At 48.8% G+C, this 282,047-nt stretch overlaps 1 protein-coding gene and 1 pseudogene across 3 annotated transcripts; both read right to left on the bottom strand.

Annotated features, from left to right (window-relative positions):
* Window positions 1-15,940: 15,940 nt before the first annotated feature.
* Window positions 15,941-135,769, bottom strand: FLI1 (Fli-1 proto-oncogene, ETS transcription factor). Of its 3 annotated transcripts, XM_036276667.1 has the most exons (10): window positions 135,527-135,769; window positions 134,263-134,343; window positions 68,178-68,386; window positions 59,589-59,743; window positions 55,528-55,731; window positions 46,700-46,765; window positions 22,376-22,441; window positions 20,751-20,810; window positions 18,679-18,726; window positions 15,941-17,478 (listed from the first exon to the last, which is right to left on the bottom strand). In XM_036276667.1, the coding sequence occupies exons 2-10, from the start codon at window positions 134,299-134,301 to the stop codon at window positions 16,949-16,951; spliced, it is 1,377 nt and encodes a 458-aa protein (XP_036132560.1). In that variant the 5' UTR covers window positions 134,302-134,343; window positions 135,527-135,769; the 3' UTR covers window positions 15,941-16,948. The 3 variants fall into 3 exon arrangements, with proteins under 3 accessions (XP_036132560.1, XP_036132562.1, XP_036132561.1); XM_036276669.1 differs by lacking the exons at window positions 134,263-134,343; window positions 135,527-135,769 and adding an exon at window positions 68,496-68,563; XM_036276668.1 differs by lacking the exons at window positions 134,263-134,343; window positions 135,527-135,769 and adding an exon at window positions 126,812-127,037 and having other exon boundaries at window positions 16,035-17,478.
* A 4,610-nt stretch (window positions 135,770-140,379) lies between these two features.
* On the bottom strand, window positions 140,380-174,378 carry LOC118640328 (annotated as a pseudogene).
* Between the last annotated feature and the right edge of the window lie 107,669 nt (window positions 174,379-282,047).

The raw sequence follows: 282,047 nt of genomic DNA on the forward strand, positions 1-282,047 counted from the left end.
TATAATTTCATAATATAATAATTCTAAACAAAAGATAACTGACAGACAATACATTATAATATCTAGGGTTCTAGATACGGATCTAGGCCTGGACTTGATCTAGGAAATTTGAATTCTAGTACTCGTTGAGCTAATAAACAGCTGTGCAATCTTGAGCAAATGACGTTCCCTCTCTGGGCCTCAGGTTGTTCTCCAGTCTGAAGTGAACGCTGGCTGGAATCCCAGGATTCTGCGACTTGGGGCTCTGAGCAAGCAGAGCGTCTGCAGAGCCTGAAGGATTAGAGATCTGATTCCAGGCAAGAGAAGATCTGCTTCAAACAGCTGCCTTCTTCAAACTTCAGGGTTTGGGAAGCTCTTATCAGATGCTTCTTTTGTTATTTAATGTAGTTTTCCTGTGAACTTAATTTCTGTTGTTTTCTTACTCGGGGCTCTGAATGAAACACAAAAAGATGAACCGGGCCCTTCTCTTCAGTCCCTTTCTCCCAGCATGACCTCACTCTGCTGTCCACCCCTTCGCGATGCTGCCATGGTGTCTCTGAGGCCCTGGTTACAACTGTCCAGGGCCAGATGGCAAAAGGCCTTTTATTTGGTCTCTGGAATTTGCCAAGATTCTATCACATGTCCCAGAGTCATTCTCTTGCTGCTTGCACTTCCCCCGAAAGAACACAGCCCCGGGAGTTGGGCACTCTGGTCCTTCCCAGTCACCCCACATTTTAAAGAACTCCAGCGCAGAGTGAAGAGGAAGGACAGACAGACACAAGTTTTTCTCTTGTTCTGCTTCCTGGTTGCATCCTGGCCCCGGACAAAGGCTCCAGTGTGTGGGCCCCACCCCTGGATTCTGAGCTCATGATTTCTGCTACAAAGAGGACAGTGAGGTGTGGTGTGGTGCGAGGGTCACAGCTCCGAGACCAGGTTCCTCTCGGGGCTCAGCCCCCAAGGAGCTGTGTCACTTCATGGTTATGGGCTTTTCAGGAGGGTCCAAGTGACAGGACCCCACTGAGTGCATCTCTTCCCAGCTCTGAGTTCAGTGTCTTTACATTAGTCATCTGACACTGGCGATGGTGGAAGTATTTATAACCTGAAAATCAGCAAATATTACAAATCAGGCCCTTGGCTCCCACCCGCCCCCTTAGGAGCCTGTTGTTAGCATTTACTATTTACCAGCACACCACGGAGGGTGCCTGCCAGGCCAGGCTGTGCCCACAACCCCCAGAGCGCGCCTGCTACAAGTGCAGACCCTGGAATCAAAGCCTTCAGATGCCCGCGGTGATTCCAAAGATCCGTGTACCAGACACTGGTTTTCTAAGGAGCGGTGGAATCAACGAACTACCTGTTCTGAAGAGTCATCTTCAGCTCTAAAGAAATCTGCTTCTGTTTGCCACCTGATGTGCTCACAGGTTGGTGACTGTGGCTACGAACAGGAATCATCTACTACTGAGCTGTCTTTTTCTTATACATCTGGGGACGGCTTTGCTCTTACGCGGGGGTGGGAGCAGAGGGCCTGATTTGCAGTATTTGCTGGATTCTGGGGTATAAAGTTCTATCGCAGCCAGTTTCAGGCGACTAGTGTAGACACTGAAGTCGAAGCTGGGAAGAGATGCACCCAGTGGGGTCCTTTACTTGGACCCTCCGGAGAGGCCCACAACAATGAAGTGACATGGCTCCTTGGGGGCTGAGCCCGGAGAGGAACCTGAACGGGGCTGTGCCCCACGCTGAGCCTGCTGACCTGTTTCCACCTTGACAAGGTAATTCCTGGTCCCAAGGTTGAAGCCAACCCGATCCTGGGGTTCCTGTAACCAGCCCATCCCCTCTAGCAATGCCGGGCTTGGAGGGAACATAGCATAGGCAAGACAACCAAAGTTTCCTTTCAGAAGTGACTTCCCAGGGGGAAACTGAGGCGCACAGGAGTAATGAGGGTGTCCTTACAAGACCTGGGTCCCCTTCTGGACCAGGAAGTCCTAGCTCTCCAGAGACTGGCCTGCTCCGTACCGCTCATGCTTCGTGGGACTTACCGGTAGCTCTTGCTATGATCTGGGGAGGAGAGGACATTGCTGCAGAGAGAGGCAGAGGCAGAGATGCTTTTGAGCAGACGTCGCTGTCCTGAATCCGGCTTTGCAGCACTTGGCTCACTGCCAGCAAACAGAGCGCTAGCTCAACCTCGGCCACCAGGAATGTCCTCAGTGAGGAGAGGATGCTGGGCCGGGAGGCGTCTGTCATCTGTCCCTGCGAGCGCAAAGCTCCAGGTCTGCAATACCAGGTCTTAACAGCTGCGGAATTTTTACTTGGTCCCTCTCCTGCCTCTGTCAGCCCAGCCACTCTGCCCCCTGTGACGGGACCCTGACTTTCTGTCTTCTTAGGTTAGTTCCACGGCTCCCCTTTCTGAGCTTTCCACAAGGGCTCCGAGTGAGGCCTTCCCTGCTTCTGGTGTGTCCTGGCTTGTTCAGCCTCCGGACCTCCACCCTTGGCACTGGTCAGCCCCCTCTGGCTGTGGGGTGGGGGTCGGGGGTGGGGGTGGGGGACCCTGCCCAAAGCCTCTTTAGGATATGATTACCGCCTCAGGCTTGCTCCGGCCCCACTGCAAGGACAGAGAGGGGCTCCCCACCCCCATCGCCGTTTGTCCCCACAGAGTCCCCTGGGCCCACCGGGCCACCACCGGCTCTTGGAGGCAAGTTTGCGATCTGGAAAGGCAAGCAAGGAGAACTCGGAGCCTCCGGAAGGAGGGCGACGCCCTGGGGCCGGGGGCTGTGCTGACCCTGGGCAGGAGGCAGGGGCGGTTGGCACAGAGATTCAGACAGGGGTCTGGATAAGAGCGGGAGTTTCAGCTTCCTCTTGATCTGACCCCCAAATCTCACTCCGAATTACTTTAATCTTTTCAAAAAAAAAAAAAAAAAAAAAGCCACATTATAACTGCCAGACCACTTGAACTCTGGGGTAGGGTGGGACCCCCAGTCAGCTGAATTGGTGTTGCCCAAGCCAGGCAGGGCGCAGCCCGGCACAAGCTCCAACCCGCGCTGCCCCCACCCCCACCTGAACGTCCCCTGCACCGCCGCAGCCCCCTCCCCAGCCAGCCCCGCCCCGCTGCCACCCCCGCTGCCCCCGGCCTGCCCCGCGCCCGGCTGGGCCCTCCCCGGGAGCCGGCGGCGGCCGGGCGGGCGGTGGGGCTGAGCCTGAGCCGGCTCCGGCCGTCTGCGCGCCGCGCTCCAAGGCAGCGGGGTGAATGGACGGCATCCAGTCCTGCCGGCAACTTGAAAATAAAAATAAAACAGAGGGAAAATAAATAAATAATAAGGAGCGCGCCAGAAAGCCAAAGAAAATACAATTGCAAGGCCCGAGCAGGCTTCGAGCCCGCAGTCGGCCTGGGCGGCGAGCCCTTGGCGTTGGAACCCGCCGGGCCTTTGTGCGCCCCCCTCCCCCACGCCACCCCCTGCGCGGTCTGTCCCCATTGAGGAAACACAATCCGGGCTGTGCTGCGACCAGCCCGCGCCCGGGGCCAGAAGAGGCCTGGAGCACGCCCCAGCCCCGCACAGGGACCGCCTTGTTCTTTGTGCGGGCAAATATTTATTTTGGTTCAAGTGGACCCCTTTCCATAAAGACCACCTGGTTGTAATCAATAACACCTATTTTCAGATAATCTGCCGCTCTCTAGGCAGAGCCCACGGAACTCACCCAAACAGAGACCTTTTCAAAGGGAATTGTAAATGGGCTGGATTCACAGAGGGCTGGGGGAGGGCCGGGGAGGGGATGCAGGGAGGAGGGGGAGGGGGCCCGTGGACCTGGGTGGTCAGGACAGAACTGAGCCAGGTAACTGTCTTGCCTCAGACTTGCCCCTCCCCCCACGTGTCGAGAGGGGTGGAGTGAGGGAGGACCTCCAGGAACCTTTCTCAAAACAAAACAAATTAGAAACCGTTCTCTGCTGGACCAAATGTTGCTGCTGAGGGAGACTGCTAGAAACAAGGGCAGCTTCCTCTCCTGTCCAGGAGAGCATCTACCTTGTCAGATCAGGATCTGTAAAAAAGGGAACCAAATGCCCCCAGAGGGGGAGATCCCCAGAGGGGCTTCCCAAACCTGCCTGTGCAGTGGGCATCGCAGGACACCATCCCAGCGAGAACTACGCTGGGCACCGACCCCGGCTGGCACCGTTCTAGGTGGTGCAGCAGGAACAGAACGGAAACACCATGCCCACGTGCAACTTACATTCCGGTGGGGAGAGACAGGCAGTGAACAAGTGCAGAGGTGATAGGTGATGTGAGCTACAGGAAACAGGAAGTGTGAGAAGATGCTTTGAAGAGTGTAAAGGCTTTGTGTTTAGCCCTGAGGTAGAAACAGCTGTCCCTCTGGGCCACTTTGTCTGCTTGTGGCAGGTGTCAAGAAGAGTCAGAGGTGCTGATGGCTTAACAGGTCCATGTCCAGCTCCTGACATAATTTCAGATCCTCAGAATCTTCAACTAAGCACTAGGCTTGACAATGCCCCCCTTCTTGGCTTGTTGTAAGGGTTAAAAGAACATGGATAGCACACTTCACTCAGTGCTAGTTCCTTCCTCCCCAAATGCCGTATCTTCGTCTAGGTCCAGTGGAGAAGTAGTATCTTGTTGTTGTAATATGACATTTATTAAACTTTCCAGAACATAAGAGTTCTAGGCGAAGCATGAAGACCACGTAAATCCTGGGAGCTGGGCCCTGGGCTTCCTTGCATGGGGATGCTGTGCTCCATCCCCTGCACAGCAGGGATGGCCTACGCCAGCCAGTCCGGGTGCCTGCCGTGTCCTCAGCCCCACTAGGGAAGAAGCCTGTTTTGTACCTTGTGACCCTCCCGGCCACTGCCACTGGGCTCTGAGCAGAAGACAGACAATCCACAGACTTCAGGTGAGCAGAGTGAGAAGACAGTAATTAGCTTAGCAAGCAGCTGGTTAGGCATATTGACTGGGAAATCGGAGACAGGCCATGGTAGTGGGAGAACAGGAAGAATGTGTGAAGAGGGTATTTTAGTCACTGGAACTTAGGAGCATCCCCACTTGAATTCCTTGGAGTCTAGTACCTTTTTTGTTTCAGGTTCCACGAGGCTGTCTGCCCATTTTTACAAGGTTCCTGTCCCCCTCAACCCCTTGAGTGTTTTATAGTAAATTCCCAGTACTTGAAGAAGCCTGAGGGAGTGCCTGCCCCTTACCACCCAAAGACACCCCCTCCATGAAGTCTGTCTAAATAGCAGGGATGCTCTTGAACCATATGTGGCCAGGGGAAGGTGGGAGGAGGCCACTCCAAGAATAAGCATGTCATGTGCACAGTGGCGCTAAACCCTCAACAGATAAAACTGTTTCAAGAATTTTCCTGCCTTATCTGTTAGTAAGGCCCTTTGTGGTGTCAGAGATCCACTGTAAAGTCCTGAAAAATAACTTCTCAGATCCCAACACTGTTTTCTCCATCCTTGGAGATGGCTGAAGACAGGAGACAAAACTGATGTACTTGGTCTTTGTGTTGGTTGGGCCAAGCTAATGGATGTCGTTGATCTCCAATGAGAATGTGATATTCTCCCTCTGGTCAGAGATGTCCTCAGCATTGATTCTTAGCTCTGAGCTTGCTGAGAGATTAAACTTGGGCTCAGACACTGTGGTGGGGGTTGATGGCCCAGGAAAGATTATGATGAGAAAGGGTCGGGGACAGGAAGAAGGGTGGTGTGTTGGAATTTTGGATAATTGAATCTGCTGTGCAGCCAGCACTTATGACCTAGGTCATCCACGGCTGGATCTTGGGTCATAAATCCACTAAGACCAGGAAATTCCATGTTTTTTCTCAGAGACCAGTATGGCTGAAGATTTAGTGAGGGTGGTTTTCCCCTTCTGAAGATGCTGTAACCCTGAGTAAATGAATATTTTTGCATTAAGATTGTGAGACTTACGTCCTGAAAAACCTAATATCAGTCCCTCTGTATAAAAGACATTTATACGTCCACTGCAATTACCCACAACGCTGGAGGTGGTATAGACCCTACAGGGACCTACGTGTGAGTTACAAGGCCACGCTGGCTTCGACTCTGGCTTTCCCTCCGTTGTCCTTTGGACATTTATCAGTGCAAAGTGGGGATCATTTGTAATGAACTCTCAGCAAATTGAATAACTGTTCTCCTGAAAACTAGATTATTCCTCCAAAGTAAGATGTAACATAAGTGCACATAGTATGCGAATGTGATTTTTATGGCACTTTCAGAGTTTTCTGGAAACCTTACTCAGGAATTCTCTCTTGGAATTAGCCCAACCTCCATGAGTAAGGGGCTGGCATCTTCCAGGAATGCAGGTCTCCTCAGGGTGCAGGGCCAGCTGAGGGATGACTGTGTCATGGCCATGCGATTCACCTCATGTATGGAACCCTGGTTTCCTCACTGCTCCCCCTCACTTCCACGTGCCCCGAGCCCTCCGTGAGGGCTGGCTGTGAGCATGCGCGGCAACCTAGGATTTGGTTGCTAGATTGAAGCCACTTGAAAAATTACATCCTTTGGAATTTTGTGTCTTGGCTTCTGATCAGGTTATCACTGATGTTTGGAAAGATTCAGTGTGAAAGGAAAAGCCTGCGAATCATCAGGAATACTCTTTTAACGGCAGGTTTAAACTATAATCCAACTAACTGTGCTTTTCAGAAATGAGTGGCAAGTTCATATTTCTTCCACACAGACCACGTACCTCTGGGTAGAGTTTGCATCCTCTAAATTTTAAAGTTCTCCAATGGATGTTTGATGAAAATCGGTTCCTGGTGGTTATATGTTCCATTATGATATTTTTAAATGAAGATAAATGCTAGATGAAGAGAAGTTGCCTATAAGACAGGAAGAACAAGGAAGAGAAGTAGGTTGTCAGGAAAAGCTGGGGTGTCTGGAAAGTGTTGCTAGAATACATGTGGTGCCTGATTCAACTTTCTGGAAAGCCAGAGCCTCGGGGCAATATCACAATTTGTGGAGAAAGCCATCTTCTGGGGAAACCAATTAGCACCAACCCTGACTCAGCAAAAATCACCAGGCAAAGTCTGACTCGGCAAAAATCTCCAGGCAAATTACAACAGTGCTCTGGGCTTACACTTGAACTATCTCACCCATGTGTTTTATTTGCCGTATGTATCTCTGGAGTTAACTGTGATGGAGCAGAGCAGACCCCTCACCCTGCCTCTCAGGACTGTTAGGCTTTGGACATTTCTGCCCAGTGGGTGCAGTTTGACAAACACAGACGTGGATTGGACCCTTTTCTAAAGCTAGGCACTTGCTAGGTGCTAGGAATTCAAAAGAAGAAATCAGACACAGTTCCTGCCCTTTGTGTCCTGTATTCTAACGGAGGACACAGAGGTTCAAACATGAATATATCTGGGGTCTCTATTGCTGTATGTGAGCACCCCCCAACAACCAATGGTGATGGAAGTCATGCCGTTGTCTCCCCTAGCCTCTTCCAAAAACTCTGGTGGTGTATTCCAGAGCATGGCTTTCCCACACGCACCAGCTTTACCCATTCTCTGCCTCCTTCCAGTCTCTCCCCTGATACAAGACTTTTATTTTATTTTCTCCTCCTAGACCTCATTCCCAACTAGCTCCTAGTTCATTAGCCTCCCTGGTTAACTCCCATCCATTTCTCCCCTTCCTCGGACTGTTCTCCAGATTCTGTAGCTTGAAAGGTGCAGAGGGGTGTGTGTGTGTGTGTGTGTGTGTGCGCGTGCGCGCGTGTGTGCTCTTGTGTGTGTGTGCATGGACACACATACATTTGGATGAGGGAATGTAGACGCAGGCAAAACCCACAAATTAATGACTCTTGAGGCCCCTCGTCTCCACTCGCAGCCAAACTTACACATGGAGATCGGTGCAGTCAGTCTCACATGTGCATTCATGGATCTTCCTTTTTCCCTCCTCTCCTTTCCCTTTCTTCTCTTCTGCTTCCCATCCTGGAGGATTTGTTCTGGAAGCCAGTGCAGTGGTAGCAAGGCCTGCACAGGCTGAGCAGGGCATGTGGAGCATTCTAGAGTGTGGAGACAGTGCCCACGTGGCGTGAAGAGAGCATTTCTGGGAGGTGGGTGCGGCGGCCTGCCGGGGAGTTGGGGCTTCAGCAGGGTGAGCAGGGTTTCCCGCAGTGGGTGGCTTAGCTTGGGGTGTCAGAGCTGGAGCAGGGTGAGGAGGACACCCACGTGGAGGCACAGCCTAGTTTAGGGTAAGGAGGATGCCCACTCAGTGGAGGTGGCAGGATGGGAATTGAGAGCCACAGGGAGAGACACAGGGAACATGTCACACGGGCATGGGGATACAGCAGAGATGGGATCGGTCAATACACAATTACGCTTAATGGAAACCATATTTCTCATTGTCAAATAAAAGAATCACAAATAGAGAAAGAGAAAAACAAGGATGAACTCCATGGTGTTAGACTGGAAATGGATGCATCAGAGTGAACTCGCGGTTTTCACTACATGTAGATATTAGAGCAATTAATACAGATATGGATATCTATGCAGATACGATGGTTAATGTTATGTGCCCAGCTGGTTGGACTCAGGGATGGCCAGAGAGCTGGTAAAACATGGTTTTCTTGTGTGTCTGTGAGGGTGTTTCCAGGAGAGACGAGCATTTGAAACAACAGACTGAATAAAGCAGGTCACCCTCCCCGACGTGGGCAGGGACCATGGGATCCATGGGCCTGGAACAGAACAAAAGGGGAGGGAGGGTGAACTCTCTTTCTCTGCTTGAGCTGAGACATCCGCTTCTGCCTTTGGACATTGGCACTCCTGGTTCCCGGGCTGTGAGAATCAGACTGGGATTTACACCACGGGCCTCCCATTCTCAGGCCTCCAGACTCACTTGGACTGAATTACAGAACGTGCTCTCCTGGTTCTTTAGCTTGTAGATGGCAGATCGTGGGACTTCTCAGCCTCCATAATCACACACACAGACACACACACACAGACACACACACACACACACACACAGACACACACACACACACGGTTGGGTAAAAGTAGGTTTAGGATTGTGAGTACCTGAAAAAGTTTATTGTTACATTATTAATTATTATTATATTATCTTTCATACAAACAACTGTTTGTATGGAAATAGGATATAGGTATATGCATATGTATCCTATTGGTTCTGTTTCTTTGGGAACCTGGACTAATATAGCATATGCATGTCTGTAAGTGTCTGTGTGTGTGTGTGTGGGGGGGGGCTATGGGTGTGTGTGTGTGTGTATGTGTGTGTGTGTCTATGAATACATACATGTTGCCTAGCCCTGCCCACTGGGAAGGCCTGGAACAGCAACACTACAATAGAAATGAGCACACCTACCACCAGATATCGGCTTGTAAATATTATTTTTCACTGAAGCGCACCAGTAACCCTTGGAGAAATGAATGACTCCGGGCTGGGACAGGGAGCCCCAACTATGTTGTTGAGGAAGTGCTCAAAGACTTCTGGGGGCACATCAGGGGTCACAGAAACCAACTTGAATGGTCTTCCACTGGGACAATGTAATCACCAAAATGAATAATGATAAGAACATATCATATTCACGGAATAGGATAGAAAACCATTGAGTCTTTAGAGACATAAATACTATAAGTGAATGAATACATTGAAATTTGAGGTGAATGAGATATTTAAGTAATTTCAAACTACCTTCCCACAAAATACTTATTAATTACAAAAGGGAACAGAGCAGCTTTATAGTGGAGAAGCCTGGCAGATACCACCATAATCAAATCATCAAAATAAACATCATCAGTGATGGAATAAGATGAATTATGTGCCACATCCAGGCTACCATGAGAAGGAAGCTAGTCACTCCTGATACCTGTGAGAGACGCTTAACCTGAATCTCATCATGAAGAAATACCAGACCACCCCAAGTTGAGGGCCATTCTACCGAATACCTATACTGTTCGAAATTGTTGAAGTCTTGCAAGTCAAGGGAAGGCCTTAGGAGTGTTCCAGACTAAAGATACATAAGAATGAAGTGCAATGTATATTTCCCAGTGGGGTCCTTTTTGCAAAAGACAATACTTGGGCAATTAGTGAAGAATGAACGGTGCTTGAGGATTCTGTGATTGGAATTTGTCCACATTGAGTTTCTGATTTTCATGATTATATTGGATTGTGTGGGAGAACATCATTGTGGGAAGTACAGACGTAAGCATTTGGTTGGGATGAAGTATCAGGTTGGCAATTTATTCTCAAATGGTTCAATAATATATGTTCTTTGTTTCTTTTTCTTTATTTTTTTTTGTGTGTTGGTGGTACAATAATATATGTTTTTTGTTCTGTTCCAACTTTTCTGTAAGTTTGTGACTGTATCAAGCTTTTACAAATTGTTAAAGTTAAAACATATATTCCTAACATGCAATAAAACAGAGAAGTATGATTTAACTCTATCTTATGATATCAGGGGAGAACAGAGACCTGCAGGGAGTTGTCAATGGTGAGGAGGACCTGCCTGTCAACCAAGACACTATGTTGCATTTTCATAGTTCTTTCCAGCATATAGAATATCTTGACTTACAGTATCTTATGTAACTCCCATGATAACCTTATATGTTTATGACTATAATCCTCATTTGAGGGGTGGAAGGGACTCACACTCAGGGATAGTGAGCTGTAATTAGGGCGGTGGAAATGCTGTGCTCCAGAGCCAGGTCTCCCTGACTCCATCCCTGCTCTTTATGTATTCCCTTAGCATTTATTTACTGATCAGCTGCTGTGTGCTACCTCCTGTGCAGCACACAGACTAGACAGACGTCTTCTCTCGTGGGGTGTACCAGCTGCTCTTGGGGAACAGACAATCTGGATCCACGCTTCCAGAGCTTAAGACCCCAGCTCCGACCTCTATTTCTCAGCCGATTGCAAAATCCAGCCCAGCATTTGTGACCGGGTGCATCTGTGGCGTTCCCTCCCCACAGACCTGTTTTACTTGCAGCGTCCTGAGCTCGGCAGCACACTCTGCTCCGCGACTTTAGGTGCACATGGAGCCAGTGAAGGGAGGAGCCCAAGGGTGGCATGGTGGGCTGGGCACGGGGAAAACGCAGTGGTTCTCAGGAAAATCCAATTACTCCCACTTTTCACTCATTTGGAAAATGCCTTCCTGACCGCAAAACAAAATCAACACTGTACTCAACTCCCCACTCAGAGTGCTCACCAGTTAACAAGGACTTAATAAAAGTTCTTGGGAGAAAACTAGCAAATACCGACAGATAACAGTGGTTATAAACCTACTTCCTGTACAGTCAGTTATAAAGGGTTTTTCACATGTGTCATCTAATACCTCTCGGAACTCTCCCGGGAGATATTTACTGGTCAGCCCCCCCCCACCCCATTCATAGGTGCAGATGGTTGCCCAGTAGGTGGAAAGGTCAGCATTTGAACCCAGGCCCTCTGGCATTACATTCTTGCTCGTTTATCTACCGAAATGGCCTCATTGCCTCTCTTCCCACTGAGAAAACACATGAGGTAACTGACTTAAAATCTGAAGTCGAGTCTAGCAATTGCAGGGAAGTGAGTGGTCTCACTGGAAACTTTTTCTGTTTCCCCCTAGAGCTTTTAAGCTAAGTGTAAATTGACTATGTGCTTAGGAATTTACCAGCTCAGACAGACTGAAACAATTAGACAGGAGGCCAAGTGAGAGTGAGCGGGAGACAGACCCCAGGCATGGGAGCCGACATTCCTTTTAAAAGCTTCCCTTCATATCCTTTCTCAATTGGCTGAAACCCTAGAGGTTTGACTGGCGAAACCACTTCCTCTCAGAAGTGTCCGTTCCCCAAGGGAGCCTGGGATTTGTAGTCTTGGAACCGGCCGACCTTTCGCAGTCCTTGAGCTGGCTCCCGGGCTACAGTGTCAGCTTCAGTAGCTTTTTTCTTGATGCTGAGGCGCCCAGCGTGCTTTTTGCAATGCACAGACTTCTTCCTGGATACGACTTGAAGCCTCTGTTTATGCACCAGAACCCGATCCCCTGGTCCCCCATTCAGGTTCTTTATGACCGCCCCTCTCTCCCACACTGATACTAAGCACCGTTTTACGGCCTCCTCCGGAGGGAGAGCTGGACACAAGCCCAGCGCTCCGGCTAACGGCAGAGGAACCTCCGAGGCCGATCCCCAGGGGGTGGGAGAAGGGCAGCCAGGCTCAAGGGTTGCTTCCCAAAGAAGTATCTGTCGCTAGTTTTTAAGGTGACATGTTTACATGATGGCTGTTAATGAACAGATGTTAGAGGAAGTAGGGTGTGAAACCAGGTCCACAGACGACTTGCAGAAAACACCGCATTTTGTTTCATTTTGCTCTGAGTTTTATTTCCTCCCTGACCATTGCCTTGGCCTGGCAGCCCTTGGCTTAGAACAGACAGATGTTCTTTTCTGCCCTGGTGTTCATTTGGTCAGAGCTAGTCACACCCACTCTGACCGCCCACACTTCACGAATTACCCATGGACTAAATAAACATCACACATTCCTTGTTCAATCGCATGGAGATATATTATTGGTTAGATAAAATAAAGACCATTTTAGGTGTTATTGATTTCTGGTGGTCGTTGACCGACAAATATGTCGCAAAGCAGCAGATACTGAAAACAGTGACTCCTTTGCATAGAAGTCAACGATATTTTTTTGACACTAAAAATATATGACCTCCTGCTCAAAAGGGCTGTTGGCCAGTGTCCTAAACTGTGGGGAAGACTGATTTCCATGCTTCTCTCTTCTTGGCTTGCACTGTTTCTTAAAACAAATAAACTTCAGGGCATAGGTGCAGAATGGTGAGGTGGAGAAATTACTGAACTAGAAGTGAGCGGGGCATAGATCCTGTTTGTCCTCTCCAGCCAGCCAGCTGGATGCCCTTGAATAAGCTAGTAAATCTTAAATATGGGCATTACAGGGGAATAAATGCCAGCCATCCCTCCACACAAATGATTTAAGGAGAATATAGTGTCCTGGTCCTATTAGCGAGTGGAATAGCTTCGTAAATGTGGAACAGATCACCGGAGAACAAGTTCAAGGCGCAAGACGTAGCCAAAGTTCTAAGACTTTATGGGGGTGATGAACATAAGTCAGTGTTTGAATAGGGTGTAAACAGTAATATAAACAGAGCCGTTTTAAAATGGAGCCAGGTCTGCCAGGCCAGGGGAACTGCCTTGCACGTCTTATGTGTCAAATCTTTGAAATGTTGAGACAGGGCAAAATCATCTTCGGACTGGGCCTACGCAATGTCGCTTCCCAGGAAACTGTGTGCAAAGATGACAATAAAGTAGTTATTATGACTACTGGGCCGATGGCTACTGGATCAAAAATTTAAAATGTTGTTTAGAATAAGCATCACTATGTTGTGTTGTCTGAACCAATAGAAATCCCTTCCATCTATGGATGTAGTTGTTCCTTTCCCCTTCTCATAAATACCCACTGCTTTTGTCTCCTGACTGGAACGTTATCTGCGCTTCTGCCTGAATCAGTGATTTCAATAAAGGCCGTCACCGCTCACTTTGAAGGGCCTTTTTGTCTTTAGGTTAAAAAGCGCGTATAAAACCCCTCTTCACAGGGTGAAGCCCCCCAGTGGCCTGCACATCCTTTATGTGCTTCCATTTTCCCTAATGCTCTGCAGATTTCAAGATTGATGGCAAACTTGCCTGACTGAGGTGGAGATTTTCCAAAGAATACAGCCAAACGATTCCCAAACATACCTGGTCTTCATCATTTCTCTTCCTATGCTCGGGCCGCTAATACCAGGTTTCATCTTCCTTTTTCTCAGAAGTCACAGGAAACTCATACAGAGGTACACGTTCACACTTATTCACACTGACTTTGTGGTGGAGAGTTGACAGCAGAAGAGACACGGCACAAAGACAATGGAGGGCAACGTGAACATTTCAGTTTCGATTTATTTAAAAATTTTTCTATTTTGTGTTAGTTTGATAACAGAAATAATAATGTGACAGTTTATGTAGATGGTTTATAAACCAATGGGCATATATTGAGACTATTCGCTTAACATGTTTCGTGTTTTTCAATGGTGAGGTGCAAGTTAAGAAACATTGGAGACCAATGTTCTGGATCACATCTCATTGCATCTGGGAAGACATGTCATCTAGAAGATACTGTGTTACTAAGGGAAGGTTACAGGGTTATTGACGCTGTGAGTCTAATTCCTCACAACATCTAGGACTTTCCAAGCCTCATTTTTCCCCCCATTATAAAATACAGAAATCGAAAACAGCTACCTAACAGTGAAGCGCTTTGCAGAAAGTTTCTTCCTTGGGAAGAAAAACACCTTAAACATCTGCATGGACCATAAAATGCTGGCATGGGAACAGCAAAAGCTGGGCCATCTTACTCGCTGTTGGGTTATCAGGAGGATAGCCACTTGGGTTTGAGGAGCTTGGGGGATGAAACAGAATGTAGTTTAATGGACAAGGTCCATCCTTAACCAACGTGTTTGCTTGGGTCTGGTTCCTGAACACAGGTTATCCGTGGCCTTGGCTGTCATCCTAGACATCTCTTATAGGAAGATTTAAATAACATTAAAAAGAAATCTCTGCAAACTTCACCAACTGTGTGAAGGTTAGTTTTAACACCCAGATGAAACATTCTTTCTGGATCTGCATGTGCGGGTGTTTCTGGATGAGTCAGCGTTTGGATTGGTGGATTTAGTGAGTAGATTGCCTTCCTCAATGCATCAACCAATTTATTGGGTAGAATGGGACAAAAGGGCAGAAGAAGGAGGAATTCATCCTATGCTTCCTGCCTGCCTGCTTGAGCCTCAGCTTCTCTTGTGCTGGGATTTACACCATCAGCTCTCCTGGTCCTCAGGCTTGTAGGTTTGACCTGGAACTCCATGTCTGGCTTTCCTGAGTCCCCAGCAGGCAGACAGTAGACCGAGGGACTTCTCAGCCTCCAAAATCACATGGGGTCAATTCCTCACAATCAATTTCCTTTTCTCTTTCTATGTGTGTGTGTATCTATATATAGACAACTATCTATATCTATCTATATATCTATCTATATCTATATCTATATCTATATCTATATCTATCTATCATCTATCTATTTATATTCATATTTATATTATCTTCTACTGGTTCTGTTTCTCTGGAGAACCCTGACTAATACAAACAACAATCAAAACCATATTGATTTTTGTGCTTTCTACTGTAATGCAGTTTGTACATCTGAAAAATGCTTCATGGTACAAGAGGTAGATAGGAAACTTCCCCTGGGGAAACCCTTTGGCCCATTGAAGGGTAAATAAGAAAATGATATCCTCAGTTCTGAGTTGGAGAAGGCACAATTTATTTACTCAAATTATTTTACAATGTAGTCTTCAAGGATCGTCGTCAGCTTAACACTTAAAATAGTTGTGAAAGGGCAATGATTACCTGCAAAATTATATATATTTTAATATCTAAAAAATATATTGCATATACAGGGCAGGAAAATCCCTTGTACTCACAAAGAAAAGTTTACTTCTTCTTTTCAGAGTTGTGAGGATTGCAGGATGGTTATTTACAAACAGTTCCAAAGCATGAAGATTTAAATGAAGGACTTCTGAACGCCTGTTAAACAACTACACCAGAACTTCCCTTTCTAGTAAGTCAGTGACTTAAATGTCTGTTTTCTTTTTAGCAATAGTCACATTATGCTTTTTTTTTTTAAAAAAACAACCCAGCTATAAAAACGTACAAATAGCCCACATGTACAGATTGACAAAAGATGTACAAATTCTATTTAAAAAAATAACAATGATTGCTTTGATAGTAAAATTGCATTTGTGACCGAGGTCAACTCGTTTATTTATTCTTTTTAATTTTTTAGTTATTTATTTTTAATGTTTTTAAAATTGATTTGAGAGAGAGGAAAGGAGAGAGAGAGAGAGGGAAAGAGAGAAACATGGAAGGTGAGTGAGACACATCGATTGGTTGCCTCCTGCACGACCCCAACCTGGGCCAAGGGACCCAGGTATGTGCTCTTGACCAGGAATCGAACCCGCGACCCTTCGGTGCATGGGCCGATGCTTTAACCACTGAGCCACACTGGCCATGGCTTAGTTATTTACTTTTAATACTGTGAGATATAGGAACATAACTCTGCATAATTTATACAGTAAGTTGCCTTCTGACTCGGTGACCCCGACTGTGGTCTGACAGGCGCACAGCGCCTGAGGATCTGTTGTTTTTAGGAGTCCCTAAGACTTTTCAAAGTTCTGGGACCCACTGTCATTATTTAAAAAAAAAAAAAAACTACTTAGTTTTCTGTCTTTCAGGAATTTCTGCACTTGCATTAACATTTCTTAGTTCATAGCCTGACTATTTCCAGAAAGAATGATCCGCCTAGTACATAGTGCCCACTGAGAAGAATTTTGCAATGCCCATTGGCTTCTTAAATACACTCTTGTTCTTTCTTTTAAATTCCAGTTGGGTGAAAACTTCACTGGCCTTGCAACCAATGTTCCAGTTGCCATCCACTGAATGATATCCTCCTAAAATAAGATTATTAGCTTCCTGCCTCTATTTTCACTAAGTCTCAAACCAGAGCCTAACTGGTTAAGTACATGATTCTTTGTCACACCGAACCCTACAAGGTCCGTGACAAGACCCATGTGTGGATAAGAAATTGCTTTGGTCATAAAAATATAAAAAAAAAAAATTTACAGTTTCTTTCACAGGACCATGATACAACTATTCCAGTAATCTAAATATTCCACTCATAAACTGATAGGAGATTGAGAATCCAGACTGGCCTACTGGCCCATGGAATTATCCATCTCTTTGTTCAAGGTAGAGGAAGCAAAAGTTATCAACGATAAAAACAATTGTGTTTGTAAAGAACACGTACAAAGGTTCTATGCAACAAGAAAGAGCATCCAGTTTTGTTTTCTCTTCATGGCTACATATGTCCTTTAGGGTCCAAAGTACTCCAGGAAGTGTGAGGGATGGGGCTTCAGTGAGATGGCCACCGATGATTAAGCTTCTAGTAGTAGCTGCCTAAGTGTGAGGGCACGTGGGTGTTAGGATGGCGGGGGACATTGGGGTTGGGGTAGATTCCGCCCGTAGGGGAGGTCCAGTATTGCGAGGCTGCTCCAAAGAAGCTGGAAGAAGTGACGGGCATGGAGGATGGGTGGGGAGGGACGAAGTTCACCTTCTGTTGATGGGCGTGGTAGGAAGGCATGTAGGAGATATCAGAAGGGTACTTGTACATGGACGACTCGGTCGGATGCGGTTGCAGAGCCTGGGCAATGCCATGGAAGTCAAATTTGTAGGCATACCTCTTGCCATGCACTTTGGTCATAATGTTTTTATCATAGTAGTATCGGAGGGCCCGGCTCAGCTTGTCATAATTCATGTTGGGCTTGCTTTTCCGCTCCCCCCAGCGCCTGGCCACCTCGTCGGGGTCCGTCATTTTGAACTCCCCGTTGGTCCCCTCCCAGGTGATACAGCTGGCGTTGGCGCTGTCAGAGAGGAGCTCCAGGAGGAACTGCCACAGCTGGATCTGCCCACTTCCTGCAGGGGGCGAGACGGGCGGGGAAGACAGAAGGTTTCAGCCCAGGGAAGTCAGAGCCCAATCCCCTAAACGCAAGGATTCGCTCGCCCTTTGCGAACAAAACCAGACCCTTGTATTTCCTTTTCTTTTCAGGATCTACTTGCGGCCCCTTCTTTTCACTGTTGACTTGCTCTCCGGTGTGCCACCGAGGTTGGCATTAGAAGCAGGTAGACCTTAAAACAATTTGCCCCAAGGCCTGTGAGAGGCACTGTGGGTCATGAGGTGCTGGGTTGCCCAGAACTACCTGTGCGATTTGGGGCAAGCCACAGACACTCATTTTGGCAAGGTTTTTGAATGTCTTCTTCTACAAAGGCCTGCACTGACCATCTCTGATTAGTGATGGCGCCCCCCAAGGGTTTCATGGCAGTGTGAAGTCTGGGCCAGGAGGCTGCTGTCAGTCACAGGGAGAGGGTGTGGCACGGGCACTGGGCTGGCGGGACCCGGGATCCTCCTTAGCAGAGTCCTAGTGCTCAGAGCCCAGCTCTAAGTTCTCCAGAGAAGAACTTGGGCCGAGAGGACAGTAACAAGAAAGGCTTCTTTTGCCTCTGGGAGAAATGGCCAGGCGCTAAAAAATGAGCCTGGAGACACTGGCAACATCGGCTCCCTGGGTTCGGGCCTCACTCCCGCGCAGGGCCTATTAGCTCACACGCTCAGGGGTGTTGGTTTAGAACTCACCTCGGAGTTATTTTTGACAATAGTCCTTAAAATACATGGTCAGATTTATTTTATCTGCAACTTTTCAAGTACACACCTGTCTCACAAGACCAGATAGCTTGGCAATGCTTTCTAAAATCAAGAATACACTGCCTTAGGAGTGTGCCTTGCACAAGGCAGGTAACTGGGGGCCCCCTGGACTTGTTTTCTCCCTCCTCAGCCTCCAACTTTCCCTCCTGGAACGGTCCCCTGTGCCATTCATGACTAATCCGAAGCTAATGCATTTGCTTTCCAGAAACGTCCTCAGCGAGTGGACTTGACTGCCACCGAAGAACCAGCCCTGACCTCTTGTCTGTACACGAGAGGAGCGGGGGGTGAATATTTCCAGGAAAGAAGTACATGTTACTCCCTGGTCAGGTGTCTGAACCTCGGACAGAGGTCTCTGTGATCTCACAAAGCTATGGAACATTCTGGAAAGAAAACCCTGCAAGCCAAAGTCAACTCACCGGGGTTGGCTAAGCGACTGCTGGTTGGGCCCAGGATCTGATATGGATCTAAAGAAACACAAAAGGAAAGAGGCCTCACTGTTATTAAAAATATAAAAACAACAGCATTAACAACAAGAATACCACAAAGGTTTATGCTTTTATTTTAATATCATAGGAAAGCCTGATTTCAGAAAACTTGACTGCTTTTATTTGTGGGCCCCAAAGATCTTGATCACAGTTATGGTTCCTCCCAGTATTTATAGGAACAACATGGAATAGTAACAGTGTTACTTTTTTTCATATTTGGTGTCTAAAAATTGTAGATAATGCTGTTAATATCTAAAACAGAGTAACGAAGCCTTTTGGAAAGGATCTGGCTAATGTTTCATCATAATGAATAAGGTGAACATGGTTTATTAAACGAGCTTAGAGAAGGTCTAATGACTACTGGTCTTTAATAGCTCTCTACCTATGACTAACAACTCTCACATCTCTGCTTCTCTGAGGCAGCATAAAATATACATGCTTGAATATCAAGCATACTGGTTTTTAGCCCCAGATATTAAAAACAATTTTTTTAAAATTAATTTTAGAGAGAGAGGAAAGGAGAGGGAGAAAGAAATAGAAACATCGATGAGAGAGAACATCCGTTGGCCGCCTCCTGCATGCCCCCCACTGGGGATCGGGCCCACAACCCGGGCATGTGCCCTGACTGGGAATCAAACCAGTGACCTCTTGGTGCATGGGTCAATGCTCAACTACTGAGCCACACCGGCCGGGCAAGCCCCAGCTATTTTATAAACTAGACCTACTGGACCATCTCTGGGTATTAGTTTTCTCATCTGCAAAATGAGTGGGTTGGGTTACTGGATTCCTCATTTCCCTTCTAGTACCACATTCTGTGATTTTAAGCCTGGAAATGTCCACACTAACCAGAATTTGAATTTTAACTATAAAGTGATTGTTCTTGTATCTCAGTTTACTTAAAATGTATGTGACTATTGAGCTATAAAAAACTCTTTGTAATGTTGGTTTTACAGGTGAGGAAATCGTGGCAGAGCGCCGGATCACAATTTGGCCACGTTGTTAAATGTTTGGTACAATTTTACTATTTTTATAGTTATAACTGCCAGTTTTAAAAATCAACATGACTTTTGGATTTCTACGTAGACCTGTAAATTAACTTGAAGAGTCCGTAAGGCCATTTAGTCTACACTTTTCCATCCACACAGTATGACAACAAACATTTTTTTGGCAGGTCACATCTGATTTTGTTGTTGTTGGAGATTCTTTAAATCCTCCATGTCAAATCATCTGTCTGTCTCGTGTCTCTGAACTTCCCTGATGAATTGCAAGTCAGCTTTCTATGGCTCTGTCTTCAGTGGAGATGGAACAGTGTTTATCTAGTGCAGTGCAAATGGCTTCTTCAGAACGGATTCTCAGCTGCACTATGCAGCTGGCCTTGGGGGTCTTCATACCTGAGGGAGCTTCATACAGACCAGGAGAAAGACTTCTCCGGAGGGTAAACTAGGAAGCTTGAGTGGAGGTTATAGGAAGGGTACTTTGGCTTAGATAGTGAAATGAGCCCAGCTAGGTAGTGAACTCCCTGTTGTTATAAGTATCCAAGTAGAGGTGGGTTAATCATAAGACTGAGATGTTACAGAGGAATTTAGAGACCTAGCTCTCTCTAAATTCCTTTATAATACTAAAAGTCTCCAATTCCTTGGTTTTAAAAGTTCCCCTGCCTACATTGTTAAGTAGATCCATCACAGGGTGAAGGAATTTTTTCAAGTAAGGTTGGTGAAACATAAAAGGCTTGGACGGACAGCTCTTGGAGTGGGGGCTGGTTATGTAACTCTCATCAATGAGCTATGTGGATTTTAGCAAATCACTTGGCCCCTCTGGGCCTCAGTTTCTTTATTTTACAATATGAGTCCCTGGAACATCTCATCTTTAATAGTCCTTTCCAGTGCCTGTCCTTGATCCACAGATCTATCACAGAGGGTCAAAGACAGACCCTCTATGGGAAAGTGATGACACATGTGGCTGCATGAGAGGCAGAGGAGGGACTAAGCATCATGGACAGGTACCTGGTTGGGGCCGCTGTTCAGTATTCTTACTCATTGCTTGTGCTCCTGGAAGGGGAGGACCTGTGGCAAGAGAAAAGGACACCTGGTCAGTGGGGCCATGCTCCCAAAGGGCAGGGAAGCATCTTGTCAAACGTCCTCCTGAAGGAGGAGGGTGGTTTCTCATTCATTCACTCACTCGGTCACTCTCTTTATAAGTACTTATCTAGACTCTACTATGTACTGGCGCTGTTCTTGATGCCAGAGAGTCAGCAATGAACCAGCAGCCCCTGGTAGAACTTACATGTTAACAGTGCAGACAATGATAACCAATGGTATAGCACATCTCATGGTTTGGGGGCCGTGGATTTCATTGTTAAATAGAAAATTTAGAGAGGTCCTTAAAGACAAGGTGACATTTGAGCCAAGATCACCTGCTTTCTATGTTTAATGTTTCATGAGCTTCCCTCCATGGCATCTCACATGCACCTCCCCATCCCTGGCGTACTCCCCCACTTCAGATCTGCATTGTTTTTTGCACGGCCTAAGGCTTAGTCTGACTGGTCTATTCATTCACCACTCCTCTCTCTTCCCACTGACCCATCACACGTGATTTAAACCACTGCCCAGAAACCTTTGTGACTTCTCATTGGCAGCAGAATTAAGGTCTATCTTCATCATGTCCTTTGTGCCCCCCCCCCCTTTACCTTTCCAGACTTCTTTCCCTTCACACATGCTAAAGTCAGGGACTCAGAGTTTTCATGGAAGGTCAGACATATCAACCTTGATGTCTTCCCCTGGCCCCCACTTCTGGGAGGGTCTGTCTTCCCCATCTCCACAGGTCCAAATCCTGCTTCTCTTTCTAGAGACAACTCAAATGACCCCAGGTCCACAGTTCCCTCCTCGATACCACCCAGATAGAGAGTGATGACCCCTCTCCCCTGCTGGTCTACGCCTGACTCATCTCTGTGAACCCCAAAGTGCCAGGTGCTGGGCATAGAGTAAACAAATAATTTAAACATATTATTGAAAGGGATCTTGGCTATTGCTGGGGCATCAATTTGCAATCCCAACCTCTTTCTTGAAAGAATTCCCTTCAACATCCATTCATATGCTTGATATGGTAATTCCTAGAGACAGCAAGATGGACACATTACGGTTCAAGAGTTTGAGTCATGCTCTCTCCCCTCTCCCATAATGGGAGACTTTGGGTCAGACTTCAACACAAATTGATGTCTCAGACCCCTCCCATCTCAACGGGCTGTCCTCCATCTCAGCCTTTCCCGAAATGAGGACAGTGACATCACACTGACTAAGCTTCCACAGTTTCTGTAGCAAAGTCATTATCATCACTTAAATGACAGAATCCAAATCCAGCGGTCTTTTGTTCACACAGAACCTTGCCCTGAGAAACCCTCTGCCTTCAACAATTTTAAAACCAAAGGCAATGAAACCGACCTCAGAGGTCTGAACAAAAGCCCACACCCTCTTTCAAGGGACCAGTATCACTGACAAGCCCTAAGCCAGCAATTCGTTTCGACGTCCACTCAGAAAACAGGACGCCTATCCTTTTTCATCTCATGACCCTGTTCGCCACCATGTCCTTGGAAAACGGTTTTCCTCCCAAAGACAGAGGGACATTTACTTACTTTTGTTGAGTCCAGAATTCACGTTACTGCTCCATCCTCCTCTCCTGACTGAGTCGTAAGAAGGGTCTAATAAAAAACAACAAACAATCGTACATCAGCATCTCTTGCTTTGCAGAAAGAGAGCATGAAGATGGTCTTTTAGTAATCAGGAGAAAATGAATTTAATTCCACAACCACTCTTTGGGCGGAATCCCAGGTACGCTCTGGCCTGGGTGAAGGTGTGGTGAGTGGAAGGACCTCGAATATTCTAGTTGAGAGCCAAAGTAACAGAAGAACGCTGGATTTGAAGCCAGAGAATTGGTCCCAGTTCTGGCCCTGGCATAACATGTTGTGTGACCTTGGATGAATCATAAGATATTCCTGCATTCAACCTTCTTTGGTATGAAAATAAAAATTTACCTGATTTATCTACCTGATGAGGTTGTGCTAATGTTATGAACTGAAAGTGCTCTTCCCAAATTCCTACATTGATACCTAATCCCCAACGTGATGGTATCAGGAGGTGAGGATCTTGGGGAGGTAACTAGGTCGTGAGAGTGGTGCCCTGAGGCGTGGGTTAGTGGCCTCATAAGAAGAGGCTATAGAATGAGAAAGAAGTTTCTGCCAGGCGAGGATACAACAGGAGGCCAGCAGTCTGCAACCCCGAAGGGAGCCCTCAGCAGAGACTCATCATGTCGGCACTGATGTCAGGCCTCCAGCCTCCAGGCGTGGGGAATACACTTCTGTTGTCCCTAGAGCACTCGGTCTATGGAACTTTGCTAGAGCAGCCCCAACGGACTAAGACAGGATCAAATGCTACAGCATATGTGAGACATCTTACAAAGCTTGCTGCGCATATAAACAGAAAGGGAAAATGTCTACCGCAGCTCTGAAGAGGTGGGCAGTGTCCAGGCTCAAGACTCCATGAGAAAAATGTCTCAAAGCCCCGGCTCATGACTTTCAGGCGGCCAGCTGCAGCCCCGTCCTCAGCACCCTGACGCTGTGGATGACATCTCGGAGGGGTGACACTGTCCAGGCTCCACTCGGCCCTCGTGTTTCCCTATTGAGCACGGAGAGGGCTGGGCCTGATGACCACGGAGAAAGCAAAAGGGCCAGAGGTGTGGCTGGAAAGGGGGCTGGACCCAGAAAAGAGGGGATGGAGAGATGCCTCCTGCCTGAAAAGGACTACTGCCTTGCTTCCAAATCGCCATGGAAACCACTCCATGGAACCCACATATTGGTGATCCCAACCTCTTTCTTGAAAAAAATCCACGCGCCTCCATAACTGTGCTCAGCAGTGGCTGCAGTAACGGGCTGGGGACTGCCCCTTCTTTCTCGGGGTGTAAGTCCCGCTGTGACACTGAGCAGGGACAGCAGAAGAGCTTAAGGATACAGAATTATGACTTTCAAAGTCTTTCCATGAACAACAAAGAAACCATGAAAACCATCCAAACAAATGGAGCACAAACCTCATCAAATACCAGCCTGACAGAGTGAAACACAAACCAACCCTCCCCACCCCTTCGGAGCCTCTAACAAATTAGAACGAGAACAGAAAAGGCGGACGGGCTCAGCTGATTGTCTGTTCTCATTGTTTCTGGCTAAGAAGAACCAAAAGACAGGGACCATTTTCTTGTGGAAAAATCCACGTGTGAATGCACATTCCTCCTGGCCCTGGAAAAGCCAGTGCAGTTTTAAAATTACAGTATTTAGTAACTGGCATGAAAAGCAAAACAGAAAGTGAGGGGGTGGGGGAGGGGAGAAGAGCCCAGAAGGGGACAAAAGGGAGGCAAAGCTCAACTCATTTCAGTCTGTTTTTATTTTTACTTGACTTTTTTTTTTTTCTCCACAATTCCTCCTGCAAATAGATTCCTCTGCTTGCTTAAAGAGAAAATTAAACAAACACAAAACAAAAAAACAAAACCATGAGCAACCCAACTTGTTTATAAGCTTGGAATGAGGTTGAAGGCTTTTGTGGGCATTTTCGGGACTGTCGTGCAGTGCTCTGCACATGGGTGAATGCTGGCACGAGCCAAAGGAAAGGTGAGTTTCTTCAAAGATTCTTCTGGAGTGGGGGACACTGACTAAGTCTACAATAATTCATTTCAGAGTGACTTCTGCAATGTATTGTGTGTTTGGCCACAAAGTAGACATAAAGTCATCCAAAATACGTTCTCTGTCCTTGCATTTAAATATCCAACGATTGCCCAGCCAGGGTGGCTCAGTGGATTGAGCGTTGTCCCATGGACTAAGAGGTCCTGGTTCCATTTCCGGTTCAATTCCCAATCAGGGCACAGGCCCAGTTTGTGGGCTCGATCCCCAATAGGGAGCGTGCAGGAGGCAGCCAACCGATCATTGTTTCTCACATCCATGCTTCTATCTCTCTCTCTCAAAAATAAATTAAATAATAAATACATAAATAAGCGACAATTACTGAGATTGTGAGGACATGTGGGTGATGGGGTGTTGCAGACATGAGGGCTCCTGGAGGTTAACACGGACAGGTGAGCGTGACGGGGTCATATGAGCTAAGTGGGTCTCCTCGGAGAGAGGAGAGGGAACCGTGCAGACAGGCACAGGGCAGAAGTGGGTGATGAGATGTCCGAGTGATGGCTGGTGGACCACCACAGAGGCGGCTGCGTGGCTGAAGGGGAGGAACCGGTAGGAAGAGAGGGCCAGAAGAGAGGGCCGAGGGCATGCTCAGGCCGAGCTGATGGCTGCGGGGCAACATCGTTGACCTCGGGGGGCAGGCCGTGGAAGCGCCGGGGGCTGGGCGGGCAGCCGTGAAGCTGGGCACAGCCGTGCTGCTGTGCAGGGTGGAGGAGCGCCTGGGGGCAGGAGGTGAACTGGCAGGCACAGAACAGAAAGTGGAATAGAAAGTGACAAATTCATGCAAAAAGAAAAAAAAAATCTCTAAGTTCCAGGAATTGGTGCGTGTTATCTGAAGTCCTGACTCACCTTCTGACTTATGCCCTGATAAAATTAGCCTCAACGTTTTCTGATCAGTTTTTTCTGCTCAGTCATTCATTTACTGAAGGCTTCTTCTATGAAAGCTGGGTTATATTCAGAACCATTTTCTTTTTAGCCCAACTTATGGCTTTGGCTATCATTAGCATCAACATCTTATCAACTTTCCCTCCTATTCCTTTTTACTAGCTCCAAGGATGGAGCAGACGCGCAGAAGTTACGAAATGCGTGGACGAATTTTCTGTAGCTCTAAGTGTCCAATCCTGGTTGATGTTGGCACCTTATCAGGAAGTGTTTGGCAGCCCTACCCTGGCTGCGATGCCCCAGGGCCTTAGGGCTGTAGCATCTGACTGTCCCACAGGGCCACCTGGGGTGGGGGTCGGGGTGGGGATTGGAAAAAGCCTGGTGAGAGGACAGCGGAGGTCCCAGCCAACCCCCACGTCTTCTAGTGGATGAAAACACAAGAGACCAAAACAAAGAGGCCACCAGCAATCAGCCTGCACTGTGTCCTCACTGCACAGTTAATAGAGCAGTCAAGAGCAACGAGCATGCCGGGAAGGCTGGAGTCTTTAGTTAAGGAGGATGAAATCCATGCAACAAATACCACCAGTCTCTTCAAACCATTGCTTTGTGCATGGAGAGCCTCGCTACTGGCACCTGGCTCTGCAGAAGACACCCAGCTTCATCACTGAGGAGTCTAACGCGCGCACGTCGTGGCGCTGGGCTTTGTGGGGACATCCACTACTCGTAAGAGTGAAACGAACGTCAGTATTTCTGCAGTAAGTCCTGCTGTAAAGACACAGCCCGAAGACGGAGGAGGCCAACGCAAGCACCGAGGTCTGGCATTCTTCCTTGGAGGTTTGAAGAACCCAGGCAGCTTTGCAGATTAAACGAGACATCCAAGTAAATACCTGGCCCGGTGCCTAGCACCAAGTCAGACGTGGAAAATGTTAGCGATTCATATTATTATTTGCATCATTATTATATACCTAAAGAATGTTCAGACCCCAAAACATGGTTGCCAGCCCTACCAAATACACATGAATTTCCCCCTCCCCTTGCCCACCCCCTTATGATGCTCTATTTTTATTTTTCCACTGACCACCTAATTTAATCAGTAATTAATTTATGTTTGTTGTTTATTGTCTGAATCTCCCACCTGAATATCTCTCTTCTGTTCTCCGATATAATCAAGCACCGAGAACAGTGCCCAGGGCAGAGTGAGCACACAAACAAACACTTGTTGAATGAACCCATAGAAGGGCCAATATTTTCTCTTCCTTGCTAAATATACACGTTTCCTCCTGTTGTTCACTATTTCACTGGCTGAAGAGCACTCAAGGCGCCTACTCTTACTTGTCCCCACGGAGCAGCGTCCAGGTGGCTGTGTCAGTGCCCTGTGAGGGGATGGACGACAGCCCACCTGTTCCGGGCACAGGCGAGGATCTGTCTCCACAGCGACGTCAAGGGCTAGATGCCACTTATTGAAATGGCCTGACTTTTATTTTATAGACTTTCAATGTCACTGTCGAAATGAGTGTTGGTGTTTTTCCTACTGACTGTCATGCAAGTGAAAGCTGAGCAGTGTGGTCAGCTCTAGTCCCAGACACACACACAGAAATATGTCTAGAACTAAACTTAAAAAGCCAGGACCAGGGCGCTGAGCCAGCCCCTGGTTCTGCACAGAACCGCCGCAGCAGTGTGAGGGCTCTGTGACCCGGCCCGTCGGCAGGTGGGAGGGCGCCGGTGGGGTGCTGCCCGCGAAGCCACCTGAGCGTGGACCAGCTCCGGCTGCGGAGAGGGGCCTGCTGCTGCTGCCCACACCTGGCCTGAAAGCAGGGCTCAGGAGCAGCCGGGGGCCCAGTGCAATGGTTGGCGACCAGCAGGTGAGATGACACTCTCAGAACGTGTGTGCGGTGGCAGACTGCTTGGTCGGCACCTGGCTTTACAGATGACAAACCTTATTGTGATTCTTTTCCAGATGAGTCACCAAAAGGGTTTCACCTGGAGTTGGTGGTTTCAGGCAGTCCTGAGGTCAACGTTAGTTGAGAGACCTGAGCCTTGCTGTGGAGAACCTGGGCACTGCCAGGCACTGTGGGGAACTCTGCTTCGCGTGTACACGGCACTGCCAGGCACTGTAGAGAACTCCGCCTCACGTGTACCCTGCACTGCCAGGCACTGCGGAGAACTCCGCCTCACGTGTACACTGCACTGCCAGGCACTGCGGAGAACTCCGCCTCACGTGTACACTGCACTGCCAGGCACTGCAGATAACTCCGCCTCACGTGTACACGGCACTGCCAGGCACTGCGGAGAACTCCGCCTCACGTGTACACTGCACTGCCAGGCACTGCAGAGAACTCCGCCTCACGTGTACACGGCACTGCCAGGCACTGTGGGGAACTCTGCTTCGCGTGTACATGGCACTGCCAGGCACTGTGGGGAACCCTGCCTCACGTGTACACTGCACTGCCAGGCACTGCAGAGAACTCCGCCTCACGTGTACCCTGCACTGCCAGGCACTGCGGAGAACTCCGCCTCACGTGTACACTGCACTGCCAGGCACTGCGGAGAACTCCGCCTCACGTGTACACTGCACTGCCAGGCACTGCAGATAACTCCGCCTCACGTGTACACGGCACTGCCAGGCACTGCGGAGAACTCCGCCTCACGTGTACACTGCACTGCCAGGCACTGCAGAGAACTCCGCCTCACGTGTACACGGCACTGCCAGGCACTGTGGGGAACTCCGCCTCACGTGTACCCTGCACTGCCAGGCACTGTGGGGAACTCTGCCTCACGTTATACAAGGCCCAAGAAGTATCTCCATCACATGATGCTTGATGTGGCTTAATTTGACACTAAATGTCCTCTTGTGTTGCGGGGGCCTCATGGGGGGGAGAAATATGAGCATGAAGTTGTTCTTCTGAAAGTTCCCAGCTGGAAGGGGGAAGATTTGTCTGGATACGAACATCTCATCGACATCCCAGTGTTAACTCCGTTTCTGTGTGAAGCTTTTAAAAGGGTCTCGGAAGTCTGGCCAGCATCTCAGGAAAGACGTTTTTCTGCTCTGATGCCCAGAGTTCACTGTCTGAAGGCCACTGTCGCCAGCCACACGCAGCTCCCCACTGCGCCGTGACCTCAGCCAGGGCCCGCGACGCAGTGACTCCGTACACAGGGCCTCTGTCTGCACTCCTTACGCCGTGAGGGCACACGCAGTTACTTGATGGAAAAAGATGAATTTTCCCTGAAACTTCTCATCGAATTTCTGGTCGCAGCTGTGACGGCCGGCGGCACCTCAGCCGTCTGTCCTTGGGAAGCCCAGCTCTGAATGCGGGCCTTTCAGCGAGGCCGGACATGGCTGCGCGCTCAGGGCAGGAGCTTCTCTGGGTCAGAGCCAGGCCTCCCTTCTTGGAGGGGTGCGGATGGCCATGGAGAACGGCGCTAAGGAGGAGCCCGCAGCCTTGGCCTTCCTGAGAAAGAGCCAGGGCCAGTGGGAGGAAGAGGCATCACCCAGACTCTCACGGAAGAACTGGGTACGGGAGCACCACCCTTGCTGTGGAAGAGGAGTCGATTAGGTGACCCCCCCAAACCCTCTTCCTCTGAGGTCCTGGCTTCTCGTGGCCCTGTTGTCGAGGCAAAGTCTACTGGCACCAGTTGGACTCAGGTTGCTTTCCCCTGGGGTCTCCCCCGGGATGCCTCTGAGGCTGCACCCTCAGAAAACTGCTCTGCTTCTGGAAACTTCTCAGCCTACAACTCAGGACCAGCTCCTTGTGAGCTGCCGTCTCCGCCATACCCCTGCTGGGGCCCACACCAGACGTCTGGTCCAGGCCCGGCCTCCCTCCCTCTTCAAACCAGCACCAAGGCAACCAGTGCACAAGCGACGGCATTTCCGTAAGGTCAGGGCGCCCTCGGGGAGGTGTCCCTGTCCCTGGTGGGCCTTCCTCCCGGGCGTTCAGAATGGGTCGCCCCGGGCTCAGATCCCAGCTCTACCACTTGCTCTGTTGAGTAGTCTCGGTCAGAAGGTTACTCTACCCTTTTGAACCGCAGGCTCTGCTTCTCCAAAATGGATGAATAACAAATACTTTATAGGGTTCGAGGAAGATTAAACAAGCACTTGATAAATGACAATTTTAAAGTATACACAATACACAGGTAGTCTAGACAATCTGACTTGTACCTTTGAAAGGTTTACCTTGATGAACTGAGGTGAAAAATCTCAGCAAGGGAGGCCTTGGAAAGGCTAAGAAGCCAGAATGGAGGAAGGGCGGTTCCATTCCTGGGATCCTAGATCAGCTCCCAAATTGGGGTGAAGGAGGGCTCTTTTATTTTTTTGTAACTCCTCACCTGAGGATATTTTTCCATTGATTTTTAGATAGAGTGGAAGGGAGGGAGGGAGAGAGGGAGAGAGAGAGAGAGAGACATCGATTGGTTGCCTCCCTCATAACCCTGACCTGGGCGAGGGATTGAATCTGCAACCCAGGTACGGGTCCTTGACTGGAATCGAACCGGAGACCCTTCAGTCTGTGGGCTGACACTCTAACTGCTGAGTCACACCAGCCACGGCAAGGGGGCTCTCTTTTATTTATTTTTTTATTCATTTATTTTTTAATATATTTTTTAATTGATTTTTTTTACAGAGAGAAGAAGGGAGAGAGAGATAGAAACATTGATATGAGATAGAAATATCGATTGGCCGCCTCCTGCACGCCCCCTACTGGGGATCTGGTCTGCAACCCAGGCAAGTGCCCTGACTCAGAATTGAACCGGGACCTCTCAGTCCATGGGACGACACTCAGTCCACTGAACCACAGCGGCCAGGGGAGGAGGCTCTCTTTTAAAAGGAGAAATGGGCCCTGGCCGGTTTGGCTCAGCAGTTAGAGCTCCGGCTCGCGGACCAGAGAGTCCCGGGTTCGGTTCCTGCTAAGGGCACGTACCTCGGTTGCAGTTTGCCCCTGGCCCCGGTTGGGGTTGTGTGGGTGGCAACCACTCAGTGTGTCTCTCTCACATTGATGTTTCTCTCTCTCTCTTCCTCCCTCCCTCCTGCTCTATCTGAAGATGAATGCAAAAGTGTCCTAGAGTGAGGATAAAAAAATATAAAAGGAGAAACGCTTTACCCTGGGCCCCAGTTTCAGGAATATTGCCCTAAAAGACAATGAGGGTGGGGCTCTGTGCTGCCCGTGGGTATATTATACCACGCTTAGGTTTCACCCAGCATCCTTCTTGCTCCCCTGACTGTCAGCTCCCCCAGATCCCTGCACAGCTGGCTCCGAAGCTGGGGCCTCACCTTGTTTCAACCCGATCTATAGGGGCAGCCTCAGTGGCATCTACTTTTCCAAAGAGCAACAGAGGCTCTTGGCTTCCACTGAGACCTCAGGAGGAGGGAACTGTCTAGGGAAGACTTTCTTCAAACTTGGAACTCATCGGAAAAAAAACATCCTGGATCAGATTTCCTCTGCTCGAGGACCCTGTCCTGGAATCCAAACAGTGCCTCGGCTCAGAGCTGACCCTGCTGCGTGGAGAATAATGGAGGTACTGTTTAAGATGTTATATGTGCAGAGGACAAGAAGACATATGAGAAAAATGCTCGGAAAAAAATGGATGGTTTTTAAATATGAGAAGTTTGGAGCGGCAAGTGGCACGCGGGCCGGGCACAGCCCCGCCACGGTCACGCAAGGCCTGTGCTGAACCGGGACCTCTCTCTTATTTTGTTTCTCTTGTGGGCTCTGTGTCTAAGTGACACAGAAGTCTAAATAACCTCTTTATTTTGATAAAGACTCAAAGTGGGATTTCTGAGCCAGCCTTATGCAGAAAAGCAATTCATACTGACTCGATTAATTGGATGTTTGCCCAAGCTCCCCTCCCCATCGGGCCATGTAGACACAACGCAATTGCCTACTTCTTTGGTCAGGTCTGCCTCATGTTTAAGAGGATTCCAGGCAGGAAGAAAAAAAAGAAAACCTAACAGTTCACTTAGGAAACAGGGCTTGAGGTTAAATGAGAGGTGGTCTGGGTCCAAGCCCTCCACTCTGCTCGGGGCCCGGAGCGGAACCTCTGACGCTGACATTTCAGAGTGAGGTTGTTCTCACACTCTCTGGCAACAAGGGATGGACTCTTGTGTCTGCTCCGCAATTTAAGTTTTGCATTTTTTTCTTCCCAAGTTCTACAGGTCAAGGGTCACTTGTAAGTCTCGTGCTTATTGCCTTGTTCAGTGTTCTAGTGTAACTCTCTGGGCATTCACCTCCCTTGCTTGGCGATCATCTTTTGGAAGAGAGGGACTGTGTCTGAATCACTTTTATCTCCTTCTCCCATCCCAAGATTCTTCCCCTCCCCAACACTCGCTTATTGGATTTCACTGGTATCTCCTATCCCACAACACATTCATTCACTTAGCACAATTTTGTTGAATGTCTACGATTGGGCCAGACATTGTTCTATGGGCTGCAAATACAGCAGACCCCTTGGTCTACGGTTTCACTTTCTGTAGTTTCAGTTACCCATGGTTAACCACGGTCCAAAAATATTAAATGGAAAATAAACACTTCGCAAGTTTTAAAGTGTGTGCTGTTCTGAGTAGCGAGATGAAATCTCACACTGTCCTACCCATCAGGTGAATCACCCTGTGTCCAGTGTCTCCATCCTGTGTCTTCTCCCTGCTCTGTAGTCACTTAGGAGCCCTCTGGGTTATCAGATCGACTGTCGCGGTATCACAGTGCTTGTGTTCAAGTCGCCTTTATTTTACTTAGTGATGGTCCTAGAGCACAGGAGTCCTGGTGCGGGCCATTCGGAAAAGGTAAACGTTCTCAACGTAATAAGGAAAGAAGAAAAGGATATGCTGAGGTTGCTAAGATCAACATTAAGAACAAGTCTTCGATCCATGGAACTGTGAAGAAGGGGAAAGAAAGTCTCGCTAGCTTTGCTTTCGCGCCTCAGACCGCAGAAGCTACAGCCACAGTGATGCACAGTGCTCTGTGGGTCAAAGACACGAACGTAAAATATGCTTTTACTGACGCAATGCGTTGCGCCAGAAACCACTGAGCCTATTCGAAGACTTCAGCAGGGGGTCCCATGAAATAATGACACCGAGCCATTTACTACAAGTAAGGGATTGTTACAATAAGCTATTTTGAAAGAGAGAGAGACCACATCCACGTAACTTTTATTACAGTATGTTATTATAACTGTCCTATTTTATCATTAGTTACTGTTGTTCATCTCTTACTGTGCCTAATGTATAAATTAAACTTTATCATAGATATTATGTGTAGGAAAAAACCATAGTGTGTGTAGGATTTGGAACTGTCTGGGATTTCAGGCCTCCACTGGAGACCTTCGGACGCATCCCCCGTGGATAAGTGGGGACTACTGCACGGTGGGGGCCAGGCAAACACCCTCGCTCGGCGGGACTTACAAACAAATAGTAAGTTACATTGTAATTTGCTGTGAAGAAAAGGAACCGCGGGAAGGGGAGTAAGCAGTGCTGGGTTAGGGAGGGCCTCACTGAAAATAAAAAAAAAAATTTTTTTATCCTCACCTGAGGACATTTTTCCATTTTTTATTCAGATAGAGCGGGAAGGAGAGAGAGGAAGAGAGAGAGAAACATCGATGTGAAAGGGACACATCGAGTGGCTGCCACCCACATGACCCAACCAGGGCTGGGGACAAACTGCAGCCATGGTACGTGCCCTTAGCGGGAACCGAACCCGAGTCTCTGTGGACTGCAGGCCGACGCTCTAACCGCTGAGCCAAACCGGCCAGGGTGAAAACAAATAACTTGAGCAAAGACCTGACCCGTCCAATGCTGCGGAAATAGATATCTCCCCAGCGCTACACTTGGCCCGAGAACAGTGACTGGACCGCCCCACGTTAATCCCAATGCCTTCTGGAAAGTCTGCTCCTTTCTACTTAGCTCTTTATCTACTGAGAATGACTTCGCGTTGGAAGACAACAAAACTCACTTACAAACGGGAGAGCACCTCTTTGACGTGTGGGTGAGATCAGCCTAGTCTATTCCGAGGTTTGGCGATTTTTGGAATCAGCGTAACTGCCAGTCTACGGCCTTAGACGCACATCGATGTAGGGTTGCCGTTTAAATCAAGAAACGTAAAATGCCAACACTTCCCATGATGTGCCTTTTGATCTGACGTGGTTTTCGGGAAGGGGAGAGTCTCTGGGGCCAGTGTGGGGAAAGTGGACAGGTGGATTCATCCTGAAAGAACATGCCATCTTTGTGGTCTGGCTGGTGAGCCTGAAACGCTTCCTTCCCTGAACCCTGCATCCACAGAGAGCCCGGCAGCTGAAGAAAAAGGACATCAATTTTTGTGCGCAGAACATGGTCTCACATAATAGAATCAGAGGCTTCCTTTCAGACTAGAAGGTCCCTCAGACGTTATCTAAACCAGACATGCAAATTAGCACAGGCCAGGAGGCCCGAAGCCTGAGAGGAATCATATGTGGCCATATAAGAATTTTAATAGAAATTGAAAGTATGACTCACAGCACGAAAACTTCCTTTCTCTGAACTCCTCTAGGATACTGGGCAGGACGGATAGTTCTTTTACAGGCAGGCCAAAAACTGTTAAAGCTCAAAGATTTTTTTTTTTTTTTTTTTCAAAATAATACCAAGAACAATTTTCATCTTTGGAAGAGTGGTACCTAAATCTTATCAAGCATAAGGCTATTTGTGGTTTTATTAAAGGCTCTAAAGATTTTCATGGGAAAGAATTCTGTAATTTCTCTTTAACCCATTCCAAACAGGGAAACAGCCCGTGACAGCAGAAAGGATGCTGGATTGGGGTTCAGAACTCCTTGGTTTGTCTCCCATCTCTGCCGGCCACAAGCTGTGTGAACTTAGGCAGGTGACCGATGTCTCTGAATCTCAGTTAACCTATATGTAAAAGGCAGATACTTGGGGAAAAATAATTCCTCTAAAACTTAAGAGTTTGGAAAAGCAAATGGCCTACTTAATTCTCACAAGGTTCTGTTGAGAATAAATGAGCTCATGCATGAGAAAATGGTTCATGGGCTCCAAAGTTCCTATAGACGTGCACCTGCTATTCTTTCCCGAGTTTATTTCATTGGAGATGAGAAGTTAATCTTTCTGTGTCAACCAAAGCTAATTTCCTGTGGTTCTTTCTTTAGTAAGCAGAAGGATTGAGTAAATATTAAATTAAATTGTCAAAGACTAGATTTTCCTTCCCCAATGAATCCATTACTGTCCGTAGGACTTACTGAATAGCTGCAGGGTTGGACAAAGGATACAGAAAAACACTTACAACTAAAGACTCTAAGATAATCTTATAGTAATTAGGTCCATAGATAGCTTGTGAGTGTGGCAGGGTTCTGAGAAGAGATGGTAGTGTTTGGGAGTAAGGAAAATATATCTTGAAGAGGGTGGAGCTTGAATTGGATTTTGAAGCATGTGTTGGATTTTGATAAGGTAATAATCTCACATAATTACTACTTTCTCTTTAGAGTACGCCTGACATAAGAACCTGAACTTCGTCAAAGAGGCATGTTGAACTTTTTATTGACCCTTAGCTTACAGATCTCTGACACTCGAGAGAAAAGGCCCATCTATGCCTTGGTTAGTGTTTCTAGCCATAGTATTTATCGTCTCCTAAAAGAAATAAGTCCTTTTTTATGTTAGATAGGGGCTTCACTGAAGAGAGGAAGTTGTTAACATCTATCAGAAAACAAACAAACTTGGGAAACATTTTTATATTAAATTAGCAAATGATGCTATCGCTGACTTGACTTTTCGCTAGAAAATCCCCAAACCCCTACATCTCTGTCTGGCAGGAGAGAAGTTTCTTTCTCTTTCTCCAGATAGATAGATGAATGGATGGGTTGATAGAATTTGGTTTATGAGCATGAGACTAAACAGTCTTCTTTAAAACATTGCCCTTGCCCTGGCCGATTTGGCTCAGCGGTTAGCGCGTTGACCCGCGGACCAGAGAGGCCCGGGTTTGGTTCCCGCTAAGGGCACGTACCTCGGTTGCAGTTTGTCCCCGGTCCCGGTTGGGGTCCTGTGGGTGGCAACCACTGTATGTGTCTCTCTCACATGGATGTTTCTCTCTCTCCCTCCTGCTCTATCTGAAGATAAATGCAAAAATGTCCTTGGGTGAGGATAAAAAATAAAAATAAAATACTGCCCAGCTACTACTGCCCCCAAACAACCTCCCTGTAGAATTTCTAACTAAATCAGTGTGTTTAGCAAAACAAATACATTTAGAATACTCTGTACTGAAGCGGCCACAAGGGGGCCCTCTGGAGCACTTACAGACCCAGCCTGCTCTTTCCAAAGTACTTGGAGATCCCACTTCTCAAAAAAGCCAACAGGGGTTACTTCTAGTTTCTGTTACCACCCAAGACCACACAGAAGTGGAAATGGAGTGACATCAACCAAGGGCAATTTCACTTTGAGTCTCAGCTTTGCTATCTGGAATGGGATGAAATATCTGAGTCAACGTGAAACTTGGTAGCGATGGGAGGTCTAAAACAGTAATAGTTAAGAATCTGGAGATGAATTGGAAATGCAAAACCCCAACGGCCCACTCAGTAAGCGTGAAGTGCCACCGAGATGTGATGGAGCTCCAGCCCACTGGGCACTCAAGTCCTGGGAGGCACCTCCCTGGCAGTGGTGGGAGGGGCTGTTGTCTTGCTGCGTTGATTGGGAAGGATGCTCTGGAGGTCAAGTTGCTCCCAAGTACCTTTCCCACAGCCTAGCGTGTCCCTGATTTCTCCAGGGAGCATCTGAGAGCAGCTTTAATAAACACAGAGACGAAAGACATGCCCAAAGAAGTCAGGAAGGTCAATGTGGCAACTTCTAAGCATCCAGGCCCAGGACCAGGGTGCCTTTTAGCACAGAATGAGAAGAGCCCTGCACTGTGGTGGCAGCAAGGGTGCCCATGGGCAGCAGCAACGGCCATTTCTTTTCTGTTACGTCTTCAAACAAAGCACTCAGTGGTGGGGGTGGTGGAGGGGAAAAGATTTCAGAAGCAACGGAAGGAGCTTATTTGAAGAACAATCCTCTCCATCTTCCTCGTCGCTCCTTCACCTACCACGGGGCACATATGAATGAGAAGGGGTCGGGGAGCGGGGTGGCTGGAGCATCCTGGCATGTGTTTTTAAAACGGTCCCAGGTGTCCTGATACTTTTCTTTCTCTTCCTTGAGAACCATGGGTCCATTAAGCTTATAGCGGCCATGGGTTGCTTACCTGTTGTAATCTGAGGGAGATTTCACAACTAGCTTTATTGGACTGGTATCCATCAGCCCCTCATTTTAAAAGTTACGTTTACCGCAATTCTTATTGCTAGAGCATTACTCAATGTATCAATTCCTTTTTTAAATCTCTTCTTTTTTTCCTTTATTCTTTTAGGTGTGAGATTACGTTCATAAGGGTGAATAATGCTAGGTCAATTGTAAAGCATCATAATAAAAATAACCTCTGGGAAACAGCCTAGCGTGCTTCGTGAAGTGTAAGAACGGAGTAGACTGAGTCCGGTTCCTGACTTTTTGGACCATAGCAGGCACCTATTCATCTCAGCGTATCGTCGTAACCACGAGATGACATCAGCTTCCTGGAAGAAACGGGCCTTTCCATAGGGGGGTGGGCGGCCCGGCGGAGGCAACTGTGGAGCCTGGTCCCTGCCAGGGTGGGGAGGGGGTGCAGGGACAGTCTGTCCAGCTTCACACCAGCTTTGTGATTTGAGCTGAAGCTATTTGTGCCCCAGTGGCTACATATGGGAAATGGGACTAATAATAGTGCCAACTAACTAAGGTTGTTACAAAGTATAAACACAAGTGAATAGAAACATTCTTGGCACATAGTAGGCACTTAGAAAGCTTGGCTGTTATGGTTACGGGGGAGGGCGAGAAGGAAGGTAAGTAAGGAAAGGCTGAAGCAGCAGAAGTTAGCTTCCCTGCGGTGTCCCTCTCCCTGGGCTCGGTGTGTCCTCCGCCTCTTTTCCACACTGGCGCACATAGCAAGGGGACGCAGACCTGAAGGGCCTCCAAGGGCAGTTTAAACTGATAAAAAAAAAAAAATGGGCCAAAGGGCTCTGGGCTGTGTGGCTCAGTTGGGTGGAGCACTGTCTGGTGCACCAAAGGGTCTCGGGTTCGATTCCTGGTCCGGGCATGTGCCCAGATTGCAGGTTCCATCCCTGGTTGGGGCAATTGAGAGAGGCAACCGATCGATGTTTCTCTCTCTCCCTCTCTCTTCCTTGTTCTCTAAAATCAATGAAAACATGTCCTCTGTGAGGATTTTTTAAAAACAGGCCAGAGCGTGAAGTGGCACCAGCACCTGCGACTGACACCTGCTCCTGGCGGGCTCTTCCCTCTGCTCACTGATGGGACTGATCAGAGGGACCACCTGGGAGAAATCAAGGTGGAGAAAAAGGCAGGGGACAAAACCACACTGTCACGCCCATATTTAGAAGCATCACAAAGGGTTAGTTTTATGAAAAACTCTTGGGGCCAGTTCAAGGCATTTCACCTATCATTTTCATCCATCCATCCAATGGCCTTGTCTAAGTTCCAACCTCCGAGATACTTCTCATCTTGGAAGGCAAAAGATCATTACGATAGGATCCGCTGAGAGCAAACTTGTGAAATAGTGAGTCCAAGCAAGGCGAGTGGGGAAGGGGCGGATGAGACCGTACTGAGGAGAGGGTATCTGAACGGGGCCTGAGGCGGGAGCGTGGCCTCCTGGGATGCAGATGGGGGGTGGAACAGGGGTGGAGGGGATATTCAGGCACAGAGAGAACGGGGAAGCATTCAATATTCTGTGTGAAAACATACTAGACAGGAATCAAGTCACAACTGAAGGATGCATTTTTCCATCCAATCCTCAATGGGCAAAACTGTCCCACTGGGCAAAGCTGTCACATCTCCAACCCCAAAGTGACCTAGACTGCTACGTGTCACTGGCGATGCCCCAGAGCCAAAGCTGGGCAGCCCCAAACCCGCACACCGCACCCCAGAAAGGTTGGTGCTGCCTCACCATCCCTCACCCTGTGGTGGCAAAGCCAACTGGTCTGAGTAACCGGAGGAGATGGGAGAGAGCTGCCCGCTTTGAAAGCGAGGTGGTCACCCTGGCAGTGCCCGTCAGCACCCACAACCGGGGGCCTCGCGGCTGACACGCACGTCCCTCTGAGCTCTCTCTTGCAGGGACATGTCTGGTAGTACGTTCTTTAAAATAACGAATTAATCAAACACAGAAGCCGAGGAGAATGATCACCAGAAGATATTTTTGTACATATATATTTTTAAATCCTCAAAGGAAGAAAACACACACAATTTGAATTATTCTTGAGACGGAAGAGGTCCTTCAATAAGGGAATCCAGGCCTTAGCTGAGGCGAAAGAAGGAAAGAGATGTCCCGACAAAATCCCTCTGTAGCTCCGACAGCAGCACCAAAGCTGCTGGCCTCCTGTCCAAGAGCAAGTCCGCCCGTCTCAGGGAATGGGGAGCTTTGGCAATGATCAGAGAACGCGCCCCCTCCTCGCCACGTGACCCACACACGTGTGATAACAGCACACGCAGCGCACCCACAGAAAAAAAGAACAGTTCTTTTACTTAGAGAAAGGAAGGATAATGGTTACTTAGAAAGTGTCCCAGACAAGCTGTCAAATTGAATTCAGAGGGCTGGAGTCTGACTCCGGGACAGGGCTGGCTGGCGGGATTCCCTGGGGACTGGGGTTTCCTGCCTGCTACAGTTCAGAGACAATGAGCCTTTGTTTCTAGCTCTCTCTCTGTCTCTCTCTCTGTGTCTCTCCCTCTCTTTCTCTCTGTCTCTCTCTCCATCTCTCTCTCTCCCTCTCTCTTTATCTCTCTCTCTTGAAAAAAAGAAAAGCACACACAAAAGCATGCTGCTCTCCAAAGAGGGTCAGATCGAAAGCAGACAAAACATTAACTCTGGAATTTCAAAGGAAAACAATTTTTTTAAAAAAAAACCAAGAGAACAAGCTACTGTCTATTCTATAATAATAAATCTTGCCTTTGGACCACAGAAAGAGTGCACACACACACACACACACACACATTCAGCAATCATCTCTACTTTTGCTAAAAATGGATTAGAGGTATTTCATCATAAAGAAAAAACATATAATGACAAAGTCCTTAACAGGCCCTCCTGTGAAAATGTCCCAGACAAGCTCAGGCCCTCAAGTGTAAGCGCATGTTAGTGGACACGGAGCCGGTGGAGCCCACAACCTGCTGCATGAGAGATGTTATTTACTCCCTAAAAATAACCGGAGATTACCTCACAGCATTACAGGCCTTTTCCTACGGCACACGTGTTCCAGACCACCCCCCACATGCTACCCCAGCCAGGGCAGCAGCACACAGCCCACGCCCACGCCGAACACCTGAACACGCTCTCACTCCCTTTGGCTCCGACGCTGCCCACAGCCCCCGTGTCCCGAACGCTGGACGTGGACACACACGGCCCTCTCCCGGCGCGATGCGCTCGGTGCTTTGCTCTTGGCACACATATTCTGCACTCGTGCACTTTTTCTCCCATTAAAACAACACTTCTTGGGGCATCTTTTCAATGATAGAAAATGTCACAGATAGAGAAAAGCAGAGAGGAAACTGCTGGACCCCGCAGGGCCCTGCATCCTGCCAACCGTATTCCAGCTCTGCGCCTGCCCAGTCCCCTCCCGCGCGGGTTATTCTGAAGCAAATCTCTGGCTTCGGCTCCTTGACTGAGTTTCCTATCTCACAGTCACTCGGTCTTTCACTCGGGTGTGATCATGTCACCCGGAGGCTTGGTGCCCCTGCAGGGCACACTCACCCCCCAGGACTCCCCTGGGTGCCTTCCCCCCATGCCCAACAGAACACACACGCTCCTGCCCCACAGCCCCCCATGTGCACGACAGCCCCAGGCACGCTGACGGGTGTCTTCCGTGTCCACCGTCGCCCCTTCCTTTCAATACCCATTCCCAGCACGACCAGGCTGCGTATTTCTAGAGGCCCCCCATCAGCCTCTAAAATTACAGCAGAAAGGACAGCCACAGAGGACGTCAGTGAGGGGCACATGGCACGGTGTGCTGAGATATCACCCATACTCCAATGCACCGTGTCTGTGTCTTTGATTAAGACGCCCTAAAGGTGGGTGCTGGCTGGGCTGGGCTTGTGTCCCATACACAGTAGGTTCTTCATACATGAAGAGATGATGAGTGGGGTGGAGGAGGGCACGGATCTCAGACTTTGGGTCCACTCCTGTCTGTGGTACAGAGTGACTTCCAGCTCTGCCACCCGCTGCCCGCTCCCTGGGTGGCCTCGCCGGACCCATACCTTCTGGCCTCACTCCTCTTCGGTCACATGAACGGTTGGAGTGGGTGTTCAACTTTAGCGCTCAATGATTTTTTCATCACTTCATTACTCTCAGAGAACTTCTTGTACGTAGTGTGTGTTTTCTGTTTGCCGATATGCAGATTTGTAGCATTCCTTAGGAGTTCTAGAAAATCTCCCTAATAAGACTGAAAGCATCTTGGCGGTCTCACCCACGGTATTACCACTTGAGGTACCACCATGTGACACGGTGTGGTATCCTTTGCGATCCCTGGCACAGTGCCGGCATAAGGTAAACCCTCGAAAATATTCTAATTGTTTCACAACAATAACAGAATTGCTGTTATAATTCATGGAGCTAACACTGAGCACTTGATGGTGTGTCAGACATGATGCTAAGCGATTTATGGGCACAGTGTCATCTCGGAAGGGCCACTAAAATGATCCTCACTTTATACCTGAGGAAACTGAGGCAGAAAAAAGAGTGAGTGACTTGTCCAAGGTCACACAGCCTGCTTGCATTCAAAGCCTGAGATTTTAAGCAATATGTAACAGTGCTGAAATAAGAGATCAATACCTGTTCTAGGTTAATCGAGAGCATGACGTGAAGACGGTTTCAGATGCTGTCAGATGCTTGAATTCAATATGCTGAGATGTGAGAAGCAGCCGGGAGGGACCTCCAGAGACCCCCATTTGAACCCTGCCCTGCTCCAAGACCTGGGGGACTTCAAACGAACCGTCATCAGTCTGTGTCGCGTTTGCTTTCTCGACGGAACGGGATCATGATGATGCCAGCTCATGGGGGTGGTGGGAGGCACAGATGAGATCATGGGCAGGCCAGCGCTTGGCAAACAGTGAAGGGTTGTTGCTGTGTGCACAGCCCCTGCCATCTGGAAACTTCCTCAAGAGAAGCAGGGCTCTCGAGAGCATGATCTTCTGTGCCTGTTAGGCATTCGACCATAAAGGACACAGAAAGGAGTTTCTCCCGCTCTCGTTCCCGTACTTGGCATGTCAGCAGACAGACGTTTTCTCCATTAGCTACGGCAACTGCTGGGGCGGCTGTTCCGCAGGCAGACGCTGTACCGTGGTGGAGACGTGGTTTCGCATTCGGCAGCAGGTCCTGAACGGCTTCCCAGGCTGGGGCTGGAAGCTCAGGGCTCCACGGGCCACGGTGGGTTTATGAGTTCCAGGAGTTAATAAACAAGGAGCTCAATATCCTCTGACTTTTGGAGAGTCGGAGGTATTTAAACAAATCCAGCATGACCCAGAGGAAATGAGGGTTTGCGCAGGCAAAGCCGCCCGAAGGAGAGACGTTTTGGCGCTCGCCTGCCGGCTGTCCAGCTGAGGACGTGGGGAGCCCCCCTGCAGGTTTACCGCGAAGACCAGGCGGACCTCTGATCCATGCCCAGGGCGGACGCACCAGCGTGAGCGCGCAGAGAACGCGGTGTGGAGTCAGTGGTCTTGCTCCAGGACTCATGTGTACTTGGAAAACATACACAGGCTACCATTTTGACCATTTCAGTGTATGTTTCAGTGGTAATAAGTGCATTCCCGTTGTGCAACCGTAACAGTCAAAACTGTTCATTCTAGAACCACTTACATTCTAGAACCCCAGTGTCCCCCCCTGCAAATTCAGGTTACCACATATCTACTTTTTAGAGGCATAAAATGAGGACATAGAAGGAAGGCATTTCTGAGATATGAACTGGTGCACTAATGTAAAGTTGTCAAATCAGTGGTCATTACAACACCATCGATGACGAGTCATGAGCAGGTGGTCCCTTCACTCAACCTGCACCTTCTTTAATATACGAACGGGTCCTGCTCTTCCTGCGCTAGGTCACTTTGGGGCCACGAAAGGTCAAGATCAACTGCCCCGTGGGGGCTCTGAGATGGGTCTTGTTTTCCTCTTTCTAGTTCAGTGTCTGCACTGGACGACAGGGCTTCTCAGGTTGGCTGCGAGCTATCAGAGTAACCTGGAGAGCTTTATAAAAATGTTCAGTGCCCACACGTCCTTCCTAGAGATTCTGAATTAATTGGTCATGTTTGGGATCTGAGCGTAAGTATTTTATTTTATTTATTTAAATATGTTTGTATTGATTTTTGAGAGAGAGAGAGAGAGAGAGAGAGGAAGGGAGAGAGAGAGAGAGAAACATCAATGTGAGAGAGAAACATTGATCGGCTGCCTCCTGCACTCCCCCGACTGGGGATCGAGCCTGCAACCTGGGCAGATGCCCTGACCGGAAACCGAACCAGGACCTCTCAGTCCATAGGATGATGCTCAGTCCACTGAGCCACACCGGCTGGGCTATATTTTAAACTGATTTTTGTATTTATTTTTGCATTTTCATTGTTGGAAAACATACACAGACCACCATTTGACCATTTCAGTGTATGTTTCAGTGGTAATTAGTGCATTCCCGTTGTGCAACCGTAACAGTCAAAACTGTTCATCTTTCCACACTGAAACTGTCCCATTAAACAAGAACTCCCCACTCCTCCCCCAGACCTTGGGAACCTCCATTCCGCTGTCCGTTTGCCTAGTCAGGGCCCCTCCTCCGGGGGCAGTCCTGCACTGTGCGTCCGACAGTGGCAGTATTTGCCAACAGCTCACCACGCGATTTCTGCAGTTAGGACGACGGGAAAGAGAACAGCGCAGGGATGCAGGTGGGGGTGATGGTGGGAGACTAGGAACAGAGCAAAATAGTGGAGAACAATTCAAATCTCTGCCCCAACTGCACTTCAACCAGGTGTTGTTTCCATGGAAAACCAGCCGGAGGGGAAAGGCTGTGTTTGCAGAAAGACCACCAGCACCAAGGGACTCCGACCCCCACAGCTTGGGTTGGAGTCCTGGCTCTGCTGCTGAGTCACTGTGTGCCCTCCAGTGAGCTATGGGACATCGCCCGGGTCACTTTGTCTGTCTGCAACTTGGAGAGGATCCTATCTGCCTCTAGGGGTGGCGCCAGGCTGCAGAGCGGAGGCACAGCAGGTGGATGAGAATGAAGCCCTGCAGACTTCGGCACAGAGGACGGCGTGGCCGCTAGTGCAGGTGGGCAGTAGATGCTTCCGTCCCATGTCGCTTAAGTGCACCGGCCTTGATAACTGAAGGTGGAGAGAGCCCCCTGTTCTGGTCGGGTCCAATCTATGGCCATAGAATATTTCAGAAAGGGGCTGAAAGACGGTTATACATTAATTTTTAAAAACTAGTTTTACTTCCTGGGCACAAATAAGCTTTAGAGAGTACAATGGTTTTCAAGAGACAAGCTGGAGGGGTGATTATGGCACGTTGAAGTCAAAGGCATTCTCATTTGATAAGCGCATTGAAGAAGCATCAATAGACATCATCTCCTCAACTTCTTTCCTTTGTGCTTGATGCCAGCACCTGCCCTGTGTGGAGCGTGTGCCCGCGTGTGCACACACACACACACACACAGCACTCTGGTGTCTCGATGAACTCTGGGTTTGTTTGGGGCTCTGTGTGTGTCTTACTTTGAACGAGATGGAGCCAAGGTTGCAGGATGTGTTCTCTTTAGTTTTCCATTTAATATTTTAAGAAATAAAGGTAGGGATTAGAGAAAGGCAGAAGAGAGCAGGTAGGGAGGGGAGTGGATGGAGGGATAGAGAGCCGGATCAGCTTTGTCTTGCTAATGCACTTTGTTTTGTGGCTGATGGCCATCCAGACAGATTCAGACCACCTCACAAGGGGGAGGCGACAGAACAGCAAGACAGCTCAAGTGGAAAGCGTTATTGGGGACAAAAGCCGCACCTGCAAAGCGCAGCCTTAATCGTCTCTAGAGGCCAGGCCAATGCTGGGAGATAAAGGCCCAGCTCCACCTGAATGAGAGTCTGGCAGCACGCGTCTGCCTGGATGCTCCAGTCAATTCATTTCGGAAGAGGGTTGCTACCCAGCCAGGGCGAGCTGCTCCCGCGATGCCTGAATGGGCCCGGTGGCCTTACACACGTCCTCACTGTACACAGAAGGACCGAGGGAAGGAGGACATGGAGTGCGGCAGGTAGAGGCGAGGGCTGAAAGCGCAGGCCCCTGGAGTTCAACTCAGGCAGACTAGCTTCTGAACCACAATCTGTATCGTAAACCCAATATCAAAAATTCTCTCATCGGCTCCGCCGCAGTGTCTCGTTAGTTAATACTGACTTTTCAGCCAGCCTTAGCCTGTGGAGCTGGAGGAACTTTTTAGGATCTCCCTCCCTCCCTCCCTCCCTCCCTCCCTCCCTCCCTCCCTCCCTCCCTCCCTCCCTCCCTCCATCTCTTCTTTCCTTCCTTCCTCCTTCCCTCCGTATCCTCCCCCTCCTTCCCTTCCCTTCTTCCCTCTCCCTCCAGGTCTTCCTTCCTCTCTCTTTCTCTTCTTTCCTTCCCTCTTTCCAGGAAGTGGGTCCCCATGTGCAGATGGGGGGTGGGGGTGGGGGTTGAAAGCAGGCAGCTCTCACTCCGTGGCTGAGAAGTCAAAGCCCCACAGTCTGGACTTGACTCCAACTGACTTGGTCCAGCCCCCATATTTGACAGGAAACTAAGGTTTGGGGGATGAAGTGATTTCTCCTAAGTAAGCCAAAAGTGGCCTGACCTCCAATCGAGGGTGTTACTCTAATCTATTTTCTCTCTCTCTCTTTTTTTATCCTCACTCGAGGACATTTTTGCATTTATTTTCAGATAGAGTGGGAGGGAGAGAGGGAGGAAGAGAGAGAGAGAAACATCGATGTGAGAGACACATACCGACTGGTTGCCACCCCCACGACCCAACCGGGGCAGGGACGAACTGCAACCGAGGTAGGTGCCCTTAGTGGGAACCAAACCTGGGACTCTCTGGTCCACAGGCCGATGCTCTAACCGCTGAGCCAAACTGGCCAGGGCCCATTTTCTCTCTTATAGACATTTGAACGTGATGTTAAATAGGCCATCAAGTAAAATGTGGCTTGGACTGTAGAGTGAATCAACATAATTTTGTTTGCACGGCAACATTCAGTAAATCCGATTTGGAAAGGAAAACAGTAGCATAAATAGGACTCGCTCAGGGTGAGGTAGGGGAGAGGCAAACGCAAACCACACAAGTTTACAATCAGATTCATCACGTTGTATATTTTCTCCACTAAATTGGTTGTCATCATTTGATTCTAAATGATTCACAGGAAACACAAAGTCCTATACGATCAAAGGCATGACCTTGACCAAGACACCCAGGCTGTTGGGGTCTTTGTTTCCTCCATAACCCATGAGGATTTTGAACCAAATAAATGATTTCAAAGTTTCTTCCATTAGAAGAACCTTGCGTTTGTCTGAAATATTTTGTTGTGTGACTCTAAATGCAACTGATGCTAAAACCTTCTGCCTTTGTAAAGAAGACGTGGTGAAGGAGAGGGGCCGAGGCAGAGGCAATGCCTGGTATACTCCTCCTCATTCTTCAAGTCCACACACAAAAGCCCCTCCAGGGAATTTTTCTTCTGCCTTGGGTGGACTTTTCTCATTCCATTTTTTTCTCCCTCAAACCATTCTATTCACTTGTTTAAATGCCTAAAATCTAACACAGTATCGAGAGCAATAAACCTTTACAATATTGCTTTATAAATAAAGATGCTGAGAAATGCTACTAAAATGTTTGCAAAAATGATCACTGACAAAAAAAATTGTTTGCTGAGACTGTTTTCTTTTTCTCTCAACCAAACCAAACCAAACCAACTAGACCAAACCCTCAAATGGCCACTCTGGAACTGCTAAACATTGTTTTACGAAGTTTTAAATGTAACGTCGCAAGGATCCCTAAAACCTTCATTTCGTTATCTTCAACAGAGAAAAACCCAATTTTCAGCTTTGCCAGTGAGCACTATCTATTTCACTCCACGACCAAAACATTTCCTTTCCTGGAGTGACAACTTCAAGTCCTCTCTTTACGATGTTATTACACGGTATTTTGAAACCTTGTCATATTTTTTCAACCGGTGGCGCAAGCGGGATAAACGTTGGCGTCTCGCGTCGGCTGCTGGAAGGAGCGTGTGGGACCAGCGAGCCGGCGCACGGCCGCGCCAGGGACAGAGGAGACGCCCAGAGCACGGGAGAGCAGACTCACCCTCTTTGACGCTCAGCCGCGGGGACTGGTCTGTGTGGGAGGTTGTGTTATAGGCCAACAGTGAACCTGAAAGGAAAGGAAAAGCAGGTTGTAACCCAGACGTTCTCCTGAGATGAAGGCCCGGAGGTGACGTGAGAAGGGAGTGGGAGGGGACGAGGCAGGGAGAGGGGACGAGGGACAGATGGGTCCTTCAGAGAAAGAACAAGTTAGTGTAATGCATTCCGGGGACTGTCATAGCTTCCCGGAGTTCGAAGCAGAGTTCGGACAGAACGCTTGTGGGTGGGACACCCCCAAGCTCTCCCCGGCAGGTCCTGCTCCAGACGTCTCGGGCTCCACACCACGCATGGCAGGAGTGTGGGCCGGGGAATCCGAACACCAGGGCCCGCCCCTGTCCTGCCCTCCACAGCCCGTAAGCAGCTTTATGTGTCTAGACCTTGATTTCTTCATCCGAAAAGCGCAGGGGCTGAACTGCAGCAGGGCTGGCCGACTCAGAGGCCAGAGAGTAAATATTTCAGCCTTTGCAGGCCTGAGACACAGTCTCGCTCGCGCATTCTTCTCTGTTTTTGTTTTGTTTTGTACGTGGGCCAGAGCTGGCCAGAGCTGGCCTGCAGCCTGCGGTCTGCCAGGCCCTGGAGGAGAAGACGGGGCAGCCTCCTGCTCTGATGGCCTCTGGGTCTGTGTGTGGGGCTTCCCACGGGTGGGCCAGGCGCTTGGAGAGCCACTGTGCTGGAGGGCTGTTGGGGGCTGGAAGGGGGTGGGGCTGCCGTTTTCCCAATAGCAACTTTGCCTCCTTTTGCATATGTCTAAGAAAAGACCACCGAGAGGCCCAGCACACTGCATTTTCGGTCACCCCGAGCGCTGCCAGTCTTCTAAAATGAACCTGACTGCGTACCTAGTCTGCATCGGGCACTAGTGCTGGCATTTTAAAGGCATCACAGTTTTTGCTCCAGCGGGGTGGCTCAGCAGTGTCCTGTACACCAAAAAGGTTGTGGGTTCAATGCCCAGTCAGGCAACTGATTGATGTTCTTTCTCACTTCGATGTTTCTCTGTCTCTCTCTCAAATCAATAAGCATGTCCTCGGGGGAGGATTAAAAAAATAAAAACAAAATGAAAAAATAAAAATAAAGGCATGCTAGTTGTGTTTTTTCGTTGCTGTTGTTGTTGCATATAAAAAACATTCTCCCTTCTTTCCTAAAACTGGTCTCGTTCCTTAGATTCAAGCAAATTCAAGAGTTTTATTTTGCCAAATGTAGTGTTTTTTTTTTGTTTGGGTTTTTTTTTTTTTTTTTTTTTTTTTCAATTCTCCTCCAGATTCTTTTGGGGAAACTAAAGTGCTATCATGACGGGGCTGGAATCTACGTCTACAATGGACCCCGGAGCTTGCCGAGGGCTTGAGGCTGAAGAAGTCTTTCCCGGCAACCCTCTCCTGCTCCCTGGGGATGAGTGGACCGACTTGGGTGCCAAGGCCTGGAACAGGGAATGGGCTGGCAGACACTCCTATTTTTAGTTTCGAGTCATGGCAGGGACGCAGGAGTGGAGCTGCAGCCTCACCCACTGTGGGCGTTTGGTTGTGTGCCCCGGAGAAAATGCGTGTGCCCTTCCCAGCCAGACGACGAGGGAGAGCATTTTCTAAAAACCATCCAGCTGCCTAGAACCGATGACTTCTGGCTCGGGCGACTTATTTCTAGCTCTGAAATAGTTCCAGACAAACAAGAGGAGGGTGGTGGTGGGATTGAGCCTGCTCCATGCCAACACGGCTACGTGGATCCCGTCTCAGAAATGAGCCGGTCACATACATGAACATCCAAGAACCCGGCGTATTTGGTTATTCTGTTCTCAAAACTATTAAGGACAAAGGGAGGCTGGAACAACCTCATCTTAATATAGTTGTTCTGCAAATCAGAGTTTAAAATTAGACCAGCCTCTTACCACTCAGTAGCCTAGTGACATCCATCAGTTGACCTAATCTCTCTAAGCCATAGGCTTCTCATAAAAAATGAGCTAATAATCACACCTAATGCGGCATTGTGAGGATTGAATAAAATAATACACATAAATTGCTCAGAAAGACCTTGGCTCATAATAAGTGTTCAATAAATGCTAGCTATTATCATCACTATGTTTATATTCCTTCTCCCACAGATGCCACAATTACGTACAATAAACCCGTGACAAAGAGCTTGCTGAGTATTAGTCTTGTCCTCTGGAATTAGTTACAAGTGGGATCTCCCGCAATCAGAAATAGTCCTCCGTAACTGGAAGGAGGTGGAGAAACGGACTCGAACGTTCCAAGGGACTAGGAAGGAGTCTCAGGAGTAACCAAGAATGTCTGCCTCTCTGTCCCCGACGTTCTCCCTCAGGCTGAAACCTCACGGCTGGAGCAAATAAAGAAAAATGATGGTCTCGGAGGAGCAAGCTGCCTGAGTCATTAGTGCAGATTTAGCTAAGAGCACGAAGCTTAGATAAACCACATTTATTAAATTTCCCCCGTGGTGAACGTTCTTGTTTGGGCACACGTGAATTCCACAGGAAACTCCCAGAAAGCCAAGAGAAAGGGTCGTTTGACCTCTGCAAAGCTCGCATGAAATACATATTTCATGGTCACCTAGGAAAGGGGTTTTTCCCTGAAGACTGTTCTTGGTTCAAGTTTCACTCCCAGAAGGAGGCTCCGGCTGCCTTCCCTGAGGAGGGGCTGCTCATGGGCATCCGGCCCCTCCCGAGGGACCCGCATTCCCTTCCCTTCTCCGATCCTGATTTAGGTCCTCAGGCTACCGAGGGTGGCACCGGGCACTCTTTTCTTAAGGGGACTTGTTCTGATGCGAGAAGGTCCTCCCTGGAGCCTGGCCTCCCTCTCTGTGGCTTTGGATTTCTTTGCCCGGCTTTGAGGCTCCTTCTGCCTGAGGCTAATGTGCCGTGAGCACCCCATCTTTGCGGAGGCCACCTCCTCCGAGTAAACAGGCTGAGCTCAGAGGAAGGCGGCCAACACCGGACCGCTCACTGCGGCAAACGCTTTGTATCTGTTCTCACTTAACCTTCCACAAGCTGTGTGAAACCAGAATCCCGTGATTCCTCTTTCCCGGCTGAAGACATCAGCATTCAGAGAAATCAAGTGAGGTGCCCAGGATCACACAGCCAGAAAGCCCAGGAGGCAGGGCTCCGCAGACCCCGCAGCCTGCAGGCTCCGTCTAAGAAACAGACAACACTCCCTGGCGGGGTTAGAAGTCAGCACAGTGGTTACCTTTGGGGAGAATGGGTGATGACGGAGGGAGGGCACAGGGGGCTTCTAGTCTATTCCTTGCCCTGGGAGTATTTAAACAAGTGAGTAGATCCACTTTGTGATAATTCCTTGAGTTGCACATTTATGATTTTTGCATTTCTCTGTACGTTCCAGTTCAGTACAACATCCGTCTACGCGTTCTTTGTTTTGCACTAGTGAGTGTCTACAGGCGTAGGTGTGTGTCTCTCTGGGGCCCTGGGAAGCACGGAGCGTCTGCTGTTGAGAATGGAAGGGCCTCCCCGTGTGAGAACAGGACACTATCAATCTCCACTCCGTCCCCCGCTGGAGACAGTGTTTGGGGTCTGAAAGAAGAAGGAAATGAGCGGAGTGAAGCTTCGCAGGTGTGGGGCCGAGCCCAGCAACTGGGCTTTCTTCAGCTCTGCATCGCCCCCACCTCTTCATGGGGACACCTGGAGCAGGAGCGGCGACGGTCCCAGTGCCAAAGCCTTTGTCTCCTGTCGCATGGAGAGTTCTCCAGCGCCCCGCCCTCAGCCGGCCTATTGAATCGGGGTCTCCCTTTTCTCTGCACTGTGCTAATGGCTCGGATGGGGAGGGCGAGGGGGAGGGAAGTAGGGCCTGGCTGACTACTGAGTCCGGGGAAACCTGGCCTTTTGTTCTGCTGGGGTCCTGTTCTCCTTTCCTGGTCAGACCCGGGCCTGGAAGGGGTAATACTTCACCAGCTTAATGGCCTGGCCCCGTCACCTCGGCCCGACCATCCAAGGCTCCGTGGCAATGCCATCAGATGCAAAATGTGTTTTCCATTAAGTTTAAATTAAAAATGAGAATCAAGATAGATACCTTCTCGGTGGCCTCCCCGTCACACAGCATATTTCATCCTCTTGTGCCCCCACTATTTCAAAACACGGTTCCTTAGTCTTTTTCCCAGGTCAGGCCCCGTTATACATACAAAACCCAACTTGTTGTAAAATGAAAAGAGACCTTTTCTTTCTCCTGCCTCTGGCCGCCCCTCCCAGGACCTTCTGGGCTCCCAGAAACCCCAAACTCCCCCCAGTGGCCCTGAGTTTGAACTGCCAGTTGGGGACAGCTTCGCCCAATCTCATTTCCCCCAGGCCGCGACTGTAAATACGGCCTCTGGCTGTGCCGGCAGAGATACTGTGGGTCAGGTCCAGAGTGGGGTGCGGCGGACGAGCGAGCAGGACATGGTTCGTGTGGTGATAGGTTTGGCTTAATCTGCCTCATTCCAGGAGGCCACAGGAAAGTTTTCGGAAAGCGTTTATCTCTTGGGACGAATAAAAACAGAAAAGGCTGTGGGGAAAGTGGTCTGGCCCTCAGCATGGAAGGCCTGCGGGAGTGAGGCTACTTCTGAAGCAGAGGAGGGAAGGCGAGTGTGGGGCCGCTTAGCTTCAGCGCTGTCTGGTCATCTCGCCCCGGGGGAGGCTGGGGGCCCGGCTTCAGCCTGGGGCTGCAGAGGCCTGGGCCTCAGACACCGGCTGCCCTCCACTGGCTGTGTGCTTCGGACCAATGTCTGCAGCACTCCAGGCCACAGTTGCTTTAGCTTTAAAATGGGGATTATGAGTGGTCCACGTGGTGTCCACAAGGGGGCATCCTGTCCATGTAAAGTGAATGACACCTGGGGAGACGCCCACGGGAGCCCCAGCGTCTCCCCGAGGCTCCAGAATGAGGCTAAGTTCTCTGTGCACCCTCCCCAGGCCACCGTCCTCCTCGCGCTCAAGTGTGGCCAGTGTCACAGAGGGACCAGGGTACAGCCACTCTGTCGGGAACAGCTGAAAAGCCTCGGCCTGGAGAACAGGCACCTCCAGGCAGGCAGGATCAATGCTAATAGGCCAGGCGATCAGAGGACAGAGGGGCTTGGGACATTGCTATTTATCCTCCACCCTGGAAAATGAATCGAAAATGTGCTCTTTAACATTTAAAGTTTAGCTTCCCTCCCGGGCGCCCAGAATGCATACCCAAGCACCTTTGTGAAAGCGTAAACGGGGTGCCAGAGCTTCTTATCCTACAAGGTTCCTGTTCACTGCGAAGTCCGGAGACCAGACCAGCACAGCCGCCTCGGAGCCTCTGACGTGCAGGGAGCTGAGGTCTCCAGCGGCCCACGGCTGACCGTCCTTAGCCCACAGAACTTCCTCCTTCTGTGTGGAGGAGCTCAGCTGTTTTCCTTCCACTTCTTGCCAAAGTGGAAATGTTTGAACCCTGTGCTCCCTTTGACAAAAGGACAAGTAGGTGACAAAGCACGGGCACTAGTGTCCCTTCCTCCTGCCTCAACTCAGCTGCCCGGCCTCTGTCCCAGAGCACCGGCCTCCCCGCCTGAGCACAAAACATCCGCTGGAAGTCCGTCTGGAAAAACAATGAAGTGTTTGAAGACACCCTGGTGGACACCAGGGAGCTCCCAGCAATTCAGGCAGCAGACGGCCACCAGGCATGTGACCTGCAGTGGTTTAGCGGGACAACCACCACCCAAAGCCACTGGGTCCCAGGGGCTGGAACCTAAAGGTAGGCACCAATGAGAAAGAGGCATGAACCCAAACTGTTCTCCAGGACAGCAGGTCATTTTAAGTCCAGGTTCCTCAAAGGCTTCTAGACGACTACAGCACTGTGCGGGGCAAGCTGGCTTTGGCGGGCCGATGGGTTTTTACAGCGACGCACAGCCCACTTCCGTCGGGCTGTCTCCACATCATATCACATACGTGCTTCGCTGCCTCTCAAGTCTGGAAATGTGTTCCACTAATAACCTCCTTTCTGGAAATGCCATTTCCTTTTTGCTACTTTGGGGTGTCTCCCTTAATGCCCACAAATATTCTTGACAAATAAAGAAGGAAAAAGAAGGCACTCACGCTTCTCCTTGTCCTGCTACCAATACCCCCAAACCCCAGTCTCCCTTACTCTCCCCGTGGGGCACGCCCTCTGCTCCCATCCACAGAGAGCCTCCTCTACGGTTGCCAGTGACCAGCCCACCAAATTCCTGGACCTCTGAGCAGATGCTGGCCTTACTTCAGGATCAACGGCTTGGGTTCCACTGTGGCAGGAAGTCCTCGTGGGGACCGGGGTTGTTTACGGACCTGCCAGAAAGGGGCCTGGGGAGCACATGGCACGACTGGGCTTTCTTCACATCAAGTCAGAATGAGCTTGAGCACTTCCTTCACAAGGGCATCTGTCCTGGAGCCTGGGGTTCCGGGCCCACACTGCTGCTGCCCATCCCTTCTCCCACGAAGGAAGAGAAGGGCCAGTGAGTCCTGGACCTCCGCCATCGACGCGGGGACACGCAGGAAGGTGGGAAAGTGCCTTCGCTTCGCTGTTCCCTTTGTCTACGCCCTCTCTCACCCCGCCTGCTCGGCCAGCATCCTCACAGCATTCTGTGCAAGGATGCTATTTTTTTAAAAAGCCTTTAAATACTTAAAGGCCGAAAAATACAGATCATTAGAAAATGCCAGTTCTCCAAAGCTCAGGAAAATCTGGGTGGAACATTGCCCCCTTTTTTTGAAATGGTTGTGTCTTGGGCTGACCTCATGTTGCAGCAAGACTCAGACATGAGGTCATTGCTCTGGTGTTAACATATACGGCGTCATCCACCCCCTCCCACGGGATGCCAGACGCCTCGGAGAGGTGGCCGAAGAGCCGGAGGCACCGGGGGAAACTTCCGAAGGCGTGTTTAAAATGTACAACTTTTAAAGCCAGTGTGTGTTGTCTCCACCCCACACGACGCTCTGTTGCAGGACAAGACAAACCATGGCAAGGATGGTGAGCTGAAGACCCACGGACAATGGAGAGCAAATGGAGATCTAGCTATCCCAGGGCCCAGGACCAGGGAAAAGCTGCCCGAAGGCACTGTCCGAGGATCTCAGCTTTGAAGGGCTTTGAATTTTCTTTTTTCTTTACTGATTGTAGAAAGAGAAGAAGGAGAGGGAGAGAGATATAGAAACATCGATGAGAGAGAACATCAATTGGCCGCCTCCTGCATGCTCCCCACTGGGGATTTGGCCCACAACCTGGGCCTGTGCCCAGACCGGGAATCAAACTGGCGACCTCCTGGCCGATGCTCAACCACTGAGCCACACCGGCTGGGCTGAAGGGGTGTTAGAATCATCAAACTCCTCCTCTCCGAACCTTAAGGCCATCAGGACTCCCAGCAGTCTCGGCCGCTGACAGCAACCATGCATGCTGAGGCTGCCTGTCTGTCTGTGGCGGGGTGACTGGTGGACTCCTCATGGGAGCAGTCCACGTCTGCTACCTGTACTTCCACTCCCCGATCTCAGTACCATCTTTTCTGACCACAGAAAACCCTTTAATACTTGGGGTCATCGGTATGCCACCTGGCCCGGATTTCTGGTGAAGGGTTAAGGCCGAGGTTATCGGGCCTAAAAGTATTCTCTTCCTATCTCGGTGTATGTTTCCCACCGAATGACACTGAAATCAAGTTGTTGGTGCTAGAGAAGCCCCCTCGGGGAGAAATCTTTGCGAACGGTGCCCTCTCTTTCGTAAACTTTCTCTTCCAAAGCGTTTTCCTCCTGACTGTCAGGAGAAAGCTTCCAACAGGTCCTAACCCACCCCCGCTTCTGCCTTCCCTGCTCAGCTCAGAGCGGGTGCAGGTAGAGTCACAAAGGTGGGGTTAGGAGGTGCTAGCGTGACCCCAAGGATGAAAGGACCTTAATGTGTGCACATTCAAATCCTTAAATCCCAGACCCCTGATTCTGGGTTTGCTGTAGGGACCCTAAGGCATTGCTCAGGAGAACCCAGTGGGGGACCCACACTTTCACAGTTACGGGGCGAAGGAGCTTCTGGGAAGGGGTTTTCAGAGGAAGTGTGTGGCCAGCGGTGGGCAGACCCTCTGGGCCTCAGCTCCCTGCTTGGTCTCCATTCCTCATTTTACTTCCCTGACGCCAGGACGGTGCCAGCCCTCTGACAGGGTCTCGGGGGCCCGCGTGACCTCCGTGACCTCCGTCACTCAGGGCCCAAACCTGCAGCCCCTGCAGCCTTCCCTGCCAGGAGTGGGCCTGGGAGAGCTCTCCCCGCCCTGGGGACCAGCCCCACCCTCCCGGGGTGCCCCCCGCCTGCCTAGCTCTCCCCGCCCTGGGGACCGGCCCCATCCTCCCGGGGTGCCCCCCGCCGGCCTAGCTCTCCCCGCCCTGGGGATGGGCCCCATCCTCCCGGGGTGCCCCCCGCCGGCCTAGCTCTCCCCGCCCTGGGGACCAGCCCCATCCTCCCGGGGTGCCCCCCACCGGCCTAGCTCTCCCCACCCTGGGGACCGGCCCCATCCTCCCGGGGTGCCCCCGCTGGCCTAGCTCTCCCCACCCTGGGGACCGGCCCCATCCTCCCGGGGTGCCCCCCGCCGGCCTAGCTCTCCCCGCCCTGGGGACCAGCCCCATCCTCCCAGGGTGCCCCCCGCTGGCCTAGCTCTCCCCACCCTGGGGACAGGCCCCACCCTCCCGGGGTGCCCCCCACCGGCCGAGCTCTCCCCGCCCTGGGGACAGGCCCCACCCTCCCGGGGTGCCCCCCACCGGCCGAGCTCTCCCCGCCCTGGGGACAGGCCCCATCCTCCCCGGGTGCCCCCCGCCGGGAGGAGACAGGCACTTACTTTCCCTGAGGTAACTGAGGTGTGACAACAGCACTTCGGTGTTGTAGAGGGAGGTGGCGCGGAGGAAGTCCTCCTTGCTCATCTTACACAGCTCCTTGCCGTCCATGCTCTGGAAGAAGGCCGTGTCGATCTCCATGAGGCCGTACTCCTTGATGGCCCACTCCAGCCACTGCCGCACGTGCTCCTGCGTCCACAGCGTGGGGTCTGCGGGGACAGGAGCTGTCACAGGGCTGCCGGCTCCAGCGCTCCCCTCCTTCCCCTCCATGTGCGTCTGTCCTCTCCTCTCTCCCCCCTCCCCCCTCACTGGGAAAGCGGGATCCCCCAGAACTGCCGTCTGGCTGCCCGAACCACTTAGTGCTCTGGGGGTTCTCGGGAGCCTCAACGCGCTCCCTGACAACACCCTGGGAGGCTTCGGGAAGTCCATCGAAACCTCTGCCTGAGAAATGGTGGCATCGACATGGAAATAAACCAGTTTTGGAGGGCCGGGGCCGGGTCTCTGGAAAGGGAAACCACCTGCGTCTGAGAACACGGGTTTCGGGGAGAACGCGAGCCCTCAGATGGCAGCGGAGAGGACACATCTGTGTGCACTTTGCCGCAAGTCATCTGCACGCGTCCAAAGGAGACCTCCTTTGGAGACAGCTGGGCTGGCACTTCTACACCATCGGCCGAAAATGTTTTCAGGCTAATCAAGTCCCTCTGATCGGAAACGGTGTCAGAGAGAAAGCCGTTGGCCCTCGGGTGAACACGCAGAATGTGAGGACGGAGGCTACCTCCACTCCCGACCTGCGCAGGTGGGGGGGCTGCGTGCGCGCCGAGCGCTGGGGGGAGCCCAGCAGGATCCACAGCAGGCAGGGGACCTTATCTCTGATCCCTTAGCACAGTCCGGAAGCCACATTTCTTCTTGGCGACCAATTATTAGTGATCCAATAAACACTGTAAATATGTCCCTCACAGAAGGAAACGACACGCTCTTGGCCTCATGATAGACCTATCCACGCGGAGCATTCAGGTAGCAGAGCACATAACTAAGCATCAGAGTTTTTGGTGGTAGTTGACGCAGTCAGAAGTGGAGGAAAACAGTGTAAATGTGGAGAGTCAAGGGAGGCTTCCTGGAGGAGGAGAGACTGGGCTGTGTGTCGGCTGGCAGCCGCAGCTTCTGTCGGGCCTCCTTTCCTAGCAGGTTTATCTGGTAGGAAGATCTGCGCTGCCGCTCAGTCCCGCCACCCTCTCCCTCTGGGCAGACGGGACACCAGAGCTTCTGCCGGTGGCCCTGGTCTGGCACCGGGTCTCTGTTTCTGCCTGGTTGTTACACGTGAGAACTGGAGGGGAAGTAGCTGCGTCTACTTTGGGAAGAGCCAGCAGCGGCCCATGTGTGGACCGGTCGCTGTGTTTGTGCTCAAGGTGGAGGGGCTGGCAAAGGAGGAGAATGGGGGGAGGAAAATCCGGAGTCTCGGGTCACAGGCTTCGCTGTCACCCCACCACCCAGCTCCTGGCAGCCCCAGATCTGGGTGCCTACTGTGGACTAGCTGCTCCACACGCCCTATTTTTCACTTCGCAAGAAAAGCCTACAGAATGGCTTTTATCTTCGTTTTACAGATGGAAAGTGGAGTCTTGAAAGGTTAACCTAAGTCCCGTCTGAGCTGGGGTTCCGACCCAAGTCCTCCCAAGACTTCATTTCGTCGAGGTGGGTACGTCCCCCTGACCCAAGGCCTCTTCTCTCCTCACAATCCTACCTGAGCTCACCTGTGAGTTTTTCTGCTATTCAGCAAAAAACAAAAACAAAAAAAATGCAGAGCCATTCTTAGATAGTTTCATTATATAGCCCTTCTTACACTCAGAAACAGTTAGGCACGGGCCACTGGTACCTGAAATAATTTGGCACCGTTTCAGAATTCTAAAGAAAAACGGAAGAGGCTGCGGGTTATCATTTCATCTGGTCTCCGTCGCTTCTCCTAATTGCTCACTTTTAGCATCCAAGGCCTCAGATTCGATTTTACACCATATATTTAATTTACTTTATTATTTCCTCCCTTGCTTGGAGCTCTATCACAATATTATTTCTCTCCCTTTACGGCACAATGAATTATAAATCTTCCACTCTGGATCAGGCTAACCTCTTCCAAATGTATTTCCTGGATGATTTAGCCTAGTTTCTTCCTATCTGAACTTGGACCTGGTGATTAACTAGGGTCCTCATTTATACTTGTCTTAAAATCCCACCATAAATTCAATCGGTTCCTTCACCGATGGTTTATTGCCTTGGTCTGTGGACTTGCCCAAATGAAACTTCTCCTCGCATCCAGGAGCTGCCCTGAAGGAAGCCACAGTGTCTGAGAATGATGCTTCAACAGCCAGAGGTAAAACAGGGAAGCCAATCCAGAGCTAGTGAACTCATTATACAACGTGCTTTAAAAACCCCTTGATATGAATTTACACTATTTTCATTACTCTTGGCCCACTGAAGACTGACCATTTTGATTTTTGGAAAATATTTCAACACCCATTTAGAGTTGAAGGGCCAACCAAGCCGTCTGGCCATGTCGGTGCCTTTTCCTAGCCCTTCCCCCAAGTGTCTGCAGAAATGCAGACAGTTGGCTTAGACGACCTCTGATCCCCTAGCCCTTCCGTCCTCCAGCTCTCCTTCCCACCATTTGGCGAGGCCGGGGAGTTCAGTACCAAACGACCAAAGGCCTGGTGAGGCTCGGCTTGGCTCTGGGGAGTCTGGAGAGGGCCCAGCATGTCCACTCAGTGCAGTTTCATTGTCTGCCTTCTGATGCGAAGGGAGCAGACACATGCACCTGAGCCGAGCATTCTAGCTGAGGTCTGGAGGAGACCGGGCAGTAAGTGATACGGGCCATGTGATGTGGATAAAGCCGTTTCCACAGCGCCTGGCACCTGGGTAGTGCTGTTCGTGGGAGCTCCTCTTTCCCTTCCTTTGTGAGCTCCCATGCTTGTGGGAGAAAGACGCTAAAAATGCTTCATGAACAGCTTTCAAGTCCTGGAGGGCACAGAAACATTCCCATGACCCCACCCTTCTCCTGCCTCACTGGTCCTCACACCTCCCATCCCTGCCACCTTGAACTTGGCCCAGCACAGATGGGTGTAGCCATCGTCCCAGGAGATGGTGAGATACAGCTTTCCAAGGAAAATAAATACAAGGGGCCAGGGAGGAGAGCCCCAAGCCCCACTGTCCAGACCAAGGAGCGAATGCCTTTGGGTTCCCTCAAAGAGATGTCGGAGCCTTGCCCTCAAACACAACTGCACTTATACTTTTCCAAATAGAAGGGGCTTGGCCTTTTTGGTAGAGTTATTTTGGTAAAGTGAGTTTTAATCTCTGCCCTATAATTCACTTTGCTTAAGGTTTGGATGTTCTAGCTCCTTCTACCTGGCACTGACCCCACACATTTCCGTCTTCAAACTCCCTCTTGGACCAGGAGGCTGAGCTCGCTGGCCTACCGAGGCCAAGTGTCCAGCCAATGCACTGCAGGCTTGAACAATGATTTTATTTTCTGTAACCAACAGCACTAATACCTAGGAAAAATAGGCTATTTTTACATAATGACATACTTGCTGCACGCATGTTAAGGCACTCCATTTGTTAAATATAGTTATTTCTATTTTGAAACTGAAAGAGTTGGCCATAATTTTGGAAAGGTGGTACCCTGCAGACGCATGGCAGGACTTTGTAGTCACTCTGGTCCTTGAGGGCGGGGTGGGGCACGTCTGGGGTCCCCGGGCCCCCGCTGGGTTCAGAGGCCTGGCCTCTGCTCTCTTTGCGGGCCTCATCCTATGGGAACAGGCACGGACACAGAGTCTGTGACGTGACCTGTTTGAGGACAGGCTTCAGGAACCGGGGCTCAGGGTTCTGGTGACACTTGGGGACGCTATCTTGGAAAGCAGCGAGGGAAGAAGGTGAGAAGTGCAATTTGCCCAAGTCTGCGTATCCAGAGGCCAGAGCACCAGGTAAATGTTTGGATGGCCCAGGACAGGCCTGCCCTGGGACCACTCGCCCAGGAGAGTGCAGGCATGGATGCCAGCCAGCTGCCCAGCTCCCAAGTTACCTGCAGGGACGATGACCCTCCTCTCGTTGGTGGTCATGTTGGGAGGAGGGGGGCCGTTCTTCTCGTCCATGTAGCTGTTGTAGTTCATGGCGTTGGACTCGCCTCCACCAACCAGCTTGCTGCATTTGCTAACGCTGCAGTCCACAGGAGACTCCCTGGATGGAGAGGAGACAAAGCCGGGAAGAAGTCATCACTGCCACTGCGGTCTACACAGCAGGGAAGCTGGCCCCGGCCAATCGCCCAGACAGGGGGGAGCCATTTCCCAGCCCGCCTGGTGCAAGGTTGAGGATGAAGATGCTGCTGATGCCGCCTCATTTCTATTCTGCACGCTGCCCCCAGAGTTTTCTTCAGATCCCAGCCTTATCCTGTAATTACGGTACTCAGAACCTTTGGGCAGCTCCTACTGCCCGCAGACTAGAGTCTGGGCTTCCCGGGGCAGGGCTGCAGCTCCCACCTGCCCGCAGCGGACACTTTCACCTCGTTGCCCTGCAGACAGCGCCTGGCTCCCTGCGTGTTTCTGTGCTGGGCCGAGGGCTACCATGGCGCCTGCTAGCTTGGTGGGCACCCTGTCCCCCTGCTGGATGAAGGGGTTTCCTGAGATGGTGACATTACTTTTTTATAACCTTGGTGTAGATTACAGCCATCTCTATACAGAACCTTATACAGGAGATGAGCAACAGAGGTTTCCGAGAGAATTTTTTCTCTCGCATGTATATAATTTCAACACATTTTTCGTACACTGTTCTATTGGGACTCCCCAATAACCCTCCAAACCTGGTCTGGCAAGGGTTCACAGCTCCTGTTAAGGAAACAGAGGTGAGGTCACTGGGCAAGGTCACACAGCTCGCAGTAGAGGTGACGGCAGGACGGGGGTCTTTAATGTTAAGCTTCCCCATCAAAACACACACGCAGAAGAGCTGTTTGCTGCATGAAGGAGGAACAGGATCCAAGAACTTCCACCTAATAGAGAGGCTGTGGCCCTCGTGGCATTTTCCCACCCTGGCCGCCAAGCTCACAGGGGAAGTGTAGAGAGGTGCACAGGGACCGAGCGAATCAACCCACCTGGTCTCAAAGGACGGAGCCCAGGTAGCACCCGGGATTTTGCAAGAGGGTGCGGAGAGGCTGCTCACTGGTTTCCGCTCAGCAGTGAGCAGCCACCTGGAGAGCTGAGCTGATACCACTGTGGCCACCTGGTGCGGGTTGGCAGGACATGCCCCACACCCCCAGGGCAACATCATGGACCCCTCAGCGTGCCCAGGGCAAGTGCCACCCTACCCTGCCTAGCTTCCCTGCAGCTACTCGGCACCGCAGGCCCAGAGGAGGTGACCAGAAGGCCAAGGAGAGGCTGCGGCTGAGGTTCTCCGGAGCGGGGAGCCGCGGTTCCGGCCACCTGGGGGACAAACCGTTCTCTCCAAACCCAGCCTTCAGACCAGGGAGTTCAGATGAGGCTCTGGTCCCCAACCTCTCCGGCCTTCCCGAAGGCCTGGCCACTGCCCCCCTGCACGCGGCTGTGGTCGGGGACAGACCATCGTGAGGGGCAAGCACAGGGTCGTGCCAGACAGGGTCCTAATCGTCTCGCACATGGTGACGGTGGCTCTACGTGCGAGGCAGCAGCCACGGGCGCAGAAGAAGGAGTAACAGCCCCACAGCAGGATGCGGGCAGGGCAGGGGGGCTGAGCACATTCAATAAAGAAAATTAAATGAATTTGTTTCCTAATCTGAAAGGAAAAAAATATTGAAGATCACTTATCATAGCTGGGAGATAAATGCTCCACTGAGATATTAGAAGTCAGACGGTAATTTTTTCCTGATGTCTTACAGAGGGGAACATGGGCTGAAAATGAAAATAAGATGTATAACTTACACATGTTAGAATTTAAGGTTTTACTATTCGCCTACTGTTTTTCCAGGCAGAGAACCAAGAACCAGCCGTCAGAGCCCCAGATTGTTGAAGGTTTAATGTCCCCATGGCAGTGCGAGGGAGGCAGTAGCTCATCAGGACTTTTCACCAGGGTTTGGCCTTTGGCTTCTGCTGTTTAAGGACTTGGCCTGAGATGCAGCGTCCCTGAAAGACCCTGGTCCTGGGTCTGGGCTGGGCTATGGCTGAGCTCACACTGGGCTCCTCATGGCCAACCGCAGAGGGCCTGTGTGCACACATACACATACACCCCAACACACACGCCCGCACACATGTACACCCCAAGGCACACGCACGCACACACGCTTGCAACCCACACATGTGCGCACCCGGCACACACATGTACATGTGCACACCTGCATGCCCCCGTGCACACACACACACACACACCCGGACACATAGCTGCACACACATGCACACATGTACACCAGTGCACACACACACATGCACCACACACAAAGCCACCAGGGGCTGGCAGCCTCTCTCAGCAGATCTGTCCTTGTGAAATCACTCAAGAGCAGCAGAAGTGGGAGGATTAAGTTGGCCTTAGCGTTTTCGTTGGCTGGGAACTCCGTGGCCGAGGGTGGGGCTGCCGGAGCGCACACTTCCTCCGGAGGAAGCCAGAGCCCGAGGGCCAGGGCTGGGCGAGAGACCTCTCCGCGCGGACAGCACTGTCCGTCCAGGGGCAGCGTGACACAGGAAGAGGGGTTCTCTGTGGGCTGCTCGCCCTTCAGGGACACGGGGGAGACGAGTTCCAAACAGTTCTTTTCCACATCAGCCAGGCCTCTGGGGATTGCTGAGCCGAAAATGGCCCTTGCCACGCAGAGGTGAGAAGACAGAACCTCAGAAATGATAACTCGTAGGCACCTGGGGCGGGCCAGTCCCTGGTGCCAGGAGCAGAGAAAAATAAGTTGGAGAAAAGGAAACATTTGGTAAAAGTCACCAGCATGTTGCCCGGTCAAGCGGAGCTGGGGGTCCCACGGGAGCACCGCTGGGCAGCTGGGCAGCCAGGAGGCAGGCCTGGCTCTGAGGACATCAGAACCGTGGTGGGGACCGGGTTCTCCCGCTGGGGTGACTGCTGGGAGCTGTGCCCTGGTGGGACCTCCTCATTTCCTATCCCTTGGAAACTCATCCTTCTGTCCTTCTCTCTCCTTCCTTCCCCCTGTGTGCACACCTGCCCCCCAGCTGGGCAAGTGGGGCTTCTCCTCTGGAAAAGGCCCTGTCCTCAGGCCCCGACCCTCGGCTAGGGTGTGCACAGGGTGCCCTCCGGGAGGAGCCTGGCCCCCGCCTGCACGCGGCTCAGGGAGAGAAGGACGGGGAGCGGTGAGTGCCCCTCCATTCCCAGCTCCCTGCCACTCTGCCTCCAGACAGCACCGCCTCGCGTGTGGCCACTGGGTCCACAGCCACTGGGGGCGGGGGCGCCCAGGTGAAGCGCAGCATAAAGGCTGCTCTTTAATGAGGCAGCTGGCGCCTGTGAAGGAGGCAGATGAAAACAAGCAGGGAGGGAGCGGCAGCACAGATGGAGGGGAAAGGTCTGCATTCAGCTCATTGTATTGAGACCTGCACTTAGGCTAGCATGGGGTAGCGGCTCGCAGGCAGCTGATAGCGCTGGGACAGGTGACAAGAGGGTCTGGGGCTGCCACAATAGAGCAGGGAGGAGGTGGCTCGGGGGCTCACGCAGAGCATGTCCATCTCAGCCACGGCCCAGGAGCCACGGCTGGGGCGGCCACAGCGAAGGGAGCGTGAACCTTTCAGCCTGGTCCTTTGTTTCCACCTCTGGACGTAAGCTCTCTACTCCTGTGGTTCTGCTTCTGTGTGTTCAGTGAACGTTGTCGCTTTACAAAGACGACCACTGATTTCCAAAGTGCCTTGCAAACTGCTAAACAAACATTTTCTCTATCTTTCCACTGAACTCAGGGCAATCTCACTCAGGGTGTGTCACCCCAGGCCCAGAGCGACAGCCCAGGCTCACCATCGCTGGGTGTCCAGTACTCACAGAGCTGGCGTGAGGTCTCAAGCTACCCAGGCCACACGGATGCGTGAGGACCTGTCATGTGTGTCTTCCATGTAATGTGTGTACATTGTACAAAATTGAGCAAATCTGTGTGTCCTTAGGATTTCTGTGGGATTCATGCATAGATGTCTGCACGTGATTTTTTTGGTTTTGAAAAGAAGATGAAGTGAGTTAAAAGAAAATTTCAAGAAAAGAAAGGAAATCACCCATAAAGCCATCACCCGACCCAACTGCTGTGTGATCCCCATACATAGTAGATGCTCACAGCGTCTCCGGAATCCTGCAGACAGCTTCCCACCCAGCAAGGTTCAGACCTTCGGAAGCCCCCGAGGAAGGGGCTTTGCAGCGAGCAGGAGTCCCATGGTGCATGGGGCTGCTCTTCCTGTCTATGAAATGTGAAGTGTCTGGGTGTCTAACAAAGGCCTCCAGACCCTGGTGGGCAGTCCCGGGAGTGTGGGGCACAGTGACTGAGCTCAGGTTCTGCACGCCAGCGCACAAGGCAAGCATTTGCTCTCCATAAACTGATATTCTTTCCTTCGCGAATGTTTTCTCCAAGCCCCATGGTTGAGGCAGGATGACTTATTTGCAGACCACAGCTTGGATCAAGTTGCTGAGGTCTACATCCAACACAGAACCTACGGCCATGCTGTTTCAAGAACAACTCGCCCTAACAGACTCAACCACAACAGGAAGAGATGGAGAAAGAGAGCCAACCTCCCACGGCGTGTGCAAGCTAGACTTTCTCTGGCTCCTCGGCCCCCAGTCTCTCCACTGGTCCTTGTTCAAAGGACTTGCTACTTGGATACAAAGGAGGAAGGGCACTGTAGCTTTAGGCCCACGGAATACCTCCTCCAGAGACGAAAACGTCTGTGGGGGCTCAGTACGCCTGAAGAAGTAACTCAGAAACCCACGTCATCAACAAGCGTGGAGGGAAGTCACGCTGAATCACAGGGTGGTCCAAAATACTCCAGCCCGGGGCTGCTCACTCGAGGTAGAGTGTGAGCCACTAGATAAAGACTTTTAATTTTTCTAGTAGCCACGTGTTTAAGGTAAAATAAAACAGGTGAAATGAATTTTAATACTATATTAACCCAATATAGCCAAAAGGGTTTTTTCCCCCACATAATCAATATAAAAATAATTAATGAACGGGTTTACTATTTCCCCACGTAAGTCTTCTAAATCCAGTGTGCAGTTGTACGTGCGAAGCACACGTCGCTGCTAAACTGGCCACGTTTCAAGTGCTCAAAAGCAACACGTGGCTCGTGGCCTCTGCATAGACAGCACAGATCTAGTCCTCGAGCCGAGAGGTCCCAAATTATATCTTCCCTGCTTTGGTTTTTCCCATCTAAAGTGAGGGTGATCTTTTGCATTAGAAATGCCATTGTCAATAATACTCAGAGGATAGGAGAAGCCACCGTGTCGAGGACGAGAGATGTCAAGAGCCTGGCATCTACTGGATCGAGTTATTGCTTTTCGCATGATCCAATAATAGCATCCAACATGGTTCCATCCCGAGCAAAGACATTTTTCTGCAAATCCTCGCTTCCTGCTGCCCAGCTTACATGCGAGCACTTATTGAATATTTATGAGGTGCTGGCAACGGCTGTGCCTAACCTGCCCGGCTCTGAGAGTCCACTGTATCTTCTTTGTTTCTCTGGGGGCTGAGAACACCTCAGTCATCAGTCTTTCCGAGCCCGCGTTGTCACCTGCTGATGGTCTGGGTCAGCGCAGGCGAATCGAAGGCAGGGCTGCTGGTGCAACCAGAGCCGGGAAGCTGCCCTCCCGCTGCTGGCCCAGGTCTCCTCCAGCTGGCTGTGCTGTGACTGCAGCCAGGGGGAGCTGGCAAGTGGCTCTCAAACTGAGTTCCTTGGGGACCCTCTGCCCAGGACCAGTATCTTGGAGTGCCTGAGGCTTCCCTGAGCTGGTTGAGCACAAACACAGGCTCCGTCTGAGGCAGAGACCGAGGCAGACCTGGGTCTCGGTCCTGTTGGCTCATAACACCAATGCTCTACCCGACTTTGAATCAGCGTCTTCACCTTCGAGCCTGCTTGGCCGCATCCAGTCCCTTATTCACTCAAAACTATTCATGGAGCATCGATCATGTGCTCAGTGAGAACCCCGAAGCCCCGCCCTCATTTAATGGGGGTGTGATGAGCCAGGAGGAGCTAAGAAGAGCCAAGGCAGGCTGAGTGACAGGTGCTGTTTTAGATCAGGTGGCCTAGGAAGGCCCCCGAGGGGGTGACATTCAGGTGGAGACCTGACACAAGCGAAGGAGAAAGTCACATGACAGGATGAAGTAGGAATGTTCCAGAAAGAAGGAACGTCGGGGAGAGACCCTGAGGCAGGTGTGTGCTTGGGGTCCAGGAGCAGCTGGAGTCGCATGCGGCTGATGTGGAGGAAAGAGGTGGGGAGGGGGGTGGAAGAGAGGGGGTCAGAGGGGTGCTGGGGTGTGTGAGAGACTTCAGCTTCTGTCACAGGCCAGTCAAATATTTTGAACAAGTCAGTTAAATATTTGGAAAGGATGACTCTAGCGGCTCTGAAGAACAGACTTCAAGAAGGCAGGAGGGAGCAGGGAGGGCAGGATGCCACTGGGGTCCCCTGGGAAAGCTGCTGGTTGGCTTGAGGTGGGGGTGCAGGTGAGCAGTGGCTGGACTCAGGCCCCAGCAGACCAAGGGCTCTCCCAGGATGGAGCGTGGATTTTCAACAAGCATGGGGAGCTGCGTGGCCGGGCAGCATGGGAGGCTTTGCTGGGGTGCCCTGCTTGCTGCCGGGGGGTGGGGGGGCGGTTGTTGGCAGAAACGAGATGACACAGAAGACACAGGCAGGGGGAGCAAGGGGGCGGTCTGCGGGCCAGGAGTCAGGAACCCCGGCCCTGGTGCCTCCTCCGTCTCCTCTAAATCCTTAGACAAGTCCCTCGCCCCTCCAAGCCCACTTGGCCTTTCTAAGTCCACTGTAATGACAATGTGTGCCTCACAGGAGCGTGGTGGGGGGAGGTGATAACACGGAAAAATGTTCTGCATCCCGCGTCCATAGTGAGGGACTCATTATCCTCATTATCCGTGTGGAGAGACACTCACGCAGGGGGCTTCCACCCAGACCTCTGAGCCTCCCTGAAATCCGAGAGCAGGGATGGTGGCTGGGATCCCGGGGACTGGTTTGGGGTAGTGGGACTGGGTGTTCCCACAGCAGGTTGAGACCAGGGGCTGTCGGGAGGGCTCCCTCCCCGCTCCCCTCTCTCCCGCGGACTTCCTCCCTGACTTCCTCCACTGCCCAGTGAAACGCTTTAGAAATGATGCCGGAACCTGAGTTCCAGCCCCCAGGCGTTACCTGAGCTTTCGTCTCCAAAGCCCAGTAGGCATTTTGATCTGGACCCTCACCGGGAACATGGACACCTCTCAGCCTTTCCGCCCCGCCTCCTGCTGCTCACAGCAGCGTCTTCTTGGAAATATCTAGGCTGCGGCATCTCCGGGCCTCCCTCCCACTGGTCCCCACGCCAGCTTCCGTGTTGCCGGCAACCAGCCCCGGCAATGACCTCACAGACAAGCTCCTCGTGTCGCTTCCCCTCCACCCATGATCAGCACCATCATCCTCATTCAGAACATTATCGTTTCTTCGCTGGGATGTTTCCATAACTTCTTACTCATCCTCTGGCTCTGCCTCCCCGCCCCCTGCGTACAGCGCTCGCCAGCCCGCTCATCTGAAATCGCAGCTCTGCCGACATCCACGCCGTGGCCATGCTAAGGACCATCTTTGCGAGTGGAATGAGCTCTAGGGTCTCTGAGGCTGCCATTCGGTCCACGCTCATTCTCGCGTTTCTGTCCCTGCGCCCCAGCCCACTGGACTACGGACAGTTCGTGAATGAGGCGGATGTTTTCTCTTTCACACCCTCTGCTTGTGATGAGCCCCTGCCACTGCCCAGCACGTCCGAGTCCCCGGCGCTGTCCTGGCTCCTTCCCCTCCAGCATCGGAGTAAACCTTGGGACAAGTCTGGGAAGAAATAAACCCTCCGGCACTGTTTTAGGAAGGAGGGCGCTGGGGCTCAGAGACAGGCAGCGCCCCAGGGCAGAGCCAGGACGGGAACCTCGGCTCCCTGTCCACCAGCCCTGCTCTTGCCCCTGTGCCTGTACCTCCTTGGACTCTCCCTGCACTTGTCCAAGTGCGGTCTTACCCGCCCTGGCACCACCAACTTCACACACACTCCCTAAGTGTGCTGTGTCCCCCTCACACCGCGAGCCCTTGGATGTGTTCCCTTGTGTCACCAGTTCGCACTTTTACTTGAAGAACGGTTTGGTCATCTTAGCTCTGGTGAGACCCACTCACAGAGGCCAGTATCTTCAGCAGGACAGGGAGGGGCATCTTAACTGCAGTTATCCCCAAGAGGGGCTGTACCTGGGCCGCACACAGAACGGGTGTTCCAGGGCGTCTGCAGAGGCGGCCAGGGCCTCACCAGGGAGCCAGGTGGGCGGGCTTTGGTCTCTCTGTCTGTCTCTGTTTCTCTCTGTCTCTCATCTCAGTTCTAGGAACTGACCAGAGCCTCACCTGCTGCAGAAACCCTAAATGCCAAAAGCCACTCGGGCCAGACCTGCCCACTCAGACAGCTGGCAGCGAGCTTGCCCGCAGCCTCCCAGCCCCAGCGCGGGCCCAGCCGGCTCACCTGGATCCGTTCATGTGGTCGTACTCCCGCTTGACATTGACCCTCACTGGCTGATTGATCCACTCCTGCTGCGGTGGGAGGGGGTTGATTTTGTGGGGCTGGCCATAGTCAGGACTCCCTGAGGCGGTCATGTCGGCCTTGGGGAGATGGGCCGCTCCGTAGGTGGAGTCGAAGAGGGACTGGTCGTCACTCACCACCGAGAGAGCCTCCTGGAGACAGAGAGAGAGAGAGAGCCCGTCAATCCTGGCCAAGTCACTGCTCCTCTGAGCTGGCAGGGTGGCCCGGGGCTGCCGAGGCCGCTTCTCGGGGCACATTTACCCGTATGCAAACGTCTCGTTTCTCTGCCGGTTACCCTGGTGAGGGGGGAGGTCAGCATTGAAGTGTGGATGGAGGATCCCCAGTGCTCATTTGTCATGCCTGTAGCGGGGACCCCCGGACCCAGGAGCGCGGTATGCGGTGGTGGAGCTGGGACCCCGGGCTCGCCGAGGCTGGAGCGGGTAATGGGGGCGCGCACTCCTCTGCAGGCGAGGCCAGGGAGACCCACCCAGAGAGGTGAAGCATTTAGCTCAAGGTCACACAGGGGAAGGGTGGGGCCCAGGGTGGTGGCCCCAGCTTCTTTCAGTTTCTTTATCTATAAACAGGAATCAGAGTTGATGCGTGGATTGAACGAGAAGATCTAGGGGACAGGTGTCTAGCTTGTAAGAGCTGCTCAGCAATGTGCGTAAGGCTGTCCAGGATGCGTGCGTCTCACGCAGCCACCAGCGGGTAGAGACTGCCCGCCTCCCGGGACCGAGGGCTCCTTCAGGATTTCTTGCCTTGAGATGACAGCTTCCTGTCTTTCTCCTGTCCAAGCACGAGGGTGGAGCCTCAGCTACACGGACGGGAGGACCCACCGGGGAAGACCTTCTGAAACAGGTTGCGGTTTTCCCACTCGGACTGTCCCATCACCTGACACAGGTGCGTGGAGATCACGCACTGAGAAGAAGCCTTGCACTTCCAGAAGTCTTTGCCAACAGAAGCATGACCATAAGCTTCTCCCGTGATTCCAAGTCACATCAAATCACAGGGACTCCCAGGCACGAACTGGGGGGTGGTGCTCACCATATCACAAAATGACACCAAGGGAAATTGACCACTTTTCAGAAACAAATTAATTATAACCTATAACTGTATAATCTACAGCTGCGAAGATGAGATGGGTTCATATATGAAAAATACAGCAGTCTCTGGCACATGCTAAATGGTATTTTCTTATGGCAGCTCTAACACACCACCTTGACTGAAACCCTCCCTAGTCCTGTAAAATTACAATCTGCTCCACCAGCTAATTAACACCTCATCTGTCTCCCAGGGCCTTTCTCTGCCCCTGCAGGAGGACAGCCAGGTTTCAAAGAAGAAGGTCCTGCTGGGGCTGCTTCTGCCTGGGATCAGGGGACATTGCTGGCACATTCTCCAGAAGTCTCCCCTGTACCCCAAGATCTGGAGAGTATAGTGTAGACACGGCCACGGGTGGCAGTTTCCAACCTGAGCCGCCTGCACGTAGTATTAAGAGGCTCACATCCTCCCCAAGGGGGTGCCCCTGGCCTCAGACAGAAAACCTGTTGGGCGCCTTCTTCACTTCCTCCTGGTGCCCTTGTGGTATGCTCAGAGAAAAGCTGTGCTTGGGGCCATTTGTCTTCTGGTTATTATACCCATTATCCCTATGTTATTATCTCCATATAATAACCCTTTCTGATTATTACGTCCATGCTAGATTTCAGTTAGTGGTCAGCCCTGATTCCATACCCCAAACCAAGGTTTTTAAAATATTAATTAAGTAATTTATTTTTAAATCCTCACCCGAGGATAATTTTTCCATTGGTTTTTAGATTGAGTGGAAGAGAGGGAGGGGGGAGAGAGAGAGAGAGAGAGAGAGAGAGAGAGCGCGAAACATTGATGTGAGAGAGACACATCGATTGATCACTTCCTGCACGTGCATCCCTACCAGGGCCGGGGATGGAACCTGCAACCAAGGTACGTGCTCTTGACTGGGAGTCGAACCTGAGACTCTTCGGTGCTCCGGCCGACGCTCTAACCACTGAACCACACCGGCTAGGGCCAAAACCAGTTTTGAACTGTCATCCAGGCACACAGTGAGAGCCTGAGTTCATGAATTCCTGGGGCTCTACAGTAGGACGAGGGCCTGATTCCCAAATAGGATTCATAAACAGCCTCCCGGGGTCATGGCGAAGAACCGACCCCAGTGCGCTCCGGAAAGAGACTGCCTTCATGGGACCGGCGTCATCTGCTGCTCTGGAGATGGCTTATGAGCTGGGTGTATTGTGCGTGGATTTGGGAGTTTCCAACTAGAGAATTTCTTCCATCTCCCTTCCTGTGACTTGGGGGAGAAGATGATGGAATGACTGAGGCAAGGAGGCTTGGGGGGCAGGACTGGGCACAGGATGTTCCATGAAAGGTGAAGGATCCCCACCGTCACCATCCCCACAGGGGTGGGGTGGGGGTAAGAAAAGGCGGGGTGGCCAACACAGGGGCCAGGCGGAGGCCAAGCCGGCATTCAGAGTGGACGGAGGGCAGGAAGCCGAGCTGGGGCCACGGAGGCAGGCGTGGAGAACGGTACCCTGTGAGCAGAAGGAATTTCCGAGGCAAAGTGCAGGAGAGGTGACGAATGCAAAACCGGTGTGAACTCATTTTGGATAGAAGTTCCCTTGGGAACCCAGGTGACAGTCCAAGGAAATGGCAGTCAACCGGCAACACCTCGGGAGGAGAAAGCCAAGGTTTATTCCAGAAGCCCTCGCGCTTCTCCGCCGTGTCCGGCTGCGACCTGGGGTCCCACCTGCGCGCTTCCTGCTGCGTTTCCCTTTCCTCAGTGACGACACATGTCCCACGCTTCCCTTCCCGGCCTTGCAGTCCCTGGTCGGAGGGCGCTCTCTCGGAAGTTGTCAACACTACTGCCATCCTGCCACCACCCCTGCTCCAGGACCCCCGGGCAAACCCCTTGACCACAGCAAACCTGTTCTCATCTGCTTGTTTTCCAGACTGAGCTCTGCCCCACTGGCCGCCCGCAGGTGCGACCCCACGCTGACTCTCCTCGCTGCTCCCCGAGCAAGCCCGCCCGCGTACACCTGTGTGTCACGCTGACTCTCCTCTCTGCTCCCCGAGCAAGCCCGCCCGCGTACACCTGTGTGTCACGCTGACTCTCCTCACTGCTCCCCTGTGTGTCACGCTGACTCTCCTCGCTGCTCCCCGAGCAAGCCCGCCCGCGTACACCTGTGTGTCACGCTGACTCTCCTCGCTGCTCCCCGAGCAAGCCCGCCCGTGTACACCTGTGTGTCACGCTGACTCTCCTCGCTGCTCCCCGAGAAAGCCCGCCCGCGTACACCTGTGCGTCTGAGAGTCCGCTAGTCCTTCTCTGTGCTGCGTGTCCCTCCCACGCTGTGGGTAAACGAGATCGTCCTTACTCCATGACAGTGCTGTGGTTCATCTGAGCTGAAAGCCGGTGAGAAGACTGCTTGGGTGCACACACGCGTACCAGCGCACACACACACACACACACACACACCTGTTCACAATCATGACAGACAAAGGGCCTTTTCTTTCTCTTTTTTTCCATACGGTATGGAGAAAAGAACGGTGGATGCAGGCGGCTGGGCAGAGAGAGAAGAGAGAAGATGAAGGAAGGGTTCCCCGTCTGGCCTGCTGGGCCGAATTAGAAAACCCACTCTGGGCAGGGGGAGGGCAGTGAAGACCACCAAGTGGGAATAATAGATTTGAGGAGACCAGGCCCCAGACGAGTTGATTCGGGAGCCTGGGAAAAATTAGAGTTGAGGAGAACATGCTCACTGCCTTTGCAAGGAAATAGCACCCCTTCGGCCGCTCAGGGCTGAGAGCTTTGGGAACATCCCAAGATCACATTGTTGTTGGAACCTTGGCAAGGACATGGCCGTCTTTATGATGGACAGGGGGACCTTCTCCAAACCGCTCTGGGGGCAAGGGGACACAATAAGGGGAGACGGGTATAGAGGAGGGAGAGGTAGACATGGAGCATTGGGCCGGGTGCCTGCAGCTGACAGACTGGTGTGAGCACTCATGTCACTGCTGGGGACTCGCGGGAGTCACCGAGGGGGACCTGATGTGGACGTAGGCACCAGCTGCTTCGGTCAGGCGAGGAGCTGCTGGGCAGGCAGACGTTTCAGTCACGTGCTTGTAACTTACTCCACGTGTGTAGCCGTTGCTTGTCACGTCTTACAAAACCGGTCGCTTGTACTTAAACTCTCACAACTTTTAAAGATGGACTGTAAAACTGTGAACGTAAAACTCTTTACGGAATAGTTAGAGTTCAAGAACTTTTCATTGAGGAATTGTTAAGTATTTAACTTTGGGATGATAGACTGAATATAAAAAAAAAATCATCCTAAAAATTCACAAACTCTTCTCAGAGTGACTAAGTCCTTTCAGTTTTTAATGACTTCACTTCTCTGATGAACTTTGGATTCTATGCTCATCCTTTCATTCAGAGGAAGACAGTTGTACTTTTAAAGACTTGTTGAGTCCAGGTTGCTTTGGAGCATGTCACATAAACACTGACGTTCAAGCAGGAAACACAGAAGTGTGGGCTCCCTGATCCCGTGTGGCATCCAGCTCGGGTTATTCTTGCTCCAGTAGCTGCCCTGGGGAGGGAAGCCCTCGGGCTCAGTCATCAGAGCCCGAGCAGCGCTCTTCCTTGGCCCTGCCGAAGGCTGGAAAGGCTGGGCTGAAGACTGGGGATGCTCGGGTCCTTCGCCAATGAGTCCTAGGTCCAGAGGGAGCCACGCCGTCCCTCAGCTCCAAGCACGGAAGGAGCACAGCCCACGGGCACCCCATGTGCCCTGTTCCTAGGAGCTTGGGCAAGGGCAACCTCTGAAGGGGCAGTTTAGCCCTGAGCTAAGCCGATGGCCGTAACCACCCGCAGAAATGCTGACCGAATTGTGTCTGCTTTCCTTCCCATGATGCCCTGCAGGCCCAGGGAGCCAGCAGAAGTCCATGGCCAATGGGGCACCGGTCTCCTACCCAATCTGGGTAAGGTGCCCTTAGCACCTCACTTATAATCCGCCCTGTGTTCTCATTATAGAAACCAGATCAAAGACAAAATGGGATCGTAGAAGTGAAATACCTAAATCAAGGGCCTAAAGTTCTTGGGACATAGTAAATTCTTACATTTAAAAAAAAAGGGTTTTTACCGAAGCATAATGCTGAGAGGTGACATGGGAACCTTTGGGTTGGAAAAGGGGGTGGAGAAAGGGCAGAGAGAACCAGTGTGATCACCCTCTTCTCAACTGTTGGTTACTTAAAAGTTACCCAGGTTGCCTAAGGTTCAAAATGAGTACGTTTGGAGATAATAGTTAGATTTTGAAATGTCAATTCTACGGGTTTTCTGGAGCACGAGCTGACTTCAGCCGCCTGTTTTCCTCTGTCCTTTTCAAACCAAGCACATTGCTGCGCTGGGCCTCAGTCCTTTTTCTGGCTTCGGGCCCCAGGCCTCTGGGTGGCACAGGTAGGGCCGGTACACAGCCACGCAGACGAGGGAGGAGGCCTCCCGCCTAGACAATCGACACCGCGGAAGGCTAGCACCTGCTCGCACCGCCGTAAATACCAGAGTAACGCTGCGTACTTTTCTGTGAACTCACTAATTTAAAAAAAAAGTCCTTATTTTGGGATTTGTTATATACATGTATATATATATATTTTTTTTTCCTTTTTTATACCAGCAGATAACTCTTCCAACATTTGTTTTCAGATTAAGTCAGAGGTTATTTTCCCTGTGCATATCAGTTAAGTGACAGGGGCTGTGGTCAGAACATTGCCACATGATGGCCCTGCTGATACTAGTGATGAGCGAAGGATTGCATCTCCAAACCGCTCAGCTGGAGCAGAGATGAAATCGCTCCCGGGCAGCAACAGAAGGCTGAAGAGGTTGCTGAGGGTCTCCCCCCTACCTGGGACCCTATGAAAGAAATGCAGGTGCAGGAAGGCTACCCACCTGCTCGTTAGGAGCCAAATGCAGTCAGAGACGGAAAAGTCCCAATTTCCCCGATCTTCTCCTAATTCTTACACGTAAGCTGAGTTGTATTTCTAGCACAGAGACTGATTCCAGTCAAGGCTCACACTGTCTCCTCCCCTTCCCTGCCTCTGTCCTGCCTGCAGTCTAAGGACAGTTTCCATGGCTGGGGAGCTTGGCTTAGACCAGTCAAAGGAATGGCACAAGCAACGTGCTGGGCTGCTGCTTCTGGGCAGGGGGCTCCGCCTGACTCCCAGTGCCCGCAGGATCCGAGGCGCGGTGTCCTCTGTCTCTTCTCTTTGGGGACCAGCAGGCTCTGCCGCAATGGGGCTTGGGGGCAGGGTCTCACCGCGTCACACCTGGAGTGTCAGGACAGCGTGGCTGCTGGGAGTTACTTCAAGCTCTTTGCTCCTCCCTCTTTACTAACTGCCAGCCCCCTTCTGGCTCATCATTTTCACCCCAGAGAGGGCAGGTGGCAAAAGGGAAGAGAAGGTAAATTTCTTGAAAGTTGCATAAGAAAGAAGGTGGAAGCAGCAGTTGTCACCGAGGGTGAGCTGAAAGGCCTCCAGAGGCCGGTGCCTGTGCTCCGGTCCGGCAGGCGGCCCATCAGGACCCGGAAGGACTTTATGACTCCCTCCACGAAGGGAAGGTGGCAGAAGTGACCCTGCGTGACTTCCAAGGCAAGGTGATAAAAGGCATTACGATTTCCACCTGCTTCTTGTCCTGTCTCAGGCCCCCCGCCCTCGGAGAGCAGTCGCCACGCCGCGAGGAAGCCCGAACCAGCGCAAGCGGAGCCCACGAGGCCGCACAGAGGACCCCTGAAGCCTCGGGCGCCGGAGGCCACCAGCCACATCGACCCCCAGACCTGGGGCTGCGGAGCCTTCAGAAAACCCTGACAGAACCGAGCATAGTAGCTGTTTCGTGTCAGTAGACTTGGGGGTCATTTCTCTCTCATTTTTTTTTTATCCTCACCCGAGGATATTTTTCCAATTTTTCTTCAGATAGAGTGGGAGGGAGAGAGAGAGAAACATTGACGTGAAAGGGACACATCGAGTGGCTGCCACCCGCACGACCCAACCAGGGCCGGGGACAAACTGCAACCGAGGTACCTGCCCTTAGCGGGAACCGAACCCGGTCTCTTGGGACTGCAGGCCGACACTCTAACCACTAAGCCAAACCGGCCGGGGGAGGGGGGAGGGGTGGATCATTTCTTATGTAGCCACTGGAACATCTGCTCTCACTTGCATCAGCAACAAGAGAACTCCCATTCAAAGGAGGTAGAGGATGGTCAATGAGTGTCCTTTCCCTGTGGTCACTGGTACCAGATGGCAGGGACGGGCACCATGACTGGCGAGGTGGGGAAGCTGAGGCACAGTCCTCAGCATTCAGATCAGTCCTCTGGTAGCCACACTGAAATTACCCCCAGACAGCGACGAGGAGACAAACAGGGGCCGCATTTGCCATGTGAGAAAGAACCAACAGAACAAGAGCCGTTTGACACCACGAAGCTTACAAGAAACTAGAGTCTCGTCTCAGACGCGAGTGAGAATCCTCGCACAGCTGAAGAGGAATGTGAGGCTTGAAGAGTCCTTGCCTAGGGCCCTCTGAGCCGGGAGCCCGACTGCAAAGCTCCCGCATGTCCCCCAAACTGTGTCCAGTCTGCTGACTTCAACCCTGGGCTCTGCAGCACAGCCTGTCTGCCTCGGAAGCTCAGCGAGCTGGTCTGATTTCTAAAGTCTCTTCTAGCAATTTGCCCTCTCTCACCCCCCGTCCCCGTGCCCCCTCCCTGGCACTTAAATCTTCACTTACTGAGGAGGGGGCTCCTGCTGTGGATGACCTAGAGAAAGGCAGCCAGCCAAGTTCCTAGAAAATGGAGTTGGAATCCTTCGCAGATGAAAGTACTTTATTTAATGGAGTTTAATAAATTAAGGGAACGGGCCTAAATGAGTTCAGAGAAGAGGGTCTCGGTCCCATAAAGGCACGCATGTAACAGAATCCAGAGCGTGGCCCTCTGTTAATCACTGTCTCCCCGAGAGGCTTCTCCAGGTCTCCCGTGGGTATTTACCTTTGCCCTTGACTTTGAGTTTCCACAGTCACTTTTTTGACCATAACCACATTTAAAGGGCATCTGTAAAGATCAAAGTTAAATCCTCCTCCCACAGAGAACGATTTTACTGCTGGAAAAAAAAAAAAAAAGTACTGAATATGGACGGTGAGCAGAAGAGGGACAGAGGCCGGTCTGAGCCCCAGGAAAAAGGAACATTTACAGTGTGTTTTCCTTTCTGCTTCTTTACAGTGGGTCTGCCGGCTCTCCAAGCGGCGCTTTCTCCATGACAGTGGGGACAGCAACAGGGTCAACGACAATCTGTTGTATGAAACATTCCAGTGGACAGTCCAGAGGCCGAGCGTCTCTCTGATGACAGGGAGTGACCTGACCACGGAGGTGGACCTCACGGCGCCCAGGGGACAGAATGCGGGGGAGATGCTGAGGCTCACTGTGGTCGGGAAGCTTAGGTACTCTCTTCTGTGGAGTCGAGCCTGTGTTCCCTTGCCCATTCTGATGGGATAGAAAGATGAAATAAAGCCCTTGCTGGAGCAAAGGGGTGAGGATGGACAGAGAACTGTCAACCACCAAAACAAAGCCCCGATGCCAAGGGGAGAAGCTGGCGGGGAAGGCAGCCGTCCTCAAAAGTGACCAGGAACGCCAGCAGCCGTTTCCTACACGTTTCGCTGCGGTTCACTTGCGTTGGGACTGTGTTCTGCCCGGTTCACAGGACCGGCTGTACCAGACAAGCCTGGAATACCAGCGGCTCAAGCGCTGCTCCTCTGAGGCCCCTCCTCCCCCTCCTCGGCCCGGGCACCACCAAAGGGGCAGAGACTGGCAGAGCAGGACCTCCGGGCCCTGCTCCAAGTCAGGGGGCTGGGGCCCTGGTGCCTATGCCGCACAGGAGGTCATCTATTCGAATGTTCTCCCTGAGCCGGAGTGCAGTTTTCTGTCTGCGCAGGCGGTGGTGGGTGGCAAGTGAGGACTGTCGGACTCTGGATGAGGCTGGGAGCAGTTCCCATCCCCCAGAGGGTCCCGAGCAGGGTCTCAGCAGAAGGGGTCAAAAGGCGAAGGGCAAAGGAAGCAAACCACTCCATCTGTCTCTTTACTCCATAGGGGGCTGCTTTAAAAATCTGTCCCAATAAAAGGCACCCGACACCAGCTGGGTTAGTGGGGAGCGTTACTGGCTTTTTGACTTTGAGCAAGTTCCCTAACTTCTTGGTTCCTGGGAAATTTTAACTGTCATCTTTTAACCGAACATTTAATGCTCTTTGACCATGATAAATGGCCACACGGCCCAGACCACGGAGTCCTCTGCGGGGCTCGGCTGCAGCGAGTCTGTCTGCATGTCACCCAGGGTGGGGACAATAGAACAACCTGGGAGCCAGGACAAAGTTCCTGAGCTTTCTTATTGGTTGAGTGGGAGCTGGAAGAATTTCCCTGCGGCCCAGGCTTTATGGTCTGGCCTGGTACCTGTACCAAAAGGATCTCAATCTGGTCTGCGGTGACCAGACAGGACTCTGGATGACCAAGGAGAGGGAGCAAGTGAGGCAGGTCAGGCCTGACATGATGGGCTCCCCCAGGGACAGACAGGCAGGAGTCCACCAGGGCTGGGGATGGCACTTTCTGCAAATCTTTGCATGCACTGGGGAGAGGAGGAAGTGGAGGTGGCATATGCCCTTGGGTGCTTCTTTGACTCCTGGGGTCATGGGAACTTTCCCTTCCTTCAGCTGACTCTGCTGCTACAGGCCTTCAGGGGAGAGAAGAACCCTGCCCATGTTCTTGTTTTCAGCCCCGGTGCTTGAACAGTTCCTGGTACCTAGTAGGTGTGCAGAGACTTTTTTATGTATTAAAACCCCGGAGCACGATGAGAAATGCACAGCCCTTCCCTCTCCTGCCAGCACCTCTGCCCCAGCCAGACTTCCTGTTCCACCTCTCAGCTCTGAGTTTTCATTAGGCCTTGCACCCCAGGCTTGTCCTTTTTTTTAACCAGCCACACCCAGTGACCGTTTCTTGTTCAAATTTAAACAAGAAGCCGCTGACCGCTGCCCCACAACAACTTGAGATTCTTTTCCTAGAAGCTATGATCTTATCCGACAACTTCCTCACGTGACAGTTATCAGGGCGGCGGGTGCCCTTATAATCACAGGAAGCCCACGAGGAACATGCGCACAGGGGCCCTCTGCTCGAGGTACCCACGGGGCACCCTGGCAGGAGGGCAACGCCAGCCTGGCCTTGAGAAGCAGGTGTGCTGCCTCGCTCACACCTCTGCGCCCTGGGGGGCCGGCAAGGCACGGCAGGAGAGACGCCATTCGACTTCATTTCCTCACAGGGAGTTGGGGAAAGAGCCCTGAATCCATTTCCAAGTCCTTAAAAGCTGTTTCCATTCCACAATTCACACCTGAGGAGCTATGCTTGGTGACCGCATGCCCATCGAGTGCTGAGTGTGGGGAATTCCAACTTTCTTTTTATTTTATCCTCACCTGAGGATATGTTCAGTGATTTTAGAGGTGGGGAGGGAAGAAGGGAGGGAGAGAGAGAGAGAGAAAGAGAGAGAGGGGGGAGAGAGAGAGAGAGAGAGAGAGAGAGAGAGAGAGAGGGAGAGAGAGAGAGAGAGAAACATTGGTCCCTTGTCTCCAAACCTGAGTATGTGCCCTGACCAGGAATCAAACCTGCAACATTCTGGTGTACAGGACAACACTCCACCTGAGTCACCCGGCCAGGGCAGTATTTCCAACTCTCACATCTGGATGAACCCTTCTATCCAAGGTGTTTTGTTCTTTTGCGCCCGGGCATCTGGTTGCCACATTGTTGCAAGGACGAAGCAAACGCTCTGAGGAGCGAAGGGCTGGAAGGCAGTGGTGCCCCAGAGGTCAGGCCTCAGGCTGGCCCAGCACCCCGCCGGCTCTGCCTGCTGGGTTCCACTGCCTCGTTCCCTTTGCACACTCTGTTCACTTTCCCTTCCGTTTCCCTCACGGATCCCTGCGACCTGGCCCCATTCCTTCCCACTCTCTTGCTCTTTCCTCCCCATTTTAATGCCCTACTTTAAACAGTGTCCTTTTTTTTTTTGTTATGTAAGACATACCACCCCTTTCTCAACTTTAGACACCCATTTATTTATTTTTAATTTTTTTTCTTTACTAATTTTTAGAGAGAGAGGGAGAGAGAAATAGAAACATCGATGAGAGAGAACATCGGCTGGCTGCCACCTGCATGCCCCTCACTGGGGATCGGGCCCACAACCTGGGCATGTGCCCTGACTGGGAATCGAACCGGCAACCTCTTGGTGCAGGGTCGACGCTCAACCACTGAGCCACACCGGCCGGGCTAGACACCTATTTATTATATACGTTTCTGGGCTGCTCTTTGGATGTCTGCGACACGTCAACACAGCCATCCCCGCACAGGCTTGCCTTCCTCACCCCCTGCCTCATCAGCCCCCTTTACGCAGCACACTTTGTGGAGGACCTACTCTCTACCTGTCAGGCATTCGGGAGGCGCAGGGGATGCAAGATAAGTGAGTAAGAAATCATGTCCTTGCCCTCAAGAAGCGCAGGTCTGGAGAGGTGACTGACATCAAAACAGATATTCAGGTGGGAGTCAGGTGAGCGGGCGGTGAGCGGGGGCTTGGCAAGGCCTCCTGGAAGAGGCAGAGCCTGAGACGGGTGGAAGGGGACCTTCCGGAGCTCCTCGAGTTCCGCCAGCCCTCCACGACTGTCCCCGCCCGGCCCGCCCACCACCGTGGCCTCTCTCCCCGCTGAGTCTCAGCACTTTCTAGCTCACCACCCGCCCCGCAGTCATTCCGGACGGCCTGCCACGTGCTTGTTTGTATTTAACTCCTGCCCGATACTGCAGTTCTCCACGGGTTTATGTTCTGTCTTCCAACCCAACCGAAGACCCTTCCAGGATGGATTTTCTTTGAGGTTTTCCACAGACGTTATGAACACTCACAGCTACGTGTCTTGGTGCCCTCGCCCCGAGAACGGGCGTCAGAGCTCCTTCAAAGGGCCGGGGGCTCATCATCTGCGGGGGCAGGCGAGTGCTGTCCTCTTCAGATGCCGCCTACGAGCCAGGCTGTGCACCTCCCCAGGGCCAGCTCTGTGACTTCAGGCAAGTCTCTGAATCTCCCTGTGCCAGTTTCCCTTCGGTAAAGCAGTGATGGCAATAACAGTGTTCTCACCCATGCCTGTCACATAGTAAGCGCTCCCTACCCTTAATCTTCTCATCACAATTCACAGGTTTTGATATAGAAAAACCACGTCATTTCTCAGGTCTGTTTCGTTACCTGTAACCTAAAAGGACGGACCTCAATGACCCAGAAGACTCTCTCCAGGGCTTCGATCCCCAGATCCCTTAGAGGGTCGATCCTACAGCCCATTTGCCTGGGACAGTCCCCGTCTATGCCTATTGTTCTGGAAAATACTCGGCAGCAGCTCCTTTCGCTCTTCATTTGAATGGCGCATTCTGTGGCTTCACTACCTGGGAGCAACACAGGCCTCTCAGTGTGTCTGAGGCTCATGGACCCACGGGCTGTCATCCTCCCTTCCAGGGAGGAGGGAAGGGGAACCAAGGACAGCCCCGTCTGCACACAAGAAGCCAAGCGCCGGCTCATCTGGGAGCTCGGGGTCCATCTCCGGTGCACAGCTGGCCTTTCGGTTGGCAGCCACCCTCAGAGCAGTCACCCACTGGGTTGGCCTCCGTCCTAGTTTGACTCGAGTGCCAAACCGAGGCTGTCTGGCACCGGGCCTCCTGTCCCTCAGCATCTATCTATAGGAAAGGCAGATATTTTGTGAACAGGCCCTGCCACAGCCTTCCAACAACAACATCTCCGAGGGATTACATGGAGGTGTTTTCTTTGTCAATCTCAGTAAAGCTATTTGAACAGAAAACCCAGCCGAAGCCCACTGACAGCTCCTAGGGGCTCGGGACTGATTCAGTTACTCCATCAAGGGCACTTAGTGTTCTCCTCTTGGAAGCTTCTGGACGCACCGGCCGTGCCCAGGAGGAGCCGCGCCTGTCTGTCTGTCTCAAGGCCTTGTGTCCTGGTGGCAGGGCCGCTTTATCCTTGGCATTCCGAAAACGGATGGGAAACGGGAAACTGGCCTCCAGGGGGGCACCCCGAGGAGATGTCCAAACACTTCATCTGGAAGCTCCCCAGCTCCTCTCCCCTGCTCGGGTCCCTTCACCTCAGCATCCACTGGCCGAAGCCGTCTAGTTCCTGCACCGCTCCTTCCGCTTGCTTTTCTCCATGGTTCCGCCTCCTGCCTTCCTTACGGGCTCAGTGATGTTCACGAGGAGGCCAAGCTTCGCATGTCAGCCTTGTGCCCAGGGTCTCATGGCCCGAGCGACTTCTCTAAAGGTTTGAGGGTCCCGGGAAAGAGCAGGAGCGTATTCTCCAACCTCAGTCTTAGAATAACTTCTTCACAATTAAGAAATGCCAAAGAGAGTTTATTTAAGCCTATTGTTCTTCTACATAGAAAGAAACTGAACTCTTGAATTCGGTCCTCTACTAGAAACTGGTGCCGTCCAGTAGAAATTTCTGTGATAGGAAATGTTCTGAACTCTGCGTTGTGCGAGACCGGACCGCCGTGTGTGGCCACTGAACGTCTGAAACGTGGCTAGTGCGACCGAGGAACTGAATTCACCGTTTTTATTTTAGGTCATTTAAATGTAAACAGCCGCAGGTTACTAGTGGTGACCTCACTGAACAACACAGGTTCTAGACACTTGTGCTTTGTGGCTAGATGATGTCCCACTCAAAACATGCCAAGGCCACTTGGAATATTTCTTCAACACATCCCGTCTCATTCTGGGATCGTGAAACCTACTTGTCACCAAAAGGCACTCATCCGTTGATGCATTCATTCAACACATATGCACCGGGCCTGTGCCAGGCACTGTGACAGAAGTCAGGAAAATGTCAGCGGACAAACGGCGCTGCTGCATTTTAATGGCATTTGCTGATTCTTACGAAATGCGGACAGCTGCAGAAACGTCGCCGCTGACATGACGTCTCCGCAGTGAACTAAACTTGACGAGATGCAGATGATTTTGTGAACACGAGGGTCACCCCGAACGAGTGAGCAGCAACCCCAGTTTGCTGCGTGATCATCTGCCTGAGCTCCCTGGGTGGAAGGTGGTGGTGGGAGAAGATCGGGAATTAAATAGAAGATTACAGTCTACCGCGAGGATCCGGTTACATAAGAAAGGTCCAGGAAGATGTCTGATACGGGTAAGGCCCTGTGGCAGGGAGTTCATGGACAGCCCGAGGCGACGTCTCCCCAGCCACCCAGGGTGGCATCTCCAGATGCAGAGAAGCAGCCTCCCGAGACGGTGGTGGGACGTGAAGTACAGAGACGGTACAACCAACTACCCAGCCAGGGGATTTCAGAGGGGGGGAAAGCAGTGAACTGAGCAGGAATGCGGCCCAGGGCAGGGTCTTAACAGTTCATTGACTGTCAACACACATACTGAGGGACTTTCCTGGTCATAAATAGCCAGCCGGGGCCTCAGGTAAACACCTCTTCCCATCCCCTGCATGCGTGCAGCAGGGAGAAGCGGGCACCTGCAAGGGCACTGTCTCCATTTGGTAAGATGGGTGGCTCTCCCCGGGGGGCCTAAGACAGCCCGAGACCAGTGAGGCCGGCGCAGTGGTCAGAGGCCGCAGCGAGGGGCCGCACACTGAGGCTGGGAGGCACCCTGCTCAGGCCCAGAGCCCGGGTCCCAGTGGGTGGTGACTGTCCTTCCCGTGAAGCTCACAGACTGGCGGTCTCGGTGCTCACAGCGCTGGTGCCTCTCGCACCCCAGCTCTGTGAGAGCAGCCCCGTGGCCCTGGTGCCAGCTGTGCCCGGTGGCCTTTCCCCTCTCCCTCCGGGTCCGCAACGTGCGCACGAAGACAGGATCTTTGCTCTGCACAGTCTCTCCCTCTCACCGCGCTTCCTCTCTGCTCACCCTGTCGCCATCCCTTCCAAGCCGTGGCCGCACGTCATCTAAGCCATCACCCACCGCCCAGCTCTAAGAAGGGGCCCCCAGCATTAGGACTCGCAGGTGACCTTGCCCCCCCGAGGGAGGGCTGCCCAGCACTAATCCGCTCCAGGCCCCAACTGTCAGCACTGGAGGGCTGGCCGATGGAGAAAGACCCCATCTGAAACATCCACTCTCCTAGTTCACCGGGTTACCCACTTGTAGTTTGGGAGGGGGTTCCTCCTCCCTCCCAGCAGATTAATCCTCCGGATTATTTTTAATTTCGGCCAATGTTAAAGAATTTGCATTCTCGAAGCATACAGAAAGCCACCTGGGCCACTAGGGGAAGGAGAGGGTAGAGTGTAGCGGGGGGGCGGGGCAGCCCTGGAGGAAGGAGGCTGAGCCCGTTGATGGGGTCTTAACCCGACGTCGGTCAAGGATCTCTCTGACTTAAGTTCAGGCTCCCAGCGGGTCACTGCCTCTAAGCAGAAAGGCTAGCTCCGAGGGAAATGTGAGCGGAGAGTGGATAGCAATCTGTTGTCCTTAGACACCAGTACGTGTCACGAGAGTGGGTTTGTTCTTTCGCCCCTGGAACTCCCTGGGAGCAGGCCCTGCAGTCCGGAGACCATCTGATTGCTCCCCTCCACGTGCGCACCAGTCCCCCACGTCCATTTCAGTCCGAGGGCTTCAAGGGAAATTACTCTCTGCACTTAGGGAGCAGAGAGTGGACGCCCATGGCAAGGAGGCACCTCGTTCCCTCTAATATCTGAGCCAGTGGGTCAAGGCTCATGTGTCCCTCACACGTGGGGACAGGAGGCCCAGCCGGAGGGTCTGGCCAGGCCTGATGCGGCTTCCCTCCTGCAGCAAGAGGAAAACCCTGTCAAAATGGCTTAACGATCTTCTAATATTTCCATGCAATTAAGGCCACATCTGCCTCCCAGGCCCCCGCACTCCTTTGCTAGTGCACAGACATGAACCAAACAGTCTGTCTTGTCGATCTGGAAGGTAACAAAGGACTCCATTCATAACTGTAGGCACTTTCACCATTTTTTTTTCAAAGTAAAATAGAGTTTTCACTTTGAGAATAACCTGTGTGGCAAGCAAGCGAAGGATTTTTCCCCCCTAATAAATCAAATTCAACAGCCTAATAAGATGCTGGCTCCCCCCGCCGCCCCCTGCCTCCTTCCCACTGTCCCACTCTCTGCCAAGCATTGTTTTGAATAGAAAGTAGTAGGCCCACCCAAAGGAGGCAGGAGAAGGTAAACCGGGAGCAGATGAAGGGAATTAAAACACCTTTTGAAGCTTCCATGGGCTTGTTTGGCAGACTAAGGGTTAGCATGAGTGAGGGAAGGGTGGGTGGGGGGAGGGTAGGTAGGTAGTCTGTCTTTCCCTCCCTCACTTTGCCTCCTTTCTCAGCCTTTCTGGGTTTGTTTCAAAATACTCCTTTTATTCTGCTGCTCCCGCTACCCCACGAGCCATCCCCAAACATTGGGTAGACCTTCTGCTTCCTGCTTTTGCGTGGGGAGGAACCAGAGAACCTTGTGCCTAAGGATGGGGCCGGGGCTCTGGGCACACCTGCCGCCGATGCCCTGCTGGGGCGACCTCCCCTCAGAACTGGAGATCTCCCCTGGCTCTGAAGCCCAGAGAGCGAGTTTGCAGGAGATAAGGGGTGATAAGCATCAGTTTAGTGCTTATCCGAAGCAAACACAGTCTTTTGAGGTTTTCTCTGCACTCACAGGCCATAGAGACTCTAATCAGAAAACAGAAGGGAAAATGCAAAACCAAGCACTATTTGCTGCTTCTTTTTTCTTTGTTTTGTTTTGTTTTGGTCTCTACACACTGGACCTGCTATAGATACTGTAACACAGGGCAGAAATGCAGCCCCAGGTCTCTGCACTGTGCAGCTTTAGGTTCTGACATCAGTGGAGAAGACACTTTCGGTCTGGACGTAGAGGGTGAAACAAACATTGATAACAATGTCAATGCACCCAGATCATTTTCTTTTACAAAAAGAGGTTGCCTTTTCCTTTTGCAGGCTTGTGTTATCTGGCCCTCAGGACAACTCTATAAAGGGGGGCAGATGGTTTGCAAGAAAAGACACAGCCTGAGCTCGGTTATGTGACTTGTCCAATGACACAGCGCTGAGTGGGGATGTCAGAAGAAACAGCCAGAACTTTCTGCCTTTAAAGCTGGGTTCTAGTCATTCTACCAAATTCAGAGGCATTTGGAAGATTCCCAGAAATCAGAATGGCCTGGGACCTGGGCATCCTGCTTGGAAGCATCTGGAAAGCTGGGTGGCAGTGGGTGAACGGGGGGCAGGGGGGGTGCTGAGCTTTGCAGCACTTGAGTAATGCCCGGGAGGCAGAGCCTTGGCTGTCCTGGCTTTCAGGGTGCTGGTTATCCCTGACTTCTTAGGACAGGAGGTTAGCAAGGAGCAGCTGTTGAAGACGTAACAAAGGTAGACAGGGCCCTGGGACAGGGAATCCTGAGCTCTGAGCTCTGCCTCACCAGTGACAAGCTATGAAGTCTGAAAAAAGGATGACTTCTCTGATTGTCCATTTCCCTTCCCATAAAATGAAGGCGCCGGACAAAGTGACACAGGCGGAAAAGGGCGGGGCGTGAGGGTAGCATGGAGAGTGTTCGCTCCCCCATGAGCACATTCTCTAAAAATGATACAACTGCAGTGATCCTACTAGAATGAAACGTTGATGTGACTTGTTAAGACTCAGATGAAAAGCACTGCCCTGGCTGGTGTGGCTCAGTTGGTTGGAGCATCATCCTGTACACTGAAAGGTCACAGGTTCAATTCCTAGTCAGGGCACATACCCAGGTTGCATTTTTGACCCCTGGTCAGGGTGTGTAAGGGAGGCAACCGATCAATATTTCTCCTCCACATTAATGGTTCTCTCTCTCTCTAACATATATATATTAAATATATTATAATATATAATTATATATGCAGAACATATATATGCATATGTAATATTTATAATATATGCAGAACTCACTGATCTTGGAGAGAAACACCATGCTACAGAGGCCCAGGTGTTGTGGTGGCCATCGACAGAGTTATGAACATGCCCCATTGTGTCTGTCATACGAGTCTCATTCATTAACACCTTACTTTGTGCTCGGTATTCTGTTCTTTTAGTTCCCAGTTAACGTGATCCAGCAGACACCGCTGTGAGGTGGGCCAGAGCGTGTACCCGCACTTTACAGACGAGGGGAAGGGGCCATGCTGGGTCCCAGGTCTCCTTCCCGACTCTGAGCTCTCTAGCAGGAGGCCTTGCTCCTGCTCCTACTACTGAGGGCCCACTCCATCATCACTACGCAGCAAATGGATTCAACAAGCTCAGTCTGAAAGGGTCTTCAGAAGTCCCTGTCCATTTAAGAATGAAATCAACTGCAGAAATATGCCACCTGAGCTCAGAAAGATAGCCCTACTGTCTTTCATACACTTACAGATCCTTTAGAACACGTTTGCTTGGGGTACGCAGAGGAAGGCTTAGCGTTATCGGCTGGGTGGGTGGTAAGGCCTTTCAGGGGCAGGCTGGGGGCTGGACTGATCTGGGTGCTGAGTTAGGTTCTAATCCCAGTAACCAAAGGTCTTAGTCTTTCTCATAGTCTCCCACACACACCTGCACACGCATAGATACCCATCAATTATAACATATTTTGAAAACTACTAAATACTGCACCATAAATATTTAACTTACGTAAATAGTATTATAACAGAAGATATGCACACAGACAACGTGGTAGTTATCTATCTTTTCTAGAATCAGAAAAAACCCTTTTTTTTTTTTTTCATTTGTTTCTATCAAATATACGGTATTTGCTGAACCTCTGCGTTGGAAAAGCAGCAGGCAACACGGTTTATTGGCACAGTATTAGCCACAGGCCTGCTTCTCGATGTGACAGCCACAGTGGAGGTTTCTGTTGTAACTGGCATGCGTCTGAAATGGGTGTGTCTCAAGAAACCTCTCAAAGTTGCTCAAGTGACGAACCGATTCAGGATTTTAAGCCAACAATGAGACCCTCAAGTGTGACAAATCGCTACAAGGACATATCTTAAGGATTTCAGAAGCCAAAGGGCTAATGCTGAGGCTTATTAATATGCATATTACCCCTTCTGCTGGAAGTTTCCCCGAGTGTAAAAATTATTACCAGGACTTCTTTTTCTAACAATTTCGAATGGAGTGCCCTGCAGATATTAAACGGATGTGCACAGCTCATCAGGACAGAAAGTCAAGAATAAGGTACTTACTTACGGTGGTGGGTAGGGTGGAGGTTGGGGACCTGGGGGCGGTTGTCTGTTCAGCTCAAGTAGCTTGCATTTCCTGTTTAGTGGGTTTGGGTGAAGGCTTTAAGAGGAAGGTCTCCATGTAGCCCAGATAGGTGGCCTCCCTGGTGATGCCCAGTGAGCTGGGACTTGGCCTCTGGATACCAGATGTCGGTTTAGTGGGAAGCTTCAGAACCAGCCCCTCCCCACCGGCAGTACTCCTTTCAACTGTCCTTTGACCTATCTCTTCCAAGGTCCTCTCTAACGTTATTTCTCAGATCAGCAAATGAGACCCTTGGAGGTAAATTTAAAAAACCCCAAAAACAAAAAAGAATAACATCATGTTCTTAATACTATTTTCTGTTTATGGGAATCATACGAATTTCCAAGGGGACGTGGCATGTAAGGGTGGGGTGGTTCAGCAAGGGTATGAAGTTCATAAGCTCTTCACAACTTAGTCTCCAAATACAGCCAAATTCAGACTCTTGGTTCATTCAGCTACCTAGGAAATCACAAGCACATGGGTGGTCGTCACCTTTTACTTGCCTATCTTACCTAAAGACCTAATAATACTGATAATCACTATGACTATTACTTGATCATCAAGCTGATTTCAAGGAATTACAGCAACTACACCATCACAAAGTCCTCCTAAACTGGAGGCCAGCTCTCTGAACATTAAAACCAAATGGTATCTCAGGAACAACATTATTTTTTGGATCTCTCCAAATCTTGGAAATGTTAAATTCACCTTAAATCTTTCACTACAAATGATAACCACGAATACCTTCAAGTTATTATAGAGAAATTTAAGCATTTTGCAAGGGACCAAAACAAAGTCCTGGGCTGCTTTGAGTCCTATACTCAGCTTAGTGCCTGCCCCTCACCCGAGGATAAGTTTCCATTTTTTGTTCAGACAGAGTGGGAGGTAGAGAGAGGATGAGAGAGAGAGAAACATCGACGTGAAAGGGACACATCGAGTGATTGCCTCCCACACAACCCCAACCAGGGCCGGGGACAAACTGCAACCGAGGTACATGCCCTTAGCGGGAACCAAACCCGGGTCTCCCTGGACCGCAGGCCGACGCTCTAACCGCTGGGCCGAATAGGCCAGGGCCCTCTCTCTCTCTTTTTAATGGAAATGGCAGAAGATGCAGTTCCTAGACTTATTTCCCTCCACACGGTTATTTTAGCAACAATAACTGAGATGTTGAGACTATTTTACAGTTTCAGACATAATCTTAATAGGAGTCTTCCCACCCTTAAATCTTACTTAACCGCTCTAATAAACTGGAGAAGTAGGTTACACTATCCCCCTCCCCCATTTTGCTGATGAAGAAAAGAAGGTTCTGAAAGGCTAAGACCTCACCCCTGGTCACAAAGCTAGTAAGCAGAAGGGTGTGAGCCCGGTCCTCCGGGCTGCGGACACCCAGCCCTCTCCACAGGCCGCCCTTTCTCTGACACTTTCTTTGCCCAAGAACACCGTGGCAGAGAGCGCATTTATTGTTTTCATATTGACGCCACTTTTCTATCCCTTTTGATCTTGCGTCCTTGGTTAGGTCGTAGGCAGCTTTAAGGTGAGATCTTTATCTGTTTGTCACCATGTTGACTTACAGTGGCTCATGAGGGTGCAGAGGCACCGGTGGTGGATGGCATGCCCTGGACATGAGGCTGCCGGCTTTCTTTAAAAGGGCACACTTCCTTCAGCGACACAGCTTGCCTGAGCAGCAGGCCTCGCGGCCATTTCTCAAAACCAGGAAATGAAACTGGCCACCAAGAGCAGATGGCCACCAAGCAGAGCATTCGCGCAAACCAAGCAAAACACACAAGGCGCAGACCGCGTGAGGCACAGGCGGGTGCGTGCAGCGCTCAGTGAGCTCGGGAGAAACGCGGCGCGGGCCTTCCTCTCGCCCTGCTTTGAGTCACACTCATCCTCCACTTTTAAACAGGTTAAATCGTGTACCTGTAGGTGAGCTCTCCCACACAACTCGCCCTTCGCCCTGCCTGTCTCTGAAATCTTGGCCTTGGCCTCTGCATATGCTCGAGTGCAGCCTTCTCTCAACGTTGCTGTTGAAGGTTCTGAGAAGGACAGGGCAGGCTGCTCAATGTGCAGAACACTATTTTTTCTCACGTTTTCCTTTCTAGATCTTTTCCTTCTCACCTCCGGTCTTCTCTTGTAACCAGGTCAAATCTCTGGCCAGTGGTATCAAGAATTGTTTTGGTGTGTGACTGCAAAGGCGTTTTCTGTCTGTGGCTGGGGCGCTTGGAGCTCAGGGGGGCTGCTGTCGCAAAGGTCACCGTGATCTGAACCCCGTCTTCTTAGCAGCAAGCCCCTCAGGATCCTGTGCTCTGTCCCCTCTCCCCACTATGCTGATTACAACTCAGATAGGAGGAGCCTGTGGGAGCTCCTGCCTCTCTGCAAAGGGCCCCTTCTCCAGCCCTTTTCATTCTGATAGGCCAGGTGAAGGGGAGAGAAAATAAAAGACACAAACTTCTTTGCATATGAATGCATCAAGATGTGTCTTTCTGAGTCCCTTTGTTCCATTTGAAAGGAAGGGAGCCAAAGAGACGTGGCTAATTAGACAAAGACAGATGGGCACAGCGGAAAAAATTCTGCTGGACCCTGCACAGCTCCTCGTACCACACCCGACATTGCTGCCAACTGAGTCCCACTGATAAACGCAGGCTTTGTAGCGCCATGCTAAACCCAGGTCAGATTTGCTGTGTGGGACTCCCTTTGCTTATTATTATTTTTAAAAAACTTTTTTCTTATTGTTGTTAATCGTCACCCAAGGTTATTTTTTCCATTAATTTTTAGAGAGAGAGAGAGAGGAAAAGAGAGAGAGAGGAAAGGAGAGAGAGAGAGAGAGAGAGAGAAACATCAATGTGAGCCACATTGATTGGTTGCCTCCTGCAGGCACCTCGACCTGGGCTGGGATCGAACCTGCAACCCAGGTACATACCCTTGACTGGGAATCGAACCCGAGACCCTGCGGTTTGTGGGCCGATGCTCTAACTGCTGAGCCACATTGGCCAGGGCACTACTATTTTTGTATTAAATGTGTCCTGGCCCAATAACGTAGCTGTGTTTACTTAGCATAAAACAGGAGAAGAATGAGGAGCATCAAAATGATATGGGTACAGCTGCGGGAAAATGCTCCTTGGGAAATGAATCCTATTAGTTTTTCTCAGTGTTTCCTGCACTTGCATCGAAAGCACTTGAGGTATCGATTAAAAAGGAAGCTTCCCGGGACCATTCTAGATCTGGTGAGACAGAACTGCAGGAGCTGAGCCTGTGCAGGACCCTTCACACCCCTCAGGGGAGCCTTAGGGTTCAGGTCGCAGAACCTGTTAGGTGCTCAGGGAAAAACAGTTCCAGCATCACATTTGTTTGGGAAGCGCTACACGCTGTTGCTTCTCCTTCCCTCGGAGGTTCACGGCACCTGCTCCCATATGCACGGTTCCGATGAGACCCGAGGCAAGGGGCCCATGTGTGGAAAGCCCAGTGCTGCCCACACTACTTTGGAAAGGGCCTTTGAACATCCCTCAAACACATTTGGAAGCAACGAACTACCCTAACAGAAACCATCACAGGTCACTGGAGGACCCTACCTCCCTAGGTCTCATTTGTCCTCTCTTTTCCTGCCACAAACCATCCAAACTAATGTGAGAAGGAGGCGGGGTTCCCTGGGCAACGACAAATGCACCGAAGCTCAAAAGAGCAATTACTGTTTTTTAGGGGGGAGGGGATTACCTGACTGCTTCTGAGAATCGAACTTGTTTTGGTTGTGCGTGGAAAACAATGTTGCACATTCCTTCCCCATATCTTCATCATCTGTGTCTAAATGTCACATCTTTAGAAGGGCTTTCCTTGAGTCCCCGATCTACATGCTCTGCAGCTTCAAGTCCTTTCTCAGAGCCCTGTTCACTTGTTTCCACCCCACACACCACGTCTATGATGCTCCAGGCCCTTGTGCGAAAGCGTGATTCTTCTCTCTCGCCCACCACCCTGAACTCCGGAAAGGCAGGGACCCAGTCTCGTGTGTTCACCTGTGCACCCAGGACTTGGCACAATGCCTGGTAGACAGTAAGCACTTAATAAATATATGTTTCCTGAGTGGATTACAGTTTTAATCTAGCCGTTCGTACGGAACATGCGAGTCGAAGGGATTTGGATGCACGGCGGTTTTTCTGCACATCAGAATTCCCTGGGAAGCTTTTTACAAATTCGAGGTCCCACCTAGATCCACAGGAGAGGGAGGAGGGGCGGCCCGGGCGTGCGGTGACCGCTGGCTGAGTAGACGGGGAAGGAGGGTTCTGGGGAATCTTATCCTGGTCTTTTCTCCTGACTTGCTGTAAGTTTTAGACAAGTCGCTGCCTTTTTTTATTGCCTAAATTTCACTGTTCAGTAAGAGTCCCATTGGTCACTCCAAAGTGACCCTGTGAGATGTCACTGCACTTGGAAATCCTCAGATGAGAGGCGATCGTGAAGTTCAAATCGTGGCTACTGTCTAGTGCGACGGGTCCAGCTGTGAGCCGCGGGCTGCTGGGTGCTCTGGAACGTGACTGCACAGAGAGAGAGCTGACTGACGTTGCTCCTTTAACAGAAAAGGGACTGCTCGGTGTGTCAACCCCCTTTCTTACGCGGCCTCGCCTTCTGTGGTGCAGGAGTTACACAAGCAGACCGTTAGCCGGGCATGCTGGCGACGGTGCTTTTCCCACCGACATTGATCTGCAGCGAGCCAACCTGCACCCAGAGAAGGTGAGAGCACACCTTGCCCACCCCCCACGCCAGGTCTGGGGGGCTCCCTCCCCCTGGGCAGCTGCACAGCGCGCTGGCCCTTCCAGCCCAGCCTGTCAGCAGCACAGGAAGCAGAGGGCACTGCTAATGTACATGTCACCGTGTGGCTTCTGGTCACGGCCTCACCCTGCCTTCAAGCCTGCACAGGCTGCAAGAGCGGCAGGAAATGGCCAGGGGTGTATATATAGCCACATGGTGTTTATCCAAAGGTGCTGTTTTGCACAGATCATTATGAACTTTGTCATGGGGAGAGGACACGGCACCTGCCTTTCTGCGGGGCCTCCAGGGTACGTGTAACATTAATTTCTCTACCAGAGAAGGAAGAGGGACAGGATGCCTTTCGGTTGCTTCATTTGTGAGGGGAACGGACCAGTGTCCTTTCTTTCCCAAAGGATTTCCAGATCAGTCCGGCCAAGGCTCAGAAAAGATGGGAAGCGGCCGTGAAAACCCGCGCGATTGCCAGGATCCTCCAAATACGGCCCATCTGGGAAAACCCCTTATCCCATAGACTGAGCTTCCCCTGAACTTATTCATTAGGCTTTGCTTCCCCGACCCCCCTGCATTCTCTAGGCAAATAAAGAAGTGTACCCCTTCATGCGTGTCCATTGCACGCCCTCGGTCTAGCTCCCCAAATCCCACAGACCAACAGGAAAGTCCTGAGCGCCGAGGCTCGCGGGCCCCACCCCACGCACCAGCTCTGCGCTCCGAGGGGAGCCACAGGCGGGGATGGAAAGGCCTCTCTCCGGGCAGAGCCCCCTTCGCTGCTCTGGAAGGGCCAGTCTCTGCACCAACATTCTAGACCACAAGGCACATCGTCAACCTGGCCGTGGCTTTGGCACTTCTGGTGGACCCTTTCCCTCGCTCCTCTCCCTGCGGGATAAACCCCGAGTGAGCTTTCGGACACTGGAGCCATGGAAACCGGGGTCCCACAGGGCTGGGTACAGATGCTTCAGTGTAATGTGCGCAGTAGGTGCACATTACGAATGAGGAACCTTTTTTGAGGTTCAGATTTCCATCTGTAAAATGGGGATAAATGAGGTTATGAGGATTAGATAAGAGAATGTGAGTCAAGTTTTTGGCACATGCCCTGGCCGGTTTGGCTCAGCGGTGGGAGCGTCGGCCTGCGGCCCAGAGAGTCCTGGGTTCGGTTCCTGCTAGGGGCACGTACCAAAAAAAAAGTCTTTGGCACACTGTGCCAGACACATACACGGCAGTCAGAGTTGAGGTGGCAAGGACATGAAATCACAGTGGGACCAGAGCAAAAAGAATCCTGCGGAGTGGAGGGCCCGAGTTCAAGATTTTCAACATTTTTATGTCGTAGCACGAAAAGCGATAGTAGTTGGCTGGCTCACTCAACACAGATAAACTGTTTGGGGGTAAGAACTGCTTCGAGGACACGTGCGGGTTCAGTATACTCCCTCAGAGCACTCCGACAGAGCGTCAGTAAATGTGACACCTAAAAGTCACCGTTCCTTCCTGTTCTGAAAAGACATCATTGCGGCACACGCATCTGGACAAAACTGGCATCCACGTAGCGCAGACAATCTGGAGACCCGTTTACACGTCTTCCCAGCCTCGCAGACCCACCGCCAGTGCACGGGCCATGCTCTTCCAGGCTGGCCCCGGAGAACCCAGCTCAGGAAGCAGAGGTGGCTGCCTCTCCTCTCCACCCTTTTAAAGAAGGTGGGAAGCATGCGTGTCTATTTCGTATCCTTCCCACTTGGGCCTGACAGGCCAAAGGGAGTGCAAGGGCCCCGAGCTGTCCCGAAGCAGAGGGGCTGCTGAGCGGACCTGATGCTCTTCCCATGGAAAGCCCCCCCCCTCCCCCCAGCCTGCTCCTTTTCTTTTCCGACCTCTCTCATTGTCCTGAGTCCCAAACCATTGTTCAGTCTTGTTACCGAAAGTTGAGCACCCGGTGGCCCCGGCCAAAGGCTGTGGCTGTGTGTGCCTGAGATTAAGACTTTTATCTGATCTTCCACAGCTTGCAGAGGAAATCCTGTTCCAAAACTCAGCCCCGAGCAAAGGTTGCCAGCACTTCTCCCTCCCACCTGCAAGATAAATCAGGACACCTGAAATGCTACATGGTCTCATTGTTTATAAATATAATAAGCTCACTTCCTGTCACTCTATTAATCCCTCCCCCTGTTTTTTTTTTTTTTTTTCAACACTGAGCACAACAAAGTCTCTGGCAGAACCCCGGGTGTCCTTCACGTCCTCTTCCTCACCAGGTCACGAGCGTTGCTGCCTAGCAGGAGAGGCTCCTGGTGCTGCTCCATCTGGGGGACCCATGCAGGAGCCCAGCCAGTCTCCGTGACCCGAGACGGGCCCAGGCATCCCCATGGAGGCCAGTGTGGGTCCCAACAACCTGAGTCAGAGAAGGCCAGGCAGAAAGGTGTGTTCTCTGGTGGCTGCAGTAGAGGCTACGAAGAGTTGCAGGTTCCTGTCATGTCCCTCACCCCACACCCTAGCGAGGGGGCTCATCCGTGTGGTTAGTTTCCCAGGTCTGTTACGCCCTCAGCATGATGTGGTAGTGCAGGGGTAGCTGATACTCAGGTAAAGCGGGCGATGCTCCCCGTAACTGAAGGGAGGAATCCCCACACAGAACTTGCTTTGGGGTCGGGGTCTGCCCTGATTCTGCTCCTTTCCACACCACTCCTATCACTTCCTTTACTGCAAAACAAGCAGATGTGTTCAGCAGCCAGCCCCCAAGCCTGCCCTTGGGGTGCTGGGTGCCCGTGGGATGCAGAGGAGCTGACGGCACCGAGCTCGCCGGGGAAGCTCACACTCACAGGGGCCATGGGAATTACAGAAGAAATAGAAGTGTCAGCCTACTGGGGTGTCACCGGGGCTCAGGCAAGAAAGGGAGGCCCAGTTCCAGATGACGACAGCTGAGGGGTCTGACCCTGGGCAGGAACGGGTACACAGGCCAGTCCTAAGACTTCTGCGACCCTGCCAGATGCTTCAACAAGGATGAAAGCAGGCCCTGCGGCCACCTGAAGGAAGCTAAAGCGCACGTTCTCATCACCTCCCACGCGTCCACCCGCCAAACATGGCCTCTCCGCACAGGGCAGCTCCCCAGAGTGCGAGTCTGGCTTGGGGCTGCACCTTCTGATTCCCCTTAGGGCAGAGCTAGTCTGCTCGAGGCCCACTGGAGAGAACCGCCCCCTTTTTTGTTTTGTTTTGTTTCAGTGTGTGAAGAAAATGAACTTGCCAGTCACTATGGAACTGCCCCGAGGGGAAGTGGGTCCTGGGAGGGGACCTTGACTTCTGCCCAGTGTGGGCCGAGAAGACAGCAGAAATGCTGCTCTTGCCTCGCCTTCGACTCCGAGCCTCTCCACTCAACAACCCAGGCGCCCAGCTGCGCCAGGCGTGGAGGGCCGGTGCTGTTCCCTGGCCATGGGGCTGCGGGGTGCGGGGTGCGGGACGGCTCACCTAGTTTGTGAGAGCTGACTGCTCGCATCCCTTCCCAGCTCCCTGCTCCTGACAGCCCACTGGGAGCCCGAAGTGAGCCACAGTGGTCCTGTTTATACCACGGAAACTGGTGGCCGGTACACAGATGGGGAGCCCTGGCTGTAGAACATCTGTTAGCCCCTGTGGTTGGCTGTCCCTGCATCCAATCAAAGAAGACTTACACCCATGCCCTGAGGCCTCAGGCCGCAGTCAGCCAGCTTCTGAAACCCACGCACCAGCCCTATTTGCAGCCACTGCTATGGACCCAGCACTTGGACTTATTTACCCGCTTCTTGGCTCATTTCACTGAAAGGCTGACAGGGTCTGAGCTGCTGAGATTAGCATCCAGACATCCGAATTCCTATACTCTTCCCCTTGGGGACTTAGAGCAGTTTTCTGTAGCTGCTTTTCTCATCTATAAGCTATAAAATATGTCATACTAGCCGCTATTAATTTAGAAGCTACTACTTGCCAGATAATGGAATTAAACACACTTTATCTCATCTAATTTCATGCTTACAGCAGCCTTAAGAAATAATTTTCTCATTTTATAGTTCCGCAAGGTGAGGCTTGGGAGGGTACCCAGCTTATAAGTGGCAGAGCGAAGATTTGAACTCAGATCTGTCTGATTCCAAAGTGTACTCCTTAAGGCTTTGCTCTTTCCACTACACAACGTGCCGATTGTTCGTAACATCAGCTTTCCTTCTTGAAACTATACCCAAGTGATATAACTTTGGGTAGGAGCTGCAAGTGCAGCTCAGCTCTCAGGGCACCCATGAAGCTGGTGCTCCCCTCCCCCCAGAGCACACTTCCTCTTCCCCCTCTGCCCCAGCCGTTGTCCCTCCCCTCCTTCAACCTCGACTCAGAACTTCCTCCTTGATGCTTTCTCTCATTAACCCCACCCAGTTTTGATCACTTCACCTCTAATACTCGTAGTCAAATTTACACTAGATTTCTTTTGCCTTGTTTACAGAACTGGAGTTCATCGGGGTGTTCTTCATCAAGCCAGACCATTTCTCTCTGTCCTCTGCCCAGGGGCTCCTTGGGGTTGGTCTCCCTGTCTTTGCTGTGGGTCTGTGAAGGGCCCGCTCTCCCCATCCACAGCAGAGTGCAAGGGCGTTTTCCCAACTGCTGGCCAAACTCCAAGCCCTCTTTGTTCGCGCCAAAGGTGACGATGGCGTGGGGCTCAGGCAGGAGGTCAGGAGAAATTGCCCAAACCACTTAATGTCACTCAAGGAACTTTCCAGCCTGAACGTCCAGCGAAACTTCTGAAGACTTCTTTTTCCAGTCTTGGGCCAGACAAGAACTTGGTTCCCCCTAAGAGGTCTTAGGATTTCCCGCCACATCCTTCCTACACCGCACTCCCTTAGACTGAGCTGTAGGCTGAGACCAGCAATGGAGGAGGATTTTAGCTGGGCTTGGGGAGTTATCTTCCTGTTTGATCCCTGGTGCTGTGGACGGTGAACATCTGAGTGAGTCTGAGTGTGTGTTAGCTGAGGAGGATGAGCTGAGACAGGGGTCGGGACACAGTTGCACATATGTTTCTTTGTGCTTTCCAAGCTCCCTAGTGGACTTGGAGTGACGCTGGACCTTGGTCTCGGGAAGAAGACGTCAGTATTGTAATAACAGCTGGTCTGATTTGCATCTGGGAAGCCGGACTGTTTCAAACAGATCAGCTGGTGAGACAGTCGTTCCTACGAGGTGTCCCCAGACAGTTAGGACGCCCCCCTCCTCCCAGGCTCCTCTCTTGCCCTGGCTGCTGATCCCCTGCGCCCTGCAAAGACCCAGCTGTGATCCTCGCCTGACCGGCCCTGTCCTGCCCATCCGGTAACAGGCTTCCCTCCCTCACGGCCCACCGCTTCTAGAGTGGCACACACGTTTTTCACAAGACGGGTTTTTGTGGTTTGGGTTTTTTTTCCCCTTCATATGTTTGCAGCTGCTAGTTTTGAAACCACCAACCCTGAGGCAACTCAGTCAAAAAGAGAGCAAGAGAGAAAGAAAAGGAGAGAGAATAAAGACAGGGAAGACAAGGTGTCTTTCTGTAAATCATGCACGATGTCCACAGGGTCTGTGTGGAGTGGGGTCCTTGCTCTGCCTTGGTGCCCCTTGGTGACCGGCGCCCTTCGTGCAGTTTCTGAGCACCATCAGGGCTCTGGGGGTGCCTGTGGTCTGGGACTCAGGGCCCCACTGCCTGTGGTCACAGGTGAGTTGGGAGGGGTCTAGACTTTCGGTTATGATCTGAGAAGGACCTGCCAGCTTCCCGGATACTGCTGGAAGGTGTGCACATGTGTGGACATAGCTGCATTCCTGGTGCCAGGTGTGCGCTGAGCACAGGAGATGCCACATGTGGAAACGCGGTGGGAAGAGGGAGAAGAAAGTATAGGAAGACTCTGCTTGAGATTCTAAAGAATAAATGAATGGATCCTATTTATTCCTTCATTAATTTAATCATCAAGCATTTATTGGGCACCTATTATTTCTGGGTAGCGCACAACAAGAAGGCGATCATGCTTCCATTTCTGAAATATATGCATCCTTGGGCACAAATTTCATAAAATTACCCAGAGCCATTGCTGCTCTCCATGCTCCTGGGCCTTCAATGTCTGTAAAGACACTGATTCAGGCCCTTTACTACCCAAGGATATAGACATAAGAACTTTCCTAGGTCATAGGGCACCTCCTCCAGGAAGCCTTCCTGGGTTATAGGGCACCTCCTTCAGGAAGCTTTCCTAGGTCACATGGCACCTCCTCCAGGAAGCCTTCCTAGGTCACAGGGCACCTCCTCCAGGAAGCCTTCCTGGGTCATAGGGCACCTCCTCCAGGAAGCCTTCCTGGGTCATAGGGCACCTCCTCCAGGAAGCCGTCCTGGGTCATAGGGCACCTCCTCCAGGAAGCCGTCCTGGGTCATAGGGCACCTCCTCCAGGAAGCCTTCCCACACTAGTACAGATCCACAAGGATTTTCCTTTTCTTCTGAATTCTTTGGGCTTATCCTGCTTAGACTGCCTGATTCCCCCCCACCAACCTCCTCCCTTGCTCTATGTAACTACTCTACTGTTGTTTTAGACTTGTATGCAGTTGTCCTAGATATGTTTTCTCCTGATTTTTTGGAGACTCCCACCCTCACCCCTCGGTTCCCAGTACTTGGTACATGGGTAGGATACGAAATGAAGGACTGCGCTGGATGTTCCACACTGCCACACACCCCGGAATGGGTTTTCCCGGAAAACTGGACCTCCTCTGAGCAGCTCCTGATCAAGCAATATTAATTAGCAACATCTCACGACTGCAGTTCTTGCTACGGAAGAAACCTCCATAGTGTGCACGGTGTGGACCCCCGCAGTTGCACTTTAACGTGGAAGCATTACTACTTAGTCTCTTCGTCCCAATATGACCAGAAACTGTACAATCGTCCCTAGCAGAGACAGCTGCTTTTCCAGCAGACAAATCCCTGTAAGGTGCTTGTGCCTCGCGGCCACGGATAAGAGCATGAACACCAACGGGGAGCCAAATGTGGCTACGCGGGCCAGGTGGGGTGCTGGTGTCTCCAGCCTGTTCTGCCCCTTGTGGGAGCGTCCTCCTCCTGCACCTCTTCCCTGGTGTGCTCCCTCCTTCTCTGGGTCGAGCCTCTCTGGAAGCACCTCCCACCGCGGTCTCCTCTGCCTTCTTTCCCTCCTGCCACCGTGCCCTGTTCAAACTGGCCAGGTTTGCGCTCACACAGTAGATGCAGCCACTCAAGTCCTGCCAATAAGTGACCTCTGCATGTGACATGAGCCTCCTGGAGGCTCACAGCAAAGAGATCATGGGTGCGCAAGTCAGACAGACGGGACACTGGTGAGGAGACTCTGGAGGGATGAATCTTGCAAAGCCTTCCACCTCAGCCACCTGGGACACCTACATCCAAGGCCAACCTGCAGGGGAATGGGTCCCCACCCTCCCCCTGCTCCAAGACGACCAGGGAGTCTAACCCTAAAGCCACTTAGTGGGGTATTAGACTAGAAGGGTAGGAATGAAGTTCCCCCACAAACACCTGAGTCATCTGGCTTGAAGTTCAGGATTTGGAAAGTCACCCAAATGCCTTCATTCCCAAAACTGACCTAGAGAATCTGGAGCTGGCAAGTTTTAGATGCATTTGCGTCAATATGTTGTTTGGTTAATGCAGCTGAGCATCTAAGCCCATTTTCTTAGAAACAGGAAATCCCAGTGTGCCAAGAGTAAACAGATCCCAGCCCCCAATGGTTCGAGTTCATGTAGTAACTCCCTGACCACAGGGTCTATGGGGCTGTGTGCCTGAGCCAGGCATGCGCTCCTGCCCGTAACTGATCTCGCACGAAGAGATGGTCTCTCTGCAGCTCAGTGGCTGGGAGAGCTGGGAGCCTGAACCGTGCTCAAGAGAGGCTGGGACAGGCTAAGCACAGGGCCCCACAGTCAAATGTAAGATAGTCGAGTATCAGAGGATTTTATCAACTGGCAGGCGTTTCCCGAGAGTTCTGCCATAGACTCGTCAGCTCCAGTGGCTTCCCTTTTTATGCTGTGTATCTTCCATAAGAGCAGATGTCTTGTCTGTTTCATCCTCCGTCCCACCACTACCATCAGCTCAGTGCCTGGGACAGGAGGCACAGAGACGCACTTGTAGAATGAATGAGTGATAAGTGACATCATGTGAGTTGAGGCATTAATGCAGGGTGTGCCTGCCCGGCTCTGGGGGCACCATGCAGGGGTGAACTACTACAGCTGGTGGTCCTGGGGGGCTCACAGAGAGCTCCTGCTCACAGACTTGTCAGCACCCAGTTGGGAAGGACAGATTCTACCCAAGCTGCAGGGAGGCTGCAGCTTCTCAAGGTTAGTGAGTGAGCTCAGGTTAGCAGGGGCTGGAGGAGAAGAAAATGTTTGGCTGGGTGGAGGGGGCAGGGCTGGGAGGTGGCCAGAGGGGCTCCTGCTGCAAAGCCGTCCACTCCCTCCCCAGACAAAGAGCCCTCAGAGAACTACCTTCCCGACCTCCGCCACACACGGAGCAGCGGAGAGGGCCGGGCCTCCTTCTGACAACGGCCTGGCTGGCCCTGTTGCTGTGACGGCAGAGGAGTGGCAGACAGCTGTGCCAGATGCAGGAGTCCCTGAGCAGTAACCGGGGAGCCTGACAACGGAAGAAAAGAGGCAACTCTTCTATTGTTAGTAGTTGCTTTCCTCGTCTGTGTCAGTCACACAGCCTATGCAAAACGAGGCTTCGTGGCAGTAGGACTTTGTGAGTGACTCTGCCATCAGATCAGGTCCTGGATTTGCCCATGATCAGTCTCAGCTGGGCTAGCCCAGGCAGGTGAGCTAAGGCCGGCCCCTCGCCTGAGCCACCAGTTAATGACTTGAGGGGTGTCTCTAAGATCCCCTTTTCAGCATTTCATGTGGGTTCATTTCTAAAGTCTTATAAAGAATATTTTATTCAAATAAAAAAGAGGTTAGTCTAACCTTATTACAAAATGCCATCCTAGGCCCAGAAGTTGGGGAGAAACAAGATGATCTATACTATTCAAAAGCCCAGTACTGAACACTCATTTAATAGTTTACTGTACGTCCATTAGAAGTAGTGATGTAGAATAATATTTAATGACAGGGAATATTCATATTTTAATACTAAGAAAATAAAATGAGGTTACAAAACAACATGGTTCTGGGCAAATAAAAATAAGACATATAGATCTATATATTTGCATTTAAAAATCTGGGAGGAAATACACCCATATATGAATACGTTGTTTTCTGGGTTGGGAGACTGTGGATGCTTTTTTCTTTTGTGACTTTTCTGTATTTTCCAAATTTTATACAAAGATGATATATGACTTTTGGGAATCATGATTTTTAAAAACATACTTAAGAATCAATAGTACACTGAACGGGTAAAAAAAAAAGGTTAAACGAAAATACAGGAAAGAAGCCGCAGCAGGCAACGTAGGCCCCCCACGGAGCCGGGTCTCCTGGCATTGGGTGGGTTTTGATGGGCCTTACACCTTCCTGTGCCTGACTCCCCCCACCCCCCTCCACTCAGCCCGCCCCTTCCAGGAGCACCTTGTTCCCCCAGCCCCTGCCTGCCTGGCATCTGCTAGCTTGTGTCAGGAAAGCAAGGAGGCCCTGGAAACAAAAGCGGATGTGACGGATGTGGCAGCTCCCCTCGTCCCGCGTGAAGCCCAGTGTCCGCCTCACTCATCACTAGCCTGCTGCGGGCTCCCCAGGCCCACAGAGCCCGTCCTTTCTGCATTCAGAGCCCTCGTCGCCTTGTGCAACGCACGATTTGACAGTTAATTAGGGAGATTTCAGCAGCTTCCAAATGCTGCTTCTATTAGAATTTGGCTGCCTTAGACTCCCAGGGGAACTTATTCAAGGTAGAAATAAATAAATTATGTGCACACGCACAGACACACGTATTTTGCATATATGTACACACATATATATGTATGTGTGTGCTCGTGTACACACACATACGTGTATGCACATACACAATACACATGAGAAAAGAGGGGAGAGGTTGAGCGTGTGTGCACACACACACCATTTAGTCTTCACAACATTATGAAATGATATATTTTCTTCATCTAACTAATGAGGAAACAGAGTCTAGGAGATTAGTCACATGGCCGGAAGTGGCAGAGCTAGAATCTGAGCGAGGTCCTGCCTGTCTCCGAAGCCCAGCTGCGACCGGAGTCCCTTTCCCTCCGACCCTGCAGACTGCAGAGGCTGTCTGAGCCCTAAAGCTTCACGCTCTCTGGTGCGACTTGGCCTCCAGGATAACCATGACTAAATTTGTGGAAATGTTCACAACAGCTCTTTACTTCCAGGTTCTGAGATCAGAAACGGAAGTTTCAAAATACCGAAAGTTCGTTTATGTTGAACATACTGCTTAGGCTAAAAGCAGGAAGTCCAAGAAAGCCTGATCTCATGAGATTTTTCAGCCCAATTTGGATCCACATCTGCACTTCTGGATTTTCCAAGGAGTCCAACCTCAGCTGCTCCGTCGCTTCTCCCATTTCACCAACTCTCCACCTATAGCGTGGGGTGCAGAGAGCTGATAAAATCTGACCCTCTGAGCTAAGATGTAGCCAGTGACTGGCCCGTGGCAAGGCGGTGAGATGGGACAGGCAGGAGAGGGAAGCAAGGGACATTTGAAAGATAAGCAAGTTTCTTTCTGCAAAGTTAAAAACCAAACAAACAGAGGTCCTGACCAATAAGTCATCCAAATAATGGCCTCTGTTCTTGCCTCCAGGAGCAGGGAACCAGTGGAAAGGAGTCACCTCCTCCTTTGCACAGACCTGGCCTCCCTGGCGGGCAGACTCCAGCAGGCCGGGCAGAGGAGGGGAAGGGGGCGCCCCGCAGCGCACCTTGGATTGCCAGCCTCTGAAGCTTGGGGAGAATGGTTTGTGTCCCATCTCCCAGAGGGGGCGGCATTTTGAAGAACAAGTCCCTCATCTTGTAGAAGAGGAAACAGGCTGGGGGAAATGATCTGATCGGGGTCACCCATCTAGTGGATGGCAGGCGCTGGGAGCAGAACCCCTATCCATTGTTACCAGGGGGCCTTTTTCCCCAGCTATTAACAGCTGCCCTGCCTACCTCTCAGCATTCAAATAGACATCATAGAGTTTTTAATGACAAAGAGGAAAGGGCATGTTACCTGTTATAGTTTTATACATATTCTGGTCACTGGGGTAGTTAGTATAGCTGATGCTATCTTTCATTTGAATCCCTTTCCATTCCAAACCTCGGGTTTTCTGGGGAGGCCATCACCTATGAGGTCTCACTGCCAGAAGGGTTTGAAGGCCCCCAGGAACACCCTTCCCCACCCCCACCATCCCCAGCATCACCTTGGATGTCCCTGGGGGAACATCTGAGGATTTTTGGATAACAACAACCTGCAATGCATCGTGGTTTGGGCTTCTCTACGCATGGACGGGAGCACATTCTCTTCAAACACAACTTTGAATCAGCCACACCCAACTGAAACAGTCCAAGAGAGCTGACAGACTTCATCCGGGGCCACTGGCTTTCAATTTGAGGAGCTCAGACACACGGAGGCAGTTTACCTGTGCCTACCGGGTGCAGAGGAGATGAAGCCTTGATATATTTAGCAGCTGTGTGGCTTTGAGTGAATTATTTAACCTCTCTGGACCTCAGTCTTCTCATCATAAAATAGTAATTTTATGGGTTGGTGTGGAAACTAAAGGGGGTGTTTCTGAAGGGCCCAGTGCAGACATGGATTTGGGCGCCTCCCACCCTCCCCTGCAGTCCAACACTGCCCTTTAGGGTCAAGCTTAGGGGCCTAGATGTCCTGGAAGCAGAACCTCTGAGCTGTAGAACTGCCAGGATTTGGGAGAACAAGTCCTCAAATTTGCAGTACTCTTTATTTTGTGGGGGGGATGGGGGCTCTTACACTTAGCAATCATTAAATAAATGCCACTTTATAGCAAAACCTTAATGAGCTGGCTTTACTACTAGAGAGGGCCTTCTGGGAGTTGCCTCTCTCCCTACACAGGTCCTGTACTGTTCCCATGGCCACATCACAGCTGCACCTTGTCCGCTGGATACAGTGGTCAGGGGTGCACTTGGAGCAGGGTGAAGCGAGTAATCTCCCCATCATTCCAAGCTGCAGCGGGAGGAGCAGGGTGTTTCATGTGGCAGGGTCGGGCAGCCTCCCCAGAGCCGTGCGTTCCCCGGAAGCCACGCCAGAGGGCAGAGCCAAGGCCCCCGCTGCTTCCTCCCTACCTTGGAAAATCACTCCGAGTGCCACTTTGCCCACTGGCTGCCGGGCAGATGCCCTGCTGCTTTCTGAAACATCCTACCTCCTTAGAATGAAAAACAACACAGTGCCATGCCCACAGCGACGGGCTGCCTTTCCTCTTCCTCCTCCCTGCTCTGGAAAAAGTACAGGATCTGTAAACAAGTCATTAGATTCGAGATCCTGCCCAATTTAGACTCTTTGTCTCCGTTTTCTCCAGAGTGACTGCGTGGTCACACCCACTCGAACCAAGCAAAGCCCAGAGGAATGCAGAGCCCTGTGGCCAGGCTAACCACAGCTGACCCGACCATGCCCGGGCTCAGGGTGCTCCCCGGCGCGGAGTGAGGGCTCTGGTTTCATCGGGACAGCTCAGTCCGTGGACTGGCAAACAGCTAAGATCTCAGTCTCTGGGTTCTGTTCCCCAAAGCAGTTTTAATTTGGCCAGTGTGTCCCCGAACTATCAAAAATCAAAAGTCCACCTCTTTGAAGTCTGGCAAGAAAACCCCCCAGATCAGCTTCTCTTTTATTCCTGTACTTCCCGTACAGGCCGGTTTCTAGAACAGAGGTTGGAGAAAATGAAAGTCAATGCCAAATACTAACCAGACAGAATAACTGCTTCTCCCCATGGCCCCCCACCCTCAGCTCTGGCACCATGGGCTGGGGAGCTGGGCCCCTCCCCTGCGGCCAAAGATCTGTTTATTTTGCGCTCCATAAAGGGAAGCCAGGCCCTTTTCTGACATTTTGGCTGGGAGGGGGTGGGGAGAGAAGGAGGTCCAGAATTTAAACTCAAAACCAGATCAACTTCTCTAAATCTCCTGGTGCTTTTTTTGTGACTCCTCAATGGACCACATTGTACGGATCAGGCGTGTACCTCCCCATCTGTAACAGTCTGGCTCCGAACCCCTACAAATGCCATTAACTGCAACGACCTCTTCTTAACTTCCAACCATGCCAGTGCTCCCCAGATGAAATTAGGGACAGATGTGCTCCCAAGCAGCTGGGCAGCTCCCCATCCCCCCCCCCCCGCACCCCCAGCCTGACTCGGCCTCCCCTGCCTGCCGGCGGGGAAATGCACATGACGCCTGAAACCATGCTCTCCTGAGTGGACAGTGGCTTCCTTTAAACAATGAAACAGGGAATTTCCTTTGTCCTGGAAATGTTCGGCTTGTCATCCATGCTATCCTTATCAGCAGACCACAACGCAGCGAGGGGGCCCCAGCGTGCTCAGGACCCAGGGGGTAACACTGCAAAATGTTTTCTTCACTTTTTCCTCTGCCTGGATTCAAAGCGTGACCTTTATGAGTGGAATTCAATCAGGTCATCTCTCAGAGTCCCCAGTGGGGAAATAAAAGTAGCACAGCCAAAGCCTATTGTTTCCACTTCAAGAAGGTAAAAATGTTGTTTTCTCTCTATAGCATCCAACTAAATGAGGTGGGGCAGGAAGAGGGGAGGTAATAAAAAGACCCTTAAAAATTGTTTAAGATCTTGGTCATAAAACACGGCGTAGGTCCCGGCATTCCCTCTCCTCGGAGTCTGTTCTCACCAACTGTGATTGACACCTCGACTTCTTCGGCCCTGCACTGCGGCCTTCGCTCGTCCTAATGCCGTTCGTTTTCTATTTGAACAAGTCGGAGGATAGATTTTGTTTCCCTTTCAACAACAGGAGAGCAACACAGTTCGGAAAGGGGGAGGAGGCATGCGGGAACTCCAGAAGGCCAAAGGAACTGCAAAAATAAACTTCTGCTAATGTTAACACTCTTGTATTTCAGGGCAGGAATAATTAATTGTATATGTTTAGTCACTTAGCAACCCCGAGCTCTTATTCTGCAAAGCTGGGAATATCTCACATATGTAGCGAGTAGTCTTTGGGCTCAGACAGACCCCGCTAGCTGCTCTGCAAGTCGCTGAGTTTTCCGCGTCTCAGTTCCCCTCATTGGCAAAGTGCGTCTGATAGTAGATGTTTTATAGGCTGTGGTGGGAATGAAATGCCAAATGCATCACATGTTCAAGACAGTACCTGGCTCTTTGGCAAATACTCAATAAATATTATTATTATTGTTATTATTATCATTATTCTTACTGACATTACTGATAGCTCCTGCCAAGACGTTTTAAAGTAATAATGAGGTGAAGGGCACAGTAATTCCAGCAAAGATCTTGAAAGTCAATCCCAGTTCTTAACCTCTCTAAAGTCTCAGATCAGAGAGCTTCCCCTGCAGTTCTAGCAAACACCAGATAGAGATAGCATGCCTATTCAGTAGGCGTTTTTGTTTTGTTTTTGATCTTGCAAAATGCTTCTAGGGCCATCTTTATTACAACATCACTTCGAAGTAAAATTATCATTGGCGGAATCTCCCTGTTCTGCAGTTGAGGAAACCGGAGCATGGGGACACCCAGGTCCCGGTTCAGGGACAGAGAGCCCATGAGCACAGCTTCTAGAACCCTATTTGAAAAGGAGCTGCCTTCCTCCGCCCGTGAGCTCTACCACGCCCAGCCCCAGCTGATGCCACGGGCTGGGATTCTCAAAGGTGGAAGCAAGCCTTCCAGAATCTTCTTGCCCTTGAAATTTCTGGAGGCACTGCATGTTAGAAACGTATAAACTGATACATATGTACTCTATGAATTCGGAAAAACACTAGTCTGATCATGTTTCCAGAGGTAACTGTCCTCTCCCAATATTCTTTACTACCCTTTCCTGAAGAAGAGGGAGACTAAGAAGGCACCCCACAGATAATGCCTGGACGGAATACAGTAGAATGACTAAGCTCGGGGTGCTTAATGCAGCGGAGGCCGCACGGAGGAGGAGGGCAGCCTTTCATTCATTCACTCATTCAGCAGAGACCTTTCCGAGGTCAATTCTCTTTCATGCTCACTCTTGCTTATCACTCAGGGTTCAGCCTAAATGTCACTTCCCTAGGAAAGCCTCTGACCTCCGAGACTAGGTTAGGTCCCCAATACTCTCCCCAAGCACCTAGTACTTCCCTTTTCACAGAACTCTTTGTACTTAATAACAACTGGCTTAAATATGTTTTCTCCTTGCTTATGATTTCCGTCACAGTGGGAGCTTTGTACCCAGCACCCAGCAGCCGAAGGTGCTCAGTAGGTACATGAACAGGTATGCGGTCTCAAGGACAACTTCGTAGAGTGTCTGCCCTCAAGGAACATACAGCCAACATTAAACACGTTTAAAACATTAAAACCCACACTTGGGTGCTTAAGACGATGCCACAGGAGTAACTAAGTTACCAGTCAGAGGGCACGTCCTCACCTTGTTCTAGAGCAGTGGTTCTCAACCTTCCTGATGCCGAGACCCTGTAATACTGCTCCTCATGTTGTCTGTGGGCGTGTCTGCATGGGGGCGGACCCCCTGGAGACGGATGGAGGAGCCGTGTCTCGGTTCCTAAGACCATCGGAAATACATGTTTTCTGATGGTCTTAGGAGACCCCTGTGAAAGGGTCGTTCGACCCCCAAAGAGGTCGCGACCCACAGGTTGAGAACCGCTGTTCTAGAGGCAAAGGTGGAAGGTTTCAATCTGAAGACAGAAGTTTCTGAAAAGGCCTGAGGTGCAGCAATAGTGAACTCATGATGGACTCTCTGCAATCAGGATGAGATTATTAAAGACTGTGGGCATTCGCCAGGGTCTGTGAGCTGATCTGCATTATATCCTCTGGGAGGGCAAGTGTGAGCATGAAGCAGGACCTGATGGTTCATCCCCCCAAGCCATTATGTAGTTAGACCTCAGAGAACTTGGCCTATTTTTTCTGTGCCTTCTGTCCATCTTGGTTTTAAACAATTCAACTAAGAAATGCATGCCACCGATGAAGTGATGGACACAGAACTGAACTTCACAGTGATGTCAACCTGAAGACTTGCAAAGCAAAAGCCACCCATTAGAGAGACCTTAGTGACAAGGTCAGATGTCCTGTGGAGGGCTAGGGTGTTTATTCCACATGGCAATTCCAAACCAACTGTCGGTATAGCATGTCATAATTCCCTGTTACCTATGGGGGAGGGCCACAAAGGACAGACAGAAATTGCATGCCGTCTTAGAGACAGCAATCACATGGTTCTTTGTACCTGAGTGGACCACCAAAAAGTACACTCACTGGGGAACACTCTCTGGAGGGAAACTGGGGTTCAAAAACCACCACACTAGCTTATTTGCTAAGTTAACTTGCCTTGTTCATATTTATACTTAAGGAAAAAATCTTCCTACAATGTGTCATAGGGATCTGGGAACTAGAAAAGCCAACCATCTGTTAATAAGATAGAGACCTACGTAATAGGAAATCGTATATTCATCGCAGCACAAAGCAGTAGAGTTTAAAATGACCTTAAAAAGGTTTCTGTACAATGCCAGTGCTTTACAAATGAGAAAACTGAAGCCACCTTGTATAGGGTTCTCTTTGGTGAGGTCATTTTTCAATACAGAAAGAGCCCATACCTGTTCTTTGACAAGCCCAATGTACACTTAATCATAGTTTGCAAATATCTCTGTGATACATGTCAAATGCTTCTATTTTTCTAGAAGGAAGAAGATAGCAATGTTCTTAAAGGTCGGCATAGAATTGAAGCCAGGACATTAGATGGTAACCTTAGCTCCGGTCCCAGACCAACACTGATGGTACCTTGGTGAGGCTGGACACCCACTTTTCATTTTGTTTTGTCTAGCGTTAGTCATAAGAGTAAACGGAAGTGTTATTTCTCCAAGAGGGCAACACATTGCTGACTCCGATAAAAAATAATCCATGTAAATATAGACTTCTGACTGAATTCACACTTCGGACAATTTTTTGACCTGAATTATATAGACTTACACTGTCCCGTATAGTAACCACTAGCCACATATGGTTATTTAAATTTAGATTAAGTAAAATTAAATTAAAAATTTAGTTCCTTTTAGCACTGGCCACATTTCAAGTGCTTGGTAAGCACTTGAATACCTAGGCTAGTGGCTACCATCTTAGACAGCACAGAATGGGACATTTCCATCTTTGCAGACGGATCTATTGGACAACCCTAATAAAGACAGTTTTCTTAATATTCCACTTTCGTTTGCCTTTAAGATAAGGTTGAGAAAGTTGAGAAGTACTGGTGAAGTATCCCAAATCTCTTACCCTAAACACTGTGCAGGAATCATATCTCTTACGGAGCTTCCAATACCTCAATACTTTCAAAGAGAGATGTTGGGTAGTTTCCACTACCCAGAAAAATATTGCTCCCTTCTACCCAAATCAAGATTACCACCAGAAAGTTAGAGTTCATTGGAAAAGATTAGAAAGTGTTAAATTAGCTATCCACACATGTGAAAACACTAAGCAAGACAGGACATAGTTAAGATGATAGAATGACTAGTGTGTCCAGAGTCCTTACACGATCCACCTTCACAAAAACAGACACCACTGGAAACAAACGAGTTTCCTGCCGGGCGGCACTGCATCCATTGTATGAGATGTCCTTTGCAACTGGAAATATACATTTGAGATGCTCTCTAATCTCTTTTCCTTCACTCTATGGGTCTAGCGTAGAAAACACAGAATGCTCCTCCAGTGCAGCATCGGGACCTTGGTGCTCATTTGTTTTTATGGGGAAAGAAGCGGAGGATTGATGTGAGCTGGATTGTGCTTCCTACAGAAGGACAGGTGAGTGTCTTAGCAGCTCAAGGTCCACACACACGGACCCTGAAATCTCAATTCTGTTGGCTGGAAATAAAACCCTAACACACAAGTCAACACATTCAGCAAAAAAGATTTAAGGAGAAGCTCTTAATCTCAACACTAAATGCCTGGATGAGCACTTTTAAATGAAAAGGGTCACCTTCATTTTCCTTTCCCTCTCTTCATTACTTAGCTACTTCAGTGTGGGTAAAAAATGAGCAAATGTTTCTCTATTTTACTTCTGGTCACATCCTCGTATTCAGTTGGGTGGTATAGCATGGAGGACAGAGATTCAACCTTTCCTAAAGACTAAATTTTCCTGGTCTCATGACACAGGAGAAGAGCCACTATTATTCCTGAGCTCAACATCAGCAGAGGACCATCTTCAAGGCAAATCACTTCTTGAATTCTGTTGTTCTTTCGCTCACGCTTATGTCAGTTAAATCTATCAGTGGCTTTGACACTCAGTACAGACCATCGCAACCCAAATTCACATCCCTTGGTCAGGGGAGTCCAGTTTTATTATCCCTCCTGGCTGGAAAGACTTATTTCTTTAAGGGGAAGGGACAGCAAAGCGTGTAAAAGGACTGAAATCTCTGAATCAACCAATTTCAAGCCTTACCTCCTATTCTCTTAACCCATGACCACAAGGACACTGGACTCTGACCAAGGGGGTGGCACAGGTGAATGAGAGGGGGCAGCCAGTGGATACCTGGCTAGCCATGTGGGCATTTAAAAATGTATTAACAGGGAATGTTGTAAAATATATGTTTTATAGTCTAGATGGCTCTTGGCTCTCCAAAGGCAGAGACAAACCTAAAAAAAAAACCTGACTAGCGTAGATTGGACAGGAGAATATTGTTTTTTCTGGTGTTTTTACTTCAACACCAATCTCTTTATCAGCAGAACAAGCCTGGAATTCCTGAAGCCAAACTCATATCCTGCCATCGGTTTTTACGTAAAACCCCCATTGATTGGGGTGGGAGTTTCATGAGTAGAACAATGGCCGGATGTGAGGGAGGGAAAGGAGGAATATGTGATGTTTGGTCTGTACTGATGCATTCATAGGAGACAGTGTCTATAAGGACAAAGAGATATGAGTAAGTAGTTAATTGACTAATTTAACCCAATGCAAGTAAGTCTTTGAAATCATACAGCCCAATAGATTCAACTTAAACAATATTTATTATTAGTTAGGCTCAAACATCGACCTGGATGAGAATAATAACTAAGATAGTAATAACTAGCACTCACGCAGCACTTACTTACAAAGTGCTTTCATATCCACACATCTTTTGAGTCTTATAATTAGTTAGGAAGGCAGGGAGAAAAACAATATTATCATTACTACTCTTATTTGGGGAATACAATTTATAGGAAAGGAGAAAGAAGATCAGAGAAGTCAATTTCTGGCTCAAGATCACCCAGGGCTTTCCAATTGCGCAGGACTTTTACAGAACCATTCTGCCACCATCACAGCAATTTCCCCCACACGCCAGCCTCTCACCGCCACCCTCAGTAAAGTGTCCGTGTCTCCTCTTTCAGTAAGAAGCACCACACAGCACGTGGCATTGCCATGCCGCATGGCGTGAACACGAAGTTCCATTCTGCAAGTCTGGTTGACGGGAGATTGCCAACCGGCCCCTGACAATAAAGAGAGATGGATGATCTCTTCTCAGTGAAAAGTCCAGACAAGGCTCAGAAGCGGAAATGTCGCATGATTTACAATTGACAACCAGAATAACCATGGGGTAAGGCGCACGACAGTCCATGGCCCTGCCCGATTAGCGCCTTTCTTCAATAAACTTGAAGAGACGCATCACTCCAGATGTTTACCAAATCCATGGGAGAAGACTGCATTAGCACTAGCCTTCATCCTGCTGGATGGATGGGGACACTGAGGTTAAGAAAGAGAGAGTGACGTGCCCAATGCCCTCAGCCAGCCTAAGGCAGAACCAGGCCTCCGGTTACCCACAGTAGCCCGTTAGAGGGACTGACACTTTCACAGTCTGGGACCTCTCCCAGGGGACTGTGGATCTGCTTTGCAGTATCTTCCACATTTAGTGCAGAGATGGACCCACACAGGGTTGTCATCAAAGCGTTTTAATGACTATGAAGAAGGAGAACGGGGCTTGCACATAACTGCAGAAAACGAACTCCCTCCAATCAGGAGGGAGTGGAAAGCATCATTAGCATGTGGAAAATTCCACTCCACCTGCTCCATCTCGGATGAGACTGACCACTCAACTGACCCTATGTTTCAGGCAACACCCTCCTGACCCCCCACTCCCGGGGATGTGCGCTCAGAGCCATGGCTCCCTCCCTGTGGTGGTGCACCTTCCGTGACACCCCTGTTTCTCATAGGGGTTCACCTTCACGGAGCTGTCTATCTCTTTCCCATAGTAAACGTGCTTGTTTTATGCACACAAGTAGAACATTCTCTCCTGTTTCCAATTATTTCAAACAATTATGCATGCAAATGTCTCAGCGACATTTATTAAACTTCTGTGGACTTTTAGGAGGAAAAAAATAAAAATAAAAGAACCAACAAGAATCCGAATCATCAAAGAGCTCTTACAAAACCAGCATTTTGAGCCTTTAATTGGAAGTGAATCAGAAACAGGCGTATGAAATTTCCCATGAAATACACACAGGGCTTAAAAAATTTGAAGAAAGGGTGCTTGCTCTGGGCACAGAAGAGGTTGGGTCATGCCCAGTCCAGATTGATGGGGAAGAAATGATTAATTCCAATGAGCTCGAACCCAGCCTGACTGCTTCCTCGTGGCTTTGTCTCCACGAGCTCTGAGGCCAACTCTGGGAAGGCAGCAAGGGTGACCACAGTGTTCCCTTACCTCACTACAGACCCAGGAAATACATGGAGAGTCACAGATCTCCAGAAGGAAGAGCTCAGAAGCCCCAGTGTGCAGAGCAGCAAATCCACGTGCCCGGACACCTTCCCTGAGGCATCCTGGGAAAATTCTCCTCATGCCGGTTTCCTGAAGGGTCGTTTCCAGAAAAGCCGTCTGCTCTTTCCCCTCCCCTTTCTAGAAAAGTGCAGAAAGTACAAGTCCCTGACCTTCAGGGAAGGCCTGTGTTACACTGAAGACCTCACCTGAGCAGGCTTACTCGTGCCCGTTGACCCATCATGTTCTTTTTGTGGAGAAGGCCAAGGTCAGAATATGGTTCTCTCTAAGCAGCATCACCAGGGCTGGGGGAGTTTGCGAGGTAACATGGGTCTTTGACCTAAGATCCCTGACTAGTCACAGACCCGGGTAAAGGGCTGGTGGCCCAGTGCAGGGCTGGAGAATGGAAGCTCTCCTGCTCAGAGGTACAGGTGCAGTCATTCCAACCCTTCCTCTTGGCATCGCCAACGCAGGTGACCTGAGCCTCTGCACCCCGACTGTGCCCATGCCCACCCTCGCACACTCCCTTCACCCCAGGTCGTTTCTGCGTTCCTTCTCTCTGAGAAAGCCCTTCCAACTCATTTTCATCTAGAGACAATGACGCGGAGGACTAGGTTAAACGAAATCAGTATGAATGAACCATAATGAATGATCCCTCTTATCTGAAAAATACATCTCTTGCTAGGGGAGCTGCAGTTCAGTTTTGATGGCTTCTCATTCTAAATCCATGATCCTTGTGAAGAGAAAAGGCTAGGTGGGGTGGCTGAGTGACTGCTCAGGTGCCCAGGTCGTTCCTCGGGAAATCGCTGTCTTAGGTTCCCCGGGAGTATTATGACAATGGTCAGGAAACAAGACTGGAGAACAAAGAAAGTACGAATGCCTGTGGATTCAGGGAGTCTCGGTAGTTTTGCTCCTGGAAACACCCTTATTGTGGAATGTTCTATTTGGGGTACAGGAATACCTGAGTCCTGCTTCCTGTGTCCCTTGCCCAGTTCTCGTCTGTAGACACACCACATCTTAAAGGCTCCGTTATCTCTTCTGGACAATGGCCTCCTGTGTTCTAAGAGCGTTGGGAGGTACTACAAGTTGGCTACTTGTGATATTTGCCTTGGGAGACACACAGAGATGCAAGCAGCTGTCCCAGGGGTGTTCTTTTGTGAGCCTGGATTATGCGTGAAGGTCTCTCAGAAAGAACGTGGGGAGGCCAAGTGTAAGAAGAGACGGGGGTGGGGGGGTGGGGGGGCACTACAGGCAAAAGAGGAGAGCAGCACCCTCCCCCCAGCGTCCGGAACGTCTTCAGTTCACTTCCACGACCCTTTGGATATTCTTTGAAGCTTTTTATATGTATATTTCTAGAGTTAGAACTTCAAACACAGAGAGGTTGCAATCTCTAAAGAGGGTTTCTTTGCTGACCTGTCATGCTGAATTAGGGTAACAAGAGTAAGCAAGGTGCCCCATGTAACTCGTAAACATGTGTATGTGCACGGAGCGGGGTACGGCAGTAGCTTATTCAGTGTAGGTAGGGGAAGGGGTTAATTTTCCCTCTAAAGGAAATTAGACTACAGCTAGGATGAGTTCGAGTGACTCATTGGTCCCTGATAATTGCACCCAGGGTCCACCACGATGTTGTGCAGAATGTGGTGGGAAAATGTAGAAGCAAGCGCTTGGCCCTACGCGTTGAGAATGAAAAATTTAAAATAATAGGTTCTTCAGTGTTAAATTGTGTTTGGTCCCAAGGATCTTTGGAGCTACGGTTTTCTTTGTTCTGCCAAAGGAAAAAGGAAATACATCAGGAAGCTGCCAGTCCACAGGAAGTCTCACTTGGGCTGATAAAAGGAACTGATGTGAGGTGGCTTTGGATGCAGTTATAAGTCAATCAGCCTTGAAATAACAAGAGCTGTTCAGGAGAAACTGGAGCCTGAAGTTAACCTTCCCCGACGGTTTCCTTCTAACCTTGCAAAACATTCCCTTCTTTGTGATTTTTCAGAACTGCTCCCATCTGTTTTTCTAAAAGTGTGTATTGCGAGTGTGTGTGTGTGTGTGTGTGTGTGTGTGTGTGTGAAGGCGACTGAAAAATAGAACAAGAGTTAGAGCAAGAGAGAAAAAGAGAGAAGAGGTAGGAGGGTAGAGGAGGCAGCATTGTCAAGTCAAAGAGCTACAAACCTTTTTCTTCTTATCATCTCATTGGCTCATTACAATTAAACAGAGCCTGTTGGCTTCAACCCTCCCTTGCCTGCTGTCCAGTCCACCTGCCAACGGCCTCTCCGACCTGGGAAACGCAGGGCTGCGGCCTTGTTGATAAAGGATAGTGGGGACTGGGCAATGCCATGACTCTGAGCACTGCAGACTGTGAGTGGGAGTCAGTTAGACTAGAGGACAAAACGCCCAACAACAAAACGTACATGGATTCGGTTTGGAGCCTAAACTTCATGGATCTGAGGTGTGTCCATCTGCCAGTTTATCCCAGTGGCTAAGCTCTGTGAACTCTGGAGGCAAACAGGATGAGGTTCAAATCATTGCCTGTCCCTTTTCTACCCGAATGACCTTGGGTAAGTGGCTTCATCTCTCCAAAAGGCAAATAATCCATACGTCACAGCACTGTGTCAAGGATCAAACGTGAGTATGTCTGCAAAGGTTACGACAGTATGGCACCTAGTAAGAGCTGGATAAATAGCTTATTCTTTTTCTTCTGTGACTTTGCTATTCTCCCTGACTTGGAAGGTGAGTGAGGCTCTTGTCCTAAGGTGAGGAGTAGGGATAGGAAGGCCTTTGCGAGGGCCACTGGGCCTCATATAAAATGGTGGGTGATCAGGTGTCAAGCTGAATCGGGCCTTTCGGGCTTGACTGTGTTTGCCCAGAGCACAGTCACTTCCTGTTTTACGGAGAAGGAAAAAAGCCTTCCAGAAAACTCATTAAGAGGCTCAAAATTCTTCTCGGACATCAAATAGGTCCTCAAAATATTGTTGTTGTTGTTGTTGTTGTTGTTTTAAGGGACGTGTAAATGAATCTAAACCAGACGCATTCCATTTCTTTTCAATTAAACAGGATTTTCAAAGGCCAGGGGAAAGGCGCTTGGGGCCAAATGTGTTTTGGGTTTTAAATGAGACTGAATTTTGGAAAAGCGTGTAAGACCCAGAGCGGAGTCGGGCCCTGCTCCCAGCTGGCAGGAGTGCACAGGGATGAGCACCAGAGTTACCGGGTGATAAAGGCCATTGGCTCACAGATCCTCGCAAAGCACCCCCGAGAGCCCCCGCTCTGATTAGCCTGGGAAGATCACACTATCATTTAGGCCCGGGTTGTGCAGACCTGCACCGGCTCAGACAGAGCGTCTGTGAGAAGTTCACTGAACATGCCCCAAAATAAGAAAGGTTTTTAAAGTTTACTTGGCATGACAGTCTTATCAACATGGAGGCTGAAAGGAAATTTTGAAATTATACCTTCATTGTATACTCAAGAAAACCTCTAATGTGAGAAATTTTATTTTTTCTATCCTCACCCGAGGACATTTTTGCATTTATCTTCAGATAGAGTGGGAGGGAGAGGGGGAGAAAGAGAGAGAGAGAAACATCGATGTGAGAGAGACATACCGAGTGGTTGCCACCCACATGACCCCAACCAGGGCTGGGGACAAACTGTAACTGAGGCATGTGCCCTTAGCGGGAACCGAACCCAGGACTCTCTGGTCTGTAAGCTGACGCTCTAACCACTGAGCCAAACCGGCCAGGGCTAACGTGAGAAATGGTACATTGATACCAAAGGAGCGAAGTGACTTGCCTAAGATCCCATAGTTCCTGTGGGGGAGGGGGTTGGGCCTAGAACTCAGGTCTCCAGATCAGAGGCTGGACAGTTTTTCTCTGCATTTAATACAAAATGGATCCAAATGTCTTTGAGATCAGCACATTTGGGCTAGAATCATAGTGCCCAGCCCATTTCTTATTAGTCTATGTCTAATAGTCCTGATTTATTTATTAATCCTCACCTGAGAATATTTTTCCATTTATCTTCAGATAGAGTGGGAGGAAGGGAGAGAGAGGGAGAGAAAAAAACATCGATGTGAGAGAGACCCACTGACTATTTGCCTCCTGCCTGACCCCTGAGGAACTGAAACTGAGCTATGTGCCCTTGACCGGACTCGAACCCTCGACTCATTGGCCGGAGGGCCAAGGCTCTAACTACTGAGCCAAACCGACCAGAGCATCCCTCTTTATTTTTTACATCAGTTTCTTAAATTACAAAAGTAATATATACTAGTGATGTAAAAAAAAACAAAAATCAAATGCTACATAAGTTTATAGTGTGAAAAATAAGTCTACTTCTTGCCCAGAAGCAGCCACTATTAATAGCTTCTTTTATATCCTTCCAGAAATTATCTATGCAGAGATTATTATACGTATGTATGTATCTTCAAATGTTTTTTACAGAAATGAAAGCACACATTTTGTGACTTTTTTCCATGTAAAAATATGCCTTGGAGGACTTTCTAAATCAGTGTATGTCGACAATTGATTTTATTTTACTTAAGAGTTGCATGAATTTTCCATAATTTATTTATCTAGTCCCTTAAATGACTGACATTTAGATTCTTTTCAACTTTTGCCATTACAAACAACACTATAATAAACATCTTGTACGTATATCTTTGGCATCTGTGTGAATATGTCTGTGAGATAAATTTTTAGACTTGAAATTATTATCAAATTTGTATCAGTATTTAACATCTCAGTAAATATTACCAAATTGTCCTCCAAGATGATTGCTACCAAGTTGTTCCCACTAGTTGGGTAAGAGACAGACATGTTCCCTACTGTTTCAACAGAAGGCATGATTAAGCTGTTCTAATCTTTGCTAATCCTCATAGATGATAAATGTTCACATTTCATTATTTTCATGTAAATATCTGTATGCACATACTTGAGAGTCTTTTCATATGTTTATTGACCATTTGCATGTCTTTTTCTAGCGTCGTTGTCTCTGCATAGCGTTTTTTTTTGTTTTTCTGTGAGGTGGTCTATCTTTTTGATATTGATTTGGAAGTAGTCTTTGTACATTAAGACATCTGCCCTTTGTTTAATGTATGAGAAATATTCTTTCTCAGGTGCTCATTTTTCTTTTCACTGTATTTATAGTACTTTTCTCTGTGTTCATGTATGAATAGAGTAGCCAAGGCTGAGAAAGGGAGACTCCTAACACGAAGTTCCCTTGGCAAACCTGTTTTTGAAAGATATCCATACAAGGGACAAGTGTCATCCAGAGTGAAGGGGCAGAGGGAATTGTAAGCTGGGTGTTGCCTTTGGGAAAATGTGCCTAAATTTCCATATAAGAAAAAGCCACTAAAGATTTCCCCCAGTGAGTGTTGCTTCTTTTGGAACTGCCAGTTGTCCCGAGTTAAAAGAAGAAAGCAGAGAAACCTGTGCTCTCTAGAGTCTGCAGGAAGCAGTGGTATAGCATCTTGTTCTCGGTCATTCATGTGGAGTTCTGCGGAGCTTCGTATCTGGCAGTAGTATTCAACTTTTGGTTGAATGAATAAAAATGAATGAGTATGAAGTGATACAGACCTAAAGACAAAATGACTCTTTGGGCATAAGAAATTCAACCTAAATATATGCATTTAAATAGATTGCGACAGCATTAACTTAAAAACAAACAAACAAACAAACTCACATGCTGAATCATTTTATAATATTAGCCTGTTTTCAAATTCCAGCTACATGAACAATACTATAAAATCATGCACTCTCAGACTCTTTTGCACATAAAATCAATGAATACCTATATAGTCAGACCTTACACTCTGCTACTGAACGGTTAGATTTCAGTAGACATGTGAAACCCACACGTGTCTAGAAATGCAGGGTTAAAACTCCCATGGCACCTGTAATTCTGGCCTCTCGCATGTGTGATGTGACACAAGGTCTTTCATTGCCTGGGACACATGGCACTGTCGGAGAACACGGCCCTGCCGCTGAGGAGGCATTTCAGTTTCCAAGGACGTGTTTTCTTGGAGGAGGCTTGAGAAATGACATCCTCTGGGATTTGGATCGTGAACTAAGTGGCGGACTATTGTTCTCCAAAGATGGGAACTATCTTAAATATTTCAGTGTTTTGATTCATTTTTGCAGGTATAAGCAATTTTGAAGCTGCTGTAAAAGTTAATTGGAATTATCTGAAAATGCATCTGAACACACTCTCTGATCCTACTTGGGCGACAGTGATAACTCTCTGAGTTTGGGGATGGCTTGGGTGAAATGTCGCTATTTCCATGTGAAGTGTTGGACCCAACCAGCCTATGAAAGCATGTCAGACCTGTCTGAATTTCCATAGAAATTTGATTTGAGTCTCAGGGAAACAACATCTCATTTTGTCTCTTCTCGGTTACTAGCTGCTGACTCATTCTCAAAAGGAACTATTTGTAGCCCAGGAGAGATGACCCAGTTGAAAAGACAGCTTGTGGTGAAATCTCCAGAACACTGCGAAAGGAGACATTTAGAGGAGGGAAGGGACGGTCACATTCCCTCCCCTGACTCCACATTTAATAAACATATCTTTAGAGACAGCTGACAGCATGGTCTGCTTGCCTGAACCTATCACTGGTTGTTTCATTCTGTCTGCTACTCATTTCTTGCGACCTCGCAGAAGTGATGGGGCCACTCCCATCCCCATTTCTATGGAGCAGGGTGAGCACAGGAAGGATTTGGTGACTAAGACACTTGTACAGCTCTGAAGATCACCCATCTATTACAAATTCTGTGATCCCTCCTTTCTATATACAGGGGTGGGCAAAAGTAGGTTTATAGGTGTGAGTTCCCGAAACACAGAGTTTATTCTTGCGTTATTTATTATTTTATTATTTACCATATAAATAGCTGTAAACTTATTTTGCCCACCCTGTATTTTATAAAACCCAAAATATTTGTTATTGTATTTTGTTTTTTATCCTCACCTGAGGACATTTTTCTAGTTTTTTGTTTGTTTGTTTGTTTGTTCAGATAGAGTGGGAGGGAGAGAGAGGAAGAGAGAGAGAGAAACATCGACGTGAAGGGACACATCGAGTGGCTGCCACCCGCACAACCCAACCAGGGCCGGGGACAAACTGCAACCGAGTTACGTGCCCTTAGCGGGAACCGAACCCAGGTCTCTCTGGACAACAGGCCAACGCTCTAACCGCTGAGCCAAACTGGCCAGGGCTGTTATTGTATTTAAAGTTCTCCACAATCTAATTCCATCCAATCTTTCCATTCCTACCTGCTCCTTTATATGCCCCCCTCCCCACAAACACACACCAAAGTATTTCATTTTCCTAGATAAACCGTACCTTCCTGTGCAAGTCCTGCCCATCTTCAAAGCCACCATCTTGGCCCACCTAACCAGCTATGCCCAAAGGCAGTGTGAAGAAAAAACAAGTATTCCGGTACAAGAAACAGCTGGCTTGAATCCCAACTTTGTCACCTATTAGTGGTCACCTGAGGCAAGTTACCTGATTTCTCTGAACTTTAATTTCTCCCAAACAAATCGGTATTGTGGCAACATTACTTTCCATAGTACTGTTGTGAGGATTAGATGCCAGAGTCCATGTGCAAGTCCCCTGTAAAAGAAGGGACCATGTGGATAACTACTGTTATCAGGTCTTTCTCTCCTGTCCATTTGAAATCCCTCTTCCCTTTCTCCAGCTTCATGGAACTCACTGCATTTCACTCCGCACATGCACACGGCTTCTCCTCCTGCTAGGTCTCCAGGACAGTAGCCTTTGTGCCACCAACATCCTATCTTGACAGCACTTAGTCACCTAGTTCAGTGCCTGCATAACAGTCACGCACTAGACCTTCCTAACGCACATGGGTACGGCCTTGTGCTGACAAGGCTGACATCAGTTCATGACGCCAGTAAGACAAGGTTACATTTCCCCTAAGGTCAGCTCGCTTTGTGTAGAAAAGGCTTATTCCATAGACTGTCTAATTCTGTCAAAATTCTAAAACATTGGCCCTAAGGGTAACAATGTGAGGATAGACAAACCCCACCCATCGCCTCTGGGGAAGCATCCCAAAGTTCACAGGCTACTGGTGCTGGGTCTGTAGAAGAATTGGAATGACACCACTTAGTAATGCCATCCCACTGATGAATTTCCACACGAATAGGATATGAATACATAGATATAAATCATAAAAGCAACAGAAAATGAAACAGGGTGTGGTCTTCTGCAGAGGAAGAGACACCTGCACAGCTCTGAGATTACCAAAGAAGTCACTATGGTTGGTGGAAGGTTTCATGAGACTGTGTGTGTGTACACGTAGTGGCCAATGTCCTCTAGCCCTCTCAATTTGTCACAACAAGCAAAAAAGAAAAAAATAGACTTAGAAAGACTGTTTTAAGTACAGACCAAAAATAGAAAGTCATGTTATTCAAAACAGAACAAAAAAAATGTTATTCTATACTTTCATAATGTAGCTGGTTGTCTAAAATGAATGAAAATAGCTTTTCAATTCTAAGCCTAGATAGATGGTTGCTATTCTGAAAACCTGTTTATTAACCTCCAGATAGAGTGAGTTTTCTCCCAGAGCGGACTAGGGCTTTGCTGATGGCCTGAGTGTGGATGTACAATTAAGCGTATTTTCTGAAGCATGAGGAAGAACAAGGGCCTCAGTCTATTAGAAACCCTGCCTGGTGGCTCATCATCAGAGAATGTTCCCAATTTCTTTTTCTGAGACAACTCAGTATTAACCTAAGACTGATGTCACATTTCTAGAGACTAGACTTGGTTTAAATCAATCACTTTTAAAACAACCATTGCTAAGTTAACTGGTTGACCCCGAACAGAAGACACTGAAATCTGAAATCTTACTTAATGTTGTTATTTAAGACCTACTTACTACACAGACTGGAAGGTGAGTCCATAAGATATGTTCTAATGCATCTGAATGTATTATATTTGTATAGTCAAACATTCAATTATTAAAATTATTGAAATAAAAATTCAACCCACCTGCCCCTGGTCTATAAAGGGGCCTATTGGCTGTTTAAGTAAAATACTGTATTTTTTAAAATTGTCTTCTGGTAATGGAGAACTTATTTGTCTATAAGAAAAGAAGGATTTATTTTAGAGAAGAGTTATGTAAAAATCCTATTTGAAAATTTGAAATTTTTTCAAGTATGGAAATAATTCAAGATGATAGTAATACATGTTTCTTTTTTTTTTTTAATTTTTTTTCTTTATTGATTTTAGAGAGAGAGGAAGAGAGAGATAGAAACATCGATGAAAGAGAACATGGACTGGCCGCCTCCCGCATGCCCCTCACTGGGGGTTGGGTCCACAACCTGGGCATGTGCCCTGCCTGGGAATCGAACCAGTGACCTCTTGGTGCATGGGTTGACGCTCAACCACTGAGCCACACCAGCGGGGCAGTAATACATGTTTCATTAAGGAACAGAAATCTCTTTATCCCCAAGTGTCAAATTATCCATGATTTTTAAAAAGCCTTTCTTCTCTCTGTCTCTTTCTGTCTGTCTCTCTCCCTCACAAACTCACACTGCCTCCAGGATTCTATAATCCATAGTAATGTAATGAAAGTGAATGAAATCTTCATGGTGTAAGTGGAAAGAACACTGGTCTGAGGGTTAGGAGCCCTGAATGCTCACCCTGACTCAGTTAGCTGTGTGACCTTGACTAATTCCATAAACAACTCCGGGCCTTAGTTTTCCCACTCCTAACATGAGACGAGTGAGCTAAATAACCTCTAAAATTGCAAACTTGTAAACTTAAATTTGAAATGCAGCAGCAGTAGAAGGAAGCTTTTTCTTTGGTAGAAATCATTCACAAAATAAACCGAAACACTACCAATACGCCACTTGGTAATTCGCTGGGGGAGGAGATCCGACGTGGTCATGAGGACAGATAAAATGAATCTAGGTGCCATGAAGGTAAAGAGATGGGTGTGGGCATTCACTCTTCAAAGTGAAGGCAGCATCCCTTTTGAGGACACAAGAAAAGTCTCTGTCCGCAAGCCTTCCTCCCTCTGTCGCCTTCGCCGCTGGACAAGCACTGCCCATCAGCGACAACCTACCCTCCTGGGCCTGTCTGGTGCAGAAACTCTCTGCCGGGGTGCAGAGCCCGGCTTTACTCACAACCTTTCTTTACTCCTTTGCTCTCCCATCATTTGCTGGCTGTGTGGTGCTGTAGTTCCCCGAGGTAGAGGATGAAAACGAAACAACTCTCCTCTGCTGGACTTTGTTCAAAGCCCCTTCCCGACCATCCTGGCTGATACCGCGACGTCTTTTTATCGCTAACCTGCTTTACTGTTCTTCACAAGATATGTCAGCTCTGGATACAGAAGTAGTTCTTTATGTGTCTACCACTTCCACTGGCGTGTAAATTCCAGCAGGGCTTTGACCCCTGTTGTATTCCCAACACATAAAGCATGAGTTTTGAGCCTTGGATTATAAGGGACACACAGTTATTATTTGTTAAATTAACGAAACAGGTACTATGGTAAATCTAAACTTATGATCTAATTTTCTACCCAATCGAACCCCAGAAGACCTATCCCCAAGGAGAAATTCAACCAATGCTCATGCAGCTAAGGCGAGACTTCACTTAATCCTTACTATGGCTTATGTCAGGGAGGTACTTTGGCCCCATTTCATAGATGAGGAAACTGAGGCTCAAGGAGCTAAGTGCCTTGCTGTAGGGCAATCAGCAACTAAGCAGCAGGGCTGAGAATGTGCCCAGGTTTCCTGACTCCAAGTCTGCTGTTCCTTTCCCTAGTTCATTTACCACATCTACGTCTGCTCCGATCTGCCATCTTTGATGACACCATGGGCACTGAATCAAGCTTCCACAGATGAAGTACTAAGACTTGGTGGAAGACTGCTTAGAACTGAGATGCAGCTATGGAAACCAGGTCATTTCTTAGAGCAGCAAACAGTATCATGTGCTTTTCAACACTGATAATATCACTGTGGGGAGCAGGGGCGGGGACGGGTGTTGTTTAATATTGCAGCTTAACTGTCTGTGGCAGAACAGGAGTAGAATGGCCCCCGGAAATTTTGGTGCTCCCAACATAATGCTCAGAGCCTTCTCAGGAGACATCCTTGGAAATGAGAAGGAAACATAATGCAGAAGGACTTACTGTAACAAGGGCAGCAAGGTTGAGGTTTTGGAATCAGATGGAATTATGCACAAAATAAAGGACTTCTGCAAAGAAATCAGACTCCTCTGGCATCCTCAACCAAATACATCCTCAGTGCTGAGACCGACAGGCATTTTGAAAGAAGAGATGCTTTACATTTGATAAAAATATATGCAGGTGCAAAAAAGTCACATCCCAGAATTACTCAAAGATGGTTTTTCAAGGCCATTCAACTGGGAACACCCTTTTTGGATTTATGTCTGCAGATCAGATATGATCTCTCTCTCTCTCTCTCTCTATATATATATATATATATATATATATATATATATCAGACCTATACATGTTCTTGTAAGAGCATGTGACCATAATCTTTTAGGAATAGAGAGGATAGGAAAGCTACTATTGTAGAGGTAACTTAGTCCTACTGTTCCATTTCTGCAAAGAATTGAAGCTCAAACAGATTTAATGAGCTGGGCATTCTTACACAGAGACCAGAAGTTAGCTGACCTCTTGTACACTTTCCTATCCAAGAACAGTATTTAAACCATTGTGGAAGTGTGGTCCAGGAACCCCAAGATCCAAAGGTCACATATGAACAAGAATTGGTGGTTTTCACACAACTTAAACACCAAAGTATACACCTAAGCACTCAGTCCTTCAGAAATTTGGGGACTGAAAATAGCTTGAAAAGCCACTGCTCTGTGGGTGGGTCTGCACAGCCAGGTCACCTGAATAACTGTGACCTGTGGAGGGTTTGGAAGGACCCACATGAAAAAGAAGACTTTCACTCCCATCCTTGTCATGAAGTGCCAGGGTCTTGGTCTAAGCCTGTTTTCACTGCCTGCCATGCCAATCCCTGTGTGTGTATCTAAAGAGATTAGCACATCCTGGGTACAGACCACAGCTTCCTCCCTTTGCTCTGGGCCTGTGTTAGAGGTCTGAGCATCATGGAGAAGAAATTGCTTCACTTCTCCTTAGCGTGTCCACATCAAGACCCTGGAGCCATGTTACCACTCTCCCGGATCTGAGGGGCACCTTCTGGGTAAGTGGTAAGTGTCCTAATGAGTTTTTTTTAGAATGGAGCATCTTTTTACTAAACCAGAGATACAGAGACACTTGCATGCACACACCAACACGAAGCAAAACAAGCATAAAATGTCCAGTGACCGCCACACCCTCCCTGTAGGAATCCTTCCTCGCCCACTCCTCACCCACACACTTGAAACTTGAGGAACCGAGGCTCACGTAGGCACCCTTTAACCCATCACAATCAGCTATCTCATCTCCAGATTTTCAAGTTCCTTCTGTTGGTGTCTTTTACCTAAGTCAGCATATTTCAAACTTTCAGAAAAAAAAAAAAAAACTTAGAAAATAAAAACCACTACCCCACCCAAATGATAAAAATCTCTTGAATTCTCCGAGCCCCACTTCTTAGCTTTCTTACTCAGCCCTGAGCGTGAAGTCGATTCCTTTGGGTTCTGGGGGAATGGCGGGCTCTGCCAGTCCTCACCTCACCAGCCTAATAGTTTTTCCAGACTGACTCCTGCTTGGTATTGCACAACCGCCTGCCTCGCAGCCCAGCCGACTCCTGGTCCCATTCATTCCCCTCGCTCCTCTAAGGCCAGTTGCGTTAGGGGGTGTCCCTTCTCTCTGCTCCTAGCCCCACTTCCCCTTCTAGAGGGAGGAGGCAGCCAACCCTTCCGAGGTCGGACATGAAACCCAGACCCTCAGCGGTCCCTCTGGGCTGCACTTTGCAACCTAACCCAGGCGCAGGGTGTGGGGTGAGAGTAGGGGTTGGGGGCAGGGTTTGGCCAGCCACCTTAGCAGAAGCGGGTCCGGAGGGCACGGGACCGTCTTGGAGAGGACCCCAGGAGCCTCCCCCGAGCAGGCGCGTACCCGGCGGCGTGCGGAAGCCGGGCGCGGGGCGCGGCGCGGACCCAGGCTGCAGGAGACGTCCTGCCCCTGCGGGGGAAGCGGCGAGGTCGGCCGGTTAGTCCCGGGAGCAGCCGGCTCCAAGCGTCGAGAACCGGCCACAGAAATACCGAGAGGAGGGGAAACCAGCTCGCTCTGACATGTAAACAGGGCTTCCATCTGGAGGAGCCCGTTCAGACAGCACAGAAACATTCACTTGCACTCCGATCCTCCTGCAACCAATCCACTTGCCCGCCCCAGGGCCCACCAGGCAGGGACCCGAGCTGTTGGCGGCTGCAGCTTCCGCCCCCACAGCCTCCCTCCGAGGAGGGGAAGCCGGCCGCAGACGGGTACCCAGCTCCAGGCCAGGGTTCCCTGCTGCCTGGTGGGAGTGATGGACCCACCGAATCGGATCCCCGGCTCCGATCCGCGTCCGGGATTCCCCCTCGCCCGCAGCCCGGTGGCACCGCGGAGGAAGGGGGCCGGGCTCCGCTTTGGGGCAAGGGGTGCGGGGGAGATTGTCCTGGGAGGGGTAGCCGGCGGGGTGCCCCTGCAAGTGAGACTTGCCATCCGCGCGCGGGAGAAGACCGAGCGCGGAAGCAACGGAGAGTGGCCACGTCTTCCGGGACCCTGGCGCCCGCCGCCCAGCCTGCCCGCCGCCCCGCCGCCTTGGCTGGCCCCGCCGCTCCGCGCCCACCGCCCGGTCTCTTACCTTAATAGTCCCGTCCATTTGGCCAAGTCTGCAGCCGAGCCCCCCAATATTCCACACATTGACCCGGTTACAGCCTGACCTCGCAGCCCCTTCGGATTAGCCGGGCGCGGCCTCCGCGGCGCCCTGGGCCCTCCCTGCGTGCCCCCTGCGAGCTCCCTGCCCGCGCTCCCCTGTGCACGTTTGTTGTTGTAGCGGATTGAAAAAGAGACAGTTTAACCGGATGAAACTTTTTTTCAGCTAATTTTGGGAAGTGACTTCACTTTGCGAATCGGGAGGAAGTCCTATCTCTCTCTCTCTCTCTCTCTCTCTCTCTCTCTCTCTCTCTCTCTGTCTCTCTCTCTCTGGTCTAGCGCTCTCCTCTCTCTGCTCTCCTCCGTCTTCCCTCCCCCCACACTCACTCTACCCCCCCTCCGCTGCTCCTGCTTTTCGCATCACACACACTATATAAATATACGCGGAGATGCCCAGATACATCCATGCGCTGCGCACACAGGATACTTGCTCCTGAGAGATAAGAACGAGCTGGGAACAATGCCCGGGTCCGCGCCGGGAGCCCGCGCCCTGATTCCCGCAGTCTGCATCCCCCCAACACCTTCCCCCAAAGTCCAAGCCCAAACGCCTTTGGCCTCCTTCCTTTTCCCGGGGCCCTTGGCCGAAGGTGGCCCTCCTGACTCATTCACTTTCCGTTTCTTCCCACAGATACGTTCATTAATGTTTTTTCCAGCCGGAGTCAAACTTTTTTGGGGGGGATGGGGGCGGGAAGTTTTCTCCGGCTGGGGATAAGCTGGAGCCTACTGCCCAGGAAGATCCCGACGCAGACCGAAGCAAACTAACCATTACAAAATGCATCCAATGGGAATTTTTCCACTCGGCTCTAGGCTGCCGAGTGGTGGCCAACTCCCGGAGCGGCTCACCCACACAGCCACGCGGACTTGGGGCGGTTTTGGACCGACGCGGGCTGTCCGGGGCGCGGACTCCGCACCCAGCGCATTGTGGCAGAGGGGCGCCCTCCCCTCGGCGCACATCGACCCCTTGCTCCTGGAGAGCTCACGGCGCCCGTCGAGGGCTGGGACCAGCGACACCCTAGGCCACCTAATCGCGCCCTCTAGGGTCAAACCACTGGCGCTACCCCGGACGCGATGATCCTAGCCTGGGCGCCCAGGCCAGAGCTGCCTACGCAATGCCACCCGGGCCCCAGGAAACCTACACTGTGGCGGGACGTTCCCTCCACGCTGCTCAGCAGGTCTCCAGAGCACAGCACCCAGCGTCGCGGCCCAGATTCAGACTTTCCCCTGGTGAGATCTCGGGGTCCATGCTCCAGACCACATCCCCACCCACCGTGAGGCTAGCCTCCCCTTGTCCGCTTGGTGGTCCCCCGCCACCCGGAGGCCCCCGTCCCCCAGCAGTGCGGACGCGCGCTCCAGTTGGGGCAGCCGCGGGAGTCCGGGCGCAGGGAGGGGAACCCCGGGTGCTCTCGGCCTGACTCCCTTCTCCCCACCTCCAAAACAGATTACCTTGTCCACGCTCTCCAGGCCACGCTTTGGACTTTCTCACTTTTATTTAAGAGTCCACCCGGGGAAGGAGGAAAAAAAAAAATCCAGAGGAGATCCGAGTCAAAAAGTTTCAAAAGGGTGTCCACAGCGGCGAAAAAGGTGACTTATTAATTCTTTATTTCTTCAGGAGCAATTGAGCCCGAGAGCTCTCTCGCCTCCCTCCCTCCCACCCCCCACCCCCCTCTCGAAATTAGTCTCATCAATTCAGCTCCAATTTTGGGTTCGAATACAGACAAGGGTCTGAACGTGACCAGACCTGGAGTGGCGGGTGCAGCCTGCCAGCAATTGAGACTCCGTGTGTGTATGGGGGAGTAGGGGGGGTAGGGGTGGAATGGGGGCCGGGCCGACCCCCCCACCTCCTGTCTGCTTCTCAATCCAGGGGTCTGCTCCGGGGCTCCCCTGGGACCGCCACATCTGGTTACCGCTAGCGGGGTCAGTCCCCCCCTTTGCCTGAGGCCACTAGTTCTGGAGTTCAATTAAAAGAAATCAGGTTTAACCCTTTCCTCCCCTCGGCCCAGCCACCCGCCTTCTCACTCTTCCCTTCAGAGTTTCCACATGCTTTCCAGAGAGGAAAGAGGTTAAAGGGAAAGGAAGAATGAATTACATCCTTTCAAACCCCAAATTGTTTCCTTTTCAGCCCAGACTCTGCCGACCTTCAAACGACAACAGGGCTTTCAGGAGGGTGCGGGGAGACCGCTTCCCACTGGGACAAGACTAGAAACCTGGCACCCCCCAGCCACATTGCCCCTCTTTCAGGCAGAAAGGACTCCACCTCCACCATCAGGAGGCCCTCTTCCTGGGGCTGGGCAAACACTGAGGCCATTAATGGCCACCCCACACCAGCCCCATTCTCTGGGCTACACACACCCCACCTAATGCTTGAGAAGGCTCTTCTGTGGCAAAAACATTGGCTAGGTTTCTCTTCCCACCTTCTGTTCAGCTTGGTAAATGACAGGTTGTCTTCACCTCATTGATCAGTGCAGTTACCCCAACATCTCTAGCACCCCCAACACCTTTTAACAGGAGCTGCCTTTCCCCTTGGGACCGCTCATTGTGGAACCAGGTTGAAATGAGGACTTGCCCTCCTGTATTAATTATGGAGCTCAGTAGCACTTTCTGTTTCTGCCTGTAAAACCAAAGCTATGGCAATTTCATAATTTTGAAGATGGTGGTGGGGTGGGGAGAGGAGCAGCTGGCATAAGCATAACTGTCACCACTTGGTGACTCACCGGCTGGCACCAGTGCCATGCCTTTTCCTATTTACCAGGCCCTTCATGAGGACCTCCTGTCCATCACAAGGTCCTCTACCCAGAAGAAAGAACCCTTCCTCCAACTCTGAACAGCCTCTGGGGGAATCTGAGACCTCCCTCCACCCTGTGTTGACATGCTGGTGGGCAAGCTTGCCCACTTATATAACTCTGGATTTGATGCTCAACTCTCCCGCTGCTGCTTTTTTAAATCCCAAAGGGGGAAAAGCCCTAACCAAACACAACAGTAAACAAGTCTGCACTGTTTAATGTGGTTACCACCAGACATCTGGAAAGATGGTTTGATCCTGGCAGCTCACATTGTTTTCACGAGCAGCCAAAGAGAATATTTCGAATGTTTGCATTGAGACAAATTGATAGAGAGCCTGTGGTGAGGCCTGCTGCAAATGAAAACTGTCCCAGAGTTGGGAAAGGGGGGACCCTTGCCCTCTCCTCTCCCTCCCTGTCTCTCCTCACCCCACTTCTTCCCCTTCGCTCTCCCCTTTCCTCCCTGCTTGTCTCCTCCTGGCCTAACCAGGGACTGCTTACTTACCCAGCCCACACACTTGCACACACCCTCTTTGCTGGCCTAGGAAGACTGTTCCGCCTCTCCCTTTCCCAGACTGGGCAAGGCTGCTGACCAGGAGCTGGTGCTGGCTACCACCGGCGCCCAGTCCACCAGCCCGGCTGCCTTTCAGGTCAGGGGAAGCTCACAACCAACAAAGCCGGTGCAGCGTTTAAAACAAAAGCTACCAGCTGGGGAGGAGGGGTACCGACAAAACAGACCACCTCACATGTCTAAGTCTAGGGTCATTTATGGAAAGCATGCATATGGGGGGCGGGGGGAGTCAGTAAACATGAGGATTTGGAGCATTTTTATTAGAACCTTGGTGAGATGACTTGCCTCGCACCCTCCAAAACTGACAATATTTTCACAGATGCGGAAGTCCTGCTTCCCCCGGGAGGGGAGCGGCGGGGGTGAAACGTCTCTTGGCTCGCTCTGTGTCAGCCCTTTTGACCCGGTCAAGACTTTCCAGACGCAGCTTCCCGGGCTTCTCCGGACTTAGCCCGAGCTGGGGATGGGAGGACGCGACAACCGGAGCTGGGTCCCTGGGGTGCCTTCGGACTGTGAGACGGTCGGGTCACTTGAAACCCCGAGTGATGCCGGCCTGGCCGAGCGACGCCGGGCCCAGCCGAGCGTCCCAGGCAGATCCTCCCCCTGCGTCCTCCCTCCTCCCCTCCCCTCCCTTCTAGCGGCGCAGCGGGTATTCGAGCTGGCAGGGAGGTGGGGGCGGGGGGGCGGGGGAGGGATGGGCGAGCGAGCGCCAAAACTCCAGACTGCACAACTGCAGCTTCAAGTGTCTAGCCCCTCGCTCGAGGCCATAATTAATTTGAGATTTATTTTTATTGGAGAACTCGAGTCTCGTCTGACCTTAGCCAAACAAGGCAGCTCGAGCCGCCCCTGGATGCGCTTGAATGCCGGGGCATATTTCTGCAGGAAGGCTCTGCAGGCGCGCCTGCTTTGAATTTGTTTCTCAGACTTCATCTACTCGCAGTTGAGGGAAGATTTAGAGCCTCTGCTCGCCCTGCCCGCTCCCGGCGCTCGTTCCTGCCGGAGCGCCAAGGGGGTTCCTAATGCTACGTGGGGGGCCAGGCGGCGGGAGGCCGGGGGCGGGCCTGGGAGGGGAGGGTCTCTGCGCCCAAGCCCCAGCGCTCCAGGCCGGGTCCCCAGACCACGCGGCGTCGAGGAGGAAACCCCAAGGGAGCCCGAGGTTGACCAAAGAGCGCAGACTGACGAGCGGTGGAGACCATCCAGGGGCCGGGACCCTCACCCTGCGGCGGCGTCTAGTTGCGGGCCTTGGTGGGGAGGGAGGCTCTCAGCTTTTCCATCTGCCCTGCCTCCCAACCGCCCCAAACAGCCTTCATTCTAAGTATAGACCTGTGTCCTTGAAATGGCGCTTCAGGACCTGCGGGCCAGATGCTGCCACTGGGCCGGTCTCCGCGAACATTCTGGGGCTCCCAGCTTCCTTTCTCTGGTGGTGGTGGGATTGTCTGGCCTAGAAGCAGCGTGGGCTGAGCCTCGCAGGCAGGTTGGTGAGGGAGCCAGGGCAAGGGGTCTGGAGCACTCATAAGGACCCTGCCAGTCTCGCGTGGCGTGGGAAAGGCACCTTCAAGAAGTGCCCTGCGCGCTGGGGGTTGGCATGTACTTTGCATCGTGCTGGCACCGCGTGTGAACGCTTAGGATTACTCCACCAGGTGTCCTGTGCCCTCCACTCCTTGTCTGCCAGCGGAACGTCCAGGTCGGACGTTCTCATTGGGAGATCCGGCTCCTTGGATTTGAATTCTGCCTCTGCACTTACAAGCTCTGTGGCTTTGAACTAGTTTCTTAACCTCTCTGTGCCTCAGAGTCCTCGTCTATACGTCGGCGTTATAATAGGACCTACCTCATAGGGCTGTTGTAAAGATGGAATGAATGTTGAGAACGTGCCTGGCAGTCAGCAACACGTTGCCCCTATTATTTGTATCTTGGCTCTGCCTCTTACAAACGGTGTCACTCCAACCTCTCAATGCCTTAGTTTTCCATTTGCAAGCTGAACTTCTCTTAGGGTTGTGATCAATATTACACCAGAAGCACCGATACCATGCAAGGGCCTGGCAAAGGCGAGGGCTATCTACACGATGCCACCATGATTCACTTACTGCACGCCAGGTCTTAAAGAGTCACCCATATTCCCTCTGTCCCTTTCCCTCTCTCTTCGCATCCTCACATCTGCCCTCAGCGCACTCTCCTCCCAGTGCCTCCCAGGGAACTCTGTGGGTTCTCAGCACCGGGTCGCTGCCTGGGGGCGGTGGGCACCCCTTGGCTCCTGTGCCCCGGCGCCGGCCCGCGGTGTTTGTCAGTAACCTGGGAGCGGACCGGCAGGGGCTTGGCAGCCGGGGACTGTTTGTGCCCCTCTGGCAACTGGTCGGCGCAGGGAGCCGGCGGAACAGACCCAAGATTGTCCCAGCCACGCAGCCCTTTCACCGTCATCAATGCACCCCTTTGTGCAACAATACAAACTTTGTGGCTGCTTGAAAAATCCATTTTTTTCCCCTTTAAAAGAGCTCCTGCGAAGAGCGGCTTCTGGGGCGGCCCACAGCTCTCCGACCCCACCTCCTTCTCCCCGAACCGACCGCGCCCCCATCCCCCATGCCCCCCAACGGTTTGCTTTCTCTCCAACTGTCGGCCTGGTTTGGGCTCCTGGACTCTCACTCGCCCCTCTAGAATGGGTCATCCTTGAGGTTTTGGGTCCCCGGGTGTGTGCAGACTCGGGGGTCCGTGTGGGTGGGAGAGACTCTGGGGTCTGCAGCCCTGAGGCCAAGCTGAAAGCGAGAGCTCCTTAGCTGGGTTCCCAGTTCTAGGGGGTGGGGTGGAGGAGGGTGGGCTGAGGGGTTACTGAGAACCCGAGCGCGCCCCAGTCTGTGTGTGCTCTGCCCCCTCCTGGGAGCCCTCCGTCCATCCATCCATTCCTTTACTGATAATTGACACATTGGTTCACTTATTTTTTCATTCATTCATCGCTGATTAAACACTCCTTCCCAGCCAAGCCTCCAGAACTCGGCTTCCCCACAGTGACTACAGACTTCCACAGACCGAAGGTGGGGGAATGGGGAGGGGGGAGAAAGGGGAGTGCGCCTCGTTGCAGGCTACCGTGTGTCAACGAATTTCCCTTTAGAGGAATGGGAGGAGGAATGGACGCATATTTGGCACTCCCAGGATGAAACCGAGAGTCGGCGCCCCAACGCTGTGGCCACATGCTCACATTGAGAGCACACCACCTAGGCATTCCCAGACCCGTGTCACTGGGGGGTGGGGGCCACTCCGGGGCGGGGTTCGAGAAAGAGGGCGGGGCCGGGACCAAATGGAAGTAGCAGCGCTTTTCAGAACTTGGCCGGCCCTCCCTCCTCCCCACGGGTCCCGCGCTCCGGGAGGCTCCCCTGGGCAGCGCGAGGACCTCGCCGCATCCCCACGCGGGGCAGCGCCGCCGGGTCCGCACCTTCGGCCCCGCCTCACTGGCCGAGTTTCATTAAACGTGTGACCCAGATGTCCTGGCCTCGTTTTGTTTACATTCTTGGGAACTGTTGTGGAAAAGAAAAAAAATCCTTCGATTTGCTGTCAAATAGCAATCTGCGCCTTTGAGGGGGTGGGGTGGGGTGGGGCCGAGGAAGGTGGGCTTTCGGGCGAGGTTGGGGGTGTCGAGCCGGGAAGAGAGGCGCGTCGCGCTTGCACACCCGCGCACACTCACGCCCTCACGCAGACCCCGAACGCGGAGACACTGCCGTGCTCCAGGCGGGAGCGCACACCCTGTGGGTCCCCACGCCGGACTGCGGGTCCGGGCGCCGCCATCTCGGCTTCCCCGAAGAGCCTTCACCCGGCTCACCTAAGTCAGAGGCGGTCAAGAGTGTTTCTCCTCAACCAAGGATTCCCGAGGGTCTGCGCCACCCCCGTCTGGTCCGAGCGTCCCGATCTCAGAGCCACCAGCTGACAGTGGGGACTGATTCTCCCCGCCACCACCTTTTCCCGGGGAAAGGGTAGGGGGAAGGGACCACAAGCCGGGGGTACTCAGGCGCTGGGAGTTATTACCTGTTTAAAGACGCAGTCTGGTCTTACCTTGACGTAAGACGACGTGTCGGGGACTGTCTGAAACATCCTGTGTTGGTGAGGACGGGTCGGGAAGGCCCCAGAAACAACCTGGGGAGGAGAAACCTGGGTCACTCGCAAGTGGAGCACGGGTGAGACGGTGGGGGTGGGGGTGACGAAGGGGGAATGCAAAGGGAGAGGACCTTAGAGCTGGGGGCCTCCAAGCCTCCTGGATCAGCCAGGGGGGCTCTGAGTGGTCAGGTACCAGGAGCCCTCCCCGCGCCCGTCCCGGGCTTCAGGCTAAGGGATGGTGAAGACTGAGAACCAGCTCACACTTCTGGGTCTGTTCCCTACTTTCCTGCAACCCTCCTCTGCCCCAAATCTGAGACACCTATCTCCCTCGAGGCCTGGGTGGTTTCACATCTGGGGACATCGGAGTCCGTCCTGGCGGGAGAAGAGAATGCGGCCAGGATGGAGGTAGGTTGACCCACAGACGCAGGCCGAGGCCCCAGGGGACGGATATTTACAGAGCAGATAGCGCCGGGGCCCTTGGAGCACAGGCCTCCTCCGGACTCCCCCGCCACCCCTCGGACGCCTCCCTCCTCCCCGCCAAGGGACTGCTTAGGAGGACTGGCTGAAGGTTTCGGAGCTCGACCGAGACCCCTTTCCCAGAGTCCCCGCTTCCAAAAGAAAACAGGTTTGCAGGCAGAAGCAAAGACAATGAGTGACGCGGCCTCATCTTTGCTGGCAGGGAGATAGTGTTCGCGGTCTGAACTTCAGGGCCGGAGGGCGCACAACTACCCCAGAATGCCAGGTGTCTCTGCGGGCGTCTCTCCCTGCCTTGCCCAGTCTGGCGACTGGCCCTCTTCCTTCCTTCTCTTAAACCGTCTTCAACGTGGCAGCGCGCAGCTCCACCGGCAGCCAATGTGTTTCTGATAAAGCACTTTTCTCCCCACTAACAAATTCCAGCTTCTTGGCTCCTGAAGCCACAACACACACACGAGTTCAGGGACCAGGTACGTTTCTCCGGGGCTCCTAGATTCACTACCATCCACTACCTCTTCCCCTGGCGCCCTTGCTCCGAAGTCTCCCCCATTTTCTTAGAGAGAAATTTGCAAGAAAAGAGAGGGAGGGGGGTAAAGGGAGAGAAGAAGAAAGCCCCGGAGAGACCGAAAGAGCCCCAGAAAGCGTCGCGTTTCCTGAGTGCAACTGGAGCAGGCAGCAGGGCAGAGAGGGGCGCCCGGAGCCGCAGCACCCCCCCCCCCCCAGACATCCCACACAAACGAACACTCACCTTAGACACCCTGTCCTGCTAAGCAAGCAGGAGCGGGACTCCGGCAAGGCCAGGATGTGCAAGTTCTTGGTGCGAATTCTCCGTACCGAGCCCCGACGGTTGGTAGTGCGGAATCAGACCTGCTGGCTGCCTGGAGTCAAAGTTCCACTTTCTCTCCGGAGCATCCAGAGCAGCGGCCGCGGCCTCTGCACGCCCTGGGGGGGCTGGAGGAACACTCAAGCTCGTGCGACCTGCAACTTGCCTCTCCACCGCCTCACTCCAGCTCCCTCTGTCCCACTCCCTCTTCCTCTCTCTTTTCCCGTCTTTTAATTTGATTTCCGTTTTCTTATCAATATTTCAACTGCTGTCTGATGAATTGTTTTATAGACAGCCACCCATCTGCCCCCAGCTGCTTTTCCAGAAACCTCCCTGTGTTACTAGGAAATGTCAAGGAACACTGGAAACCACACACACACATCATAAATGTAGAGACTGCTCTGTTGAGCCCAGGGGACCCTGGAGACCCAGGCCTTCTTGAAGCTGATAATTTAGTTTCAACTGATGGCTATGCAAATGATTACTCCTCAGACCTAAACAAGGTGAGTGAAGTCTTTGATTTCTCAGGCCTTTAAGTGTTTTTTTGTTTTGTTTTGTTTTTTTTGTTTTTGTTTTTCTACTTAGACGTCATCCCTTTCCTTTATTTGGTCCTCCCCGGGAGTTCACCTCCTCTGACCCATTTTCTAGGCAGCATCTAGAAGTCAGACGCGGATTGCAAACGTCAGAGCAACAACCTATTAGGGGGTTTTCATGAAAAAGCACACACATTTCAGAACACTCTTGCTTCGGAGTCACCTCTGGGTCCTCATATTTGTATTTTCCTGAATCGGGAAGATTGCCTATTTCTTCTGTGTCCAGGTGTCCGCGGCCACGCTCACCTGCCCCCTTTCAGTTGCCGGATCCCGAGGCAGACCTGGCCTTGGTTGTTTTCACACCCCTCGCAGCCTCTCCAGAGCTTCCCGTAACTGGGACCTGCTGGCTCACCAGGCCCCTGCCCAGAACAACAGATGAACTTGGAGGTGGAGAGAGGGAATCGGAGGTGACAGGTGAGAGCAGAGCTGGGAGCGTGTCCGTTTGCTCCCTGATGGCTTTGTGTGCCTCTGAGAACTGGCCTGTTTCCTTTTCTTTGCTGGGTACCTAGATTGCTGCCTACTTTGGTTCTGGGCACTGAGAAAATTCATTTAGTACTTGTTCCCTCTTCTTTGCACGCCCCCCCCCCCCCTTTCCCCAACTGCCTCTGGAGATTTCTGACCAAAAGGCAATTGTTAGAATTCCATTTCTGGAGAACGCACACTTATCACCCAGATCTCCCCACGTGGGGGGTATGGGGACTGGCGGCAGGGTTATTCATTATTTCCTTCGCAACAATATCCCGATTTTTCTCTCTGTCCCTCCCCCAAAGCTCAACATATTGAAACATTTTGCTGCTTAATAAGAGCAGCCAGGAGAGCTAGGAGGTGAAAGGCCAGCCTGGGACCGTGACTGGGGCTGCCTAGGCTTGGCGCTGATGGCCAGGCTGCCCCCGCCCAGCACATTCCTGACGATTGCTTAGGAAAACAAGCCCGGCTTGGCCAGGGGAAGGGGCTGCTGCACCAGAGCCATCGCCTTCGTATTTTTATTCTCAGAGAGAGAGTCTTCCTTCCTAAGAACAAACACACGATTCCAAACAACCACAGTAAAACAGAAGGTGCCCCTGTATCCCACATTACATCCTCCAGCACTTCAAACAGGTTCTTTTCAGGAAAGGTGGAGATTTGAAAATGAGGGCTTCAACTATACTAGAGGAGGTGAGCATCAAACAATTGTCTAAGTAATAATTTAGCATCCAGATTAAGCTGTTCTCTGGTTGGCCCTTCCTTCATATCCCGCCCCCCTTTCGTCCCTCCCTCCCTCCCTTCTTCTCTCTCTCCTCCTTCTTTCCTTTCTTCCTGCTTCCCTACTTTCTTTCTTCCTCTTTTTTTTTTTTTTTTGAAGGGGATTTCTAAGAGATCACTTGAGTACCTTCTTCTAGATGTTTAACTCTTCCTTCTTTATGTCTTCACAGTTGTTATCACCTCCTTTCTTGTAGACGTAGCTAAGTTTTCTCTCCCTTCATTAGATTGTAAGCTCCCTGAAGGCAGAAGTTGAGTTTGTTTTGTTCATGGCTGGGTACCCGGTGTCTACACTGAAATTGACAGGCACAGAAGAGGACTGATTATTTAGCAACATCCCTCTTTTTTTGAAATAAGGAAAGAAGAGAATACAAGATAAACAAAACCAAATTAAGGAAAATTTCACTTTACTGATACTGGTTCATTTTCTGCTTTTCAGGCTTACATGAAATCAGTGCTCATGTGTGGCCTTCATTTTTACCTAAAGGGATTAACCGGGGAGCCTGAGATAAACCCTCCCCCACAAGCACTCTGGGTGTGGTCAGCTGACAGAGGTGTCCAGTGTCCGGGTTCTGTACCAAACTCTTCGTATGTGTGTGTGTGTGGTGTGCACGTGTGTGTGTGTGTGTGTGTGTTCTATTTCCTACTTTTCCTGTAATTTCAAGCATCAGAATGGGTAGTCATTCCAAGGGTCACACAAATAATAAAATCTTGGTGGTCCCAGGAAAACGAATGAGCTGAGACTGAAGTGCGGAATAATGTGGAGTCCCTCTCAGATGGGGTTTCAGAGCTGGACATAGGCCTGGAAGCCTGCCTTGTCTGTGCCTGTGTGGGAGGAAGGACGGGTTGTGGATGCCCACTGGGCAGGGGCCGATAGCCCTGCCCACCATGTCTGGGAGCAGGGTTGGGTGAGAGTAGGAACTAGGCTAACTCATTCTCTAGGGGGATACAACCAACTCTCTTTGTCACCTGAAGCTTTCAATTTGCCAGAAGAAAATTGCTGAAATTGGTAACAGCTGCCATAAGGAGCAGCATAAAAGGGGAGGATGGGGGGAAAGGGGCAGGAAGACGCATTAAAGCCAGCTTATCTATCCAACTGTTTCCAAAAGGAGACAGGGCGAAGGCTTTCTTGCTCCATAGTTATTGCTCCTTCACCATCCTCTACCAAGCTGTTTCCTTGTGCCATAGATGTGCAGTGACCCTCCTGTGGAGTTTAGGAGAACAGGAGATTGTATCCAAGAAAGGATCCCAGTAGGGAAGCAGGGGAAGATGTCTGGGTGGTGCCACTCTGGGTTGCTCAGGGGTCCTGTGATTCTAAGCGAGACAGTTAGGACTCAGCTTCCTTATCTGGCCAATGAGATCACCGGGAGACACACACCAATCAGAGCATTCCATAATCCTGTGAGGCTATTTAACCTGGGAAAGGATGTGAATCAACGGAACATTAATGTCCTAGGGTTAGACACTTCGGGTTACAGTCTTGGTTCTGCTCATGATGACTGGATAGGACTGAACTGTGTCCTCCTAAAGTTTTTATCTTACAGATTTCACCATAGTACTTTAGAATGTGACTGTATTTAGAGATAAGGTCTTTAAAGAGATAAATAAGCTAAAATGCATGGGCCCTAATGCAATGTGACTCCTTATAAGAAGAGGAGATCAGGACACAGAAATGTGGAAGCACAGAGGAAGACCAGAAGGGGCACAGTGAGGAGTTGGCCACTGTTAGCCAAGGAGAGAGGCCCTGGGCGAAGCCCACCCTGCTGCCAGTTTGATCTTGGATGTCTGGTCTCCAGAACTGTGAGGAAATAAACATCTATCACTTAAATATCACTCAGTATTATTTTATTTTATGATGGAAGCCCCAACAAAAGAATATATCCGAGATGCAGTATTTTACCATGACTTAGTTTCTCCAAGCGAGTAAAAGGAAACTGACAGAGCTGACCCACTTCACTCAATGCTCCTAGAAGCTGCTGTGACTGTCTGCCCTGTGGTCACGATGTTTTTGGCCATGTGTGGCCTTGTGTGTAAAGCAGCTCCCCTGTGTGGGTTCTCTCCAGCCCAAGGAAGGTCCCAAGCTGCACTGAGTTTCAGCCTCTCTGGGTTTCCCATTCTTTCTGCTGCTCATGATGGGAAAGGAAGGAAGTTGCTTCCTGTTCTTCCAACAAGCAATTTCTGATTTCATAGGGCAGCCAACAAGATGTCACACTCCTTATCTCTCATTATCTGTGTGCCCCTGTAGCCCTGACAGGCTGCAAACCTAGATTGAGCTCCTGGAAATTACAAAGAAAGCAGAGTGCGAAATCTGCTCAGAGAGATAAGTCCAGGAAATAGAGGTAGTGAGCAGAACAGGGTCCATGAGAAAGATGAGCCATCAGACCCGGCTCTTTAGATTCCAACATGTGTGTGACCTGGTTAGTCCTTTGAGTCCCATCACATAACACACACACACACACACACACACACACACACACACACACACACACTCATACATATCCTCAGTGTACACAGGCTCTTAGGGTGGGTAGTACAACATGCAAAATTGGGAGAATTCAGAGTGAGACTGAAAACTACTGGGGCAAGAGATTTGCAATCCAAACAAGAGTAAGAGACAGGGCCTCCCTGAAGCTAACAGATTCACCCTTAACCCCATCCATAAATAAAAATATGCCAAGTTCCCCCGGACTGGGGAGGAAGACGTGAGGAAACTAGAGAATGAATGAGACTATGTGTTAAGGCAAAAAGGAGCTCTTAAAACCAAAGATTTCAATATACTTTGTATCCATTCCTCCAACTTCTTTAGCCAGTTTTTTTTTTTTTTAGATGAAAAGACATTTTATTATTTTACTATATGATATATTTGTGAATTACCTGATTGCATTTTCTCAAATGGTAAATGAGACTCAAAGCAACATTTCTCTTTCATTACTGAAAACCTCAATATCACCTGTCTTTTGGAGGATTCATTTTCTTACTGCATCTATGATACTGTCTATGAGGATACCAATGGTGCTTCGTAGTAAAGAACATTTTGCTAAAGTTGTTTTATCGTGGCTTCTTGCTCAAAGTGTTCCTCTTTTTTTCCTAATCTAGTTTTCAGCATTTGCTCCTATGTTTCTTCATGATTATGCATAGGATCTGGCAGAGGGACAGGTGTGTTCATGTAGCGTGTCCACAGAAGGATGGTAGCAAACTGTTGTCTTGCCATCAGATGTCAAAGAAAACTCTGCTTTGCAATCATAGTCATCTAGAAGAGAAGAACACATGGATTTGTGACAAACACGATACAAAGCTCTATTTTGAATCGGAAATAAATGCTTCACGACAGTTCTGTTTGATATTCCCCATTTTACTGCTGCTGAATCAGGGTGCTTGTCAGGTGGTATGGAAAAGATGATTTGAAGAGAAAAATGCCTTTAAAATTTGCTTCTAAGCATGCCATTTCCATCCCCGCGAGCCGCCCCCTCTGCCTCAGTCTGCAAGTCTTTCTCCTCCTTTACCTCTTCATGGAGGTCAGTTAATTTATTTTATTTTATTAGATAATGCCTGAGGCATATTCTAGCTTAAATATTCACAATTCTGAAGAGCATAACACTAGTCTCATCTATGTTTATATTTTTCCAAGTTGGTGGGAGATAGTTCATCTCTGTTTCTGTTTAAAATTGTGCAATTAATCCTTAATAATTCCAGTGTGATTTCAGGTAGAGGGAGGCTTTCGCGGTGAATGGAATGATTTGTTCATTTTTCCATTCATTCATTCCTTCGCCCGAGTTCGGGGTGGGCCATGGAAAGAACCCGAGTGATATCACTTTGCTGTCTCCGAGAAGGCAGAGGTTTGCAAAGGCCGTGTTATCTTTGCTCTATCAATCTAGCCTTATTCAGCCCTAACAAAGAGGAAAGAGCACAGAATTAAGAGAAAGTATCAGATGCAGGGCCTCTTGTAGAGAAGTTGCCATCACAATCAGAGGGTGAATGAATCAATGGCTTTATTTTAATTTTTATTATTATTATTATGTTTTTGTTAATCCTAACCTGAGGGTATTTTTCCATTGATTTTTTTTTTTATTTTTTAGAGAGAGTGAAAGGGAGGGAGAGAAAAAGAAACATCAATGTGAGAGAGACACGTTGATCGGTTGCCTTTCTCACATTAGGGGCTGGCTATCGAACCTATAACCCAGGCACGTGTCCTTGACCAGGAATCAAACCCTTGACCCTTCAGTCCAAGGGCCAGTGCTCTAACTGCTGAGCCAAACTGGTGAGGGCATGAATCAATGCTTTTCAAGTAGTCAAGCATAATTGCATAGATTGGGACAAGTGGTCCATCCATTGTAACTTTGAAGTGGAAGATGATTAAAAACAAAACAAACAAACAAACAAAAAACCCTTTCAGACACTATTGAGAAAAATGCCACAGAAATTAAAGTATGCTTACTCTGGTTCCTGAGGTTAATGGATGGAGTATTGTCTAAAGAAAAGACACTACATTCTTTGCCCTTCCTTCATGACCCCAATTTAAAATAAAGAAAAATCCCAGACAAAAGTCAGGTTGGGCCAATGCCAGTCACATCCGACATGAAATCTTTGGGTATATTTTTTAATGGAAGTGATAGGAGGAGGATAAGGTGTGGGAGACAGTTGAGCGAGTGGAGGTATAAGTGACATTCCTAATACAAGTATCTGAGGGTAGTCTTTGGAGAAATGAGATACTTTGGCCAAGTGCTTCCAAGTTGAGGGAAAAGAAACTATATAAATACTTGCCTGGTCAAATACCAGTCCGTTGTATCATTATTATGATTTTGTAACCTTCAACTTTGACAAACAGGGAACATTGAGGTCTCAGAAAGAGCATGGTCACTCAGTGTTAGTTCAATGCACTTCACAGCTGAACACAAAACAATGTCCCCCACTTAACACAATAAACACTGGGGACTCACTGCCTTGTGAGTTCCTCGGAGGGAACCTGGTTTCCCTAGATAAGAGATCAAAAGCAGAGGGCATGTTTTTATGTTCTTGGGGCATGTTTTCAAGCGAGACTTTGTGACGTAAGGGGTCTCCCAGATTTTGGGCTCAGGGAAAGGGAAAAAGATTTCTTTCAAATCCTATTTTCTCTTCTTAAAATTTTAGACCTGTGAGTGACACACAGATGAGTGGAGTGTTTGACTCTGAACTTCTCATTGCTTCAGAATGATTGACAAGGTGGAGGCGGGAAGGGTAGGACCGTCCCCTCTCCATGCAGACTGCACGCTGCTCCTTTGGGTGATGAGTGTGGTTCTGTTCTACAAAAACTGAGCAGAAGAAAAGGGGTGGGATGGAGGGGTCTCGAAGATACAGCATTCTCCTTCAAGTGGGCAATGCCCCCTCCATCCCGCCGCTGCATCCCCAGGTTCTGCCCCGAGAGCCAACCAGAGCGGGCCTGATTTTAAATGGAGCTAGTCCTGCATGTCCTTTATTAACTCTGGCCACCTTTGCTAGCTGTCTTGTCTTTTTGAGGGTCCCATTCTTTACATTCTACTAAAATTTCTACCTAAGTGGCACCAGCAGTGTGAAATCAGAACCAAGGGAGGAGGGTTGCCATGGAGAATTTCCCGGGTCAGCTGAGTACCATGAAGTCAAGTGTTTCCGTGACTTCAGCTGCTCTCTTGGGGAACCAAGATCTTTTTTATAGCGCCCCCAGGTGATGCCAAGGTGGAGAGTGTGGCATTCCCTTAATTGGTTAGGGCATTCCCAAGGCAGAAGATACCACTCGGGGAGTGGTTTCCTGGCGAGGACTGACAAGGGTTGGGTGATCACGTCTTTCGGGTGGCGAGTCCTTTCGATTTAGAACCAACTGAATTTGGCCTGCGTGTCTCAAAGAGAAACCGGCGAGGCTGTGGGGCCCCGAACCCTGGGAGAGGATAAGCCATTGCAATCTTGAGTGCTTATCTCCTCCTGTATCTGGCCTTCTTGCATTTATAAAGTAAATCGGGAAATCTCACCGCAGCAGACTTTCCTGTGAGGAGGCTGGCATTTCCTGCCTGCCTCGCTGGGGGCAGGAACCGAGGGAGCCCTGCTTGGGTCCCCTCGTTCAGCTTCACACAGCGGAGGCAGCGGGTGCAGGGCAAGGTCAGCAGGCGGTGAGTTAGCACGAAGGGTGTTGCTAGGTGCCCGTCGCACTTTCCCTATGGCTTTCTTGCCCTAAGATAAAAATAATCCGTAATTACTTCTTTCAATGAGCGCATACTCATGGACGCATTGCATAAACACTCAGCTGGCATTAATTGAAATGCTTCTGGCAAACTACCATTCAATTGATATTAGAATTAGGTCACATTTTAATGTACTGGGACACATTACAAGCTCCATGGTTTAGCATTTTTAAAAGTTTGTGAGCAGATAATGCTTTTGTAAAGAGAATTGCCTCTCCCCATCTCCTACATTTATCTTTAGGGTGAATTTTATTCCAATTTTAATACACGTGCTATTGAAAAGGTCACCCATGCTAATAAAAGACTTGACATATGAATGGATGTACCAAACCTGATCTTGTTCTATTATTATAATATTATAATATTTATATGATATATTTTCTGTAGCACTTAGAGTCATATGTGATTGGAAACAACCCTAGAGAAATTCATGCTCAGTTTCCAGATGAAGAAACAGAATCTGGAACAGAAACAACTTCTTTTTTCATGGTAACTTTTAAGTATGTTATTCCATTAAATGACATGATTATTTCTATCACCATCTTTCACTTGGTGAGTCGGAGTCACGTGTGAGAAACCTGAGTCTCTGGGAATTATCGTTTATACATTATCTAAGTAATGTATTTAGAAATTACCTAAGTAATTATATAAGTAATTTGTCAAGCTTTGCCAGGTGAGCCACAGGGCCTGGCTGGGACCCAGGTCTTTTAACTTCTAATCTCATATTTCCTTGTTGAGTTTCTATCAACACATACCATGAAATAGGCTAACTTTCCATCTCCCTTCGGTGGTGGTAGGGTTGTTCACTTAATAAGGCCATTTCACCGATGTCAAAACTCCCCTCTGTCTTTCCATTATTTAAAACATTCAATACTGCTTTCTCTTTCCCTCCCTTCCATCCCACAGGAGGAAGAGTTGCAAAGACAGTAGAGCTAGTTCCTGCACACCCTTCACCCAGCTTCCGTAATGTTACCATATTTTATAACCACGATTATCAAAACTTAGCATTAATGCAAGTCTAGTAACTAAACTACGGACTATTCAGAGTTCATCGGTTCTCCTGCGATGTCCTTGTTTGGTCCCAGGGTCCAGCGCAGGACCGCACATTGCATTTAATTGTCAGATCTCCCTAGTCGACTGCACCTGTAACAGTGCCTCAGTCTTTCCTTCTGTTTCAGTTTTTTAAAAATATGTTATTTTATGTATTTTTTTCAAATACTTTTTTTAATTGATTTTTTTAGAGAGAGAAAAGGAGAAAGAGATAGACACACCGATGTGAGAGAGATACATCAATCGGCTGCCTCCTGCACACCCCTTCCTGGGGATCGAGCCCACAATCTGGGCATGTGCCCTGACCAGGAATCGAACCCTGACCTCTCAGTTCATGGGACGATGCTCAATCCATTGCGCCACACTGGCCAAGCACATCCTTGACATTTTTGATGAGTGTTGGTGAAATACTACGTAGAATATCTCCCAGTTTCAGTTTGTCTGAAGTTTCCTCATGATTAGGTTGAGGTTTTGTGTTTTGGGAAAAAAATACCACAGGGGTAATGTGCCTTTTACAACATATCACTCCAGAGGGTCCATGGCATTGATATGTCTTGTTACGATGGGTGATGTTGACCTTGCACTCTTGGTCAAAGTGGTGTTGGCCAAGGTACTACACTGTAAAATTACTACTTTTTCCCTTTGCAGTTAACAAGAATTTGGGGAGAGGGAGACACTTTGCAATTAACAAGTATTTTGAGAGAAAATACTGTGAGGCTATGCAAATATCTTGCTTCTCCTTACTCTTTTGTTCACTAATTATAGCACTCGTTGGTGGATATCACCTTGACCAATAATTACTGTGGTGTTTTAGCAATGATATCACTCTTTCCTTCTACATCTAAATTGAAATTATTTTGCAAGAAAAAGTTGTTCCTTCTTTCCCTGTTTCCCTCCCTCTTGTCCTCCCCCTTTTCCTCCCTTCCTTCCTCTCTCTCTCTCATCAGTATGGGCTCATGGTATTTATTTTATTCTTTAGGTTATAATCCACTACTTCAATTTATTTTGTCGCTCCAATTTTTCACTTATGCCATTGAGAGCCTTGCAGGTTGACTCCTGAATCCTTTTGACATACCCCATCCTTTTCTCCTTTTTTTCCTTTAGCATCTCCTTAATTTTTGGCAACACATGATGCTCCAGGATTGTCTTGTCTTCCCTGCCCCAGCCCTGGAATCAGCTGCTTCTCCAAGGATCCCTGGTTCTTTATGTTGGAGAATGGTATTTAGAAACCAAAATTTGGGAACGAAGAATTTCTCCTTGCTATAGGTGTTACTGTTTCTGGGCCGTCTCAGCAGACAGAACAAGGACTTCTATGTATGTGCAATAGCCTACATTTATACATATATCTATAATTCTTTCTGTATCTCTCCATCTGTGCTTTGGTCTACTAGGGCTGCCGTAACAAAATACCATGAACCGGTTGGCTTAAATATCAGAAATTAACTTCCCACATTTCTGGAGGCTGGAAGTCCCAGATTAAGGTAGTGACTGGGTCGGTTTCTTTTGTGGCCTCTCTCTTTGGCTTGGAGATGGCTATCTTCTTGCTGTGTCCTCACACTGCCTTTATTCTGTGTGTGTACATCCCCGCGATTTCTTTTCTCATAGAGCATGTCATATCCGATTAGGACCCCACCCTTATGAGCTCATTTAACCTGTTACCTCCTTAAGGGCCCTATCTTCAAATACAGTCACATTTCAAGTTAAGGCTTCAACATACGAATTATACAGTCCATACCAATCTGTATATATTTTTAAAAATGAGTTAATGCTCATACCTCTGAATGCAGCCCAGTACCTTAGGGTTCACGGTAGTGTTTCCTCTTTGCCTATTTGTACCAACAGTGAGAAATCTGGCGTTTATTATCTACAGTGTATTTATTTATTTGTTCAGCTGTGGTATGCCTATGATGCTGGTTCAGAATTGCTAATTCATACCCTCTGGGGAAACAGGTCCACCAGTGCTCATGCATGGTTCTTTTCGGTTTTAGCCTAACTATCTGGTCAACACACTGTTTCCCAAAGCTTCTTAGGTCGCCTTTCTTCTCGTCCTCTTGTGTGGTTATGCCATTCATTTCTAACGCAGTTAGACTAAGTTGTCATGGTTTGAGTCCATCTTGGGTTTCCCAGTTGAAGGGGTTGAGTATTAAAATTTGTGTATAGTACAATTCATTCTTTGTGGTGGCCAGGTCTAGGTCTTTGACAAATGTTTAGCATCACTCTAGTACTACACAACATTCCATCATCACCCCCCCAAATTCTCTTGTGTTGCCCTTCCTTCTGCTCCCAGACCCTGACAACCACTAGGATTTACTTTCCATCCCCAGAATTTTGCCTGTTTCACAATGTCTTATAAATGGACTCATACAATATGTTGCCTTTGGGTGTAGTTTAGCAAAATGCATTTAAGATTCATTTACGTTATTGTCAATAGCTTGTTCCTTTTCATTGCTGAATAGTATTTCATTGTTGAGTAGTACTCATTGTATGAATGAACCACATTTTATTTATCTAGTCACATGCGGAGTGATATCTAGGCGGTCTCCAGTTTTTGGTGGATATGAATAAAGCTATCAATATTTGCATACAGGTTTTTGGTAAGTTTTCAGTTTGCTTGGGTAAATACCTAGGAGTGGGATTTCTGAGCTTTGTGGCAAGTGAATGTGTAACTTTATAAGAAGCTGCCAAACTATTTTCCAAAGTGTCTGTGCCTGTTTGAATTGCACCAGCAGGGTTGAGAGCTCCAATTGCTCTGAATCCTTACCAGCACTTGGTTTTAATTTGCATTTTCCTAATGACTAATGATGCCAAACATCCTCCACATGTGTGTTTGCATCCATATATCTTCTTTGGTGAAGTGTTTTTTCAGATCTTCTGTCTTCTTGTTTCATTCTTATTGTTGAGATTTGAGAGTTCTTCTCATGCGCTGGAAACATCCTTCATCAGATTTACTTTTGCAGATATTTTCTTCCATTTTCTGGCATGTCTTTTGATTTTCTTAACAATGTCTTTTTTGGAGCAACACTGAAGTTTTTATCAAGTCCAGTTTATATTTAAGTCCAGTTTATATTTTATCTTTTTTTTTTTTTTTTAATCCTTACTCGAGGACATTTTTCCATTTTTTGTTCAGATAGAGTGGGGGGGGAGAGAGAGAGAGAGAGAGAGAGAGAGAGAAGCATCGATGTGAAAGGGACACATCAAGTGGTTGCCACCCGCATGACCCAACCCAACCAGAGCCGGGAACAAACTGCAACCGAGGTACATGCCCTTAGCAGGAACCGAACCCGAGTCTCTCTAGACCACAGGCTGATGATCTAACCTCTGAGCCAAACTGGCCAGGGCTATTTTTTCTTTCATGAATCTTGCTCTTAATGTCATATATGAAAACTCTTTGCCATACCGAAAGTCACTCAGATATACTCCTATGTTTTCCTCTAGAAGTTTTATAGTTCTAATTTTTACAATTAAGACTATGATCTATTTTAAATTGTATTTTGTATAAGGTGTGAGGTATATATAGCTGTTCATTACTGAATTGCTTAAATTTATTTCACATATTGACAGATAAATGTTTCAGCACCATTTATTGAAAAAACTATCTTTTCTTCACTAACATGACTTTGTACTTGAGTCAAAAATCAGTTAACTCTATTTGTGTCTATTTGTGAGTTCTATATCCTGTTCCACTGATCTCTTTGTCTAATCCTTCACTAATACAATATTATCTTTAAAATTTTTTTAAATTAATTAATTAATATTGTTACAGATGTTTCTCCTTTTTCCTCTATTGACACCCTCATCCACACTCCCAGCCCCCCCTTCACAGTATTGTTATCTGTGGCCATGTATGCATATAAGTTCTTTGGTTTATCTCTTCCCGCTCTCCTCTCCCTCCCTCTGAGGTGTGTCAGTCTGTTCCCTCCTTCCACATCTCTGGGTCTATTTTGTTCATCAGCTTATTTTGTTCATTATATTCCACAAATAAGTGAGATGATGCGATATTTGTCTTTCTCTGATTACTACCACAATATCTTGATAGTAGCTTTATAGTGAGTCTTTTTTTTTTCTTTGGTACGTGCCCCTAGTGGGAACCAAACCCAGGACTCTCTGGTCCACAGGCTGATGCTCCAACCACTGAGCCAAACAGGCCAGTGCTAATTTTTTTTTTTTTTTTTTATAGTGAGTCTTGAAATCACAGTGTGAAGGATCGTTGAGCCCTGTGACTTTGCTCATTCTCAGGGTTGTTTCTGGCTTTTCCAGCTCTGTTGCATCCCATGTAAGCTTTAGAATCATCTTGCGTCTCGAAAAGCCTGCTGTGTTGTGATTGGGATTGTGTTGAATCTACAGATAAAAAGAAGGGAGCTGACATATCAGCGACATTGAGAAACATACAAATTTGAGGGCATCTTTTCAAGAACTTATATTTACAACACTGCTGTTCATTGTGCTATTGCTGCTTACGTTTGCCACTAGTGGCTGAGTCTCAGATCCCAATATTTAATATCGCACAAATGCTTCAGTACTGAGATACAAAATATAGACATAAATGTATCCTAGATTGTTGAGGAATTATGGGTATTAATTTCCAAAGTGAGACAATCATGTAGTGCTGTACATACACAGAAACTTCTTTGTGCCTATATTTTGAATGTATTTGTAATTTTAAAAAGACCTCCCCGCCACTGGACAACTCCTTGAGAAAGAAAGATAAATAGAAATTTAAGAATATATTAAGGGCTGCCTGGCCAGTGTGGCTCAGTTGGTTGAGCACCACCCCAGGCACCAAGAAGTCACCCTTTATTCCAGGTCAGGGCACAGCTTTGGGTGGTGGGCTCGATCTCCAGTAGGGGGCGTGCAGGAAGCAGCTGATGGATGTGTCTCCCTCATGGATGTTTCTCTCTCTCTCCACCTTGCTCTCTCTCTAAAAAAATTAATAAAAACATATTTTTTAAAAAAGAATATATTAAGGGGTCAAAAATTTGATTGCCTAATAGTGCTATCAAGTATGATTTAGTAATTACTATTAAACTACCATCCCTAACAATGCAGCAAAGCAATATTGTGTGTGGTTAAGATTCCAGCTTTGGGTCTAATAGACCTGGACTTGTGTAACAGCTGTGCCACATTCTGGCTCCATGACCTTGACCAAGTACTTAACCTTTCTAAGCCTCAGTTTCCCCCTCATTAAAGTAAGTATAACAACAGAAATGGGTTCTAATATCTCACAGGGTGTTAATAAAGATGAAGTTATTTTATGTATTAAACTACTTAGCACAGTGCCTGGAACTTAATTCTCAGTAAATATTAGCTATATCAATAAAGAACTTTTTATCTTAAATGTTACAAATATTTTTTTATTAAAATTGATGAAATTTGGCTACATCAAACTCTAAAGAATTCAGCAGCTGTAGTTGCCAAAGTATACCTGTTCTGAAATGTAGCAACATGCCCAGAAACACTTCCAATTTTAACAAATTGCTAAATGATTTCCATTGAAATCAGCCGAAATATAAGGGACGTATTCAGAAAGTGCCATTTATCAGAAAAACCGAATGTATAAGTGACTGACTGCTGACTGATTTTTAAACAGAGCTGGGTAGCAATGTAAGAAAACTCTCTTCAGTTTCAGGCAGACACACATACACTTGTGATGGGTTGAAAAGCGAGCTGTGTTTCGCTCTAGGAATTCATCTAGTTCAATTTATAAACAATCTTGTCAAATCCTTCACTCTCTCATTACTCTTGCACGATTGTAGGAAAAAGCCGCGCCTACTGAGCCCCAGATCTTCATCATTTAGGTGAATGGGTATCATTCTCCACTTCCATGTAGGTGCAACATTGGATCAAAGGCAGCACTAGCAACAGAAAAGAACCTCTGAATGTCAGGTGTCAGAAAAGCAGGCTCTATCACCAACTCTGCAAGACTCTGTCCTTGTGCTTTTAGATCCATAACATGTCAGAGTCGGTGAACACAGCACAAAAGGGGAGCAGTGTGCATGCCAAGTTTTCACCCCAGCAGGAAAGGCTGGGACCACACCAGCGGAGTCTTGTGCATCCCTGCATTCCGCGGAGTTAGTTTTTCAGGAAGCTCAGGACACCCCTTCCAAAGTGACTAGGCAGCAGCAGCCAGCAGGGATCCAGACACAGGTCACGGGGGTTTGGGAAATGTAGTGGGCCATCTGAGCCCTGGAGAACTGTCCAGGTGCAAACCCAGCTGGGAGCTTTGGGACCTGCAAGAGCTTGCAGCACGCGGGGCTCTCCATGGTGGGTAAGTTTAAGTCTCTTTTCTCCGATTCCATTTCCTGCCTCTAATGGCCACAGCTTGATCGTTGAGACTTAGCCACCCGTGACTGTTGAGGGAAATAGAGGGAAAATTGAGCGGCTGAATTCATCTCCTCTCCTGGCACGAGGGGCAGGGATGGAGACAACTGAACCCCAGCCAGAACTCGTCACTCACTGTCACCCTCTGTGCTAAAACCATCCTGTCAGGATCTGGGGACAGAGATTCTGAGAACCTTGCAAGAGAGCTCCTTCTACACTTGATTTTTTGTTTTCTTGGAAATCAGAGATGAGGAACTCAATCTGTGATGGAGAAAGACAAAAGTAAAGCACAGTAAAGGGCAACACTGACTTCTAGGGAGGGAGCCAGAGTGAAGACTGAGAACTGAAGATCAGGAATGGTGGAGGGTAGAGTCTCCCTACGAGGTATTGCTATCACGGGTCATCCTGTCTAGACACTCATCTCTGCTCTTCAATCACTGGGAACTGTGCAGGTCATTTTCCCCAATGGGGCCATTGTTTCCCTAGCCTTTCACGTGGGGATACTATGCACTGTTGACAATGAGGTGAAGATAGCCCTGGGTAGCAGAGGTCCTAAAAAACACGTCCTAGGTCCCTGTGCAGGGAACCATGCCTTAAAACTTGCTTCTAAAAATTCACTGATAGCTAAAAATACCCTGTTGACACAGGCCTGTCTGCACCCTCTGATTTTTCATTTTACGTGCAAAAATTTATGTTTTTCCATTTTCGTTGGCTAGGGTTCTGTTATTTGAAGGTAAGGTGTGGGAAGTCCTTCTGAGGTTCAATGGGAGACAGGGAATCGGATATAGTTTTTCTCTCTGGAAGGAACTTTCATCGAGACTTAAAAAAAATGTTTAGGCTCTGCTTGCTACTGTAACCTCTAGTCTCCTGCCAAATGGCAACACAAGAAAGCAAGCCTCCTTTTCAAGTTCCTGGTTAATAAAACAACACAACGCAAGACAAATAAACAGAAACAGAAAGCCCGAGCGCACATAACTTAGTGAGCACATGTGTGGAGCGGGCTGGGGCGGCAGCGGCCCTGGTAGGCCACCAGACCTCAGACCTGGGCCTCAGGGCCGGGACCCGGGCGCAGGTCCCCAAGTCGACCACATGGCGGGGGCCTGGAACAGTCTCACAAAGGAGCGGTTTCTTTTTGTTCTTTTGCACCCCCAACCCAGCTTTGTTTTTGCTTTGCTCTGGGAGATGGGAAATGGTGACTGTCATTCGGGAAGGTGTGGCCACAGACCTGCTGGCCGAATAGTTACAACCCGGTGCTAGAGAGAGTGGATGGGCCCAGAGGGTGGTGGGGACAAGTCATTTGGGAGAGTTTGTGTAGAATGTCATGGCAGCAACCTTATTTATTTTCTATTTTTATTAAATTTTTTTTCCTTTATTGGTTTAGAGAGAGAAAGGAAAAGAGAGGGAGAGAGAAATAGAAACATCGATGGGAGATCATTGATTGGCCGCCTCCTGCATGCCCCCCACTGGGGATTGACCCACAACCTGGGCATGTGCCCTGACCGGGAATCGAACCGGCGACCTCTTGGTGCATGGGTCGACGCTCACCCACTGAGCCACACTGGCCGGACAGCTGACTTGTTTAAACTATAGGATCAGCCTTCTTGGGGTTCTGTTCTTTCCTTTGTGATATTACTTCTTAGGACTCACCTGTGAGTGGGTGAGGGCTTGGGATCTTGTGAAGGGAGGTGGGGGTGGCACGCAGGGCTGCGGTCTGCTGTCCAGCAGGGACCTGGAAGGTTCAGAGCTCCCTCCCCACCTTCGTGTGGGTTCTGGATGGGGAGCTGGGCACATTCAAGAAGTAACGCAGCAGCCGAACCCGCTCACCCGTTCTCCCCTTTTCTTCTTTGACCTGTGAGCATGCTTTCTCCCCTCTGGCTTCGCCTGGATTTCCTCTCTCCGCCCCGCGCTGGTACACAGGGACCAGGGGCTTTTATCACAGACCGAACATAAGCCCCAAAGCCATGCGGAAAACATTTCTAGTAGTCATTTTTCCTAGGCGGGCAGAGAGGGGTTTCTCAGCTCTTCATCTCTGGTCTCCGGGGACGTGTCCGGGCCATTAGGCTGCAGTATCTGCCGATCAGCTGCCGCTCAAACCGGGAAACAAAGAGCAAACCCAAGCCTTGAAGAACTGCTCAAGATTTATGACGTTGCGCGGGAGACACTGTTCATAAAAAGTTGATGAGCCAACTTCTCTGCAACGTGTTAAATAACAAACTGAGGGCACGGAGCTACTTTGGTTACTCGGAGCAAATTAAAAGCAGGGGAGACCAGGAAGCCGTTGTCTGAGTCTTGGGAGAACATGGGATTTGCATCGTTTTGCGGATTTCATACAATTTGCTTTTCTTCATTCAGATCTGTTGCGCTCCTGTTGTTGGGAAATGTCTCTAGAAGATCTTCTGGGGTGCAGGATTCCCTCAATGCTCTCAGAACTTTCCTCAAATCTCACTTCCTCGTTGAGAGCTTTATTCGATTCATCTAAAACTTTTAAAGAAATGACCTCCACTCGGAAAGTAGGAGCTTTAGGTCTTAAACACCATAAAGGGGTGATAGCTGCCCCTTGGCTTCCTGCCCCTCTTCCCTCCCTCCTGGATGAATCTTGGGGCGGTGCAAACCACTTTCCTGCTCCCCTGAGTTTCTCGGGGTGCCTGAACCAGCCTCCGCTCCAGGCTGTGACTTGGCGACATGAATCAGGGCCTATCCATCCTTCCTAAACACATTTGGTTTCGGGAATGGCCAAGGGACCTTATTCTGTTTCAGGCAAAGATTGCAAAGACTTCTGGGAATGTTCTTACTTCTAAGAAGAGCAGAAAATAGCCCTTTTCGCTCTTTCTGCCTCGGTTTCTGCTGGCGGCCCTTCTGTGACCCCGAGGGGAGTTGCTTTGAGAACAAGGCTGGTGCCCAGAGGAAGGTAGCTCCAGAGAATCTGGGGAAATGTAGCCAGAGTCCTGACTGCATATTCTCGGACCCTGCCCAACCTCTGCACATCCAATCAGATGAGCAAATATAATTTCTTACTGGTTGAGCCCCCCACGGCAGCTGAAATTCTAACTGATCTCAGGGTAGACTTTCAGCATGCTGTGGGGTGGGCACAGGGAAAGGGCTCAGGAATCCAAGGATCTAGCCCGGAGTCAGGCTACCACGCACGCTTGTGTGTCCAGCAGCAAGTCTGGCCAACCTTCCGCCTGCTGCCTGTGTTCAAGGGGTGCAATGGTCACTGTGTCTGTATCACAAGGGTCTGATAAGTCCGAGCTTCAAAACGTGTTGTGTAAATGTTATTACTGTGCCATCATCAGCCACCTCCATCTGCTATTCTGTTACAATGAAAATGAGCGTGGCTAACTTGATTGCAAGATTTTAAGTGTCAGGTTTTAATGACTTAGCTCGTTTAATCTGTGTTGCAGTCCTATAAATCGTGTTGTTATAGTCCCATTTTGCACATGAAGTAAAAAGCATTAGGAAAATTAAGAATTCCTTTTACTATTATACATCTGGAAGTAGGGGAGGGGCTTAGTAGTAAATATTTGAGGATGCTAATTGCCCAGCATGTGTTCAAGAAATTGCCAAGTCCACAAAAATCGCCAGCAGTCCCAAATTCTGTCTTAGACCCGTCCCCATTTTCAGTGTCACCTCTGGTCTAGCTTCCTCTGAGAGCACCCGAAGTCCTTAAGCTAACACAGCTCTTCCCTTCACCACTAACTACTGTACTTATTTACTGCGCTCGGGAAAGGAGCAGCTTGTGCTGGAGGTGGTTTACCCCCCAGCTCCAAACGCCGTGGAGTGGATGTGTGCTGTGCGCGCCGGGGTTTGAATGGCAGTAGTGGGTGCTTCTGATATTTCAAGACTATGAAAATAAAGGCACTTACTGGGACAGTGTCTGCGATAGTGGTTTGCTGGTCACAGATTGTAGCTGTAAGTGATCTAAGGTCTACCCCTGCAACACTGAAGATAGGTAGAGACTCGGTGTAATAAGGGGGGATTCCTTACTGTCTACACCAACAGTTCTCCAATGGGGACAGTTTTGCACCCCTGACGCCCCCCCTCCAGGGGACTGTTGACCATGAATGGAGACATTTCGGTGTCACAACAAGAAGATGGGGTGTGTGCGATTGGCATCTAGTGGGCCCAGGGATGCTGCTAGACATCCTCCAATGCACAGGGCAGCCCCCACAGCAGAGTTATCCAGCCTCACGGCAATAGTGCCGAGGTTGAGGCCCTGGCCTAGACATCTCCACAAACAACGCTGAGCTGGACCATTCCTGCTCGGTTAGGAGTCAAGCAACCGTCCTGTTCGGGGAGGACTGCATGAGTGTCCTGGAATGTTCACAAGTTGATCCCACCCTGAGGCCCAGCAAAGCCCTGGCATCTGGCCATGTGTTTTTCTACTGGAGGTGCCACTGACCTCCTGCAAGAACCTGATGAGGAAGGACCCTACCTGAAGAGATCGAGGCCAGCTGGTGTGCATCTCTTGAACCGCGCCGGATGGTGTGCCGATGTCCTGCTTCTATGGGGGCCTCATGCGGTTAGCTGCTGGTGATCTTGACCGTTCCTATGCGGACTCCCCTCTCTCCTCTTCGTCTCCTCAGCTTTGCTTCTGTTGTCTTGGCCTCTGACAAATTCCAAGGTATGATCTCAGCACCTTTGTCTCTTTGCTGCCAACCCAGGTTACCATCACCAGGTCTCTAGAATAGACGGCATGATCATTTTCTCTCCTCCTAATCCTCTCTCACCTTTGCTCTGGCAAACGCAGTACACTTAGGGCCTTCCTTTTGATTCCTGGGAGCTTAAGTTAGACTTTTTTAAAAAAACCCTTTTGCAATAGAAGTCAACATTTTCCTTACAGCCATGTGGATGCCTCTGGATAACTAAGAGAGAGTCAGGTTGTGCAGCAAAGAAAGAAAAAGTCACAAGGATGGATATGGCAAGATCTTATTTCACTACATCAGAGATTTCATGAGTGTTCCCCTTACACTTTGGAGTTCAGAAGGAGGTAGTGGTGGTAGAGGATAGTTTTATGGCTTTGGCCAGATGTTAAGGACATCTGGTGACTGGATGTTTGTTTTTTAAGCATTTCTGATGTTCTACTCAGAGGATGGGAACTGAGAGTTGAGCAGTGGTTGCTCTGGCCACTCGAAGAGTCTTTGCTTCGAGAGTAGACGTTCGCAGCAGCTGTGGAAGGCTTGGACCTGGCCATGGGCAACGTTTTCCTCTTCATGCCTCCATTTCTCTGTTTACAAATGAGGCTTCACCTACCCCTGACACAATAACCATAATTGGTTAGCAATAATTTACAGAATGCTTATGACATGACACACACCATAGTATATGCTCCACTTAACTTTGCTTATTTCAGTTCTCATATGCTAGACTATGTGATGCGCTGTAGAGATGGCGCCTAACTTCAGGAATTAATGTCCTTTTTTCCCTCCATGGTCTGGGCGGATATCATTCTTCAGAGTTAAACATACGTTTCTCACATTTAGGAATCATACTCCTCACTTTGAAGAAAGGGCTAGATTTTTCTGGAGGAATACCTTCAGGACTTGAGTCTGTGTTCCTTCAACGGCAGCCTGATGCAACAGAGGACTGCATTTGGTGCTCGAATTCACCCTTCAGGGAAGGGAATGCTGCCGCGGGAATACACTGGATGTGCGAGTGGAGGACAGACTTCTTCCCACCTCTTCCCAAGCTCTGTGGCCAACAGCTTTTGACTGTTGGCCAAGCCAGTGAAGGGGTCTCTTCATGGAGATTTTCTAGAGTTCGAGCTTCTCAGTGGCAGTGGGGAGAAGGTTCTGAGGCAAATAGGAAAGAAGCAAAGATGGACAACATATGTTGAGGGCAACAAAATATCCAAGAGACGTTCAAGGACAAGAGTGGTGGGCTGAACGTGAGTAGGGGGAAAATATCAAGGATTCAGGAGGTGGAAAAAGATCTTGACCTGAGCGCCAGAGACTAGAGACCTAACTAGGGTCCAGACGAAGCTGGGAGATGCAGATCCAAAATGAAACCCTGGTGCAGACCATGCTGGTCTTTCAGGCGCTGCGCCCCTTCCCACTTGATGGGGTGCAGCAGCCTGGCAGGATTCAGAGTGAGCCGCAGTACTTGGTGACAAAGGGCTGGGGAATTGGTGAGACAAGGAGGAAGCCTGCAGACTGAGGGCCATCCTGACCTATCTGCTCCCAGATCTGTCCATTTCTTGAAGACAGTGACTTATCACAGCTTAGAGGATTTGCAAGGGATTTGCCTGCTGCATTGGAGTAGGGGGCTTACTTGTGCTCAGATGGGCACCAGCAGGCCGTGGCGTCTTGTTTTCTTAAACTGGTGAGAAGGATTTGATCTGTCAGGAAGGGCCCGGATTCAGAGAGTGGGTGGGGAGGGGTACAGAATGGGGTGAACAGGAATAAGACACAGTGGAAGACAGAACATATTTTGGAAGATTTTCTGCACAACGACATGTGTATATGTATGCTGCTTTTAAAAGAGAGCCAATCTTGGGAAAAAACAAAAACAAAAAACCCACACACACTAATATAGGGAGTTTTGAGAAAATTTATAAAACAACTTTGAAGACCAAAGAGACCCCAAATAATTCACGTCTCATTTCTCCTGTCCCCACCCCCCCAGCCCCATGGTCCTTGCTTTCAGGGTTGAGCAGCCGGAGATTACAAGAATTGACTGTAAACCCTCTTCAGTCGTATTTTTTTTTAAAAAGGAAATGTTTCTAAAATGTGGGAATCTTAAAATGAAAAAAAAAAGTTTGTAAATAGATCCTTATAATAAACAAAAAAACCCTAGAATGATTGCCTTCTATGATATCAAATTTCATATACAGTTTAAATATTTTTACCCCTCAGGATCAACCAAATACTTTCAACTCTATAAAGATTCCATTATTTCATTTAGCCAGAGAAATCTGCCAGATAATACTTTACTCAGCTTGAAAAATTTTAACTAGCCCTTTTCATATCTACCAAGTTCAAAGATAAGATTTAGTTCATGTATCAATAAAGTTTTAGTCCTAGAAATGTGGATTATACTTTCAATATTTATTGAAAATTTTTTCTTTGTCTATTGGCTGACTTGTTTTAGGCCCATGGGCTTGGGCTTTTATTGAATGGTAGGCTTAATTCATATGTTCAGTCTAGCATCTTTCTGTTCATGAAGATCATTTAAGATGAAAGGCATTAAAATAAGGTAGACTTTAGATATCTCAGCATCTGTTTAATACAACCCTTCTCTATATTACTTATTTCTGGTGCTGGGCATCAAAGAAAAAAATGAAAAGTCGGCACTCTTCTCTTAAAAATACGTCAAGGGCCCCCAACTCTTTAACAACACAGGAAATGTCAAATATTATATGGATATAAATAACTCAGTAAAACAGGGTTACAAGAACATCTGGCTTTGCACAGTTCCACGCACTCGGCTGGCGCAAGGATATTTCAGTAATACTATCCAGTCGCTGGGTTGTGTGAGACTGTGGGGCACAGAAGGGAATTTGAGTGTCAAGTGAAAAATGTGCTTGTAAAAGGGTCTGAGTTGTTATCTGTCTAATCCGTCCTAATCTGTTCAGTCATTTGCTCTGGGGGCTCTTAAGAGGAAATACTGACCCCCTCTGGAAGCTAGTCTCTTGGAGAGATCCTCCCCAAGCCCCAGGGTTAGGGATGGAGGGCAGAAGGTTAATGACCCCTGAGACACAGGCTGCCCCAATGATAACCAGAGAGATCATTTTTAAAAAGGACATCTCAATTTTCGGAGGAACTTGCGGCTGTATTTTACTTCTAACGTTGTGGAAAATGCTAGAACATACACGTCCTTTGTTCTTGCCAGGGTTGTCTCTCACCCTGTTCGGGTCCACTGCTTGGTTGCTCTCTCTGCTTTATTGCCTCCTGTTCTCCACTGTAAGCTTTCTTTTTACATTTAAGATGTAACTTCTTTGGGGGTTGGGCATGGCATCATTTGGGGAGGCAATTTATTATTTTCTATTTACTTCTTTACAAATAGAAAATTGAGGTATTTGCCACATGATCTCACTTATATACGGAATATAATGAACATAACAGTCTGAGGAATACAGTAGACCCAGACACATGGAAGTAGGGCACAGACTGACATCCCTCAGAAGAGGGGGTGGGGGGGTGGGAAGAGATAAACCATAGAACTTATATGCATGTATGCATGACGAATGAACATGGACAACTAAGCCGGGGACAGGGTGGAGGGGGGGTGGGGTGGGGGGTGCCAATGGGGTAAAAAGGTAAAATGTCTGTAACAAAAAAATAAATAAAAATTCATTAAAAAAAAAAAGAAAGAAAGAAAATTGAGGTATTTGGTATTCATTTAATTATGCACACTTAAAAAAGAAAGTAAAATCCTCAAAACAAAAACACAAAAAATTCACACAAGGCACTTAAATTTATAGTTTTTCTGAATTACAATGTTCAGCCTTGTTAAAGATAATAAAGAGCAACATCATCCACCCCAAAGAAAGACAAGTCCAAATATAAATGATAGGTATACCTTAGATCCTGTGAGCTTGTTCCCAAATAACTCTTTTACTTATTATTCTGCAGATATCCAGCAACTACTACTGTCACGTACTGTGATAGGTAAGAACTCAAGGCCCTTCCTTGCCTTTAAAGAGTTTACACTCTAGTGGAGGAGGCAACACATGGAAGGAAACAGTGTCAATCCAATCCATGCCCATCCCGTGCAACCCAACTCAATGCAATGCAATGCAACTCAATCCAATCCATGCCCATCCTGTGCAACCCAACCCAATGCAATGCAATGCAACTCAATCCAATCCATGCCCATCCTGTGCAACCCAACTCAATGCAACGCAATGCAACTCAATCCAATCCATGCCCATCCCGTGCAACCCAACCCAATGCAATGCAACCCAACCCAATCCATGCCCACCCAATGCAACCCAACCCAATGCAATGCAACCCAATCCAATCTATTCCAGTCCAATCTAATTCAATCCTTTCCTTTCCCTTCCATTCCTTTTCACTCCATTCTAATTTAATCCAATCTATTCCAGTTTAATCATCCAACCCATTCAATTAATTCCAATCTAATATAGTGCATTATATCAGAAAATAAAGCAAATTATTAGAAGAAAATAAATGCCAGGTAAAGCTAATGCTTCAATATTGCCTACAAACCTTTTGAGTATCTAGTTATATTGGTATCTTTTTATCTCTTTAAGAGTCTTCTTGGAAATCAGCTGACCCTTTGTAAAATTGAATCTAGGTGGGAGAAGCACAGGTAAATAACAACTGAATGGCAGTGTCCCAGCACTGGAACAGAAAGTGAAGGTGAAGCTGATTTCTCTCTAAAGCTGTTGGGAAATTGTACTGAGGTGGAAAAACCCCTTTGTTTGGAGTATGTTTGGGAAGCGTGATGATCCTGATGATCTGTTCTCGCAGAGGTTCCTGCAGAGTCCAAAGTGCTGCCCTTATGGCATATTTTGTGTGTGTTCTTTCTCAAAAACCTTATTGTTAATTCAATGACTGTGTCTCTCCTGCCCATCCAAAGCAAGGAGTGAAGGTCTGTGGCAGGTTGCAGTTCCTTTGTACAGTGTGACAAGCGTTAAGGGTTTGTGCTAGAGGGACTGAAAGATATAGTTAGAACACAAAATCCCAAGGTAGATGAGTTGGGAATCATCAAATGGGTCAAAGCAGTCATATACATATTTATATGTTAAATTGTATTTTTCATTGAAAATGATCCTTGTTTGCATTAATTGGATAATTTTCCAATTTCCTTTCACTGCGTTCTCTGCAGACTTGACTTGAAAGGAATGGCTAGTGTGTCACCTGAGTGACAGGCTCTGCCTAGACTGTGTGTTTGGGTCTCTGGAACCATGAGTGTGCCTTCTTAGGTTTATTCGTTGGCAGGGCCCCAGCCCCGACACATCCATCTCCGCGCTAGGTGGACAGAGATGAGCAACACTTTCCAACCTGCTTTGTTTGCACTTACTTTCCCTTTCTCTTCTCATTCTATTGCAGGGATTTGACAGAACAAACTGCCCCCAGACACCATTGCGATCATGACACAGGCCAGTGCCTTTCAGGAAATTCAAACTGACAGAAACTCCTGCCTTCTGCTCTTGCAAAAGTGGCTTGCAGTGCAGCAAGACTCCAGCTCAGAGCCATGGGCTGCAGCGAAGGTTCTTGACCCTCTTTGCAGAGATGGGAGTGCCTGGGGGGCTGAGAGCTTTGGCAGGGCTGAGATAAACACTCAGGTTAAGGCATTTTTCATCTGTTTAGCCAGACCTCATTATATTGTCAAACAAGACTGCAGAGCTCACAAGAAACAGCGATGGCATTCTTGTTGAGAGTTGAGATGAGAGGTAAGAATTTATTTTTTTCCACTGAGGTTAATTTCCCTGGGATGCCTGGCAAAATTTTTATTGGGATGGAAGTGGGGGTGTGGGGGGCGGGCAGAGAGGATACGCTCTTGGAACCTTTGAAGAAAAGCCTAATGCACTTCATACAGTCCTGCCCTGCTTGCTGTCGGGTACGAAAGAGGACTTTAGCGACAATTGTGCCCACATCCAGTGCAGAGCGCCCTCCTCTAGGTCACCTACAGAGCCTACCCTTCATTGACTATTCTATTGCCATGTCATTTTCTTACACTCCCCTCTGTTGACTCCAGGAAAATGCCAGCTTTTTTATTTTAATTATTTTTTTAATAATAAATTCTCTTATCTTTCCCAGGTTGGGTGAAATTTAACAACTGCTTAGCCCCGATGATGTCAGGGTCGATGACCATGCTACCCAGCCATCAGGAATAGAGGTGATCCATGTGACAATACTTACGGTTAGTGCTATAAAGTGGGCTCACTGAAATTAAGCATCTGCAGTTTCGAAAATCCAAAGCAAATAGCTGGTAAGTAAATCATTTTATTAACCACTGACTTTCATCATAATCTTATTTTATATTTGTGTTATGCATCTCACACTTAGAGCTCATTTTGTTTTGATCGTAACCTTTTATGATGCAGCTTTTAAAAAATTCAAAGCTATTCTTTCTTTCTTTATTCAGAAAATATGTATTGAGTTGCCAGTGTGTGAGGCTAATCTTACTGTCCCTCTTCCACTTCTGCAACAACTATTTTAAATCTTCTCCGCTCTGCGCACACTTTCGGTTCTCCCCCTGCACCGCGGGCCCCCCAGCAATCCTGGTCCCTGAATAAAGAGAAGCCAGCAGGGGGAACCTCTTTAACTTCCTGCCACCAAAAAAGACATCTTCTATCTGCCTCCGTATTACCCTTCTTCCTTCCTTGGTGGTGGAGAAAAATCTCTGAAGGAGCTGTCACAGAGCAGGGAACATGCAGAATGACCCTGAGAACTGTCCAATATCTTACACCTACTCAAAGGCAGCAACAAAAGTTGAACTCAGGTCTCCTGAATTTTGGTCCCAATACCCTTTCCGCCCACTTTTTATAGACATTATTTTTTTTTAAAGAGAAGTTTAAGGCTTATAATAAAATTGAGAAAAGGGACAGCCATGTTCCACATACCTCCTGCTCCGGCGTGCGTAGTCTCCCCTATTATCAACATCATTCACCAGGATGCACGCTTATTGACACATCATAATTACTCAAAGCCTATAATTCCCGAAGGGTTTGTTCTTGGTACTGTATAAGTGATGGGTCATACATTACCATACTAAACAACACAGTCAGGGCTGCCATGATGTATCGAAGCCCATATGAGGTGCAACACGACTCTTCTGAGACATCCACACTTTCCCAGAAAAATCCCAGATATTTCTCCCCCTTAGTGAATGCCCTAGCCCTCAATGAAATGAGCCTCAGTACAAGAAGGAAATCCCACCAGGGAGAAACTATTCTGTCTGTGGGGTAGCCAACCTCTGTCTCACTGTTTTATAATAAGCTCGAGTTCGCTTTAAACTCCATGCTTGCTTGTGTTTGAGTTTTTTCCTATGTGAAGCCAAGAATCCACAGTGAGTTGTGGATTTTCGGGTCTCTGTAACCCTGGCCTGCCTGTATCATTTCTATGGCTTGTCTTCGGAAATTCTCTTGATATTGTCTTTCACAGAGCAGAATTTTCTAATTTTAGTAAAGCTCAGCTTATCAATTTTTTCTTTCATGGATTGTGCCTTTGGTATTGTATTTAAAAAGGCATCATCACCACCACCTGGCTGGTGTGGCTCAGTGGTTGACCATCGACCCATGTACTAAGAGGTCCAGGTTCGATTCCCGGTCAGGGCACATGCCCAGGTTGTGGGCCAAATCCCCAGTGGGGGGCATGCAGGAGGCGGCCAGGCGATGTTCTCTTTCATCGATGTTTCCATCTCTCTCTCTTCCCTTTCTCTCTCTCTAAAATCAATAAAGAAAAATAAAATAAGATAAATAAAATAAAAAGGCATCACCATACCCCAGATTATCTAGGTTCTCTTCTATGTCACCTTCTAGGAGAGCAATTTTCAGCCTTTTCATCTCGTGGCACACATAAAGTCATTACTGAAACTCTGCAGCACACCAAAAACATGTTACATTTTTTTCCAATCTGAAAAAAAAAAAAGTATAATTTTGATTCATTCACACTGAATGGCTATTGTTGTGTTAGCTGTTGTCATGTTTATTATTTGACAATCTAAGGAAAAGAGGTCAGTGCCCCTGACTAAGTAGTCAGGTATTGCATGTTTTAAAAATTCTTGTGACATACTAGTGCACCGTGGCACACCAGTTGAAAATCGCTCTTCTAAGGTTTCATAGGTTTGCAGTTTACGTTGAGGTAAATGATCCATTTTGAGTTAATTTTTGTGCCGTGTATAAGGTCTGTATTTAGATTCATGATTTGCATGTGGATGTCCTGTTGTTCCACACAATTTGCTGAAAAAGTTATCTTTTCTCTATTGTGTTGCTTTTGCTCCTTAGCAATGATCGGTTGACTATACTCATGTGGGTCTATTTCTGGGCTCCTTGTTCTGTTCCATCAATCTATATGTCTGTTCTTTTGCCAATACCACACTGTCTTGATTACTGTGATTTTATAGTAAGCCTTGAAGTCAGGTAGTGTCAGATCTCAAGTGTTTTTCTCCTTCTCTTCTGGGTATTTTACCTCTCTCTATAAATTTTAGAATCAGTTTGTTGCTATTCATAAAATAACTTTGCTGAGATATTGATTGGCATTACATTGAATCTACAGATCAAGTCAGGAAGGACTGGCGTCTTAACAATATTACGTCTTCCTACTCATGAATATCTCTCCCTTTATTTAGTTCTTTTGATTATTTTCATCAGAGTTTCACTCATATTGATCTTTTTTTGTTTGTTAGATTTATACCCAAGTATTTCTGTGTTTTGGTGCTACTGTAAATAGTATTGTTTTCAATTTCAAATTCTATCTGTTTGTTTTTAGTTTATAGGAAAGCAATTGACTTTTGTATAAACCTTGTATACTGCAACTTTGCTATATCTCTTATTAGTTCCAGAAGTTTTTTCTTAAATTTTTTGGATTCTCTACAATCATGCTACTTGTGAACAAATAATTTTGCGTCTTCCTTCCCAGGTGGTGTACCCTTTCTTTCCTCGCCGTGTTAGTACTGTATCCAGTGTGATGTTGAAAAGGAGTGGGGAAATGGGGTGTCTCGTCTTGTACCAATGCCCTTCACTGCATCATAGTGCTTTTTAGTATTTTCGTTTAGGTAAACAAGCATTTTATTTTAAAATCTTTATAGCAGACACATCTGTCAAACATCTATTCCCTTTGTAACTATTTCCTAATTTTCTGATCCACATGGTTCTAGGGGATGTGACTGGACCTCCAGCTCTAGCTATGGAGAAATGAACTGGTAGCCAGTGATTGGTTCAGAAGTAGGCTTTGTTCTAAGGTGATCCAATCAGAGTGGCATCCTGATGCTTTCCCTCCTTCTGTATGGTAAGGTATAAGGACGAGAAGCCCAGAGCGTCTGCAGCCACTTTGCCATCATGAGGGAAGTCAGTCTGGGACTGAAGCTAAACACAGAAATAGATCGAACACAAGATATTTGCAGGAAGTAAAGCCAAGACCCTGATTAAACCATAACCAAATGTTCTCAGTTACATTAGCCATAAATTCCTGTTATTATTTAAGCCACTTTGAGATTGGTTTTCTTTAATTTGTAACAGAAAGCGTAACTGACTGACAATGTTTTTTCTCAGTAATACATTTTTCTTACAAATAACTTAGAAAATTCTGAGAAATATAAAGAAGAAAACAAAAACCATTCATAATTATACTACTCAGAATAATTGCTATGAACAGTTGGGGATTCCTTTGAAGAGAAAATAGAAATTAACATTTTATTATACAAAACTTTATATCCTGATTTCCCCCCTGAACATTATATGAAAATTTACATGTCTCTATGCAATCATTAAAACAAAATTTTTAAGGGGGGGGTGGTTGGGGAGGAGGGTGTATAGGAGGGAGAAAGGAGAAACATCTGTAACAAAAATAAATTAATGAAAATTGGACTATAAAACAAGTAAAATAACTTTCTCCAAATTGAAAAAAATATATATCTATGAGTAAAAAAACAACAAAAAAGTTTTTTTTTAAATAGCATGTTGAAACTATATTTATTTTCAAACCTGCTGAGATTGAACTTAACATTATTTAGGTTTATGTTTTGTAGATTCCTTTGTAATTTCTCACAATTTAATTTCTAATCACTTGTGTTACATGAAATAGTTTTTAGATTTCGTTTTCATTAAACAGACATTTATTAAGCATGTACTACACGTCCATGATGGGTTCTGGGCCAGTGAGCAGAAATCGACACTAGTCCCTGCCCTGTGGGGCTCAGCCGAGCACAGAAAGCAGGCATCAATCAGAAATCCACAAAGAAATGCATTACACACCATGTGTATGTGAAAGGAAATGATGTGCGTGCATTAGAATGGTGCAGAATACATATAGACCTGCGGATAGACAGGAGGGATGGGGTGTCAGTGAAGGGAAAGTTCCACGCAGAAATGATCCTTGAGTGCATTAGGCAAAGATAGCTGGATGAGGAAGGGGGTGTGGGGTAGGGGAGAACCTTCTTCGCAGTGGAAGAAGACTGGGTAAAGGCCACATGTGGGGGGCGCTCAGCACATTTGAGAAACTGGAGGTGAGCCACAGCTGGGATACAGGGAGGGGTGAGGCTGAGAGAGAGCTGGGCGTGAAGTCAATGGAAGGGCAAGGACCAGACCAGGAAGGACCTTCTCTTTTCTCTTTAAAATAATTTTTGTCTTTTTGCTCTTGAGACAAATGGGAAGCCATCGAAGTGTTCTGTGGGGCTGGTGGCAGAGACCTGTGGCTTATAGGGCTCACTTGGGACAAGGATGGGAGGGAGGACACCAGCTGCAGCCGCTACCCAGACATGGGCCTCTGGTTTGGGTGGGTGGTTTGGAGCAGAAGGAGAAGTGGATGAGAGGAGTTGAGGAAGCACCGTGAACAGAGCCTGGTCACAGGTGCAATGTGGACGGCGAGGCGGACGTCTTGTTTCTGGCTTTGTGCACACGGGCGGAGAGCGGGGCTAGAGAGAGGTGCCCACATTCAGTGTGGTCTGGGAGAGGATGAGGAGATGGGACAGGTCACATGGAGCGGGCTGTGTGGGCCTGCAGACCACAGGAAAGGTCTAGGCTAGAGGAACACCCCTGGCAATCACCCAAGACAGGTGGCAACTACAGTCGTGGGCAGGAAGGAGACTGACCTTCCAGGAGAATTCGAATGAGACTCAGGAGCAGCAGCCTTTCACGGCTGGGTTGGTGGGCGACCCTCTGAAGTACTTGCCAGGGCAGCAGAGAGGCCGGAGAGAAGCAACGCGGCGTCATGACAAGTGTCCAGAGCGGTGGAGCTCAGCGGGGCGGGGCCTGAAAGTGTCCATCACGTTCAGCAGCGTCCGGGCCTTGGACCACCTTGGCAAGAACTATTTCAGAAAAGTGATGGGGCAGAGACCTAGTTGCTGTGGTTTAGGAGAGGTCAGAGGAAAGGGAATGGCGGCAGGTTCTATGAAAAACTTCCAGGAATTTGCTGAGAAGGGAGCAGAGAATTAGTTCTAACACAGCGCTGCACCTTGTCCTTACACTGGAATTATGTGAACGGCTTACGAAATCCCAGTGCGGAGGCTGCGCTCCACACCAATTCAATGGACTCTCCGGGAGTCGGGCCCAAGCTCAGAGTTGACAAAGCTCCCGGGGGGTCTAACGCACAACCAAATCTGACAGCCGCCTGATTAGAAGGAGTCGTAGGGTTGGTCATATATACAAATATATTTTCAGGATTGCAGAGACTTGAACGTCCTTAATTGTTGGGGAGGGGAGGTCTAGGTGGGAAGGAGGAGAAGTTGACTGTGGATGATCCTGTCCTGCAGGAGAGAAAGTCCTCAGAAAGCAACGGCTTAGAAGGAACGCACAGTGCTTTTAACTGTGCCATTGGTTACCTTGACCACCAAAAAATATATATTTAATCTACATTTCTTTAATAATCTGAAGTCAAGAGTCAAGGTGCTTTTTGATGCATTTTCTCCATCAGTCCGGCCTTAGCTACCCTCCCGGTGTCGGGCAGTTCTTCATCGCGTTGCTGGGTTGGCATGAGAGCATCGTCTGCTCTCTGCAGCGACTCTGCTCCACCAAGCTGAGCATGGAGGCCACAGGAAAACCTGCGCGCCCAGCTCTGTGGCCACGGACCTCTCCTGGCTTCTTTCGGTCCACACCCCTTTCCTGAGCTCTCCTTCCCACGCCACGCCTCGCAGGAAGCAATCAATGCGCCGCTGGGGTCCCCTGCACCCAAGTTGGGTCCAGTTTTATCCCGGGATCTGCAGTCTGTCGTGGGGGAAGCAGGCACGGATGCCAGTGTGGGAGAGGGGCGGGGAAAGGTGTGGCTGGGAGAGCCGCCTGGCTCCCGACCCGCGCCACCGGCAGCCCCGAAGCCCCGACTGCTTTGGTCACCGAGTCCTGCTAGGACCGTAGTCAGGCGTGAGCCCTCTCAGGGTGTCAGTCGTCTTCGGTTTTGATATTGTGCATTACTGTGTTTTTCAACCTAATAAGAATGCTCAATGGGAGGTTGGCGGAGTCTTAATTGGAGGACTTCAGTGGAGGCCAGATACCATTTCTTACCTGTTTTAATATTTAAGGGGCGGTGCCATAGAAACAAACCTTAATGAACGCAGGTGAGAGGCTTTGGGAAGGGGAAGGGAATGGCGAGAGTCAGCCTGCTGCTCTGAGGGTCGTGCAGCCTGCAGCCGGAATAAATGTTCCTTTTCGCTGAATCCTGAAGGGCTCTCACAGTCCTGGACCCTCACCTCGTGGCCTGCACGATCTCTCCTCTCTCAGGGGGTCTGGGATCTCCTTCATCTTCTAGACGACTCCTTTCCTTCTAGTAGTGGGTTTCAAATGTGCTTAAAAACTAGTACTCCAGAGTCTAATAATGTAGAAAGAAGTTAGAGGAGAGGGTACCGGCCGGTTGAGACTTTGGGGTGTGACCCCATAAGACAGATGGGTGCCCACCGGACACTGCACAGACTCCTGGCCCTGACAGAAAGGCCCCGGGTGGGCCGACAGAAGGGGAGGGCTTGGAGGCCTCGCCAGTAGCACATTGTGCATTTGGAAATCAGTGGTTAGTTATTCCGTTCATTTCGTATTAGCTGATATGTACTGAGACCTGCCCTGTGTCAGGCATGAAAATGGGCGCTGGGGATGCAACCGTGCACAGGACACATCCTCTGCCCTTAAGCAGCTGGTGGTCGCTGGGTGGAGATAGACAAGTAACAAGAAATGTTATGGGCTGAGACCTGAAAATGAGGTAAGTTCATGGAACGAGGAGAGAGTGAAGGGGGCAATGATTGAACTCATCTCAGAAGATCAAGGAAGACTTCCTAAAGAAAGTGATGCATCGAATCTACAAAAAAGAAAAGAACAAAGAAAAGAAAGAAAGAAAAAGGACATAAATAAGAGAGTCAATGTAAAAAAACCCCGTCTAGTAGGGAAGAACTACTCCCGAGCTGCAGGAGGACCTAAGTCTGCACAGTTCACTGGGCACCAAGGCGCAGTCGAGTTTCCTCGACAAAGTGCGCGTGTGAGCAGCACAGCTTCCGGGCCGGGCCACGTGTGCGGAGGCCCAGCTTCCTCACTTAAAGGCTGTTTGAATCTAGGCCATGGACTTGACCTCTGAACCTCGGTTTGCTCACCTGTAAAATGGAAACGACGATTCTATTTGCCTCAACATGTCATTGTGAGGATTAACCGAGTTCCTCTATGGAAGGTGTTTAGAGCGGTGCCCAGCACTTAGCAAGTCTTCAGTACTGGGTGCTGGTGGGCACTTCTTGCAAAGACATCGCTGGAACGTGCAGACGCAAAGAGCACATCACAGGCAAAGGAGAAGCGCCGAGACCGGCACCCCACTTCCTCCTGCAGCAGTGGACATCAGAACGTAGCCAAACAACCCAACAACCAGTGAATCTAAACAGAAACCAAATGGGTTCCTAGGGTCCTGTCTGGAAACGGATAGCAAGTGATAAATCGCACACTTAAACCAAAGTACAGACCACATAGACTGGAAGGGAAATTTCAATCGTGCCCAAGAATGAAATAATTTTAACAGAATGAGCTGGTGAAATGGGGAAGGAAAAACACGGCCGTGATCACTTTTATTATGAAGCAGAGCCAGTATTTTATTCAATTCCACAAATATTAATGGAATACGTACCTTGGGCCGGGGTGACTGAGAGTAAATGCGCGTCCATCGTGTGTCAGGGGCGTGCGTAGCTGTGGACGTCAGAGTAAGCCAGACCTCACCTCTGCCTGATTTGGGGTGTAGTCAGGGATTCAGGGAAGTTGTCAGGTGGTTATAGGAGGGTTTATTTCATAACATGATCCTGGAAGCCATGGGAGCATGTGGGAGGGGTCCCTTCCCTGGTCTTGGGTAGTCAGAAATGTTTTCCTAAAAAAGGTGACGTTGAAACTGTGATAGAGACTCTTTATGCCCATCGAGGAAAGTGAGAAATCAATGTTCGTTCATTCATTCAGGTTATAACGGTGGCAGGTGTGTTTGCTCGGAACATTAGGCACTTAAGGAAAAGACAATGGGGTGCTGCTTAGACATCTAGATAGTGGTCTCTGCACCCCTCTTTGTGGCAGCAACAGTGGCAGCTGCCAAGACCATCGCCTCGGGGTCCCCGCTCAGGAGGTCCCGCACGGTGCTTGGAGGATCCTTTGCTGTCCTGTTTGTCTTAGCTGGTGCCCAGCCGAGCACCATGTCTGGGCTTACAGAGCACGATTTATCTGCGGACACACTCCTTCCCCCGCCGGACAAGCCCCCTGCTTCCGTCAGACCCGACAGCCCCGTGAGGACGTGCATGTTCACAGGAGAGTCAAACTGCACCGAACGCCCCCGAAGGAGCCGCTTTTCCTCCCTTTCTTTCCCTGCTTCCTTCCTTCCTTCTTTTTTTTTTCTTCTTCCTTCTTTTTCCTATCTCCTTGCGCCGTTCCCCACTCACTCCAAACCCTCGGACTTCCTCCGCAGGTTCCGAACGAGGTTCCAGAGACCTTGAGGGCCAGGCCCTGGGAGGCAGGGCCCCTCAGGGCCCATGTCGGCTTTGTACACCGCAGTGGCTGTGTTGCAAGCAATACAAGCAGCAGAAAATCTGCAGGGGATCAGAAAGCTCCGAAGTCTCCCTCCTGCCCCCAAACATTCCCCCGGCAGAGGAATGGACAGTTCACACCCTGCACGTTGGGGTTAAGGCACGAAGACTGCTGGCGTCTCAGACAGGAAGCGAGAGGACGTAAATACTGGTCTCTGACACCACTGTATGGATGAGCCCTGGCCCCTGGAGGCATGAGGCCCAAACGCGATTTTCAGGGGAGCTAATGCATCTGGAGAACGGGGTTATACCCGAGGAACACAGGCGTGTGGCACGGAAGAGGGTTCCTGTTGGCATGCACTTTGAGCATCTGGAGATGGAAGCAGCCCCTCTTTCCCTGTCGCTCTCTCTCTCTCTACTCCCTCTCTCCCAAACTCTTCGCACACTCAGCTGTTCATGGAGCAAGAATGGTGACTATCTACCCCAGCCAGGCGGAGCCGTTTCTACATCCTGGGCATTCAAGGATGAACACTGCCCACGAGGAGCTCAGGGGAGCGGGAGGGGCAAAGCAAACAGGTCACCCTGCTGTACAGTTAAAAAGTATAATGAGCCCTGGCAGGGTGGCTCAGTTGGTTGAAGCTTTGTCTCATACACCAAAGGGCTGCACGTTCTATCCCTGGTCGGGGCACATACGGGAGGCAACAGACTGATGTTTCTCTCTCACATCGATGTTTTTCTCTTTCCCTTCCTCTCTCTCTAACATCAATGAAAAGATACATTCTTCGATGAAGATTTTTAAAAAAAGTGTTATGAGAGCTGGGGACACACCCCAGAACATTTGAACTAGAACTTGAAGGTGAACAAGTTCTAGTGCAAAAGGTTTTCCAGGGGGACTCCGTGGGGGAAGGGAAAGCAGCTCACTGGGCCGGGTCAGCTTGTGTGAGGCAGTGGAGGGAGAGGCGGCAGGAGAAGGCTCTGGGTGCCACGCCAGGTCGGTCACTGTCTTAGGCGGCCGAGCTGCTGAGAGGTTAAAGCAAGAGCAGAGGTGGCATCTTAGTAAACACGTCCATTGTACAGAAATCAGATCGACTGATGCTCATAGTTTTCTTACAGAAAATGTTCCTTTAAGCTGGGTACCCTGAGAGACTCCAGAGCTTGTTGAGGCCGTCTGACTGCAGCTTGTGACAGCCATCACACAGTGCATGTGACAGATAGGCAACGCCTAGTCTTCGTGGGAATGAAACCCCAAATCCAATCATTCAGGTTTTATTTTTCTTGGATTTTCCTGTGTGGCTTTTGACAGTGGTGGAATGCGCCTGCCTTCTCGGTGGCCTGGCTGCACAGTCTTCGCCTCCTCTGGATTCGCCCTTTTACAGGAGAGAAGAAGAGAAAGTGGAAAGATTCTCCCTGCCCAGTGGCCAGCGCTGGGGGAGGGGTGCTGCAGTGGACACCCAGATTCCTCTGTCATGCTTAGTGGTTCTGTTTCCCTTAAGGCACTGTAAACTTTTTTATAAATTTGACTTTGTTATTTTATTTTTGACAGAATTACAGATGTCTCTCAATTTTCCCCCCCTTTATTTTCCTCCCCCTAGCCCTTGGCCCACCCCAGGCCTTCAACACACTATTGTCTATATCCATGGGCAATGCATATATGTATATAAGTTCTTTGGTTAATCTCCTCCCCGTCTCCCCACTCCCCCCTGAGATCTGTCATGCTGTTCCATGCCTCGGGACCTATTCTGTTCGTCAGTTCATTAGATTCTATTTATAAATGAGATCATATGGTATTTGTCTTTCTCTGACTGGCTTATTTCACTCAGCATAAAACTCTCCAGGTCCATCTGTGATGTTGCAAAGGGTAAGAAATCCTTCTTTTTTATAGCTGTGTAGTATTCCATTGTGTAAATATACCACAGCTTTTTTATCCACTCTGCTACTGATGGTCACTTGGGCTGTTTCCAGAACCTAGCTATTGTAAATAGTGCTGCTATGAAGATACAGGAGCATATATTCTTTCTGATTGGTGTTTTGGGCTTCTTCGGATATATTCCTAGAAGTGGGATCGCTTGGTCAAACAGAGACACCATAGGCGTTTTACGGGAGAACTCTGAGGAGCTTTCGTGGGCGGCAGAGTGTGGGAAGATGACTCAAGCGCTCTGTGTTCCTGAGTCTGCACGCGGCCCTGCTTCCTCGGGGGGTGGTCCTCTGCAAAGCCCCTGTTAAGGCTGGAGGTGATGGGAAAAGTGCACAGGGAAGGGAAGGGGAAGAAGCAAAGGTATTTCTGGTCCGCGGCTCCTGTTGCTTTTGGCACTTCCAGAGTGAGGTTTTCAAGATGCCTGTGGCATTACAGATGGACAGGAAGGTCAAGGAGACACTCAGGGCAGGTGGGAAGGAGGAAAAGGAAGGGGAGGCTGCCTAGACAAGGCTTCAGGGCCTTTCTGAAGGACCGACTTTTCACGTGGTTGGCTGGAGGACTGGACGCTGCAGGCTCAGTATGTGGCCGGCAGGCGGCGCTCCCACTGCCGATGAGGCCAGAGCCGCTCCCCTGTAGTCCTACAAAGGTTCCCCAGGGTTGACTTGCCAAATTAAAACCTCAGAAACTAAGGGCCCTAAATGCATTATGTCTGGCACGTGGGAGGTGTCCACAGAAGCTTGTCATTGGGGCTAGGAGAACATTCTAGAGCCCAAGATGGTGGTGGTGCAGGTTCTCACAGCGCGCACCGTTTATGGTCAGGGAAGACAACGCGGCGGCTGAATCACGACTCCTTTCCAGGCCAAAGCAGGTGTATTTGTCCCATGCTGATTCTGTCCACAGGGTCTGTTCAGTGGTCTTTCATGTCTGTTTCTAAAATACTGCCTGTGTTGTCTGCAAGTTCCCAGATTGGGCAGCCTGTTGGTTCCATTCCTTCTGCACCGTGGAGTGGGGGGTCATTCCTGCAGGGGGGCAGGCAGCGAGGACCCCACCGAGAGGGAGTGCTCTTGTGTTCTGCACCCGGGGCGCCTGGCTTGCCCAGTCCCTGCCCTGGCCCCTCACTGCCGCTCCCAACTAGGAGACAGCTCATCTGAGACAGATTCTAGGAGACAGAGCCCATGGAAAACGGAGGACATTACAGGGGGAGCAGAGGCAGCTGAGACAGCATTTTATTTTTTCCTTTTCTTTCCCGAGACCAGGCCTGATTCCGTCCTGGATCCTAGGTCAGTTTTGACTCAAAAATAATTTGGATCAAAGCTCAAGGTATTTGAGGTCAGTGACATTCAACCATGCTGTGTAGCCCTGTGACACTGGGTGGTGGAGAGAAGGCACCCCTTCCCCCACCCCACTGCCAATTTCCTTTCTTTCTTGCCCCTCAACCTCCTGCTTCTCTGCCTCACAGGCCCGTCTCCCCAAGGCTTGCACCATAGCCCCAGGAATCCTTGGTCCAACTTTTCAGCATCCTTTCCCATTTTCTTTGGCGTTAAAAGCCCCCTGTAATTTCACAAATAACATTCCAGTGTCCCGACGCAGCTGGAGCTCAGAGCCTCCCCTCAGGTCTTCCACTTGTTTTTGCTCAGCTCCTTCTTCCAGGACCCTCACTGCCTGGTTCCAACCATCTGCCCCCTCACTCAAGCTTCCTTGAACGGCTTGTCCCCGATTCTCCCAGCTGTCCCATTGCCATTTTGTAGAAGAAAAGTGAGACAATCAGGGCTGGTCCTTCCGTGTGCGCACTGGCTCCTGACGTGCTTCCCCACCTTGCTTCTCCTCCGCTGCCTGGTCCCCACGGCTCAGGGGGAGCCGGGAGGTGCTGTGCTCGGGCAGCAGGGCCATCCTTCCTCCCCGCCTGACCCATGGCCCTGCCTCCATCTGTGCCGTCCCAGAGTCACCCTCCCCTCCTGTGTCTTAACCTTGCTCTCTCTGTTGCTTGCTCCCCTCAGCTTATAAACGTATGAAATTCCCTCCTCCTCACAAGTATATGCCCACTCCCAGCGACCATCACATTTCGCTTCCTCTTTGCATGCTCACGTCCCCAGCTGTCCCCTTCCTTCTCCGGACATGTATTCCTCGCCCCAGCCCGAACTGTGTCTTGCCCCAGTGGATGCTAATCTAGCCAAGAGCACCGAAGGGGCTGTTATTTGTCAGATGTGAACTGAGGCTTGAGAATTTCATCAGTCAGTAAATGGAAGCTGGAATTCCGAGTAGGTTTCATTTGTTCTCATTTCTGTGTGTTTCCCAGGACTCAGTGCTGCTGGGAGGGGCTGACAGCGTAACTCAGATGCCTCGCTGGAGGTCACCAAGAAAAGCAGGCTTTTGGGGTGGGTGGGTGGGTGGTGGTTGTGGGGGGAATGGAGTTAGAGGCAAGGAGACTAGTTAGAATGGGACTCTGGTCATTTCTTTCTTATCCTCATTCAAGTATAGTTTTTTCATTGACTTTTAAATACAGTGGAAGGGATGGAGTGGGAACTGGGGGTTGGGAGAGAAGAACATCAATGTGAGAGAGACACATTGATTTGTTGCCTCCTGCACATGCCCCAACCAGTGCTGGGGACTGAACATGCAACCCAGGTACATGCCTTGGAATTAAACCCATGGCCCTCAGGTGTGCAGGCAAACGCTCTACCCACAGAGCCACAGCGGCCAGGGCCTGGTAATTTCTTCTCACTCCTCTCCATACTCACTCCCACCCCGCTTAGTAACACACACAGACCAACATGTGTCATGCTTACTATGCAACTCACCTGCCTAGCAGAACCCATCATAAGCACCCAACGATCATTTGCTAAGTGGATGGGAGAGCAGGCAGGAGACAGGAGAATGCCAACATTTGTTTCCTGCCCACCGGGTTTGCAGGTACACAGGTGTGCCGCCTCTCAAAGGCTGTCCCCTTGTTCCCCAACTCACCCTTCGTCTCTGTACCGCTCCAACCCCAGGTCAGGCGTGTACCCTGGAGAAGTTTTAGTTTCTCTAAATTGTCATCATCCTCTAAAAATCAAAGAGGACTTGGTTACCCGTAGGACAAATTGCTAACCCTCAGTGAGGTACACGGGGCCTTTCCATACCCCCCTCACCCTTCCTTTCCAGCCTTGGCTCCCACCCTTCCCACTGCATGCCCATCCCCAGAAGACTCCCAGCACCCACTGCGCCAGGCCTCCCGCCCCCAGGCCTCTGCGGCTTTGCACACTCTGCTCTCTGCCCCCAGCTCTTTCTCTGTTCTGTTTGGAGGAATATCTTCTTCACTACCTCACACAACTCCTGTGTGTTCCTTAGGCTCATCACTGCCCGACTATGCCCTCTGGCAAAGACCCCCACCCGCATGTGGTCACGTGTGCCCAGCTCTCTCTGGCCCTGGCTCTGAGTGTCTCAAGGAAACTCAGAGCCCCTCCCACCGGCTCCCAGCACAGAGCTGGCTAAATGGCGCAGTGGCCCAGGGTGTGCACACAAGGGACAGAGCACTGCTCTGACTTGCCCAGCCCTGAGGGGTGGGTTTGGGCCTCGGCCTGTTTCCCAGCATCTCCTGTGAGATCTCCGCAGCTGGCTGCATTGCACCACCGCCGTTTGAGCAGAAGGGGTCTCTCTAGGCGCAGAACACAAGTTCCCAAGGCTGCAGCCAAGGGAAGCTGCTGAGAGGCATCTTCCAGAGACAAGAACCAGATTTCCTTGACAGTTCGGCTTATGCTCATTAACTGCTACACTGAGGGGAACTCAGCACCTCTCCTTTCTCTAAAGAAATGCCCCCCCCCCATTTGGCCTCCCTCTGGAAGGAATGTTTCAAGATCCCCTTCCCCATGGAAGACTGTTTCTTGCCTCCACCCTCCCACTCTTAAACTCACCTGTCCTTTAAAATAAAGTATGCAGGGAAAGGGTTTCTCTTTATGACAAAGTGTGACACATGTAATTGGAAAGTTTTCCCTGAACTTTTCTCCTATTGTCACAGGTTAATATCCACAATAAGAATACTAAGAATTGCCCTGGCCAGGTAGCTCAGCTGGTTAGAGCTGTGCCTCAATACAGCAAGGTTGTGGGTTCTGTCCCCGGTCAGGGCACACACAAGAATCAACCAATGAATGCATAAGTAAGTGGAACAATAAATCGGTGTTTCTCTCTCTCCTTTCCTTTCTCTCTCTCTAAAAAAAAAAAAAAATTAAAAAATTAAGTGTAAACAAAAAATACTAAGAATTTATAGTAAGAGTTCATTGAATTTTTTGATTTATACATAATTTTTTAAAAATGTGGTAAGTCAATTGTCCAAATGCTAGTTACTGACATCTTTACCCATTAATTTGACATTTCATTTTCATATTTTCTTTCCCCGCAAGAAGCTAGAACCTCACATTTGTCAGATGGCTATTATCAAAAAGACAAAAGACAGCAATTGTTGGTAAGGATGTGGAGAAAGGGGGCCCTGTACACCACTGGTGGGGGTGCAGCCTCTGTAGAAAACAATCTGGGGTGCCTCAAACTCTGCAAATGGAACCCCATAGCATCCAGCGACCCCATGTCTGGGCATTCAGGCAAAAGGATTGTCATCGGGACCGTGGAAAGATAGCCACACTCCCACATTCGTTGCAGCATTAGTCACCGTTGCCAAGATGTGCCAACAACCTCAAAGTCCATCAGCGGATGAGCGAACGAAGAAACTGCGGTAAAACACACGGTGGAATATTACTTGGCCTGAAAAGGGAAATTCTGTGATATGGGACACTGTGAAAAGCCCGAAGACGGCGTGCTTAGTGAAGTGAGCCAGATCGCTCACGGAAGGTAACGTCACGGCTACGTCACTTTGGAGTCTCTCTCCCACCTAAGAGCGGGGAGCAGCGCTCAGCCCGGCTCACTGGCGCCCCCACTGGACACTACGTGGGTCTTCCTTCTCACGTCGTGGCCAGTCGAGTATGGTCGAGAACACAAGCGCTGCTCTGCAGGACGATAGGCGTGCTCGAGGGCCTCTGGACCACCCTCCGCCCGCAAGCCTCCCGACCACCCTGTGGACTCCCAACCAGCCTTCCCGTCGAGAAATCCCACGAAGCCCAGGGAGGGCAGAGCAGGGGGAGACCCCAAGGCTCTTGGCTTTCAGGCCTGCAGTCCATGATGTTCCATGTCTTTCTCCGTGGTCAAGAGAAAGGATTTACATATCATTGAACCCGAGGCATCCTTAGGGATCACCAACCACTTCTATTCATCAGTGAGGAAATGTCCTGATAGGCGAAGTGATTGTTTTGTCTAGTACATTTAATGAGACTCTTTTAAATAAAAAAATATGTTTTATCTTTATTGTTGAAAGTATTACACATGCCCCCCTCCCCCGCTTTCCCCCCAATGACCCTCTTCTCCCTGAACGAGACTCTTAAATTAGCATAAAATGTATATACTAGAGAGTGCCCGGGAGGGCATTTCCCTGGACCCATTTTCCAGATGAGGAAACCGAGGCACAGAGAAGTTAAAATGTTTTGCGTATGGTCACACATGGAAGTGGCCAACCAAGAATGGGAACCTAATAGTAACTACTGTTTATTGAGCATTAATTTTGCGCCAAGCTCAGATTTAGGCAGTTGACGTATTTCTTCCATGTTCTCCAGTGGCCAGTTGGGTAAGTATCGGAGGTAGTGTGATGTGTGATTGAGTCCAGGCTCCTGACCACACCACCAAAGTTCAAACCTGGTTCTGCTAATTATCAGCTGTGGAGGTTTCTGACTCACCTGGGCCTCAGTTTTCTCCTTTGTACAAAGTGGATAATAATAGCACATAAATCAGAGGGGTTTTGTGAGGATTAAATGGGTTGACACCTGTTAAGCATATAAAGTAGAACCTGCCACACAGTAAGCAATAAAAAAACTGTTACCTTGCATTAGATATTATACAGAAAGGGAAACTGAGTCAGGGAGGTTCAGTAGCTCATCAGTGTTGGAATTCAGGCAAAGCCTGTTTTATACCAAAGCCCAGTCTCTTGCCAACTGCGTGGGCACGTGCACAAACAGCTTGCTGGTGTCAGAGCTGGGAGTCGGGCGTTCCTCAGAGGGTCCCTGGTTAGGACCTTTTCCTGTTTTGCTGCACTCCTCCCTGTTGGCCTTCAGGGGGCACCATTGAGCTGCACTCGCCAAGTTCCAGGCCGAAGGACCCCGTCAGCACAATTGGAAATTACACACGATGAAAAGAAAAGACAAACTGGAAGGCTGAAATCCAAACTGCTAAGACTTTTATCTTGAATGACAAAACAGCCCGTAAAAAACAAATCTGCTGCCCTGCAGGAATGAGAAGGCTTCTCAGAAGTCAAGGTTATTTCGACGCGTGTTGTTTCTTTGCTCCGTGCACTTTTAAAAGAAAGCTAGATAGCTACATTCACACACATGCACACACTCACACACACAACGCTCGGCACTGCGCCCGTGTCAGACACTGCAGCCTTCACCTTGTCAGGGGCCATCTGTCCACCTACGGAATAAAGAAAATGTTTGACTGATGAATGCTGTCAGGAAGGTAACTCGTCAGAAAGAATGGAAGCCCTGGGGAATAATCGGGACCGATCTTCCTTTGCTTATTTGCCAGAACCCAGGTTCCAATGTGGGCGGCTTCCCTGGAACCTTTCAGCAGGAAAGGCAGTGTCCCGATGCTTGGAAGGCCAATGGTGCCTCCCTGGGGCATTGCCACATCCACTTCCCTGCTCCCTGGCCTGACCCCATGATGCCATTCTCTGCCAGCAGCCTCCCGTGGACAGTGCCTGGGCTCGTAGAGAACTGTCAAGGCCCCACGGTGCCTTCCTCCCATAAGTGGTGGCATTCATGGGGGCGCTATTTTTCTCTCTCCCTCCTCTCAGACACCAGCCAGGTGTGGAAGGGAGAAGCCCAGCTCTAAAGAAAACACTTTCGGTCCCACTGCTTCTGGAGGTCACTTGCAAAACATCTCTAAGCGGAGGCACCTTCGTGTACCGTTTCGTCCCCTCCAGCAATCTCTGGTGACCATCCCTGCTCTGCAGGGCACAGAGGGGAGGTTTAAATGTCACACAGCTGCTGGAGGGGCTTTATGGAGGCTCTAGCTCTTTGAACTTCAATGACCAGACCCTCGACTTTTGCTGAGCAGCAGCCCGGGCAGAAGATGGAGGTCACTCAGCGTCAGTGGTCATCTCTCGTCCCCTTCTGCAGGGTCTCCCAGAGTGTGCTGGTAAGACCATCCTCGCTACGCACTTCCTCTCCCTGCCCAGCTCAGTCTGCCCAGGGCCAGGCTGGTGGAATCTCAGGTGCACTCCGAAGGCCTGTCCAGATCCCCCGTGAGACCCCATTCTGGCTCTAGCCTTCCTGGCTTCATGGTCACCGTCCACCTCCTGCAGCCCTGGCCTGGACTCTTTTGCTCTGCAAAATGTAAACACCTGCATCAGGGAGAGCTAAGAGGGTCCCTAAGGTTAAATGTGATCTCGTGTACAGCTCCTTTCTTTGCTGAAAAAAATGAGACGTAAGAAGCAGAAGGGTCGGGACCAAGACAAAGAAGGGCCCAGGTGCTGCCTTCCAGGGTAGACCTGGTCCTGAGAAAATGGGTGCCGAGGCCACCCACAATGCAATGAAGTGTGTTCAGAGACAGGGTGTTGATGCTGGTTCCAAAACAAGCCCTCGCCCTCGCAACTCCCCACCCACGAAAGCAGGTCGTGGCGGAGGGAGGCTGCGACCTGAGCTGATGGTGCTCTGCACCGCAGCAGCACCTGGATGGCACTGGTGTGGGCTGGCAGGGCGGGCTGTTTTCTGCCACATTGCGTGGGTGACCATTGAACACGCCTCGGGATGGCTGAGCCATCAGACTCAGCTCCAGGAAACCCTCTCTCTCTTCTCAGAAGGGGCAGGCGTGGAAATGGAGCTTTCCTTAAAGAGGGTTTTAAGCAACAAAAATCTAACCCATCTTTTCTGAAATACACAGAGGTGTAGTTAACAGTTTACAAGCTTTGGCTGGGCTTTTCCTCTTTCGTTTGTGTGACGTGTCTTTGGTCCTCGTCGTTAAGGGGAAATTTCACACCTCTTTCTGAGTCTGTCGTTGTGTTGGACGCTGAGTTAAACTTACAGTCGGTTCAGCTTGGGAGTCTTTTCAGGCTCTCGACCCACGCGATTTCAGGACTGACAGACTGGAGAATCTTCCAGAGGCAACTGCCTCGGCTTTCCATTAGGAACCCTGATTCAGACAGCGTGCCCCGCTGGTGGCCGCGGAGGGGTGACCATGTGGGAGACATCTGAGCAGTGCCCAGGGTCACTGGGCAAGCCAAACACATCCAGCCCAGCCAGAGGTAGCCTGGTGTATTTTTTCCCAGGCAGGAGACAGCTGGCCCCTAACTTACTGCAAGCAGGTCACATTTGGTGACTCGGAGCACAGAGGAGACATTGCAGCGTCAAGCGGCACTCCTTCCTCATCACTGTCCCTGTTTCTTCCCTCAGTGCTCAGCGGGGTGGTCCTGATAAGAGCTCAGCCCTGAGTTGGTCACTTCCAGTCTGCATAGGACCCTGGCTTCAGGCTCATTGTGGGGTGCAGGAGTTGGGGGAAGTGGAAGAAGGGGAACAGTTTCCCGGGGGTTAAGGGCAACCTCCCCATCATTTGTCTCTTCTCTGCTTTTCCTTCCCACTGTTCCCACCTGGTGGCTTGTTTTGTTAATCCCATCCCCCAGGGGCGTTAAAGCCCCTCCCCCAACATTTTCAATGAAAGGGGAGGACCGAGAACTGCTCCTTGCTCCGCAGGATACCAGCGAAGACTTAGTAAAATTAGCTAGAGAGGCAGGTTTTCTCTGATCGCGGGATGAGCAGGAACTAATCAGTCTGACCTTATGGACCAGCATCCCCAGGTCCCAGCAGCAGCAGCAGCAGCAACAGCAGCAGCAGCAGCAGCAGCAGCAGCAGCAGCAGCGGTTGGGGTGGGAGAGGCAGCCTGTGTGGGGGTGGGGCTGGCACACCCCACTCTTCTGTGGCTCCTTCTGTTGCCTCAGCTGAATTAAAGCCTTGGCAACCAACCCCACCCGCTTCACAACAATTCATGGTATCTAATTGCTCTTTTCCCTTTCATTTTATTTAGCAACTGGGCTCAGCCCAGGAAACTCTGGCTTCCAGTCCTTGAGTGTTTTGACTCAAGGACCGTAAGCTGTCTGATTTCTTGGACAAACACCATCTTGAGGAATTTTTCTCTTTACACAATGGCCGGGCTCTGAATGTCATGGTCCCCCATTCAGGCCCTGGTGGTGGTTGTTTTTTGTTTTTTTTTCTCTCCCCTTCCTACAGACGTCAATCTGCTTAAAATAAATATTCCCTTTGGTTTGGGGGCCCTTTCCTTTGGATTACTCACCTTTATCTTTGGGATTAGAAGGCAGCTGGGAAGCAGAGATAGGCCTATGGTAACAACAGAGCAGGAGAAATGGACCATGTTCAGAAACCCCACTCCCATTTTAGATTTTGTGACCCTGGAGTTCATGGTTGCTTTGAAGATTTTTCTCCTTTGTCGTGGGGGGCCATCCACCTATTTGATGTTCCCACCTGGAGGGGCTACTAACTCCCTGCTGCAACCTTTCCTCCCCGTGACCCCCGCCCCCACCCCCAGCCACCTGGGCCATCTTTCAAAGCAAATCTGGTCATTCCCGCTGCTGGAACCTCTGAGGACTCAGATGAAGTCCCACTGCTCAGACAGGCACACTGAGCCCTCATGACACGGCCCACCGGGCTCGTTTCTCACCCCCCCACCCCCGTGCACTCCATGGTGCAGGCCAGCCGGACACCAGGCCTGTCACCTTGCCGTCATGGCGGGTGTGATTCCTTCGGCCTAAGGTGCCGTTTCCCTTCCTGGGTGAATGTCCACTTCTCCTCCTTGTCCACAAAGACCTATTTCACATGCTACTGGGGGAGGCCTTGCGCGCAGACAGAGTCCCTCCGTCCTCGTGGGTGCTCTTCCTGGGACGTCGGTGCTCACAGCTCTCCCGTCCACCCAGTGGCTGCTGGCCTGCCACAGTCACTCTCATTTCAGTCCAAGTAGACTGCCGACTCCTCTTCACTCTTTTTTATCTTATTCTTCTTCTTTGTCCTCCTGTTCACCTCTTACTCCTTTTTAAAAACATTTTTTTTCTTTATTGATTAGAGAGAGAGAGAGAGAAACATCGATGAGAGAGAACATTGATAGGCCGTCTCCTGCATGCCTCCTGTTGGGGATCGGGCCCACAACTTGGACATGTGCTCTAACTGGGAATCGAACTGGCGACCTCTTGGTGCATGGGTTGACGCTCAGCCACTGAGCCACACCAGCTGGGTCCTTCCTGTTCTTTTTTGGTAGCTAATAATATTACCTTTGAAATCTCTGCTGAGTCTCATAGGGTACCTGGCGTTCTACCACAACAGTAAAAGGTTTACATGCTAATTTCTGCATGATCAAACGTCTGCAATGCCTAGAGACCTGCCGGGCTCCTTACATTTGCGATCTCACTTAAATATCACACTGCCTTGTGCCTCCCATGACGTCTTCTCGTTTTCACACGGGATAGACTGGGACTACGTTTACATTACTTTTTCAAGGTTACACTGTTAGCAGATGGTTTAATTCATGCTCAGGTCTCTCTGCCCCCAAAGCAAGGCTTTTTGGGACTGCCCCTTAGCAACTGCAGTGACTCCCTGTGTGAAAACCTGGAGGTGGGGCTGCAAGGACCTGGGCCCAGGTCGCACCCCCCCCCCCTCACTGTGGGCTCTCCAACTTTCTGGCTCTGTGCTTGGGTGTGAGATGGGATGCTGTCCTCAGGATGGTTGCTAAGGGCAGCAGGCTCATAGTAAATTGTCTGCGATTGTCAGGCATTCCCAAAGTGACATCTTGAGGACTTCTGCAGTGCCCCACTGGTATTTCCTATCCTACTCCAAACCGATTGTATTTTCCTGGTCAAAGGATCCTCCCTGGGGCAGTTGGCTGCAATTGGTCTGGGTGGCTGGGCAGATTTTGGTGTAGAAATGCAGAGACAACGTGGAGATCTGGTAACACTGAGTGTGGCGAGGGAAAGCTACTAGAGTGTTAGAGGAACAGGGGCGTTAGGCGGGGAAGGGAATGTGGCAGATACGCGGAGCAATCTGGAGCAGCGGAGCCGCAGGCAGGGGGCGCTGCAGGAGGACCCTGCCGAGGGTCCCGGGCTGTGTGTGTTCTTGGTACTACTCCGCAGAACCCGTTGCGGGGTCTCCTGCCCTCTAGTCTCGTGTTCTTTGTCCCCCACCTTCCTTCCAGAGTTGGAAGCAGTCGTGCGTGTTTATTAGAGCGCCTAGGGTGCACCGGGCCTGGGAGGGGCACAGCCTCGGAAGGCACAGGCCCCGTTCTAAGAACCTTAGGCCGAGAAGGCATTAAAAAAACATTGCACGGGACTCACTCTGCTAACCACTACTTATTGCATGCTTTGCTATGTCTCAGGGCCGAGGTGGGGGAAACCAACAAGCGGACATGTCAGGTGGTGACAGTTGCTGTCATTCAGAGAAACGAGGCAAGGTAGGGAGCTAGCAGGACAGACAGAGGGCGCGCGATGTTTCCTCTGCACGGGCCAGCACAACCCCTTGCCCGGCGGGGGATGCGCCCGGCCACCGCAGATGCAGCGGGCCCATCCGGCGGCCCCATGGCTAACGCTGCATTCTGCTGTGGACGATTTGGGACTGGCGACTTGATGCGGGCTGTTGCCCAGAACATCCTGTGCGGGCTGTCGTCTGCTGACCTGACAGTGCCCATCAGTCCCGTGGCAGCTGCCCGGAAGCCACCCCACCCGTTAGGTCTTTTCCTGTGATGGGATGAGCCCAGCGTGTGTCTGATTCTCAGCCCACTCTTTCAGCACGGCTTGCCTCTTTCATGACTGAAGCTGTCACCTGTGAGTTCCCCGAAGGCCTGTGCCCACCTCTTCAGGCCCCCGGAGCCTCCCCTGCGTTGGCATCCTCCTCGCTCCTAAGCACATGGCCCGCCTGGGGGTAAAACTCAATTGGGAGCAATTCCCTTGCCTTGGATCAGCCCCAGTCATGCTGAAGTCAGAAGAGGACTGTCAGAGCTGACTGGTGCCCAGAATGTCCCCGAGCCTCTTACCCACCTCTTTTCTTCAAAAGCAGGCAGTCACCGGGGCCCTGTGAATCAGCCCCCACACGGGGGTTTAGATGTTAGCGTTCAGAAAGTCGGGTTAAACCTGGCAGGCTGGGTCTCTCGAGGGCTGGCCGTGCTCCTCTGTCCACTTCCAGACTTGTAGTTGCCCTTGATGCCCTCACCTTTGGGGTCAGCCTGCAGCTTCGGGGTGGCCTCTGGGAGACAAGACAGTGGTGGGTGGAGGAAAGGCCCCGTGGATTGCAGAGCACGTGGTTCTGCAGGTGGGCGGTTGTCCGTGGTGGTCGGAATAAAGGCCCAGCTCAGATGCTGACTCCACGGTGGTTTTATCTGACCTTGTTGATCCCACGCCTCGGGACCGAGGTGACATATTCACCTGTGTCATCATCAGGAGTGAAATACAGGTAGAAACACCAGTTTTGTTTCTTAGGAGGAATGCTTTTAGCTTCACCCTAAGCTGTTCGGGTTACTTTGAGGTAGATCAAGACACAGACAAAGGGATGGCGAGGCTGGCGACCAAGGCAGGAGAAGGGGAGTGTGACCAGGAGCGACCCTGCAGCACGTCGGACTGTGTTTCATCAGGATGGGAACACTTCTCCGAGGCAGGAGAGCGAGGTCCCAGCTGACCCCACTCTCAGGCCGCCAGGCGGCCCAGACCCTCCCTCGGGTCTCCCCTCTGCATCTGCCATCTGGGCCCCTCTCTCCCCTCCTCTCAGCTCCCACCTCTATCATTCTGCTCTGTCTCCCTCTTCTGAATCCGAATTCCTTTGTGAAAAGAAGCCTGTCGTTCTAAGGAGGGCATCAGTGAGCCAGTGTTCCCTCGCTCTGGCATGGACGGGACGGACGTCCCTGCCACCTGCGTCCTTCCCTCGGCTGATTATCAGCTGCGGAAAAGTTATAGCATGAAAAGCACCCCACAGCCGAAGCCGATTGCTGGGGAGGGGAGGGCAGAGTTTAAACCGAGACCCAAGGGATCCCAGAGAGGGTGCTGTGGGAGGGCTTCTCTCCGGGCTCCCTTCAGGGCTGCTCCCAGGGTCTGTGCTTCCTGTCGCTGGGCTCCCCCAGAGGCACCCTGGGCGCAGACTTGCTCCGCCAGCTCCTCGCTGCCACCTGGTCAGCCCCACCCTGGCCCTGCTGCTCCCAGTGTGGCCTTCCTGGAACCACGCCTGTGGCCGGCGCTGCGCCCCTCCGGCTCTGAAACACTTTGTGGCCGGAAGGAGGGTGGCCCGCTGTGTCCCATGGCTCCTTCTGTGGGAGAAGTCGAGGACGTTTACAGCTTTGTCCTGGGACATTTGCGAAGTCGTGGTTTAAGAGACAAATCTCATCCCACGCAAGACGGGCCCACGCGGGCAAGGAAGTGCACAGGCTCTCATGCTCCGAGACCCCGCAGCCCCGGCCTGGGAAACTGGCCTCGCGGTTTTACCGCGTGACGGATGTCCTACAGGGGTCAGCTGGGCCCCAGCCGACCAGGGCCTCTTGGAGCAACACCCCTGGGATTGCTTGTGTCCATCTGGAAGGAACTAGTCTCTGGGTCTGATTCAGGACTGGCTACTTTCCCACCTCTCACCCCAGCCGTGTGACTTGCGCATCACTTAATGACTTACACGTCATTTCGTAGTTTCCGTCAGAATCCCAAAACATCTAAAGGCAAGTGGCAACACTGTAGTTCAGCCAAAGATACACGTGTGTGCTGGGTTCGGGGAAGAGAGGATGTGGGGAGGAGGATAGAGAAGGAATGGGAGAGAGGAAAAGAGAGAGAAGGAGAGAGAGTGGGGGAAAGAGAGAGAGAGGGAGAGGGGGGGGAGAGAGAGGGAGAGAGGGGGGGGGAGGGGGGAGAGGAGAATGTAAAAGGAAATAGCAAGGAGGAAGCTCAGTCCCAAGGTTCAATGCTGTTATCTCGTGATTGATAAATCTGTCAGGCTCAACACTGAGCGACCACATTGACTAGAATTTACCTTTTGTAGTTTGGGTCACAGAGTTGGGTAAAACAGTGACACCCAAACACAATCCTATTCTCTCCCCTTCGGGGTGCTGGCAGCAGGGTGTGGTATGTGCTTAGACGGCTCACTGCTTGTCCCTGACCTAGGCTGTGTTCCCCACTGCCAGCCAAACACGACCCCTGTGTTGTCCAGAGGTCAAAGGCTAACCAATCTCTAATCACTGTGGGCTCCTAACTAACTGCACACGGGCAGCCTGAGTCCCTGGCCGGTGGACACGCTGACGAGACTGGGTTGCTCTTTCTCTGCAGGAAGGATGGGTGATGTGGAGCTGGGGAGGTCTGAGAGGCGGGGTGGGGATGCAGCAATCCCTGGGACTGGGGGACCCTAAAATGGCTTTCAGTCTGACTGTTGGCCATAAGGCCGTGTTAACCCTTTTGCGGGTCAGCCTCTCCGTGCGGATAACGTGTCTCCGAGGGCCGGATGCTGCGTTGCCGACGGCAGTGTTCACCAGAGAGAACACTGGAACCTAGTGAGACGGCTCGTGTAGGGGTGAAACTGGAACCCAGTCTGGCGCTCCGCACAGAGCAGGGCTCTGAAAACACTTTGCAGTAGACCTGAGAAGCTATCGACGGCCCTGGAGTCCAGTCCCTGCACTCAGAGTGGAGGCTCGTCAAGATGGAGCTCAGCCGGCTATTTCTCTGGCCAGGCTTCTTCTCCGCTGTCAGCCGCCCAGCCGTGAGGTCCCTTTCCACCGGGAGGAGCCTGTGGGGGACGCCACGCGGATCCAGTGTGTTTAGCTCAGGGTGCTCCCCTGGGGCCAGCAGGCAGCTGCTTGTCTGACTGAGAGGGGAGCTGGGGGTCCCCTGCAGAAGAGGAACGGGCAGAGGAGCTGTCTCCCCGCAGGCCTGGCTGGAACTTCATCAGTGATCAGATATGTCGAAGGAGCCGTCTGCTCCTGCTTCCTTGCAAAACCATGGCTCAGGAATAGGGTTCACATCTCAGGATGGCAGAGGGCTGAAAATACATCGTGACCAAAAAGGCCCTGGCGCACAGGATGGAGGTGGTGGGGAGCTTTCGGGAGAGCCCAGAGCACAGGGATGGAGGGGTGCCCGTGGAGCTGGGGGAAGGAGAGGAGGAAGACAGGGCTACTGCACACACACCTGAAGCTAAGTCTTCAGTGACACTGGGCGGTGGACTGACGGTCACTGCTGTGCTCTCGTCTCTAAAGGAGGATGTCTCCCCAGCTCCGCGGTGTTGGAAATGCCTGCTGTGGGTTAAGAGCAGAGGACCCGACTCCTCCCCTCTGACTCTCGGCTCTCACGGAGCTTGGCCAGTGTCTTCCGCGCTGTGCAGGGGGTTTCCCCATAATTCTCAGGAGCTCTCGGCCCGAGGGCTGGGATCTAGGGTGTCGAGGCTGGCTCACGACGGGTCCAGTTTTAAACCAGTGTGTCTCCCTTTCACTCTATTTTATGTGTTAGGTCCTTTCTCCATCTTTGTTTGCCGCTTACAAAACGTTTGGCAACCGTTGACTGAGGTTGAAACTGTTTTTGCTAAAATTTGAAATGTCCCCAGTTCAGTGTGCCCCGCCCCCATCTGTCCCCCTTCCCCCCCTCTCCCTTCTTTTGGTTTTGCAACCATCTCTCCGTCATTCAGACTCCAGATCCAGGGGTGCACCGAGGACCATGAAACCCACATACCCGAGATCTGGCCGCTGCCTTGGAAAGGCCTCGGAGACAGGCGTGTGTCAGCCCACCTCGGGGCCTCATGGCCCTGTCCTGTTTGGGCCTCTGTTGCTGTGGCCTGTCACTAGCTTTTCTCTCTTCCCCTTCTCTGCCGCACATCACTGTCTGACCAGACTTCTCTTTCCGCCCACATTGTTCTGACGCTCACCTTTCAAACCCTTCAGACCAGAATTCAAGAGGCCGTCCTGGACCCATTGCTCCGACCCTCAGTCTCCCCTGTCGGGCTTCCTTCCCCGTCGGGCTGCGGACCTCCTTCAATCTCGCTCTTCTCCTCACTCTTCTTTTTTTTTCTTAATTTTTATTGATTTTTTAGAGAGGAAGGGAGAGAAATAGAAACATCGATGTGAGAGAAACATCCATCAGCTGCCTCCTGCACGCCCCCGACTGGGGATGGACCCTGCAACCCTGGCATGTGCCCTGACCGGAATCAAACCGGGACCTCAGTCCAGGGGGCAACGATCGACCCACTGAGGCACACGGCCGGGCTCTTCCCCTCACTCTGGTCTAACCCTTCCATCTTGCTCGCCCTTTGGTTTTCTACTCCCACCTCCTCTGCTGTCTTCTCCAGGTCTCCCCTGGTTGTTTTGGCCCGCCGTTCCTCCGAGTCCTCGCACGCTCTCGTGTCCGTGGCGCACAGCTTAGTATTGCTGACACACAGGTTAACCCGACACGGGCCCAGAGCCTGGCCCATCCTGATTCACACACGCTGCCCCCAGCCCCTGGCTGGGGCCCGGGGCCTCCGCTCCACAGAGCTCCGCTCTCTGCTGCTGCCTCTCTGAAGGCTCAGGCCGACTCGCCTTGTCCCTGACCCACGTCTGTCGGGGGGTGCAGGCCTCCACCTTCCTACGTATTGCTCTCAGCTACTTTCCACATCCAGGGCCTGGGCTCCAGCAAAGATACGTTTCACATGATCGCACTTATTTGTGGAATATAATGAACATAACAGTCTGAGGAATGGGGTAGTAGTCCCAGAGACGTGGAAGTGGGGTACAGACTGACAATCCCCAGAAGAAGGGGCGGTGGGGGAGAGATAAACCACAGAACTGATATGCATGTGTGCATGACCAATGGACATGGACAACAAAGCTGGGGACAGGGCGGGGAGGGAGGGGGAGGGGGGAATCAGTGGGGGAAAAGGAGAAACATCTGTAACAAAAATAAATTAATTAATTAATGATAATAAAAAGAGTGTTGATGCCCCCAGCCTTTCCCCTCCCCCATCCTCAGCTACTCCAGGCACAGTCTCCTTTGCGGCACCCTGGTCTGTCTTGGCCAGGCGACTTCCAACCAGGGCCTTTGCACGCGACTCTGCTTTCCACTGTCTTTGGGTTACTCCTCCTCATGCTTCCCAGTGAAACACAAAAAAGCACTTCCCCGGGGACACCTTCCCTGATCAGTCCGAAGCCCGGGGCCGTTCGTTCATAGCTCTGAGCACAACTGCAACTGTGCTGTGAGCTCCCTGTTTACACGCTTCCCCCAGTGGCCCATGGGCACCGGGACCTCATCTATATTCCTTTCTGCTCTGGTCCTAGGACCAAATACACACACTATCTGGCCCAGGGCGGAGCAGATTTGTTGCACAACTACAAAACTGTGCTTAGGATTTGACGTGGGAGTCAGGGGCTGGTGAGTACAGGGCTCGGCTTCCCCCATGCACTGCGGGGCGGGTCACTCTTCACTGCCCCTTGAGCCAATGGTCAGTGTGGAGAAGACATCCCTGCCCCACTGCATTTTCTTTCACCCCTTTCAGTACAAAACGGGTCTCTGACTTGCATTCTCCACGCCCTGGTATCCACCGCAAAGCCCCTTATCCATCCCACGCCCCCCCTCTCCCCACGCCCCCGGCCCGGCTCGGATTGGAGGGTGGCAGATGAACGAACACACGACCTGCGTCTGCCAGACCCGCCTGCCCCTCCTCAGGGCAGTTCCCTTTCTGTCCCCAGCTCACTAGTGTGGAAGAGGCTGGGATGGATGTGGAGGCAGAGCTGGACCTCGGAAGGGGAGAAGCAGTCACCCCAGCAGCCGGGAGCTGGAGGGACAGAGCTGGGACCTCTGAGAGAGACCTGCAGAGGGTCGGCCAGGCCACAGTGCTCCGAGTGCCCGCCATCCGTTCTTTCCTCACAGGGCGGGGGGCTCAGACCTCCCCAGAAGTCAGCAAACCCCAGATTACATATGGATTTTGGGGGAGGAGGGAACAAACAGGGTCCTGCGTAGGGAGCTGTGTTACCCCTTCTTTGGAGCTGAAGGTCAAGGACAGGAGTGAGGTTAGGCGATCAGAGTCACCTTGCTTCCCAGGTCCGCCGCACTGCCTATTGTCTTCAGTGCCTTTTCTTTCCTAACTCGTCTCCGATACACTCATGATTCACATCCCTGCTTTCTGCTTTCCAGGTTCTCGCTCTGCGGGCCCTTGTCTGTCTTTGACTTTGATCTATCAACAGGTTTGAAAACCTAGAAGCTTTCTTCTTTTATTCACTTGTCCCTCCCCCACCAAAAAAAAGCCCTGAAGTCCAAGTCCTGTCCTACCCCCCAAATCACCGAATCTCACAGACTCGGAGGGTCCAAAGAGACCTTAAGTCATTGCGGCCAGTCCTTCCATCTTCTGGGTCTCTGTCTCTCCTCACTCACCGTCGCTGCACCCTTTCCTCCGGTTCCTTCCTCACCTCCTGGCGTTTCAGTCCCACCTGTCCTGCAGGATGACAAGTGGTCACAGGACCGGAAGGAGGGCCTCTCTCCGGGGCAGCTCACCTTCTCCCCGGGCCCGTGGAAAGAGCTTGTTTCCGTCATTGCCTTGTTGATGTGGGTCAGGTTGACCGGCTTCATTTCTATGCCCGTCACTTCATCTCCCCGCTTTTGTCCTGGGCTTCTTTGCTCTGTAAACTCGCAGGAGAAGGGACTGGGCAACTTACTTTTTCCTTTCTGGAGAAGGGAGCACGCAGGGATGGCAGGACCCAGGAACGCCTGGACTGTGTCCTTTGGATGTGGAACCGGGCTCTGTTCCTCCCCTTCTTCCCGATGTACAGTCCTTCAGGAGGGGAACACGCAGGCGTCAGCGCTTCGGGCCTCGCTCCCCGGATCGTCAAGGCGGCTCAGTGGCCCTCTAGGTTGGCCAGCCCAGGAAGTCACATGGGCTGGATGTGAACCACAGCGTGGCCATGTAGCTGTGCAACCTTCGGAAAACGACTTCATTTTTCTGAGCCTCGTTTTCTTATTTGTCTAATAGAGACAGAATAGTAAGTGCTTCATCGATTGCGTGTGAGCACTGACTCTACCGGAGTGTCTAAAGCACCTGGCACGATGCCGGATGCATGCGCCTCGTTGCAATTATCGAGCACGTAGCAAACACCTGACATTTGCGTCTGCGGGTTGGACAGAGCCTGGATCCATGACTTTGAGGGGTGCAGAGAAGATGCAGCCTGGACTGGGGAGATAGGGTTATAGACATGGTCCCCTCCCCTGCCTGGGGGGCCTGGGTCTGAGCTGTGGAGAGGGGCTTGCAGACGGGCCGCTCCCCCCAGGAGCCAGGGCCACATGGAAGCCTGTCCCAGCACAGGAACTAGCGCTGTGCCCAGCATCTGGATGCTCTTAGACGGCTGTCTGGATCCCTCTGCTTGTCTTGTAGAATCACTTAGCAGCAGGCAGACCAGGGCTTTGCCTTGCTCTCTGCAGCCCAGCCCCACGGCCTTCCTCTGCATAAAGACATGGAGCGGGGGACGGGGGGGTGATGGGGGGGTTCAGAGCCTGCAAAGGAGGCACCCCTGGACTCTGTCCTCGCCCCTAACCACAGAGATTGCCATCTTGATGCAGAAGCAGGGCCTTCCTCTGTGTCTGGCTGCCCTTGGCTCCCCACATCTGGGCTGAGAAGGGCTTAGGGATCAGACAGAAATCGTGACGATTTTCAGCAAGTGTAAGTGTTGAGAGCTGTCTCTACTCTCAGCTCCTCGCGCTCCGCCAGCTACTGACCCCCTTCGCCCCACTTGCCGTGTGCACGTGAGTCTGGTCAAGGCCGGTGTGGACTCGGACACACACCGCCGGTCGCTGGTGTCACCTCCGCCTCTAGTTCAGCCCTGGCTGGTGCTGCAGGCGGGAATGTCAGGCCGGGGAGGCTCCTTCCAGAGCAAGAAACCGGGGGAATGAGGCCTTGGGACACCCCTTCAGATCAGTCTGCGATAGAAATGGTTGTTCTCAGTTCTGGTTTGGGTCTCCCACTGCAGCGGTGTGGGACAGTCCCCTCGCCCTCCTTGCTCTGCTGTCCCCCCTGGGCCACCAGCTGCTGTTCTCTGGTCCTGCTCAGCCCTGCTGTGGCTCCCACCTCCCCTCCACCTCCTCACTGGGGAGGGTCCCCGGCTCTGTCTTTCTTATTCTCTCTCCTCCTCGGTGAACTCAGACAGTCATGGTTTTACAAAGCATCTGGGAGCTGGCAACTCCACCTGTATGACTCGAGCCCAAAGTTCCTCTGACTCCAGACACACATGTGAAGCTCACCAGACACCTAGGGATTCAGGTGACCCCTTGGGCGCCTGGTCTCCTCCCCAGCCCGCCTCACTGCAACCCTGCTGCCTGCCTCCCGGGTCTGAAGCCCACCCAGGTCTTCACAGTTCTGCTCAGCTCTCTCTCCCATGACCACGTCCAGCTTGTCGACACATCCTTTTGGCTTTACTTTTAAGCTATACCCTGCCCCAGCCACTGCGTGTCCTCTGCATCGCCACCTGCCCCGTCTGAGCCACGTGCTGTGTCACTGGAGTTCCAGGGTGGCTTCCTTGCCGGCCCCGCCCACGCTCGCTCACGGTCCGCTGTCCGCCCCCAGGGGAAGCGGGAGTGGACAGACCATGCTTCGCTTCTGCCCTCTTTCCCCAACCTCTCCTCCGCAACACAGCCCGCACTGACCACTCCCCACAGGAAGGAGTAGCCCCTCTGCCCACCCCTTCCCAGCCACCCCCCGTGGGCCCGGAGTGCTCACGTCACGATTTCTCACGTTCTCTGTGCCCTCTCTGCCCTCACCAGTTGTAAGATCCCGGAGGGGGGGACCTTTGTCTTCACGTCCCAGCCGCCTGGTGACACATCAGTTTTCTTGGAACAGTCACGTATGAAGGTTGTGGCCCGAACGCCACTTCCTTGGGGATCATCTCAGATAGGAGGGGGCTCCACTCTCTAGTGCGCTGTCGGGACCCTTCTTCAGAGCTTATTGTCACAGTCTGTTAATACATGTTTACTGTGTCCTCACTTGTGGATTGTCTGGGTCCCCCCAAAGGTGTAACACATCACAGTGTGCAAGTGTGAATGTGTGTGAGGATGTGGGGGTCTGCGTTCACCCTCCGGTGTCGCACTGTGTAGGCAGCTGCCTGTCTTGTATAGAGGGCCGGCCACGGCTGCCTTGTCTGGTCCCCTGGTCACGTTAAATGCTGCCATAAGGGACTCGTTTTCTACCATTTAGTTCTTTATGCTCAAGAAGCCTATTCTGGGGGCCCCAGTTCACCAGCACTGTGAGGCCCCATGACTGCCCGCTGCCATCTCCGCCCTACCAAACCCATGGCTCCCCAGGGCACCAAGGGCCAAAGTCCCATCCGCTGTCCACAGAGCGCACCTCCTGGAGGGGTCTGGATACTGCCTGGCAGACGGTGCCCCCTGAGCCACTTCAGCTGTAGAACCGGTTCTGCCCAAACCTCGCTGCCTTGCTCAGCAGTCTGAGGCCACCATGGGCACAGCTGAGAGGACCCCGCGTCCCTCCTGCTCCTCCCGCCCACAGCAGGTGTCGCGCTCACATCTGCATCCCACAAGGAACACACACTCCTGCAGGAAGCAGCGGGCCAGGCGGAAGCAAGGCAGGCTCTTTAAAGGTGGTCGGGCTGCGCTCCCAAGTCCAGTGGAAGTGCCCTGACCGTGCAGCCAAGGAACGAGGGCAGGATGCGCTCCCCTCCCGGAGCCCGCAGCGGGCCCAGATGTGCCGGCTGCTCCAGCTGCTGAGCAGATGGCGCCCGGAGCGCAGCAGGAGCCCCTCCAGACAGGCCCAGGCCGGCCCGCTGGTTCCAGCGAGGGCTCCGCGTGCACCTCATGTGAACAGCAGTCACCGCCACGCGTGCTGCAGGACGGGCCTCCTGGGGGCCGGACGATGGGCTGCAGTGGTGACTGTCACCCAGGCAGAAATCCGTTGTCGTTGCTCAACGTCGTTGGTGATGCCTGGCCTGATGTCCACAAGCTGAGAGCTTATCTTTTTCAACCTGGTTGGCAAGTGAGAGTCAAATGGCAACTTCTGTTCCCCAGTTACCACACTGGACATAAGCAGAGGAGCCGTTTGACGTTCAGTACTGTCTCTTGCTAGTTAAGTGTGCTTTTGCTTCGCTGGTAGTCAGTATGCTTTGCTTGTCAGCTACACTGCGGAAGGGCCAGCCCAGGTCTCAGACAGAGTGAGGGGCAAGGCTTTGAGTGCGGTGGGGACTCAGGAGCTGTGGGTACAGCCCGAGTTATGCATTATTGCTCCCCAACTTGACTGGCATAGAAACGTGTGCACACACGCACGTGCACGCGTGCACACACACATACACACACACTTTTAATTTGCAGCAGGCAACCCCTAAAGCAGCCATTCAGTGCTGTTGCTATTCTATCAGATAAATGTAGATTTATAAATAGACCTCACATTTTGCTTCAAAAACTGACAAGTGTGCAGAAATGATTTCACAAACAGGCTGAAGTGTTGGCTGGCTCGGGGCCATTGGCTTGGATGCGGCAGGCATATCCTGGATTGTGGGGGTTCAGGCACATTAGTGAGGGTTACCACTGTAATGAGATTGCTCCTTCACTTTCACTGGTGTTTGGCTTCATTGTTTTGGATAAAATATTAATTGATACATTGTTTATTCAACTCTTCTCAGGATGCTACAAATACTAATTTAGTACTACCTGGCTTGGGGGGGGGGGGAGAAAGAAAGGAAGAAAGAAAAAAAAGAGAGGGGGAAGGAAGGAAGGAAAGAAGGAAAGTGGAGGAAGGGAGGACAGAAGAAAGTAGGAAAATAAGAAAGGAAGGAAGTACCCTGGCCGATTTGGCTCAGCGGTTAGAGCATCAGCCTGCAGTCCAGAGAGACCCAGGTTCGGTTCCTGCTAAGGGCACGTACCTCGGTTGCAGTTTGTCCCCGGCCCCGGTTGGGGTTGTGTGGGCGGCAACCAGTCCATATGTCTCTCTCACATTGATGTTTCTCTCTCTCTCTGTCCCTCCCGCTTTATCTGAAGAGTAAATGCAAAAATGTCCTCAGGTGAGGATAAAAAAGAAGAAGGAAGGAAGAAGAGAGAAAGAAATTTTAAAAAAGAGCCTGATTCTTGTTCCTCGCACACAGCCGTGTTTGGTGATGCGTGGGGCAAGCCCACACCAGGTCCTGCTCGCAAGATCACAGACATGGTGTCCACCTAACTGCCCACGGATTAGAGGCATCAGGCTCCATTGCCTTCGATCCAATCGCACATTACAGTGGACATGAAACCTGGAAACCAGTTCCTACCCAAATCTAAGGTCCTTCTATCCCAACTGAGAGATGGCCCCGGTCCCGTGGAGCTGAGCCTGGGAGGAGGGTCTCTGCTCACCAAGCCCAGCCCCCTGGCAGCGTGCATTACCAGCTCCTCCCGCCCCCCGTCCACACCTGTGCTTCCAGGTGTGTCCCAGGTGCATCTCCATTCTGAGCTGATCCTGACCGCGCACTGAGAATGCCGTGAAGGTGGTTCCATCGCTCGTTTTGAGACAGCTTTGGGCCTTGAGGTCAAACGCATGTGCCTGTGAGGTCAGTGGGCACAGGCCACTGTGCTCCGTGATCTCAGCCTTCCATCCCCATCACCGTTGTGCTGACCGCTCTTTTGACTCCAAGTGGATCGATTTGTTTTGCCTGTTTATGTGTTTTGCCTATTCTGAAGGCCTGGCCTCGAGAGAGGTGTGCCAGGCTTTTTCTTCCCTTTTCTTGCAGCTTTCCACGCTCCCAGCCCCTGCTGGGTCTCGTACACGTGGTTAGATGTCTCCCTGCTCTGCCAGCAACGCTGCGTCTGCCCAGACAAGCCCCTCGCCGGACTCCCGGCTGCTGGGCAGGCTGGCCCTGGGCAATTTCCCAGACTGCTTCACACCAGGCCCTGGCTTCCTCCTCCTCCTGCCGACTGCCTTGGTTGCAAGGCCCAGAAGGTCTTCCGCCGGTGCTTGTTCACATCAAGGCAGCCTGCAGTTCAGAGGTGAGAAAGCACATGGGCTCAGAGAGGTAAGATGTCTAGTCGAGAACCCTTGAATAGTTGGAAGCTTAGTCTGGATGGTACCTGCTGGGCCTTGTGTATGTGCTTCTCCCTTAGACCAGCAAACTCCCACGTTCTGTGGCGTGTAAACAGGTGGGAGCCCCGTGAATACTCAGACATGACACAGAACCACGCATGGCCAGACCCCAGCTGGGCTGCACTGCGCTCTGCAGGCGGCTGGCCTGTGAGCGGAGACCAGGTCTGTGCAGCAGGCGGGCCTGGCCTGCAGGTGGCAATTTGCATGGGCGGCGGAACCTCCCCCCTGGGGTTTTGCCTATCTAAGTTTCTTTTCTGCTCTGGGGAGATGAACAGCCTTTTGAAAAAGAAAGAAAAACAAGTCGCTGGTAACTCTGCTTAGACTGGGGCCCTAAGGTGTTTCAAAGCCCTCCCCTGGCTATTTCTGGCCCCATTGTCGTCAGGGTCTGAGAGGAAGGACTGATGGCCATTCTTTGCTTTAAAGGCAGAAACAGAACATTGTTTTGCTGGCTTTGATTTAATGGCCAAAAACAGTTATAGGAAACTGTTCAGCAGATGTTTCATGAAACCCAGAAAAGATTGGGTCTTTTAGAAAGACTATTTTTAGACAAATGCTTCCTACCATTGGGGGTTTGGTGCTTACAAAAGGGACAGAAAATGGGTGAGAGAGAGAGAGAGACTTGGAGGGGGCTTTGAACATTTTGGTGATCACGTTTCTTTTTCCTTCCATTTTCAGCAGGAATTCAACAGACCTGGGAAGCTAGGGGGGATGGGACGCAGAGGTGGTTCTGGGGAGGAGGGGCTCAGTCCAGAGTTCCCCAAAGAAGGTTTGCTGGGTGCCAGGAAATTCTCTATATTTTTTATGATTCTCCATCTCCCACTTAATGTTGCAGCCACACAGAAATATTTTTTCTTTTACATGTTACCTTCTTGTGTCCCTTTGCCTGAGTTAACCTTTCTTCTCTGTCTCCATTCCCGCCTTCCTTGCCCTCCTGCCTCTGACCTGCTGCGCTCTGAGCCACCCTTCACCCTCAACCAGGCCCCTTCTCCCCCAGGCCCCCCTCCCCTCCCCCCGCCCAGCTCTCCAGTCACCTGCTCCTACTCCTTCGTGATACCGTACTTGGACACGGCATCACTGCCTGGCTTCACAGTCTGCTGTGGGGCTCCTTCCTCAGAGAAGAGGGGCCCTGTCTTAATTACCTTCTTCTTTTTTTTAAATCCTGACCTGAGGATATTTTTCCATTTATCTTCAAGATAGAGTGGAAGGGTGGGAGGGAGGGAGGGAGAGAGAGAGAGAGAGAGAGAGAGAAACATCGATGTGAGAGACACACATCCATTGGTTGGCTCCTGCATGACCCCGACCAGGGCTGGGGGCCGAGGCATGTGTCCTTGACCGGAATCAAACCCGAGACTCTTTGGTCCACGCTGAGTGGACCACTCTTTGGCTGTCGCTCTAACCGCTGAGCCAAACCAGCCAGGGCTTTAATTACCTTCTTGTGCTCATCATCTAGCACTGTTTAGTGTAACAACAGGCACAGAATAAATATTTATTGAGAGAAGAGACTGATGGGAGAATAAATGGAGCGAGCTCTTCAGGGAATTTTATCCAGGGGTAAAGGTTTTACTTCATCAACAGGAGTGGAAATTAATCTTTTTTTGTTTGTCTCTGCTGTTCAGACCAACCCCAAACCTGTTATTACTACAATCTAATAAAATAATGACTATACTTTCAGTTGGTTATTACAATTTTCAGGAAACTGAGGCTTTGGGACCAAGTGTTAAAGCTGGTGTGAGAGCTGACCTGACTTATTGTCACTTGTCCTGGGACATCTGGTCAACGTCAGGTGAGCACAACAAGGGCTGGTCACCCCAGCTTTGTGGGAAGTCCTGGGACTCAGCCCAGAAAAACTGAGTTCTTACTTCATTTCACCCTCGCTTATCACGGTCTCCCTGGTTTCTTGAGTCCTTATCGGGCACTTTCCAGAGAGCCCTTTTACATGGCCGAGGTTTAGGTAGGTTCTGATATCTGGAAAAAGCATCATCGTCACTTGTGTGAGGGCCAGTGGCCACATCCCTGCTCTCTGGGCAAGAGTTCTGGAGTTTCCTGGAAGCCGGACTGGGCAGAGCTCCCTGGTCTGTTCCGTGGCCCTGCAGTGACGTTTCCACACACTTTTATGTGTTTTAGAGTTGGATTTCCTTTTCTTGAGACTTACTATGTTGTAGTTACTGTGCTAAGTGCACTAGATAATGACCTCACTCATCTGTAAGACTTTGTTAAACACAGAAAATGCTTCTTTGTTATTAAAGAATGTTATTTTCTCATGTCCTTGACAACTCTAAGAACTGAGTTTTAGTCTTAACCTCTTTTCCAGATGAAGAAACTGGGTTGGTTGGAGAGGTTAGGTCAAGTTGCTCAGAGTTACCCAATGAGAGAACACAACGCTGAAATTCTGGCTCAGGATTGGCGGACACCAGAGGCCAAGCTCCCAAGGGCTTCCCCCGTCGATCTCCAACTCCCAGTGGTTTTCGACTGAGGTTTCTGTGACGCTGGGAGTGGAAATGTTCCCTTCCAGTCTTTCACACTCATTTGGACAATTTCCATTTCTCAGCAACGCTGACAGACAGAGCATGCCAATGCCTTTGAGGGGTGCTGTTTTAGAAACAGAGCTGGTACCACATTAGAGAGAGCTAGGACAGTACTTCCCAGGCTGTTGCCAACCTAATGTATTACCCCCTGCTTGTCTGCTCCGTGCAAGCCCCTGGGACAGAGCTCGGCCAGTACTCGGTGAGCCCTCCTGTACCAGTCAGGGTGGGCTGGGTCACACTGTGGTGACAAGTGGCAAACCTCAGTGGCTTGAAGCAGTACTTATTATTTGTGTTACAAAAACATCACAGGTTGCCAGGGCTTTGTTCCATGGTATTTGAGTCACTGGGGCCCAGGGTGATCAGCTCTGTCACCTGACACTGTCCAAGAGAAAAGCGGAACGGCCGAAACTATTCACTGGTTCTCCAGACGCCGCTTGAAGTGGTGGGATTTCATCAGTGAACGCAAGTCCCAAGGCCACACCCTAATTTCAAGGACACAGGGCAAGCGAGAGTCTACCACCCTCTCAGAATGAGGATGAACCACAGTATTTGGTGAACACACTTTCCGCGCTCAGTACTAGGTTAAGTATTGCTGAGCAGACGAATTGAACACCTGCCCTGATCCTGCCCTCATGGAATTTTCCATGTAGTTGGGGAACTAGGATCCATCACACGTGGAATGAACGGCTGGAGAATATGGGGAGTTGATGGAGAAGAATGTGTCCTGCCAAGTCGTAGGGAAAGAGAGCAGGACTTCAGCCAGTGTTTCGAACCCAAGGAGAAGCACGCCCAGAGAGGGTGGCGTTCAAACAGGAAGAGTACTTGCACGAGTTCTGGAGACGAGAGGAGCCTTCGAGACCATCAGAGTTACTTTCCCCAACTCTTCCCTCGTCTACCTCTTCACGAACAGCGTCTCCACTAACAATCGAGATCATCTCGTTACTCCTTCTCCTGAGGAACTTAGACCAGGTCTGAAAACAGGTCTCACTCTATCTCTTATTTTCAGTTCTTACCAAATGTATGGAACACGGGGCTTATTAATGTTGTTTGGATGAGTCAATGCTGCCGAGTCCAGTTTGTAACAGGTTTCCTAGAGGAAAGAGAGCCTGAGGACCCCCCGTGGGGAGTCTCCAGCGCCACCACCTGGGCTGGAAGGGCTGTTTCTGCAGGAGGGTCCTCAGCTCGGCTCTTCCCACAGCAAACCAGCTGGCTGTCACTCAGCCCTACCCAAACCCGCTCCTGACTACAACTGCCTGCTGTCCCAGTCATGAAACACCAGGTTTCCTACAACAGTAACTGTTTGCAACAGGCCTACTTTCCCTTCTCAGATCAGCATCAGCGTAGCCAGGAATGCTAAAAAAAAAAAAAGGATTTTTAAAATGCTGGGCCCCAGAAGGCCCCTCTTGGTCACTCCTGTTTCCTTTACAGAAACTGAGGCTTGACCAGCTTAGGAGACCCTCCCAAGGCTTTCTAGAATTCACTGGGAGGTCTGGGCTAGACTCCAGGTCATTTCACTGTTTTTTAGACCCTGTATTTATATTTGCATATTTCTGTTTAGATTTGTTGATAAACTTTACATTGATACCAAAGACCTTATATGCTTCTCTTTCTATCAAATCAGTGTTTAAAGCAATGTAGAAACAACTAAAAAAATAAAAATAATGTGGTTCACATACAAGAAGAACAACTCTACACGCAGCTAGCCAGGAGAATCCTGAGCGCCTCTGCTCGCCCAGAACTTCGGCTGCCTGAGTGACATCAGTGCTGCAGGGGGTGGCTTTTGAGATCTCAGAGGAAGCAGACCGTCTCTGTAGGATGGCATGAACGGGCCCGCCCTGATTTTCAGAGGATGTTGTAGTTTTGTGAAAAACAGATGAGATTTGAAACCAGATTTGACTCAAATCTCAACTGTATCTGATTTCTGAACTTCAGCTTTGTTATCTGTAAAATAGGTTAATAATTCTGCCGCCCTGATTTGTATGGCTACCTGCACACCGACCATGAGGGTAAAGGTGCCGGATGAATTGCTCACAATGAGTTGTTGCTGGACCCTGATTCGTGGAAGGGAGCAGCCACGAGATTATTCCTTCTCCTGAGCTTGAGGCAGGCATGCAAAGGAAGTGGAGTTATCCAAGGTCGTTGAGCATGACCATGCTAGCTCACCCACCACGGAGGGAGGGTGAGGACAGAGGCCGAGAGGAGAAAGTGGGAGAGTGGAACAATGGAAGACATGGCGAGGGTCAGGTGAGGTCCATGGAAGGAGGGAAAGGAAAACAACTACGTCTCAGCAGCAGGGGTCGAGGTAACATTACCTGAAAACAACAGCAATGATATCGCCTCTCGTTTCTCTTCTCTGAAAGCATTTGTAACATTGTGGTCAATAACATGAGCTTACGAGTCAGACTAACTTGAACTTGAATTCAGATTTATTTGTACGGTACCATAGACAAATTATTTAGCCTCTTATGGCCTCATTTTTCTCTTTCAGCAAAGTGGGAACGCTAACGTCAACTTTCTTAAGGGTTGCTAAAGGAGCTAACGCGTGTCAAGTGGAGGCGATTACTTTTCGCTCTTATTATTTTCAACAATGTAGGTATCAGTGGGGGAACTGGTTCTTGAACGTGAGCTGAAACATCATGTACCTAGGCTCCGACCATACAACGAACCCAGAATCCTTCTGTACTTCCTCTTTCCTCTCCTCCAGGATCAACCTGGGCTCTGTGTGAAGCAGTCTGAATTCATAAACTTCCACTGAGCGTTTCTTAAGTGTTGGCCGCAACTGAAGGCAGGCTAATGAGACAATTCATTGACTCCTACGGAGCGCAGCAAATGAGGGGCAATTTAAGAACTTCACAAGCTGATACAATTTTCGTTGTTTCAGATGGCCCCAGGGAACGTCCGTGAGGACGTGTGCGTCCTCCAGGGCCCTGCCAGGGGTGCTGCAACTGCACACGGTAGCTTGTGTGGAGTGTGAGCTTTGCTCCCAGACCGCCTCCACAGATCGTCATAACCGGTGTCACGATGAACTAAGATGAGACTCAATTTCCTGTTTTTCGAGGCCATGTTTGCCATATCCTAGGACAAATAAACGCCGAAGTGCTGTTCGACCAGGAAGCACTTTTAAGGCCCATATCCTGTCCTGGCAGGGAGACAGGGTCAGAGGAGGTCACGGGTCTTTCCAGAGCTAACTGCTATGACAGCTGCCACACACATAATGGCAGGAGCATCGAAACAGCAAGCTGTCCAGTGACAGAAAAGTTGGATTTTAATGTCCCTAAACACAGGAAAAGGAGATATCAAGGCAACCATGTTTATTTCGTTCATGCAGGAATGAAACTTGGAATGAGAGATATCGGAACCCACCTGTTCTAGGGTATGTAGCAGACTCATGACCAGAGGGGATAAGTAACAGAAAAAAAATATATATTTTTCCATTAATTTTTTTGTTTTTAGATAGAGTGCAAGGGAGAGAGGGAGCGAGAGACACATCAATTGATTGCCTCCCGCAAGACCCCCACCAGGGCTGAGGATCAAACCTGCAACTCAGGTACGTGCCCTTGACCGGGAACCAAACTTTTGACACTTCGGTTCTGGCTCTAACCTCTGAGCCAAACTGGCCAGGGCCACACCTTCATTTTTTTTTTTTTTTTTTTTTTTAATCCTCATTCGAGGACATTTTTCCATTTTTTTTTGTACAGAGTGGGAGGGAGAGAGAGGAAGAGAGAGAGAGGGAAACATCGATGTGAAAGGGACACATCGAGGGCTGCCACCCGCACGACCAACCAGGGCTGGGGACAAACTGCAACTGAGGTACATGCCCTTAGCGGGAACCGAACCCGGGTCTCTCCAGACCGCAGGCGGACACTCTAACCACTGAGCCAAACCGGCCAGGGCCCACAACTTCATTTTTGATGGAGGCAGGGCTTCAGTGGGCTAGAAGATCTGAATGTCAGCAAGGCATGGCTGAGTGTCTGCAGAAGAGGAAGTAGCTTGGTGTCGGGAGGTAATATGAAATCTTCCAGCTCCGTCTCTCAAGTCTCTCCCACTCTCTCAAAACTCCCCTGAACCTTAACTTTCAGCCGGGCAGCTACATTTTCTATTGTCAAACATTCGTCTGCTGGTCAGATGACATCCACTGGTGATGTGGTCTGGGGAGAAGGCCACGGAACAGAATGTAGTCCCAATTCATATGGGTCTTATTGCATGCAGTCCGTAGCAAATTGGCTACCAGCCGGATCAAATCTGAGCTTTGATTTCTTTGTTATAAAATGGAGAAAATAAACACACGAGTGAAAGTACAACAAAAGTCTTTAACTTAAAAAAAGAACCTACACATGGACGAAATGATTCACTCCCCTCTATTTCAAGCCCACGGTCTGGTCTCCAAGCTCTCGCTCGCCTGGCCGGTAGGATCGTCTGGCTGCCTTCTCAAGCTACATTTTGGCTGCAGGATGACTGGGAAGGGCAGGTTTGGCATTCGGAGAGAGGAGCTAGCCCATGGATGTGGGTGGCATATAACAGAGCCAGGAGAATTATTACTCTTGCTGGCTCCCTTTCTCCCTCCGTGGGACCATTTTCTCACCCCCTTCCCCGTGTTTTGGGAGTGCATGGGCGCTGCGTAGACTTTGCCCCTTTCATAAGCCTGACCACAGGGGAGCCAGCTGTGTGGTCACCCATCCTTACTCTTTCTGGCCTGGTGAGAGGAGAATGGGTGTTGGGCCATTTCTATAAAATCGATGCTGCAAGTCAATGAGAAGCCTGAACTCAGCCTTCCAAGCAGGACTTGGCAAAGAACAAAGATCTGATTCATGCTAACTCATTGACTGCCTTATTTGTAATATCCCCCCTTAATATTATAAATGCAGGCAACCAGGAATGTCGGCTTCCCAGATGAGGAGTTGCACAAATCATTTTTGTTTTCTATTTTCTGTATATTTCCTGCCCACCCCCATCCTTTACTCAAGGCACCCGTGAAAACCCCACCGTCTGGGGGCAGAAACTGGAGAGCCCTTTGTTTAGACGAGAGCGGAGCCCTGCTTGGGAGGGGGGCACCTTCCACTGTCTGGGAGCCCAATGCAAGCAAATGAGGGTTACCCAGAATGCCCAAAGCCCAGGTCTTGGAGATAGGGGGAGGCTGGTGGCAGGTCTCAGTGAATAAAGCGCCCCGTCCACCACCTCATCCCACCTGAGTGTCTCGAGGTGTTCAGTAAGTCAGCAGCTTCCTCAGAAGATCTTCATGCAGAAATTTGATTCTGCCACAGGGAGCATTGGCGCTGTTGACTTAGAGTCATACCGAGTCGTTTCAAGGACATCTGGCACGTTCATTCGCATGCCAAAGATTCGTAAGACCCGCCCGCTCTTCTCCCGATTCCTGGTTCACGAAGGCTGGAGACAGCACGGGTGCAGTTCCCAGCAACAGGAGTTGAGCCCCTCGTCTCCTTGGGCCGCTGAATGAAGGAGGAGACGTTCGGAACAAGGACTCTGCTGAAGGGTAGAAAGACCGAAGCATAGGAACTTATTAAAAGACTTGTCTAGGATTACTCTTTCCTTTTATTCCAAATTCTGTAGTCTCTCCACAGGTCTTCATGACTTCCTTGTAAACTATATCAGAAAAACAAAGTCAAATTTTTATGTTCAGGTTTTCCTTGGTCCGATTTATTTATCCCGACATACCAAATATCAGAGGGTAAATGATGTGGGTCAGCACCTTCCAATACAAATGATTTCTTCTTTGAAAAACAGAGATTTTTTTTAAAGTATAAAAATAATATATTCACGTAGTAATGTAAAGTCAAACAGAAGAGAATATTATGAAGTGAAATGTGCAAGTCAATGATCCTATCCCATAGCCAGTCATACTCCCAAGAGGTAACCACTTAAACGACTTTTATTTTTGTTTTTTTTTGGTAGTTAATTCCATAGTGTGTGTAACACAGTTCTACTCCTGCTTCCTGATTTAATTACTCAACCATATCAACCTACCGAATACAAAACATAAAACATGTAGCTCACGACACTACATCCAACCTCATCATTTTTCCAGACAAGTGATTTCTTTTTTTTTTTTTAGTTATCATTATAACTTTGAACACTACACCTCACATTTTTTGTTGTTGTTGTTCAGGTAGAGTGGGAGGGAGAGAGAGGAACAGAGAGAGAGAGAGAGAAGCATCGACGTGAAAGGGACACATCGAGTGGCTGCCACCCGCACGACCGACCAGGGCCGGGGACAAACTGAAACTGAGGTACGTGCCCTTAGCGGGAACCGAACCCGGGTCTTGCTGGACCGCAGGCCGATGCTCTAACCGCTGAGCCAAACCGGCCAGGGCACACCTCACATTTTTATTTGTTGATTCATCATCTTTAGACAGCTCTCATCTTGTGCCATGGGAAATGGGAAATTAGCATCCCCAGGTTTCTCAACTCTTTCGACTTCCTCGCCACCTCCTAATATTACAGTTCTATTCACATTCAATTTATAACCACGATTAAGCTGTTCGTGCTTTGCCTACAGATTGATTCTAAAAATTGAAATCCCACTTGTATTAAGATAATTATGTATTCATATTAAGATGGTTCACCAAGAACCAAATTGTGTAATGAGACTTTATAAAATGAGGTATAATTCTGTCACTAAAGCTGTGTGCCAATGGAAAAATGTTTCAAGTTTTAAGATTTAAATGATTCTCTTTCTTCTATTTTATGAATTGGTTAAACTCAGATCACATCTTTTATCATGTGACTTTCTTATATAGCTCCCCTCCTCATATTTCTGATTGCTTTTCTTTTTTTATTATTATTAATTAAAGCAGTTTATATTTTCACCTATCATTCACCTTTTTTTTTTTAATCCTCACCCAAGGACATATTTTTGTTTTTTGTTCAGATAGAGTGGGAGGGAGAGAGAGGAAGAGAGAGAGAGAGAGAAACATTGACGTGAAAGAGACACATCGAGAGGTTGCCACCCGCACAACCCAACCAGGGTTGGGGACAAACTGCAACCGAGGTACGTGCCCTTAGCAGGAGCCAAACCCGGGTCTCTCTGGACCGCAGGCCAACGCTCTAACCGCTGAGCCAAACCGGCCAGGGCTCATTCACCTTTTTAATAATTATATGTTATAAGGGCATCTGTTTTCTTTTAAAGACATACTTCTGTCTTACGGTTGGTTTTTATACCTACAGTACACCTATCTCCTGGGTTAAGTCTCTGCTACTTGGATCTTATTTCCTCCTCTTTCTTCGTTTCTATTTTTATTTTGCTAAAGTGCATCTTATTTCTCCAGAAAGACTTCATGAGAGGTAAACTTTCACATTCTTTGTGTGCCTGAAACTTCTTCTTTTGTTATTACACCTGATTGATAGTTTAGGTATAGAATTTTAGGTTCCAAGTAATTTTTCTTCACGAATCTTCAGACATGACTATTATCCTTTTGCATCCAGAGCTGCTGATATGAAGCCTGGTACCAGCCGCATTCTCCCGTGTTTGTAGGACCCTTCCCGGCTTCTTCCTAAAAGCTTCTGTGTCTTCTCTTATCCGCAGGTGAAACGTCAGTTGTAAGACTGGTGACTTTCTTCAGCTCAAACTATTTTATTCCCTGTGTTTTCTCTCTTCTCATTTGGGAAACCTCACGAGATGAATATTGGGCATTCGGGATTGATCTTCTATGCCTCTTAACTTACATTATTTAGTGTCTCTTTACAATTTTACTCTTTGTTCCAAGAGACTTCTTGGATTTTTTTCAGGCATGTTATTGAATTTTTATTGAGCAATCATAGATATATATATTTTTTCAACAATTCATTAATTCAGTCATCATTCACTTGTTAAGTAAATGGTCACCGAGCTTATTTTATATGGCAGGCATACTACTAGGGGATACAACAATGAACAAAATCTGCAAAATACCTTTCCTCTTGGTGAGGTACATAGACACATAGATACAAACAATAAATACACACAGATACATAGAATGATGTTATGCATGCTATGGGGGGAAATTAAGCAGAGTAAGGTGAATAAGGAGTACAGAGGGTAGGAATGGATGGTTTTATTTTATACAGGATCATCAGGCAAGACCTCACTTGTAAGTTAACACATTCATGTGACATGTATGAAGTGTAGCACTGCATCAGGAAGATCAAGTGCAAAGGCCCTGAGGTAGGAACTTCCTTACTCTCTGATCCTTTCGCACAGTAACTCAAAAAGCCATTTGGGGAGATTCTCAACGAAAGTTTAAGATACTCAGGTTTTGTTGCATTGAAGGCTGTCACGAAATCCATTTGCAGCTAACCTTCTGGGCTCAAAAAACATGGAAACCTATGCATACTTTCAATTAAATTAACCTGTGCTGAGAAGCTCCTAAGGGCTAGGCCCCAAGTAAGATGCTGAAGATACAAAGAAAAATGGGTCATAATCTTTATTCTGAATGTAAACAAATAGCCACTGCGTGAGGCAGCAAATATGTATTGGATTTCAGTACAGGGTCATTGGGAATGTGAACGGGTCATGTGACTCTCTGAGCACACAGTGCTGCTGCTGGAGGTTTCGGAAGAAGGTGATGTCAGGCAGAGAAGATCCAGAAGGAAGAGGAATTGAAGACTGAATAAGATTTTGCTGTGGAGGAGCGTGGAAGAGGACATCCAGATGGTAGTAGCCACATTCAACCCCCAACAACAAATAGAAAATTTCAGTCGAGAATTTTTGTTCAATTCAATTTGAGAGTAGCCCAGGCATATTCACTTAATTTTTCTCGGAGAGAGAAAGGTGGTAGGACTCAAGAGGACTCTCAGCAAATGGGCACTAACACATGGCTTTTCTCTCATTTTTAAAGTATGGATTTTCCAAGGAGGCACAGCCTTGGACTGGGGGAGGCTCATGAGATGGAGAACCAGAACTAGATTAAGAATCTCAAATATGGGGGTTCGAGATATATTATTGGTGGGTTCGCTTTGGTCAGATTATTCTCCCATAGTTATGTCTGCTTGAGTCTGAAACAATGAGTTATATAGATAACATTTCTAAATGTTTAAATATTGTCCCTGTGCTGTGCCAAAGCCTCCCTTCTAATAATGTCTATCAACCAGGTGTTGTTGAATGCTTTTGAAATAAAACGCTTCCCTTTCTACATGACAGCCCTTTATCTATTTAAGAATAACAGTAGAGATCATCATAATAGTGGATTCACAGGTTCTTATTGCTGGGTGGTTCCCGGGTTGTTGTCTGGTCTAGAGCAGGAACCGTCTCTGCAGCATCCCAGCTGGTTGGTCCTACATCGCTAGTGCAGGGAACCTGATGCTTTTCCAGGCACACGTTTGTTCTTTCAGTGGCTCCAAATGTTCCAAAGCACAACATCATTTTGATCTGAAGTATGCTTCCCTGTAATGTTTATCTACCCATCCAAGTTCTGTGAAACTTGTCTATTCTGAGGCAAATCCAGTTTTAACAATGACGTATTATAGCAGACGACTGCAGTGAGACACGGCGGGATTCACGGAGCTATCACAAACAACATCTCCAGCGCCTTTCATATGCAAAGCATTTCACTTTCAAAGCGTTTTCTGTATTATCTCATTTTATTTTTCAACATCTCAATGAGAAAAGACCTGCTAGGAGGACAGGCACCAGTAGGGAGTGGTGCCTGGTTCAATGAATATTATTTCTGTGCTCAGGAACATTAACAAAGATGGGAGAGGAATGAATAATCGAGAAGGAGATGTCTCAGAAGACAGCTCAGTGATCTGATGCCATCATTCTTTGGAATCCTGCTTGCTGATATGTGGGAATATCAGCACCTTCTCAGATAATGAAATCTGCCAGGGCTATTCCTCACTCCCCTTCCATTTCACACCAGAATCTCGCGTCTCTGGGGTCAGTGGAATTCATGATAAAAGGAAAACATCAGAAGCTCCTTCTCTGTGGCTGTGCTACAGAAGACTTTGGTGAGATGTTGGCTCCTCTTGAGATACCTGAATTGACAGACTCCAGAAATATGCAGAGATAATTCAGATCTGTACTTAATCTCTCAGTCTCTGTTAGTCCTGGGCCAGCCAGCCACAGGAGCAACTTGATTCGACCTGGGTGGTGGGGAGGTTATCCTTCCTTTCAGGCAATGAGCATGAAAAACACCTTAAGAACTTAGTTGTGCAGGATTGCCTGTGGAAGTTTCGGGAAGACTGGCAAACCTTTCTATAAACTACTGTATCAGATATCAGGAGTTTCTTTATATTTCAAATTACAGGCAAATTGATTCCCCCATTCATTTTCATAGGCAACCGTGGAAAAACATTGCTTCTTCCTAGCTTCTCTTTGATGTGAAACACAGAATCCTTACTGGGCCCATTTAAAAGAGGAAGAGATTAACTTTTCTGTTTGTGGTCCAAAGAAAATGAATGTGTCTTTACATTTTTTCATAGCCTCTCGCTGGCTGGAGCCTTCAAGAAGGCAGAGACGAACTTGAAGTTCTGAGTCCGTTTTCTACCACTGGGACACAGAGCTCAGATTGGCCTGGTGGTGGGAACACACCTAGAGGCACCTGCCTTGTGCCTGGGGCTCCAAACAGACCATGCCCTTCACAGCAGGAGAGCGGTGCCGAGTGCCCAGGACTGTGGACCAAGAAGCCAGCCACCCATCTTCTGATGAGCAGATCAAAGGCATCCCATTTTATTGTTTCAGGAGAAAGGAAATGGAAAAATGAAAGGAAAACAAATCAAAGGATGAGGGGAAAAGGAAATCCCTCTCGTATGGAGGGTACATGGTAGGCACAGTGGACAGTGAAGAACTACATGATGTGACGTGTATCAGAAGTCTTCCTGTGGACTTTCTAGAAATCAACAATGTAATCTTTATAGAGGAGAAAACCAACGCCCAGAGACCTTGCCCCCAAACACACAACTAGTTAGTAGAAGTAGAAATTGAATCCAGGTCTCCTGATTCTTTTCTTGTTAAACGAGTCAGTATAAAATGAAGATTTGGTTCTATGCTAAGTTTCTAGAGATTTTAAGAGTACATGTGAGTTTACCAGGCGGCTTTAAAAAAACACAGCAGAACCATTTAATGGCATTAAAGGAGGTTAAGATTTATGACTAAGAAAAAATAGGTCAAAACACCATGTGCAATATAATCTATTTTATTTCATATTTGAAAAAAAACCTATCTGCATAGAAAGACTAGAAATAAACTACTCATTGAAATGTTATCACCAGCTATCTCTGGATGGAAAATTGTAGATGATTTTAATCTTCTGATTTTCTTTTTCCATTTTTCTCAAAATTAAAAAAAATAAATGTATTACTTTTATATTTAAAAAATAATGATTAGCCCTGGATGGTTTTGTTCAGTGGTTAGAGCGTCGGCCTGCGGTCCAGAGAGACCCGGGTTCCCGCTAAGGGCATGTACCTCGCTTGCAGTTTGTCCCCGGCCCTGGTTGGGTCGTGTGGGTGGCGACCACTCGATGTGTCCCTTTCACGTCGATGTTTCTCTCTCTCTCTCTCTCTCTCTCTCTCTCCCACTCTATCTGAACAAAAAATGAAAAAATGTCCTCGGGTGAGAATAAAAAAATAATAATGATTATTTGGGAAAAGAGAGAAAAAGCAGAGTTGCTCTTGGGTTTGAGATCAGAGTGCTTGAATTTCAATTGTGGGAAGTGATTTTAGAGAAATTACTGATTTTATAATTTCAATATAAATTCTTCACTCTAAGCTTCCTTGAATTTTGGTCACCTTTAGAGCTGACCTTATCTAGAATCTAGACAAGTGCCAGTCCTCCTCTGACTTGTTAGTGACAAGAGAATGACCTCCGTTCTTGTCTTCTTGAAGGAAAGATTTCAATCAAGAGGCAAAGTGTAGCAAAGTATGAAGGAATTCCTTGGCCTCAGCAGAAACGCGCTCAGGACAGTGGAACGAGGAAGGTCACAGCCTGGGATGCTCTGGCCCCCTGGGAAGTCAGAGCAAAGGGGCCTTGGGGACAGGTTCGGGGGTCAGCCTGGGACAAGCTGCTGCTGCCTGCTGCTCCCCTGGTTGCAAGTCTCCTGGGGCCCCCTAGAGGGAAGAAGGGGGAAGGGAATGGCGTGGCCATGCTCCCCTGGGGGAGAGTGCACCCTGGTTCCTTCATCCTGAGTGTATTTATCTCTCTTGCAGGTGGGAATCTTAGGGAAGGTCTCAGGGGAGGGTTTTAATAGAAGGTTCATTAGCTTCACAGGTGTGCTCTTTCAGGGTCCTGGTCTCCACTGATTGGTCAGAGCCAGGGCAGGCGGTCATTAGTCAACACAGCTGGTCCTGAGGCAGCCACAATGTCCCTTATCCAGTTTTGCAGCTTTTTTGGGCCTGGAGCTGAACTAGGACTGAGGCCTAGATGTTATCTTTAGGGAGGAAAAGGTCAGGGGCTCTAAACCACATGACTAACGATATGAAAATTCAGTGGGTCCAAACCACATAACCAGTGATATGCTAGGGGAGGAAAGGTTACTCTGGGGGTGACAGTCTTGTTTCCCCAGTTTGGCCCCTTGCGAGGCATCGCAGGCTTTCTGTCCGCGTGCGTTTCTGCACCTGGCCCGTCGCCCTTGCTCTGCCCGTGTCTGTCTAACTGCCTGTCACAGACTCATCAGAGGACTGTGCTCTGCTCTAAGCAAAGAGCAACACTGTTTGCTCACTATTATTCTCTTGTTTCCTCTGGCCCTCTTTAGAAATATCTATTATCCAAACACTCAGAACTTCTAAAAACTTATTTTTGAAATGCCACCCCAGTAAGATGGAAAGGGCTGGACTGTATGTCGTGCTCTGGCCAGAGAGGAGCGATGATGCAAGTCGCAAGGGACGGCCCCAGTCAGGGGTGCACTTTCGTCACACGCCAGCCAAGTTCTCCTTTGTGGCAGCCCCTCTCCCTGGGAGCAAGGGCTGCACCTTTCTGCTATTCCAGGGCCTCTGGTGGGTGCAAAGGTTGAGTTTAGGGTACAAGCTTGTGTGATTTCTTTAGGGGCTTTCTTCCTCCCCACCCTGAATGCTGCTGCAAGTAACTGACTGTTATGCTTATTAAGGAGTTAAAATACTAAATTGTACAACCACAGTGTTTCTTTCCACACTCTATGTCCTTCCCAAATTACTGTCGGGGTCTCATTTCTATATACCTCTACATGGTGAAGGGTTTTCTGTGTCCAATAGCCATGGATAAGAATGAGTGACATATTTCAGGGGTTTTCTCCAGAAAAACACACTCGGAGGAAAATAAAACCCAGAAGTCTGGTATCAGTTCAGAAATCACAAGTCAACTGCTTCTATTTTACTGAGGGACGTATTGAGGCAACTACTCAAACGGTCAAAGACAAGCACATCAGATGTAGACTGAATCACCCAGATAACAGACCAAAAACATGGTGTGAAACCGTGACTCATCTTGACTGTTTACAACGCCTGGGTGTTCTGGTTAATTTTCAGTTCGTCACTTTACTTTTTGTTAATTAAAAAGTAAATTATTCTCCTGACAGGTTTCTTTTTGGGTCGATTGGGAAAAAGTTTGTGCTGAAACAGCTGTGTGATATATACTCTAGGATCAGAATTGGGCACCAGACTTTGGTATCATGTTGTGACAACAGTACCATAAATGGGAGAAAGATCTAAGAATCAAAGGTAAGAAATGACAGGCAAATTAGATAGTATGTAGCCAACATTCAAATATCCATTTATATACCTTTTCATTCATCCATCTATCTGTCCATTGTCCATCCATCAATCCATCCATCCATCCATCTGCTCCTTTATCCATCCATCAAATAGTTATTTAGCTTTACTTTAAGCTTCAGGCACAATGATAAATGTTGTAGAAACTTTGGTAAAAAAAAAAAAAAGGTTGATCCATTTCTTGCCCTTTGTAATTTTCCAGTAAACAAAAGAGATGGACATACCCAAAAAAGCTACAATATAATTCTTGCTAGAAAAGAGAAAACAGTTCACTGCTAAAACATATCATAAGAGACGTAATCCAGTGCGAGAGAGGAGATGGGGTGGTCGGTCGGGGAAAGCCTTCTTGCAGAGGTAGAATTCAAGTTGGAACCAGATGTGTATGAATGTCTAAGACACCTGAGTCTTCGCAGTTTTTCTTCCTGGTCCCCAAGTTCAAGAATAGGGTTGGCTAAGTTGAGGAAGAATGGGAATTATCCAGGACAGCACCAAACCTGGCAATTGGTTGAAATGGTATTCCATAAGGCTCAAAACAAACCAATCTACTTCCAATCATTCTTTAGCACCAGGTCAAAATAACGAGTATGTTAACCACTGGTAAACGGGTCTTTCTGTTCGTCTCTTCATTCATTCACAGCTGCAGCTGACTGTGGTTACTGGACTTCTGGTCTTAAGCATGTTTTGAAACAGCAAAACCCATGATGGTCTTTTGTGGTCCATTGGATTGCTGTTTCTTCTTCTCCTCGGTCTGCTGGGGACTGAGCCATTCACTGAGTTCCCAGACATTTGTTGTGAAAATAGCAGAATTACTCCTTCAACAGTTCAATTAATCAGAACTTCGCTCCTGTAGTACTGGCTACCCTACTCCAAACACAGACCTTTGGGCTGAAAGCGCTCTACAGGTAGGTGACCATCTAGCTTTAAAGTAATGTGGCAAATGTATTTATCAGCTTTCCCTTGAACGAGGAATTACTCTCTCTGATTCTGGTTACTTGTCTGAGAAGTGATGAGACTGCAGAATCCTAAAGGTTCCGCCCAGCTCGAAAACTCATGGCATCTAGAAATAGGAGCCCTGCTGCTCCTGCCCTGAGAAACACATCTTGTCTGAGCAGGTCCTTTCGAGTTAGTCCAGGCCCAGGGCGCAGGTAGAGAGAGACTGGAGGCGCAGGGGCGTGTGCAGTGGGAGCTGAGGCAGCGACTTCCTGAGCTCCTACGACAGGGCAGAGGTCACACTGTCCCCCAGAACCCCTGACAGCCTCCCGTGGACGATGGGTGGGGACTGCAGCATCACTTTATCCAACATAGATCAGGAACTACATTAATGGTCCCTGCAGTGTCCCTTCAATGAAAGTGAGCTGTCCTCCAAATTGCGATGAGGGAACATGCTTTGGGAAGCTCAAAAGTCGGTCCTGTGGTAGTCTTGGGAGGAAGGCCTGACGCCAAGACTGGACTCGGCGTGTCATCAGTGACTGTTTCAGAAGGAAAAATGAACTCAGTCACTGTTCCTTGGTGTGGCCACTGAGACGCAGCTGCAGCTGCTCTTCTCCAGACTGAGCAGGACCCTCCTCCCAGCGAGCCTGTCCCAGCTCCGACTGGGTGCTGCCACCGGCTCTCCTTCCTGATCAGCAAACCAGCGCTCCAGCTGGAGGATCAGCCGCTGGGTCCCCTCGGATGGTGCAGGCCGTGTGGTGGGATGACCCGGGGTCGGGAAACGGGATCCCTGCCCTTGATGACAGTGATCAATATGCCTGAGTCCAAACCCAGTGGATTACTCAGCACTCACTACCTCTTTAATCCTCGTCCTCATTTCACATATGGGGCAACAGAGATCAGTAGACTGCCCCTGGTAACGTGGAAGAAAGCAGGGCTGGGATTGAAATGGGCAGTTTAACCTCAGAGTCTATATGCAAGAACACTGTGCTCTATGCGATCTGTGTCAGGCCAAGACAACCACACACAGGGCCCTGGCCGGTTTGGTTCAGCGGTTAGAGCGTTGGCCTGCAGTCCAGAGAGACCCGGGTTCGGTTCCCGCTAAGGGCATGTATCTAGGTTGAAATTTGTCCCCGGCCCTGGTTGGTCGTGCGAGTGGCAGCCACTCGATGTGTCCCTTTCACGATGATGTTTCTCTCTCTCTCTCTGTCCCCCCCACCCCACTCTATCTGAACAAAAAAATGGAAAAATGTCCTCAGGTGAGGATAAACAAACAAACAAAACCACACATTGAAAAATAAAGTTTGCTTTTTTTTCCTTTCTAATTACAAATGGAATACAACGTTGTATGAAAATCGGAAAACACAAACATAACAAGAATAAAACAAAGAAAGTCTCCCATACCACCAGATATGATCACTTAATACTTGGGTGATTTATGCTTTTATTTTTTAACAAAAATGGTGTCATACTGACCATACTATATACATTTTTCATTTTTGAAAAATTAATTTACTTTTGTTACAGACGTTTCTCCTTTTCCCCCCATTGACACCCTCCTCCCACCCCGCCCCCCCAGCATTGTTGTCCATGTCCATGGTTTCGCACACGTGCATATAAGTTCTGTGGTTTATCTCTCCCCTCTCCTCTGACCCCCTCTCCTGAGGTTTGTCAGTCGGTATTTTAACCTATCGAGCCATAGCTTTTTGTGCTCATCCGGACCATATTAACACGCACTTTGTTCGAGGGAGGAGGCTGGGGAACACTTTCGGTGACTATTGCTGACATAACAAGCACAGAGAGGAGAAAAGGCAGGGAAGACATGGGAGGAGACCATGAAAACTAAAATAACTCATTGTGACATCAGATGAACAAGAAGACGGCTACGTGAGAAAGTGCGGGGAAAGAAGACTGCGGAATTCGGGGGGAGAGAGGGAGGAGAGAGGACTTGGGCTGGAGTCTGTGACCTGCCACAGAGGATCACGGTTAGTTGCTGAAATGAACGAGCTCGCTCGGGGCGGGCTGACTCGGGAAGACAGCAACAGCAAGCGCACTGCCCAGTGCTTGATAACAAGATGCAGAAGGATGTATAGAACATGATCCAGTGAAACAGGGGTAGGCAAAAGTCAAAGGGCAGCATGTCAAACTGTCAACAGAAGCTAAATTTTGGTGTGAGACTGGGCGAAAGGGGGGAGGGGTGATGATTTCAGTTTTTAATTCAAACTCCTCAGTATTGTTTGAGTAGGCTACAACCACATATTAATTTTATAATTAAAAATTAAAGTGTGAAAATAACTTTGAAAGAGTTAGACTGGCAGAGAGCAAAAGTAAAGTCATCTTGAGGGGGGAGGGACCAGGGGGACAGAGGAACAAAATTACAGAGAAAGAAACAGAGTCAAGGGAAATGGTAGTTAGAGGTGAGTTTTCAGTGGGCTGTAATCCCACAGTCGCCCACTCTGCTGGGACACTTTGAATTATGGGGTCTAAAGGATGGAGCAGTATCTTTACCACAGTTATCTAAACTGCTTTTCAGGGTATCCATCTGGGGCCCTATCCCCAACCCACTCTACTTCGTAGAGAGGAAAGAAGCAACGGAAAGTTGGTCCAAGCAATAACTGTAGGTCCTGGGAGGACGGTGCCAAGAACGCGAGCATCCCCATAGGCTCTTTGGCACACAGAAGGACCAGCACCTGGGTGCCAGATGTGCGTGCACACGTACGTGTGCCACTTCTGATCCATCTGGGACTCGAGACAAAGGCTTGGCTTTTGATCATGGATAGGAGATAGATTCATTACAAAGTACAGGATAAGAAGTTCCAGAGCTGGAGCGCAAATAGACAAAGGTTCTTCGCTCCTTGCTTTCCTTTCATCTTATCTTCCGGGGCCCCTTCGACATTTGGTGACGGCTGCACTTGTGAGTCTCTGGATTTTACCCCCACTCAGTTTTGATAATTTGTTTAGATACTGCTTTCCTGCAAATATGGAACCTTCTGAAGCATCAGGAAGAAGAGAGAATATGTGAAATACAATAAGTGGCTGACATTTTGCCCTGTTTCTTATTACATTTAATGCCATTGCTCAGTTCAGATTTAACTCTTACTGTGCTGGCAGTGGTTTAAAGAGTCACTGTAGGTCGCTGTGAAGGCGATGCCTGCATTTTGGGGTTTGGGTGGAAGCGAGAGAAGGCTGATGGTGGAAGGGTTTGGCGCTGTTGGGTTAAAATCATGGAAATCCATCTTCTCCATGTTTCCTCTTAGGAGATACTAACTTGCAACGTGTGTGTGTGTGTGTGTGTGTGTGTGTGTGTGTATTTATCGATTTGAAAGAGAGAGAGAGAAAGAGAAATCAGTTGGTTGCCTCCCCAACCAGAGATCAAACCCACAACCTGGGTATGTGCCCTGACCAGGAATCAAACCAGTGACCTTTTGGTGCACAGATGATGCTCAACCAACGGAGCCACACCGGCCAGGGTGCAGTGTATCTTGTTCTACTGCGACAAAGAACAAGGTTTCTTCACAGTAAGAACAGCAAGTAGTTTGGTGGTAATTATCCCAGCAATTAATTCAGGCTCTATTCCAACTGTGTCTAAACTCTGCTGAAACTGCCATTCTTTCCGCTGGGCTGTGGAGATACCCCTCAGAGCGGCAAACAACTCTGTCAATGGGACTCTTTCACATGGGAGCGGGAAGGTCACGTGGCTCCTAGGTCACTGGGTTTTCATTTTTGTCTCCGGGATCTCAGAACCTGTAGTCACTTCCACGGAGGTCCTTCTCCGTGGAGTTGAATGTCACAGAGCATAGGGAAGAACAACCGGTACTACTGTTTACTATTTACACCATCACTCAACTATACAGTCATCTCAACAACCTTGCAAAGTCGGGCTGATATTATTATCCCTCCTTGAAAGACCGAAGGACTCTGTGTAGTGGGGGAGGCCCCGCGCTCCTCCCTGTGCATTCTTACGGTCTTCTCTTGGGGGGGGGGGAGTTCTTTTCTCGGCCCTGTACCATTCATGGGGATCAGAGAGCATCCTTTCTGTGGGTGGCCTATGTAACCCTAACGCTATACAGTTTTTTTCTTCAGGACATGTTTATTTTGGTTGGTTATTTTTTGTAAAATATACGTAACTTAAAATTTACTATTTTAACAGTACAGCTCAGTGGCATTAAGTAACTACCACCACTATTTAAATCCATAATTTTTTCATCATCCCAGACTGAAGCACTGTCCCCATTAGAAACGGACTCTCCCATTCTCCCGTCTCCCCAGACCCCGGTGGCCTCTATTCTACATTCTAGTTCCATGAACTGGACTATTTTAGGTATCTCACCTAAGTGGAATTGTACAATAGTTGTCCTTTGGCTTATTTCACTTTGTATACTATCCCTGAGGTTCATTCCTATTGTAGCATGTAGTAAAATTTTATTTCTTTTTAAAAGCTGAATAATATTCCATTGTTTGGAACATAAACATTTTATTTACCCATTCATCTGTTGATGGACATTTGGGTTGTTTCTACCTTTTGACTAATGTGAATAATGCTACCACGTACATTGGTGTACAAATACCTGTTTAAATTCCTGCTTTCAATTCTTTTGGATATACACCTAGAAGTGTAGTTGCTGGGTCATGTGTTATTTTATGTTTAGGTCTATAAGGAACTGCCATAGTGTTTTCCATAGTGGCTGCATCATTTTACATTTTTGCCAGCAATGTGAAAGGGTTTCAATTTCTCCATATCCTTACCGACCCTCATATTCTGTTTTTCTTTCTTTTTTTTTTTTTTGTAATAGACATCCTAATAGGTATGAATTTATATTTCATTGTGGGTTTGATTAGCATTCTCCCAATGGTTAATGTTGTTAACCATCTTTTTATGTACTTATTGGCCATTTGAATATCTTTGGAGAAATGTCTACTCATGTTCTTTGACCTTTATAAAACAAAATAAAGTGTTTTTTGGTTGTTGTTGTTGAATCGTAAGAGTTCTTTTAAAATTCTGAATACTGACCCCTTATATGATGTATGATTTGCAAATATTTTCTCCCATTCTCTGGGTTGCCTTTTCACTTTTAAATGGTGTCCTTTGAGGTACAAGCTTTACATTTTGATAAAGTCCAACATATCTATTTATCCTTTTGTGGTCTGTGTTTTTTATGTCATATTGAAGAAATCATTGCCAAACCCAATGTCATGAAGTTTCCTTTAATTTATCTTTTATGGATTTTATGGGTTTTGCTCTTATATTTAGGTTTTTGACCCATTTTGAGTTGATTTTTGTATATGTGTAAGGTAAGGGTCCAACTTCAATCTTTTGGTATGGACACCCATCTAATGCTGTATTTTTGAAGATACTGTTTAAAACAATTTACTGTTTCCTTGGTCATTCTGTAGGCAATTTATACCAGGGGTGGCTTATTTTGCACCATTCAGATTTCTGGCTCATGCTTTTTCACACCTTGACTTAGTGGTGGAGGACAGAGTTAGGGTCCCAAAGGGTTGCTGTCTGTGTAGACAACTCCAGATGCCAAAGCTCCGCAATAATCACACCTACACCCATACAAGGCAAGAACCAAGTCTTCTCTCTCCATTTTTCAGCTCTCTTGCAAACATGGTGAATAATGCAATTATAATTCATTGTTACTGATTTAATTGACCTGGGCTCCTTAAATGAAGCTGACGAGCTATAAGGGAACAGACCGAAGCTCCAGGAGCTCTCATTATAGACTTTTCCCACAGCATGCATTGAACTTGGCTGAGACGGTTGATTTCTGTGTGTCTTTCTGCTACTGTGTGAACGAGTCACAGTCCTGGTGCAGAGCACAGTGCTGGCCACAGACTTTAAACTAAATTGAACCAACAGCACTATCTTTTCCTTCTTTTAAGCCGTGTTAATTTGCAAAGGCAGGAGATAAGCAGTAAAATCTTATTTTAATGGCAATACCATCTTTACTGCCCTGCTAGCTTTATTGAATGAAAGATGATGATGTTGCTCTGAATGACATTTATTAGATTTTCACAAACTTTCAACATTGAGCATTTGTGTCTTCGTTAGAAAGGGAAAGGAGCCAACCATGGCAAATGCTACTTCCCATCTATTACTCAGAGAAAATGGAACCTTTCAGGATAAAAGCCTTAAATTAAGCCAAACAGTGACTTAAAAACATTTCTGTAATGCAATAACCCTATATAGAGAAATGGTATCACACAGGAACATTCTTACCGCGGTTCTGAACGTGTGAATAAAAGATGTTATCTGTTTTCACAGGACCGATGCAACGTTTTCGCATTGTTGACTTTTTCTCGAAATGAGGACTCTATGCATCTGTCTGCACTTTTCCTCTGCGTCACGGACTATGACTCAGGGTCGTCAAACTAATCCATTCTAGAATTGACCCCAAACCAGGCTTATATGAATAGTGCATTTTAACTTTACGTTTTAGAAATCACAGCTTGCTATTTGGTCAGCTCCCTTGCACAGAATTATTTTCTTTTTCTCAAGAAATATCCCCTTTCACATCAGGTTACTAGAGGTACAGCAGAAGCCTGCGGTGATTGGTAGGTAAGCACCCCCTTTCTGACAGCCATTCCAGTCCTCTCCCTCACCCGACCCTTTGCCTGGCTTACACGGGGCTCCATTGAAAGTAAAAAAATGTGAAGCATCAACATTCACAAATTAGAGTAAAATCGAATGCGGCAGCAAAGGCCGAGACAGGAACACTCATTCCTCGTCACTCAACTCCCTCCCCGTGACTCTCAATGGCTGAGTTATATTTCAATGAAAGATAATTTGAAGGATAGAAAAAAAAAAAAAAAGTGTGATTTGATGATCCCTCATCCAGGAACGTTATTTGTTTTTCCACCTAGACTGAAAAGCCTGTCCCGGCTGCTGCCTCTGTGATGTCAGAGGCCAGCAAAATCTTGCCTTTCCTCCAGCGTTCCGGGCTTGACCACACCCCCCAATTTAAGGAGGCAGCTCTATTAGGAACATTATGGTCTTTGCATCCTCTAGCCAAGAGCCCAGGATTCCCGCAGGTAGTTGGAAAGAGACCACGGACATTGAGGGAAGCTCACTCAGGACGATTCCTCATCCAGTCTCTCCGGCTAAGTAGTAAGTGAGGTGTGAGTTTCTGCCTAAAACTTTGCAGGCCACTTTCTTTCTCTCTCTTCTTCTCTTCTTTTTTAAAATTCTGTGTCATGAAATGGTAAATGGATGGGGACATTGAGGATACAATGGGTTTTCTTGTCACACTTTCCTATGTTTTCCATTCAACTGTTTAATAACAATTTTCAAAATTACTTCCCAATCTCGTCCAAATAGTCTCAAATCAAGACTATGCTTCACTCTTTTTTCCTGGTGGATAAAGGCAAAATCATGCACGTTTCAGATAGGCGCAGTCTGCCTGTCAGAAGCTGACTTTGCTTTGCGTGTTGGAGCACTTCCAGAGAACTGAAGCTGTAGCTGAATGCAGAAAATTTTAAGTTTTTCCTCTTTCACTCTTAGTGAGCCTATTGTTTTACATGTTTTTGTTTTCTTCCTAGCAGCTTAATGAGTTGCTTTTAGAGAGAGGAAATCGCTGCAGGTTTGAATACAGCAAGCCCAACTAGCCCGTTTGGTGTGTTTCCCGGACTTGGGACTCCCAGTTTTCCAAGGGTTCCCTGTCTTTTGGGCTGTGGTTGAGATGGGGTCTCTGAGTCAAGGGCGTTTCTCCCTTCCACGGCGGAGCTGCACTCCAGGGGCACTGCAGGAGGTATGGACGGCCACCCCGCGCCACTCGGTGGCTCTATCTGGCAATTCCACTTTGGGACTTCTCATCTACTGTTCAAACGTCTCTGCCACCCCCTTTTAAAGTAGCATTGCATGTGGGCAAACTGTTGAAAAAGATGCTGGGTTATTGAGATCAAGGTATTCGATTGTAGGTTATCCTTATTATCTATGTGTACTTTTTTTTTTTTTTTAAATCTCAAGGCCATTTTTCTTCCTATTCCATACCGCTACAGTGCAACTGAAAATATAGATATTTGTTAAGCAACAGTAAACGCAGATTCTAATGATAACTTGGCAGCTCTATTTGACTTGTAAATGACTGGCATTCTGACTCTTTCATCACTTGTGGTTCTGGATTGCACCTCCTCCTCTTTTATCGCAACAGAAACCCCTTTTGCTTCTGCAGGCATGGGTGACTCGGGCGGGGAGGGTTGCTGGGTGGCCACCAGTGCCACCGAGATTCTTACTTACCTGTTGCTCCCGAGTGGAGAGAAGGGCGAGTTAACGAGTTAATGCCCTCAAAGTGCTTTGAAGATGAAAAGACCTTTTCATGTGTTCAGCATTGTAGTTATTAATATTAATATTTGAAGACCCATGCTGCTTCTAATTGTAAATCCACAACTTCCACCCTTGCAGCTCAGTAGTGAAAAAACAAACAGTGGAGACAGCCAGGCAGCCTCTTCCGTCCTGGTGGTTCCGCCGCTGAGGATGTGGGAAGCGAGAGTCGATTACAGAGAGGGCATCTTTGTCCTACGGGCTCCTTGCACAGAGGGGCTAGTTGGTAGAGGTGCCAGGAATTCCCAGAGGCGAGCCTGGGAGAGGATGGGTAGCAGGTGTAATCCTTCAGTATGACATCTGGACCTTGGAGCATTGGTGGAGGGCATGGACTGGAGCCAATTACCTGCCTTTGAGTATACTGGGGTTCAGGGCGAGTAGGTCAGAACTGGTACCAGCACTAGCTTTGGAGGCAGGAAGGTGGATGTGGGTTCCATTAGGGGTTGGCTTTGTAACTGAGAACAACTTATTTCTCTCGACTGTGCCTTATTTCCTTCATCTCTAAAATGTGACTCGTGATTTGCATCCCTCCTATTTCAGCCAGATTACAGAATAGAAAGAGCTTGGAGCTTTGAAGAAGAAAGATGCCAACAAGGTGGAGATAATGTGAACTAATATTGTGACAAGCTGGGTGTGTGGGTGCCGGTCCCGAGGGGAAATCCAGGTAGAAGACAGACATGGGCTCAGAAACAAACACTAATCAGTTCGGACCTTGCTCTCCGGGTTGCACACAGACCTCAGTGTATGAATAGCTGAATTTCTTACCGGTCATTCTGATTCTGCTGTACTATTTATTGGTGAACAGATCTGTTTGCCATGGCAACTCTCTCTTCCTAATCACCATGCAAATTCCCATTTCTGGACCAAACAGCAGAGGGAGGGGTTACAACCCGGAAGCTGGGCCTTCTCCCACCCACCGTCCCTTTCTCTTCCTTTCCTTCTCTCTCTCTCTCTCTCTCTCTCTCTCTCTCTCTCTCTCTCTCACCTCCCCTTTATAGAAATTAAATTTAAAAATATTTAGTGTTTGAGCAAAATAAATGGCAATTCCGTGCCATTTGAGGCAAATCTTGGACGTTTCTTGAATACTGGGAAACTTGAGATAGGAAGACAACTCATTGTTTCGCCTGTTCATTTCCTTTGCTCCAGCGCTACTGAAAATGTAGCTTTAGAGAGCTCCTTTTTGCCATCTAGATTAGTGTCTGCACAGAATACCTGGTTGCCCCACTGTACCTGAGGAAGGATAACAGTCCTTCATGTTTACTAAGCACTTGGTACATTACCCCAGGTTGATCCAAGGCCCGTGCTAGAATCAACTTCATTTACTCTACAGAGAAGTGTTGAGGAGGGCGCTCCTCATGCCCATTTCACAGATGCGGACCCTGAGGCTTTGGTACTACGACCAGCTCAGTGGAGGGACCTGCTTAGAACCAGAGGCCTGTGAGCCCAGAGCCCCTGGCGGAGCTGTGACTCACAGGGACCAGAGAAGCTCTGGGACACTCAAGTTTATGCTGCTTTTTTCTGCTTAGACCTACGGTTCGCTTTCATCTGGGAGAATACTGTGGATTAAGCCTGTTTCCCAAAGGGGAATCTGCAGATTAATTCTTCTCCGTTGGGAAGATACTGACTCTGAATAAAGGCTACAAGTCTTGGTCAACGGGGTCAGTGGCTCTCTCTCTCCATCCCTCTTGTGACAACTATCCAGGGAATTTCTCCGGGCCCAGCCTTGCACTGGGTGCTGGGGTTAATACATAAGGAACAATATGTAAATTCCATCCTTTAGAAATGCACAATTTAATTTGGGAGGCAAACTTATCTGAAAAGAGGTTAAAAATAAAAGCTAATGTAATTGTTCAGTGACGTGATACAGCGCATGAGTGCTTGAGAGTTCGGAGGGGAAAGTGGTATCGAGGGCACCGAGGGAAGGAAGTCTGTGATCAGTTCGGATTCTCAAAGGCGAGGCTAGATTTGGCATTTCAGTTGCCCACGTGCCCTCTCGAGAACTTGGAAGGAACGGTTTAGATAGTACTTACCGGAATAAAAGTCAAGCAGCGAGCCTCGTGGTGACGTCAAGAAAAGATTCTCGATGGGAGAAACACACAACAGTAGAAAACAGCAGGATTTCAGTCTTTCACATTAAAAAATGTTTTTATTTCGCAACAATTTCAGATACACTGAAGTTGCGAAACACAGCACAGAAAGTTTTCAAAGGAGCCTAAGTCTTTTAAAATCGTGAAAAATAGAGCACAAATCACTCTGGTGATCTGTGGTGTCTCGGTGATCCTTAGTCCAGAAGGATTGCTGTCAGTGGGGGAGGGCAGGAATGTCAGTTTCTCGAGGCTGCGTAGCTACGAGCACAGCCTCCCAGGGGGGCAAGGAGCCCCGAGCACAGCCTCCCAGGGGGGCAAGGAGCCCCGGCAGAGGTGGCCAGCCATCACCTGGCACGTGGCTTGAGAGACCTGCACGGGTCCTGAGCTGCGCAGTCTGCCTGGCTGGGCTGGGCTTGCAGCGAGGGTACAAATCAGACGTCTGGTAGCAGGCGCCCCAGAAGCCCTCTCACCTGGTCCTCAGTGGGCTCTGCCTTCTAACCACCTGTTATAATGACTCATGAATTTAACCACGTTAGTCCACAGGCTGCTTTGCTACTCACAGTGAGTTCCCCTGACCAGTAGCCTCTAGCAAGTCTAACGTGGGATGTTAGACGTGCGGACTGTCAGGCAGGGCCCAGACCCCAGGAATTGGGCTCTTCGGCACTGTAATGAGCTTCCCAGGTGAGTCTTACTCATATCAGCTGGGGAAGCACTGCTCTTAAAAAAACCCAAAAAAACCAACAACAATAAAACCGAACAAACAGAAACTCTTGCCGTCTCTTCCCCAGCAGCTCGCTACTTCCTGATATTTATATCTGGCTGCTAAAATGCCACCCCATGAAAGATTAGTGTTCATATAAAGAAGATGTTGGTTCAACTCAGGAAGCTGTGAGATTTCCCCATCTGTGCTATGCAACCTCTCAATGAGTTCCTTCCCCACTGTAAGAAAAGTGTTTACTTCTTGGTTTGATGCATGACAATGATACAAACAGACTACCATTCAACAGAAACTGTGGCTTTTTTCTCCTGTGAAATTCTTGACTAATGCTCCTTAACCTATGATTATGGAAGGCAATCCTGTTTTTGATTACTTAAACGCAAGTCTTTTAGAAAAGAAGGTAAAGAGTTTAGGCCACCTGGGTTCTGGCTCAATTACCTAGATAAATAATTCGTCACAGTGGGGGAGTGAAAATAATAATTGATAAAAGCCACTATTACTATTAATTCAGTAATGCCAGATACTGTGATAAAATAGCAATAATAATAAGCATTATTTACTGACCATTTATTTTATTTTTTATCCTCACCACCCGAGGACATTTTTTCCATTTTTTTGTTCAGGTAGAGTGGGAGAGAGAGAGAGAGAGAGAGAGAAAACATCGACGTGAAAGGGACACATCGAGTGGCTGCCACCCGCACGACCAACCAGGGCCGGGGACAAACTGCAACCGAGGTACATTCCCTTAACGGGAACCAAACCCGGGTCTCTCAGGACCGCAGGCTGATGCTCTAACCGCTGATCCAAACCGGCCAGGGCTTACTGACCATTTGACCACCTGTAAAGCACCCTGCCAAGCGCTTTTATTTTACATAGCCCTTCTCAACAATCCTGAAAGAGTTGGTTTTACTATCTATTTCCCTTTTATTGTCGATTAAACGGAGACTTTGTGATGTTAAGGATATGTCAATGACCCTTACACTCAGTAAGGACCTCCAGGTTAACTCATAATCTGTAACTCCAGAGTTCTTAACAACTCCACCAAACTCTAAACCTCTCTGGGCTCAGTTTCTTCTAATAAAAAAGGAGTCGACTTGATGAATTTTTTCCAACTTCCAAGTGCATTGAATTTGCAAAATCTCTCTCTATGTAAGAATGCCAGTCAGTTGTTTAGCATTATACTCAGAAATTGGAACCTTATAAATTGGGCAGTAACACAGATGAAACTCCACCATGAAAATCACAATCAGACATAGTCCAAGAAGCTGTCTGCGGATTTGAGATCTCTAAGGCAGTGGGTGTCCTTTAGTTCCATTTTAAAAGGGCATTATTCAGACTTTCCTGTCCCTGTTCATTGTTCTCTCTCTGTCTCTATTTATGGTATCTCTCAGTTCTGTTGAGAGCTTCTTAACAGCCCGAGCCATATCTAAATTCTAGATTATATCTGACTCCTATGAATTGAAAGGTAATTATTTAAAATTTTAGGCTCCTTAAGGATTTCTTTGGCAGCGGTCACTAGGTTACAATTGACATCTTTAGCCTGCAGCCCATTTTTGGGGTTTGATTTGGCCAGGAATCTCATGTATCATGCGTTCTGCTATACCCATCAGTGTGAAGCAAAGAATACTTAACATTTTTTCTGTTTCCAGTTTCTTAGTGAAAAAACAAAACCATCTAGGCCGTCACGTATGACTGAGCACCTACTATGGGCACGGCACTGGAGTACATGTCAAGGCCAACTGACCGTTTGCTGAATCTCATGGTTAAATATAGGTTTTGAGGACCAGCCTTTGAAGACAAGGTCGCTGCCACTGTAAACCAGGTTATCGAACGTTACCTTTAGTCTTCTAAAGGATGTCCCCGCACTAGAGTAAGTAGAGTGTTCGTTTCTGGAAGGCGTTGGAGATTCGGATTGGCATTGTGCTTGGAACGCGCCTGGGCAAAGAAGAGTGGGCAGGTCGTAAAGGGTGGTCCTGGCCCCTGAGAGAACAGCCCATTTTGACCGGTGTTGACAACGCCAGTCCGGCAGGGTGACGGCCAGGGTTTGTCTCATGAGGAGGAAACATAAACCAGTCTATGAGGCACTCTTCACTTCCTAATTGCGATGGTAGAACAGACTAGAACCAGTTTATATCCCTTCTCTTTTTGCAGGAGATGTTAGTGAGTTACTCCTGGAGGAAGGGCAACACAATATACCTTTGTGTTATTGTAATAATACAAGTCCATTTTTAGTATTCCAAGAAAGATCAGTTGAGCCATGTCAATTCATACAGAACTTGAAAGTATTATGCTTAATTAGAAGATGGGGTTGTTTAGAGAAACAGGAGATGGATATGAGTCATGTTCTGGCTTCTATTCAAGTAAGGGTGGGGGATTAATTACCAGTAAGTTGGGGGGAAGCAAGATTGAGATGTTCACTGCCGCGAGTTGCTGCTTTGTGATTAGTTTAAGACCCAGAAACCAACTGCACACAAATCAGAATATCATCTTTACTGGTTAGTGCTGGCTACTTAAAATAAAAAGGGATGTTTACTGCTGTAATAGTGGCATACTCAGTCAAAAAAATGAGCTTTTTGTGGTACGTGCCCCTAGTGGGAACCGAACCCAGGACTTTCTGGTCCGCAGGTTGACGCTCAACTGCTGAGCCAAATTGGCCAGGGCGAAAATGAGGTTCTTAGGAGTGAAACAGAATTCATTTTTAATTCCCCTAACCATCTTTTCTTTTCTACTTATTGTAACCACGAAGTTTCCTTGGGGGAGTGAGGAATGTTCAGCTATCTCAATTTGATGCTAATCTGATTTAATGCTTAAATTTGAATTTTTTGAGAATTGGACTTGGTAGATTTTGTTACACTGCCAGATCAAGGGCAAGATCTACTCAACTGAGTTGAAAAAAAATGTAAGAAATGTAAGTGGACTACTCATGAGAATTAGGGAGAAAATAATGAAGAAAAAAAGAATAGACAAACTCATCAATCTGGTACCTCCCTTATTTTAGAGAAAAATATGAGTCTGCCTGTAGTTAACATTAATGACGTCCAACCTTGGGTTGCATATGGACACAGGTCATCAGAAGCAATGACTGTTTTTTTGTCCCAGATGCATTTTCCCTGCCTTGGATATACTCAGGCACCGAGAGCGACCCTTGCGCAGGCCAGCGCTATTTCACGGGTGGGTTCGCTCACTCAGTCAGCAGTGTTTAGTGTTGATGTCTACTGTGTGCCCTTTGAAAAAACACAGTCCCTACTTTCAAGCAACTCATAAGTCAGGAGCAGAAACAGACGTCTACACAGGAAGTACATAGTGAGGGCAAATACCGAGGAGAAAGACCGAGGACACTCATCTGGCTGCTTAGGAGGTTGAGGGAGAGCTTTGGGGAGGAGGTGAGATTCAGTCTCGGGCCCAACAAGAAGAGCGCTCCCCTGCCCGAGCACAGCAGAGCCAAACGCCAACACCCAGAGCGCAGTAGACGAATCAGAGTCGCTTTACTGCAGGGCTCTGCCACAGGGGCGGGGCAGAAAACCCAGAGTCTTCCATGGCTTACAGTGGGATGGGGTGGTTCCTTGGGGAACCAGTAAGTGGAAGTGCTGGCGGAGCAAAGTTTAATGGGAGAGCTTTGGAATTCGGCCATTTATAGTAAGGGGCTTCTGCACCAGGTCTTCCTGCCACGGACACTTGGCTTCTGAAAGGGTTCTGGTTTTCCAGTTCTGATTATGTGCCCATCCTTTGGTTCCGTGGTGTGTGTGTGTGTGTATGTGTGTGTGTGTGTGTGTGTGTGTGTGGTGGGGGGCAAGTCTTTGGTTCAGGTGCAGCTGGAGGTCAAAATTCTCTCCTGTGCGTGTGTTTCAAATGCAGACGTGGGGTCTGGGTTTGTGGCCTCCGAGAGGCAACCCCGGACTTGTCAAAATCTAGGCAGGGCCATTGTGCACAGGTTCTTCAGACGTAGTCTCAGTTCCTAAGAACAGATGGCAATGGCATTTATTTGGGAAGAAGAAATGAAAACTCTGTCCCTCGCGCATGAAAGACGCGGTCTGGATAACGTGTGCGGCAGTATTGTCCTGGGGCGGCCGAAGGCGCTGGCTCCTGGGGCAGGTTTCCTTTGGACAATTAGCGGTTTCGAAAGCCAAATTCTTTTTCTCCTGCATTCCAAGCCAAAAGGATATCCTTTTTGTATAAATTGATGAGAATCATAACTTGTGAATATTAGGAGAAAGGTTAATTGCAAATCTACTTAAATTTTACATCGCTTTCAAAGAGGAAAAAACACATCTGCGTTTGCTGTCGCAGCATTACGGCCCTTCTGTAGCCCCTGCGTGGGCCCTTCCTGCCCAGGAGACATTGAGCCATCGTTGTTGACCTATGATTCTCGCATGAAGACGAACGGCTAAGGTCAAATTTAAAACACAAGCCTTTGTTGGTGGCAGTGTATTTTGGCTTCTCTGTTACAGGGCGCAGTGTGTCAATACATATTCAGATATAGAATATACACATTCTTCATCCCAACAATAGCAATTTTAGTCATTTAGTGAGAATAGAAAATATTTTAGGAACTTTTCTAATGACAAGGAATTGGAGACACATCTGTATTACAACAAGAAGCTCATTTAAAAAAATATAATAACATACATATAACACTCAGCAATCACACTTTGGGATGTAGAACTCTGTTTATTGACCTAGAGAAATGTCCACATCATTCTATCAAACATCCATGAAAAAATCAGATTGCAAAACGGCACACGGAGAACAAAACCGTGAAGGTAAAATCACAGTCTTATCTATATCTGGATAGGTGAATTAAAAAATACTCAGAAGAATGCTGAACAAAATATTCGTACAATTATCTCTAGATGGTGGGATTTCAGGTGCTTTTGGCATTTAAGAATTTTCTGCATTTTTGTCGTAATTTTTCAATAAATGTATATTATTTTGGCAAAAACTATTATTTAAAAAAAAAATTTTTTTTTTAAGTATAGTTTACTGGGTTACTTACCTAAAGGCATAATCTTTTCTTGAAAAGCTCATAATCCAGAGTGGACAACGGTTCATTGATGGCACATTAGCATCCGAAGGGCAGAGCTCCTGGGACTGGGGCCGCCTCCTGACCCCCTCCCTTGCTGCCCCCCAATTCCCCAGCTTCTCTTCATTCTGGGCATCACTCAAACTGCCCATTGAGAGACCTGGGTGAGGGCAGCGGCCCTGGAGGGTGGAAAAGTCTAAAAGCTGCCAGTCTCGTGCATTATGGGCCTCTCCCCAGAGACCCGAGTTCCAAGTGCTTTGCTGAAGGAGAGACAATCACAACTCAATCGTTACCTTTGTTGTCCTCGCACAGATTGTCCGTTTTTATCCTGAGCATCCAGCCTGGGAGGAGACAGAAGCACCGAGGAGGCTGAAGCCCTAGAGCCGGTCAGCCGGGCCAGCGATGGCCTCGTGGGGCTGTCTCCTCTGTGCGACGGTGGCTTCGGTGAGCTCCAGGTGTGCGCAAGGTTGGAACTTACACTGTGTTCAACAGCTCCTTGTGTGCCACCCACCTGCCAACACTGCTCTAGGCTCTAAGGACACAGGGTGAAGAAACAGCGGCTCCTTGCCCTGGAGGAGCTCGCGCTGTAAAGGGTGGGAGTGGGGGAGACCGTCACCGGGCAGCTCAGTGTCAGAGTGAGGAACGGGCCGCTAGTAGAGTGGTGGCGAAGGCTCCCTGGATAAGTGGCCTTGTATAGGGAGTGAATAACGGGAAGCAGTTTTCACTTAGAAAGGGATCATCACAAAATCCCATTATTTCAAGTGCATCTTCTTGCAGACCTGCAATCCACTTGGATTCTACTATCTGATGTGAAATGTTACATCAGATCCACCTCTTACATTCCAGTCTTATGAGACTCATCCATTCACTCACTAATTAAATAAAAAATAATAATGATACTTTTTTTACGCTCCGTCGTCTGCCTGAAATTCTGGAGATACAAACCTGAAGGAGGCGCGGTGTCCACCTTCAAAGACCTCCGAGTGTAGTGGGGGAGGCGACCAGGAGCAGATGTCTGTGAAACAGTATGTCAGGCGCAATGCTGAGCGCTCCTGGGGAGCAGGGGGGAGGGGCGGCCAGCCTGCAGGGGTGAGGGCGCTTCAGGACTCCTGGCGGCGGAAACCTCAGGGAAGGGTTAGTTAGCCCGGAGGAGCAGCAGGGAGCCGGGCACCTACGTCAGAGGGGACCCCGTGAGACAGGCAGGCTGTGACGAAGAGTGTGGGGTGCTCAGGGGAACGGCAGAGTTCCGACAGGGAGTGACAGGTGGGTCTGCACTGGTGCATGGTCAGGGGTGGGCCCAGGGCGGGGGACACAGGTCCTGGAGGACACAGCAGGCCCGTCAAGAGCTTCCAGAGGACAAAGTCACTTAAGACACATCTATTCTGCTGCTTCAGCCTTGCTGATCCCATGCAAGAAAAATAAACTCAGCTCTTTATGACTGTTACCAAGTGCTGGAATCATTTCTACTCTGAGACAGGCCTGTGAATGCTTCTGGGCTGGGGAGTGAGTCTGAAATCACGCAGTTGTTTCGTATTTGGGTAATAAACATTCATGATGCCAAGACGAAACTGTGGGTCCAGCTCATGTTCAGCTAGCTGTCCTGTGGGAGGGAATTCTCTCTGGCTAGTGAGTCAAAAAAAAAAAAAAAAAAAAAGGTCACCCAAACACTCCTTTAGCTTTTTCTGACAGGGTTTACGTCCACAGCAGCTGTTCTGTGTCACAGTCTACAAGTGGGAAAAGGGCGGGTTCTTTTTTCTTTCTCCAAAAAAATAATAAAGCAGTAATCCATTTCTGTCCCAGAGTTATTTCCTGAGATGAGAGCCCTGGCAACTCCCTCTCCTCGGCTTCCTCCCCAGGCGCAGGGCTTTTCCCCAAGGGAAGTGTGCTTCCCAGAGCACAGCAGCGGGAACGCACCGGCGGCGGGCGGCAGGCTTCCTGCCTCGCTCTGCCTGCTGGAAAGAGAAAACAGATTTCCAGGGACCCTCGTTCCACGCTGCACGGAGTGTGGCTGCGAGGAGGAGGCTGGCTGCTTGGCAGGCTGGAACTCCTGGTGCCTTTGAGCTGGGCCTCAGGACAAGGCTGCCGATTCCAAAAGTCCTTTCTCTTGCAAGCCTAGAAGTGAGGCAGAAATTCAGAAGGGTAAAGGCCTTTTACTGCTTGCGCGAGCCTAGGAATGGTGCACAGGGCTGACTGCTTACACCCGCACCCCGGCTTCCACACTCCGTGGAATGAACTGGCCTCTCTTTCCCCCTCTTGTTGGTAAACCACGCATCCCACTGTACTGTAGGTAACGTGAGTGGGCTGATCTGTGGCCTGTAGAGAGACTCTGGCATTCTCGGTTTTATTCTGAGGCTGATAGAATGTGGGGTCTATGAGGGTGGGGATCTTCGTTTAGCTGTGTGTCCCCAGTGCCCAGAACAGCGCCGGGCACGTAGCAGGCGCAGAATGATTATTTACTGAATGAATACACACTCTCCTAACAAAGGGAGCCAGCAACACACTCGCTGAAGGGAGGAACGAGCAAACTTTCCCTAGGGGATCTCATCCTGGTGAGTGATTCTCGCTATGACGTAATCCATGTTCCCTTTGAAGTCTCATCCACGAGCAGAGCGAAAACTTTAAAGTGGGGATGTATGGTTCAATAGGACTTTAAAACTCAATTTGAAGATTAAAACTAAGGGATGCTTCGGAGAAGGAAACGTGGAGCTCAGAGGCTGTCCTTGGAATGACTGTGTCACACAATCGTCACTCAGCTCTCATGCTCAGTGCCCAGGGCAGAGCCGGACACATGGTAGCTGTCACTAGCTTTAGAAGCAAACTCCGAATGGGTGACCACAGATACAGATGTTAACAATGTCCTTGGACTAAAGGACTTGGATGTTTTCCTACTCAGTGCTACCACTGGAGAGTTCTCTTCGGGGTGGGGATGGGGGGCATCTTGCTGCAGTGAAGATCAGTTCCCTGAAAAACTAGACACAAATCTCGATTAGCACAGCCTAGCTACCCTTAGTCACTTCTTCTCTTTAGTTAGTGTTACTTTGATTGCTTTGGGAAGAAAATTCAAAAAAAATTTTTTTTAAAAAGACATCATAAAAAGGTAAAGTTTTAGTTAAAAATAATAAGCATAGTTCTGGGCTGTTATATCTCCAGAGGTTTTTAGCTTACTGCTCTCAACCATATGATGCTAGTGTGTCTGTGATAGGATCATTGCAGACAATTTAACTCTATCGCTTGAATACATTGTACATGAAAGAAGGTATGTTCATTGGCTCTCATGTTGTATGGAGACGGTGAACCAAATCTGCAAAGTGGATATAAGGCACATAATGCTCTTTATTTTTCTTGAAAGGTGCGAGGGCTTTAAATGTTAGCAAAGATACAGGAAAAAGACAGACACATACAAACAGGAGAGCATTAAGTTGAAACGAAGAATGTCACTTCCTAACAAGAGGAATGTTAGGCATGCCTAGGAATTTAATCTCCTAAATTATTCAAGAAAGACATTTTCAAAGTGTGTAACATTGAATTTATGAAAGTGTGTGAACCAATGCACTTTGGAAAGCATGAGGGTCAACAGAAGTGTTTGATATCGAAATGGTTTTCCTGATAACCCACAGCCAGCTGGAAAGTCCCTCCATCCAGGACATTCCTTAAGCTTCCTTGTCATTTAAACATTCAGTGTAGATAATAGCTCTCAACAAAAGTGGTTTAATAACCCTTCTCCGTTTTTCAAGATGAATACTGTTTAATCCCTTTTCCAGGTCTTCTCTCTGTTTCTGTGTCTTGGGTCCTGGCGAATGCGTCTGTCTGGTAGATCTTTTCATCCTTCTTCTTGCCAATCTTCTCTCTGTTCCTTTATGAATTAGTTTATGCCACCACTGTGTACTGAGGGCCAGCTCCGCGCCAGGCCTGGTTGGGTGGAGGGAGGGTGAAGTATAGATGAGGATGTCAATAAAAAAGACACGCAAGACCTAGTTCTGCCCAGAAAACCCTACAAGAGGGTCTTTCTGCGCTCTCTTGCACTGCTGATTTGCTGCATTTCTGAGGCTGCCCCTTCTCCATGCTATTTTGCCATCAGGTACTGGCTCTGTCGGGGGTCTGTCCTGCTCTCTGGTTACCTGGGCCTGTTGCTTCATCTTTCTGAGTTTGGTCCCCACCTCACGTCTAACACAAAGAGGTGAGCTTGGTGGTTCTTAAGGAGACTCCAGGTCTAGGATGTGGTTGCGAGCAAGCACGTCCCTGGTTCCAGTGGCTCTGAACCCTTTCTCCCATGCAGGTGCGGCAAACAAGATGAGCTACTTTGCGGACTCCACAGCGAGTGGCCCTGGCCCTTACTCAGCAGCTCGTCCTGCAGTGGCGGTAAGTGGGGTCTCTTCCAGGCCCTCCCCTTGCCTCCCTGCCTTTCTCCCCCACCTTGCCTCCTGCATCCTGACCTCTCCTAGACAAGGAGCCAGGGACCCAACTCCAAAGTTGCAGTCAGCTTGGAATCTTTTGGAAGCACTAGATTGTGAAATTATCCATCTTTTTATCAGCATATAAACTACAAACCCAAGACTGATGGATTGGCTGAGAAAGATTTTTTTAGTGTTTGTGTTTCAGAGACGATGACTCGAGTGTGATGAACAGATAAAACCAGGTGCTTTTTTTTTTTTTTTTTTTTTACTGCTCAGTTCACTTGGTGAAGATTTTTCATGCATTGATGTACCCTAGACCTATGGTTAGCCTAATTAAACTTAGTTTTGACCTCATACATAAAAGCTTTCTAATCACCTAATTTGAAACGAGAAATGTGCTGTTTATAGTCAAGTTTCATAAATTGTAGAATAAGAGGGATAAAGAAACTTTAATGCAGGACAACATGAAGTTTCTTGCCCTTAGAGGGAAAGAACTGTGTGTTGATCAGTGGAAATGTTTAGATAAATACCTCATCAATTTACTGCGTGAGAGAGCCCACAATTTTCATCCATCAATTCCAATGTTAAATGAAACTTGAATATGAGCGGATATACCATTCTCTAGTCATTTTAAATTCTGTATGTTTGTACAAAGACAATCATCATAAATGTTGAACTTTTAAAAATTTTCTCTGGTAATGGATGGACAAATTTATTGCTAACCCTTCCTAATACCTGTATGGGTCTAATAGACGCCACTCCACGGAGCTATTTTCTGACCGCAGCCATTGAGTGTCTTGCCTGGGGCTCTGCAGTTTTTAGCACTGGTACCCTTAAGTTAGCCCTCACCTCTCACTAATTGGATATGAAAAGACCTGATGTATTTGACAATTATTTTCTGTAGCATTGAAAAATTAAACACTCAAAAGCTATTCTATGTTTAAGGGATGATGAACACACCTCTGCTGGCTGTCCCGTTATACATGTGTCTTCTTATAAAATGGCTCTGTTTTCATATAAACTCCACTCACTATTCTAAAAGCATTAGAATAAGGAAAAGATTTAGATGACAGTTTACATCAGAAATATATTTTAAAATATTCACAACACGCACTCCAAGAGTCAGTCAGTTTTACTTAGTAGAAATTGCCCAGGGGGTTTGCAGGAGTTGCCAGGTAACTTCCCACACAAGTCAGCACAATTGCACTCAATTTTTCTTAAAGATGATATTGTAGAGATTTGTTAAAATAAATAAGAATATTGTGATGTCGGGGCAAACTGTGTCACTGACTTGAAAAAGTAGATGAAAAAGCCAGTTTATGTTAATCCCCTTTACCAGTATTGTAATCAAATTAGAGAGGATTAATAACTGGTCTAAAAAAATCAATGCCACATGAATTTGTATATTTTTTTATTTTAGATACTTAAATAAAAAACTTATTTTACTAAGTATACAAATTACAGGTATAATATTAAATGATCTTAAACAAGACATCTGAAAGTTATATGAGATTAAAAATCCAACATACTCAAAGTGCATATTTTTAACTAAAGATCACTTCCCTCAATTGAATATATGTGATTTTCAATGAATTTGGAATGATTTCTACTGTTTTCAAAACAAAGAACCCATTTACCCCCACCCTCAACAACCACGTATGGTGGAATCTTTATTCACTACAAATTTCTTTTTTTTTTTTATCCTCACCCGAGGACATTTTTCCATTTTTTGTTCAGGTAGAGTGGGAGGGAGAGAGAGGAACAGAGAGAGAGAGAGAAACATCGATGTGAAAGGAACACATCGAGTGGCTGCCACCCACACAACCGACCAGGGCCGGGGACAAACTGCAACCGAGGTACGCGCCCTTAGCGGGAACCGAACCCAGGTTTCTAAGGACCGCAGGCCGACGCTCTAACCGCTGAACCAAACCAGCCAGGGCTCACTACAAATTTCAAAGTTGTTGGGCAAAAGCAGAAGGTTGGGTCACAGAACGGCTAAGTGATTGTTCCAATGCTTTCTCTCAGAACTTCTCTCTGGACCTCAGTCTGTCCATCCCTGGGGCTGGGTTAGCAACATTTTAGTACATAGAACGCGCAGAAAAGTCCTCTAACTTCTTCACGTACGCTCTCTCGAATAAAAAGAAATCCGTAAATAACGTTTCTTAGTTCAAACCCAAGTTCAATCGACCAGCTGCGACAGATAGCCTTCAGCTTTAGGCTGGGCTATTCGGACAAAGAAATCTGAAAATTGCCTACAGGATATCACCTCGGCACACTGGCATTAGAGAAATTAGCAAGTTACACACTTTCAATCCCAGCCTCAGATTTCATGGAAAAGCTTCCCTCACCTTCCCAGATAAGGAAGTCAAAGCCCAAGGCACCAAGACTTCTCCTTCTGGTGGAGCCCTCTGTCTAGAACTCAGTCTATGATGCTTCGTCCAATCATCCAAGTCCTTCTGCCCAGTGCCCTGGTCTCTGATTTAGTTCGATTGAGCCACCAAAAAAAGAAACTCTGTCCCAAGTCTGGGAAGTTGAGGGTAAAAGGAAAGCCATAAGGGCAGTGGGTTTTCTATTGAGTCATTTCCCCCCAGGGGAATATTCGGTGATATTTTTGGTTGCTGAAACTTGGAGGATGGCCCCGGTAGGTGTGGTTCAGTCGGCTGAGCATCACGCTGTGCACCAAAATGTCGCCGGTTTGGTTCCGGTCAGGGCACATGCCCAGGTTTTGGGTTTGGTCCCTGGTTGGGGTGCGTGCAGGAGGCAACTGATTGATGTTTCTCTCTCTCTGCCTCTTCCTCCCTGAAATCAGTTGAATAAGAAAAATTTGAAAAAAACTTAGGGAATGGAGATGACTTCTGCTTCTAGAGAGCAGAGGCCAAGGAAGTAGCTAGACATCCCACAACACACAGTACAGTCCCCACAACGAAGAATTCATTCAGCCCCAAGTGTCAGCAGTGGCCAGGTTGAGAAGCTCTGGCCTAGAGTGGCCACAGACCAAGTCTGAAGGCAGGATGCTACTGCGTGTTCAGACTGGTCAGAGCAGGTCTTCGTTACTTATAAATTATTGCTTTAGAAAGAGAAATCTTATAAAACCCAAAATACTTAAGAATATATTCGTATTAGAAGGGGCTTTGCATAGTAGACTGCATTAGTTGTTCGAGACACAATCTTCTAAATCAGGATACAAATATTTTCTAGTCTCTGAAGATAACTAAACCTCGGATTCTTTATTTGTGAATGAGAGGTAGCGTGAGCACCATTTGCTTACCTGCTGTCTCAGAAGCATGCTTAACACAGTCTCCACAACAAGTTATCAAACTGACACCCCTTGGGTGTATCAGTTCACACCGAACTCTGTCGTCTGCCTCGGGGCCGGCTCGTCAAAACCAGTCCTTCGAGGCTACAGTGAATGAAGTGACCTCACAGCCGGAGGTAGAGAAACAACCCTTTTGGAAGTTGTCTGGCCATTGTGTGGGAGGGGGTGACATATTCAGGTACTTATATGGGTTGTGTCAGGGACCCTTTTACTCAGGGGAGGAAGCACTCCTTCCTGTTATGCTGTCTCAGCAAGACTGTGGAGAGATCTGGAAGTCCCTTGCAGTGCTGTCCCTTGTCCTCAAATGCGTCATCCTCTCCTTCACGCCACTGAGCCAGCAGGGCTGGGGGAGGACAGGAATGGGAGGGATGGGCCACTCCTAGTTTTGAGCAAACATGTCCCCGTCCTTGGCTCCCTCATCAGCCAAGAGGACATGTGGGGGAGGTCCTCGGGGATGAGTGACCCCCAGGGCCAAGCGAACTTGAGGAAGCACCTTGAAGTGCTCAGAGGGAAGGAACAGCACTGCCCACTCACCTCCCCAGAGCTCGGGCCCTGGGGATACAGCAACGCGCTGGGGCAAGAGTGGCTGCCGCAGTGCCAGCCTGCACGGAGGCACACAGCCCACGAGGTGACATGGACATGGCCCAACCTAGAATTCCTAGGACGAGACTCTGGGTTAGGGAACACCCCTTGTTGTTTGAGGTGGGCTAATGGCATTGACAACTTACCGTTTGTTCTAGATCCAATGTTCTCCTCTTATAAATAGGGTGACTATATTTGTTTAATGACAACAAGGGTTTCCGAAACTGCTGAACAAAAAAACTTGTTTTTGACTTGTGAGTTTATTACATGAAAGATTTCCAAGTTATATAAATGGGATCACACTTATTAGACACGTAATTGTGTATAAGGTAACATGACATGAAATCAGGGCTGCTTCAGACATACGCTCACTGAATAAACGGGACGAGAACAAGCCCAAGTACATGCTGGCTGCCGGCTTGGAGGGTGCAAAGGGGAGTCTGACAGCCATTGGGGGGTGTTAGGCATTGGCTTCCTTCCTTCCTGTGCTGTTCCACCGGGACTTGAGGGACTGGTGGGCCTTCTGAACCCCTAGTGGAGTGCTAGCCAAGGGGGTAACCTGGCCACGGGGCTTAGCTAAGCGCGTTGCAAAAGTGAGCTCCGAACTCCTGCCCCCAGACACAGCTCCTGTCACAGGTCTTTAAGATCAGCTGGAACTTGCAAATCATTTCATGGCTTGAGCAAACCCTCTTTGCAGATTTTCTTCCTTCCTTTCATAATGGATGGAGGGATGGATGGATGGATGATGGATGGATGGATGGATGGATGATGGATGGATGGATGGATGGATGGATGGATGGATGGATGATGGATGGATAGATGGAAGGATGGATGGATGGATGGATGATGAATGGACGAATGGATGGATGGATGGATGGACACACAACTCTATTTCCACCTTCTGACTTTGCTGAGGCAGAAGGGGGACCATCTTTATTTCTGCCTCTTTTGCACCAGGCATTGGAAATAGGTTGCCTCCAGTTTGGGGCTGGGCAGCTGTGGAAGGCAATCTGGCCAGTCATTACAGACAGCACTTGGGCTTTGGAGTCAGAAAGACCTGGTTTAAATTCTGGTCTGTTGCTCCTAGCCATGTGACCTGGCCAAACTACTTAACTTCTTTGACCTCGGTGTCTTCATCTGTGAAATGTCAGATGTGAAGTCATCATGATGGTTCAATGAGAAAATGCTTGTCCGGTTCCTGCCCCAAAGGTGACTTCAGCTACTTCCCTTTCCCTTAGGTTCACCGTCTCGTCTCCACTTTTCTCCAGGCTCTGTAATTGTGTTACTTGGCTATATGGAGGGCGTAGTAGAGATGATTCCACTTATTGTCCTTTCAAGGGTGTTGCCAGGTCAAGATGGGGCTACTGGGGAATGATGGAGACATTCGTATTGAGAAACCTCCTTGCTCCATCACTGCTCCACACTAGAAATAACTCTTGCCACCAGATCAAAGCTCTCTTGTAATTAGCTGGTGGCTTAAGCCCCATTATGTAAACAGTCCTGGTCTCTTATCTTGAGTAATTGTAGTTTAATTCGGCCTCCTTGGGAAGCCATGCTCTTATTAATTGATTAATTTTTAATTGAATTTATTAGAGTGACATTGGCTGATAAAATTATATGTTTCCAGTGTACATTTCTATAATACATCACCTGTATATTGTATTGTGTGTTCACCACCCTAATCAAGTCTCCTTTCATCACTATTTATTTCCCTTATACCCTCTTCTACATGCCCCCCAATGCCCTTTCCATACTGTTTGTGTCTATGAGATTTTTTTTTTTTGCTTAATCCCTTAACTTTTTTAACCCAGGCTCAAAATCCTCCTCCCCTCTGACAGCTGTCAGTCTGTTCTCTGTATCTCTGAGTCTGTTTCTATTTTGTTTGTTAGTTTATGTTGTTCATTAGATTTCATATGTGAGTAAAATCTTATTTCATCTGTCTTTCTCTGACTGGTTTATTTCACTTGGCATAATCATCTCCAGGTCCATCCATGCTGTCAGAATAAGTAAGATTTCTTTCTTTTTTATGGCCGAGTAGTATTCCATTGTGTATATGCACCACAGCTCTTTTATCCACTCATCTACTGAGGGACACTTGGGCTGCTTCCAGATCTCGGCTATCGTAAATAACACTGCCATGAACATAAGAGGGCATAAGTTCTTTTGAATCAGTGTTTCGGGTTTCTTCAGATATATTCCCGGAAGTAAAATTGCAGGGTCACAAGGCAGTTCCATTTTTAATTTTTGAGGCAATTCCGCACTGCTTTCCACAGTGGCTGCTTCTGCACAGCAAAGGAAACCATCAACAAAATGAAAAGACAACCTACTGAATTCTCCAATGACACATCTGATAAGGGACTGATATGCTAAATTTATAAAGAACTTACATAACTCAAGACCAAAAAAACCCCCCAAACAATCCAATCAAAAACGGACAAAGGGCCTGAACAGACACTTCTCCAAAGGGGACATGCAGATGGCCAATAGACCTATGAAAAGATGCTCAGCATCACTAATCAGCAGAGAAATGCAAATACAACCACAAGGAGACAGATATCACCTCACACCTGTCAGAATGGCTGTCGTGCATCGATCGGCAGACAAGTGCTGGCGAGGACATGGAGACGGACGCCTCTCGCACTGTAGGTGGGAAAGCAGTGTCCTTCTTACCCAGGGCCTCCGCACACGCTTCACCTCCCCTCCACAGGCCTCAGGATTTGAGCCCCTGAATGTCCACCGAGAAGTCTGTGTGTCCCTGCACTGCTTGGGACCTGCTTGTGTGTGTCACTGCGAAGCTTAAGACAAGCCTTTTCCTTCTCTCTGGGAACCTGAGGAGCAAAGGTATTCAGGGCTAGCGAAGGGGGAACACAGAACGGAACTGGGAACGTGAGTGGAAACTGACAAAGACACGTTTTTCTTGTTGCTGCGGATGGTGATGACTTTACTCCTGGAGAGGCTGCTGGAACATAATGTTTCAGGGAATTATTTATGGTCACGACTCTCTGTGGTAGAAAATTTTAAGAAAGAAAGAGTGATAACGTATGTTTTTCCAGCATGCAGAGAACTTTAGAGCCAGACAACAACTCAACATCCCGAAATTAAGGTCTAAAAGGTTAGATAAGTTGCCTGAGTTTGCAAAGTGGGCAAGAGGTGAAGTGTGGTCCCGATCTCCTGGGATAGGCCACTACTCACGACCAAATTCATCCTAATGTTTAGATATATGGTGATATGTAGGAACTCAGAACAGACCGTCATTCATGCATCTATATGCTTTATTCGTGGTCAATTGGTCTTCCCCCATTTAGGATAAAAAAACTCAGCTCCATTCTGGAATGACTGCCAGTCTTTGAGCCATGGCAAGCTCCCCACCCACGTCCCGTGAGGCTCCGAGCGGGCCTCCCCTTTGCAGGTCCACACTACGGAGGCCTGGCTGTCAGCCCTCGAGTCACTGGGGGTCTGGAGGCTCCAGCTAAGTGAGTGGAAGCTGACAAATGACACTATCTCACCCGAGATCTCTCAGCACAGTTGGCCTGCGGTCCAGAGCCCTTGGCATTGACCAGCCCCGACCTTCAGCCAGGTCCCACTCGTCCTGCTAGGAGCTCAGGGGCTTGGCCCCGGGCTGACAGGCTCCCACCACCAGGGCCAGCTCAGTTGTGGTCCATGCAGAAGCTAAGCGCAGCTTTTTATTCCGGAGAGAATTCGATATTCCCGTCTGAGCCGTGCGCTCTGTGCTTGAGATGATTTCTCTGAGAAACCTGCTCCCTGTCAGGTCGCCCTTTCACCAAGGCCCAAGCCCATCACTCTCATTGTTCGAAGAAGAATTTCCTGGCCTTGAGGCTAAAATTAAACTGCCCTTTGAGAGTTTCCTATTTTGTCTGTTCCTGCCTCCCCTGGTGGCTGCACCACCCTGGCCCCTCCTCCTTGCTAGGAGAGCTCAGGCGGGCTGAGCACCCAGCAAGGAGCATTCTGTTTGGCCGCCTTCCCTTCTGACCGTCAAAGGGTCGGGAGGAATGTGCCCTCCGGAAGCAGATGTGCCCGGTGCCCTTCCGAGGACCAGAGACGCTCTGCCCTGGACTTCTCCATGTTGCCCATCGACAGGCTTGTCTGTGGCACGCTGGACAGTCTGTGAGAGGCACTGGCTTGTATACCATCTCCTGAAGATGAGCAAGCCCAGACTCGATTAGAAGTCCGCAGGTTAGTCCAGCCCATGTGGAGGGGCAACCGCATGCTATGGGCGAAAGGTTTCAGGTTGAGAAACTGTCCACTTGGTGCATGAACTTGGCTGAGCAGCTACTATGCAAGATCCCCAACTGTTCAGTTCCAAGAGCTTCCTAAGCTTCACTGTTGTCTGCTGAAAAGCAGGAAATGTGGGGTCACAAGAGTGTTTGAACATGGCTTTAGGGAAGAATGGTGATGACCAAAATGAAGGCTTTAATACATTTTAAGGGGACATGTAGGTCAGGCATCCAAGTTATGACTATGACAACTTTTGGCCAAAGGCATCTCCACCCTAGGGTGGTTCTTTATCGAATGAAGGTTGTCAGTCACAGGGTCAGGAGAAAGAATGTGGATGGATCAGCAAAAAGGAGACTTGGAGTTGGAAAGGAATTTGGAGATCGTCGGGGCCAACCTCCTCAGGAAGCAAAAGCTTAAAGAGGTTAAGAGACAAGGTTACGCAGCTCCTTGGGGCAGAGCAGGACTTGAATCCAGACTTCCTGATTTCCAATGTTCTGTCTTCCTGCTAGCGCATATGACTCTCTGTGACATAACTAGACTAACACAGGGTTAACCCTGGGGTGGCAAACCTTATGCCCATCCATCCAGGGTTAACTCAGCTTTGCCTCTGGGTATAATTTTTTTTTTTAAAGAAGCATTCCTATAAATATCTGTTGTGTCTCATATGCTTGTGGCTCTGAACTAAGGCTAAAACCTAAGATGCTGTGGTCAATCAAGAAAACACAGATTCACCCTGGCTGGGTGGTTCGGCTGGTTGGAGTGTCATCCCATGGACTGAAGGATTGAGAGGCTCTGGTTCGATTCCCGGTCAGGGCACATGCCCAGGTTGTGGCCTGATCCCCAGTATGGGGCGCGCAGGAGGCGGCCAATCAATGTTTCTCTCTCACATCGATGTTTCTCTCTCTCTCTCTCTAAAAAATCAATAAAAGCATTTAAAAAACAGAAAGAAAGGACAGATTTGCTTCCACAGAGTTTGTGCACTAACACATGTGAGTATGTAAAACAGAGTTAGTTCCTCTGTTCTTATTAATTCGTTATTGCAGTATTTTGCACATGAACAAATGTCAGCCTACGTTCACCCCACCCTGTGCAGAAGAACAGTAGGGACGGAGGCAAGAAACAGACACCTGGACATTGAAGGCTGTTTAGCTAAAGAGAAACAAACTTGAAGAGAAGAGCACACATACTTTTTTCTTTTCTTTTTTAAAAAAATCCTTACCTAAGGATATTTTTCCATTTATCTTCAGATAGAGTGTGTGTGTGTGTGTTGTGGGGGGGGGGGGGAGAAAGAGAAACATCAGTGTGAGAGAGACACATCGATTGGCTGCCTCATGCTCGACCCCAACCAGGGCCGGGTACCGAACTGCAACCGAGGTACGTGACCTTGACCGGAATCGAACCCACGACTCTTTGGTCCGCAGGCCGATGCTCTAACCGCTGAGCTAAACTGGCCAGGGTCAATCACACATACTCTTATAGACAGACAGGCGGGCTCCAAATGTTTGCAATTCATGTAGTCAAAGCATCCCCCTCTTCGCTGTGTTCTGAATTGGGGGATCCTTGGGGGACAGACGGAAGGCGGTGAGGTTTGCCAGGGCCGGGCAGGGCAAGGTGAAGGCTGTCAGATGCCCACGCGGGGCGGACAGGGGAGCAGGGGAGCTAGGGAAACAAAAAACCGACGGGACCGTCACTGGAAGAGGAGTCAGCTGGTCAGCTTGGTGGTGGCCCTTAGAGCTGGTCACCGTCAGCAGGGCGGGGATGAGCCTGTCCATTGTCCTGGGAGTTTCCAAACTCATTTGCTCCCAGGATCAGAGAGGAGAAGAGTTTAGGCTGTGGGCCCGTGTCCTCTGATCACCTCTTTCTGAGAGGACAGGGAGAGCCCAGCTGTTCCCGAGGCGGCTCGGGGCTGTGTGTGACAGAGCGGGTCACCTTTCCCGAGACGCGGGCACCCAGCCGCGCCAAGGCTGCCCGGCTCCCTTTTCTTCCCGGCCCCTTGCCAACCACCTCTGGTTCTGGGGCTGTCCTGGGCGTCCATGACACTGTACATTTTCTTATTTTCCTTCCTCTCTCTTTACTTGGTCGTCTTGGTTGTTTGCCCTCAACTGCTCCTAATTGTAGGCAACCTGACAAGTTTTGATTCTTTCTTTGTTTTAGCTGCCCGTCCCCCTGACGACACCTCTTGCCCTTTGCTGTCTCCTCCTAGCTGCAGCCACCTCAGGGAGCTCCACCAAGTGCTCTGCCATCACTCCGTCTCAACCCAACCAAAGTGCCATGGTCTCCCCCGCTCGGTTAGGGACCTCGCTCGCCATTCGCACTATTAGAAAAGCGAGCGATCTGAACACTATCTTCGATTCCCCTCTGTTCTTTGTCTCCTATCAGCCCTGAAATCATACTGATTTTTCCTTTGCACCGCATCTTCTATGTCTTGTTTCCTCTTTGTCTCCACACTCACGACCCTGACGCAACTCTTTCCTGATCACTGGGCGGCCGTCACATAGGGAAAACCTACGGGGTGCCCCAGTTCAGTAATCAAGCTAAATAATACCTTTTCTTTTTTAAAATATTTTTTTTTCTTTATTGATTTTAGAGACAGAGGCAGGGAGAGGGAGAGAGAGAGAGAGAGAGAGAAACATCAATGAGAGAGAACGTCCATTGGCCGCCTCCTGCATGCCCCGCACTAGGGATCAGGCCCACAACCTGGGCATGTGCCCTGACCGGGAATAGAAACAATGACCCCTTGGTGCAGGGTCGACACTCAACCACTGAGCCACGTCGGCCGGGCGACTCGCCCTCTTAAAGCCTCAGTTTGTCCTTGTATAAAATGCTTGCATCTCATGAAGTCACCTCCCGTTGCAGCCAGGACAGGAAGGTGTCCACGAAGACACTGGGACTTACTTTGGGTGGTGCCTTTTGAAAGCAATGAGGTGGGCACTGTGCCGCCCAGATTTCTGACCTGTTAACCTGCTTCTTTCTCCTCAACTGAGATAGTTTCATAATGAATTGGAACCGGCTATGTGGTTCTCTTGAGTAAAAATGTCATTTTCATACTCCATGAAGTAGGTGTTAGGTCAGTTTGTGAAATGTCTAACAAGCTGGCAGGTGTCTAGATGACAAGAGTCATGGTGCGTCCGGGAGCACCAGCAAGCAAAGATGTGTGTGGTTCACGGCAGGTTCGGTGCATCATCTTCTCCTTCTAAGGAAATAGGGTTCTCTGGATCCGTGGGGGACAGCTAAAAGCAAAATGTGTCTTCAAAATAGAGTTCCATAGATAAAATAACAAATGAGCTATCCCTGAGAACGAAGAGCCTGGTTTGGGGGCAGGCAGACTCTACTCAAAGAGCTGACCACATAAGCTCGGCTGGTGCTGCACACGGCTGTCAGTCCAAGCCTGGGAGTTCACTCACCACACAGCCACATTGTCCTTGCCCAGATCTACAACCTCACCGCTTTGTCCCTAACCCACTACTCCTCCTGCCTTCCCCCTCCCCCCGGAACACTGCACCCAGCTCATTTTCCGTCAGCATCACTTTGCACACTACACCTGGCCTCCAGGGGCCTTTACTTAGCAGGGAAAGCCTAGTGTTTTAAACGTGAATCCAAGTTCCCAGGTTCCCACCAGCCTAGCAGGGCCTGTGACAAACTACCCACTGCCTATCTTCCTGGACCCTCCCTGTGCTACTCACGACCGTCTTCCTGGACCCTACCTGTGCTACTCACGACCGTCTTCCTGGACCCTCCCTGTGCTACTCACGACCGTCTTCTTGGACCCTACCTGTGCTACTCACGACCGTCTTCCTGGACCCTCCCTGTGCTACTCACGACCATCTCTCCAAGATCTGGTTGATGCAAGCCATGAACATACTGTCCCAAAAGGAGACAGGCCAGGCAACTTAGAGTTTTCGTTTATACCATTTAGAAGAAAAATTTTCTCCTTCAAGACTCAATTCCTGTAACTCTGATACTTGACACTGAGTTTTGAGACTCTAGAATAGTGTTCTCAACCTTCCTAATGCCGTGACCCTTTAATACAGTTCCTCATGTTGTGGTGACCCCCAACCATAAAATTATTTTTGTTGCTACTTCATAACTGTAATTTTGCTACTGTTATGTCTTAGGTGACCCCTGTGAAAGGGTCGTTCAACCCCCAAAGGGGTCACGTCCCACAGGTTGAGAACCGCTGCTCTAGAGAAATATAAAGACAGGGACAGATAGATATCAAGAGCACACCACTAGTCTAGAAAATGTGTTTCAAATTGATTTGTTGCATATTGTTGAATTCCTACTATTCTTGAGGATTCAAAACAAAAACCTTAATGTAGATGCTTTAGGAACATACAATATTAAAATCCAATGCCAGAGACATAGAAAGGAGTACGGTTCAGACTGACAAACCTCAGAGGAGGGGGTGGGAGGGAGGGATGAGATGAACCAAAGAACTTATACGCGTGTACGTGTAACCGATGGACATAGACAATGCTGAGGTGGTGGTGGTGGGGGCAAGATGGGGAGGAGGGTGTCTAGGGGGAAACAAGGAGAAACATCTGTAACAAAAATAAATTAATAAAAATTGAAAAAAAATACAATGTCAGTAAAAATAGTTTGAAGAGAGAACTGAGGCGATGTGTTCAGCCGGGCGCTCTCGCTGATGGTGTCTCTAGTCTCTCGGTCTCAGATACGGAAGCGAAGCTCTCAGTGCCCATTCATAGTCTCTGCGTCTCACCAGAGCCTCTCGAACAAAGACCAGGACTCCAGCCTCTGATGCTCGATAACTCAGGGCAACTCCATTCAGTCCCAAGGGCGTTATTACATCCTCAGCACCTTTAGCTCAGTTGGCAAATGAAGAGCCCTAAAGTACTCTTCCTCTAGCCCTAGTTTGAATGATTTGATGAGTGTTGTAAAAAATATGGTCAAAATTAATGTACCCAAGACCTCCCTCTATATTTTGGGTTTGTGTTAGCTCTTTTTTTTTTTTTTTTTTATCCTCACCCAAGGAAATTTTTGCACTTATGTTCAGATAGAGTGGGAGGAAGAGAGAGAGAGAGAGAGAGAGAGAGAGAGAGAGAAACATTGACGTGAGAGAGAAACATCGACTGGTTGCCACCCGCACACCCCTGCAACCGAGGTACGTGCCCTTAGTGGGAACCAAACCCAGGACTCTCTGGTCCATGGGCCGACGCTCTAACTGCTAAGCCAAACCGACCAGGGCTATATTTTGGGTTTGATTGTCATTTTCCTTTCTTTAAAAAAAATTTTTTTTCTTTATTGATGTTAGAGAGAAAGGAAGAGAGAAAAAGAGATAGATGGAAACGTCGATAAGAGAGAACATCTTTGGCCGCCTCTCACATGGCCCCCAACGGGGATTTGGCCCACAACTTGGGCATGTGCCCCGACTGGAAACCAAACTGGCGACCTCTTCATGCATGGGTTGACGCTCATCCACTGAGCCCCACCAGCCGGGCGATTGTCATTTTCCTTTGTGCCAATATACTCTGTTGTTATTTTTACTGAGCTTAAATGAATGGCAAACTGCAAAATGGAAAAGAGAGTGTAGATGGTGAATGATTGAATCTAACACAATAGGGCTGAGCTCTTGTGTGCAGTTGAAGGAGGGACAGGGTATGAGAGGTTCTCTAATTAGAAGGTCTAGCTGAGGGTTAACAAGCTATTGTTTAGGGATGAGAATACCACCAGAGGGGTTACATTTATTAATTAGCACCGTCACAGGAACATATTTAATCCCATCACATTCTAGCAGAGTTTGGTTGTCTTAATTGAGGTTTTTATGGAGTAGGAGAAACCATAAGAGAAGAGAGAAAGAATGAAAAAGAGGTTGAGCGGGGGCCAGTGTAGATTAGACTCCCAGACTCAGGAAGTCTTCTTTCCAGGAATCTGCCACTTCTCCTTTTGTGTCTTAATTTTTAACCCTCTTGCCCGGTCTCGGGAATGTGAAGGGTCTCTTGGGTTAAAATAATATCTACCTTATATTAGGCTTCTCATACACTACTTACTACATGCATTTCATATAACACATAATTTTATTATACAAAAGTCACTTTTTATTTTGCTTTATTTATACTTTTCTTACACATATTATTTTATTTAATACTCCTACCTTATTTGGTAGGTATTATCATTCCCATCTTACAGCTGAGTAAACTGAGGTTTCGATAAGGAACCGGCCGGGTCCTCCTCCCCACCCCCCATTAGTAAGTGGTGAGTCTAGGATTTGAATCATGTATGTACTCTGCACAGCATGGCCTCCCGCATAGCATACTTGTCTTAGAGGGTACTGGGTGGATAGCATATTTTATGGATTTCATAAAGCTGATAAGCACAAGTCCCCAAATGTGGGGAGAAACTGAAAATTCCTGACTAGCAATCAATATCATTACAACCTATATTCATTAACTGGGAAAATGAGTGATTTTTATTATGTAGGCCTGTTTTTTTGTGTGTTTGTTTTTCCGTGGGCATTTATCACCTATTGCTTCTATGCTACTAGAATAGGTTTTGTAAGAATATCCTTTTAGGGTCTTTTTACAGAGTAAGAAAATATAAAAAAAATCAAGAGCCAGGAATGGAGAAATTTAAAATGACCAAGATTCTGCCTTGTAGTTAACCATGGAATCTTATCTTCAAGCATTTGAAGACCAGGGAAGGTAGTCCTCAAACGCTTGAAGAAATGGATGAAAACAAATATATACATCGTCCAAGTCAGAAACACTTCGTATTCCCTTTGCTTTTTTTATTTTTTGGAGGTTGTGATCAATAGTTGATTCTATTGTTATCATCTATGATTGATATCTACTTACATGTGGTTGGATGATATGAAATAATTTTCCATTATGGCTAAACTATAGAGATTTCCTTCTTAAATTATTTCCTTTTTCCTCTGGTTACAGAGGCAGGGAATGATCAGCTCCTACGAAGACCCTCCAATGGCCTGTGGTTTCCAGTCCAATTACCACCTGCAAAGAGCTTGCTACCCCTTCTGGGAAGAGATGGCCACTCAGGAAGTTCCTACTGGTCTTGAACACTGTGGCTCAGGTAGGAACGTAAACAAAGGCTGAGAATGAGAACAGAGTTGAAGGACAATGGAAATCTGATGAGGGCTATGGTCTCCGAAATAACAGTGGCTGTACCTTATGTGGGTACGGATGCTATTGTTTTCTAATGGAAAACCCCAGGTCTCCTCAATAGTTGGAGTTACTCTGCTCTCCAATGACAGGAAAACGAAACTCTAGAAATAGATGCAAGTAATGAGAGGTGGCTTTAGGTCTTCATTTTGTAAATAGTTCTGTCTCCTGTGCATTTCCTGCCAATTACCCAATTTATCCTGGCTGTTGACAAAGGGCTTAGAAGTTTTGCACTCACACTGGATAAACAGTCTTCTTACAGAACAGAATTTCTTTTGTTTGTCTTTTCTTTCTACGATTCCTTACCTCTCTGCTCATGCTCACCTGCGTCTGGCCTCTCCCCGCACCTGCTTGCTCTCTCCCCAGCCCTCTGCACAGAAGCTCCTGTGCTCAGTGTTCCAGGCGCTCCTCAGAGGGTCACAGTGCTGCCCTCTGGTGAAGCCCAGGCACACTCCTCCCGAGCACTTGAATGGAGACAAGTTCCAAGTCCCTACCCCAATTCTATTTTGCAGGACTCCCCGTGTTACACTCCAATTCCATTAGCCTTTGTTTACCTGCTACCATTTTGGGGTTTACCTTGAAAACGAAATGTAAAACTTGAATTTGGCGATTCTGCAATGATTGGTTCAGAAATTAAGTTCAATTTTCCATAGGAGCCAGTTATGATAATATATCCAAATACCAAAAGGGCAGCTAAAATCTGTGTTTTAGTCCCAGGATAAATGCTTAGCCGAAGAAATTTCATTACTCTCTTGCCTGTCGAAACCAACAATGTAACTCTGAAGAATTTCATAGGGGGAAAGCCACTGGAAATGACCGAAAATACAATTTTTTCTTAAGTCTCTCTTTACCCCACAACACTGGATGCTAAATTACTTGTATAACAGTGGAGATAGAAACTAAATGTTTTGTTGTCCACATTTTCTCTTTCACCAGGAATGCACACACAGGCACGGAGCAAGGTGCTGTAACCCTTGGTGGGGGTTGCAAGGAAGGTCTAGGAGTTGCTTTCCAGTGGCCTAGTTCCTCTCAGGGCAGAATGGAGCCAGTTGCTGTATGAGTCAAGTCTTCTTGACTCAATGGACATTGATCTTTAAGCTCTGCTTGGGTCACCCTGGGTTGGAGGCACGATGACATTCATGCTATCACTTTCTGCTTGGTATCTCAGTTCCTCCTAGCATAAAGACAAATGTCTCAGCTGGCTACCCATTTCAGGAGGAGACAGGGAGGGTTTTGCACCTGTTCACAGGTTACATTTAAGGAGTTAAAATTTTGAGAGATGAAAAAACTGATCCTTTGAAATTCTAAGCAAAATCGATTTGTGAAAAATGAAGGTCAAAACGGTCGTTTCTATATTAGTAAACTCTTGAATCCTAGTAATACCAGTAGACCTGAGTCTTTTTAAAATTTTTTATATTTTATCCTCACCTGAGGACATTTTTCCATTTTTGTTCAGATAAAGTGGGAGGGAGCGAGGGAGGGAGGGAGGGAGGGAGGGAGGGAGGGAGAGCGAGCGAGAGAGAGAGAAGGAGAGAGGGAGAGAGGGAGAGAGAGAGAGAGAGATGTGAAAGGGACACATCCAGTGGCTGCTTCCCGGACGACCCCAACCAGCCCGGGACAAATAGCAACCGAGGTATGTGCCCTTGGCCGGAATGGAGCCCGCTCATTGGTCCGCGGGCTGATGCTCTAACCGCTGAGCCAAACCAGCCAGGGCAGATTTGAGTCTTATGTCTACCAGTTCAAGAGAGATTGAAGTTATCTTGCCTCCATACTTTCAGTTCAGGGTGGTGCTTCGACTTGTTCCAGGCTGCCTCTGATTAACCGCTGAGATCACCTCCACACTCGCCCATAGCCTCAAGATCAGAGGTCCTTCTCTTTCTTAGCTGAGAAGTACATACATTCCCAAGTGAATGTCCCCTTGCCAAGGTTTCCAAAGGTAAAGAGTTTTAATTTCAGGGACAATGAGACAGTGTTTGTGGGGAACATCTCAGGATGAAACTACTTTGAAATGTACGGGCGCATAGCAGTATCGTGTAGTCTTCTACATGGTACACAGGCATTGGCTCCATTCTGCCTTGAGAAGAACCAGGCAACTGGAAAGCAGCTCCCAGGCCTTCCTCCCAATCCCCACCAAGGGTTACAGCATCTTGCTCCGTGTCTGTGTGTATTCCCGGTAAAAGATAAAGCGTGGACGCCCAAACATTTATTTTCTCTCTCCATTGTTATACAAGTAGTTTAGCATACAGTGTTGTGGGGTAAAGAGTCACTGAGCTTTTCCCCAAGTCTACTCTATTGTTGCAAGAAGAAGGAAGTATTTGATGGGAAGATGAGGACACATGTGACCAGTCCTCAGACGATCTAGGTTGCCATCAACTGTAGCCCAGAAATGCTAGTAGGTCTCCATGGGGGAAGCGGTGCCTCAGTGGCAAATGTGGTGTCTGTAGATTCCTCTGTCTTAGGCTTCCTCTGATGGAAATAGCTGGCAAAATCCCTGAGTTTTTCCAGCCCCTCCTTTGCCTTTTACACTGTCCAGATGAAGGAGCTGCAGTGATTATTTCTGGGCTGTGGTCCAGCCCTCTTCAGTGATGGGTGTCCTTTGGAAGGAGATCGTGGGGTTATAGGAAAGGGAGATGAAGACATGGACCGAACAATGATTTCTCCAGCTGCAGCACATTTTCTTGGAGTTGTGTTGAGTAAGAAGAAACAGGGTAAAAAAATACTCTACATAGTTTTCATCTTCTTTTATCCTATTTATAACTCTAGTTTTCTTCCCGTCCTCCGTCTCATGGCCGCTCTCCACTCCCACTTTGTCTCACATTTTGTGCTCTCAGAAGGGATGAATGAACTCTTTTCCCACGTACTGCGCATCTGTCAGTGACGGGAATACCCAGCAGGAGGGGCCCTCGAGGAAGGATCGGGCCCTTCCTTTGCATGTTCTCCCTGTTCACAAAGGGACAGCCACTGAGCAGGGTAGAAGCAAGGGAGAGAATAGAGCGAGGAGACAGCAGGAATGAGGGAGAGCCTTTCCAGGCGAGGGGGAGAGAATATGCAGTAACCAAGATGAGTCAGGAATCAGTTAGACAGCGAGTCAGTAAAAGGGGTGCTGAGGAAGAAAGAAAAGATGTGTGTGGAAATGGACAGAAATTCAAGGTGGGTGTCAGAGAGGTGGAGAGTACCAAGAGAAAATGAAAGATGACTGAGAAGGGGGAAAAAAGAAGGGTAGCCCAGAAAAAGACAAGGCAAGAAATGGGGGGGGGACGACACGAAAGAGAAGAATAGAAGAATCTCGGGACATTAACGATGCAGCTAAAAAGGGAAGCCGCATTTGCGTGCAGTTGACTGTGCAGCTGTACATTGCTTCCTGACAATCTTGTAGTCATCATTTTCTTTCATTTCTACCTCCTCCTCCTGTCCCCCTCACCCTCCTCTTCCCTCTCAGCCTGGAGCCATTAGCGAGAGCCAATGGGGACGGAGAGCTGGTGTTCTGCATGAATGAATGGGCTCTTTCTGTCTTAGCTTCTCGTCATCCCTCTGTCAGGGAGCCTTGTGAATCAATGGGGCCCCTTACACAAGACATGGCTAAAATGTCTGTTACTGTTTATAGTCTGACTAGAGTGGAGCCCACTGACCCTGCCTCCTCTCTGTTCCCTTCCTCTGTTCTGTTCCCCAAACTCAGCCCTTTCTCTCAACCATCATAGCAAGATTCAGTTTTTAAGTCCATCTCTTGCCCCTTGCCTCTAAGAACTCACTAACATTTCACAGCCATTAAATATTATGACTAGTTCCCATCCACAGCCCTGTTGAAAGGGTGGAGTAGATAGCAAGCCATTTTTAGATAGGGACAGTGGGCTCAGAATGGTCCCCAGACCCAGCTGGAGCCATTCAACGCCTGTTTTCCACCGGGGACTAGAAAACTGACATCAGAGACCCAACTGAGCACACGGGCCAGAGGACCACGGTCCATCCTATCACCTGATAGTTGTCCATATTTGATTTTAACCTGATAGCCATGATAATCATGAATGACAGACGTGTGCAGCAGAAGATATAGTGCTTGCTTGGCATCCTTCCTCAGTGATACACTATCAAATCATTTTTTGTTTCAGGAATGGATTTGTTTTGAATCAGCCAAAGTTATGGATGTGATATTGTGACTCAAGTTCTCTCTCTCTCTCTCTTTTTTAAACTCATCTTTATTGTTGAATGTATTACAGATTGCCCCCTCTTTTCTCTCCATTGACCCCTCCTCCCCAACCCCACCCGCCTCCTGCCTTCCCCGCACTATGGTCGGTGTCCATGGTTATGCATATATGCGTACAAGTTCTCTTTTACAAAATAGTTGCTCTGAGCTGGAAAGCAGTCTGTAGCTACAGACCACAGTAAACCCAGTTTACCCTCAGGGAGTGAACCTGTGGTTTCATTACCAAGGTCCTTGATTTGGGAAATAAGACAACACTTCTTTTCTTCTTGTATAATGCAACTTGGTATTTTTTTGGTCCCTGGACATAGTAAAAACCTCATCTACCTACATTCACATTACCCTCCATTTCTCCTTCTTCATGAGGAAGGAAGTATATATTGTATAAGGGTAAAGAATCCACACTCTGGAAACAGGTTGCTGGAGTTTTTTTCAAATTTATTTTAAATTACAGTTGACATACAAAATTATATTAGTTTCAGGTGGACAACATAATGACTGGACACTTACATAACTTATGAAGTGACCGCCCCGGTCATTCTAGTGGCCATCTGACACCATACATAGTTATTACTCCAGTCCCGACTGTATTCCCTGGGCTGTACCTTCCCCCCATGGCTGCTTTTTAACTGGCAATGTGTACTCCTGCACAGCAGCTCCCTGGCTGTGGGATCTTAGGCAACCCTCTCTCTGTGATTTGGTTTTCTCATCTAAACCCAGGGCTTCTCAGAATCACCTGGAGGGTTTGCTGAAACATAGGTGTGGGCTTCCAGCCCCAGAGTTTCTGACCCAGTGAGTCAGGGGGCATCTCATCGATTTGCATTTCTCTTCTCGGGTTCCCCTGCTGCTGGTTCCGAGGCCACACTGGGAGAGCCACGAAGTTAACAAACGTAAAGCTTAAAGCAGAATGTCACTTAGCGGGCACGACATGAATGATTGCTGTTATGACGCATCGTCCCGAAGTGCCCGAGAGTTACAAGAAGTGTCTGGGTAGTGAGCGAAAGTGACCCAACAGTGATTGGTTGAACCCCTTTGGTGGCCAGTGACAGATACTGGAAACGGAGCAGATTTATGGAGAAAAAGGAAGCTGTTCCTTGTCTCTGAGCAACTTTTATTCAAGTGTGTATTGTGTATCGGGGGTACATTCACGCGACAGGAGAAACGGTCCCTGTATGAAGCATTGCACTCGTCTGAGGTAAATGTTGGCAACAGTGTGTGCCTTTGGATCTATTTAAAATTTCTAAACTAAATTGGCTAGTGCAACGGTGGAACTTAAGAATGTCTTTCCCAAACAACTTTTGGAAGCTCAAGTGAGAGATATATTGAGAGCCCGAGTTCATGGTCTCTGGAGCTTTGTCAGATGGCCAGACGGCTGGGAGGGATCAAACCTGGGCCGGTGTTTGGAAAGGGCTATCGACAACCAGGTGGGAAGGCTCAGCAGGAAAGCCAGATGCCTCCAACTTGGCTTTGAAGCACGAAGAACATTGAGGGAACGCCAGAGAGACGTATTAAAAGGAGATCCACCTTGCTGTGAAGTATTTGTTCTCATAGCAGGTTTGTTCTTTCAGCTGAGCATCTCGGATGATCCTGTGGTTTGAAAAAAATGGGATTTTGAAGTCTATCTGCTGCACATAGCTATTCTTTCCCCACTTGGGATGCGTTTTCCTCAACTAAAGGACCTGCGTCAGGTCCTTCGTTGTTCAGAACTGTTCCGATGCTGTTGGCGTGTGCGTTTCTGGGATGTTGTCATTTGGACCATTTCTCTCAGGGAGAAACTTAACTCGAAATCTGACTTGAGAGTTATGGTGTTTGGGGATGGAGAAAGCTGTAACCCTGTAGCTGTTTCACAGAAGACGACAGTTGGGGCCGAGCTGCCCTCACAAGCCACTTCCAGGGGACAGCACTGAGGGAAGGTTAATGCAGGCCACCCTCCCTCCCCCAAACAGCATCCCGTCTCTGAGGGGACCGGGAATTTCAAGGAGGAAAGGCTGGAGGAGAGAGAAGCAGATAGGTCTTGTTCAAGTAGTACATTAGGAATAGAATCCATATGCAAAAAAACAAAAAACAAACAAACAAAAAAACCAACCATCCTACATACTTGCTCTATCATTTTGTTCTGCTAATGAGGTTTTGAATGCCTGGCCCTGTTCTCCATACGTGAAGGAGATTTCTCTGGCTAGGGGCTGGGTTTGCTCTAATTTACCAGCGGTACGTTGCCTCCTCCTTTCTACTTCCGCCCCCGCTCCCTGGTAGCTTTCCATCCTGCGCTATTTGATACTCAGGTTACAAGAACTTTTGATACCCGTTTCTGAGTATGTATAAGCTGAAAGGTACCGAGTCCAAGCAAAGCGTTAAGTGTGCCGTGTGGAAAGCAAGAACTTGTCTGGGATCTTGTCCCCTCACCTTTAACACAATACTGCCACTTATTTCAGAGAGTTCCGGCGCCCATTAAATGGGGTGATACACTGAAGCGGTCATGGCCTACAGCAGGCGATTAATAAATGCGACCCCTCTTCTTCCTTTCAGCATGATTTGAGTGTGAATTTCAGTAAGCCAAAGAATCCAGAAGTCCCACCTTTATCTAAGGAGTCTTGCCCACTCTCATCCTGCCCAAGGCGAATTTTCTGACATCTGCCAACTTCATTTTTGTGCCTCATTTTACCAGGGAAAGAAGAAGGGAGCCTGTGAGGACCCGAAAGAGAAGCACAGCCCGTTAGGGACTGTGACCCGAGTCTCTTCAGAGTGACTAGCAGCTCTGGGGGGTGAGGACAGCAAGGCCTCTACTGTAGGTCCCTGGGCAGGAAGGTAACCTACAGGGATTCTGAGACCTGGCTGGCTGAGGAGTTTCGATGCAAATACAGGCGTTCTCTTAGCTGTCTTCTGATTTGCTGCGTCTCAAAAAGCCTCGGAAGTAACAGCATTGCACTGGGAATCCCAGGGGGCTGGGGAGAAAAAAGTTCTCTTAACTTTTTCAAACCACAAATATTTGGGCCGAGTTGGGAAAAGGTCCCTGGGGCACCGAGTTCCTATTTGACTCAAGCAGTTTGACCCCTCTTCTGGAAGCCCTGGAGCGGGGGCTGGGGACATGGACCCGGGCCTGGCGTCAGCCCCCGCTTGGCCGGGCTCTGTGAATGGAAATCTGGGGGTGGGGAGCGATGCGGGAGCTGGATGCAGCGGCGGGAGGCGGGCTGTGCGCGGGCGGGCGGGGTGGGGGTGGATGCGCAGAGACAGCCTGTTTTTCTCCGTGTCTGGCCGCGGAGAGGCTCGTACTCTCTCCAGATGTTCGCTGTGTTTATAGCTGCTGAAGCCGGGGACCCAACTGCCTCATTACTAAGTTTCCTCCTTGCGCGGCAGCCAGGGGTCTGAGCCGGGACGCAGCTGGAGGGGCTCGCAGGGGAGGGGCTGGGGGAGGCGTCGGCCCCTCCCCCGCCTCCGCGTCTCTAACCCCCACCCCGCCCTCCTCCCTGCAAGCCTCCCAAAATACACGAGCACACAGAAAGAAAACACCAGCAGATTTTTTATTTCAGAGAGTAAACACTCGGGCCACGGGGGTCTGGAGGTTATGGGAAAAGAGGAAACCATCAGGCTAATCAGGCCGGCACACACTTCCCCTGCTGAAATAAAGCAGCAATCTTCGCGCGCAGGGCGGCCGGTTAACCCCGGCGCTGCCAGCCCGCCCGGCCCGGCTTGGCACCCACGGCCGGAGCCGCCGAGGACGGGACCGACTGCCCGCCGGCCGGCCTGCCCGCCCCTGTGCGCGCCCGCTCCCGGCGAGGCTGCAGAGAGACGGTTGGAACCCGAGAGTCTGCACTTCGACTCGGTTTTGCAAGAGGTGGGAGGGAGTTGGAGATGGTGCGGAGATACAGAGCTAGCAAGGGAGCCGCATCTACCCCAGCACAGGTGTGGGCCCTGTGGGAACCAGCAAGAGAGTTCAGAGGGATGACTTGGTCCACGCTTTTAGCCCTGCCGCCCACCACCTCTGTCACGTGGCCAATCACCGCCGCCTCTGAGTCTCAGTTCCTCACTTATGATAGTGGCTGCCTCCCAGAATGGGGTGAGGAAGGGAAGACCCTCACTGAAGGTGGAAATGCACCAAAGCATGACTCTCAATTCATGATTTCATATATTACTAAAAGTTGATCAAGTTTCCTTCCTTCCTTCCTTCCTTCCTTCCTTCCTTCCTTCCTTCCTTCCTTCCTTCCTTCCTTCCTTCCTTCCTTCCTTATCTTTTCCTTTCCTTCTATTTTCTTCCCGTATTTAATGCCTTCAACTTCCATCCTCACGCGTTTGCTCCCTGGCTGCTGATCTGGAGAGCATAAATATTTCATGGGTCAGAGGTCATAGGTCAAACATGAGACCTAATTGCACTGGGAGCGAAATGACCTTTTCACTGATGTATAGGACAACCTTTGGCTCTTTGGAGGCTGCAGAGTGAGTGGGCCATCAGCTCTCAGTTCAGACCCCGCCCCCATGCCGCGCTCTGGTCAGTTGACCACCCCTCCCTCACCATCACTTCTTTTCAAAACAGGACTATGCTTTCCCCACTCCCTTCCTGAACATCCCAGTTAGATTCACTCACGACCTTCTTGGACTTTCTTGCTATTTAAGAACACAGATCTTTGGACCCTCTGTTCACTCTTTCAAGCGACATTAAACAAATTAAAACAAACAAAACAAAACAAAACCAAAGCTACTAATTCCTGAAGTTATTTTAACAGTTGCCCACAGCTCTGCAGACTTGGGAAGCAGAAACACCAGGGATGTAATATCCATTGAACCAGAGTTCTCGTTGCCTATGCAGTTGTCACTTGAATTCTGACCTGCCTCACACTTTTAAAAATATCAATCCTGACAACTTTCTGCCAAGTCATAGACCTGCGGATTCTCACAGAGCAGGGGTGCTTCATCCAGATGAGTTTCAGAAATGCGTGATGCCTCTAAAATTGTGCATAAATTTTTTTCTAAGGGTCTGTAGCTTTCCCTGGTTCTAAAAGTGGTTTGAGATCCCCCCAAGAGTTATTGCCCCAAGGGAAATGTACCTTCGTATCCCCTGCGGTACTTAGCAAATTATACTTAGTGAGGACACCAAGCATATTTTGTTGAACTGGATTGAATTCCCTGGTATACGCTTCCCTCCTATCAATCTCTTCTCATCACTTGGGTCATTCCCGAGAGAGTATTTAAATCTGGAAGCTGTTTCCATCCCATTGTCTCAGAGACACTGGGCATTAAAGTCTAGCACATTTCTCCTTTTTCTTTTTCCGCATCTGCTTTTATTTTACGCTCCTTAGAACGATCTCTCCAAACACCCATGAAAGTCATGGACCATGGCCTCACTACTAGCAGGCAGAGGTGGGGACAGGACAGAGCACTTCATGCCACTTCAGAGCGCCAGGGGAGGGTCCAGTGTGCTCTCTTCTCGCAGACTAGCCAGGGAGAGAGAGATTTTCCTCAGCATCTCTCTCTCATGTCTAGGGGGGAAAGGAATGCTAAAAACGGAGCCTCCAGTGGGGGCAGAAATCCAGAATCGATGCCCCCTCTAACAAAGGCTACAGAAACAGCCATGGTACTTAACACTCCACGGCTGCATTTCCCAGCCGATGGCTCTCTCTGGGCATTCCTTTAGAGTCTTGCTCCTCATTTCTGACCTTTGGCTTTTCTTGGAACCACTCTTTGTTATATTTACTGCCACTGAGACAGGAGGAGACCATTTCCAGAAGTCTCAAATCTAGTGAGAGAGATTACCCCAGCCTGTGTCAGCATCAGCTCCTGTGAACTGGCCCGGGACCTCTTAGCATCTCCTTGTTTGGTCAATACAGATGGACATTCTTACCAGGGTTAAGGGCTTGCATCATGTGGGATGCTCATAGGTTGAATGTTGGGTTTTATAACGAAACAGGCTAAAATGACTGTGGGCTATTCCTGGAGAGATGAGTAAAAAAGTTGCTGTGTTTGTTTCAACCATATCTGAAATATCCTGGCATTTCATCCCTGCTTGGTGCTTTGAAAAATCCGAGTGTAAAGTTTCTGAACAACAAAATCAACCTATCATGATGCAAAATTCATTTGGCCTATGTGTGTGTATGTGTGTGTGTGTGTGTGTTAAAACATGGTTTTGATTCCTCTGAATTTCCAGTTAGATAGCTTAGCTGTACTTATTTCTCTTTCTAGTCTGTCTCTCTACTGATGATGATGATGATGATGATGATAATAATAATAATAATAAATATAAAGTAAAAGCAGTTCAGGTCCCATTCTTGTTCATTTTAAATAATCTTATGGTAGAAAATCCAAGAGAAGGCCCGTCCTTCTAAAACAGCTTGAGGGAGAGGAGCTGCCCTTGACTGAATACTTCCCATGTTCCAAGGATCACACACATGCAGTCTCTTTCACTCTCACAATAGTCCTCTGAGGGCGACATCATCCCCATTTCTCAGATGAGATGAATGAGGCTCAGAGAGATAAAGTTACTTCTCCAAGGAAATCTAACTGTAATTCTAGGAGGTGGGAGAGGTTCATTTCAACTGGGGTCTTACTCCAAGGCCCATGTTCCTAACCATTATACAAACATTTCCTGCTGCCCCAAACCTTTTTTATTTTATTTTATGTATTTATTTTAATCCTCATCTGAGGATATTTTTCTATTTACCTTCAGATAGAGTGGGAGGGAGAGAGAGGGAGAAAAAAGGGAGAGAGAGAAACATTGACGTGAGAGGGACAGATAGATTGCTGCCTCCTGCACTACCCCGACCAGGGCAGAGACAAACCACAACCCAGGGACGTGCCCTTGGCTGGAATCGAACACTCGACTCATTGGTCCGCAAGCCGAAGGTCTACCGCTGAGCCAAACTGGCCAGGGCCCCCAAACCTTTTTTAAAGTCTTCATTGTTGCCTCATCCCTGGTGGCTAATGGCCCTCTAGAGTAAGAGACTATAGACTTTCCTAGCCATCCCACACACCCGGGGGCCATGGGGGTCATCGATGGAGCAGGGCAATGGGCCACCGTGGCCTGGTTTCTTTCGGACCTTCAGTCTGGATTCCCCGGCTCCGCGCAGGAAGGAGCACAGTAACCTGCGAGGCTATGGCGTTGCCGCCTCTGCTGGGCATCCACTTGGGCTCTGTGGCCCGGGCACTGCCTCCCCGCCCCCTGCCCTTATTCCTCCTCCAGGGAGCTTTGCGAGGAGAGTCGCCGAGCCAGAGTAAACCCCGCTTGTGAACCTTTCTGAAAGGTCCTACCCTTGAAGCTGTCCACAGAGTACCCAGCACGTGCTGAGGCTGCAGACTCCTCGGACCTCTGAATAGGAGGACTAATTGCGGGGAAGCCGCTCGCAGCGCCCAGGATGGGCTGTTCTCTGTGGGTTTTACTATCAAAAGGCTTTAAAAAGTGCAGTGCGGCCATTGTTGGGTATTCCACAATGAATTAAATGCCATTTCTCCCTCACAGCTGTTCCATATGAGTGAGCATGGAGTGCTTTTTTTTTTTTCCTGGCAGAAGACGTCGGCTGTACGAACCTAAGGACGGGGTAATGAGATTATTTGTGTGCGAATTCTTTAGGAGAAGCATTTCTTTATTTGCAACTCAATGTGATGCGGTGCTGCTGCTCTGGAGCCGGGAGAGGGAGAACGGGGAAGAATGGGACTGAAATGTGTCTGCACAGAGCTGGGAGGCGGCAGCGCAGGGGGAGGCTCCCGTCGCAGGGTTTGTCCGATGTCCTCAGGCCGCCTGCATCTCCCTGCCCTACCAGCTGGGCCCTGGAGGAGGGAAATTCCGTATATTTTTTAGTAAACGATTAATCACTTTCCCATCTGCCCTTTGAAAATTCCTTCCTGATCTCGCAAGTTTTTCATGGAATTGAAGGAACACATGTTTTGCTCTCTACCTATTTTTATATCAAAGAGGCTTTAAAAACTTTAAATTGTAAAATAAATCCGCTTTCTTAGAACATCGAGGGTGGTTTCCAGAATTAGGACATATTTGGCCTTACCGGGACTGTGCATTAAATACTGGACCAAGCCCTGGCCGGTTGGGCTCAGTGGTTGGAGCATCAGCCTGTGGACCAGAGAGTCCCGGGTTCGGTTCACACTAGGGGCATGTACCAAAAAAATAAAATTAAATAAATAAATGAATAAATAAATACTGGACCAAGTATCCACTCATCTTCCTTTGCTTGAATCAATGTTCCTGCTCAATGTTTCATTGACTTTCAGAGAAATCAAGCTTCAGGAAAGCAATGAGTTGGGACTAAGTATAAAATCAATTAAGATTAAATACTAGTGTGGAGTTAACTCTTCTTGAAGTATCACCGGTGAGCTACCAGCTGCTCTTTAGATTCATTGAAGACTAAGGAAAATATGGAATAAATGGGAAAAGAGGGATTTAGATGAGCTACGGTGAAACCGACCTCTGACACCCATTGCTAAAGGAGTTTGTGATTTACCTCTTCCATCAAAAACCTTTCAGGATATTTTGGAGATAGTTTTAAGCAATTTTTAAAAAATTACTATCCTTCTGCTTCTGTCACACAAGACAAAAATTCCAAAACCTCTTAAGGGAACTTCAAGGGGATGTTTCAGGAAATAGTCCTTTGGGAAAGAGCGGGTGAGAGGAAAAGTGAGCTGTTGACTTCGGAGATCAGCATCTAATTCTGCTTCGGGGAGTGACGCACAAGGGCCTCAAGCGAGGTCTGCTGATAGGACTCGGCCAGTAAGGTTTGGAGACTGAGGATAGAGATTGAAATATAGTTCTGGACCTCTGCCATCACTATTGATCACTTTCTCTTCTCACTTCCTAAAGTGCCAGGGTCTGGCAGAGTGAAAATCAGTCGTTCTTCTCTCCCTCCAAAAGAAGTCAAAGGTCTGCTGGGAAGGCAAGGGAGAATCTATGTTGTTTCGGTTGCTTTCTCTTCATTTTATTATTCTTTAAAAAAATTTTTTTATTGTTGAGAGTATTACAGATGTCCTCTATTCTTTCCCCTTGGCCCCCTCCCCCAGGCCTTCACACCACTGCTGTCTGTGTCCATGGGCTATGCGTAGAAGATGTCTTACCCTTTGAGACAGCATGGAGAAGCCCGGAGATGATTGTGCTAAGTGAAATAAGCCAGTTCAGAGAAAGACAAATATCACATGATCTCACTTATATGTGGAATCTAATGAGCAAAATGAACTGATGAACAAAATAGGTCCATAGTCATGGAAGCATGGAACAGGCTGATAGATCTCAGGGGGAAGGGGGTGGGGGCGGGGAGGCAGGAAGCATTTTGGTTGCTTTAGAACACATAATCTTTCTGTTCTTTCTGACTGTGTACTAATACTTTGCCATGTGCTTATATGCCATGTTTTGATGATCGTTTTGGCAATCATTATAAAAATAATATATCTCTTTAAGGAAAATGTGTAAATTAAAGAATAGTTGGACGAAAGGCACTTTAGTGTCCTCACTTACTGGTTAGCACGTTGAGGTCTCTTCCATGGACATTTTTCTGTGAATAGTTCACCTAGATATCGTACAGACATCTCAAAGTTACACCTGAGCTCATCACTTTCTCTCCTTCCTCTGTAACCTAATCTCTGCCCTCTGTTCTGTCCTGGTGAATGACACTATCATCTACCAATCACCAGGCTAGGAAACTGGAAGCCGTTACCCACTCCTTCCCTTCTGCCTTAACACTTACGTTGGTCAAGGCTCTTTTTGTTTGGAAGTGGCAGAAATCTGGCTCACCTAGCTTACGTTTAAAAGGGAATTTATTGACTTACAGAAATGAAAAGTCCAGTAGCAGAGCCAGCCCGGGGAATTCTAGGAAATCAAACAATCTTGTCAGAGTCCTCATTTCTCCTCTCTCTCTCTCCCTCCTTCCCTCCCAAGTCTTTTCTTTGTTAGAGGGGAGGTGGGAGGAGACCTGAACTGGTCACCGGAAGAAGAGGGAAAACTCTAAGGAGCAGCAGATGACCACTATATCCTCAAATTTAGTTGGTCACAAGTCTGGTCAATTTTACCTTTTAAATACCTCTTGACTTTATCCCAGGTTTTTTATTACTATTGTCAGTACCTTAGTTCAGCCCCTAATTGTGTTTCCCAATACCATTCAGTACCTGTGTTGGAGAGATCCTTTGCACTGTGTTGCAATCACTTACTTTTTTCTTCCCTGTTAGTCTATGTGCATTTTGATGGAAGGACTTTTCCTTGTACTTAGCAACATACCTGAAATGTCATAGGCACTCAATTAAGGTCTATTGGATAAACAAACCAGGGTTGTTAAATTCATCTCACCAGATGATTGTGATAACTGGCCAGGATTTTAAAATCAGTTAAGAAATCACTAAAATTAACAACAACAACAACAAAATTCCCCCAATCTGTCAGAACAAAATTCAGAAATTGGTCCAGAAGGCTCTCTGTGTTCTGTTTTCTCTCTCTCTAAGACCAAGAGACTTTACTATTTATTCTATGTCCCCATTGTGTAGCCAATGCTTTCTGCAGAGCAGAGGATGTGATAAATATCTGTATGCTGATTATCCAAATGTGTTGTGGTTAGTGGAGGGATGGTTGGTATCTTCACTCTCAATGAAATCAGAGGTAATTCAAGGTTTTCTACTAGTTTTAGATCTTGGTTACATTAGAGCATCTTTTTTTTTTCTGTCCCCCATCAATGAACACATTTATTGAGCCCTTATTCTGCATGGTATTGGGGTCACAAAGTAGGTGCCCCAGTTGTCCTCAAGGAGCATCAGTATAACCTTGGAGGGAGGGAGATAGAGCCACACTGGGCAGTCAGGACAGCCCCAAGGGAATGGGGGCGAGAAGTAGAAACCAACACCATGTGGTTTCTCCTGTGGCTTCTTTCTACAATGTGTGAAAGTGAAGGTGGATGGAGTTGACCTTGAGAGCCACTCATTTGTCCAAACTTGGTCAGCAGAATGAGGACAGAGCGCCTGCTTTGCACAGGGTTATTTTACTGATGTTTAGAATGTGGTCACTCTTGCTCTGCTTTATGTATCCTTGTTCAGTGTTATTCTTTCCTTATGTACCCTGTGTTGATTTTCACCTCCCTGACCCCGATCTGGCCCCGGCTGGGCCTTCCTGCCTGCCTTTCAGAGGTGAGTGTCGACACTGCGCATGCCTCCCAACCTGCACGAAACGTTCCCTTCTCTCGCTCTGCTGCTGCTCACTTCATTAGCGTTCCTAATGTTTATAAAGCCAGGAGATAATATTTTTAGGTTCCATTTGGAGTTTCCTGGGCAGCTTCTCTCTAAGCCACTTAGGAAGTTTAGAAAAGAAGGTCATGGAAATGTTAGACATTTTTCCACTGAACTTTGGTTAAGCAAATGATCTTGAGATGATGTTCATGGACTCCGCTGGGCAGACTTGACTGGGTGATAGGAAAGTCTTTCTTTCTCTTTGTCTTGCCTTTACCTCTAAAAAGCAGAGGGGCTATTTTTAAAAAATAACTTTACTGAGATAACCTTTATTGAGATATAACTCACATACTATACAATTCACCCATTTAAAGTGTACAATTTAATTAAGATTTTTATATATACGCATGATGTTGCACAACCATCACCACAATTTAATTCCAGAACATTTTGTTCCTCCTAAAAGAAATCTCATACCCATTAGCAATCAGTTCCATTTTCTCTCATCCCTCCTACCCCTCTGCCCTAGTAGCACTGGTTGAATTTTCGACTTCATAAATTTGCCCATTCTGAATTGCTTGTGTAGGTGGAATCAAACATTCTGGAACCTTTTGTGACCGACGTCTCACTATTTTCAAGGTTCATCCATTTTGTAGCATATATCTGTACTTCATTCCTTTTTTTCAAAATCACCAAATAATATCCCATTAAATGGATGTGCCACATTTTATTTATCCCTCATTTGATGGACATTTGGGCTGTTTTAGTTTGTGTCTGTTACAAATTATGCTGCTATGAGTTTTTGTGTGAAAATGGTTTCCCTTGTAGAAGTGGAGTTGTTGGTCATATGGTAACTCTATGATGAACTATTTGTGGAAGTGACAAGCTGGTTTCCAAAGTGGCTGCATCATTTTAGATTCCCACCAGCAATGTATGAAGGTTCCAATTTCTGCACATCCTCATCTATGCTTGTCCTTGTCTGTTTTTTTATAGCTCTCATAGTGAGTGTGGAGTAGTAATTCTGTGGTTTTGATTTACATTCCTTAATGATTAAGTATGTTGAGCATTTTTTAATATTCTTATTGGCCATTTGTGTATCTTCTTTGGAGAAATGTCTACTTAAATCTTTGTCCATTTTTTAAATTGTGTTGTCTTTTTACTATTGAGTTGCAACAGTTCTTTTTTTTTTTTTAAAGTCTGGATATAAGTTCTTTATCAGATATATGATTGGCAAATATTTTCTTCCCTAATATACATTATCTTTTTACTTTCTTGCTGTTATAGCTTGCAGCACAAAAGTTTTTAGTTTTGAGTAGCCCAATTTATCTATTTTTTTCTTTTGTTTCTAGTGCTTTTGGTGTTATAACTAAGAAATCACTGTCTACCCCAAGGTTATGAAGTTTTACTCTTGTAAATCTTGTTTCTTAAAAGAGTTTTATAGGTTTAGCTGTTTCATTTAGGTCCACGACCCACTTTGAATTAATTTTTGTACATAACGGGAAGGAGTCCAATTCCTTCCCTTTGCGTGTGTGTATGTTGTCCCAGCGCCATTTGTTAAAAAGATTATTCTTTCCTTATTGTCTCGACCCTGTTGTAGACAGACATTTTAAAATGCATAGACCACCTATATTTGTGAACTGCCTTCTTAATCTATGGTATAAATATCATTTGTTTTAAGTGGTTCTTCAACATTGCTCACTATGACAAATGAAAATGTTCTGATGTACAGTGAACTTAGTGAACTGAGGACACCTGAGTTCTAAATCTGGTTTGGCATGTGATGTTTTTGAACCTGAAAAAAAAATTGCACTTTATTTTGAACCAGATATACTGTTAAATATTTTACATATATTATTTTATTTAAATCTTACCAGAAAATCTTGCAAGTTATTACTACCTCCATTTTTATAGACAAGTAAATGGAGCTTCACGAAGTTGAAGTAACTTGGCAAAAGTTACACAGTTAGTAAGTTACAGACCCTGAATTTGAGGTCAGGCCAGCTCGACTCCTGTGCTGACCCTTGAGCAAACTATGTGAAATAATAGTAACCAGGAAAAAGCAACAGAAAACAGTCATTATGTGCACAACTTGTGAAGAATGCAAAATCTGAAAATCTAGTTATACTAATTAGTTATCAGTTTCCTCATCTCTAAATAGGAACATAAGTCCTGCCCAGTACCTCCTGTATTACAATAAACCAAAACAAAGAATATTTAATTCTTAATTTACTTCAGTGCATATTAATTCCAAGAAAAATAATCAGCATACTTTTCTCGGAATATTTCATCAACATTTTATGAATTAATTGTATACATCTCATTTAATGCAAGTTTGTCCAAGACCTTAATATTGATATTTACTTTGTAGTTCTTTTTTTGTTTGCTTTATGTTTGATAGATTTATTATTATTTTTCTTTATTGATTTTAGAGAGAGAGGAAGAGAGAGATAGGAACATTGATGAGAGAGAACATCGATTGGCCACCTCCTGTCTGCACCCCACTGGGGATTTGGCCCACAACCTGGACATGTGTCCTGACTGGGAATCGAACTGGTGACCTCTTGGTGCATGGGTAGACTCTCAATCACTGAGCCACACCAGCCAGATTTTAAAGGATATCACCAACAGTTAGTGTCTGGCAAATATCTTGAATCTATAGAGTTTGCCATAAATAAGACTTTAAAAAAATGATTGATTTTAGAGAAAGAAAGGGAGATAGAAAGAAAGAGAGAGATTTGAGAGAGAATCATCAATCTGTTGCCTCTTGAACATGCCTGACCCAGGATCGAACCTACAACCTAGGTGTGTGCCATGACCGAGAATCAAACCTGCCACCTCTCGGTACATGGAAAGATGTTCCAACCAACTAAGCCACACTAGCCAGGGCAACGTAACTAAGATTCTTAATGGAATGAATATATTCAATTAGGGTATCTTGAGGGACAGCCACTGTGAAGCCAAGGGAAGCAGAAATACCTAGTACATTGGTGGTGTCAATACCCATGGTGCCCAAATCAACCCCGCAAGTCCTCTCACCATCTTTCCCCTCTTCCTCCCTCTGTCAGGGGCTCACCTGGCCTTTGGTGAAGACTTTGAGATATGTGACTTTAGAACGAGGAGACCTTGTGATGCCATGTCCTGCTTGTCTTAAAGTCTCTACAGGAGCGTGGTATTATATCACCCTAGTACACACACAAATGGAAAACAATTAGGAATCTGTGCTTTGTGACCAGCTGCTCTTATTTGTAACATTTCCCAATGTTTTCCTGCTGCAGCTGTGAGGGAGATGCTCGCCAGTCATTGGCCCTTCTGGGCTCAGGGGTTTACTCCCTGTCAGTTTCCCTCGCCCCTTAGTTCCCATGGGAAGAGAGCTGCGGTCCTTCCTCCCCTTTCCCTTAATCTGCAATCCTGATTTTATTCCTTCTCTGATTCAGCCTTGAGCTCAGGCAGATGTATCACTTGGGATCTGACTGTTTCCACCTCCCAAAGACAGCTTCGCTTATTCTTCCCTATTTTGAGTGGAGATGGGTGAGAATTAATGCGTTAATAATGTCTTCCTACCACCATGCCTTCCCTCCATCTCCCTCTACACACATTTTCTTGGTGGGAAAATAATGACTCAGAAGGTCCGTGGTACATAAGTGATAAAAGGTCTAATGAGAAAGCCAACAAATGATGACAAAGGACTAGGCAGGTCTCTGAGGGGCAGCTGTGAGTGGTTTTGGACCATGAATAATCTGGAAGAGTCGAGTGAATGCGTGTCTTCGGGGTTTTGTACAGCTGACTTGGATCGGGGCTGTGCAGAGCACTGGAGAGTCTCTACACCCTAGTCGGACTCTGCAGGCTGAGGGCTGGGGTGCCTGCCTCCTCCGAGACATTTCTCCGAGGTCCAGGAAGGTGATGTTGAGGGACGTGCTTGTGACTTTTAGGCTGACAAGGTAACGCATTGCTGCTATCTGAATCCCAGGAGAGAAGCTGCACCGACTCACATTTAGGCATGAGGTTTGGCACAGAAAGGATTTAAAATGACCCAAACGAAAGAACAATATAGCTTAACACACCAAACAGAGACAGACTGATGGCTGCCAGAGGGGAGGGGGATTGGAGGGCTGGGTGAAAAAGGTGAAGGGATTAAGAAACATAAATGGGTAGTTACAGACTAGTCGCACGGGGTCAAGTAGAGCCTAGGAGTATAGTGAATAACGTTGTTATAACTATGTGTGGTGCCAGGTGCGCACTGGAAGTATCAGGGCGAGGGGAATACTTTGTAAAGTGTATGGTCGTCTAACCACTATGCTGTACACCTGAAACTGATACAAAACAATACTGAATGTAAACTATAATTGAAAACATAAAATAAATAGAAAAGATAAAGTGACCCAAACTCTATGAAGATAGCATGTAAAGGATGTCTCTTAATTACTCTTCTAAGGAATGCCATTTGCAGAATTACAGGCCAGCTTACCCCGAAGTCGTGCTTAGAAAATGCTAACTGCAATGTATTGATGTGAACTAACAACAGGGCCACTCCTGTAGTCAGTACACTGCCCTCCCTCTTCCTAATGAGAGGTTTCTTGTGTGTCTTGATTTGTCTATATTATGCCTTTTGATATTGCTCAAAACATCAGTGCGTTTTAGAAAACAGCTATTTCTATCCCACATAAAGTATGCTATTTTCTAAGACCCTAAATACATTGTGTTTACCCAGCGTCCTTACTTCTTGTACCCAATACCTCCACGACAGTGCTCACATTCACGTTCCTTATCTTCTGTTCCTACTCTTGGATTAAAATGCATTATGTGCACCTGATATTTCTTTTTCTTTTTTCCCTTAATGATTTAAGAGAGACAGGAAGTGAGAGAGACAGAGACAGAGACAGAGAGACAGAAAGAAACTTCGATGAGAGAACATCTACTGGCCACCTCCTGCATGCCCCCCACTGGGGATGGGCCCACAACCTGGGTATGTGTCTTGACCGGGAATCGAACCAGCGACCTCCTGATGCATGGGTCGATGCTCAACTGCTGAGACACACCAGCTGGATTGCACCTGATATTTCTATTTGATTAATACGACATTCACACATTCATTCTCAACCGCTCTTCTCTTTCTACCATGTTTTCTCTCTCTTTTTTTTTAATCCTCACCTGAAGAGGTTTTTCTATTTATCTTCAGATAGAATGGGAGGGAAAAAGAGAGAGAGAAAGGGAGAGAAAGAGAAACATCTATGTGAGAGGGACACATCGACTGGTTGCCTCCCTCATGACCCAGACCAGGGCTGGAGATGAACCACAGCCGAGGTACATGCCCTTGGCCGGAACTGAACCAGTGACTCTTTGGTCCACGGGCTGTCACTCTTCCGCTGAGCCAACCCGGCCAGGGTTTTCTCTTCATCTTTGTTGTAACAGATTATCCCTGCCATGTAGTTTATTTGCTCTGTCCTGATGAATTAACAGGTGTTGATTTTTGCACACTCAATGCTCAATGGCTGCTTTGTATTGATACCCAACGGTATCTTGAGGAGATAGATCTATGTAAAAATGCAGATCTCTCCGTCTTCATCTATTATCCTATTTCTACATATCTCAGCGGTCTCGGGTAAGCCTGCCTTAAGGCAGGATGTTAAAGTGGAGGCACACCGTGGTAGAGGCAAGTGATAAAGGGCTTCTTGCTAGCCAGAATTTAATGTTACAGCCATTAATCCGTTCCGATCTTTGTAAAGAGGGCGTTCCAGTTCAGCAAGTAGGAGGCTTGCCAGAGCCAAGTGACTGTCAAATGAATGGCAGTGTTTTCTCCCTGAGTGTCAGGTCCGAGGTTGTGAACGCTTTTGATGATGTGATTACTTGTTACTGGGATGGCTGCTGCGTGATCGTGGAATCCCCTCTGTGTCGTTGTGCCTTGATTTCCCTATGTCGAAGGCAACCTCGACCATCAGCAAACATGTCTTTTGAAATAACAAGGAAAGAACTGACCTTAAATGTCATCACGTATTGAAATGAATTTATACGAGAGTCATCAGGCTGTGATTTCTCCTACAAGGCTTTATGATTTAGGGATTGGAACCATTCACTGACTCTGGCTGTGTTGAAATGTTTGGGGATTTGGCAGAGGTCAAATTCTGTTTTGCCAAGTGCGTTCATTTGTTTTATGCTAATTTTGAGAACCATGAGTATCTCGTGGAACATTTAAATTGTCTGTGATTTCTTTATGATTTAGTCATCTGTGTAGGACATTCAAGCAGATTGGTGAGCCTTCTTAAAAACACTTGGAAGGAAAGGTTTGTAGGGTCTAAAAATTAAGTCAGCTGGACACCTCCATGACTGGAGTTGGTTTGAAAAGTTAAGCTCTCAAACTGTTAAAAAGATTCAGAAAATGGCTGGCCTGGTCTCCTTCAATTTTATTATTTAAAAAATTATACCTAAAAAGTGTGTGTATGTACGAGATCGGACAATTTCAAATGGAGAGAATTGTGTGTTAAAATATAAAGGTTCTCTTCCAAGTTCACAGAGCTGGTGGTAGGTAGGCTTGCTTGTATATCTCAGATCGCACGGAGTATCAGACGGTCATTGTATTCATTCACCCTTTCGTTCGTTGTTTCATCTACTTACTCACTTATTCCCTTATCTGTTCTTTCAACATTTGTTAAGCAGTTACTATGTCGCTACGGTTGAGTCACTGGAAATTAAAATTTAGACAGAATATGGTTCGTGCCCTTGAAGGGCTGAGGTGTTTTCAGCCGTGGAGACAGAGCTCAGGCAGAGGCTGAAGGTGCTGATGTGAAGCAACTTGTGAGAACACAGAGGAGGGCGGGCAGGATTCACTCCAGGAAGGGCCTGGAAACCTTCAGGGACCAGGGTGTGGGCGCCTGGGGGGTGGCGTTGCTGTGTCTTGACAGATGAGAGCGAAAGGTGGGCCAGGGCTTTGCAGAAAGGGACAGGCCTGGAAGAGTGCACCCAAGGGTGAAGCAGTGGGGTGTGTTCAAGGGACTCGAACAAGTCCCGTTAGTTGGATGCAGGGTCCGTCAGAGGGAAAGACGGGAACCGTGGCTGATAGGTGACCAGGGGCCAATTTGGGCCTTTTGGGCTTGGATTATCTTTTGGGTTAACAAGAAGACGTCTTTGAAGGAATTTATTTCTATATCATGCTTTTTAAAATTGTGGTCGCAGTGTGTTCTCTTATTTCTGCTTTCCTGACTGATACTTTTCCGAGAAGCCTTATCTTTCACCCGGGTCTGAGGACTGAACCGCGCGTGCGTGGCGACCGGCCCGCGGTGACGTGGGTTTTCAGTCCCTCACACTTGCTCCACCCCGGCGGGAACGGCAGCACTTTCAAACGGTCACGTGCTGGATTCTCACCACAGCACTTTACAAGGCGACAGAAACTTTCCCTTCCCCAAACATTCCTGTTTATAATAATAGAAATTTCGTCCATTCCGTGAAGCTGGAGGTGACGAAAGTCTGGGCTGGGGAGGAATATATGAGCATGAACCAATGATGCACTATTGATAAGATGGCTTTTCAAAGGCTGTCATTGGCGATGGGGGAGCTTGTGAGACGCGGAACATTGGCTTGTCTATCTCTGGGCGCTTTGCAGAGGTTTTGGACAGAGGAAAGCTAATCAGGAGACCTGCATGGGGAGAGAGGCGTGTTATTTAATTAGCTTCACAATGGGCTGACTTGAAGGCGCGTGGTGGCTTTAATAGAGGGAGATAGATGTCCTTTTTTGCAGGGCTAATTGTTGGGGAAAAGCAGGGTCTTTGTTCAGGCCCAGCATGAGGGCTCTGATCTCTTGGAGCCTAGGGCTGCCCCTGCTTATAATTTTAGACAGAGCTATTCAAGGCTACTCTGTAGAGAAAAGAAGAACAAGAACAGTATTGTGTGTGCAGGATCAGTGCCCAAACCTCCCCAAAGTCACTAAGAAAAAAAGAGAGAATGGGAGGACCCGGCCGTGTGCATTTTGGAGTATTTCCCCATCGTTTCTTTGCTACGCTTGTTGGAAAGGGCAAAGCTACACTTTAATCAACTTGGAGCTGAGGCAGGGTGACTTAACTAACTACCCCCAGAAAACCAATTAAGTTCACTTTCCCAATGATAGGATGTTCATCTTGCCAAAATGGAACGAGCCACCAGTGCGGAGACGACGCATATTCCATGCTGCCAGCTTGCATGGCGAGGTGCCAGGCACTGGTTGTGCCAGCATGCAAATTACATAGCTGATGCCCTCTAAATAGTGCAATCTGTGTTGCTAGAGGGCAACATAAGAGCAGTGATCTGCTGAATGCGGGCAGAACTGGCAACCAGAATACCTTTCCCTGGGGTTCTTTTGGGCAGTTGGTCAGCACAGGTAGTTGACATCAGCAAGTAAAACACTTCATCTGAGTTCTGGGTAGCAAGTCCAAGCTCAGAGGGAGTGCTGCATGGGCCCAGCATTCTGTGACTAACCACGTGCCTGGCCCAGCTGGAGACGGCTAGAGGTTCAGGTTTAGAGTGCGACGTAAGCCTTAGAAAACGTTTGGCTGTCAGAAAGTGAGGTCAGGAACATGTAAGATGGGATAACACAAGAAAAGACTTTCATGAAGTGAAAGCAGTGTTGTTCTGCCTAAAGGGGGGATGGTTTGGAGAAGGCCTCGGCGGCACGATACAGGGTATGTGTGTACGATTCTGCTAAATTACTGACCAGCTCGAGAGTCAAATAGTGAGGCCATTTGGGTAAGATCTTATTTTGCTCAGGAGGCACAAAATCACTGAGTGGGTATCAAACCTGCAACCCACAGTGGCAAGAATCCAGTACTGGAAGGAATCCAAGAGGGCGCATATGCTCCTCTTTGCTGCTAACATGTAACGCAGCCATGGACATGGGATTAGAACTTCCATAACCACATTTCATGTCTATATAACAGAAATCAACCCCTCATCCAAGGGGAATGGTGTCAGGATTTGTGTGATTTGCAGACTCAGACCTAGAATTATCTCTATCATTATGTCACGATTTTAATCGCACACACCAAGAGGGGCCACGGGGCCACCACGTCCTAATATTTTTGGAGAACACTCTGTGCCACAGTTTGGATGAACTTCCACGAACATTTTATACTCACTACGTCTGAGGTCACAATTATGTTTTCCAGTTAAAAGTAGCAGTGAAGTGAGTCCATACTCCACATCCGATGCAGTGCGAGCCACCTGCACCCATTCATTCCACACTCAGGTCAACCCTGTGGACTGGGCACTGGGATCGGCTCCGTTCTACAGGAGAAACTGAGGCTTTCTGAGGCCAGAGGACCGACAGCTGGGGAACGGCAGGGCTAAAACCCAAACTGCTGTCTACCTCCTTCTGAAGTCTGTGCTGCTCTTTCCTAGCCTTCTACGTGGCCTTCTCGGCTATTTCAGGAGGCGCAAAATCACTGAGTGGGTATCAAACCTGCAACCCACAGTGGCAAGAATCCAGTTTTGGAAGGAATCCACCAGGGCGCATATGCTCCTCTTTGCTGCTAACATGTAACGCAGCCATGGACATGGGATTAGAATTTCCCTAACCACACTTGGGTTAGGAAACCCAAGCCTCATTGTTTATTTGGCAAGAAACTGCAGGTCTGTTCAGCCGGTCTGACTCAGTGGTTGAGCGTTGTCCCGTGCACCAAGATTCCTCTGGTTCCATTCCTGGGCAGGACACATGCCCAGGCTGTGGGCGCAATCCCTGGTGAGGGGCGTGCTGCACACAGCCAATCCACCTTGGTTTTTCTCTCTCATCGATGTTTCTATCTTCCTCTCCCTCTTCCTTACTCTGTCTCTAAAATCAATAAAAAATCTATTAAAGACGAGAGAGAGAGAGAGAGAGAGAGAGAGAGAGAGAGAGAGAGAGAGAGATTCAATGAAAACAGACAGAAATGCTCCGCAGCGGAACATGTTCGCTCACTGACTATGAGGATTGTGAGGATGCGGGGCCCTTCCTGGATCTGCGATGGTGGCCGCCAGCCCCCTCTGCTGTCTCTCAAGGCTGTGGAATGCCCTGAAAGAAAAGGCCATAATCTTTTTGATTTTAACGAATTCTCAGCTTTATTTCTAATTTTTAATTCCTGGAAAGGGATCTCTTCTGGGAACCTGCCTGCCCTGGGCTTTCCTCCCACAGTCTGTTACCTGCCCCCCACCCAGCTGCACGTCCCCTCCCCCTCCCCAAAGCATCCTTTGTGGCACGTCTCACCCAGGGCCTTTCTGGGATGAAGTCTTTCAAGATGGTTTCCCAGTCTGGGGAAAACACGTGTTTCTGATCAATCCGATGCAATACATTTCCACGAAGAAGGAACTTCCATATTTTCTACTTTCTTCCTTCACCGCCTTACCTGGCATTACGTACGGGTGGGAGCCCCGAGCCCTGGAAAGCGCTGCACAGGCCTGATTACAAGGTGTCCTCCTGCACGGGACACGTGTTGGCTTTGCTCCTCTGCTCTTCACCAACATGAAGGGACAAAGGTGTTGCTGTAGAGGAGCCCGTCCAGATAGATGACGTGAGCGTCAACGCAGGACCCTCCGCCACCTGCCGGCTCCTTCACAAGGGGGGGTGCAGGCGTCCCCGCGAGCACAGCTGGCTTCCTGCAAATCAAGGAGGGTTTGTCTCTTCTCAGCCCTTAAGAACAGGGAACTAAATGTGAGCTGCAATCCCAGAGAAGCCGATATATCGCTTCTTGAAGTTGTTGTTCAACTGTCAGCTTTCTATCAGTGACATATCTGCTGCTCAGTGAGTTCTGAATGTGAACCATGCCACGGGAGACCCTCGTGGATTTATCTTTCTGCGGTTTTACGGAACTCAGATTCTGGGCACAGTTTTCAGGATGGTACACATACAAAAAGAGGTTTGTAACAGCCAGGGAATTGAAAAGAGGTCTGCCTGTTACTGCCTCTGTTACTAGATTCAGCATTGGCAAAGGTCGGGCTTGCACTGACTCATTGAAGCCCACTGATGTTGTACACTGAGGGATGCAGAAGGTAAGATAGAAATATGCCCAATCGAAGTGGCTCAGATGGTTGAGTGCCATCCTGTGCACTGAGAGGTGGTGGGTTTGAATCCCGGTCAGGGAACATATCCAGGTTGTGGGTTCAATCCCCATTAGGGACACGTACAGAAGGCAACATCAATGTTTCTCTCCATCTCCCTTTCCCTTCCTCTCTCTGCACATGTCCTCGGGTGAGGATTAAAAAAAAAAAAAGAGCCCTGACCAGTTTGTCTCAGTGGTTAGAGCGTTGGCCCATGGACCAGAGAGACCCGGGTTCGGTTCCTGCTAAGGGCAGTACCTCTGTTGCAGTTTGTCCCCGGCCCCAGTTGGGGTCGTGTGGGTGGCAACCACTAGATGTGTCTCTCTTATATCAATGTTTCTCTCTCTCTCTTCCTCCCTTTCTCCCTCCTGCTCTATCTCAAGATAAATGCAAAAATGTCCTCCGGTGAGGATTAAAAAAAGAAAGAAAGAAAGAAAAAGATTCCTGTGTGAGATGTTTATAGATAACGGCAATGATGTACTCAAAGAATGTTAGATTTACTGGCTAGTAAGATATTCTCAGTGTGACGCATTCCATGGGCCTGTCATATGAACCTAGGTCTGAAGGCAGTGACACAAAATAGTGTGTGTTTATGATCGCCACATTATTACATCACAGCTCAGAGGCAGTGGTGGACCCTAACCAAGCCCATTATTGCCTTAGTTTCTATGGCTTAAGATCAGTCTACTGCCCAGTTGACACAGTGCCATTGTTCATTAGCAGTTTTGATTAATTAAGTGTGGAGAAGGGTAGGCTGTCACAGTCCAGCCAGCAAGAGAGTGCAGGTCTCCTCTATGTGTCTCTGCATCACCTGTGAGGTGGTGGCGGCTCAGCCGACTCCCCTCCCCTCTCCACTCCCAGTCCCACTCTCAGCCCACCCCTTCCTCACCGCGGGGGTGCCTACAGGACATCCAAAGGATTCCAAAAATGCACTTCTTCTGGGGACCAACCAGCTGTAGTACATTTGAGAAGGTGCAGGGGATTCAGAACAGGCCCTGGACTCCCTATAAAGTGTCCAACAAGCTATCCTTTCTCACAAAGACGGAGAAAGTTGGGTTCATTTTTATGCCTTCTCTTATCTTACAAATAATGAACACAGCGTGTACATCTTACCTTCATGATAATCATGGAATAAAAGATTTAGCTTCAAGCTCAGAAATTCTGAAGCCTGTTTCTGAGCCACAGCCTGAGACTATGAACAGTGTATAAAAGTTCAGGACGACAACAGAACAACAGGTTTGCTTTGTGGTTGGCCAAATGCCATTTTCCACAAACATCTATACCCGTCTATACTCACATGAAAACTAAAACGGATATGATGACCTTAGGTAACACTTTCCTTTCTGGGGATGGGAGGTAGGAGATGAGAGAAACAGGATAAAAGTTTACAGAGACCTTTTCAGTTGGAAGAGAGTCAGTCATTTGATTATTTCTTTAGTCTTAAACTTTGAGGAACGTTTAGTCTCACAAAAAATAGAAGACAGATACCTGAGTGAAAGGTCTGTCTTTGGGATGTTAGAAAGTTGTCTGTTCATCAATTTAATAAACAACGTGGTTTATTGAGCTCCTTCTGTCTTGAGCTGCACACCCAGCTTACAATGAGGACTGAAACTGGTCTGCCTTCTGGCAGTGTGGGAGACAGACACGCATGCTCAAATAGGCACTGGGGGTGTGCTCAGCTGCTGAGCACAAAAGGGACACCTCGTGGGGATCGGGAGGGGAATTCTTTGCATTCAGCAAATGTTCTTCATGTTGAGGAAAGACTGAAAAAGGGCCTTTCTGTTCAGTGTAGATTTTTGGCTTGACCTTCCCTTGCATCTTCTGTGACCTGCTGAGACCCTGCCACTTCCATTCCGCTCTGTGTCCTTTGCAACTGTGCCCGGTTGAGGACCTCCTGTTGACTTGTTTTATTGTCATTCCATCACTACTGGCCATGCAGGACAATTACACTGGCTCTGTGAAGTACTGGTTATATCACCAGCCCTTAACTTCATTCTGGAATCGTGGGAATTTAGATCCCAGAATGATAAGAACATAGAATTACTGTGACTCTACCTCCTCCGGTCCCCTCTTCCCCTCCCTCTGGCCCCCCACTTCCCTTTCCACGATTCTCAGAGGAGGTTCCTTCTACTGCTCCGCCTATACCATCGTCCTTTTCCTGTCGGGAATATTTCTTCTTCTAGTGCTTTCTGCTTGGCTTCCAGTATCAAGAACAGGATGAAGAAAATCTCTACCCCATCTCTGACCCTTCATCTCTAGGGTGGTAAATGCTAGCCCTTCGGGGCGATTGATTTGGCATTTCAAAATGAAACGAGGAGGAGAAGTGGGGAAGATTCCACAATAAAATTATCTTAATTTAAGATCCAGACCACAACTGCAGAGAACATCTGTTTTGAAGTCTGGTGTCTTTGCAACCAAAGGCAGAACAAGGTAAGGTCAGAGGAGGGCCTTAGACTTCCAGCAGATGAGACCACCTGCATCCTGGGGAGGGGTCAGGATCCTGTTCTCAGGGGCACCGGGCTCCCTGCTAGGAGCCTGGTTTTCTGCTTCTGCCATGTGCTTTAAGAACATTGGTCCTCCTACCATCAATGCTAATGCCATGATTCCTCCACCTCCCCAAGAGGCCAATTTAGGACAACTTAATTTGGAATCCAAATTACATGATCCCCAAAGACTCACGGGCAGCATGCATTCTGCATTATCCCTGCCCAGGAGGGAGCAACATTCCTGGGAAACCGTGTGCAGGCTGCATCAGGGAAGCAAACTGATACAGGGTGTGGGGGGAGCCTTGGAACCCCCTGGCTCCCGGCCTCTTTCTGTGTGATTAGGGTCTGATTTGCCGCAAGAGGAATACGTGATGTCTAAACTGGTGGATTTTAAAATGTCTCCTGGTCTGTGGAGGGGACCGATCCATCCCACGTTGTTGGGGCTGCAAATGCAGCTGAATGGTTCATAATTACAGTCTAAAGAAAATGCAGATGGCAATACACCAACCCAGACCCCGTTCCTCCTTACAGCCCATGCCAAGCTGTCTTCCACAGGGACGAGGGTGGTTATCCTACAATGTACCTGCCCAAAGGCAACACGTTCAGTGCAGAGAAGATGGTTATATTTCCAGAAACTGAGTCTGATCATCTATCTGTTCTGTATACACCTATCCTGTTTCATGTCTCAAGAATGTCGGGTAACAGACCAAGCTGAATGGCAGTGACTTCTCCAGCAAATGTGACATGTAGAAACATAAAGAGCTGCCATGGCCATTGGAGAACTTCAATCAGGGGATCCCTGGCGTTGCTTTTTTCAGGCTGTGTGCCCTTGGGCAGAATGACTGACCACCTCCAACTCATTTCTCCCTCTGGCACATAGGAGGGCTGGACTTGTCTTTCTGAGAGACTCTCATCTAGCTCTAACATGTGACAAAGCCAAACCTAAGATTTTGTCTCCCAAGAGTCACCACAAACGTGATCTTCCTTCTGAATTTGAACCACAGCTTTTCTGTGACTCCTACATACAAATCTTCAGTTTTCTCTTCTAATCAAGTAGTGCTGGAATTTCCCAACTGAGACCAAAGCTGGGCAAGCTCCCAAATCAGGAAGTAAGGAGGAGACTTGGGGAGAATTTTAAATTGAACGTGATGCTTCTCCCTGAGAGTCCAAGATCCTCTGCAAAGGGGGTGGCCGTAGAAAGATTTAACGCGATTTCTCAAATATTCCACCTTATACTGGATCTTAATAGCAGTCACAATGATTTAATATTAATTGAGCACTTTTTCTGACCTGGACACTGTACTAATTGCTTGCATTTTCTCATGTAATCTTCCAAACAACCCTAAAAGGTGGGTGCTATTATGATCCCTTCAGCACACATGGAGGAACTGAGGTTCAGGACTGTGTGACTTACGTGCACTCCTTCGGCTGGTTGGTTGGGAGAGCTCGGATTTGAACCTGCGTCTTATTCCAGAGCCTGCATGACTGGCTTTCATCTCGGTTTTATTATGAAGAGCATTCCCAGGCAAACGGGCCCAGTCCTCCCCGGCCCATCCCTCCTCCTGCTTCCTCCTAACTGCAGCTCCTCTTATCGCTCATTGTTTATTGTACCATCTAAACAATAGCTAATGAGTCTGTGTGACATGGAGGCAAAGCCAGGGCTGATTTTATTCCCTGAAACAGAGATGAGGTTGTGACACAAAAAGGTTAAGTGGCTTTGGTGAGGTCACAGAGCCAGCCTGCAGTCAGCCACAGCTCAGAGCTGAGTCCCCGACCTGGGTTCTTTAATTGACCCCAAGGCCTTTTGACATCAGAGTTTAATTAAGAGAGTTATTTTCATTTTTCTTTCCATCTCCGATTTTCCATTTTATTGCTGCTTGATAATGGTGGACATCGAAGCCCCAGGCATCTTTCTTCCTCTTGTGCTTTCATTTGACTTGACTTATCACATAGAAACCACTGGCTTCAGAGTTAAACTTTAGAAGGCTGTTTCTGTGTCAGAGACTGTTGTCTTTTCTCAAAGAAAAACAACCACAAACTCAGACAGGTTGTTAATCGAGGAGTTTTTTTTTTTTTTAATCTTACATTTAAACCGGTAAATTAACATCTGTGAGTCATCAACTTGTTCTGGATTAGCCGTTAGTGGTCTGAATGTTTTTGTACTTAACCTCTAATAAAGCGTATTTTAGCTTGAAACTCGGGGATTCTTTGGTTTGTCAAAGTTCAAAATTCAGGAACTAGACAACTTATTCTAGCACACTTCTGGAGAGGGAGGGTCTCTCTTCCATGATTGTTTGAAATTAGGTTGATTTTAATTATTTCTTTTTTGTTAAATTTGGGGTGGAGTTGAGGGAGGAATATAACTGAGGGAGTTTATGTTTTTTTACACACTCCAGGATTTTCAGGGAATTCTTGTAAAAATATGACTATTTTCTTATACAGTAACGTTTAGTTCCACACCCTCGTCCCTTAACTTCTGCAGCCTTTTTTTTTGATCCTTATTGACATCATGTTCCTAGTTTAAGGAATTTTAGGACTTGCTGGATGTAATTCCCTAAGTCTAAGGAATGTTTAAAAACACAGTTCTGTTTTCTTCTATGTGCGAGAAGCAAAGAAAGCCACATTCCAAGCAAAAGCTACAAAGCATGTCCTCGGTTGATTTTTCTTGAATGTGTTAAAAATCAGATATAATCTAGGAACACCTTGGCAACTAGAAGGCAAGGCTATGCTAATCTCATTTCACTGGTGGGGAAACTGAGGCACACATGAACTTGAGTGACATGAGTGCTGGGGATAGAGATCCTGCTCTGCCATGTGGGGGAAAGGGCAGATCTAAATCCCACTCACTGACTTGCTTTGTTCATCTTCACAAGCCACGGCATATCAACCTCACTGGGCCTTCGAATTAGAAAGAGTTGGTGGCAAGTAGAAGCCTACGTGACCAGGAAGTTGATAGTTCATCATTCAACACATATTTCTGGAGCATCTGCAATGTGTCAGGCACTGGGTCAGGCATTATTTTTAAAGATATGGCAAGACAGATATGGCTTTCCAAGTCCATAAGAACATTTAGAAAAATCGACTTGGGTCAAGTTGATACTTGCAATATTATAACTTGTCCATATTAGTGCTTTTTGTCCCAAGTGAAATTTCAACCAGAAAGTTAAGATGCATAACCTTCTGATAACATCAGTATTCATGATTATCAGGTAGACATAAGTTTCTGGGAGGTATGTGATGGCCCCTGGCTATGTCCCCAACCTCTCCATTTTCTCAGCCGAGTTTCCTTGACTGGACTTTCAAATGTTTCCAGCTTCTGTGCTTCGGGACTGGCTGGGTTCAAAGACGGTGACTGACCTGTTGAGTTGCCGTTGTTGAAGAACCGAAGGAATACATCCCCCCACCGCTGGAGTGGGAAGTGTTTACAGTTGAACCAGGGCGGGTTTTCAGTGTCCAGTTTGGGAGTGGGGGTCGGTATTAGCAGCAGTGTTTAGTCTAGCCTGGGAAAGAAAGCCGAGGAGCTGACTGGGGAAGAGAGAAACGACTTGTTCTGAGGAAGCTGCTTTAGAAAAGAGAGACGTACTCATACTTGGATGAAAACAAAACCCAACATTTCCTTAAGGCAACATCAATGAAAGAAAATTCCTCAAAGCAACACTTGATTTGCTCTGTTCTTCCGCTAAT

Source organism: Molossus molossus, unplaced genomic scaffold (genome assembly GCF_014108415.1).
Source record: "Molossus molossus isolate mMolMol1 unplaced genomic scaffold, mMolMol1.p scaffold_m16_p_22, whole genome shotgun sequence".
Lineage (NCBI taxonomy): Eukaryota > Metazoa > Chordata > Mammalia > Chiroptera > Molossidae > Molossus > Molossus molossus.

Excerpts from the sequence above, each read along its gene's own strand:
- FLI1 (XM_036276667.1), bottom strand. The coding sequence starts at position 134,301 with ATGTTTCAGACAGTCCCCGACACGTCGTCTTACGTCAAG. Across the intron at positions 59,744-68,177 it reads GACCACATGAACGGATCCAG|GGAGTCTCCTGTGGACTGCA; the intron begins GTGAGCCGGCTG and ends CTCTCCATCCAG. Across the intron at positions 55,732-59,588 it reads GAGGGTCATCGTCCCTGCAG|ACCCCACGCTGTGGACGCAG; the intron begins GTAACTTGGGAG and ends CTGTCCCCGCAG.